The sequence below is a fragment of the Xiphophorus couchianus genome, chromosome 4 (genome assembly GCF_001444195.1).
Source record: "Xiphophorus couchianus chromosome 4, X_couchianus-1.0, whole genome shotgun sequence".
Lineage (NCBI taxonomy): Eukaryota > Metazoa > Chordata > Actinopteri > Cyprinodontiformes > Poeciliidae > Xiphophorus > Xiphophorus couchianus.
Window position 1 is genome coordinate 15,726,268 of NC_040231.1, and position 246,172 is coordinate 15,972,439.

A 246,172-nucleotide genomic window follows, 5' to 3' on the forward strand; every position below is an offset into this window, starting at 1 on the left:
AAATCAATGCCAGAAACTTGATGATGGCGATAAAAAATACCTTCAAAAGGACATTTACACAGAAACAGAGGATCAAAAGTGTATGTATTATATCAGACCCTGTGTGTACAAATGTTTGTTTCTAAAATTCAGCGTTTTTTATGTGATTTCTTTAATCCTGAAAAGACCGAATGTCTTAAAAGCAACAAAAAAGGCAAAAATGTATTTGATGCTGCATGAAAATGTATCACCATGTCTGTAGATTTGTTGTATTTTCCGAACTGCCTCCTGCTCTCAAACATAAGAGATTTTGCCCCACAGGGAAACCCGAGCTGCTGTTTTTATTCAGCTGAAAATATAAAGTCTCATCCTTCAGGCGGTTACAGATTGTTAGTTCTGATTAGACTCTTGCATTTCTTTTACAGTGTTTAGAAAAAACCTATACAAACGCCCCTCAATTCCTCAGAGCAGCTTTACTGGACAACACAACTGGAGAGCGCTCTCTCTCTCTCTCTCTCTCTCTGAAATGAAGTTTTCTTGTGTTGAAGGCGACTTTGGGAAAGTTGAAATAAGAGAGAAAATGCCCCCAGGAGGCCAACCAACACACTTCCCGCCTCTAAAAGTAATTCTCCATATAGTTTTCACACCAAAAAAGTAAAAAAAAAACCCCAGTAAGATCCATTGATTTTCTTTTTTTATTTGAGTTCTTCTTCAGTGTTCAACTCTTCACCAGAAGGAAACTAAATATATAAAACAAGTGTGCAGACTACTAATAAAAAGACAGAAAAGGCCTATAACAGAGAATTGCATCATATGATTTTGTTGTGTATAGCATTGAGCTCAGTCCGAATTTTCCTGAAAGTTGGTCTGTTTCTGGGGTCGTACTGCCAGCAGTTGCTCATGACCCTGGAGATCTCCACGGGGCAGCCGTGAGGAGCGGGCATCCGGTATCCTGCAACAAGAGTCACCATCAGCTCTCCGCAGGATTACCTGAACTCCAGCGTTTATCCTCCGCAGGCCGAGAGACGTCTTTACCTTTCTCCACCTCGTCACGCGTCTGCTGGTTATTCATGCTGGTGTAGGGCGTCATCCCCATGGAGAACGTCTCCCACAGTAAGATCCCAAAGCTCCACACGTCACTCTGAGTGGTATAGCGACCTGAGAGAGACAGCAGGGGGCAGCATTCGCAAAGGAAAAGGTGTTGTGTTCTTTTGACGGTTTGCAGTTTGCAAAGTGCAATAGGATGAAATGATTTTTGGCCTACCATAGTTCAGGGCCTCTGGAGCGGTCCATTTGACGGGGATCTGCCTCAGACCCCCCTCTGCAGAGTAGATCCCGTCATCTCGCTCGCGGGACATCCCAAAGTCGCTTATCTTCACCACGTTGCGTTCTGCAACAAGGCAATTTCTTGCTGCGAGGTCCCTAACAAAAGAAACAGATGCATTAGGGGAGAAAAATAGACAGAAAACTCATGTTCTGCAGAAGAAACAAGATGGAGAGAACAGACGATACTGAAAAGGAAAGAGAAAACGTGTCTCTGGTGTTTTGTGTGGGTTCGTTTTGACATTCTGTGATGCAGGCTGAGCAGCCATTCTTCCAGAAACCTGTTCTGATCTGTTCCCGCAGTGTGAACTGTACTTAGCCAGATATCACAATCGCCGCCTCCTCCTCCTCTCCACAACTCCCACAGCTTCATGATGCCTCAATTCCTCAGCCCACATCCACTGTTTAACTCTCCAGAATTTTCTTGTTTTCAGAAATTTCCAATTTAATTTATCTCTACTTTTAAGTTTTTGTTGAAACGAGCTACAAGGACATTTCAAGTCTGAATAAAAGAACCTGTTAAATCTGTGCGCAGTCAAACTAGAGATAATGGGACTTTTCTCAGTTAGCTCACATAAGAGAAGAAACATATTCTGCTAACAGAATAAAATAACTTCTTTCCTGAAATGAAGATGCAGAGCTGCTCCTATCATAACTTCACTGTGAAAAAAACATTTCTCTGCATGAAGTTTGATTATGTTTCAATTTGGGCACCGCGTCTGCACATAGGGGCAATTCTGCATATTTATATAAAGTAAAGCAAACAGTTCTGAAAGAACAGAGCTGTTTGCAATAAAAATAAAATAAAATGTACTGAAAGGCGGTGACAATTGTGATGCTGGAAAGAAAAATAAATGTGTGGAAAAACATATCCAACCATGGATGTTACAGAAGGTATAATGCATCCTCTCCTCCAGGAACCTACCTTAGATTGCATTGCAAATAATGTTTCCAATTTAGTAAACTTTCAAAATTTTTTAAAATGCTTTTTAAAATACAAAAAATAAAAGTTTGTGATTGTGAAGAAAACAAACTCTTCAGCTGCAGAGATAATCAAAATTATAAAAATATAAACTCTCAGAAAACAAAGATACTTTTTTTATTCACCAAATGAAATTAACAATATAACTGCAAAACAAGACTGCTTGTTTTGATACAATTATAAGTTACTACAGACTCCTGTAATGTCATGCATATTTAATTTTTATCTCCAAATGAGTAAAATGGATGAATCATCCCTGCCTTTTTCAATCCGCAGCATCACATTGATTTAGCAGCAATAGTTTAGACCCGATTGTGCCAGATGTTGTTCTTAAAGCTCTGAAGAAAACCTAATCAGGTCAGGACTTGGAGTTCCCTGAAAATCATAGAGAAAAATTATATTCTAATTTTCTTCTCCTTCTTTGATTACTTCAGCTTCTGCTCTATTTTTGGGTGAAAAGTTAAAAAAAATTGGTGCAAATTGTTCCCATCTGTTGAATCTGGTCGACACGTTTGCTCTGGCATCTGTTCGGCTCAATCTGCCTCCTGAATCAAGTGCATTGATAAACTAGTGAGAGCAAAATAATAGCAAAAAACGTAGGATATTATGAAAATTAGTGACATATTGAGTTGACTGCATTTAAACATTTGCAGGTTTGTTTCTTACTACTTTTGCTGACATATTGTGTTTAAAGTCGTCTCTTCCAGTTTGAATAATTCAAGTTTTACTTTTCAAGATCTTGACTGTTTGCATTAAGTCTCCTTGAACAATTCTGTCTTTTCAGCTTAATCTGATGCAGAACTGAATGCTTGTGTCATTAAATTACGCTCACGGCAGTAAGTCAAAGGGGACTTTTCTCACGTTTTATTTGAGGAAATTCCGTTATTCCTGTTTTTTAAACTGTCATGACAACATATGAGGAAGTGTTGTGAGGAAAGGTAGCAGTTTGATGACGCCTGTGTGCTAATTTAAGGGCTTAAATGTCAGTCCACATCAAAGGAGCTTGAGCTGCTCGTCTTCTCTGAAATATTTCCAAAACTCAACATTAACATAAGGGTAAAGGTTGAAAATGATCAAATAATTTACTTATATTTCTCTCATATTCTGCTTTTGGTGTTTCTGGCTTCCTGCTCTCTATGAGGGGCCTTTCAACCCGTGTTGCAACAGGATTTCTCTGCACTTCTCTGCACAGATCCGGGTTTCCCAATTTGAGCCCTTTATAAGACGCCAGATTTGCAAATACATCAATGCAACAAAGATCTTCACTTCTGTAGACATGGTGTGTAATCTGAAAAAATAAAAATTAAAGTGGTTGGACAGCATTATCTTTGTTACATTTGGAGGAAAGAAGGGTAAACTTGCAAGGTTGAAAACATCAACCCAACTGTTAAGTGTAGGGTTGGCAGCACCATGTTATGTTTTACTGCAGGAGGGTCTGGTGCATTTTACAAAAGATGGCTATATCAAGAAAGAACATTAAATTGAAAAATTGAAGCAACATCTCAAAATATCAGCCACAAAGTTAGCGTTTAAGAACACGTGGGTCTTCTAAATGAATAATGATTTTAAGCATAGATTAAATCTTGTTAGAAATTGCCTTAAGGAGACAAAGTCAATGTTTTGGAGTGGATGTCTTGATCTCAGTGCTATGGAAATCTAAAGAGTTCAACGTTTTTTCTTCTGATTCCCCAGAATATTTTCCTAAAAGTCCTGGGATTCATCAAGATGTTTTCAGGAAAATCTGAGACGAGCCATAATGATCTCTTGGATTTTGTTTTGAAACTTTGTCATGCAGACCATTTTTGCTTCTTTCTTTTGGTGAAGACATGAACTCTGACCTTGGTTTAGGCCTCACTTGCCTAAACCAAGGCAAGTGAAGCCTTCAGTTCTTTGGATGCTGTTTCGGGATCTTTTGGGATCTCATGGATGTGCTCTTAATTTCTGTTGGCCAGCCGATCCTGGAAAGTTCACCACTGTTCCTTTGTTTTTCCATTTGTGGATAATGACTCTCACTGTGGTTCAGTGGAGTCCAAAAGCTTTAGAAATTACTTAACTTTTTTAACTTTTTTACTTAACTGGTTCTCATTTACTTTCTTTACTTGCTCCCAATTTGTTGGTGATCTAGGCATGATGTGCAGCTTTAGAGAGTATTTTGATGTACTTCACTTTGTCAGCCAGTCTTCACTGAGAGCAGTGGTGCAGGTGTGGCTAGAGACAGTCATAAACCACCACCACTTTTCATACAAGACCATGTAGGTTTGGATCATTCTTTCCCTAATATTAAACACCTTCATTTAAAAACTGCATTTTGTGTTTACTTGTGTTGTTTTTGATGTTCTGAAACACTCAAAGTGCATTAAAAAAAAGGAATCACAAAGGGAACAAACATTTTTTTACAGCACTGCGTAGCTGGAGTACAGGAGGCCCTCGCTCTGGATCACCCCACTCTAACCTTCCCTGCCGCAGGCGGCGCCGACTCATTTCCTCTGCAGTGGCTGAGTTTCTCTGAGTGTGACAGCTTTGCTGTTCGAGCTCAACTATCCATTCCTAGCGTTCCGGTTTGTATCAGCTCAAAAACGGCCGCTCTTGCACATTATAGATTCACAAAAGGAATCAGCTAAACAAAAAGGGAAAAAAAACTGCACTGGAGGGATGATGGCTGGAGCAGAGTCCAAACAAAATCTCTGGTTCAAACACTTCTGTGTGTTTGTTGTCAGATGAAAGCTGCATGCCGCAGTGGAAAACCACCGCTGTGAAGCACTGAGTGAGGTCAAGGATGGTTTCAGGGTGCTGGGCTGCAGGAAAACTTTCTGATCTCTGTAAAATCAATGGAACATGCAATAAACATGGATAACGCGCCATCCTGAAGTTTCACACTAAGCCATCAACAGCTTTAACCCATACACTCAGACTGAGCAAGAACCAGTTGGCAGAGAAGAAACAGACGAATGATGACCTCAAGATGACTTCACCTCAGTGACTTTACAGGAGGTCCCCTCAAAGAAGGAAAGATTGCAGCAGTGAAAATGGCCGAAATCCATTCTAGTAAAAGGTCACAGAGGTCACATGAATGCCTCAAAGATGTGATGCCTTTAAAATGTAACTTTTTTATTATTCTGAATCAATAAATTCAGAAAGTTTTGTTTTTGCCTTCAGTGGCGGCATTTAGGGCTCCAAAACTCTTTTACATGGATACAGATTTTGCTGTTTGAATGCATATTAGTTGTTACAATTGTTTAAACATTCCTTAAACTTTGTGAGTCATGTGAAATATTAATTTTACCTTTCATTTATTGTGGGCGGAATGACATTTCCTTTTGGATAAATGAAGATCATTCATCATCCATGCTGCTTTTGTAAGAAAACTAAACTAAATCACAGCCTTGCTTTAAAAGTTTCACAAGTTTTTACTAGTTGGAAAGATGCGCAAAAGTAAAACTCACTGTACAAAGATACCAGAAGGATTTTTGGTGATTTATTTTGTCAGTAAAACACATCGCCACCAACCTGTGGATGCACTTCTTATTCTCCAGGTACTCCATTCCTGCTGCTACATTTTCAGTCATTTTGACCAACATCTTAGGCGTCAAACGGTGACCCTCGTTCCGCAGGAAGGAGAGGAAATCCCCACCTAGAAAAGTTTAAAACAGAGAGTGAATGATGCAGCTGAGTGGACGGAGCTAAAGATGCAGAGATGGTGTCCACCTGAAACGAGCTCCATGATGATGTAGATGGGCTGTTTCTGTGTGCAGACGCCGATCAGTTTTACGATGTTCGGATGGTTGTACTGCTTCAGGATCCTGCAGGACACGTGAGCAACTCAGAGAGTTTGCTACTGATTGATCTGTGTGTGTGTGCGGGGGCGTGCGGGGTGTGTGTGTGTGCTTGGGAGCCACACTGACCTGGCCTCCATCAGGAACTTGCTCTTATGTTCTGGAGCCAGATTCTCTTTGCAGGACTTCACAGCTACAGGAGTGTTATCAGAGCGTAAACGACCGCTGTACACCTCTCCAAAGTTGCCCTGCAGAGACATTTTTAAACATCTATGAAGCTCCTTCAAGATCTTTTCACTCTATCATAGACTTCTGTCACTAACTGCGTTTCCTTTAACCATATAATTCCACAACTTGACATGTCAAAAATAAATTGACTTAACTTTTCAAAGAAGCTTACTTTTTAGGTCTATAATGAGGTGGGATTAGTGTGTTTCGTAAAACTGCAATGGAAATATTTTTTTCTAGACGTTGCCACTGGTGCAAACCATGAAGAGGAAGACAACAGGAAGTAGTTGGAGGATGATGGTCCAGCATGATTTTAAGGACTAATTGATTGAACAAACTTATTCACATGTGATTTTAATTGCATTTCTTATTTACTGCAATTACGAAATTGTGTATTTTCAACATTAGTGGAATAGTGACAAAGTTTTGAGCACATTTGTAGTGCAAACACAGATATAATCTTCTTCATTTGTTGCAATTGCATCATGTTCTGTGCATCTTTTTGTTCTTGGTGAGTTTTTTTGGTTATTCTCTAGTTTGTGTAGAAAATCTAAACTTTTTAATTATCACATTTCAGAGTTTTGGAGTAAAGAAATAGTATTTTGTAAAATTGTGCAGCGTCTTAGCTGTCATTCAGCCTTAATACTGAAAGGGCCAAAAAGTTTCTAACCTTTTATGCCACGCATGAAGTCATTACAAAAGGTGGGAAGTTGTGTGGAATAAAATAAAAAAAACCTGGTGTTGATATAGATCTCAGCAAGATATATGTTGCATCACCTCTTCTAATAATAGCACTTAATTTTTGGTGATTTAATGAGACTAAATTCTGTTGCTTTAAAAGGAAAATTGATTTTAATTTTGTCTAATGGCTTTCTTCAGCTGAGAAACGGCATTAAAATTCAAAAGTTGCATCTCAGACTCTAAAGGCCTTTTGCAGTATCCTATTTTAAAAATTAAACATGAGTTAATTTAGAAAAAGACTGAACAAGTTTGGATTGCTTGAAATAAAAAGGGCTGCCAGAAGAATCTGTCAGCACTTTGCAAAGTTGCATGAATCCCACGGCTTCTGGAAAGATGCAATTAGAAAAGATTAGACTAATGTAGAAATATTTGGTCCTAATGCACTGCAGCATCTTTTGCAAAAAGCAAACACGGCACAAATTTTCTTCTCATAGAACATGAACGCTCTGCAATCCAGATCAAATCTTAACTAGACTGATATGTGGTGAGACCTTCAGTGAGCTTTGCACATATAAATGTCTGAGAACGTCAGCAATATGAAGCAATGTCAAAAAAAAGAGACTTAAATGACTAATTCAAACTGTTTCGACTAAATCTGATCTCACAAGTTGTTGGGGATTTTTTTCCATGACTTCAAATATATGAATGTACCGGTAATAAGATATTAATAGTTCAGATCCTAACACGATATCCTGCACTGATTTCCATCCCTGTCCTGATAAAAACTCTTCCTTTCTCTCTTCAGCCCTGAGGACGCAGCAGCCATGATTTCCCGAAGGAATCTAAAACTTAACAGCAGATTAAATGAAACCAAAGAAAGACTGTGTCGTTTAAGGATCTTAAATTACTTTTTCCCCTTCATGAGGATTTAAATTGGGCTTGCAAATGCAGATGCAGTAAGTGTTCTTGACCTGCTGCAGAGATTTTTTTTGTATAGCCTCATGTTTTACTCTCGATACTCACGGTTAAAATCTGTTTTTAATAGCCCTTCTTACAACCCCCCCACTGGTTTTGTCTTACATCAATGCATCCATCGATTTTTGCTATCTAACACAAACAGTGCAATGAAAATTTTACTTTTAGATTACAAAACAGCTTGAAGGTTTAATGTTTCACAGATGAGTTAACTTTTCTCCAGCCTTTCTGTGTTGTAACATTTTATACCCAGCAGTGTTGCTGACCTGTAGCCAGCAAACATAATCAAGTGGGACCGCTGTGGTGTTTCCGCCCGAAGCAGTTTAAATTTAAGCAAAAGCAGGCAACATCAATAGTCTTCCTGCTGTGCAGAAATTAACTCCCAAGTGAAGGTACAATTAAAATGAACTTTCTAGAGACAGAACGCTCGGAAATCTGAGTTGAAGTAGCAGGAACACCAAAACAGGCACCATTAAGAGGAAAACGTCAGAGGGAAACCACAGAGGTGCAGCTAAGCTTGAGAATATATGTTAATTTTTCCATCACTTTCACTTGAAAACAGTGTTGAAGTCAAGATTTTTTTTTAATGTTTCTGCCAATAGATGTGAGATGTACTCACCTTTCCAATGAGGGGGCCCAAGATAATGTCATCATGTTCAAGCACCCATTTATCCTGCAGGGGTTGGAAACCAAAGGAGAGGCTGCGTTACTCCGTGACAGCAGCAGGTTACAAAGTGGAACGGTGAATATTTGGGAAGAAATTTAATAGAAGAAGATTAGATAAAAAAGACTTTTGCACAAAATCATTCTTAGATAATGACATTTCATTCTGCTCAGTTCTGCCTATTTTCAGCTTCTTTCAGAATGAGCTGTTTTAGGGCCTCCTGTCACTTTAAATCCAAATAAGCTGCTGCTGGCCACGCCCTCTCACTCAACGCTTACACTCACACATGAACATTTTCTGCAGACAAATGCAGAATTAAACAAACATACATCTTTGAAAAGCAGAAGCAGAGCCTTCTACGCAACCAACAATTATGCAGCAAATGGTTTCTGGATGGTAAGTCGTCATTGTACAACGCACACAGCGGTAGGGCCTGCTGACCAAATTTGCTGGAGCTTCACTTGGGTTGCTAGGTAACGGTAGAGTGGCTGCCAATTTGGGAGGTGTTTGAAACAGCTAATTTTAAAGACACCAAAAAACAGCGATGAGAAAGCAACACAGTTCATGCAGCGGCTTGGACAGAAAACCAGAGCGGAGCGCCAAAAGCCAGACCACATAGATAACATCAGGTGATAATTATGAGCACAAAGTTTATTAGATGAGCAAAGTTATGAAAACCATGGTTTTACTTTCAGTATTGGTTTCTTCAGGGTGGCCTCTGTCTTCCTGGTGACGGGTGAACGAGATGCCTGCAGGTGATTTATAAGCTTTGGGATGCTTTGGAAACCTTCTCCATCCAGACGGTACAAATTCTACTGACACACATGGAAACGAGTTCAGAAGAAACCGTACCGACATAAAATGTTGTTTTTAATTGCTATACTAGCTGAACTGATGTGTTCTTGTATCCAGTTGGTGTTGAATTAGCAGGATAAATACACAAGCTGGGGAAAACTACATAACTGCTAAAATGCTTGCATAGTTTTTATTTACATAAAACATTTTTAAAAACAACATCTTATTCAAAACCTTTGAAGATATAAAAAAAACTGTATTCTTAAAAAAAGTTGAATGCAATATTAATTGAGGATGGAGTGATGCAAGAAAGTGAAATGCGAGCTGTGCTTTTAGAAAGGTTTACTTACATCCGTGTTCTGAATGAGGAAGTGCTTGCACGATCCTTCCCACTGCACAGAGATGACATACACCTGTTTTTCCTGACTCATCCTCACCAGAAAGTCTCCGTCGTTCTGGAGCAGCTGCTGCACCTCCAGCCTGGGAATGGCTCCGTGGTACCAGTCCTGCTGAGACAGGGGCCGGTCCACTTCCTGCACGGCGGAGGGGACTGGGCGAACCTGGAAGCAGGAGGAGGAGGACAGGGAGATGGGATCTTTAATGGTACTGGCAGGAGTCTCAGGAAAATAAAAAGAGACAGAGGATGCGCAGAGATCTGGGAGAGATTATTTGAAGACACTTCAGTCGAGACTCTATAAATGTTAAAAGTCTGAGCACTCCACCGTCCGTGCATGCCTGTCGGGCACCAGAGTGATGTAAAATAGAGAAGGAGGAGCAGCTCACTCAGAAATTACATTTTATACTTCAGGTGCAGCATTTTAAATTTCACAGCATTTCCCCCATTTGAACTCTCCACCCCGTCGGTGTGTTTCTCAGCATTTTAAACGTAAACTTGCTGATTGTGAGGTAGAGCTGAATTTGGGTCGAGCAGAACTTTGAAAGCAGTTGACCTTAAAATGTCCCGTGCAGCATGGTGTCAGAGCTCGTTAAACCCACGGGATGTCCTCCGAAACTCTGACACGGCGTCTGCAGAGTGATTTATTGTTTGTTGCACTGTGAGGTTTGGGAAGTCAAAAACAGGCCCTGCAGTCAACCTGCTCTAAGGTAGGACCAAAAGAGGAAGGGAAGTTACCTTCAGCAGGAACAAATGTCCTTCACTCATAATATAATATAATTATATAAAGCTGTAACCAGCATGGGTTTGCTGTGGTGGCGCAGGGGTTAAGCACAGCCCATGTATGGAGGCCTTAGTCCTCGGCGCGGTCGTCGCAGGTTTGATTCCCGGCCTAGTGACCTTCCTTCTTCTCTCATTGCCCTCTTTCCTGTCAATTCACTATCAAATAAAGGCCACTAGAGCCAATAATAATAAAAAAAAGCTGTAACCAGTACTATGAGGTTAAAGAGTGCACTAATCAACTCCACAAATAAATGTCTAACAGAATTTAATGAGAAACAATATAATAATAATATTGCTATATTTTTATTATTTTAACATAATATAAAATAATTATATAATATTATAAAATTATAGTACAATTTTATATAATATAATAAAATATTAGGAAAGATTTCCTGAGGGAGTCTTCCCAAAGGACCAATAAAGTACAAGTCTAAGTCTAAGTCTAAAAAGTCTTATCTATAATATAATATATTATAATATCCATCCATCCATTTTCTAACACCCTTGTCCCTGTTGGGGTTGGAGGTGCTGGTGCCGATCTCCAGCTACGTTCTGGGCGAGAGGCGGGGGTCACCCTGGACAGGTCGCCAGTCTGTCGCCAGGCAACACAGAGACAGACAGGACAAACAACCATGCACACACACACTCACACTATCTGACAGTCATGTTTTTGGCTGCCGGAGAACCCGGAGAGAACCCACGCATGCACAAGGAGAACATGCAAACTCCGTGTAGAAAGACCCCGGGCCGGGAATCGAACCCAGGACCTTCATTCTACCAACAGTGCTACCAACTGTGCCACTGTGCAGCCCTGAAACTATGATTCATTTAAAATTTACTAAAACCATCATGATCTCTGTTTCCTGCAGGTCAGACAAAAAGTTAATATCACACTTACTTAATTCTTATATAATTTATATATTCAGGCTGAACCAGTCTCACCTGACAGACGAGCTGCAGTTATAAATTTTATGACCTAAGTTTCTCATTCATATTTTCGTATATTAGTCTCACATTTATCCCTGGCTCATTTCATAATCAGTTATTGACTAATATTGGCCTTTTTAATTTAATGAGATCATCATGATAAGTTAATGATCAACTACATTCAGTTCATAATTTCTGTACAACAAAGATTGTTTTTCTGGCCCTTATTTGTAAGATGTTACCAAAATGTGGTAATTTTTATTACCTTTCAGAAGGAAGAGAAGTTTTATTCTGATGAATTTCATAAACATTCAGTTTGCTAGACTGATCTGAAGTGGAATTAGAATCGTTTTAATTTCCTTGGGGAAATATTTGGCCATGTCAACATAGTTATTGTTCGCTGCATAAGCAGCTTAATGAAATATGAATCCCATCCTACCTCAGATTTGTGTCTAAACAGGTTGCTCAGGTTGTTTATGATCCCGTCCACGAGGATTTTACCCGAAGTTTGAACATTTTCCTAAAAATAACAGAGCAAAACATCATGGTCAATATAAATGTAGGCTGTAAAATGGAAAGAGAAACATTTTTATGCAACAAACAAAAGGTAATCAAAAGAAAACATTTGCTTTAATTGTTGTTATTTATGTTTCATGTTGCTTTCAGTTTGACTCATAATGTAACCGAATGATTAACCGTTTCAGGACATATTTTTGTTCCAGTAATCCCGTTGTGCTGCAGTAATACCGTTAAGTTTGAACAGTGTCCTTGGTATTCTGAATAAAATTTAAAAATAAAAAAAAAGCAAAGATTTCTCTCATTTGCAACAGTGGATACAAATATTTCTGTTTTGTCCTCCTACCAACAACGACATTGAAAAGTTATGCAACTTTTTTTTTATAAATAAAAGAACCTTGTGAATTCAAAGCATAGTCAAAGGAAAATAGTATAAGGTTTAATTCAACTAGACCAATGATTGGGATTTGTTACCTGGTCAATCTATATAGAAATGGAAAGAGGTGAAAACATCCAGCATATCTGCCTCCCAGCAAAGGCTGCAATTTGTTTTTGCTTTGAATTTTTTTCCTGAAATTTTATTTCTAAAATTTTCTCCAGTTTTGTGTTGGTCCTCATTTCTATTCCGTGTTAGTTTTTTATTTAATTATTTTTACAAAAACCTCCAGCTTCAACTTGATGAGAAACTTTCTCTGTACCACATCAACACTCGCTCATTTTGAAACCAAATGTCGGTGGTTCTTCCCCACCGAAAACATCCAGTCACTTTCAGTGAGACGTTACACACATTCTGCAAGGCGCCTGTTTACCGGCCTGCTTCAAAGAACTGACAACAGCTGAGGAAAAGGCAAACCAGAAAAGGTCTGCAGCAGGGGGAACATACATTGCTTGTGCTGGATGAAAGCGAAACAGAGTCCATGTCCAGCCTGAGGGCTTGTGGAGGTTCTCTGAAGCCCAGCTGGTCCAGTTTCTCCTTTAGAAGAAGTCTCTGAACCTCCAGTTTGGCTTTTATACCCTGAGACAGAGCAACCTGCTGTCTGGACTCCTCCATTGCATGTCTCTTGCTGAACTGATAAACCCTGAGGAGAGAAAACATAAATAAAGTTACTTTTTTTTGTATTTAGCACATCCTGAAGTTCACTACCTGCACCTCAGTCAGCTGCGATGGTCCATGAAACTAATCAGAAACTTGCACAACAGCCACAAGTGTCAGGCCACAAAAACATCCTGAGCGTGCGAAGGTGTTGCCATCTGCTTTTGATCGCTAAGGTTGTTTGTGTTATGAAATACTTGAGGGGTTTCCGGAAAACAAGTTCCTGAATTTTAACGAAATTTCTCAATTTGACATGAAAGTTGGGAAAAATATGTTGAGCAGAGCAACATCACAGTGAACATTTTTGAAAAATCTATCCCTTAATTTGACTAAAAAACAAAATTATCCACTTCATGTGTTTATTTGTCTTTATTGTTGGCCGACAGTTCAACATAAAATATCTTCTATCTGCATTCGTCCCGGAGCTGCTGATGCAAGATTTGTTATTTTCACAACTGTTGCTCTGATTTCAGCAGCTGCAGCGAAGTGGTTTGTGTTGGTCTGTGTGGTGAGCGGCTTTGCAAAGTTACTGGTTAACAGTTTAGCCAAAGATTTTTTCTTGTCTGTTATGATAATCATGGGCCTACTGACATTTCAAAGATACGCCTGCCTACTTCCTGATCAGCTTGTGGCTCAACCTTATAGTTGAAGGCTCCAATTGGTGTGCTTTCAATAGGACCTATTGTGCAGAATTTACATTTTGGACATTTTTAATACTTCCTCTTTTACTTTTACTTTTAAGTGCAAACCAAGCACTTAAAAACACAAAGCCATTTTCTGGTAATAAGTTAATGTTTTATAATATCTGGAAAATTAGCTCTTTCAACAACCTCCAGATTGTTAAATCACAATCACTGTTACCTAGCAACCCCAGCAAAGCCACGGGACGTTTGGTCGGCTGGTTTTACCACTGTATGGACTGTACAATGGCTGCTGGATAAGACAAATGTTTTCTTGTTGACTTACTACACAGAAATCACTTGCTACATTATTGTTGTTTGTACAGGATGCCCCACTTCTGCTTTTCAAATATTTGTGGTTCTATAAATACACATCTGTTTGTAACCGTTTTCACATGAGTGTAAAAGTTGAGTTGGGGGGCTTGGTCAGCAGAGGCTTATGTGGATTTAAAGAGACAAGAGGCCATAAAACAGCTCATTCTGACTGGAGATCCAAATAGACAGAACTGATCAGACTAAAATCTCATCATCTCAGAGTGATTTTGTGCAAATAATGTCATGAACATGTTCTGTATAACACACAAACCTATCCAAACCTATTCAAGGAAAATAAGAGTTCTCTTTTTAAGATCGATATGACTGTTTTCCATTGGTTTCTAACAGACATGAATCAAGACAAATGTGCACGGAGAATCTAAATTTAAAATTAGGACTCCTTTAATCTGCAAGCTAACATCCAGGGAGGATGAAAATCGACAGACCACCAGAGAGGAAACTTTCTGAAAAGGGTTAACAGAACTGCTGAGAGCAGATCAGATATGATTTTAGGTTTCAAATATGAAAAATGCGGGTATGCCCTTATCATGAGCCGCAGTAACTTAATGGTTGACATCCCGCTCTTCCTCCTTCTGACTGATGATGATCCAATTACACACAGCCAGCAGCATGCATGTCGGTTTTCTATTACTTTACTTCAGCTGCTAGTAAATTATTTGCCATGTGCTGAAAATAATGAAGCATCTGTTAAACTAGCTCTTCCCTGAACTGTGTTTCCCAGTCTTGAGATGACAATGTTTGTGAATTGTTTCAAGAGAAACAAGCCGAACTGAATTACTGTGCAGTCTGAAGCAGAGGAACATTAAGCCTGACAGCTTCAAAAAGGTCACAGCAGGTCAGCTTGGAACAGCTTTTATTGCTGGTTTACAAAATGTTTCTGTGAAAATCTGACCCGAGGGCAGCACAACCTCCACTTACCTAAAAAACACGTCGAAAACACCATATGTGCTTCCTGCCTTTCTTTAATGATTGTCAGAGTTGTGCAGATAAACACTCTGTTTCCTTTTGTCCTTCAGGAGCTAATTAATGACTGGATCAAACCTGTGACACCTCTGGACAGGCTTGTCAACCGAGAAAAACGAGGGAACCGAGATTCATAACTCCATGCATATTACTGCCTTATTATTATTAATAAGGTGCTTGCTGCCTCTTGAGACCAGGCTGGCTATTAGCAGTCACTCAGGGCTGCACACAGAGGCAAAGCGGGAGCAAAGTTTCAGCAATTTGTTTCCTTCATTGTGTGAACGCAGCAGCCCTACGCTCTCTTCACCTCTGGCCTTTTTTGTCTCCATCCAGCTCGTTCTCCAGTTCCAGCTCCAGCTGCTCCACAGACGTCTGCTGAGAGCCCAGAGACCGAGCCAGGGCCAGCAGCTCCTCTTCGATCGCAGTCAGCCTAAGAGCAGAAGTACCATGAGGAAAGAGGGGAAGTAAAAGGAGTGTTTAAAGGAAATACAAACAGAAAATAAGAAGAGGAAGTCATTGAGATATTAACAGAGGAAACTGGGCCTTTGCTATCTCATTGTTCTCACTTGTGCTGGATCGTCTCCAAGGTGAGGTCATTCAGCTCGACCTCTTTGGGCCTCAGCTGCTCTGTGTCCTCCAGGAGGCTGCAGTCAAAATCTGCACAAACAGGAATCTCCCCGACAGACCTGAGATCAGAAACACGGACTCAACAGCTTCACCTCCATCAGAGTATCATGATCTTTACTCTGCAAAGGTTTTGCGTCTTCGTACCGGTTCTGCTGGATGAAGCTCTCGTATTCTCTGTGCGGGTCGATGGCGATGAGGGCGGATGACATCTCCCTGTGGACCTTCACCACTTCCTGCTGGAGGAGGGTGGAGATGTCAAAGTATTCCTGCAGGATCTCCTTCCTGGATGTGAAGAAGTTGGAGAGTTATTCACCTTTTCCAGCCTCCTATGAATAACATTTCTTTTAGACCAGTGGTGTCAAACTCATTTTCATTTTGAGTCTAATCCAGATCATTAATGTCCTCAAAGGGCGACTGTGCCAGGATGTACTGATAAAACCCATTAATAAACTGTAATCCAATTATCCATCCTTAGACAGGTTAAGATAGGCCTATGGGCTAAACATTTTCATCACATTTTTTGCTCAAAATCAATCTTACATAATGAGATTTCAGTCTGCTCAGTTCTGCTCCTTTCAGAATGAGCTGTTTTACTCCCTCTTGCCTCTGCTGGCCACGCCCCATCTCAACATTTACACTCTCACTTTATTCACACTGCAAGCAGCTGCACAATTATACTGCTGTACATCTTTGACAAGCAGAAGTGGAGCCTTCTGCACAGCCAACAAGAATGGAGTAAGTGGTTTCTGAATGGTAAGTCAACAACAAAACACTTGTCTTGATTTGATTTGATTGATAATGTAATAGTTAAGCACACAGCTCTTTTTTGAAGGTCCTATAAAAAGTTATGGAGGGCCACATTTGGCCCTCAGGCCTTGAGTTTGACCAATGTCAAAAAAATGTATACACAAATAATCTTAATCAAGAATTTATCTTCAAATAAAAATTTCAAGTGAGGTTTGCATTTGTATTCAGCTCCTTGGAGTCAATTACTTGTATAGCCACTTTTTGCTGCCGTCTCCAACTTTCCACATCAAGAGTTTTTTTTATTTGTTTGGTTTTTTTAGATCAACTTTCAAGTCTTGCACAGATTTTCATAAGTGTGGCTCTCCTGCTGAAAGTGAACCTCACAGAACAGCTGAGCTGATACAAGACTTAATTGCCCACATATGGCCAACATTTACTAATTGGGTGACTTCTGAAGGGAAGTGGTTGCACTGGTTTCTATGTAAGGACTTGACAGTAACAGAGGTCCAATACAAATGCAGGTGAAGAAACATAAAAACACCAGAGGAGAACGAAAACCTGCAAATGTAACTACTTTCAGAAATGTTCATTTGTGAGACAGGTTTGATTGCTTGCATGATAATATTTAAATCTGATTAATTTCTCCTATAAAAATCTGGTAATATGATGTATCGGAGAAGAAGAATTAAATAAACTGTATCACAAATACAACCAGAGCATCCTTCCATGTTTAACTGAACTAAGGGTGCCTCTCAGGTTCAAAGCATCCTCTGATGTAAATGACATCCATTCAGGAATCCATGCCTTATTGAAAAGGGTTAAACGCTTTTGAAAGGGGCCACAGTTTTTCCCATTTTCACCAAAGCCTCTCAGAAATGATCATACGGGTGTCTGCATTCTGAAACCTCTCATCTGTCAAAGCAAACTGGAAACTCCTGGTCAGATCTACAACTTTCTTCTTTTTACAGCTTCAGGTCTGATTTGACTTCATCCTTTTCATTAATAATGATGAAAGAATTAAGGGGTTCTTATAGCACTTCATTTTTCAGTTTAAAATAATTAATAACATCAGTAATTTGGGGAAAATTAGGCGCTTTTTAGTAGATATCTTTTTTATGCTTTGACTCTTAATCATGTTTGATATGTGCAATATAGCTTTTGGCACCAGTCATGCACAAAATACCCAACAGGTTTGGGCATAAATTAGTCAATCCTCCTTATTATGGCGACTTTTATCAGCTCCTCTGAGCTTCACCTGTTCTTTTATGTTGTGTGTAAGTTGTGTCTTTCTTGAGTTTTATTGTTTTACATAATTTTATGTCCAGTGTTTTATGTATTGAGGTTAGCATCAACCTGCTGAGGGACAAACAGATAGAAACCTTGGGTTATAGTGCAGCATGTTTATAAATATTGTGTTTTTGTCCATTAATATGCTCCATTCCTGCTTAAATACATAAATAAATCTGAAATATGAGCCTTGGATCCATAAGTGCAGAACACATGTGTCTAACTCAAGGCTCGTGGGCCAAATCTGGCCCGCTTTAGCTTTTTATGTGGCCCTCTAGACTCCAACTTACATCAGTAAGTTCCTCCACATTTTAGTAATTCCACAAAAGATTTTACTACAATTTTTTTGGCCAAAAACATTGTGTTTAAGAGACTGCTTTACTTGACGTAAAGTTGTAAAAGGTGATTGATGTAATTAATAAAAAGTCACATTTAACATCTTATATTAGCGCAAATATTGTAAAAAAAAAATCTTTACAAATATTTCTAAATGAACACCACAAAATCTGTGATTTTAACCACAAAAGAAACAGAAAAACAATCAAGAAATTCTGGATGGACTGAAAAGATCTTCAATCATTATCTCATTTTAAGGAACACTTGCTGAAACCAACAGATATTTATTGATACTTGAACAGTTTAATGGATTCTATCAGTAAATTCTGACACAACCGGCCCTTAAAATAAGATTTTTTGATTTGGCCCAAAATAAAAATGTGTTTGATGCCGCTGGCGTAGAACTGTCCAAACAAAAGCATCAGTATTTTTAGAATCAAATGTTTTTAAATTTAATCTGACTTTTGCATTTCTCTCTGTTTTGCATTAAATAGGGGTAAAACAGCTCCCTTCATATTTTTGCATACTATTTTTGCTTGCTACATACAATAGATAAAGTGGTATCAGCTATAAATAAAAGTGCAACAAATCGAAATAAAATGAGATTAAAATCCATGCATACAGACAAAGAATATTTTTTATGTTAATTAATAAATAAAGTAAGCAGAAAATTGGTGGCTTTTGTCTTTTGAGCGTTGCAGTGAATAACAAACCATTTTGTAAGTTTTAAGCATCAACTTTATCTGCACTCTACTCTTCACCAACAATGAAGCACATGTTCATCAATGTGTCAAGCTAATGTTAGCGGGTTAATGCTCTGTATCGTTATCTGGGTTCTTAGCTTTAAACAATGTTTACTTGCTGGCACTTCTTTTAGTCTCCACATTATTACTGTCCATGTTTTTCTCAACAGGAAATAATTTCTTACATCCATATTTGTATATTTTCAGTTGTATTATTATAAGAGATATATACTGTAAGTGTAGCAGCCTTTGTTCGATGAAGGGCAGGCTGGAGAAAACTGAGCTTCTTCCAGCGGTTTCGCTCACATTTTACTAAAACTTTAAACCACAGGAATAGCATGATGGAAAATTTTAGCAGTTTTGGAACCATAACTTATCAAAACCTTGTCAAAACCTCCATGCTGGTACCGAACCGAACCTCTACTCTTCATTTTATCCAAACGGATTACTGACTGCCGCAGCAGTGGCTGCTCCTCATCTCTGAGTAAAACGTCAACATTCTGTCTGGTTTATCAATATTTCTCACTTACTTTCAACAAAAAGAAATTATTATGAATTATTTATGCAGCTGAAGCTTTACTTTGTTCTTCTGCAGTCGGTTTGATATTAATAGCCTCTGTTTGAGAACAGCAAAAACAACAATTCAAAGTGAATAAAAGACTTCAATTCAAATCTTTAAATAAGTGATGAGGACAAACATGTAAGATTCAAAGAAACATCAACAAGAACGAGTTAGAGATTGATGTGTGTTAGTTAGATGGAAAAGTTGTTACAAAGAAAAAAGCAGAAAAAAGCTTCCCTTCAAGCTGCTGTTATTTGGGTTTGTCTATAAAAACATGAATTGCAAAAATGTGTAATGTTTAAAAAACAATGAATATTTTAATGTTAAGCCAATATTTTTACTTGAATCCATGTATCACAATTAAAACATCAATAACAAGATAATTATACCGCTAATACTTTATCATTAAACAACAGTGGAAATTGTGTTCCTTTTTATTTCAAATAAAAGCAATTAGATTCTGTTAAACATTCAGAAGTTAAATCTGCAGCTGTATAGGGAGCCACATGTATGTTTTCCTTCAGGAACTTTGAGATTTTAATTTTCGTCCTCGTCTGACCTCACGTGCAGAAACACACCTTCATGTCTGCAGGCTGATCAAAAAATAATGCCACGTTAATCCAATCCCAGCCTGGTTACATTAGCAACCCATTAAATGTGGAGTCCACTTAAAAATGACTACATTTAGATTTTAATCAACTGCAAATCAAGTTCCAGCTCATGTGTCTGACCTTTGACACGGATGCTGACCAGAGGTTTCCCTCTGTCCAAACCAGCTGTTTGAGGTGGAAAGATTCTCTGATGATTTACTCAGGAGCAAAAGATTATTAAACCAGTCAGACTGGATCAGAGTCAAATTCACTTTAAACCATATTTTAATCATTTTTGACTTGAATCGAGAAACATTGTCTCAACTTTTGCGCTGCTTTAATTTTGCATCATGTTTTCGCTCTTGACACTTTCAGTTTTGCCACAAGTGTTTTACTTGTCCTTATTTTTGCAAACAAACTGCAAAACAGCCTTTCTGTGAGAACTAATTTCTGCTTCTATAAACTGAGGTGGATCAGAGAGCTGAGAATTTTACAAAACGTCTCCGCGGTCGTTTAGCGGGACGCTTGGACATCGCGCAATAACACGCAGTCTTGTCAGTTAATTTTAGCTAAGCTAAGTAAAGTATACCACTGATATATTTTAAGTTGTCAGTACAAACTCTCAGGAAAGACCAGAAAATGTGGGAAGAAGAGCCAAAAAGAAAGAATAAAGTGATTCCTCATGAGGAAACTGGTTTGTTTTACACTTTGTAAAAAGAAAAATTGCTGTTCTTCTTCTTCTTCTTCTTGACTGTTGTTTCCTGATCTGCAGCGTTTATGACGCCGCTCCCTGACTGAGGTTAATATTTTTATTACTGTAGCTCATCGTAAAAGTCGTAATTATAGAGACGCTTAGCGGACGACAAACGTCTTGCAGGTTTTAAGTAGAGCGGACTGGAAAGCTTCAATAAGCTACATCAGGTAACATACTGACTACAACTTTACAGAACCCGACTTTATAAACTTAGAATATCCTTTAAATCGATGCAGGAATAAATATATTTAAGAATTTATTATTGGTAATTAAAGAATCTGAAAATATTGGGCAAATGTTCCTACAGTGCTGAGAATAAATAACAAAACTGAGGTCAGCTTTTTTTTCTCTGAGACTGAATACAAATCAAATCATCAGAGATTACTCTTTATTTTATTTTACTTTTTTATTTTTTATTTGATAGGGAATGCCTGCCTCCCAGTCTATAGGATAAAAATATAACCTTAACTAATTTGCAACATTTGTCCTGAGAAGGACCTTTAGCAGTTGTTTAAAATAAAAAGTGTAAGTTCAAAAGTAAATAAAATAAAACAGCTGAAACAGCTGAATCAAAACGATAAGAAATTTTCATTCAGTAGTTTTAAATACATTGTTTTATATCTACTTTTTATCAACTGTTGATCTTATATATATATATTTCCACTTCATTTAAATGAAAGTTTGTTGAGATTTTAAATATATGTCTCTAATTTTCTTTAAGCCTCTCTCTCACACACACACACACACACACACACACACACACACACACACACACACGCCCACGCAGACTGTGTTGAATGCAGCCTTACAGGATGAGCACCATCTCCTGCTGCAGGGTCTGCAGCGCGTTCAGCAGAGCCGGCTGCATCTGGCTGTAGTGATGCTGATGGTAAACCTGAGCCGCTTGCACTGACAGCACATACTCATTGTGGAGCTCATGCAGCTTAAGGGAAGCCTTTATATAGCGCTCCCTGTTCTTTTCTCGCTCCTTATCTGCATAAAGAAGAAAAAAGTACAAGGTGTGTCTGAAGCTGATCCTGTTTAGAGAAGTAAAAACCCTCAAAGTTCTCACCTTTACTCATGTCCTGGTACTTCCTCCTCGCCAGAGCTGCGTCTTTAACCGCCTGCCTGTAGCTGCTCTTCAGCCTCTCCAGCTCTGTGTGGGTCACCTATGCAACCAAAATAAAGCATTTTTGAATTCATAAATGACAACATAAATTATGACTCCGACAAGATGTTTATTCTTTTTCTTTGTTTTGTTTTGGGGTTTTTTTGGGGGTTTTTTTGTCTTCTAGCAAAAGTCTTCCTTCAAAGCACAAGATGCAAGTGAGCCGGAACAAGAAAACAAATTGCTTCACGGACACTGAAGAAGCCAAATCAATTCAGAAACTGACAGCAAACCAATGCAGAGGCTCTTGAACGTGTAATGTGTTCTCTCCCTTTGGTCAAACACAAAATCAGTCAGCAGCAGAGTTTCAGTTTTACTGCCTCTGTCTGCTTCTGCCCTGCCTACAACTCCACAACTCTTCTCATTACAACCACAAGGTTGAATGCATTTACTGGGATTTTCCGTGACTGACACACACTAGTGTCTGACTGCGAAGTGGAAGAAAAGCACATACAGTCTTCGAAAATCTTAAGGTGTTTGAGTATTTGTATTTACCTCCTTTTACTTTGATTCATTTAAATAAAATCCAGTGTAACAAAATCCTTTGGTAAAGAGAGCATGGCTCTGCGTGAAGAAACTTATTGCTGACAGAAAAATAATGTAATGGTAAGTATTACAATTTGCAAATGTGTGGGGAAAAAGTAGGCCAAGATTTAAAAGTGTGTGAAATAAAGGAAGCAAAACACACAGTCTCTAAAATAAAACATGACTTCATATTGTGACGATGATTTTCTTCATCAGCGACAAGAAGTAAGTCAAAGTTCATGAGTAGATAAATCAGATTAAACAGAGATTAAGGAAGAAAATTTGTTAGAGGTAAAACCTGGAATAGGATGAAGGTTAACCTCTCAAACATTTTGACTGCATTTTCCAGATTTTTTAAAATTTATATATAAAAAAGGAAAACCATGAATCCTTTTTACTTCCACATAGCAGTTATGAAGTGCTGTTTGTTCATCTGCTGATAAAATACCAATAAACAATTTGCAATTTGTCATGTTATTGTGCTTTATAAAGCATTTATTAACAGCTTTTGGAGGCGTCGGAAATGGCAGAGTGAATATAGCCGGGTGTCAAAATCAGTGTAAGCAGGACTCGCACCTTTGTATGTTTCATCCGTTTATTGCTTTTACAAATCAGTCATGATCAACAAACTTTAGCTTTTTTGACAAAACAAAATACAAAAAATAGCATTTAATATCAAAAAACTGATTTCTACAAAATAAGCGACTGCATAATTTAGTCCCTTCCCACCAGTATTTAGTAGCTGCACCTTGAGCTGCGATCACAACATGGAGTCTGTGAGTCGGTTCCAACGGGGATTACACATCTGGAGACTCTAATTTTACTCCACTCTTTCTTGCACAACTCTTCAAGCTCTGACAGATTACATAGGAATCAGATTCTTTTCAAGTGCTGTCAGGAATTCTCTATGGGATTGCGCTCTGGGCTTTGACTGGGCCACTCCAGAACATCCACCTTGCTGTCTTCAAACCAATAAATGCTTTCTAACTCTAGCAGATGGAAAGAAATTCCCTCAGTATTTCTCTATATTTGTAACACTGAATTTTACAAAATGCTGCCAGCACCGTGCTTCACTGTGGGGATGGTGTGTTCGAGGTGATTTGTTTTGTTTGACGGCCAATGAACTCCATTTTGGTCTCATCAGAACAAATAACTTTTTTCCATTTGACCATGGAGTCTACCTAACTGCAGTCAAATTCTGATGTAAGTTTTCTTTAAAAATGTGTTTCTCATTGCCACTCTCCTTTACTTAACTTAACTGAGGTTATGAAGATAGTCTTTCCATTTCTTGATGATGGATTTCACTTTCACTTTTTTTTGGTATCCATCCCCTGACTTATACTTTTCAAAAACCTTTTCTCTGACTAGCTTGGTGTGTTTTTTCTATTTTTATGCTATAATGGTAGCCAGGAATAATGATTTATGGAATGAATGGACCTTCCAGATACAGGTGTCTTCACACTACAATCACCTGAAACACACTCACTGCACTCAGGTTATTTCTGTTACACTTTTTGTGAGAATATTAGCACCAATTGACTGGACCTCTGTTGAATTAAGTCAGTCACTTTAAAGCAGGTGAATAATTATGACTATTGGTCATTATTTTTTAGAAATCAGCTTCCACTTTGACATTGGCAAAGGTTTTTGTAAATGTTTTGTCAAAATGTGTTGCTCATGACTGATTTGTAAAAACCAATAATCCAAGGGGAGTGAATACTTTTTACCAGCAGAGTTTCTTTGCACCTTGAGCGTAAATACCATGAAACACAGACACAGGAAGTGGACAGCAGACCTGCAACGATTCTCCTCTGAAGGAACATGAAAGCTGAGAAACAACATTTGAGGAAACGATCTGACCTTTGTCGTGTGGCTGGCTGGTGGAAACGTTTCAAAGCTCTTTGATAGCATCTCTGACTGCTCTGTTGGCTCAGTCAGGACAAAAAAAATAGCTATTGTAAAACCGCACAGTGATGCTCGCTTTGCACTGCAAAGTAATAGCACCATGTTAAGCAAACGACCCAACAAATGTTTGTGCTGCAGCCCAGCGCGGATTTACAAAACTTTGCACTTCATTTGCTTGATGTAATTGGATAATAAAACAAAGAGGACGGGCTGGTTTTAAACTGCACTGGGCTCTTCTGCTTAGGTTTATGAGAATTATATCTAATTATAAAACTGCTACTCATCTCATCTGCAGAGGCAAACAATCTCCAATGCTTTGACATGTTGGTTTAAGACATTTTTTATATGCAAACACACATTATTGCTAATTTTCTACATTGTGTAAGTCAATTTGTGTTTTGTTTACCCAGAAAGAGGAGAAGACTTTTGGAAATGGTCGAGACTGGAAGAAATAAGATGATGTGTGTAAAAGTCAACTTTAATTTTACAATGTACATTTAAATTGATTGTTTATATACAGATATCTATCTATCTATATATATATATATGTATATATAGATAGATAGATAAATAGATAGATATCTATCTATTTATCTATCTATCTAGATATATATATATGTATATATATTTATCTATCTATCTACATATATATATATATAGATAAATATCTATATATATAGATATCTATCTATCTATCTATCTATCTATATAGATATATATATATATATATATATATATAGATAGATAGATAGATAGATAGATAGATAGATAGATAGATAGATAGATAGATAGATAGATAGATAGATAGATAGATAGATATCTATCTATCTATATAGATATATATATATATATATATATATATATATATATCTATATAGATAGATAGATAGATAGATAGATAGATAGATAGATAGATAGATAGATAGATAGATAGATAGATAGATAGATAGATAGATAGATAGATAGATAGATAGATAGATATTTATCTCTATATAGATAGATAGATGGATATCTATATATATAGATATCTATCTATCTAGTTTTTGTGGACACCTTAATTAAATTTAATGAGAACTATCTGCTGACATTTTATTCTGTCTTGGTTCGCACTAGATTTCCTGTGCAGTTTATTGCTTCTCTATTTCAGGCCAGTGGTATTTAAAAAACTTGTGCAACAAGAACAAAACCTCAGTGATCTAAAACAAAACATGTTGAGTCTTTTTATTCTCATTTTTTATGTGAAAGTGGAAGAAAGGGAGTCTTTGCTGAGTGTATCTGCATTATTAAACTGAATATATTAGCGTTTCTCAGCGGGGGCGACGCCGCCCCCCGGGGGGCGTTCAGAGGACGGCAGGGGGCGCTGGCGGAAATTTTTACAAGAGGGGGGCGCTGCGATTCCTCTGGGGGGCGTTTGGTCGAAAGTAAACTTTCCTTCTTAAATGCACAATAATGCCAGTTTAGACTTTAAGCAACTTGTTAAACTTGTATTGTGTGACATTAATACAAGATTAAAACATGCTTGGCTGCAACTGTATCGATGGCACACAAAAAAAAAACGTTGTGCAAAACTCAGAACCGGGACATACAGTAGAAAGGAGCGACAAACTAGATGAGAATCATAAAAACAGAGAATCCGACGCTCAACAGTGAAAAATCAATATCAGTGGCGAATCAAGACATGATGCTTATAGGCGGCGCGGCAGGTGAATGACATGGTGATAAAACGATAAAATAAAACTAAAGAAAGAAACTAAAGAGAATATAACAATAAACCAGGAGAGGATAATACTAATCAGAGAAAACTAAATGGAAATGAATGAAGAACAAAATGCAAGAATAAACTAAGAAACTAAATTAAATACAGAGGAATAAGCAGGTATGGCAAGACCTTTCGAGCAATAATTAATACAGAGGACTACAGTATGGCAAGAACAAACAAAAAAGATATAATCCATGTTCCTGTCTCCTATGACAGGAACATTAAAAGGATCTGAAACTTTTGTTTTTACACTGAAAGCTCTGGTTTACGCAGTAAATGCCATGTGGGTAAAATTTTATGGATGATACTCTGCTGTCCCATTCTCCTGAAGGCAGCACAGAGCTGCACCACTAGAGACTTTCAGAAACACTGAAGAGAAGAAGAGCTATGACAAATGTAGCTGCAGTTCTATTCATGTTTTAATGTTGCAGAGCAAATAGATCAAAGTTTAAACTGGTATTGCTGTACATCTTTTATCTGGTCATTTTGTGCAAGATTTAGCAACTAACATCACAAAATGGCACAGAACAAGAATATTATTTCCCACTCTGATTGGCTGCTGTTAGGCCTACCGATTTTAAGTTGAATGCTGATTGCAATTTTCACAGACACCTGTAAAAATAATTTCTATTCACATTGCCTTTTGTTCTCTGGAAAATTACTCTTGATGATAAATACAAAAACAAGCATAAAAATCAAAACATCAACAATAGTGATAGTAATAAAATAATATTCAGTGCAAAGTTGCCTACAATTTCTTTGGTGGGAGACGGTGAGGGAGCTGGATGATGGATGCTGGTCCAAGAAAGGTTGAGAAACACTGGAATATATTATTAGGAGTCTTGAAGAATATTTTTCTGAGTCTTCTGAGTTACAGGAAGGAAGTCCAAATATGGACGACGATCATGATGATCTATAATGGCGTCTCTGGAAGCTCTGTTATGTCTATAAGTAGTATTCTCGATAAATAAAAAGAAAATAAAAGGTAACATGTTTGATGGATGCATGATGTTCATGAGAGGTCCTCACTTTCCTGAGAACTTTGAACTGAGCAATGCTGTTTTTTAGATTATAATTTAATGGTGCTCAACTTAGACATGAACAAATTAAATTACTTTTTGGGGGAAGCTAAGGGTAGCCATAAAATTTATTTTCCTTGACCTTCAGCTTGGTAACTGCTGACACATTTCAGCTAACCATGAAAACCAAAATTTTAGCACCTTAACTTTTGTTTTAGCACTTGAGTTTTGCTCTTTCTCTGAGAATTAGACACTCTAGTAGAGAAGAGGAGAAGACAAGTGCAGCTCGTGTTACTTCTAACATTTCTTTCAGAAGACCACACAGGTAAATTTCTAATATTTACTTTGGTGATGATTTTGTCACACATTAGACTTTAACAAAATCAGAATTTTATCTCGCTAACTAAATATTTAGTTTATAAAAAAAAATATTAACTTGTGACTTAAATATTTCACTTGGAACTCTGACTTTTATGATATCAATAACATTAATAAAATATGACTTTGACAAATGAACATGCACAAGGTAATAGAGAAATTACCTTGTCATTTTTCTATGACAAGGTAAATAAACCAAATTACTGCTGTTGTATTTTTACTCTTTAACTTTAAAAACGGTACGCCACAGTCCCAAGTCTACTTCTCACAAACGTTAGATCCCATCATCAACAAGCTCCCAAAGTCTCTGCAGCGTCCAGAGCGTCTCTAAAGATGCTCTGGATCGCTTTTCTTTTCCAGATCATACTTCTATCTGGTCTTATGTGTCTGTTTGTCTATAAAAGCAGAGCTGTGCTTTTAATCTCATTGGACAGCTTATTGTGCAATGACAATAAACCTAATCTAATCTAAAACAATCTAGTCTATGGCTGTTCCTCGCCACAGCAACACAAATTTGACGCTTTTAATGCAACTTTACAATAAAAGTGTCATTATTTTTGTCATGTTTATGTCAGTGTCAAGCCAGCCTTACGCACACCCCTTCAAATAAAGTGTTTACCGAACATTAAACATTTTGAAGACTTTTAAAAACAAACTCCAAGAGTTAGAAGAAAAACACTCCAGCAGGAAGTGAATGTGTGATGGAAACACCTCTGTGTGGTTTGTTTCGCACCTTGTTGAGCTCCTGCCGCAGAAGGCTCCAGTGCTCTGCGTAGGTTTTGCGGAGCTGCTGTTTGTCTCTGATGAGCAGAGTCAGTTTGCTGATGGGACCGTCCAGGAGCTCCTCGGAGCGCCTCCTCATCACCTGGCTGAGGGACTCGGTCTGCGAAACCAGCACTCCCCACGACTGACACACACAGTGGTGGGGAGAAAAATCATCAGCTTTTACGTCCAACTCAAGAAAAACATTAAACAGGTTTTAGATCTGAATACAACGGCATGCAGATTGCACAAAGTGCCATAAAATGCCCTGCTTCCACTTTCAACAACTGAAGCTTTACAACATCCAAATGCCATAGATACCAAACACTGAGTGACTACATCCCCTTTTCTGGTGGCTCACCAGCATTTTTACCTGAATAGCAAACCATATTTTAAATAATCCATCTTCATGAGCTCGTCAGATATTCTGAAAGCCATGCAGATGAAAAATTAAAAAGATTTTCCAAGATGAGTAGTGGTATTGCAAAATAAGTGCAATCTTATGTGGGACTAGGAATTCATTAACATTACATTAATGGGGCGACTAGAGGAGAAAGGTCTCTTAATAAAATAATTTTACAACTTTTGGTCTTTATTTATAGTTTTCTGATACGTTTTTTAAAATGAACATCGTCTACTTTGACATTTTTAGACTCAGAATATAAGTGAACTCTACCAGATGTTTCAGTCCATCATCGTAGAAGTAGAGAAGACCCCACCTTGTTGAGCTGACTGATGTAGTCCGCTCCCGGATTGGTCTGAGGCCGGTCCATCTTCTCGGCCATGGCAGTCATTTGGTGGAGTTGCACTGAAAAATCCCGTTCGCTCTTCGCCCGCTGACCCATCCACTTCTTCATGACCTCCATCAGGTGAAGCTCGGAGTCCAGAAGCCTCATGACGGCCGCGTGCGCCTGTGGACACCGGAGATCCTCACCGAAACCCATCTCTGGACTGATGCAACCTCCTTCTGCCTGGGATGCGTCGTCAGCAGCGTGTTCTCATGAGTGAAGCAGCAGCTGCTCTAATGACCAGCAGAGTCTCTCTCTCTGCGGCCATGCAGAGGTTTCACTTCCCTCTGAGCAAGAAAGAAGTGAACAGCGGTTCATGAGAGGCAGCACTTCCTCGTGTACGTTTGAATGTGGTTCTACTTTCAATTTGCAAACAACTTTAGTGCCATAACACCTCCCAAACTCCATCATATAACTGCATGTGTGCCATAAACACACATGCAAAATATATATATATATTTTTTTACTTCTCTGGGGAAAAAAACTAATGAAAAGTAGATGTTGAACACAGCTTGTGTTAGAGCTGGAGTCAAGCTCCTTATCTACATAATTCATCATGTCTGTTCATTTGCTGCTCTGTGCAGCACAAACATGAGATTCTCCGTTTGATCGGCTCGGTTGTGTTTCCTGGGCTCAGAGATCTGCAGGGTCTCTACAAGAACACATTCAAAGTCATCAGTAAAGCATTTAGCCTCATTAAGTTTCTCTTTATTTGGAATTAGTCGATTTACTGCGACTAAATGATGAGAATCTTAATCATTAAATCATTTGAATTGTTCTGCTTGACATGATGATTCTACTTCCTTCTCATTGCTGCTCTGCTTTGCCGTAAAAATGGGTTTTCCTTGATTGATGTAACGTGTGTGTTACATACAAACATCCTCTGATTGCATGGTTACATGAAGAAGAAAACTGAACAGTTTCTGTTTGACAACCTCTAAAAATACCGTCAACATGAAACAGGTGAACTCAACATTGGGCAACTTACAAGAATTTCTTTGTTCTAGGTGGCATCAAAACAGGATTGATTTTATTGTTACTGCCTTGAATCCAATCAGAAAAGGGAAATTAAACTGCCTGGCAGTGGAATATACATAAAAAATGAATATTTCCCTCTAGAAAACAATTTTAAACATCTTATGAGCAAACAAAGATGTAGTTTTATGGGAGGTTTGGTCATGTTTCATCATTTAGTGAAGCTAAAACAGGTGTAAAGCACTGACAACAGAGAACATGTTATTGTTTTAGTATAGATTGGTTTGCAAATGTTGTATAAATAGACCATCTAAATGTTTCCCCAGAATCTCAACCAGGCTGTGAACTGTATCATCACATCATTATAATCTATATAATGAACTAACATGTTACATTTCTACATATATTTCCTTTTTTGACAGAAGATTGTCCCTCAATATTGATTACAAGAAATTAGCAAACCAGCTGCTCTTAAAGCACACACCGATATGTGTAAGTCCTCCGTCACAAACTATTCTGATGCAAAAACTATAGAAAAAAGATCCCAAGCAGACAACAAGAACTGACCTACACAATGTACTAAATTAAAACTAAAATACAGCATGACAAGGAAGTTGTTCTGACTAAACTGCATTTAAAGCAGCTTCCCCCCAATTATCGAAGACACAGTAGTCTAATCCCTCAGGCATTAAATATTTTACATGTGAAAATATATTCAACGTAGGGAAAGAAAACTGACTTCTAAAGTTTTCAGAAGAGACACAGACAGACACAAATCACATCTATGTTGATATCTTGGACAATAAAAGTGCAGAAACCTTCAGCCTGTCCAGAGCTTTTCTGGTTGGCCTGTGTTGTTAGAATCAGTCGGATTCAGCAGTGTTTGAAACCTCAATCATCCACCGACTCATGGAGTATGTTAACCCCCTTTAATTACACCTCCTGCATTGTAAGGGGTTCCAAAGGTGCCAAAAATGCTTGTACATATTTATGTGTGCTCTGACTTTTATTTACTTTCCCTTTGGGAGCAATAAAGTATTTTTGAATTGAACTGAATATGCTGTTGACTATGTGAGTTGTGTCAGAAGTTGGAACTTGGAGCTGGTTTCACATCTAGTTAAGAAGTTGGAATTTAAACTTGGCGACATAAACAAACGTGATCTACAAACATCATTTTAAGCTTTACTTTACATAAGCAAGCACCACTTTCAATTTGTTCGCTTTAGAGTCCGCCGTCACAAACTATTCTGATGCAAAAAACTATAGCAAAAAGATCCCAAGCAGACAACAAGAACTGACCTGGGTAACATTTCCAGTTACCCAAGGAATGTGGCACATTTAAACACAGTCTGCAATAGGTAAAGCTTTAGGGATGTTGGGTGTTTTTGGCTTATTTAATAATAAAGTAATATTTTAAGACAGGCTGGAAGGAAAAAGAAGACTGTGGATGAAGAAGAGATGATGCCAAATTTTTTCATTGGTGACCCAGTTTATCCTCTACAGCCTCACTTAAAGGAGCCATTGAATTCAGGTGTGTTGCATCTAAAAGTTGACATTGATAGGTCATTCAACGACAGGTCTATCCAGGAATAAACATACAGCTTGCACTGGATTTCAAAAGAACATTGGTTGAATTATTTTTCTATGGTATACCACAAAAAATTCAGCAAACAATTGAGAGTCTATGTTGTATTAAACTAAAAATGTTTTCCCTTTTTTTTGACTGAGCACAGCATTAAAGCTGGCCTTTTGCGGTTATTTTAATTTATGAGATGGTTTTATTGCTGAGTGCAACCTCGCTGCTGTAAACTCCTTCACAAAATTACACCGACCATAAATTAGAACCACTCTCATTAGACAAGCTATGGAGGTGAAGAGGCAAGATTCGCTCTGCAAACACAGACCACAGAGGAAACAGCTGCAGAACTTGTTAATGCGCTGCATGCACAAAACCTGGACATGGGGTTAGATTATTAGGCTGTGTCCACTGGCCCTCGGGGGCCACGGTCCCGCATGGTTTAGTTATCATGATTCCAAGATTTAAATCTCTGAATTATTCCCCTGGCCTGTTTCCAGGTTCTGCGGAGGTCTGGGTACGAATCTGTTCATTAAATTCAGCTGTGTTGAACCAGAGAAACATCTGAAGCATGCATGCTCCTAACGACTGGCGGTGGACATCACTGCTCCGGGATCTGGACTTTATCATCTTGAAGTCCGAACTCGGACTCTGAGTCTGGGGGAAGAGTCTTCCTCATGCAGAGGAAGACTCTTCCCCTTTGAATGTCACTTCAGAGTCACTCAAGAGAAATGAGTGACTGAGCACAGGACTGGTACAGCTTTGCATGTCTTTGTGGTGCGTAACAAAAGACTATCTATTTGAGGCAACTGTGTAGCGAGCATGTCTACCGGTTATTTTTTTCTCCTAAATATTCGCATCTTTACGGCGAGACAGCCCTGCATCTTAGAGCACTCAGCTCTATGTGAATTTTTCTGTATTTTTTAGAGTGCTCTTGATTACAAAACACTGGTGGGAAAAGATGCACAAAAAACAGAGATAATTTCACATTGAACAGTTTGAGTGGGGACAATGGATGAATTTTCATTTTTAAAAGCCACTGTGGGTTGCAGTCACTGATTTTCTTGTTTTAAGCCATTGCAAAACAAGAGACAGTATAAAAGTCTTCTTTTTATTAAAGTATATTTTGCATTTAACCTGCTAACATCCAGTTGGTGCAGACATGTTGCACTTCAATGGAGAAACATGGTTGTGACGATGTGCTGAAGGCGGAGTGTCAAAAATGAGCAGGAGGTTCTTAAGGAGACAGAAGCCCAATTCAAGGTGTTAAATTGAAAAAACAAATTTCTCTTAAGTCATGTTTCATATATACAGCATTTCATAACAACAGAAGTTAACACAGATACTAGATAGTGCTACATAGTGCCACAATGTGGCTGGAAAATACATAACATTGCCCCTTTGACACCTGAGCAGGCATAAAGACTGATGGCCTTCATGCCACAATGCATTTTTAAGAGTTCATTTATGCACCTTTTCCTAGCAGTTTTTCTTTCCACTTAATTTTTAGTAAATGTGCTTCATTACAAGATGTAAACAGCCTGTGTGTCTGTGGTTTAGCCTCCTTGTGAAGAGTCTTCATCATCCTCTGCTGGGTAAATGTGAAGTCAGTAGAGTTCAAGTAAACCTTCAACACTTTTGAATTGGCTTTTTGTGATGCTTCATGAATTTCAGGTTTTGGTGTTGAAAGTATCTTTATATTCTGGTAAAAATGTCTATGTGGGGAAGAAGTTCCTTGAATTTCCCATCTGTCATTGAGCTGCTAAAAATGGAAACGTCCAAAAGCAGCAATAGAGTATTAAAATTCTGGGGTTTTTTTTCACTTATTTCCCTATTATCAACTTCATGACTTGACATTTACTCTGTAGCTTTCCTGAGCAGGAACAACTCGTCTACTGCTGGGAACAACTGGAATATTTTTAAAAATAAACTATGCAAATTTACTCATATTTGGAATAACAAGGTGTTTTTTTAAAATACAAGGCAGCAGCTTTCCGTTTTAGTTAAATTATTCTGCTGCAGAAACTTTGTAAATTTAACTCAAAATGTATTTTTGTACATTATTAATTCAGCGGATGCACATAGGAAGGTTGAGTCACAGCTTCAGCACCGTGTTTATTTCACTTCAGCTCACTCAACAGACTAAGATGTTCATGGAAAAAAAACTTCAGGCGCTCGAGCATTCTCAGACCTTAATACCAGATTTAAATACAAAACACAAACTTTAGGAAATACAATGGGGAAGGATTTAAATACCTGAAAACAAGAAACTTCAAAAGAAGGAAAAAAGGAACAAGAGAAAGGTAAATAAGGATGGTAAGAAAGTTGAGACAAAGAAAGAAATGGCACATGGAAGGAAATCTTTGACAGGAAGAAAGAAAAATTAAAAACAAGGAGGAAAGGAAAGACATGGGCCCAGTGGAAGAGAGACAAAGGAAAGGAGAGGAAAGGATCCAATGAAGGGGAGAAGGGAACAGAAGTACACAAACACGAGGAAAACCGAAAGACATGAGGAAGATAAGAAAAAATGGCAAGAATGGAAATAAATGAAAGACAAGGAAGGATTTAGGTAGAAATGAAAAGTGCAAAAATGAAAGAGACAAGGGACAAAACAAGAGGAAAAAAGATATATGAAAGAAGGAAGAAAATGGAAGGAGGTAAGGAAGAAAGGGAGGCAAGAAGCAATGAACAAAAGGAAGGAAGGACATGGAAAGCAAAAGAAATGAAAGTAGGGAAAAACAAGAAAAAAGGAGAGGAAGTACACAAACAGGAAAAATTAAGAATACTGAAGAGAAATGGTATGAGGAAAAAAGGAAAGAACAGAAAAGAAGCATAGAAGGAAGGTATAAAAGAGATGATAAGCGAACACAATGATGACAGCTTCAAAGTACACGAGGAAGGTGGGAACAGAAGGGCACAAAAAAGGAAAGGACATGAGTCAGTCAAAAGGGAGGAAGCAATGAAGGACACAGCTGTTAGGAAGGACAGAAGAAAAGAAACAAGCAAAATGAAAATGAAGAAAACAGGAAACCAAGTGAAAGTGAAAATAGTCTGAAAATATTTTTCTTTCTCCAGGCCTTGGAAATGCTGATTAAAATTGCATAGTTTTCCCAACAGCACAGGAACCCTGGAAAAAAAATGAGTAAAGACACGCTTAAATTTGCATAGATCTTTATTTTTAGTAGAATCTATAATTGACATCAATTAAATAAAAAGGAGAAAACAAAAGAAAAACATCTTTAAATTACAAGAAAATTACACTGCACCATTCATATAGTACAAAAATAGGCCTTATTTTAGAGTTATGTCCCATGTAGGATAGTCATTCTTGTACATTAATCATAGGTCACAAATCTGTAAGGTACTGTGTGCAGCCACAGGTCAGGATCCTCACCAGGAGGCGGGAGGAGGTCAAAGGAGTGGACTGAGACGGCTCCTCCATCGCAAAGTGTTTCGCTTCGACTTTAACAAGCTTGTGCGCGCAGATCCGGTTCAGCCCTTAAGGTCATGGCGATGAGATACATTCTACCTCCTCCCTCCGCAGCTGCTCAACAGGCAACACGTCGTCACAGATCACCGATGGGTTTCAACTAAACACGCCGAACGCAGCTACAGGAGGACGAAGGGACGAACCGACCTGGAGGCGACACGTTCTAATACGAAACAGACGGCATCTGAATGATTGTCTTTGGTTATGCCAAAGATATTGCTCCTATCAACTACGTCCGAGTTCGTGTGGATAACTTCAGACTACATCCTAAAAACGGGGACAGGAGCAACACCGAGCTCCGAGTGACAGCATTAAAACGACATGATGGGTTTCATCTTTATGATCAGAAAAGAAAAATAACTAGCATCAAACTGATTTTTGTCAGCATTTAACAGCTTCGAGCTTTACTGCCAGCGAGGTGGGGGCCACACAGTCATGAAAAAGCTGCTTTCTGGGACTATTAGCGAACCGGTTTCCTTTTTAGTGTGTACTTTATATCACATTCTGGCAGTGAAAGCTGCTGATGGGCTTCAGCAGCTCAGGAAGCACAAGCTAATTAATGCTGCCATCATTCAGGAGTTTCTGTAAAAGTTAAATCCTTGAATGAAAAGAGTGAGAATCGGTAAAGAGTTGTAGTGAATAAATCAACCTAAGATGAAAGAAAAACAAATCAATCTGTGAGCTTTAATGAGCTCCAAAAAGTTGCAAAGAAAGAGTTTGAAGCGGGTAAAGGCAAAGTGCCTTTTCCATTATAATTCTTCAACATTCATATTTTAATTGGAACCTGTTTTGTTGCCCATTTTCTGGTGTTTGCACAAAGCCGGTTGAGTCTGAGGCCGGAGCTCAGTGGAGACCAATCAAAGCATTAATGGCGGTAGGCACCGAAGTTCACCACAAAAAGCAACTATAACAACTTTGTTGCTTTTGAGAGCGTTTTCCACCAGATCCACTCTCATGGGTCTCTTTCCAGTCCAGAAACGACCACACTGCAAAAACACAAGATCGTACCAAGTATTTTTTGTCTAGTTAAAGAGGCTAATATGTCAGTACACTTTAAAAAAAACAGAACTATTTTACAGGTAACTAATCAGCAAGATATAAGAGATTAAGTGAACAACTCCTTAACATTGATGCCAAATTAAGAGTTCCACTGGCAGATTATTTCACTTATAACATAAAAAAAATATCTCGAAATAATTTGTCAGTGGAACTAGTACATTTTTTGACATAAAGTTAGTTTTCTCTTATTTCTAGTGTACTAAGATATTTGCACTAGAAACTAGATCAAAAATACTTGGTAAGATTTTGGATTTTTGCAGAGCTGTTGCATTTTGGCCATCTGAGGGGATTTTATGGTGTTTGACAGCCTCCATACTAATATACCTGCATCCCTCAGCTCAGTTTCTGAAACACCTGTGAAGACTTTACAACACCAGTGGTTAAATTAGAAGCTAAAATCGATCTGTTTGTGTGCCTTTGCACCCTCTTGCACTCAAGACAAGGAAATTGATTGTCAGTGACATAAACGTAAGAGGAAAAAAAAACAACAACCAAAGAGTTTGAGATCCAGAAGGAGACGCCCCATTAGAGATGGAGAGCAGAAACGCCCCTGTTGGTTTAAAGGTTGATTTAGCACTTGAATGCCAGCCATTTTCATCTGTGAACATTTCATCTCAGTAACCCTTTTTAAAGCCCATGTGTGACCACGCATGATGCCGATCCTCAAAGGCAATACATTTAAGAGAACAGAAGAGTTTCCAGGAAAGTAGAGCTGACGGTTTCTGATTTACTTTCGCCCTTTCCCTTCTGAAACATGAATTTAGCACGCGCACCCCGTCACCTAAATCACCACAGAGAAGATTTTCATGCCTAACCCACATTTAAATTCACCTCTGTAATTAACAGCTCCTCTAAGAGTCTGCGAAGCCTCGCTGTGGGATATGAGAGGTAGATAAAAGGATGAGCAGCTGCAGCTTTCTACGCACGCCATCATCTGAAAACCTCTCCCAGCAAGCTTCAGCATTTTTGTGCAGAAATTTAAACAAAAAGGAAGAAAACAAAAATCAACATGGCTATAATGGATTTAACAATTAGATGCTTATTTCATATGATTACAGCTCAGGAAGGAAAAAAACTGATATCACTTAAGGAGAAATGATATTAATAAAATCTCTTTGCTGTAGTATCATCTGGAGTATAAAGTACGCCGACTTGATGATTTGAATTTCTGATTGGATGAGGATTGGAGTGCAGGGACACTGATGAGCTGAGGAGCGCCGACGTGGGGCTTTAATCAATACTCGAGATTTGAAGAGCGGAGGAAAGAAACCATCACTTACTTCAGAGGCCAGGTGAGTCAGGTGATACTTTACGTCCTGACGCACGAACCCGCATCCAGTCATTACGGCAAGAGGCTGGTGTTTGTGGGGCTGAATCGCTCTGACAGCAGGGGAGAGCCTTGATGTATTGTTACGGCGTCGGCGGAGTCGAGGAATCAATCACAGGTAAGTCAACACCTGCCAGCTGCTTTGAGGCTCACACATGCGCGGCAGTGCCTCGGCTGATTGACCTCTCACCCCTGAGGATGGGTGCATCAGATGCAGCCATTAAACATCTACGGTTGAGTGTTTGAGATTCTTATCTTTTGCTTTTTTTGGGGGGCATTTTTTTTGTCCTAAAGTGCAGAAAATATGAGGCTGGAATCTAAAACGATGGAGTAGCTTTTAGTTATTTCTTGCTTTTTAAATGATTAAATTTAAATTCTTATTGCTAGTTATGCTTTTCATTTGAAAGCACTTGAGAAGCGTGACTCCCTGCTAAAACGTTGGATTTTGCTGCACCGGTTTCAAATCCTGATGTCAACAAATAATGTGGAGAGAATAAATGCTTTTAAGTGAATGCCTCTTTAATAACCGTCAGTTTGTCATCAGCTAAAATATTAAACGACAGGAAACGCTTTAAACGACTTCACTAGGGGCGCGACGCTCCATGCTGCTCATCAGATCTCGACACCCTTTATTATGAAGGCTCATTCATTCAGAAATGCACATGCACACAAAATCATCTCTTACTCTCACATTCAAAAATCTCATCTGGCTACTGCACTGAGACTAATGGAAGGTAAAGGGGGGGAAAAGCAGGGAGACGCAGTAAATGATAAGCATTTGTTTACTGTAACAAAAAGGAGCTGGAGGGAAATGAACTCTGCACCAACAGATGCTGCGAGTGATCAGAGGTTTGGAGGAGGGAGACACCTGAACAGAAATGCAGCCAACTGTGAACAGAGCGAAAAACTTAGGCCGTCCCCAGCTTTCAAAAACAGCAGCTTCCCATCAACGCTCCCACAACCAGTTCCTAAAAGCAGATGAGGATCTGATAAGATAGAAAGAATAAAATTAACTGGGTGTATGTGCGGACGAGACTGAGCACCGCGAACAGCCCTGAAGTGTCAGACAGATGGAGAGGAAGGGAGTTTAAAAGTAGAGCAGGAGGAGGAGGGAGTTATGAAGGCATTAAAGAGCACTTTGTGTTTTGATAAAGGCAGTTCTCTCGTTATGGACGGCGAACTCTTCATTTTCTGAGTCAGTGTTCAGTCCGTCGTCCCCCCAAACCGTCGGGATGCCGCGGTACGACACCACCCTGCTCCCCCTCAGGCTGAAGCCGCCGCCGGGCTCCAGCAAGGGCAGCTTGATGAGCGCGCCGGAGCGCAGCTGCAGCATCAGGAAGACGCCCGCGAAGGTCGCAATGATGGCCATGCAGCCTAGCACGGCGACGGTGAAGGGCAGCCGAGAGTCGTGCTTGAGCCAAGGCTTCAGCTCCTCCATGAAGGCCCCCGGCGACTCGCGCATGGAGTGGTTGAGATGCAGGCAGGTGCCAGAGACCTGGTTAAGGGAGCTGTGATCGGGGCAGGTCAGGCAGAACGGGGGGCTGAGGCTGCTGCAGGTGACGCAGGGCGACGGGCACGGCAGGCAAGCCGGGACGGAAGCTGGCTGGATGTAGTTCCCCACTGTGTAGTTGAGGGGCTGGGAGCCCACCGCGAAGCCCGCAGGACATTCTTTCACACAGCCCTGCTGAAAGAGGTAGTAGCCAGGGTTGCACTCTGCAGCAGCGAGAGAGAGACAGAAAGTGAAATCAGCAGCTGCACTCAATATTTACCCCCTTTAGGGAGTCAGAACAGCCAAAAATAAGGAATAAAAAACCTCCAGAGCTGGGGCAGTTTTAATTTATGAGTCTCAAGTGTTTTCACTCAATTTATAAACATTAAACTTCAGTTAAACAATTGGTCACATTGCAGAGTATTTTGAGTTTTCAATAAGTAAATACACAGTCAAGTTAGAATAGAGTAGAAACGGCCTTTATTGTCGCTCAAAGGGGAAATCGAGATGCAACAGCACCATCAGATATAAAGGTTCACACAAAAAAAAGTTCCTAAAGTGTTAAAAACAACATGTGCAAACATCAGCATGTATTTAAATATTTATTGATTTTGTTGGGAGCTTTGATGGCTGTAGAGTCTAATAGTTGCTGGGAGGAAGGATCTGTGCCAACGCTCCTTTGTGCATTTAGGATGCAGATATTTGTATCCAGAGGTTGATTTTAGCCAACGGTCCCCAGACACACATTTCAACATACACCACAGAGAACAAATATGACAAACTGGAAGCAGAAGTGGATAAAAAAAAAAGTTTACCAGAAGGAAACACAAAAAGCTATATAACCTGTTTATCTGAGTGATAGGTATTGGAACAAAACCGTTTTTAAATGTTGCACTTTGGGACCCAGAGACCTTTTGTATAAGGAACAAACTGAAACTGTGTAAAAAAAAAAGGTTGTCGAAACTGGACCAGCCAACCACTGGAGCTGCAGTTATTTCCCAGAACAAATATGGAGGAAAGGAGGAACTAGTCATTTTGTGCCTTTGTAGATGTAGTTATTCAGCTTTGTTGAATGAGATTTTATTGTTTGTCACAAGACGATTTGTGCTGAACATCCATTACTTTGTCCCGACAGGTGAATGTTTCATATCCGCTTTGAGAACCGACGGTCTAACTCTAAACTAATTTCTCAAGCACTATTTATATTCTGCTATAAGGTAATGGCTTATGTGACAACTACTAGTCATTTCAGGATATTTTGTTTTAATCTGCAGTCATGTTTAGCATTAACTATAATAAATGTAAACAGACAGTAGAACAAAGTTTCAAATAAAATACAATTTAAGCATTTGTACGTCAACCTAGCTCCACAATTAATACAAATATTTCACTGCCAATAAAAATAAATATATAATATAAAAAATAAATAATAAATAAATAAATAAACTAAGATACGTCTTAGTTTAAGTACAAAATGGTTTCTTTAGAGGTAGAAGGAAAGGGCAAAGTAGCAATAAGGTTGGATGTTGGTGAATTAACCTGATGTCAGTTAAAGTCCAAAACTAAATTAATAAATCAGTGCTGACGTTGCACTTCATATTAAATATTAAACAAATATAAAGTTAGAAATATTCTGTCCTTGTTTACTTTAGGTTACAAGCATCTTACTGAAGCAACGGTTTTTATTTATTTAAGCTACTGCTACTATAATGTGACTGTTGCTGAAAGTTTTATCAAAGTTAAATAAAAGTGTTAAGAAAATTATGGATGTTTCTAGAACACAGTTTTCCTGTCTTTTCCTGCACATACAATAGTTTTATTCACTGGTTATGTTACAAATACAATTTTAAGAGGTTTTATTTGCAAAAACAAATATCTGACATGGCCTTCTGTTTACTTCACGAATTCTAAATAAATGTAAATGTTTGCAGCTTTTCAATTACTTACTATTTTAACAGCTTTTATTCATTTTTAATAGAACTGATGTTTAAGATGTTCTTTAGAGAAAAGTCAGGATGTCCCTTTAAACTGGGTAAATTTCCTTTTTCTTATTTTGGTGAAAACCTTTGCTGAATTCTCATTTTGCTGACATTCCCACATCTGTACCTGTACCGGTCCAGGTACAGATCACTGCCTATAATGATCATCAGCAGCATGAGGGGATCAGAACTGAAAACATTAGGCTTGAACACGGCAGCATTTTAGCATCTAGAAAATAACATAATTGTGATTCAGCTGTCATGCAGCACTCTGTTTTTGAGATACACAATTATCATAACGCTCTGTCTGCGATGATTCAAATGCACGATAATTGCATGCATGACCCTCAGACAGCCTGTAGGGGTCACACTGTCTCCACCTCCGTCAACATGCGGCTGGATTCAGACTAGGCTCACTGGGAGCGTGAAACCTCGCCTGTAGCAATATTTGTATTGGGAAGAGCGGAGAAGAGCTTTAAATTAAAATGAGATTAGCTAAGAGACCTGAAGTGAAGATTATTTGATCTCATCAGAGGTTAGCTATTCATTTAAAACACTGACGATGAGGTCAAGGCCCCCAAGCAGGAGTGTGGTGAAGATCTGAGTGAAGCTGCTGTAGAAACGCCAAGCAGGCGGGTGCAGTTGAGCACAAGCTACCGCATGTTAGGGCTTTCACACCAACGCGCTTCCTTTTATCTGTTCTATCCACCCTCTGAATGCTGCGACTTCCTGCGAGGAGTTAACCAGGGGGAAAATAACGGGTCTTACCGATGCATTTCATACTCAGATCCAAAGTCTTGCATATGTCGCTGTTGGACTGGGGCTGTTCAGAGGAGCTGGAGGATGGTGAGCCGGTGCCGTACAGCACCAGGGTGAACTGGGTCAGGGTGCCTAAAATGAGATGAGGAGATAAAAACAGAAATTAGAAGTAGGCCTGTCAGAAGCTGTAAGGCTCCCACACTCCCAGGGGATTCTGGTAATTGTATTCTCTTGATATTTCTGACAGAACATGACTCTGCGACACATTTCAGAGCAGCCTCTCTCTGTGACTAAGTTCAGTTACTGAAAGGATCCACACAAAAAAAAAACAGAGAAAAAAAGACTAAATAGTAAGACTTTAGTAAATAACTCTGGACTAATGGACCTTTTCTGGCTGTTTATCGAGTTGTGGGTGAAGCAGCTTTGTTTATTAAGCACTGAGAGATGGATATGAAATCCAAAGGCAAACATAAAAACACCTTTTTGCTATAACTTATGCTGCCTCGTGTCCTCCTTGCACTGGTGACCTAGAAATTGTTCCCTGCCCACGATCCTGAGCCATCTTTCAATCCCCTAAAAGCACCTTGAGGAGATGAGGACAAAGGAGGCTTCAGGAGGAGCTTAGAGCTGAGAAATCAAAGGTGCATCCTTCCGTCGATGTTTTTTTTTCTGACATTCTCTCAGAGATGAGGCAGAAATGCGTTTTAGTATAATGAAAACACCCACAAGTTGTTTACTTCGGTGTTCTCAGGCAGAAGTACAGAAATCAACAGGTAAACTGGCTGCTGTAAGGCAACGCAGTATAAACTAGTGCAAAGAGAGAGAGCAAAGACACCTCGGCTTCAAGAGCCACTTGATCGCTAATCGCCTTGCAGTGAACCTTGACCCTCTTAGCTGAGGTGCAGACACAACAAATTACAATGAGTTGAAGAATCTTAAATAATGGTGGCCAGATCTATTTTTCTGTACTTTTAAAAATAATTTTTACACATTGAAAAAAATAAAAAAAACAACTCAGGTCACATCACAAAAAGGTGAGCAGAAAAAACAAATGTCATCTTTGCATTTATTTAGTTCATTTTGAACCCTTTCTATACTTGGGTTTCAGAGACAAATACTCTGTATGTAAAAATTTGTATTCCATTTCGTCCAATTCTTAAAGAATCCTTCCAGATGTAAATTCACTGAAGAGGCCATTCTATACTTTTCATAAATTTATTTAATGATTCCAATTGATTCCTCTTTTATTACAGGGTCTTTATTTTGCCATTTACTCATAATTGCAAAACGTTAGTTTTGTCAAATATTTGTCTGCTAAATTAGTTTACTCCATATACTCGTAGGAATGTGGAGTAAAACCCATATTCTATATTCTGACTAATAATTAAGTGAATCATGCTGGCCGACTCCTGCAAATAAGGCTGGAGAACTTGACAATCCCAAAAACACCTGAATGTGATCTGTTTCCACATTCCCTTCAACATTTGGCGTTTTGCTTTTGCTTGATTTCATGTGTAATAAAAAAATAAATAGTGATGTTGAGGTTGCTACAGGAATTTTACATATATCAAGCCATTCATCTTCAGTTATAATTGCTCCCATTTACTATTTTGATTTAATGTAAAATGCAGAAATTTTGTTAGGTTCCTGCAAAGATGATTATATTCTTTTCACTAATCTTGCGTTAATCTTACTTAATATTATGGTTGATTCTTATAAATCTAATTTTCCAAGTAGAAAGAAATCTGCTTTACCGTAGTCACTGGCACCGGCGACATTCTCAATCTCCAGTCTCCACACGCCGCTGGGGTTCTCGTCCCAGGAGTGGGTGGTCATGAACGCCCAGTCATTGAAACCCTCCGATGAATAGTCATGAGGCCTGCAGGAAACCAAGGAAGCAACTGTGTTAAAAGGTTTGTCCACTGGGACTGAATGCATCCATATTCTGGTATCACTGGTACCTCGGGTGGAGCAGGGTGGAGCGCGTGCCAGCGGGGCTGATGAGGTGGATGGCCAGGTTCCCCCTCCGGTTGTAAGTGAGGGTGAGCCGGGCCTGGACGTGCTCTAATGAGGTCACGTAGCTGTCTGAGCCCAGGCAGGCGTCCACGTTTTTGTCAATCAACAAATGGCTGCCAATGTTCCTGTAGGGCCACAACAAAGACGGTCAGGAACAAACATCATCTTTGCTTTGTTGGATGTTTTTTTATTAAAGGTTTTCTTTTGTCACAATTTAGAAAACAGTAAGATTTGGCTGCTGTGAGGGACTGTGAAGGGTGAAGAGGATTAATGCCTTAGAACCTATAGCACCGCTGTTCTCAGGCGGGTAAAGCATCAAACACTCCTTCTTTCCTTCACCTCAAATCCTCTTAGGAGATTAGACACATCCACAACCGTTCTGAGGACGACCGCAGCACCGGGCTTCGGATCCACAGATGTGAACATCTTTTAACAGCCGGAGCGATTCGTAAACCTCACATATTGTCTCAAAAACAAAGCCTGCCTCTAGTTTCAGTCCAAACATATACACATATTTTAATCTCCATTAAAGGATTACCTGCAGTAAAACACTTTGACCCGTAAAGCAGCTTTACTGTGGAAAAGACGTCTACAAGCTGAACTTAAAGCGCAGTGGGGGAGTGATAAAATGCAGCTCTGTAACCTGTAATTAGTTTCTTTTCAAACCAGATCTGCAACCTGCATATCATTTAAGATACTGGGTCTAAAAAGTCATCAAGGTCTGCTGCAACAAATGACAGCTCACACAAGGCCTGAGATTCTAATAAACATAAAACAGTTACTTTCCACTGTCACCACATGCTACTTCTACAAATTGTCTAAAATGTTGCTAAAAACTTTGACACTTGAACTCACAGAGTTCCTTTAAATCATGTTTTAAAAACCCACCTGTTTAAAGCTGCCTTCGATTCATAATAACTGGAACATAGATCAATATATATAATGTACATTTGCTTGATTTTGATCAAGCAAATATAGATGCATTTGACCAAATTTAATGTTTATTGCTAGCTTCATAATTGGTTACTGTATGATGTTTTCATGTTGTAAAGCACTATGTTGCTGAAATATTCGATACAAATAACTTGACTTACTTCAATCCTTAAAGCTTCTTTAGATAAAATTTATTACCCATTAGCATAAAAGTAAACTGGCTATCTGTATTGTAAAATAATTAGGATCATTGTACTGTATTTTCACTGCTATAAACTGAACAAATTATTTACTGATTTTGGACTGAACTGGATTGTGCATACAGTAATTGCATATGAATTTTTAAAGTGTCTAGAGATGCCATCTGCTGTAATTTAGTGCTGTATAAACTAGATACCGGCAGGGCTCATTAAGGTTGTTTTATATAGTTATTTTCCTACCATGTTTTTTTTAATAATCACCCTTCTTGAGCCATTTTTTCCAAAGGCAACACCTCTGTCTCCCTCTTCTGTCAGTGGGAGTAATTACACCCTTAATGGACGTGGTGGATATGAATAAGCCCCAACATAATGAGGCTTGACAGGCAGCACTTTAAAACACTGACTCTTATCCTAATGGCACCAAATGGGGGGAATTCAATATGAGGTATAAATCAAACATTGAAGATATGAAGTTGATTTTTCTTTTCCTCCCTTCTTCTTGTGTTTTTAAAAAAAAAAAAAATCAATCAAATGAAAAGCAGCAGATCAAGCCTCAACGGACAGAAATCAGTATCAGCCAGAAACTAATTCTTATTTCTTTTAAGTGTTTATACGATTTGTCTTGGCAAACAAAAGACAATTCTTTGAGCCAACCAAACGTGAGGCTTTGTGATGCTGCGGCTGGGTAACCTAGGAGAAACAGGAGAGTGTATCGAGACTATAAATCATCTGTTGAAAAGCTCCCAGAGAGCTTCCAGCTCATCCACCTGGTCTTTTCTCAAAATGCTCTCTCTCTTTTTACTCATGATTACTTGCCATCAGCATGTAAAATTCTCAGTAACAACAAAATGGATAAACCCATAAATTTATAACACATTCAGAGGTCACAAAGAGGGCATGAAATTCAGCTTATAACATATCCAACCTCATTCAGTTGGGGGAAAGCTCAGAGGAGTTTTTCTTCCAGTAGTATTTTCCCTTGGGTTAAAAATCTATTTTCCAAACATGAACACAGAAGCTGTCCGAATCACAGATTTTAGATAGCAGAGCAACAAACTGATGCTATTCTGCAAAACATTAAGAAGCCTTTTTGATGTGTTATCTATTATACAAGTACATCTCCATCTGTGGCTGAGATAAATCCCTGCAATTATGGGCGAACAGACATTTTAATCAGATACAACTCTGTTCGCACAGCACTGCCAGCATGTAGAGAATGCACCGTTGGTAACAGGATAATTCCTTCTTCTAATCATTTTTTGTAAATCACTGTTGATAAGCGAGTCAGCTAAAAACCTAGAATGTAAATTGAATAACCTGCAGCTCCCAGACTCTCGACCATCTGCTCAAACCCAGCAAGACGAGTGACAGCGAGAGCATAATGAACAGAGCATGTCACACAGAGTTTAGTCCGTGTCATCAGGAAGAGGGGTGGGAAAAAGATGGCTGAAGAATAATATTGAACATGTAATTGGGAGAAGCCTGAGCAGACAAATGTTGGCGGAGATTTTAATGAATGCCACCAGGTTGATGAAGATGAAGGCACAGCATTTGACTGAATTGATGCATGAAGGCTCAATCAGACACAGACATCTCATTCACATGCATTTATGATGATGAAGCATTACAGCTTCACAAACTTGACTGGTTCAACAAAATCCTGGAACTGTTTTCCATGCTGACTCTACTCCATTGTAATTTTGTTGATTATTCTCCAAAGAAGTCATATTAATTCAGTCTACAAGCAGCTATTCTTGCTTTCATCCTTTTCATTACAAATGTTGTAATCAATACAAAATACAGACATAATGCTACAGTAAGTGCTCCCAGGAGTACATTTTGCTAAATAACACATATGAAAATTGGCCATCTTGTGCAACTGCTAATAGCAGATTTGTGGTTTGAAATTAGTTTGCTCATTATTTTTTGTCAGATGGATAATTATTTAATGTTTATTAACTGAAATGTTAAATGAATTGAGCACAGTGAGATCTGTGGTCATGTACAGCATACAAACCTCGGCTCACTGAGAACGGAGATCACACACTTTCTCTGTGGCCCCACATTTGTCCATGTCTTCGCCTGTGATACAATTGCACTAGCATCAAGCAGACCGTATCCATATGAATGACTAACTGCAGAAACAAAGAGAGAACAGAGATGAGATTTTCAGAGATGTCCTGAAGGTCTGTACTGGTCCAGTTTTAGAAAGTTTTCAACCTGATACACGTTTTTAGTTCTCATTCCACAGTCCCATTTTAGCATATCTTTTTAGCATGAAGACTTTTGTGATTGCATTGATTGCACTTTTGGGCATTGTAGCTCAAAAGATCATCATCTCTAGGCTAAAGCATTGGTTGGACATCAAAGATCCTATCTTTTTGATGCATCACCAACAACCTTTTATATTTAGCCTTGGAGGTGCTTCAGCTGTGTCTCCCAAACCTCACTAGAGTAAATCAAATATTTAGGTGTGAGAATGGAGTCTTCTTAGACTCGATAGTCACGTTAAATGCCTGGTAAAACCCTGTATTTTCCAGTTTAATTGGTTGTCAACGATGAGTGTGTATTCTCTCTTGATGAAACACTGAAACACTAATCCTGCTTTTGTAAGACTGTGTGTTGATTGCTGTAATGCTTCTTTGTGGAATTAGTCCATTTTCCATATTTCATTTACAACTGGAACCAAATGCCTGCAGTTGATTTTTACTGGTACGAGCAAAAAAAAAAGAGAGAGCCTGTTTCTCCACTTTTGGCACCCCTTCCCTGGCTTTTTCACTGCATTTCCTTTTTTTGTCTTTAAGCCTCTTAACAGTTGTGCTCCCTTTTATCTGTGAACCGCTGCATTCTAATGTACCGTCTCATTCCCTCAGGTCAGAAGACCAGATGCTTTTATATGTTCCAAAGATGTGATGAAACCTCAGAGGACGTAGAGATTTTCCTGTTGGAGATCCAAAACTGTGGAATGCTTTGGTTTTGTATCAAGCAGGTACATTTTCTTATAGTTTCTAAATCTCTGACTTTTAATCCAGTGTGAATTACTGACAGCGTCTTCAAATTCATTTCCTCTCTATCCTACTTGTTCTAATCCTTGACAATGTTTTTCTTCATAGAATCCACTGTTCCTGTGTGATTTGTTTATTTCTTATGTTTGGTTTAACCGTGCAGCACTCCCGTCAACGTGTTTTATTTTTATTTGATTATAAACAAAAGACTGTGGCACTGTAAATCCAGCATTGTGCAAAGGTTTTAGGCAGGTGTGAATAACTGATGCAGACTAAGAATACTTTCAACATGGTATTTTCACCATGTCTTTGCCTGTGATATAATTGCAATAGCATCAAGCAGGCTAAGTAAGCAATGAAGTAAATTACCAAAAGAAAAATCTAAATCAGCAATATTTGGTGTAATCACCCATTAAGACACCATCAACTCGGGATGCGCTGTGGTGGCGCAGTGGTTAAGCACAACATGAGGAGGCCTTAGTCCTCGACGCGGCTGTCGCAGGTTTGATTCCTTTGCCGCATGTCTTCCCCCTTCTCTCATTACCTACTTTCCTGTCAATTAACTATCAAATAAAGGCCAATAAAACCATTTTTAAAAAGACAACATCAACTCTTCAAGGTATTCTTCAAGTTTTTTGAAGAAATGCACTGGGTCACCTCTAAGAACTAACCATAGATTTCCTGTAAGCTTTCTCAGCTCTTCCAGGCCTTCCTGATGGAATTGGACAATTCATGATTATCTGCGTCTGTCAGCCTTGAGGACACCAAATATTGTGACCAAATCAAATGCAACATCAAACTTGTAAGGAACAAGCACCATGCTTCACTGTTGCCTACAGACGCTCATTACTGTACTGCTCTCTCGCCATTTGGTGAACAAACTGCCTTCAGCTGCAGCCAGATATTTTAATTTTTGAATCATGAATGCAAAGCACCTGCTGCCATTTTTTTCTTAACCCCAATTGGGAGTCTACCAGCCTCATATTATGCGAAAGAATATAAATTTTTCTCTGTAACTCTCTTATAATACCCACATTTGGTCAGACTTCTCTGAAAAGTAGATGTAACTCAAACTAACCTGTGATTGATTTAAAACTGACCAAGCAAAAATAGATTATATTTCTGTACCTTTGCGTGCAACTCCATTGGTTCTCCAGTCATTGGTGAGCAGGTGAGCAGGCCGAGAAGTTCGCACAACCAGATGCTGCATGTCCCTCCAGGTGAGGTTTTTACTGGAACAAATGGAAATGGATGTTAGCACGTAAAAAAGGCACATACAGCCTAACCTGTATAATAACATATGCTCTAGCTTGTAAATCAAGCTGAAGCTCCCAAGATCAGGCTACAGTTTTAACTTGCAGGTGGACAGATAATTATAAACAATGAGCTCAGTGTCCAGGCAGTCTCTTAAATCTTCAGCCAGCATGTGGTTGGAGGCTCATTTCAGCCCTTTGGCAAAACAAAGAAAAACTGATGAGTCTCTATTGTTATTCTTTCCTGGAGAACACTAAGATTTAACCGGCAAAAAAGGGTTACACACAGTCGGAGCCTGATTTGTCTCCTTTTCATTAACTTCATACAAGCTTTAAATTCATTATTGCTTTTTATTGTGGATTTGGCTTAAATGACGGCATATTACAAAGTAACTCCAACTAAATCCTTTCTCATCAAATTCATTTCCATCTACAGTTTTTCCCCTCAATCATTTCACTCTGCTGCGAGACTAATTACTTACATCCAGCCTTGTGCTGAACATATTTTATGACCGTCCATTAGTGCTGGGTGACCAGATAAGAATGATTAGTGCTCCGAGCTATTTGTAAAAGCACAATTTAAATATGCGGCAGACGGCTTGAATAACTTTATATTTTAATTTTTAAAAATAAAATAACGGCATTAAAATGGATGCTGGCAACACGACCAGAGGTGACTTAATCCAACACGAAGGCTATAAAACGTATCAATTTATTACTCTTTTTGAAATATTCACACTTTTTTTAATGAAGCGTTTGCTGTCAGGAGTTTTCGAGCCACATGGCAGGAACTGATAACATGTGGCCATTAATTCAAGCTTTGAAAACTAATTTACTCAAACTAAAAACTCTCAAACTGTCCCTATGAAAATGAATGCACAACTTAACGAGGTTGTTGTGTACACATTTCGTTTTTCCTTTTTGTGCATTAGATTAATTTTAATCAAGTAAATTTGAAGAAAATATGCCAGAATTTAAATGAGGCAGTGCAGCTCATGGTCCAAACTCATAGAAAAGTGGTGATAAGCACTTACTTGGCTTCTAGGGCGAGAGCGATGATCCCAGCAGCCAGGGGGGCGGAGGCAGAGGTGCCAGTGTGAGAGTCGGTACATTTGGATTTGAGGTCTGTTGTAATCTAAGGAAGAGAAGCAAAAAGCTGAACATATTGCTTCGTTCTTACAGTGCTGTGAAAATATATTAGCTGCCTCACATTTGCTTCTTTTTTTTTTTTGCCATTTTGTGTCACTTAAAAGTTTCAAACTAAATTTAACTAACACAGAGAATCAGCATAAAATGTTTTCTTTAAAAACCGGTTGTGCCACCTGTGTTGGCAACAACAGGCATCAAGAGTTCATGATAACAGGTAAGATTTTTTACGTCACCATGGAGAAATTATAACCTAGTCTTGTTATAGTTGTTTTACTTCAGACTCTTTTTCATAAGTGATGGTCTGGTCATACAGTAATTGCTTCAAAGGTCATACCACACCAAAGCAATAAGATGTAGGTCTAGGCTTTGACTGAGCCATTTTAAAACCTGTCACATATTTGAGCTACTCACCTAACAGTGTGTTTCAGATTAATGTCTTGCTGCTTGTGCTTGATTTTAAGGTCACAAAGCGATGAGTGAACATTCTGATAATAAGTAATGGATCCATTAACTCTGGCAAGTCATCCAAATATTGAAACAGCAACATAGCCACAGATCATTACACTCTCAGCAATATGTTTGACTGTCATGTTAATGTATTTTTTCCTGAAAAGCTGTCTTTGTTTTACACTAGATGTAACGAGGAACACCGTTTCCATTACATTCCACTTTTGTGTGGTCAGTCCACAGAACACTGGGGAATCAAAAAAGTATTTCTCAGGTCCAAGATGCCTGTTTGTGTTCACTAAGCAGTGGTTTTCACTTTGGAAATCTTCCCTGGTCACCCTTTTTGCCCAGGTTGTTTCTTATTATTGAATCATGAACATTCACCTTAACTGAGGCAAATGAGGCCCGCGGTGCTTTATATGTTGTTCTGGTTCTTTTGTGACTTTCTGGTTGAATCCAAATTGCTCCTTGGAATAATTTTGGCCACTGTTTCACCCATAGACCCTTTCTGAACTAACCGGTATCAATGCATTGGTTTCTGATCTGATCTTATGTTTCTTCAGATAAGTGCGTGACATCTTGCGTTTTAAGATCTTTTAGCCCACTTCATGTCGCCAGAAAGGTTATATTTAAGTATTTTCTTTATTATAAAGGCCTACAAAAAAAAGTCTGGGTGTGGCTCGGGAAATGTAATCAATGCTGCTAATCACAGTTAAAGGTTTAGAAAAGTGGTAACTAATTGTTCAAAAAGGGCCAGGTTTCTTTGGAAAGCTTTGTTCCTCTAATAAAATCATCATTTGAAAACTGCTTTTTGTACTTTGGTTAACTTTGAATTTGACACAATATGTAGTTTGATTTTATAAATCTAAATGCTTTCAGGCATTAAGATAGTTAGTGCAAGTATACTTTATAATAATGCTATATTACAAACGCTAAATATTCATACAAGCTGACTTGCGCCTTAAAAATGCATTTGCAGGATTCCCTTCAAATAACCAGATAAGTTGGAATTGGCCTCAGTAAAATGAATAAAATCCTTTACTCCTCACCACATTCTCATATGTTATCCCATACTGCTTGTATTTGCTAGAGGGAATAATCATCAAACGCATAAAGAAGCAGACGGTTAAAAGTAAAAAGCCGCCAGCTAGAAAATCAAACCGCGGAAAGCATGTGCTCTCCTTCTCTTTAAGAGAGACTCCTTTTAGAATGAACTGCTTCAGCAGACATCCCCTAAGTGATCCACAGCGGAGGGTTGTGGATTCACTGGCCAGCTCCCAGATGTTAATATCTCCCACCGCAAGAATAAAAAGTAAGTTGCTGCAGAAGCAGAGAATTTTTTCAAAGAAAACTCTGTCTCCAATGATACAAAAAAAGTCTTTTCATATGTCAGAAGTCTTGCATATGAAAAGCCTGCTGTCCTGCAGGATGATGCAAAAGAAGAGGCCTGTCTGTTACTGAAGAAGACTGATAAAATAAAAGATATATTTCCACAGGCTTTATATAATGATTATTTTAAAAAATAAAACCTAGGATAGTTTTGATATTTCTAGAAGCTCCCCTTTGCTTCATTTGGTTGCTAGTTTGGTTTCCAAAGCAAAACAAAAAATCTTAAGATCAAAATATTCTCTCTGGTATAAACTCACAGATGTCAACATCTCTCCTCTTCTCCAGCTCTTTATTTTAAAGTTCATGAGTGACATCATAATTAAGTCGGTACATCACAGACACATTAAGGGACCAGCCACATGTCATGAAGTTGTCATCGGCAGCCTGTCAAGCTCTTCACGCTGCATGGCTGCATGCTATAAGGAGGCAGTCAGTTTGTGTGTGTGTGTGGGCCTGTGTGCGGGGGTGTGTGTGTGCGTAGGGGCGTGTCTGCATGTGTAAGAAAGAGATTTAATGCTTGTCACAAGAATGTTAAGCAGAAACAGATTTGATGGATAGAGCTCCAGCACTTTGCTATGAACTTTTTAATGACTCAAAACAGCACAAGGTCTGAAGAAAAGGTATGTAGCAATTGCAACAATTAACTGTTAGTTGAAACGGAAAAAAAGCTGCTGCAATAAATTTGACGATGGGTTAATGTACGTAAAAAAAAAACCTTGTTAATCAGTTAATTTACTTGCTAATAAGGTAAATATCCAAAGTGATTGATTTCAAAATGAGTGGGTATTTTCTACTGTTAAGAATTACATTAAACAGGAAATACATGTACATGTTCAGTTATAAATGTAGATTTATAGTATTTTATCTAGTTCCTCTCTTTCAGCAGCAATCATAAAATTAGCAACAACCAGACCAAATCTGATCATTTGTTTTTGAAAACTTATTGTTTTCAAAAACATTTATTCATCCATACTGATGACATGTCAATGAAAGTGTACATCAGTTTACATACTTCATCCATCCATTTTTGCCTGTCTTGAAATTTGAATCCGGTTTAGGCAAACCCTGCTTTTCCGAAGGGACAGTGAGGCATTTCCAAGACATTCAACAGATATAATCTGTCTACATTTGCTTCCTGTCAGTCAATTTGGACACTCCTAAGCTAAGAAATGTCAGGTCTACTGGATGCCGGAACCCATTTAGAATCACTCCTTTCAATTTAGAGGAAAAACAACTTTTCCCTAGTGATTGTGCTTCTCTGCAACGTCCTCTAAACATCCTCAGATGAGCAACACCCTTGTTTAATTTTGTTGCAGACAGAGAAACAATCTGAGGTTTAATCTCTGACTCTGGTAGCAAACAGGACTAGATTGCAAACTTAAAGCAGGGCCGCTTTAAGTTTGCCCTTAAACTTCATCTTCGATTACACTCACCGGTGTAATCGAAGATGCAGATGAAAAACAATCTGTTCGCCTTTTTAACATTTAAACATAGGTCAAACTTTTTTCCCCCAAATTACTGTGTGTAAAGTTAGTTCCCTGTCTGAAGTCCACAGCAGAATCTGTGTGTGTCTGTGTGTGTTGCACACATCAGCTGTGCTTAGCTCCCCTGACCAAGAGTACCAAAGCACTCACTGATAAAGAATTCTGGTTATTCAGATTTCTCAAACACCAAAGTGGTCGAAAATATGGAAACATGATCACTCAGCAATTCATTATGGGGGAAAACAAGCAGAGAAAATATTTAAATATACAAAGTGTGGACATCTGCTTTCAATATCTCCACGAACATGAAGACAAAGTAATCACCTTACAAAAACCTTTTTTTGTCTAGATTGAAAGAGTCCAAACAAGTTCACAGGCTATAGCAAAAAAACTGTTTGTGTTCCTTGCTAATATTTGAATATTATCTATTAATATCTCTGGGAGAAGGAAGTTGAAACTTCAGTTTCTGAACTATTGAAGGCTTAACACTAAGCGCCTTGTAGCTGGAATATTTTTTTTATTTATCCAGTTACTAAAGGCAAAAATGTAATTATTTTTTACAAATCCAAAGCCTCCATCTGGTCAAATATTTTAGGAATGACAGCAGGTCCGCTTTGAAACCAGTCAGCAGAGAAAGGATGGAGAAACTCAAGGTAAAGTCAAAGCTTTTGTGCAACAGAAACATGAAAAGGCAGACAAACGCAGAGGACACGCTACCCTTGGCCCCAACTCACAATCTGTTTCTCATTGATGTTCCCCGAGCTGTAGGTGGTGGCGAGGGTGGAGGAGCAGGCCTCGCTGTACCAGGGGACGTTGCCGTTCTGCGTGGTGCTGCTGATGGACAGAGTGTAAATGCTGTTGGTGTAGCCGTCGCAGTTACAGTTATCCTTCTCTCTTCCTCCATTCCCAGACGCCCACACGAATATGGAGCCCAAACCGCCACGACCCTGAGGAGCAGAAAACACTCTTATAAAAAAGCTGAACACTAGCAGGGGGATATGCAGACTTAAAGGTTTTATCACTATATTTTGCAGTAGTATTGTGATGACAATAAAAGGGACAATAAGAACTATTTATCACATCTTTTTTTAGTTAGCTAAAAAAAAGCAATCATAGCCTGTTGTTGCGCAACACCCCCCCCCTCCTTTCTGTCTCTACTCTCTCACTCTCGTACTTCCTCTTCTGAGAGGGGAGATGTGCTACCAGCTCTCCGTCTAACGGGTCCGTTGAGTTTCCTAAATCTGCTGGGATTTACCCTGTCCAGAACTGAAGTAAACTCTGTTTAAGCTGGTTTCGAGAAACGATTCGCCTGGTTATCTGACGGCCTACATCCAGGTGTCCCACCCTTCTTCCCCCTGTGAATTAGCCAGACTGAGCAGCCTACAGCCAACTAGTTTCACAGAGCACACCTGTTAACGGTCGCTCGTTCTCTATTTTGCAACTTGCATTTGTTATTGAACCAGGTAGGTTTTAGTGACTCGGGCGAGTCCCAAGGATGAGGTTTTAAATATGGGCTACCAGCAACCTAAAAACATTTTCCACCTCTTCCTCTCCAGAATCAAACATCACAGCTATTTTACAACCATCAAAGAACTTTAAGGTGACTCATTAACTGAATGTCCACAACATCTTTAGATTTTCTTTATGCTAAATATTTTATCAGCAAGGCATTTTTGCAAGGGTCAGTACAGCTTAATTCAGTAGCAGAAATAATCAAATAAGTAAAATCAATCATCTAGTCTATCTTTCCCTACTGCTGATACTGAGTACTAAAAAAGGAACCTTAGAGCGAGACGGACGGAGCCTGGCGCCTCGAACCCCAGACCTGGCTTGATGATGAAGAAGGTGTTGCAACAGGAGGAAGATGTTGATCGATGAAGGCCAGGATCTCCGCAGGTCTGATGAGCCTCCTCTCCGCATGGATGCTGAGGTCACACAGGACTTGGTGCTGGCAGGAAAAAAGGCACCAGTTCTTCTTCCTTGTCTTTGTCTTCATCTTTGTCTTTGGGGTCAGAACCCAGCCGATGAGAGAAGTGCGATTCGAAGCCACAGATTGTGGGCCAGACGGGTTGGTCTCCATGTGCAGGACAGTCTCCGGCTCCGTGGCCCCGGCTCTTCTTCAGCTGCAGAGTTCTTTGTCCATCTCGATCTTGGCTCGAAGCTGCCCGGAGGATCCAACGAACGGTTCCTCTTTTGCACTCACCTTATATAGGGTTCATCCACCCCCCTGGTGCGCCTGCTGTCTGCTTAGACAGATGATCTCATATCCATCACTGTCTTACAGACATTTCCTGATGTCTGTGCCAATGTCTCAGGGTTGCTCAACCTCCTGTGTCCCTTGCCTGCACAACCTTTCACCTACTCTCTACCTCCAACATATCAGTGATGTTTAATTGCAGTTACACCTTCTTACACCATTTCAAGTTCAATGTCAAAATCACATTTATATCACATTTATTTTCTTTAGCTTCTCTGATTTAGCATTCATTTATAATTTTATAACCATAACTTATATCACATTTATTTTCTTCAGCTTCTCTGATCTATCATTCATTTATGATTTTATAACCATAACTTATTAATTATTCTTATTATAATCTTAATGTGAGTTATTACAGATGTTTTTCTGAAAAGAAACCAAGAATAATACATGATTCTAATTATTTACTACTAAAGTTACAGTTACTTGTTTTTCTTGTAGTTCCCACAAATATAAGTGTATTATTACAAGTAAACCAATATTCATATAAGTATTTTACTTTGAATCTTATCCAATTACTAATAATGTTTAGATTTAATTTTTTAAAACTTTCATGCTTTAAAATAGTCTCAGCTATTTTTATAAATCTGCAGGCTGGAAACTTCCTCTTTTTCCAGGAAACCTGCTTTTCCTGTTTAATGACTCTCTCTGACTGACTATGATTTCTTATGATTAGATAGAAAAAAGTAGAATTAAAGCAAAGTTTGCATGAGACAAAAACAACACACACAACCAGATTTATTTTATTGACACTTAAGTCTACTGTTGGGCCTTGATATCACTTGAGTGATTCATTTTAAAGATAACTTTATTATTACTGTTAAACTAAAATCTCTAGCATGGGGAAGTGGGATGAGCTCGGATTTTCTTGACAAGCCCCACAAACTTAATGCTCTTGAAAAAGATTCCCACTTGTTATGTGCTTCTTTACAACACCTGCCACATAAACAAGTGTGATTCGTATCGCTACATTACCCATGGTCACTGTATTTTCACATTTATTGGCATTTATTGATACTTTCATTGGACAAACAGCAGAACAAATAGTAAAGTTGTCAGTCATAGCAATATGGACAGTTTTGGGGGGTTTTAAACATTATAAATAGGAATTTATCGCGACAACAATAAATCTAAATTCTTATAAGAAATTTATCACAATAAATGATAAATGATACGATAAATGCCTACCCTACTGAACACGAATCCTTTTGCTTAACTGCCTCACAGACCAACAACAGACAAAGAAGAAGAGATTCTCATTCAAACTTTAGTAAGAATCCCAATTATAGGATGGTGACTGTATCCTGGGCCATCCCTCAAAGAGGTCCCATTAAAACCCAGTGTACATCGCCGGGGTCAAGGTGGTCACTCAGTAAATTGCAAAGAGCTAAGTATCGCATGACAGCAATGCAATACATAACGACTCAAAATGACAACAGCTCATTGTAATAAATCATCTAACCTCTCAGCCTTTAAAGTGCAATAATTTTCATCTAAGAGCTGCTTTATTGTATTGAGTGGCACCATCTCTCCATGTGTTGATCAATTCCAGTGATGCACCACCCACTCCACTATCTGACAGCGCTGTCACAGTGCCAATTATTTTAGTAGTCAGTGTCAGCGCTTCCAATCAGCTTTATGGGACATGCTTTGAATCCTACAGCCTCACAGCAAGAGACAAAGCAGGCAGAGACAGTGTGAGGAGGAATCTGTATTCTTACAATTCTGTTGACTTGTTCATTTCTCATGTGGTCCCAATGTGCCAAACGCAAAGAGCTGTGATCAGCAACAAGACTGTCGACATCACAATATGCATCTTTTCATGTTTAATATTCAGACTGTTACTGTTAAGACGCTGACAGACTGGCTTTTAGCATTAATCTTCTGAAATCTCCAATGTTTGTGCATATATATATAGACATTAGAGATTAACTGGGACTGTTTAATCATTCAAAGCTGCAGGAAAGCCACCTTTATTATAATAAATAGCCTTACAAAAATACCTAAAACAGTTGTTCAGATGACAACACTGCTTTAAAACAAATGGGGAGAGGAGGGAGGAACCTGCCGGAGACAGTTTTTTCTCCCTGATTGTCCTCACTGGCGGCTTTTAGAGGACATTTCTTCCCATTCGGGATGGCCAGGGTCAAAAACTGCTTTGTCCCTCTTGCTGGTGTCCTCTCATGCCTGAACAGTTCAATTACTTACTGGTGAAAGGAGGCAATACAGAGGCAGTAAATAATTCTGCCCCACACAGACACAATCATACACCTACCTCTGTGACTCCTCGAAGAAAGGCTTCCTTGGCCAGTTTAGCGGGTCCATCGACTGTTTTGCCGTCGTCCTCTGGGCCCCAGCTGGCGCTGTAGATGTCGATATGTTGCGGGTTCAGACTGAGAGACTGGGCCTCCACCATGTCAGTCACTTCTCCATCCAGCATGCGCACTCCTGCAGCCAGGTTCACAGCAACAGATTTTCTTTAAGCACTTCTCATTGAAAGTAGAAATGATGGATTTAAATGAATACCTAATGCACACAAATCACCAGCTTTATATGATTTGTAGTCAAAGATCCCCGGTCTTCCAACAGGGTTAATCCAACTTTAGTTGAACACCACATGACCCCATTTCATTAACGTTATTTAGTTAATAAAAACTAAGCCAAGCTGCCGAAGCAGTGTGTAAAAAAGCTGATTACATATTTAATACTGTCACTGCAATTAGGAGGATAAGCAGCAGCCAGGAAATCCGATTAACTCACCGTCAGCCAGTGAGAACCTCTATAAATGGCAAAAGTTTTGGCAGTTTGCTGCTTTGGTGCATTAAGATGAGTCAACGAAAAGACAAGGAGTAAAAACTTCAGCAACCTTAGAGGAGCAGTTGCTGCTGCTTATAAATCAAGGAAGACTTTTACAGACATTTTAAAATGGTATAGAGTCTTTTAACAGATGCATCTCAATAAATTAGGTTATAATTTACTTTAGCTACTCTTTAAAAAGAGAACCTTGTGAATTACAAGCATTCACTGCACTTCTAGTGATATATATTTTATTTATGATATGTCTGATGATTAAGGCTTACAATTGTAACTCTTAAATATAATAACTATGTTTCTCAGAAAATTTTACTTTGCAGGTTCATATTATAGTTGGTCAGTTATTATTTGATATAGATTTTAGTGATTGAGATGCTAAATACCATCAAGAGCTGTGAGGACTCCAAAAAAAAAGAATAATGAAGATAATGTTGGCTAATCACAACAATATCACAGTCACATGTTGCTATCTGCTATGCTGCTATCATGAGTATCTACTCTCAAGTAAAACAACACTTAATAAAACAAATAGTGTTCATTGGAAAAGACATCCAAGCCAATCAGTGCCAACAAAGCACTGAACAAAACGGCATAATCTACATATCTCTCTCCCTCGCCTCACTTAGGGTTTTCAATCCTCAAGTTTGATAGAGTAGCCGCAAGAAAACATCTGCTAGAAAATGAGATGACAGGAAGGTTTAGCTTTGCAAAGCTGTGCATGAACAAACCACATAACTTCAGGCAAAAAAAAAAAAAAAAATCCTGTTGACAGACAAAACAGGAGAGATTAAAACTATAACACACAGCTCCGAGTTTAGTAAAAACAAATCACTGCAGAGAAGAACAAACACCATGTATCAATAAATGCGGAGGAGTGATGATTTTAAATTTCTTTCTGCAGTCACAAGACCCTGTAAAGGTTGTAGCTGGTGTCAACTATAAACTCCTCTGTATTGAAAAGTATGTCCAACAGCTAAAGCCTGGTTCAAACTGGGTCATGCAACTGGACAATAACTTCAAACGCTACAGCAAATTCACAACATAATGACTCAAAATGCGCGCAAAAATATGGTTCGCTCTTCAACAAGGATGTAGCTCAGATGAGAAAAACCTCAAATGTTTCCTCTTAGTGATTGATATGCATATTAACATGTGTTATATATTATGTAACCTACATGTGTTTCATGTAAAGAACATTCAGAATGGAAGGAAATGCCGCTAGTGTGCAGATGCTATCATTTCAATTTAGAGCCAGCAGCATAATTCAAACAGTAACTCTACTGATTTTTGTCTGTACTCGAGATGGTTGTAAAAGAAATACCAAAAGAATGAGATCTGTTGAATCGTGAGTGAAATCTCCTTGAGAGTTAAGAAGACATCTGAGACAAAGCATTCATCAAACAAAAGAAACGGTACTTGACTCTATAGACAGGATTAGAGCAGTAAATTGAACCAGATTTGCACTTCATTTTGCAGATGCAAACAAACCAAAGTTAATCAGTAAGGTACAAATAAAGTGAATTTATAAAGAACAGTAAAAAAAACCCAAAAAAACAATACATGAAAACCAAAATTCTCTGAATTTGAGGAGCTTTTCCAACCTATCATGTATACTGTATCTGTATGTAATAAAATAATCTAATAGATTGAAGCAGAACTCAGTGTTTCTGTTATGGGTTAAAACAAGCATAATCTCCTGGAGATGATTTGAGAACAATTAGATTACATAAGTTCATGAATTATTTTTCCAAAGTTGAAAGCCTTATGTAGTAAACAGCCAGATGTGCCTCATACAGTGCTCAGTTTAATGTTACGGTAACTTAAAAAAATTCTGCATTAATTAGAGTACAAGAACAACAAACTGATGTTTTTTATTAGACAAACCAAAAGCAGGCTCCCATATGTGAGTTATAATAGATTTTCCTTTACTCCATCTGCAACAACTTATTAAAAAAATGTCATGCACCTCATACATTGTCTTTAAAAAAAGGAAATGTATTTAGATTTGCAGTACAAGTTATTGAATTTCTGTCGCTTCCTTTTTCTCTGACAACATCAGCACAGTACAGAGGAAAGGTGCATTTCAACTCAGCAACCCAAAATGCTTTTCCTGTGGAACTCATCTTCCTTGAATTTATTTTATTCTACCCCATCTGTCAGCTGTGTGCGTTTACACTGTGAGGTACAAAACTGTGTGGTTTACATAAATTACGTCTACTGACGCTTAGCAGTTCCTCCTCCTGCAGAAGAGATGCTGCTGTTACTATCTGGGGATATAGATCTCCCACCGCAGAGTCCAAAATATGATTTAAAACAATGAAGTCAGACAAATAAAGGATTAATATAAGATAATTTCATAACATTTATTATTTAACAGCTATCTAAAGTCAGTCCAAACGCTGTTCAAAGTTAGAACAGATTTAATTCAACTTGGTCAATCCTGCTTCCCAAGTCTGTTTAGTGAAAAGAGAAAGAAGCCTCAGCTGTAAAAATAAAATGTAGTAAAGATTCCCATGCATACATGATTATTTCACTGTGATTACCCTCTGAAATTGATGTGAAATCACTTTAAGCTCAAAGGAAGCTGGTAATAATCCACATAACTAAACAATTAAAGTCTAAAATTTATGTCCAGAAGGAGCAATGACTATGCAGCAGCTGCACATCCGTTTCTTTTAAATATCTCACAATAATTAAAGGCTGTGATGTTTTAACTTTGCATTTTGGAACATAACAATAGAATATGAGAATATTACTGGATAGATTTCATTAAAATAGCCTTGATGAGAGCACTCACTCCACTGAATTCATTTAATTAATATTTCCACCAAGTTAAACAGATTTTATTGAGTTATTTGAATGGTAACACGCTGATTTTTAACATGACTGTGTGGATTTCAATGTTCCTTCACTGGAAACACATCAGGCATTATTTGTAAATTACATGATTTTTAAATAATCCCACACAAGTCACATATATATGTATATATTTTTTTGCTAAAATAAAGTGAAAGAGCAATTAGCCTGACATTATTAAAGTGGAAGCTGCTGATGATACTTTTGCACTGAAGGTTATTTAAAACCCATAGTCACAAAATCTACATAATCTACTATTTCTGCTGAACATCGATAAAAACTGAGAGAAGAGAGTTTGACAATACATGCACACAAATTGAATCAAGGCTATTGTACTGTGTCATTTCAGGAACCACATCTCAAGACTGTTACTCCTGGCAAAACCAATACACTTACAGCAGCGTGCCAATCCTCACAGCTGCAGCGATGCTTAAAAAGATTTAGAGACATGCTGTGTCTGAAAAATGAAGTGAAGTAAAAAAAAAAAAAATCAGGTGCTGCAGGATCACTATTTCATTTCAGTATTAGGCTGTTCAACATGCAGTCAAAAAACAACTGTGACGTAGCTTTGAGAAACCAAATCATTACCTCCAATCTTCGCATTGTAGGCAACGCCGATTCCACAGACCCCATTGTTGGCCACGGCCGCTACCTCTCCAGCACATCGGGTTCCATGCCTGGAAAGAAGGAAGAAAAAGAAACAGAAAATCCTTATTCTCGGAAATTTGGTCGACCTGCTGACAACCATTTACTGCACGTGCAGCCAAAAGAGGGTTATATGTCTCTTAAAGGTTACATGAGAAATGATATCTCCCATCATGTGGTGTGGCAAAGCTGTACAGTGAGACGATACAAACTTTTGGAGACAGGTACTTGGCATGGATACTGTTAAATAAATTCATCCGTGTGGGCAATCCATTGTGCATTATCTCCAGCTTTGTAGCATTAACCGTGGAATGCCTCAAGCTGGAATAACGAGGAAGCTGTGAATTAGGCTTGCCATTTCCATTAAACATGAGCCCCTGCGGTAAGGGCTAGCTCCAGGCACCACAGTGCGGGGATCCAAAATAAGAGCGCTAGAAGGGCAGATGATCCCACCGCAGTCAGGTGTGTGTACCCTTCCCAGCCAGATGGATACACAGGTTTTTAAGCCCTAAAATCTTTAGCTGAGTCTCCCTGGACTGCAGCCATTCCTAGACAGGAAAGCTGGATCCAAGGCCATTCATTCACTGCTCAAGAAACAATCTGAGTCAGCCAGGCTCGGCTGAGATGCTCTAGCTGACGAGCCAAACCAAAACGAAATAATCAAACACAGCAACAGCAGCCAACATCTTCCACTGATAAAATACTCTGCATATAATGTCAGGGTAAGGACATTTAGCTGTGCTTTAGCTTGTAGTCTGCCAGTGGGGCTATTACTGGTTATTAATCTGTAATGAATTCTGCTGCCATGGTGCATTTTGAACTGTACAAAGAAAAAAAAGCAAGAGGTCTGAGGAGGCGCAACCTGAATCTTCAGGGACATCTAATTAGAATCAAGATTTCTGGCTTCATAAAAAAAAGCTTGAGTATACTGACATAAGGTCAGAGGACTGTAATTCACTTTCCATTCCCCTGAGTTTTCTTAAGACACAGTGGTGAGCTCAGAGGGCGAAGGCTAATGTAAATGCCACAATCAACAGTAACACCAGGACTCCAATATGTCGCAGGATGTTATTTAGAGGGAGACGAGGCTTGACTGAAGCATGCAGAGAGAAACATGGTGGCTGGGTATGAATAAAAAAAAAAAAAAAGCTCACTGTAGACTCAAAAAGAAAAACACCTTCACACAAAAATGTCGTCTGAGTCATTTTCCACTGAGTTTTATCACAACATTCCTGGAAGTGCTGGTTGATACTCTTTGGGGTATTATGTTGCTCTGCATCTGTTATTTTTGTGATGCAGCTGATAAGCAGAAGCCAAGGTGTCTGTGATCAGATGCCAGGCATGCACAGACGCATTCCTCTCGTCAGCAAAACCCCTTTTCCAGCTGTTTTTAATAGATTAATTTCCTGGGTAGGCCGATGTACAGAATGCAGCAACACTAGCAGAGGTCAATCTTTACACTCTCATTATGCAAAAACGGCTTGCATTATCAGTACTCTCGAACTAATTATCTTGGGAGAGATATAACAATCCAAGATGATATCTTCTAACTTCTCCCACTCACTTGTTAAATGCCGAAGAAAACAACAGGGATACATCTGACAGTAAAACACTTTAATTAGAGACCTATTCCTTAAACAACCATACAGGGTGGTTATATCAGAAATATGCCAGGGAATGGCAATGTCACTAATCATCAGGCCACCACACAGTCTGAATTTTAGCTCCACTGAGAACCTTTAATGGGCTGGAGCAAATCCATCATCAATAGTCTACCAGTGAAACAAATGAATGCAGCGCTGGCGAGAAATCAATGACACTTTGCATACTGTAATTGTTAGGAAACAATGCAGACAAAAGAAAAGGTAACAAAGATCTGGTCAAGTAAAATATTAGAGGCTTTCACCTTTTTTTGCCGGGCAGTGAAAATACACGGATGACAAATCATGCAAAGAGTCAAAGTAAAGGGTTTCAGGAATGTGCTTAACCACAAAGCTCTGCCAGAACACCATCGGTACATGTTGGCATTGATCCTAAAGTCTGCAGATCTTCACTGCAAGGTTGAAATGCCTGTCTTATTGATGATGGAGATGGTGCAGAGAATTAGAATACCTGCGCAGTAAAAAAAAAAAAAAAAAGAGAGAAAATCTCTTGTTTAAGCTACATTGAGATCTCAAGACCAAAGGGCACCAAGTAGTTTTAATTAAAAATGACCTTTAAATGCCAAACGAAAGCCAATTATCTCACTGTATGAACACAGGCTGTGGATTTTCTTTTTCATTTTTATTTATTCCATTTGTTATGGAGCAAAGGCTAAAAACTATAAATCTTTACGGGACAATATCGGGAAAAACAGAAGCGGTCAACAGGATATGCGTTTATTAATGGTTCCCCTAGGGGACAACTAGTCCTCCAACAAAAAAGGCAAGATGTGAGGAAATTTTCTACTGCTCTGTAGTGGCTGAGCAGACTGCACAATGCACAAGATCATCACAGGATGCACACCAGTAAGCATAGATGTCAGGAGGAACAATGAGCTGATGAGTGGGAATCGTTAACAAGTCACCCTGATTAATTCTGTAATACCTGCCTCATGGATTCCCTTACACACTTCACAAACAAAGCAACATTAAACTGCTTACCCACCTTCTGCATATTTGATTATATATTGCTGTAGTTTTATGTAGCTGCGGCTAGTATTTCAGACAATTGTACAGGCATAAAACTTGTAGAGACACAAACATACGACAGATAAACTATTATTCCACCAAAATTAAGAAGACTTGTTCCTGTGCTTCATGCAGTCAAAAACAAATGATACAAGAATCAATCAGTGTGGATTCCCCCTAATTTTGACACATACTAGCAGTAAGTGCACCGTTGGACTAAAAGGTCAACACCTTTTCTTTTCACGCAACAAATGTTACACCCAACATCCTGATGACAAAAGAAACAGGAAGATAAATGTGGTTTGTATTTAGACACGTATGTCCTAACACATTCACACCAGAATCTTGAGCAGTTCAAGGAAAAAGAAAGTAAAACAAATGCTTATTGGGTTCCTACATATTCTTCAGCCTTGTTAGATACACATGGTGTAACGATAGTAACCATAATTGATGACAAAAATAAAAAGTTTTGTTTAAACATATGGAGAACCAGTCTGATGGAGGACTGTTGGTACAGAACATAACTGAGTGAGGTGAACAAGACAACCTAAAGAAGTCAAATTACCAGCATTAACCAAAATAAAAGCCTTACAGAACCCATGTAAGGGAGATAGTATTGCAAAACAGATGTCTTCCAACCTTATCCAACCTGCAGAAATAGCACATTAAAGAGTAAAAATGGGAGAACAATCTCTTTTATTTGGCTGTTTAAGAAGGGGATCTGCGGAAAAAAGGGAAATATTAATATCAGACGGACCCGATCTGATACAATCCAAGAACCGGATTCGATATGGGCATCATTCTTTGATCTAATGTTAGGTTTATAGACGACAGTGCCTATATATTTTTTTCCTATTCACTTATACAACACTAAACATTGATGTTAAAGTGTTTTGGATTGGAATAGGTAGCTGATTTAAATGCAGGTAACAGAATCTGATCTTTACCCAAGAATCATAAATCAGAGCATCTCTATGGTTATACCTGACGAGATCTAAATTTGGCTCCTGCTGTTTAAACTCAATGTGAAAACTTGGCTCAAACAAACAAAAGAAGAACAGAAATCATTTAAGAAGTACTTGATTACATAGGATTACAATTATTACATTCTTAATGCTTGTGCTACTGAAATGGACTGAGACATTCAGGATGTTTATACATAGATTTTAAGAGAGTATCACTTCAATTATTATCTTTAGAGTGCCAGCGCTCCCACATTTAAAGATTTACACAAAGCATATGATTATGAATCTCGCCTCGGAGCTCGATTACATTAAAATAAAACTTTTGAAGAATCTGAGGTTCCCGAGGTTGTAGATAGTGGCATTTGCAGTTCAATAGTTCCTTGGCTTCACTAAACCTCAAAGGTAAATCAGAACAAGTGTTCTGCTCTGCTCCTTCTTGAGTCAGTTAATGGGCCTGTCTGTTAACTAATGAGCTGGTCTGCAGCACAAAAGGGCCAGTGATTTTTAAAAAAATCCAAAGTAAAGAAACCAATCTTTCAAAATAAAATGAATTAAGCATGTCCCAGGGAAGTCAGGCATCACTTGATTGCAACTTTGTAAAATCTTCCTGAGTTTTCAAGTATTTCTTTTATATGCTTGTTATATATGTCAGAGATTATCAAAAAACATATAATTAAAACTACAACAGTTGACACTAAGTGTACTTATCAAAGTTTATGGTTAAACTTATACAGTTCTATAAGCAATTCCACCCACAAAAATAATTTTAAAATCATTCAAATAGGTTTTTAGAGAAAAGCCTGGAAAGAGAAACATCTAGATTACATGCTGCTTTAGATAAACATGAGGGTGACTGGTGCTCTCCACGGCTTGCATGCAGTGAAAGAAAGGCAGCCTTATGGGAGTGAACAGAGTTGAGCTTTCAGAAGAGAACAGACAGTTACAGTCTCTCATATTCAAGCCCTCACACAGGTTGTTTGCACGTAGATCTGCACAAATGGTACAGTATAGTATACAAACACATGTAGAAGCACACATACAAACGTTCTCCCTCTAAACTGGTCCAGCCAGATGGAAGCCACAAAGGGCTGGGTGGCTCCAGATAGGAGCTGGAGTTTGCTTGTGAGAGCTGGAGAGTGAAGGTTAATCCACATAGAGGAAAACCTCAATAAGAAACGTCTTTGCTGGGCTCTGGGCCACCATGAACCCCAGGAGGGGCTTAACCTTCTTCGACATAGATTTTTGACTTGAGGAACTGCACATGAGGCATTTTTATATGAAATCTTTCTCGAGGAATACCACCATTTAAGGTTTTAGTAATGATAGTGGGATAACTTTCTGGGACACCAGTCCCAGAGTGTCTTAAAAATCACTCAACTAGTCAGCACTAGAAAGCCATGGTTTATTGTTTGTATTGAATCATTACTTGTCAAACTTTTCTCCCAGTTGTATGTGGGTTTAAAGAAGTAACCTATTTTTAGTGGGATTAGATTCACAGACCTATGGTTGTCCTCCCTATCTCCCAGGATATGACACAAACATACCAACAATCTTCCATCTGTAGCTTACAATACACCTCGTTTTCCCAAAGTCTAATCTTCTCTGCCCATCATCAGCAATCACACAGCGCCTCCCCTTAAAAAGGTTTCCCGGGCCAGCGGCCAACAAACAGCAGATTACTGCAAATCAGACATTAAAGGGGAGAAGCAGGGGCAGGCAGCGAGGGTGAGGGGGAGACAAGTAGGGACCTTTCTGAGCCAAGAGATTTGCTGTTTCATTAATGCTGATGAACTTAATTCAATCCAATTCACTGCAGGGCACCATGGTGGCGATAAACAAACCCTAACGTCATCTGGAGACACAGCCGCAATAATGATGTTTTCTACACGCAATATCTTAATACCACAGCAAATTTACTCAGACTATAAGAGAGTCTTGGTGGTACTGTGATGCTTTAGGAAGCCAGAAAGCTGAAGTCCTGTTTCCACTGAGCGGTACAGAACAATGCGGTGAGCTATTTTGTCTGTTTTCATTGTAAAAGCAGCCTTTATAATCAACCATTACTGCACTATTCCTGGGCCAACTTCATCAGTAGGTCCATAGGACAATGCTACGGTAGCTATTGGCAGCACAAAACACAGTTCAGAAAAACATCTCTGCTTGTGATAAGCATGAGACATACTACTGCGTCAAATTTGCTGTTGCATTAGTATAACGCAAAGTAAGGCATTTGGGTTTAACCTCACCTGGTCCTATATTTAGGACCCAGTTGGCGGTAGAAATGCCCTCCTAAATAAACTGGGCCATAAAACAGCGTACCAAACAGCAACAACCCATGTCTCATATACCACTCAATGGAAACAAAGAAAGGGTTTTGAAAGTACCAAAGAATTAGGATTTTCTAGAGTCTGAGAGTGCATCTTAATTAATTAGATTGTCTTTAAAAGCTTTGAATATTTCAATAATGGAAATAAAGAACTGTATATTCAGATTAATTATAGAGTAGTCAATGTTAAAACTTTTAGTGGTGTTATTTTTATAATTATGGCTCATAGCTAATGAAAACCAAAAACAAAGTGTCCCACAAAACTCCAATATTTCATCAGGCAAATAGAACAGAAATGTTATGTTAGTTACACTATAAGTACGTTATGTCATTGAGAATCATGGAAAGGATTGCTGACTTGACAAATGCTCAACAGGTAATCATTGAGATCCTCTACAAAGAAGATGGCTGCTCATGCAGTGCTAAATCCAAGCATATCAAGGGGAAATTAAGTGGAAGAGAAGTGTGGTGGGAAATGTATAAGTCTAGAGTAAATATTTCAGAAATACGGGTGATTTAGGGAGTCCAGTCACTTGCTAGTGTTGTGTCTATAGTCCAAAGCCAATGCAGAGGAATTCCAGGACATTTTAGAGCAATCCATGACTCACTCTGGTGACATGCTTTATGCTTTACTCATTTTCCAGAAGGACTTGGCACCTGCTCATACTCCCAAAAGTACCTATTCCCGCTTCAATGACCAGGGTATCACTGAGTGTGACTGGCCAACAAATTGGCCTGATCTAAACCCCAAACAGAATCTATGGATTCTTCCATCCATCCATCCATCTTCTTCCGCTTATCCGAGGTCGGGTCGCGGGGGTAGCAGCTTCAGAAGGGAGGCCCAGACTTCCCTCTCCCCAGCCACTTCTTCCAGCTCCTCCGGGGGAATCCCGAGGCGTTCCCAGGCCAGCCGAGAGACATAGTCCCTCCAGCGTGTCCTGGGTCTTCCCCGGGGCCTCCTCCCGGTGGGACGTGCCCGGAACACCTCACCAGGGAGGCGTCCAGGAGGCATCCTGACCAGATGCCCAAGCCACCTCAACTGGCTCCTCTCGATGTGAAGGAGCAGCGGCTCTACTCTGAGTCCCTCCCGGATGACTGAGCTTCTCACCCTATCTCTAAGGGAGAGCCCAGCCACCCTACGGAGAAAACCCATTTCGGCCGCTTGTATCCGCGATCTCGTTCTTTCGGTCATGACCCAAAGCTCATGACCATAGATGAGGGTGGGAACGTAGATCGACCGGTAAATCGAGAGCTTCGCTTTTTGGCTCAGCTCTCTCTTCACCACGACGGACCGGTACAGCGCCCGCTTGACAGCAGACGCTGCGCCAATCCGCCTGTCGATCTCCCGCTCCCTTCTTCCCCCATTCGTGAACAAGATCCCGAGATACTTAAACTCCTCCACTTGGGGCAGGACACCCCCCCTGACCCGGAGAAGGCACTCTACCCTTTTCCGGCTCAAGACCATGGCCTCGGATTTGGAGGCACTGATCCCCATCCCGGCCGCTTCACACTCGGCTGCGAACCGATCCAGCGAGAGCTGCAGATCACGATCTGATGAAGCCAAAAGAACCACATCGTCTGCGAAAAGCAGAGATGAGATCCTGAGGCCACCAAATCGGATCCCCTCAACACCTTGGCTGCGCCTAGAAATTCTGTCCATGAAAGTGATGAACAGAATCGGTGACAAAGGGCAGCCCTGGCGGAGTCCAACTCTCACCGGAAACGAGCCCGACTTACTGCCGGCAATGCGGACCAGACTCTGACACCGGTCATACAGGGACCTGACAGCCCGTATCAAAGGGCCCGGTACCCCATACTCCCGGAGAACCCCCCACAGGGCTCCCCGAAGGACACGGTCGAACGCCTTCTCCAAGTCCACAAAACACATGTAGACTGGTTGGGCGAACTCCCATGCACCCTCCAGGACCCTGCTGAGGGTGTAGAGCTGGTCCAGTGTTCCACGACCAGGACGAAAACCACACTGCTCTTCCTGAATCCGAGGTTCGACTATCCGACGGACCCTCCTCTCCAGGACCCCTGAATAGACCTTGCCAGGGAGGCTTAAGAGTGTGACCCCTCTATAATTGGAGCACACCCTCCGGTCCCCCTTTTTGAACAGGGGGACCACCACCCCAGTCTGCCAATCCAGGGGAACTGCCCCCGATGTCCATGCGATATTGCAGAGTCGCGTCAACCAACACAACCCTACAACATCCAGAGCCTTAAGGAACTCCGGGCGGATCTCATCCACCCCCGGGGCCTTGCCACCGAGGAGCTTTTTAACCACCTCGGCGACCTCGCCCCCAGAGATTGGAGAGCCCAACCCAGAGTCCCCAGGCTCCGCTTCCTCAGTGGAAGGCATGTTGGTGGGATTGAGGAGGTCTTCGAAGTACTCTGCCCACCGGCCCACAACGTCCCGAGTAGAGGTCAGCAGCACACCATCCCCACTATAAAGCAAGAATCTATGGATTCTTGTCAAGTGAAAAATGAGAGACAAGAACAGGAGCTGAAGGAAGCTTTACAACTTTTCAGTAGGCTGACATTTCTCTTTTAAAAATTACTTCTTCATTTTTTCAGCTTTTGTGTAATTGTCTAAGCTCAGAGAGAACGTGTGATAATCACTAAAATGATCAGAAATAAACATTTCTAATTCCTCAATTTGTAAGTAAGATTTCCTTTCCTAAACTTAATGAGTAAAAATCACCTATTTACTTTAATAAACTTGTATTTATTCACCAGCGAATAAAAGGCTTTTTATTTAGTTATGCGTGACAGTTACAGTATTTATACACTAGACGTGTGATGAAAGCAGAAATTGAGCAACAGGACTTCCTCTCAGCATGTGTCCAACAGAGGCACATTTACAGAAGCAGCAGCATAGTAGGCCAGGGAAAGAAGACACAAAGCAAGAGAACAGATGAAACTGTGATCAGTATAAACAGCTACCTGTTGTCATTAAGCTGCGTGTACCGAGGCGTAGGATCGGGGTCGGCATCATTCACATCATAACTAGCTTCCGGGTCCTTTAAAAGACAGAAGAGCAGCTTGCGTCATCAACTGTTGGTTAATTTCTTTTTAACTTATATGCCAAAAATCCGTTAAATTTTGTGTGTGCATTGTTTTCATGTACTCACATAGTTCTGCGACAGGTCAGGATGGTTCTTCTCTATCCCATCATCCAGGATGGACACCACCACCCCTTTACCTGTGTAGCCCAACTGCCACGCAGCTTTGGCATTCAAGTCCTGGTGGTTGCGGTTGTACTGAGAGCAAAGATGGCAGATATACGAGAATAAAACTCATTATGGAATAGAGGAGAAAACACGAGACAACTTACTTATTTTAAAAATTACTATGTTTTTGGGTGAAATGAAAACAACTTTTATTACCGTTTGAAATTTTTCCATTTAAAGTGAAGCAGTGATGGTATGAGGAGCATCAAGGGTGTATATTTAAGGATATCAGTATCACATTTGCTCTGACTACACTTCCTATAGCTAGCAAGCAAAGAAAAGTAACAGTGAGGTGAGTAAGGGCACACCGAATGCAATTTGCATGCTTTTGACGTTTAACTTGACCTTTCATCAAAAGTCACATTGGGCTTTCAAACGGTTCAAAGCTCCTCCTCTCAGAGTTAACCATTAAAAAGTAATGTGTCTGACGTGTCATCCAGAGCACTTCTCCCCTGGATTTCAGTACAGTACCATGTGAGCCTGGGTCGATCAGACAGAATTAAATTACTGCACAACCTTGTAAGATCCTTGACATCCCAAGCATCAAGAAGAAAAATCAATTATAACTGAAAGTTCTAATTTTGCAGACTTACTCTGATTTGCAATACAGAGTAAGTCTGCAAAAAAAGGCCTTTTTGTGGCTGACATTTTTAATTCTGAATGGTGTCCATCAAGCAAATCCTTCTAATTTTCAGCAAACTGACAAAACCTTTGTTTTAAGCTGTATCAGTAGTTTATCAGCGGGACATTTTTTTATCTCATTCAAACAAATTAAAACAGAATTAAACATGCTCAATCTAATGTCAGATCCACAGCATTAGCATATGTCCATCAATAAAACACTTCTAAAAGGACCCTCCTCTACTAAAAGTCCTCTAGCCTGTTAGCTTTGATTGACAGCCATATTGGTAGGTTTTGTAGATGTGTTGTAATCTTAACTTAAGATAGGGTTTGACAAGATGTTCCATCCTTGAGACATGGGAAAATTACTTATAACCTTACCCTGCTTTAAAGTATGTCAGGAGAAATACATGTACACATCTTTTTTTTTCAGATTTTTACTTATAAAAGATTTTCAAAGTTTAGAATCACTAGACAATTATTCTCTATCTATCACAAAACATCCCAATAAAATACACCAGTTTGTGATTTCCTGCAAGACTCAGTAAAACAAACCTTACTTTGAACTGTGTGCAGTTTTCCTACAGCTTTTAGGCTGAGGGATTTATAGCTCATTAATAAAAGAAAAAAACTTCAAAATGAATGAAAATTATATATTATTAGATGTATTACAAGTAACTAAGGTGCAATTAGATTTCAGATAAAGAGGTTTTTTTCCATTTTGCCACACAGGATATGACATAAGTTAGGGGTAAAGTACTATGATCTTACCAGGATGAGTAACAAATACCAATTCTACAGGCATTTGTGGTCTTTTACTTCTTTTCTTGTCAAAACTACTAACTACAGGCTCTGTTCCTGCAGTTTGTGATTCAAGTCTGTTTTGCATCACCATGAATCTTCTTCTGCCTGCAGCAACCTCACAGTAATTGAAGAGCGGCGCTGAACTGAAAGTCTCAGGAGTTGTTACCACTGCTTTTAACGGCCTAATGTATCAGTGGCATTCCTCAAGTCAAATGTGAAAATCAATCCAATAAAAACAAGACCACTTCAAGGTAAACTGCACCCGTCTCGCTCTGCCTTCTCTGTTTGTTGCTGTGCTTTTTATGAACTACTGCAAAGCCAGACTTTCTGTTTGGACACCACTGCAGCTCAGGCAGCTTCTGCTAAGTTAGGTTTTTGTCACGCACTGTTAATACTCACCAAGTACCACTGGTCTCTGAACTTGGGATCAACAAATTCTGTGGCGGTATCCCTCTTTTTCCTCTGTTTGGACACCTGTTGCTCTGACCAAGTAACCTAAAGAGAGAGGGCAAAAACAAAAAAATTAGAGACAAAAAAATATAGATGTTTCGTAACCGTCAGTGAAAGAAAATAAAATGCACAAGCAACATCACTCACGACATTTAAAAGAGGGGGAAAAAAAGAGAAGGTATAATTATGCGCTGCCCATGAGTGTCAGCATGTCAAATGAAATAACTTAGATCCAACTCTCACCGGGACGGCAGCTGAAAGAGTGAGATTAGAGGCACCGGTTCATGCTGGACTCCTCTCTAATGAGGCTCACTGATGAATTCCAGAGCAGGCCAAGCCTAATTAAAATTTCTGGTTTGTGTAAAATGAAATGCAATGTATCAGAGGTTATTGTGAATATGTGTACACCTGAACATGAATGCACATTAGGGTGGGACGCGTAACAGTACATAAGTGTGCAGCGGGCCATCATAATGGGGGAACACTTGTAGGAAATGTTGGCAGAGTCAGAGGGCTTACAGAGAAAATGTTTCTGAATATTACTCCCTGCGCTGGATTGTGTTTTCAGCACAGGCAGACACTTAGGTTGGCATGTCGAATAGAAAAAAAAAAAAACATTTCAAAGAAGAAAGACAGAACTGTCTGCAGCAAGGACAGAGTACCTGATGTGAAGGACAACTAAATTACACCCGATCTCCCTTTTTACTCAAGTCTCTGGTGATGCAGACAGAGGGAGAGGGACAAAGAGGGAAAAAGTAATGAAGGTTATATTAACTGCTGAAGCAATGTCATAATGGAAGAAGAATGCTCTTCAAAACGTTAAAGAGGTCTGGGTTTGGGTTCAATCAGTTTAAGAGGATGTGAAGTTTTTATGCTATTCTAACAGTGAAGATCAGGTCAGCTTTGAGCTGCGTCACTATGGCAGTTCACACACTCTGAATCAGCTCTAGTTGGTGATCAAATACAAAAAATAAAATAAAATCCTTAATAAAAAGGATTTTTTATTATCCATTACCAGAATCAAAATTGTAGACTCTAATGACTTTAAGGCTTTAAATGCATCAAGCAGCAGCAGGTACTTTGATTAACTTTGAGTTCCATAACAAATTTAAGAAAATTTAAGGCCATAAGCTTTGATAATGAGTTATGATATTCTTTACATTTTCTATAGGATTACAAAGCGTACAGAACATTTTCCTACTTCATGTTCTATAGTCCTCAAAGGCAAAATTGGAACAAAACCATAAAATACAGTATAAAATAAATACATTTCTAAGTTGGTTCTATGCACCTCTAGTTGCAAGTGTGGGAAAGTGAGAGGAAGCAGCTACTGTGTTGGACCCTCAGACCTCATAAATCAAACATGTAAATCCAGAAGATACTTTGAAGTACATGTTTAAAGCCTATGCCAGAGCACTCAGGACATGCTGCTAAAAACTTTGTAGTTCTTTTGGTTTGAGGCTTTAAACTTATTAACAAAAAAATTTATTTACTAAACAAAGAAAAGCTTTAATCCCTGCAGTTCCGAATTTTGCAGACAATGTTCTGCAAAAATAAATGATTCAAAAAGGAACTTAGACAGACTATCTAAACAAGGATTTATTCAATACTGCTTCCATTTTTTTTTTACTTCATAAAGCAAGCCAAGGCAAACACTGCTTTTAGTACAATCAGATCAGGGCCTATAAAATCTGACATCACAGAATCAGTTAAGTGGAAGAGTTGCTAAAACCTAATTCTAATTCATGAATCACTGAAGGTCTGAGACACTCTCCAGGTTCACAATAGTTGCATCAAATTTTGAACACTTTAAGTGGTCAGACAGAGACAGAGATGAAAAGGCAGCTAATGGAGCGCTTTGCTTCTTTCTTCAGCTTAATTACGGCTTTCCATTTCAATAAGACGACAAATTATTTAAAACAATCTCTATAGACAGAAGAAAGCTGTCATTTTCTGCATTGACTAAACTTCATTTGATTTCAACTTAGATAAAAACTATTTCTTTTCTTTTGCGTCATCAGGATGAGGGTGTGATTTCCCCCTTTTTGTTTCCTAGCACCTTTTCTATCAAATCTGACACTCTGGTTTCACACATACGCAGGGAAAGGCTGTTGTGTGTAGGACATTTTCAAGCTGACCTATATGCAACGATTCATATGTGTGGTGTGTAAAGTGTGTGGTGTGTAAAGTATGGAGCAACAAACACCTCATTGCCCTTGTTATCTGGATATTTTGCAACCTTTCATATTTATTCCATCGCTGCATCAGAATTTTGAGCGCATGGGATGTTGCAACCTTGAATCCTTGTATGCTGTGAAACACAATGCAGAAAACCACAACGCGCAAATCATGCTGTAACCCCGTGTACACCTCCCTCGACTGTGGAATGTCTGCTCCTAACACCTAACCAGGAAATGGTAAAGATGTTTTACCAAGACAAACAGGAAACATTGGTTTAACAAGCAGCACGTCTACAGCTGGGAGAAAATTTACAGTAAATGCTCAGCAATTTACCGTACTCTTATCAAAACGCCTAAAATCCCCCCATTTTGAGTCTTTGGCCAATTATTTCTTAGTTTGCATAATGCAACTGAAGAATTATGGTACTTGTTACCAGCTTTGGCAGGATCAGCAAGAAAGCACACTAGCAAGAAGACTTGCGTATCTTCATCTTATACACTAGACGACTCCTCTCTTACAGCCAACCTTAAGTAAAGATGTTTGACATTTTAAAGGAAGCGCATCCATGATGATACAAAGTCATTTAAAGATGTGACAGACACAAAACCTTTAAAACGGTTTGCAAAATACCTATTCATGTAGTGTTCAGCCAATCTAATGGAAAGCTGACGTTCAAAGAGTTTGCCTTATCTCATGTTTAGGAGAGAGAGTATTTTTCCTCCAACAAATAAAATCCCCACACACTCATTTTGTCCACCCTCTGCTTTGTCCTTCCAAATTCAACAAGCAGAGCATGGCTCCCCTGTGACAAACTGGAACCAAAGCAGCAGTATTATGAAGGAATATCCTAGCAGTTTATGTTACTATGAAGCTTGTTTAGGTGTAGCAAACACTGCTATTACTGCAGAAGTAATAAAAGCAGTAACAAAAAATATCCCATAAACAAGTGTTGGATAATTAGTTAAAATCGGTGCTTCTGCTGTGCCTTATGCCTTTTTATTGTCTCTCTTGAAAAAAAGGACATTCACTGAAACAAAGTACTGTACGGAACAACAAATAAAACCAGAATAAAAGAAAACAGAACAACGCATGGGCGTAATAGATAAAGCTCTAACTCACTTGCATTTTTGGTTTATGAAGTCTGGCAGATGCCTAGGTGCTTTCATGAGCAATTAATCACACTTCAAATAGAATTCAGTGGAACATTTAGGCTTCATTTCAACTAGTTTAAAAGCTGCAGAGAGTCTCTCCAGGGTTTAAAAAATCCTCGTATTTTATTTTAACCCTTTTTTGGGGGGGTTGGAAGCTGCGTGGTTCAGTAATATGGGAGCACAATTAGCAATAATCTCACAGTTGATAGGCTTTGATCACACTGTTAATTACAGAAAAGTTCAAATATTGATGTTTATGTGAGGGAGGGAGCCGAGGGAAAGTGTGTGAGTAAAGCAGAATCGGCAACGTTCTCCTGATTAAACCAGATTGAAAATAAATTAAAACCCAACTCTTATTTTAACAGACAGGAGGAGCTGAATGTGTAACGGTCCATTTTGTCTGAGGAGCTGTGGGACAAAAGGAATTCAACAACAGGAAATGGAGCTGCGACGTTAAAGGAAATCCCAGAGAGGGAGGTGGACTGCTTCTACCGTGTAAAACAAGCTCAGCAGACGCTCGTCTATTCCCGCTCAGCACCTGTGTAGCGCAAATTAAACCTGTCAGTCAGAGGGCTGCATTTCTACAGACTGATGCCGAGATTTATGAGCGGAATTATGGCTGATTGCAGTACTCAACTTAAATATAAAGTCTTTTTAGTTAAAGATATGAGTTACTATAGCAATGTTCCCCAGCTACACTGCTGGTGATCATTATTAGCAATGGAAATCACACTCATGTTCAAACTCAATGCTCTGGTTGTGCTACATAGTGCTAAAGAAATTCCTTAAATTTATTCCCAATTTTGCACAATTACCTCTAGGTATCAGAGGCCATCACTTTCCATAAATATTCATACACCAACTGAGAGAATGTGCAATGCAGCTACGGCTGTGCCGCGCACTTTAAAAGATGAATGCGCTCGGTTTTTGATTTTTCATAAGTTTTAGTGACCTGCAGAAATTGGAAACTGAAGAGTAGAAAATTTATTCAGGATGAAGAAAAATTGCCTGAAATCGGTCCACACTGTTGTCTTGCATCATTCACAAAATGCTCCGAGAGCACAACAAAAATAGAAAGAATAAATAAAAAAAACAGCAAGAACTACCTAAGACAAGCTGCACAGCATCATCAAGGGCATTCCAGTTCTTCCATTAAGGTAAATTCATGTGTTTTAATCATTCTTTGTGGCAGAAATAATTAGTGAATCAATGCATCAAAGGAAACTCTCTGAAGGTAGAGCAGGTTGCTCACTAATTGGGGGCTTTAATACTCCTCCTTTCGGTGAACCCCTCAGGCAAGACCCTGAGCCCAAAATCATCTTGATGGTTAGGCAAGCATTTCGCTTAACATCCTGCCGCCACCAGTGCATCGACCTTGACGTGGGGAAACTATTTTGACCCATTGTGTCTTTTTTTGCCCTAACATTTAGACATCTGTTTCTACGTGAGTTTCCACACTTTATTTATGACAATGCTTCTTAAGTATAGCAAAAAATGTAATATTGATCTGGACCTTTTGTTGGCAGTTATGATGGAGGATCTGTCAACGCGGGGTCTACTTTCAATGCATCTACTTTCCCAAAGCATATAGCTGTAAATCACATATGGTGAAGCGAAGCAAAGATTTCTAAGGTGGCACTGACACCTTATTACATCTGCAATGCAGTAAGAAAATCCAGGTCTGCTCATGCTTTTCATTGGGTTAATTATTTTTAATTAGTACCATGATTGAACACTACTTTCTTTTACAACTCTAAATAGTGCAGCGTTGAGTTTTCTACTTCGATTTACCAAACATGATGATGTAAAAAATGTATTTTAATTATTCCCATCTCTACGTGATTACTGTACAATCAATATGTTAATGAGTTATGTGCATATTATTACTTTAGATTAGATGCTGGAGCTAAAAGACATTCATTTATTTTGAGAGGAAGCCTGAAATTTGTTGTACAAATAGACAGAATTATGAAGTAAATGTTCCATATTTCCTTTTAGGATCGACTGTTTTAAAAAAGTATTTCTCAGTTTAACATCAAACTGTGGAATCCTGTCTCTTCAACCTACAGGCAATAGAGCTAACTCGGTTGAATAAGTAGAATAAAACAATGCTCTATATCTAGACTCCATCTGACCTGCAGTACAGGAATGAGACAACCTTAATTGCTATGACAAGTACTAACTGGAAGGCTCACTGCAGGCATCACAGTCCTAAAGGTGGGAAACAGCAACTAAAAATGCCTTTTAGCTGGAAAATAATAACTTCTCACTTTTCATAAAGATGCAGCTGTCCCCACACCTCAAAAACTGTCCCCAAAAGCAAGCCTTAGCCATATCCAAAGCCAAACACCCCGTTACCCCAAGAAATAAACCTCTTACCTTAGGATCTCTTTCCAGACGGACTTGTGCCCCTCTGTGATCAGACAGCGATCTCTTTACCACTCTGTGATGCCGGAAGTGATAGTAATCACCAAATACCTGGAAAGACAAAGAGATATGATCACCCATCACATCCTGCGGTTCAGATCTGTCTGCCTATAATCTGATAACACCTCTGTATATCCTCATAGCATATCCTCTGCCGCTAAATGACAAATATTTCTATAAACTTTACAGAGTGGTAATAAACAGAGTAGCAGGCTGGAACAAACACGCTTCTACTCTAAGATGAAACCAATACAACATAAATATTTGCAGTCATCTGGCCTAGCACCGGATTTTTTTTTCTTGAACATACATAACCTTTAACAGCATCAAAAATGTTCCTTGCAGTTTGTTTTTACTCAGATTATTGCAAGCCCCATGCACATTTTTCTCCACAGACAAGTCTTCTCTGCATTTTAAGCTCCCTGGTTAGGTTTGTTCTGTCTTTAAACACAGGGATCATCATAACTCTGCTGTCTAGGTAAAATATATTTATACATTTTATCTGGAAAGCTCAGCTCATTCCCCCACAATCCCTTCCTCCCCACATGGTGCCACTCCAGTGTGCACTGCAACATTCCCTTGGTCTAAAAGAAGAACAGCTCAACCCTCATCAGCCTCCCTGCTCCCATTTAATCACAGTAAACAGGCTGATTCCAGCAGGGGACACAAAAAAGGCCCTGCACACAAACCCGGCAGACAATAGGGAAGCAATAACCAAGAGGAAGCCCATGGTTAACTGTGATATTCAGCTCTGAAAAGGACCACCAAAAGCCACAAGCCTGTGTGTGTGTAAGGGTGCTTTGTTACGTCACTGATCCATATCAGGAGGTGGTCATAATGACAAATGAGACGGATAAACAGTTATTCAATACAAAGCAAACTCACCAGCAGCTGCAGCAGTACAAGGATATGCATGGTGCTCATAAGGAGACAAAGGCACACACCAATGTTACTTGCATTTAAAGCACTGAGTGCATTTGAACAGCTTGCATGCAGATTGCAACACAGTTCAGGCAACAACCTTTTGGTTCTGCAATCCCAGCTGCATGCTGTAAAAACACACTGTCCTGGAATCTCATGGGATTACATGAAAGACAAATTAAGCTGGAACAGGGTTGGTACTAGTTAGGTGTTAATCGCGAAACTGTGGCCGTGTCAAGAAGTAACAACCTGCACAGAAATAAGAATACCTTGTACTACCCCCACACTGTTTTTATTTTGGTTATTTCATGACACACTTTGGATTTTTCCAAAGTTGTAGTGCTTAACCAGAGCTGGTGCTAGTGCCAGATCTTCACAATCATGACCTACTGATCAGAGATCAGTACCAGCAGTGTTGTAAAAAAAATATTAATAATAAAAAATTAAAATAAAAGAAATTCAACCACAATATTTACAGCGGTATTTTTTTTTAACCCTACCAAGCAATTTTTAAAAATTGGTAAGGCTGAAGAACTGCCATACAAACAAGGAAAAAAGCTAACTCCTCCTTTATTCTGCGTATTGACTGGAAGATAAACGTCCAGTCAATATATATCAAATACCATTATATCTCTGTATTTGAGATATAACTTTTTTTAATAATGATAAAGATCTGCATTTGTACTGTTTTTGTCTTACGAGGAAGATAAAACACGGTGGAATTCTAAACATGATCATTTAAAACTCCACCAAAGGGGGTTCCCTCCTCTGATCTAGCTAAAATCTGGTTGTAAGTAGCTCATAAATGGTAGAGCTTGCAGTGGTGGAAACATAAATGACTGTTTAGCACAAGAAGTGGTTTGTTGGAGGAAACCCCCAGTTGGGGGTGTCAAGAGTGTCTTCAGAACTTTGTATCTTGAATCATTAAAATCTTACACACTCAATTAAATGTATAGATTTAATTGTTAATTTACTGATACATCTCTAACTGTCTGTCCTCTTATTGGCAAAAAATGGTTATTTTCTTTATTGTGATGAACTGGTAACTGTGAACAACTTTTCACAATCGTGTTAAGTCAGGAACAAGATTTTTTGCTGTCTCAGTGGGAACTATGGGAGGACCAAAACTGCAACAGTGGAAAAAGCATTGTGCACAAGCGATAAATTACAAGATATTGAAAAGATAACAGTATACGGGTCGGAGATCTAAGATATAAACACCTGTATGTACATCTGCACATGTATATGCATAGAGTCGGCTTAATTTCAGGTAAACTGCTCAACTGTTGCAAGTGTATGGACAGACACGCATTCACACCTCATTCAACAATGTGAACCAGAATCTAGTCCTTCTAAATGCAAACCCTGCAGCTTGAACATTGTCTGGCAATCAGCAACAACACTTTAGGGGCTCATGTTTTCAGCAATTCTAACTCAAGACCACATGGTTTCTTAGGGGGTTTAACTGCTTTCCACTGAATTGGAAAAAAAAAAAGCCAATTTACAACTAACACATTTAGATGGAAAACCGATGTGGAAACAGATCAAGCTCTGTGACCATTACTGATGTGATAAGCTTGGAGCTGTTACAGCACAACAGGCCACTCAACATGTGGTCAGTTACCAGAGCGAAGCAATAATCCATCAACATTAAAATGCAAAGCAACGCACAGCAGAAAATTACTGCCTGCTGGTTTGTTTGCATGTATGGTTCCTCCCCTACTGCCAAATTTACCTTGTGGGAAAGCAATTATCAAAAAGGTCTGATGTCTTATCCCCACTGACTGTTGTTGACACAATTATGTCTTACAAAGAGACAAACAATGTCAGAAGACAAGCTGTTAAAGGAGCTTGGGGCTGTATTAAATTAACAGAAAACCGCAGCCCATATGGAATCGTGAACATCAAAGACAGCCAAAGGATTTCACTGAAGAGTGACGTCATTGCAGTTCATTTCCAGACACTTTTGACAAGGCATTCTCCTTTTGATTTTGATACCATCTGATTTACAGCCCTCACACAGAGTGGAGCATTAACATATTTTCTTTACACATCAGTGAGCTGAGATAAAGTGGGAGCACAAGTGTTTCGGCCTTCTAAAATAGTTCAGCAACTTGTTTGTGTAATGAGGCTGAAGTCCAATTAGCAACTGTTCACTGTGGTAAACGGGTAGGAGAGGGGCACCAGTTCCCCACAGTGGCAGCCGGACATAAAAAAGCTCTTTCTTTGAAAACACAGCACCCTGACCTGAACCCATACATCTGAAAATACTTTTACTCATTATTTATACCTTCCTTAACCATTTTTACTGCTTAAATCATATATAGAGCTCTCAATCTGTCGCCCTTTACTCAATTACCCTTAGTTTTACTTGGCATTAAGGGTATGCATATGTTTAAGGTTCAAAGCTAAATCAACACTTTAAGCCTCTCACTTGCCTTTTTAGCCTTGACTGAAGCAAACACAGCAATAGAGCTGCACTCAAAGAAATGAATTATTGACTTAACATATTTTTTTATGTCGACAGGTTCCACATAATTGTATTATGTTAGTTGAAAGATAAACAGATATAGCAATCTAACATTATGACTTTATGTTTAACTAAGATAAAATGAATGAATTAACCCAACTACTTCAAATCACTTCAGATTGACAAAATAGAAGTTAGTTGAACTAACTTAACTATTTTGTGTTAGTCTGACAAAGCAAGCACTCTTTCAGTGAACTTATGTTTTATTTGTTCACTAAACATAAAAAAATTATGTTACTTTAACCAAAATTAGCTTTCCATCAACCAATATGTTTTTTAAGTTAACTAGTTATTTTCTAGTTAAGTTAACTAAATTCAAGTTTGTCGACAGGTTCCACACAAATGAATAAACATGTTTATACAAGTCACTGTAGTGTTGGTCAGAAGGACGGAACCGATAAAATAGGAAGGAACAAACTATTTGCCAATTCAACCCCTCTTATTTACAGACGTGACATCTATTCTCAACAAGTTACTCGACCGTTCCTCCTCTGTGTTTGGAGAGCAAACAGATTAGCATTCTTGGCACCATCCGCTTTCACTTCAGTTGCTCACAGGACATTAAATTTGTTCATTTTAATAGTGTTGACAAAAACAAATGGAAAGAACAGGGCAGTGACATATGGAGGTTTATAGCCAGAAGGAGAAGTATGAAAAGATACTCAGTTTAATATCCACAGCGGCTTTAAAGGAAAACATGGACTATGCTCTGTTTTAGTCACTGACTGTGGGTAACAACACAGATCATTAAATATCTGCATTCTCTCCAGAGACGTTGACCTGGGATATGAGTGAGTTTGTAAAAAATGCCCAGCAGCACCTTTTGTCTCCCTTCTAGCAAACACAGATGTGTCAAAACCGCACAGGAAATCTCTTGAAATACTTTAAGTGCTGTTCATTTGGTGTGTTTGGATGTGGCAACTCTTCAGTATGACTTTAGAGCTGCACTGCTGAGGGAAGAAAGGAATTTCCAGCTGTCACTGAAGATCACTCACCGAACGTTTGGCTCCCCCGGTCCTCAACTGAAGGATGTCTATTCTGGGTATCATCCAAAAACCAAAGATGCCCAAAAGTCCTCAGTGTCATTAAGACTTGTTAAAAAATAATTTACTTTCCCTAGTGAGCAAAGATAAGGAAATTAATTCATTTCTTGTTAAAAGTTTTTATATAAAGGGCAAATATTATATGGAAAAGCCATAAAAACTATAAAGACCCTCTTAATAGGAATATGTTGAATGGAAGATATATTGGCATAACAAAAAAGGAAGGCATTTGGAGACAAAGATCATCTCTGCAGGAAACATGAGTGAGCTCCATAGAAGTAATCAGACATACACAGAATTTTTCTGAGCCAACAAAACATTCTATAAGTTTAAAGGAAAGTTTTGTGTCAGGATTGTTGGACTAACTGAGTCTTCAATTTAAGTGAAGACATATCTTAAACAGGAGGAAAGACAGCCCAACAAATCTAGGACAGATACCTGAAGTATCCAACAGCCAGATTAATAAGGTGACCGTGGAGTCGTTTGTGAGGGTCACGTTTAAAATATTTTCCTTTACAGTGGTTCTTGCTTTTTGTTCTGTCATTTCAGTACAAAATGTCAGTTTGGCTAAACTGCTAAATCAAAGTTGTGCCTCACTTCATCAGTGTCTGAGCCAAATTAAAAGAGTGACAGCAGCAGTAGTCCGATTGTATTGTAAGTTCTTTTCCCTTTCACATTTTAGATTGAAGCGAGTTTTTAGGCACAAACAAGCCCCTTGGGAGGAAAGAGTCTGTACATAGACTGAAAATAAAAGAAGTTGTCAAAGGTTTAGTACTGTGGTGTATTAGAACAGTGGTTCGTGGAGGTACTGCAGGGGGTACGTGAAGCTTTTCAAAATATCTTTAAAAAAATCAATAGGCTCCTCCACAATAAGTCTTTGGAAAAATTCTTTTGTAAAAAGTTCGATAAAATATAAATGTGTGTTCGTGCACTGAATGTTATATTCAGTATTTACAGGGTATTTACAGCACTGTACCTCTGTTTTATTCCAAAAATGTTTTGCCCGTGTCAGGGGGTACTTGACTAAAAATATATTTTTAAGGGGGTACATCACTGATAAAAGTTTGAGAACCACTGTGTTAGAACCCTGATAGAGTAGGGAACTTCACCAATTTTTGGTTTCATTCCCAGATGCCTTGTTCCAACTTATTTAAACACAGTAAAAGTGCTAAAATAAACTGACTTAAACATCAGTTTTAAGAAGACTAAAACTAGTCAATAGAACCTTAACCTATATGATGCATGGTTAGTTTTTCCATTTTATTTTCTGTATATATTCCACTGTTGATTTGCGTTTCATAATTATTTAACATTGTATTTTCAAGTACAGTGGCTCACTTTAAACTCAATTTTAGTGTAATAAAAACATGTTAGAAAAAAAAAAAAGGCCTTTAGCAAAGATTTTAAATTTGCTGTAATACATTACTAAAAATATTTCCTTGCTTTTTCTAATTCAGCCTCTTGGAAAGAAGTAATATTAAAAACATAAGTTGTACCACTGTGTAATAAATACAGATCTTTAGCAGGATGCCATTTTCTAGTTTTCTTACCACATCTCAGAACTGGTAAATAATGACCACTGTAGCCTTATCTTTATGGTTAAGATATGGATAAATAAAAAAAAATCAGTCATGGTACCACAGTTATAGGGATACTAATTGGACTGGTCAATGAAAGCTTTCATCACACGTCTAAGTCTTTAATGTTTACGCTGCTGGAAAGGCAGTAGTTAAAAAGGCAGAACAAATATGTTAGGTTTCATGTACAAGATCAGAGCCCAGAAAACACTAAGTTTGAACAGACTTTGATAATCTTTCATAGAAAAGCCAATGTATCCAAGAAATACACACACAGTCAGTTAGGTTCAAATTTGCTGTTAAATACTGTAAAGCCAAGAAAGGGAGCCATTGTTGCCTTTAGGGATTCCACCCCATTGCTAGTTTCAGTCATGGGTCTATCACATGTCTTCTCACAGTAGAATAGTTGTCAGAAGAATAGCATGCATTAACAAGGTAGAAGGAAAGAAGAAGATGAACTCTGTGGCCTATGACCGAGTGTAATAATTCCCACACCAGTCCTAAGAGACTGAATGTGTCAGATGAAAACCTTCTGCAGACACAGTCAGTTGTAATCTCACAAAGTCAGTTCATCCCGAGTAGACAACCAGCAGATCCTGTAGTATTTAGGGCTTATTTTAAAGAACGAACTGAACCAAGTCTGTACTACAACTCCCTCAGTGTTCTGATTGCAGATGCTCTACAAAAGGCAAAGAAAGTGCATTAAAATGGATATTGGCAAGATGAAAGTAAGGCATTTTAGTATTTGACATTATTTATTAATTTTGTCTTACAACTTTTTTTCAGTTCTGATATTTGGGTTGTCAGTTTTAGTTTTGCTGTGTTGCTTAATTACAATTAGTCATTGTTGTGTTGTGTTGGAGAGGACGTTTTAATGCCACTTTTTTATTACATATACAAATGTGAAAGTGTCAAAGGTGAGATTTCAAAAAAATGCAGTCATTTTGGTAGTTATGGGGAAAAAGTAGCAATAACAGCTCTAGCAACCTTTCTGAATAGTTAAATGGTTTTGGTTTAAGAAATAATGACACAGTACTGTGGATGAACTAGTCTTCAGAGGGGGAAAATGAAAAAGCATGAGCCTTTTTGCGACTTTTATGCAAAATAAGTGACAGAAAAGATAATAATGTGGAAATTGGGAAGAAACACCAAGACATTAGCCAGGATGTTAAAGCTTAGGAACAAGTGGGTCCTCTACATGAACAATAAATTCAAAGTATAAAAAATATCAAATTAGATACAAAGTTCCTAACGAATGGAAAAGAGTCTGATATATTGTCATACAGTGAGAATAAAATGGTTATGTGGATATGATTTCAATTATAAATACATTCAAGCATTTGAATACACTAGGCTTTGCGATGACATTTCACTTTAAAATACCTACATCATCAACTGTCAACCAAAGTATTAGGACTTTGTAATTTCACCACAAATATTATAATGGTCCAAAATCATAGTAATCTAAGCTAAAATTGAATTCAGTGCCACAGGCGGAACTGTTTTCACTCGGGTATAATGCTTTCTGAAGTTTCAGTAATTTCTGCCAATGCACATTAACCTTGTCATGAGCACTTTTACTCACCGATCCCAGTAAAAACAGCTTTCAACTCTATACTGCTTATACTGTCAAATACATCAGGCAGAAACAGGACTCAACTCAAAGTCCAGGCAGCGAGACAGAAATAGTGTCTAATACAATATTAATACAAGCTTTTTCACAAGCTTGTATTAAAACTATTAACTGTTCATTTTCACTCTGGTTATTTAATCACTTAGTTGACAACCCACTTAGAAATGATTTACATCAATATAATGATGGACAACATGAACAAGTTGTCTTTATATCCACAAACACTTCGAAGAACAAAAAGACGTTGTTATGGTAACTCGTCTGTTATGCTAACAGACGAGGATCCCGCTCTTGCTGGCATCTTTTTTTAATCTTCTTTTGCATAGCCACAGCGTTACAGGTGTGAGGTTTTAATTTTTGTTCTGGCTGTAAATGTGTGCATATGTATGATAACAGCTTATTTCTGCCTTGAAGGGCATGTTCTTATCTTTGTCATTTTGAAGAATGGCAGAGAAAAAAAATGTAGGCCTCTGTGTCACATCAAGTTTATCCCCCAGAAGAGAAGATTAAAATTAATCAAACCGGGAATATAAATTTCCCCTTTATTTATAATTTTTCATGCTTAAAAAATAAACAAGCCTCCAGTCACTAGGTGGGAGCAGTGCTCAAACTAAACAGGCTTCTTGTTCAACCCAGCAGAGGAAGCCTTCACAGGCACACTGGTGTACAGAACTGAGGCGGAGAAGTTTGTCATAGTGAAAAAATAAATAAATAAGGGCAGCAGAGGCAAATAAAGTGATGGTAGCTCGCAGTGAAAGACCAGGAAATATCACAAAGCATAAATAGCCCTTAGGTTTACTGTGAATGTGAAATGTTATTCACCTTTTCAGCTATTCCGGTAAGCTAAAACATAGGCAATGTTGCAAATTCTATAAGTTAATGACTTTACTGTTTTTTTAAAAAAATGATAACTTGATGAAGATAACAAGTAACCAATGTTGACGATATAAAAAAAAGTTTTGAATGTTAGTGTGTTCAGTCTAAAAATGCACATCCCAGTGAATCATTTGCACTTTTTCTCTTTTGAGAAACACACAGAGTGAGCAGGTCTTAATTAAACGTTACAAATTGAGTTAGCATACTGAACTTGGGCATTTTTAAGACTTAAAAGAATAAAATAAATAAAAATGTACGTTGTTGCAGCTTCTTTTATTGATCTCTTTTGATAATCAGATGATTGTATGCAGAATGCTGGAGCCAGAAAGTCATACAATGGTTTGTAGAGACATATAACTAAATATCATCAGTTTCTCAACAGTATATCAATTTAGGGAGGTTTGGAAAAAACAATTATGTTCCTTAATGGAGTCATGGCAGAAAATAACTAAGAGCCATTGTCTTAGACGAATCTCACACAGATCAGAACAGATGTTTCAGTTTTCCTCTGATCATACAGTCATTTCAGATGGGCTACTGGCATCCCTCAAATACTGTATCAAACATTTAGCCAGATTTAGTTTAATATAGTTAGATCAATGTACCAATGAAGTATCAGTGTCCTGGGAACAGGTACAAAACAAAGGAGACAATAAGAAAAAGCCTATTCATTTATTTCTCTCTATAAATCTGTAATACTCTGCAGTTTGCAGGTTTTCTGCTGCATCATACAGTATGAGCACTGCAACGCACTTCATGCATCAATGGCTTTGAAGCTTAGCTTCCTGTGCTCTGCTCTCCAAAAGACTTTGCAGTTTAAAGCATTAAAAAAAAGAACTGGGTTCATTTTTATCCTACTTAAATTGTCATTGTTTGTTCAGCAGTAATCACAAATTTCTAAAATGCTGAATCTAAAACCTCTTCACATTTTGAGTAAATGTGTCAGACACCCGGAAGCAGGAAGCGTTTTGTGCTCAGTAGGCTGGAAATAAAAGATTGTTCCTTTGGAGTCCTACTAACAGCTGAATAATCTGTGTAAATATGTTCCGCTCTCTCATTCAGATGCCCTGATGAGCTCATCCTCATTAGTGGACGGCATCGCCCGGTACACAGAAAGACTGAATGTGTGGAGAAAAGGGTTGGGGGGGAAATGGGGGTGATGTGGAGAAGTCTGGCAAGCAGAAGCAACTCAGCGGAGATGGAGCAAATTGGAAAGGGACAGGGAGGAAGCAGGTTTTTATCAAGAGGGAGACAGTTTTATCACTGTTGGAGGGGATTCTATGATTGCTTTTGACACCATGAGGTTATACTAAATCTAATCAGAGCTTTGAATCTCTGTTAAATACACAGCAAAACTGACCAGCATGCAATTCAAAATGAGAAAAAGGTGCCATTTGATAAACAGATACTGAAGAGCTATTCTGCTCCAACTGTGGTTGCCATTTTCATTTCCTATATTTTATCCCATTCCCAGTGTTCTTTTGGCCCCTTATAGAATACATACTGTTTTACACAATAATAACTCGCTGTACCACCCTTAGCGCTAACAACTGCTCAAGCTGCTCAAGTGATTACTGGCAATGAGTGTTTTAAGCTCGCACTTCGAAGAATTGTTTTAATTCGGCCACATTGGGAGGTTATCGAGTATGAATAGTCTGTTTAAGATTATTCCCTCACAGCATCTGAATTGGATTAAAGACTTCGACCACAACAATCCTCAACCTTGTTAGCAGTTGTTGGGGTCTTGCTAAGTGACGGACAATCAAACCACCATGTTTGATTGTTTGTTGCTTTTCTGAAATACCAGGTTAGCTACACACGTAAGTTATGGAGCGTCCAAAATTCCTACTTCTGTTTATTTTGTCACCTAAATATTTTACCAAAGGTCTTGGGGACAGTTACAATGTTTTTTGGTATTTTCTTGCCATTTTCTTTTTGGTCAGTAGAACCGTCAAACTCCTCTGTCGGTATCAAATCAAGCAACTGGATAAAAGGTGAAAATAAAGAGGTGGGTCTCAAAAAAGTTATGAATGTGGGATTAGATACAGTCACTTTCCTTTACATGTTTGCCATGAACCATAATAAAGAGAACTGACAGAGAGCCTAAGTAATTACATATTTATAACACAATTCATATAAAAGCTTTTTTTCCTAATCCAATGCTTCAGAGCTGAATAAAACCTGAGTCCAAGATAGAAACAACAGGAGACCTACAAAGAATTCACTGGCATTACAGCTGAAGTATTTTTGCTTCACAGCTTCAAAGACCCCCTGCCACAAGTGCTGGCACAAATACTGTTATTTAAAAAGGCATGAAAGCACGCCGTGTAAAATCTTGAGTTGGACAGAATGTTCACTGATGAATAAGCATGAGCAGTGATATTAATACAGTGGTGAGTCATAAAATACAAGCAGTGCTACAAGTTGATTTATTGCATTTGATTTTTTTTATCAGATTATATGATTTCTGTTTTTCCTTAAAAAAAATTATAGATTTAACAGGTTTCTGCATCAAAACTGGCGCATGAACTATTTCGTCTGTAAAGTTAAAAAGTAGAGAAACACCTGGCAAAGTCATCATTCCATATTCAATGTCATTAATAATCTGGAGACATTATCTCTGTGCTTTTCCCCATTGCTTACTTCTACACAAAGCACACACACACATACACTCAGAGATAATGAAGAAGGTGCAAAAGGTGGCTGCCAGCGGGACAAGAGCTAATAAGATTTAACTCTGCTGTCTAATTCCACCTCCCCTTTTCAATCTCAGAGCAAAGACGGAGCACGCAGTTCCTGGACAGAAATACCAAACTGGTTCTTCTCACCTCAGCGAGGGACCGCTGGGGCCATTTTAGAAAGCTGCACTCTCTTAATTTCCCACGAACTTACCGCCTAAGACATTTCCATCATTGTCCTCTTCATCCGCAGAGGACCAGCTACTTTAGTGGCTGTGCTCAGTTCACCACCGCAGGTAGCCCAGCTCTCTGCCCTCCAATTAAACCCAGTGTGATGAGGGTCTCCCAAAGGTGCAAAGAGCCGGCGATCTGAGGGAGCCTTGCCTTCACCATGTCAGGAGCATTTTCTCAAACAAATCCTGTCAGACATACTCCATTTTGCATTAATTTAAGAGAGGAACTGAACATGTCAGCATCATGCCAGAAGAGCACACTGCGAGTTTCTGTGAAAAGTCACATCAGCAGCTCTACTTTATCGGACCATGTGACATTCATCACATTTAAACACAGCATTTATGAATAGCATTCAGCCATTTATGATGGTGAGGTTTAGTTCTGCGTTGTATTCAAATGCAACCAGACATCGCTGATTAGGATTTCCTATTGCATGCAGTGGAGACCTAAATGATTAAGGAAACCAAATGTTGGGCACATCTTTCTGTAACAGCTGGCAGTCTCAAAATGTCATTAATTTGGCGTAGAGACATGTTCTTGTGTAAGGGAGCGCTACAGGCTTGGTCGGCATCAATAATATTATCACTAAGATGCTAATTTAGACAAAATCCTCCTGCAGCTCCCTCCAATCTGATACAATAATGGGCACCTCGAAATATGCTTCAAACCACACACACACGCCCGCACACACATTCCCACTTTCACAAAAATCCATCCAAAATCAAATTTCCAGCTAAAAGCACTGAAACAGGCAAAAAAAACTGCCACATCAAAAACTGTAAAATGCATCACACACAGTGCCAGCAAGAGTGGTGTGTAGATGTACAGCAACAGCGGTTCTCCAAATATGTTTTGCAAGCTGGGCTCTGTCTTCGAGATTTTCCATAAATCACCTGCAGAACAACTAAACGCTACCTGGAAACAGCCACAGACCATGTCTGAGAGCACTCTCGATATTTATCTGCTGAAGAAAACCAGAGGACATCCAGTAAGTAAAAAAGGATCATTTCCTTGATACAATTCAAAGATATTACAGGCCAATCTTGTTACACACAGGGTATGTTTGGCACACAGTGGCCGACTGGATAAGATAAGGCACTTTTTAAACTGGTATATATTTAATCACTGCACTTGAGATAATATCTCAGACTGGGTGTGGCTTTAAAATTGTATTATTTATCCCTTACTGTAACAGATGAGATATCGGCATATGGTTTACAATCAGCTACAACACCCACTCATCTAAACATAACATTGTGCAGATCATCATTTAAAGATTTAAAGACTCTCAGTTACTCCAGAGCAAAGATCACTAGACATATGATGTCTAAAAGAAAAACAAGGTTTCAAAATTTTTACAGAGCAAATTCCATCTAGTTGTTTGGGATGCCAGAGCAAGTTTAATAGTAAATGAAGGGATTTCCAGCTGAGTGGAGTTGCCCCTCTCCTGTGGTTGAAAGAATAAAATCACACTTTTCCCTCACAAATTACAAAGACATAGAATGTGTTAACCGGAAACATTTCTGGTGGGGAAAAACAATGACAGTCATTGTGTGAGAACTAAAGAAAAATGACCTACCACTCTTATTAAGGAAGGAAGAAGGAAACAAAACAAGGAAGTATGTGAGAAAGGAAGGACAAAACATTCAGACAAACGAATACTTAATGAAGTCTGGAAACTGAAATCCGACTCCATACATTAACACTTCTCCAGACTCTGGAGGAAACCCTAATACTTACTGCTGCACGGTTTTAATAAAAGGAACTAGATCCTATCTAACATTTTTTTCAGTTTTAGATTTGTGTGTAAATATCATAATATAATATTTTGACTCAGAGTTATCGTGTGAAAATTTCATCCCAGTCCAGGCCTGGATCTGAATATATCTAGGCCATGACAGAGTAACGACTAGTGGTGAAAATTTATAGACTTACATGAAAGTGCTGCACTAATAAAATCTGATAGGTACATCAAATATAAAAGTTTAAAGCCAATTAAATGCAAAATGTGCATTTAATAGTGGCTAATTAGGATACATATTGATCAGCATAATGGTAGTCATAAGGAAGCAGTGTCTGTGGTAATAGATCAGGTAATAGTCAGAAAACTTGGATCATTAAGGGTTTATCTCTTTTTTTTAAAAACAGTAAGTTTTGGGAAGACACATAAAAATCCTAAGCACACTATGCTGAGGTAACGTAATAAGTTAAATTAAGTGGGTGACTGCCAATGAATAAAATTACCCATAATATGTATTCCCTCAGCATACGAACAAATGGGGTCTTCCAGACAAATAATTCAGCAACAGACAGAAAAAAATACTAAATGCAACCACTTGGCTGATTTATTCATAGTAGACAGAGGAGTGCAGAAAACAACTTGCGTCTCAGCGACATTATGAGAGTGGAAAGCAGTCAAGAGTCTTGTCATGGAACATTAAAATCATATGACATGGCTGCCTTTATTTCAGCTCCTTGTCAAATAAAGCTGAGCTTGGCCTGGCATGGGAATGATATCAATCACACACTTGTTCCTGAGAAAGGGGAGCATTATAGTTATTAAGCATCACACAGCTCCGCATAATCTGTGCAATGCTGGAATAGAAAACAGCACAGAAAAGCCCAACAGCAATACAGAGTTTAAGTAACACAACACAAGCCTGTGTAGAGAGTTGTGCATACAAGATGAATTACCTGAAGCAATTACCAGCATCCCAGTTTTACTCAGGTGACTAACTTCAACATCAGACCACATGGCTTCACAGACTGCATGCTAAGTGTGCACCACTCAAATGAGCCACTTTAGTCATATTTTTACCTCATCAGCAACAGACTTTAGAGTGACTGGCTTTCTCATCACATGCAGTAAAATGTTTATGGCTTGGGAGAGGCTCAAAACATCAACCAAAGCAACTTTATTAACCTTTTGTTAAGGTTCAAATTTAGCAGAGCTCTACACTGGACAGCTTAAGAGAAACTGAATGGGTCCCTAATCGTCACTCCTCCCAAATTCGGAGCCATTTTTCAGCCTTGTGTTTTTCTCTATATACGAGTTTACAGCGGGAGAGAGAGAAAACCCACACAGCCACTCATAATACAACGTCTACATACTGTTATTGACATTACAGCAGCAACCATTCAAACTGCAGATCCTTTACTTTTCCCAGAGGAGTGTTTGACACGGCATCAATACACCACAAACACACACACGCAGCTGAAAGGCAAATCAAAATCAAAAGCTCGCCTCTTCTGCTGCTCGTGCAGTTGGGTCACTTTAGCATAACGAGGCTCTAAACCCTTCACTGAACACATCTGAAACTGAAGCTGCGCAATGTAAATGTGTGTTGTGCGTTAAGGAGAGACTGGAGCGTTACGAGGTGCACACACATGGCCGCTGTCAACGCCACAGGCTGTCACAGGTGACATATATCTCTGTAAACATGTAATTATCTATCTAGGCTGCGAAGGCTGCAGTGGAATCAAACAAGCTGGTAAGAACCGAGTCAGCTGGGTTTTATTTCCACCCCCAACCCCCAAGCTTAGGCGGAGAATGTCAAGAGCTGAAGACATCACAGAGTAACTAAGATGAGCTCAATTATCTCATCGTAAACGCAGACATAAAAGGCAGACTGCTTCCACAGCAGCTGCTTATTTCATCTGCGGACAAGCCAGAAGAGAACTTCTCCATGAAAAACCATTCTTGGTCGGAAGGTTGGTGAAAAAGAAGACTAATATTTTACTAAGAGTCCCCTCATGCCTCTGTGTGTGTGGGTGGGATGGTAACTGCTCACCCACACAGCTGTGTTCACATATGCTGTGCAGTAAGTCCAGACTCTGCAGGTGTGTGGAAGCAGCGCTGGGCTGACAGCTCCATCACTCTCCTGCTGCGGCACCTGTTCAGCCCGAACCACTGGCAAACCCTCATTTGAATGAGTTCATTAAACTTAGTGGTGTCTCATATATTCTGGCCAGGCTACATCCGACCTTAATCAACTATGAGTGGAATTTTACAAACACATAAAAAATAATGTTGCTATTTAGTGATACTCGTATACATGCCGTTATTTTTAAAAGGCACTGGCACGATTTTTTGTTTATTAAGAAATATTTATCTGAGTTACTGTTGACTAAAGTGAAATTGGGACTCAGATGCTTTTACACAGAGGGACTGCTTTCTGTTATCCATTTTAGAATTAGATTTTTTTATTTTTCATTTCATTTATTGCTTGTAAGCCAGCATCAACAGCAGGCAAATTTTGTGAAATGTGTATTTGCCGTACATACGGTCTGTCTAAATTTCACATCAGCTTTTATTTCCTGTTTAGACACTAATAATGTGTGTGTGTATATGACATAAACATGAGTAAAAATTTAATTGGTCTCACAGTATTATCACAAAATAAATCCATCTATATAACTTGTTTCTACTTTTTAATAATGTAACAGTGTTTTTTTCTACATATATTCATTTGTTTTGTTAAATTGTCATTGATTTTATTTTTTCCTTCTTTCTTACTCACATATTTGGTTTTACTGTGTCTCTTATTATGTTTGCATTGAATTGTGTGTATTTGCTGCACTGCAATAGAGAAAACCTTTGAGTTTCTTACGTTGTTTATTGAACTCAAAGAAATCAGAAATCATCTAAACACAATTTAAACTTCAGAGATCCTGGGACTAAACTAAATACCCAATATATTTACCTTTGTTAATTCTAGTAGCATGAAGTTTTCCTAATCATAATTTCTACTTCCATGTCACATAGCCCAAATGGATCTCCACTGAATAACACTCAAACAAAATTTTTGGGACATGGTTTAAAATACCCATCCCATAAGCTGACACATATGACAAGTTTTTCAATTTAAGCCTCTTGGTTGAAAGTTTAATAGTTGAAAATTTGAATGAAATTACAAATTCAAACACTAGCTGGCAGCAGAGTTTATGTAGGCCTCTAAATTTGGCTTCCCTGCATTGTTGCGACAACAGTCTGGATAAACCACACAAACCCAAGTCAAGCAACCATAACATACAATTTCTAGAAAAAATATAGTGTGTTATTATGGGTAAAGTGGAATAAATATGTCAAATATATCGTAAGGAATAAACTTCTAACTTAGATTAGGACTAAAACTGATTTAAAAAAAACAACTTAAAATTGGAAACAGAAGATTTTGCTTTTTTCAGAACATATACTTTATAGACGCTTTTGGAACAAATCAGTCTTTGCCCAATCCTTTCTGTGTGGCCCCCAAAGGTTTGAGCATACCACTTAATTAAATTTGGATCAAATCAAGCATATTAAATTGGATCAATAAAAATGCCTAAAACTGAAGAAAGTAATCTGTGTGGAAATGACTAAGATTTCCTTCTATTTATGTAACCCTTAATGCTTTTTATCTTAATGTGCCATTTGAAACATTTACAAGCAGATAAATCCAGCCCAACTAATGTCAAATATTGGTTTTAGGGGGGCTCATTAAAATGCCTTTATCGTTCTCATGGGTGTAACAAGAGTGCTGTGCTTTGGAGAGAGTGTTCCTGACTTTTGGTGGCATGTCAGGTCAAACGACCAAGACAGGGACATTCCGTTCTGAGTTGAGCCCAGACTGAGGTTTACAGAGGACCAACTCAGCCCAGATGCAAATCACCCAAGCTGGATTCAGCTAGATTCTGGTGGTCAAACCAAGCTGCAGTGTGGAGGCTGGAACAATAGCAGGATAGCTGACCACAACAACTTCCTGGACTCGTTAACACTGCTAGCATCGCCTCCTATTGACCGTCTTTAATCAATGGGATAAAGCAGGTGAGCTTTGAAGCTACTCTTGCTTTATTTTATCGGAATAATCAGAGTGTATATTTTTAGGTATCTACTTATTACTCCCTCCAGTCAAATTTTGACTCAACTCTTAACAGCCATTACAAGCAACCAGCATAAGGTTTCCAGTCATTTCTCTTTCAGTGAGTAATTGGACCAATGGGAAAAAACAAGTTGTACCAGTGTCTGAGGTTACCGTAAAGTACAACAACAAGGATGAATGAAAATAGTCTGAAAATAAACGAACAAGTCTGATTAGTGCCAAGTAGAGATAATAAAAAGGTCTGGAAAGCAGTGGGAGGCAGACAGTCTTCTGTGGACTAAACACCGAACCCACTTGCTGGGAAAATTACCCCAGAGCTCAGCTCTGCATCGGACTCAGTTATTTCAAATATACCATAATTGCAGTTCTCCTAGTTTACTTTGTGCATTTGAAAAGCTTGGGGAAGGAGACAGCAGCATTGGAGTCAGAGAAACCTGCAAAGTGGAGAAAATCCACCCAGACGGCAGGGAGCAAGAAGCAAATTACCCTGGACCACTGCCCTGGGAGAGAGACTGAGCTGCTGGGGCTCAGCTACTGCCGCCCTCACTACGGTATCCTGTCCAAAACATGGGAAGTATTCCCTAAACTGAAGAGGCTTTCAGAGAAACAAATCTCAACAGATGGACCCTTCTTCCTGAACAAATTCTGTGTTTACAAAGCATCTGGTTTTCTACATACTTCTGTAAATACAGCAGCAATCCGAACATTTTTTCTATCTTTGGATCCTTAGTCATTTTGGAGCACATTCTAACACCAGCTAAGACAGATAACGCTGGTTTAAATTAAAATGGTTCTTTACTGCAAATATAAGGAAGTACAGCAAAACCAGGTGCTTCAGTTAGTAACAAAAATATAAACAGCTAAAACATGAAAGGAGGAAATGAATCTGTGCCTGCAATCTAACTTCTAGGAGGTTATTTGATTCTTTTTATTTTATTCTACAGAGCTTTGCATCTTAAGGGCTTAAAAAAACAAGATGATTTCAGGCTGAAGTCCTGACCAATTCATGAACTCTGATTAAAAACAAAATCAGTCAGTGTGTTTGACTTTCAGGTTTGATTTGGAAAGAAAAAGTACAACTTCCCAAATCAGAGCAGGAGAAAAAAACGCTTTCCTCGTATGGATGTTCCCTCAAGTGCTTTAAAACCTGCTGTGCAGAAACGATTAAACAGGAAAACTTAAACAGCGTTAAACCCGACGGTGCCTACACCATAAATTATTACCAAACATCTATGGTAGATGTAGGAAATGTGTTTGAGAAAAGCATTCTCTAACAGTTTGGCAAGTGTTATAAATTTAATTAGCTCTGTGTTTAGAAAGGTCAGGCTTGAAAACTGCAGATTTCCTTGAAAGTTCAGGGTAAATTATCAGCGGAACCAGCTTCAAAAACTTTGAGATAAGTCTGAAAGACATTAGAAAGAAAAGCTGATGGGTTGCTAGATATTCCATGAGGAAATTAAATTATCAAGTCCATCCATCCATCCATCCATCTTCTTCCGCTTATCCGAGGTCGGGTCGCGGGGGTAGCAGCTTCAGAAGGGAGGCCCAGACTTCCCTCTCCCCAGCCACTTCTTCCAGCTCCTCCGGGGGAATCCCGAGGCGTTCCCAGGCCAGCCGAGAGACATAGTCCCTCCAGCGTGTCCTGGGTCTTCCCCGGGGCCTCCTCCCGGTGGGACGTGCCCGGAACACCTCACCAGGGAGGCGTCCAGGAGGCATCCTGACCAGATGCCCAAGCCACCTCAACTGGCTCCTCTCGATGTGAAGGAGCAGCGGCTCTACTCTGAGTCCCTCCCGGATGACTGAGCTTCTCACCCTATCTCTAAGGGAGAGCCCAGCCACCCTACGGAGAAAACCCATTTCGGCCGCTTGTATCCGCGATCTCGTTCTTTCGGTCATGACCCAAAGCTCATGACCATAGATGAGGGTGGGAACGTAGATCGACCGGTAAATCGAGAGCTTCGCTTTTTGGCTCAGCTCTCTCTTCACCACGACGGACCGGTACAGCGCCCGCTTGACAGCAGACGCTGCGCCAATCCGCCTGTCTATCTCCCGCTCCCTTCTTCCCCCATTCGTGAACAAGATCCCGAGATACTTAAACTCCTCCACTTGGGGCAGGACACCCCCCCTGACCCGGAGAAGGCACTCTACCCTTTTCCGGCTCAAGACCATGGCCTCGGATTTGGAGGCACTGATCCCCATCCCGGCCGCTTCACACTCGGCTGCGAACCGATCCAGCGAGAGCTGCAGATCACGATCTGATGAAGCCAAAAGGACCACATCGTCTGCGAAAAGCAGAGATGAGATCCTAAGGCCACCAAATCGGATCCCCTCAACACCTTGGCTGCGCCTAGAAATTCTGTCCATGAAAGTGATGAACAGAATCGGTGACAAAGGGCAGCCCTGGCGGAGTCCAACTCTCACCGGAAACGAGCCCGACTTACTGCCGGCAATGCGGACCAGACTCTGACACCGGTCATACAGGGACCTGACAGCCCGTATCAAAGGGCCCGGTACCCCATACTCCCGGAGAACCCCCCACAGGGCTCCCCGAGGGACACGGTCGAACGCCTTCTCCAAGTCCACAAAACACATGTAGACTGGTTGGGCGAACTCCCATGCACCCTCCAGGACCCTGCTGAGGGTGTAGAGCTGGTCCAGTGTTCCACGACCAGGACGAAAACCACACTGCTCTTCCTGAATCCGAGGTTCGACTATCCGACGGACCCTCCTCTCCAGGACCCCTGAATAGACCTTGCCAGGGAGGCTTAAGAGTGTGACCCCTCTATAATTGGAGCACACCCTCCGGTCCCCCTTTTTGAACAGGGGGACCACCACCCCAGTCTGCCAATCCAGGGGAACTGCCCCCGATGTCCATGCGATATTGCAGAGTCGCGTCAACCAACACAACCCTACAACATCCAGAGCCTTAAGGAACTCCGGGCGGATCTCATCCACCCCCGGGGCCTTGCCACCGAGGAGCTTTTTAACCACCTCGGCGACCTCGCCCCCAGAGATTGGAGAGCCCAACCCAGAGTCCCCAGGCTCCGCTTCCTCAGTGGAAGGCATGTTGGTGGGATTGAGGAGGTCTTCGAAGTACTCTGCCCACCGGCCCACAACGTCCCGAGTAGAGGTCAGCAGCACACCATCCCCACTATAAACAGTGTTGGTGCTGCACCGCTTCCCCCCCCTGAGACGCCGGATGGTGGACCAGAATCGCCTCGAAGCCGTGCGGAAGTCTTTCTCCATGGCCTCTCCAAACTCCTCCCACACCCGAGTTTTTGCCTCAGCAACTGCCCGAGCCGCATGCCGCTTCGCCCACCGGTACCCATCAGCTGCTTCCGGAGTCCCACAGGCCAAAAAGGCTCGATAGGACTCCTTCTTCAGCCTGACGGCATCCCTCACCGAAGGTGTCCACCAACGGGTTCGAGGGTTGCCGCCGCGACAGGCACCGACAACCTTGCGGCCACAGCTCCGATCGGCCGCCTCGACAATGGAGGCACGGAACACGGTCCACTCAGACTCCATGTCCCCCACCTCCCCCGGGACGTGTTCGAAGTTTTGCCGGAGATGGGAGTTAAAGCTCCGTCTCACAGGGGATTCCGCCAGACGTTCCCAGCAGACCCTCACAACACGTTTGGGCCTGCCAGGTCTGACCGGCTTTCGCCCCCACCACCGGAGCCAACTCACCACCAGGTAGTGGTCAGTGGACAGCTCCGCACCTCTCTTCACCCGAGTGTCCAAGACATACGGCCGCAGATCCGATGAAACGATGACAAAGTCGATCATCGAACTGCGGCCTAGGGTGTCCTGGTGCCAAGTGCACATATGGACACCCTTATGCTTGAACATGGTGTTCGTTATGGACAATCCATGGCGAGCACAGAAGTCCAGCAACAGAACACCGCTCGAGTTCAGGTCGGGTGGGCCGTTCCTCCCAACCACGCCCCTCCAGGTCTCACTGTCGTTGCCCACGTGAGCGTTGAAGTCCCCCAGCAGAACAAGGGAGTCCCCAGGAGGAGCACTCTCCAGTACCCCCTCTAAGGACTCCAAAAAGGGTGGGTAATCTGAACTGTCGTTCGGCCCGTAAGCACAAACGACAGTCAGAACCCGTCCCCCCACCCGTAGGCGGAGGGATGCTACCCTCTCGTTCACCGGGGTAAACCCCAACGTACAGGCGCCGAGATGGGGAGCAACAAGTATGCCCACTCCTGCCCGACGTCTCTCTCCCTGGGCAACTCCAGAGTGGAAGTATGTACAGCCCCTCTCAAGGAGACTGGTTCCAGAACCAGAGCCATGCGTCGAGGTGAGACCGACTATTTCTAGCCGGAACCTCTCGACCTCACGCACTAGCTCCGGCTCCTTCCCCACCAGAGAGGTGACATTCCACGTCCCAAGAGCCAGTTTCTGCAACCGAGGATCGGACCGCCAGGGTCCCCTCCCTTGGCCGCCACCCATCACACAGTGCACCCGACCCCTTTGGCCCCTCCCATGGGTGGTGGGCCCATGGGAGGGGGGGCCCATGTTTCCTCTTCGGGCTGAGCCCGGCCGGGATCCATGGGTAAAAGCCCGGCCACCAGACGCTCGCCATCGTGCCCCCCCTCCAGGCCTGGCTCCAGAGTGGGGCCCCGGTGACCCGCGTCCGGGCGAGGGAACACCAAGTCCAAGGTTTTCCTTCATCATTGGGGTCTTCGGGCTGCACTTTGTCTGGTCCCTCACCTAGGACCTGTCTGCCTTGGGTGACCCTACCAGGGGCATGAAGCCCCAGACAGCATAGCTCCTAGGATCATTGGGGCACTCAAACCCCTCCACCACAATAAGGTGGCAGCCCATGGAGGAGTCAACTTGTGTTAAAAAAAGAGCAAAAAATATCTTCTTTAAGGAGTTTCACAGTTTAATAATAATAGTCTGTTATCAAAATCAATAGTTACTGTCAGAAGCAAACCCTACTACCACAGTTGTTATTAATATTGGTCCTGTTGCTGGGTTTGATATGAAAGCTGAAGGATAACCTTGGTTGCTCAGAAACCTTGGGGTACTCATGTAATCTTTAATGACTATAATCCTTGTATTAGTAGTCTGTAAATCAGATTTTTTTATGTTTATTTTTTGTTAATCTGCTACATTGATAAGTAGATTTGATGCTCGAATATTCACACATTGGACTTCATTTTTCTTAGTTGAGGTGTTATTTTTATATTGGGTTTCTTTTTTCTTGAAATACACAATAATCCTGAACAGACATCATTTCTTCTTTAAAGAAATTGTAATTCACCCTCAGATTATTTTGTTACATTATAAAAGGGGTTTATCTATGTACTTTATAATAGGTTTAACGTAGCTCATCATTGCTATGTAATATAAAAAGAAAATAATGTGCCTTTAGATATTTTTTTCTTTAAAAAGGCTAAATAAAGATACAACTCCTACCAGGAGCCAAGACCCATACATTTAAATTAAAGTATTATTCCTGAAACACACAGCGGTTGACTCCCACAGTTAAAAAACAAACAAATAAAGCATCCAATTTAGTCAGCACGGCTTCAGTCACAGCATAACCATCATAGACAATAAAGCAGATAGCGGGCACCCAGGGATTCAATTTCACAGACAGGAGATGAGGTGAGGGGCTGGGGAAATCCCGTAACTCACTGATGCAAAGCTTACATCAGCAATAAAATATTCATGAACACTTTAACACCCTCAAGAACAACCGGTGGTCGACACAGATCTGATAAATTTCACTTCCTCTGCAAAGTGGATGGCAGATGCAGAAAGAAGCAGCTCGCTTTAGATCTCGGGTCACTTGTCTTTCGGCTGCGAGTCAACGGTAGGGAGGCTTTTGTGAGAACCGAGGAGAGCCGAAGATCCTGTTGCTTCAATAAAACAGATGAAATGACAAGCTGGAAAGATAAACACGGCATTTTCTGGAGTTACCAGGAAAAATACATTTTACCTCCAGGACTTTTACGCAAGTCTTCTGCCAAGTTGGCAAGGTGCCAGTATATTACTGGAAACGCTCAAACAACAAACATGCAACCTACTCAGAACGTAGCGCTGTGGAGAGGGAACAGCCTCGTGACTGAGGGGTGTGGAAAGCAAATTGAAAGAGCAGCTCAAACAGATCAGTTTTTCTTGTTATTTTTGACAAGGTGCAGAGGAAATAAACTTGTGTTAAATAACTGGCATCTAGTCACGGAGCGAAAACTCAAAAAGTGAACAGACAGACGAGACGGGTAACATTGCAACTACAAATGACTTAACAAGGTGGGGAAAAAAAGAGTCTTTTTTTTTTATCAATGGTACACAGTAGCGAAATCAAATGTTAACTGGTTTCATCCTCGTTTCACTTATGCAGACAGAAACCAGCAGCTCTGTGAAACTGACAATGAAAACGATATCTGATCTGAAACCTAAAGCCTGCGTCTCTGTTTCACCGCAGCGCATCCAAACAGCTCAAACTCCTCCTACCCCGGCGAGACTCCTCATGTAAAAGGAAAAACTAAACGAAGCTCCACCCAGCTGGCCCATTCCTCCCACTGTCCTGCCTCCATTAGGCTCGTTAAAGGCTGCTTTACATTCACCTCCTTGTTTTCATTGTTAAAAGGGGCTTATCTGCGATCTGACTCTTTGTGCCTTCCAACTTGTTACCGCTGACGGCTGCCCCGCCTTCCGGGTCAGCTTGCATGTGTGCCACATCAACAAGCATGAGGCGGCGAGGCCGGGTCGCGGGGCCCGCGCTGATGAAGGACTCAGCGGCCTGACACAGCAGAGAGCCCCGTCCTCATCAAGGGCTCCATGACACCAGACGCCAGCAGAAACCAACGACTTTTATGAATCTGTGGCAGTTCTCTCCAACTCAGCTGATGAAACAAGACAGATTAATGCTTTCTTATGAAATGAAATTATTATTCATGAGGTTTTGTGTAATCATTGCACAATAATACTGGTGGGGTTTTTTTAGTCACAAACATGCTCACACCTGGACCTACAGCAGGCTTATCTGGTAACAGCTGGGTAAGTACTTGGTTTAACGACACCATGAAGTAATTTCCTTCCCTGAAGGGGTGTGTTCAACCCCCAACCCAGATTCAGAGTAAATAGGAATCATATGAATCTGCCTACTTTGAACACTTTAGTACTCCGGGGGTTTGAACTAATGAGTATTTTCATAAGCAGTCAGCGTTCTTGTTTTTCTTTTTGATTAAATCTGCTAATCGTCTCATCAACGAGCTGTCAAAAGTGATAAAAAAAAAGAGAAAAAAAAAAGTTCCATTACTGTCCTAACATTCTTCAAATGCTTCATCTCCCACGGGAGAGCGCATGTGCGCACATGTGTGCATGCTCATACTTAAAAAGGTAAAGAGGTTCCTGTCCAAGTGTTTTCATGTCTCTCCTGCACATCTGGTTCTCGTTACAGCCTCTGTGACCTGCGTGTGGTTGGGCTCCGTCCCAGCCCCCATCGCTCCGCTGTGGGAGAGCAGAATAACGACTGAGCGGTGCTGGGTCCTAACTGCTGCGGTTCCCAGGACCCCTGGCAATATGGGTGGTTCACCGCTTTGCTTCAGGCAAGAGATTGCCTCCCACTGACCAGGCTGCTATTTGTCTTTTCATCTTTGTCTTTTGATTAAGTTTTTTTTTTTTTTTGAAGCCATCTCCAGAAGTGCTTCTAGAAATGGATTTCTGTTATTTCAGTCCTTTAGAAAATAACATCATTCTCCGCCATCATCTGTGGGATCATTTTGACCAGATAGTATTTTTTTTAATAACAGTTCTTAAAAAAAACAAAACATTATGAAGGACTGGGAAACATTGTGCAGCTCTACAGATGGCAGCAGAGTTCAGTCAGACATCATTAGATGGAACTGCATCTATTGATCTGATCCATTTAAAAATGTCTATCCTGATACGTGATAAACTGAAACATCTTCAGCTGTAATTTCTAAAGCAATGCTGCTACATAATTAGTTCCATTATTATAACAAAAGCAACATTGGAGGCTGAAAAGAAAGAGGCAATTTGTAACCTTAAGCATCAACATCTGGAATGTTACTGACTCATCCTCATCTGGGATTAGCTCATGAAAATGTATGAGCAGACCAGTAGCTCTTTGTTGTTCACTGTGGAAACTGCAGCAAACACATTTCCTTTTATATTTAGCAGAGATAAAACAGAGCAGTGCTTTTCAGACAGATACAGGTTTTCAGCTTCTCTTTGCAATCCGAGCTGCTGATTCCAACTTCTGTTTCCTAACGACGACATGAGAGGGAAAAAATGTGCAGCAGGTTTCTCGAGGTTGTAGTTTTACGCCCCATATGAAAGTGGACGCTGCTTCAAGTCAATTCAAGTCCAATTTGTGTTGCACATTTCAGCAACAAGGCTGTTCAAAGCGCCTTACATCATAAAAACTCTCATCAATTATATAACAAGGCATGAATGTTACACGTTGTCAGATTTTATCATCAAAATCATGAAGCAAATACATCAAATATGTTGATCAGTTTTCCACAAAGGCAGCTCTAAACAGGGAGGATTTTAGCCTTGATCTAAAGAAACTCAGCGTTTCAGATGTTTTTCAGTTTTCCGGGAGTTTATTCCAGATTAGAGGAGCATAGAAGCTGAATGCTGCTTCTGTTTGGTTAGAACCTAGTGATCTGGAAGGTTGAAGACTAACTAAATATATTTTTTCAGTATTTTATCTATATATGGCATCGATCTATCTATGGAAAAAGAGTGCAATATCTCATCAGCTGAAAAGTAATTAGAGATTTTTTTTTTTTCTGACATTGTTTCTACTGCATCATGCACACAGACAGTGAGTCAGTATTTTTATTTTATTTTTTTGGATAATCACTTTTGGCTGGCAACTTTGTCCTTTTGCCACCGAGGTCTTTAGTTGAATGAACAGCATGAGTCAACTGTGAAGTTCATTAGTGTCCAAAGAGGAGCAGCTGTGGTAAGACGAAGTGAAAACTGGGGTTAGTTGATGAACAACAGAGCGGCGCCCAGGATAAAAGGAGGCTCTCTTATTTACACCAGCAAGTACCAAACGCAGAGGCACCGTTCTGTCACTGACGAACCAGCCCAGCTTTGGTAACAATACTCTCCTCCCTGGATAAAAAAGCCTGTCTGCACCCAACGAGGGGCCAAATCCAACAACTCTGACAGCACACACCGATTTAGACGCATTCATTACCGAACTTCAAAGCAGCATCATCTCTATGGGTCTCTATGGGTGCTACAATGTCTGCGCTACGCTGCACACCCTTCAGCTGAAGTAGGACAGAGTCACAGCACAGAGTGCTGCGTTAAAGATTAATGAAGATACGGCAAAAAGCAAACCAGCTTACAAAACATGCTTAAACGTAATCAAATATTTAGAAGTGGCAATCTGTGTCTGTGTTGCGGTGTTTGACTCGAGGACCCCGGAGAGGCCTTCAGGGCATCGTAACGTATCCGTAATGAATAGCATGATTGATGCTTTAACAGCAGCTGGATCTGGTCAGCAACAGGAAAACAAAAAGAGGAAAGAAAAAAAACAAACGCTCACTGTCCACACTGCTCTGTTATTCAAGGAGGAGTTTAATGTGGGTAGTGAGACATTTATCACCTCCAGGATGATATAGCGATGTTTGTGTTTAGGGCCAATTTTATATTATGAGGCTACATTTATTAAATGGACTGTGCCTTGCCAGTACATAACTTTTTTTTTTTTTTTCTGACTGTACATGCTCGCAGGTTTTAATTAGAGTCGCACCCTATTGACAAATATTAGCTAAAACATTTCACGCAACACTCATTTATGAAAAGGATTTTTCCACATTAATTCACGTTTTCTCAAGCTGAATGCTCTTAGTGACGCACCTGCTTCTTTTTTTTCCCCCCCCTAAAGTAAACTCGCTGACTCGTTTGAACGCCGCTGATGAAGGGAACAATTATTCTCACTGTTTTCGTGAGAAGTTCAGAGTTAATTTCACACCGTGCTGCAGAGCAGGCTGAAACGTTCAAGCATTGTTAGGGAGAGACAATGAGGAGGAAAAACAGGGAGGTGTGGACTCGACTCTGACAGGGTTTAATGAAGGCGCTGAGTCTTGTTTTTTTCAGACGGGGCTGTGTTTGGCAATAATGATCACAAAAAGAGGAACCACACACGTAGGACGGTACGGGTCATGCCGAGAAGCTCCAATCAGCACTCAGCGGGCTCCCTTCTTCTCCAATCATCGTCACGTCCTGCTAAAAGATTTCCCAGCAAATATCTCTGACCTCCTCCCCGCCCCACAGTTAATTATTTCATGTCTCTGGAGTCCAATTATGTACTCTGAACGCTCAGCTTCCTAATTTCCAATGTTTTCTACTTCAGAGTACTTGCAGGTTGCCATGAAGTTCCAGCAGATTGATGGGTCAAAAATAATTCAGGCCTTATCCGGCTGTGCAGCCTCTACAGTTTAGCAGAGCATCTAAATTAAGGTATTTGGAAGTCAGCACAATTAAACGAGCCCACAAGTTTAATGGTAGAACCTTAAACAGTTATCAGTTTCCACAGGTAACATTAACCGCAAATAATTAAAGCACAACAAACTGCTCTGCTCCTTCCAGCAGCAGAACTGTTCAACAAGCTGCTTCATTTATCTTAAAATATTCAAAAAACTTAATGCAGATTCGATGAGACGCTGAAACGGCACAACATTTTTCATCGTACTGAAGCTGACTTTGCGAGGCGCGATCCAGCAGATGAATTCAGTTCATTACATCAGGCTAATACTTCACGAGTCTCCACTGGGTTGCAACGCAGCGGAGAAGCCCCCCACTACTTCTAAATCATTTATCCAGCAGCATTCAGGTCATTCGGCGGAAGAAAAAAAAAAAAAAAAAAGAAAGACAACAAAGAAATGATCTGAAAGTAGAATGAGAATGAATTTTTATTTGCAGTGTTTCAGACTAGAGAGAAGCAGAGAGAAAAGAGGGGAAGACGTGCAGCAAAGGCCCCGAGGTCGGGAATTGAACCCCGGACGGCTTCGTCAAGGAACATTAGCCGAAGTGAACAGGGCACCCGCTCTGCCCCTCACATGAAATATTCAATTCCTCTCTATGTGGTGCAACTCCCCTTGCATTATCATTCAAACACTGGACTACGTCACAGAAGAGACTCATATCATCATTAAAAAATTAAAAATTAAAAAAACAGGAAGCGTTTCTGGTTAATGGTAGCAGGACTGAATTTTTTAGCACTTTTCTAGTCTAGCTTCGCAGTGCAGTCATTTTCACTCACTCATTCACTGAGACACAGATCAGTAGATAACTTAGGTTTAACTCTTTCCCCAGGGCCAACTCAACATGTGACAGGAAGACGCTGAAGCCAAACCCACAAGTTTCTAAATGCAAGACAACCACACCGAGTTACAGACACAACACATACATTTAACATGAATGCAACATAAGAACCTTAAGGGCTTTTTCTCAGTTAACGTGTTGTTACCGGTGAACCTTTATCCTAAACTTTGACGGGTTACAACTAATTATTATTTTCGTAATCAATTATTCTGACAATTAATTGGATTTTAAAAGATTGCCAAATTCTACTGATTTTTCATTTTACCACTTGAGCCATTTTTATACAATATTAGACATTCATAAAAAGATTATAATAGTTCAATTCCTTTCTTAAACAACATATAATTTTTTATTTTTCTTTAACCCCTTCAGGGGGTCTTTTTGTGGGCTCTAGTGTCCCTTATATGATAGTGGGCTGACAGGAAACGGGGAAGGGGAGGGGGGAAGACATGCGGCAAATGTCGTCGGGTCCGGGAGTCGAACCCGCGACGGCCGCGTCGAGGACTCAAGGCCTCCAAATATGGGTCGCGCTAACCCCTACGCCAACACAGCACGCCCCACATTTAATTTTTTTAATTTACTGTTAAAATGCAGTGATATAGCATTTCTTTAGTGTATGTTTCATAATTTGTAGCAAAGGATGCATCTGGTTTATTAATACTTCTATCATCAAAGCTCAGTCCTTCCTGTTCAACTTGATACCAATACACTGTAGGGCTGATTTGTTTTTATTTGTATTTACTGAGTAATAACTGAATAACAAAAAGTGACAAATAGATTTATTTTGTTGTATTTTTACAGAATTTAAACCAGGAGAAGCTAAAACTATACCACTTTAGTTCTGGACAGAATATATTTACAGACACAGAATTCTTTTTTCCATATTAAATACAAAATGGATTTGACCAAAATAATGCTCCGTGTGTTGTTCTGTCAGCAAATGGCCTGTCTGAGTCTATAAACTCTAGTTAACAATTAACCGATTACTAAGTCAGTTAACAATTATCTCAATAATTCATATTCATTACTATTAATTGTTTCAGCTCTAGTGATAACAATGATGAAAAAAGAGATTGTAGGTAAATAAAACATGTTCGTCCATCTTTTGATATCTTTCCGTCTCTGTGACAAACATGTTCACACAGGATCAGGATGCCAATCTCGTGTTGGCTGCTGCCGATGATCTGCATTAGCAATTCCTAGAACAGCTGATTGCATAACAGTAAGCTTCCAAAAACAATAACCAGACATGTCTTAATTCATATTAAAACATCTTACAACACTATAAAGCTAAGTGGAGCTCGGTTGATTGCTTAATAGAAACTTCTGTGGACAAAGTAACCTAAATCCCACATTGCTACATGGCAGCAAACCAATTTGAGAAATCTGTTTTGGTTCCTTTGAGCAACGTCAGAGTCAATATTCAGGTGAGAGAATACTTTTCTCAGCTGCAAGAAGGTTGGGAAAAACTTGTCAGGCGAATCAATTACTAAACAGACATCGACTGTAACACCTCTCAGTCTTTTATAATATCTATAACCAAATATAACACACTGCGAAGGAGTTTCATGTCTACAGTCTGTGCGATTTCCACTAAATTTAAGCTTCATTTTGTCTGATGTAATGAAGTCTTTACATTGTCTGGGTCAATATCAACCATCACGGTCACACTGAACACATCTGCTGAATACTTGTGGATCTCAAAGCCGCAAGCCTCGCATTGAAAGAAAAAAATGGTTCAAGTTGCATTAAAATTTCATCTGACTTAGAGCAACATCATCACGAAATCCTGTTAGGGTGTCAATAAGATGCAGAGCGAAAATCTCTGTGAAATCAACCTGTTCACATTGCACAGAGGGCTTATGGCTTTTTACTCTCGCCTGCATGCAAATGCAGCCACAATGAAGCATGAATTGTGGCTGTATTAAATTCTTTGGTGAAATATGTTGCAATATCCTTGCAAAGACCCAGGGGGGAAGGGATGTACTTTAAACAAGCTGTTAAGATTACAGGGAAATATCAGAAGTGGAAAGATTGGAAGTTGTGGCGTATCTTTTCCAGCCTACAGAACGGTGGTTTAGATAAAAGAGAAGTTCTCAAAGAGGCTGCCCTTAAGTGCAGTGCCGTGTCATGACTTACTGATAGCACGGACCTCATCTACTTCATCAGAACTTAGACGGTGTTCGCCCCTTCTGCACGGTTCTTTAATCTTGTGTTACAGAATATTAATGACCATCAAAAAAAAACAAAAAATGCTTCCACCACTTCATAAGGAAGGAGGAAGTGAGTGCTTTTAGTTAGATACTGGCCCAGATGGTGCCATGGAGTACAGTGAGGGTACAGTTTCCCAAACACAAACCTCCCTTACAGGCAAAGCCCCGGGGTAGGATGCTGCGCTCTAAATAGATCAGCTATGAATACAGGTTATTATCCGCTGCCACCATCAGAAGTCCATGTTCACATGAAGGACTTCTGAGAAATGCTGCTAAGGAATGCATTTTTTAAATATTTTCTTTTTTACATGAAGCAAATATAAAAATAGATGTTTTTAAAATCAAACGAAATAAAAATTCTTTCTCATAAATAATCAAATCCAACTTCCCAGAAAAACTTGAATCTTGGTTTTGCATTCTGAAAGCCCAGCTGCCTTCTTAAAATGAGCACCTGATTCATGCCGCAACAACAGGAGGAAGCAGGAAACAAAAAAAATATGAGCTTCTGGGAAAACGAGGCTTCTGTCAGTCATTGGGCGGCACTCGCACATACCGATCATTATAACCAGGATGGCGCGGCTTTCTGAGACTCTACGGCTGAGAACTAAAAGAAAGGCATTGATGAAAGTGAAGTTAATAACTCACTCTGAGGTGCAGCTACAAAGAGTGAAGGTTTAAGAATTCATCTTCAGGAAAAGAACTTTGATGTGCCACACAGAAGATGAGAAAGATGGTGAAATCCTAAGGTCACAAAAAAAGACAATGTTTCAGTCCCACAAACAGCAATAGCAGCAGCTTCACCAGCAGCCAAGCTGATCAAATGGAAAAGGAGTTCTTTTGTTGCAGTGCTGCCTGCAGTTTATTCATTTTTAAATCATTCCTTTGATCTCGTAACATTTGATCCTATCCATGCTGAAGATCGCGCTCCTAATGATCCTCGGCATTCATTCGCTTGTGTCAGTCCTCATTACTGACCTCCGTCTTACCAGTAATGGCTTCCTTCAAATCCCATTTCACTATTTATTTAAATACCTCCCTAATGGGAGCGCAATCGGACCGGGAACAGCGCCACAATTTCAGGTTCTGCTTTAACTGCAGCGCAAGTTTGATGATGTGAGCAAAAAGAGGGTCTTTAAAATGCAAAATAACCATCAGCAGATGCAGGACTGTTGCTAACGCCGGTTTACTGCAGTGTGAGTCAGCCATTTCTTAATTGTATGACTTTAACTTGGTTTTAATGATTTGCCTTGTTTTGAATAGCACTCTAACCTAGAAGAGCCTTCGCAGCGAAAAGTCTAATCACTTGGTGATCGTAGCTGTTTACTTTTAAAAACATCGGGTACTTTCAAGTACATTTAATCATTTTTTGACAACATCAACCATTTTAAATGTGTACTAGAAAAAAGTTTGGAAAAAAAAAAAGAAGTGAATGACTTACAAAGTTTAGAGGATGACAAATGACAGAGCAATGAGGCAGCACCTTAATCCTGACAGTTAGTGCACTTCTGGGTCAGAAATTTCTATAGCAAACTCCCATCAGTCAACAGGGCTTCGGTGTTTCCACACCATCAAACAACCCACTCGCACCAGCCAGCTCAGCTTTATTGATTAGCAGGGACAGAAAAACAAAAATGGAGTTCGAATGTATTTTGACCTCAATGACTGTGCCAATGATAAGGACAGATCCATTACACCAGGGAATGAAGGGAAACAAGTAGTAGATCCTGATCAAGCAAACATTCCCATCATTCCCTGCTTTCTGCCCCCACATTTACACTTTCTGATATAGTCCAGCAGCAATTTAAAACCTCATTGTACTATTTATTAATTTGGATCCTAATGAAAACTTAAACGGACACAGATCTGGCGTAAGATTTTGTTTTATTTTATGTACTGCAGAAAAATGTCCCTTTTGCAAACCTTACAGAATTTTAATTAAGGAAAAGTTTTGGAAGTCATTTTTGACTGCATATTTTTACAATAAAAACATTTTCTATTTGTTAATGTATATATAAAAGACCCCCAAGTTAAAAATGCTTAAGTCAGCCCATTACATGACAATAATTGCGACAACAAATAGCCAAACATCTTATGAAATATACACAAAAAAAAGTCCCTTCTTTACTTTCCATTTGTAATGTTTTTCTTCCATCAATCAGCCTTGAACCTTTCTTGCACTGGCAGGTGGGAAATTCAAAAATCAGTTGTTTTTTTTTTAAATCAGTAAACGGACCAGACTAAACTCTACCAGACTGAGCTGATGGGTGTGGATGCTGAGATTATCTGTGCGCTGAAATTAAGTCAGAGAAGCACAGAGACGTAAAAAGAAGCAGTCGTTTCCATACTGAGTTGAAACATGTTCATTCAGGCTGTGAGAGAGAGTTTCAGGAGATGACAGGAAGGCTAATCAGAGTACAGCACAATTGCTTTTAGCATCGATCTGGTGTGGAAGGTACTGGATTTGAAAATATTTTATGCTTTTCAGGAATCTCAGAGTCCAGGTAAGGCTTTACATTGGTTGATAAAAACAGAAAGTTTGAGTAATGCTAGCTGTGCTAACCGGGCTAATTGCTAGCATAGAATGCTAAAAATAGCTTAAAATGTGTTACAGCAAAGCCTAAGGAAAACCAAAACTGGCTTTGAAAAGAAATTGTTCGTAACTGCATCCAAGAGCATCTAAGAAAATACAGCTTGTATTTTCACGAGAAATTTTGTTGTGTAGGGTCTGTTCTTAGCAAAGGGTATATTTGCAGAAATGTGTCTTTTGTGTGGACATGAATGACGGCAGACAGCAATAAATAATCCATGTCTTTAGGGTAGAAGAGCTACAGATGCCATATTGTAAACAGAGTGAGTGAAGGTGGAATGAAAACAACACCTGTCCAGCTGGTCTTTGATCCCATCATGCAGGCCTCCTGTCCAATGCCAACACAAACCAGAGGAGAGAATCTCAGAGCAACATCACAGCTCAGATATGCTACAGTCCGTCGCACACCCCCCCACCCACACAGACACAGACACACACAGCGACTTTAATCAGCTGTGGGGCAAAAAAACCTCCACAGATTTGTTTGTTCCCATTTCTAAACTAATGGCTTCATTTTAATCAATGAACAAAAATGCTATGCCATCAGCAGTGCAGCGCATCAAAGCATCTTTATTGAAGTCATTGCTTGTGATTATCAAGCTCGCCTTTCAAAGCTAATGAACAGAGTATTTATATATACCAGGCCAAGGCCGAACGGTACCTGTGCAACTGAAAAGGTAAAACTCCTGAAATAATGTTCATCTAGCAACCACCCTCATAATTAATTAATTGGGGCCTGCCCATAGCAATGCATAAGGAGAGCAGTACTGACTTGCTTAGCAAGTCAGTACTGCCTCCATGCATTGCATGGCAGGCAACTATTATTCTACACCCAATAGAACGTCTCTTTATATCTTTATTTTTCTTCCATCACCGTTAATGCGGCTCGTACCGCTGCGTGCACCCCCACAAAAGTGGTATCAAAACGTGCGGCTCGGTGCCGAGAAGGGAGCTATTATTTTTATAAGGAATCGGACTTACGATGGCGACGTAAAAAGCGTCAAACGAGCCAAATTTCCAACTGCCGAAACGCAGAGCCTAACTGACACCAACTGCCGCTTTTTTAGAGTGAGAAATGAAGAGAATTTTTGACCCCAAATTAATTTTGAGATCGCCCTCACGCCCACAAATATCGCCCGATTGGTATCAAACTCGGTCATGACATCGATACGCATGCCTGCTCCGGTAAAATGTTTTCGAAATTTCTCTAGGGCTTACGGTTTTCTGTCAAGGTGCTTCAGAGCGAAATCATGCGCCAGGATAACTGACGCTCTCCCAGATTCACTTCCATGTATTTCTGAAAAATTTCTGAGCTCTGCATACACCATTTTTGTCTCATCACTGCAATTACTGTGAGTGAGCTACAAATATGAATCGCGGTACTATGGAAGACGACAAATAGCCCTCTCATATGCTTCAAACGGTTTTCCAATACGTCTCTCGGTTCCTGAACGGCAAGGAGTTGTTCGGACTGCTTTTTCCATATAAACCAATGGGGTGTCTCACAAAGATAGAAATTTTTTTCCACCTCTCTGTGTCACACACACATGACAGTTAGCAGAGGATTGATAACCATAGCAATGGAACACAGGAGGGGATTGGCTGCTGGTTAGGACTACAAATACGCATCACTGTAGTTCTAATCAATACTCAGTTAAAACAGAGGGCTGAGCTGCCATTTAGAACTATTGGCTGTTTTGGCCAGTAAATAACGGATTTAACCCAAACACTGTTAGACATTTTAATTAGTGTGGTCATTTAATATGAAGCTTATGGTTTTTTTTCAAAATAAAAGCCTCAATATCCCCCTCAGGTTAATGCACCGCCGTAGGCGGTGCAATAATATTAGCATGCATTATATTTTTCTCTCAGGTTAGGGAACTGCCTTGCACAGCAAGGCAGTTCATTAGCATTAGCCTTTTACCTTAAATAAGCTATTAGCTATTTTCTTACTTATTAGCCATGTTTAATATACTGAGTGGAGTAAGTCAATTACAGACAACATTCTAATGATATCCCACATGCTATTGACAGCATTTAGAGAAAGATATGTTCAGCCTGCTTTGATCAGAAAAACTAACTGCTTCAAACAGTTACAATTCTGTCTCACTCACACGACAGCTGAGCTGCTCTTTAGAACTACAATAACTGAAGGTTAGAACTACAACATGGCGGACACTCAGTACCTACAAAAGAGGTCTGAGCTGAATGTCAGAACTACAACATGGTGGAACTGTCAGTTACTACAGAGGAGGACTGAGCTGGCCTTTAGAACTACTTGTGTTTTGGGCATTATATAACTGATTTTACCCAACCATTGTTACACATGTAATTAGTGTGGCAATTTAAAATGAAGCTTACTGAAAATTTCAAAATAAAAGCCTTGAATATTTTTACATCATGTAGTTGCTCTTTTTGGCTTTATTTGACTTTTTCATCCAAAGCACTGTTACACATGATATTAGTTTAGCTCTTTGAAATAAAGCCTACTAAAAATTTCAAAATAAAAGCCTTGAATATTTTTACATCAGATAATTGCTCTTTTTGGCTTTATGTGACTTTTTTATCCAAAGCACTGTTACACATGGGATTAGTGTGGCAATTGAAAATTAAGCTTAACAAAAATTTCAAAATAAAAGCCTTGAGAATTTTTACATCAGATAATTGCTCTTTTGAGCATTATATAACTGATTTAACCCAGCAATTGTTACACATGGGATTAGTTTGGCACTTTGAAATGAAGCTTGACAAAAATTTCAAAATAAAAGCCTTGAGAAGTTTTACATTACGTAATTGCTCGTGAGCATTATATAACTGATTTAACCCAATGACTATTAGACATGGGATTAGTTTGGACCTTTGAAATTAAGCTTAACAAAAATTTCAAAATAAAAGCCTCAACATGCCCCTGAGGTTAGTGCACCGCCTGCGGCGGTGCAATAATATTAGCATGCATTATCTTTTTCTCTGAGGTTAGGTAACTGCCTTGCTGTGCAAGGCAGTTCATTAGCATTAGCATTTTAGCTTTAATAAGCTATTAGCTATTTATTTTACTTTTTAGCCATGTTTAGTATACTGAATAGAGTAAGTCCATTATAGAAAACATCCTAGTGATGTCCCACATGCTACTGACAGCAATCACGCTAACATTAGCATTTTTGCTAATTTTAGCTGATACACTTACTTTATCATACTGAATGGTGCAAGTACATGTTAGTAAACATTCTTGTGATTCTCCTCATATGATTGCAGCTTTCTTTAGCATTGATGCTAATTTCTAGCATCAGAACGCTGGGTCCAAACCGACGGGCACACTTTGGCAGGCTCCGGTTAAATTTCTTCAGGAATTTTCTAGTTAATCCTCTTATAATTGTTTGGCCCATACAGCATAAAGGGAGGAAATGCTCATCAGTTTCATAATGCCCAAGGTGGCATCTTTAACTGCTCTTTGTTGCACAGTTGACAGTTAACACACAGCTTCGCTGTTGAATCCCGGCGAACATAAACTCCATCTTTACTTTGTGGCATCAGCAGAACCAGATTAATCCTCATGCTTTATTTCAGCTTTGTTGCTCATTAAATTTTCATTCTGCAATTCATTTTAAACAGGGAATGCCATTCACATGTAGTTCTTCTGGTAAGGAGTAAGTGTTCTTCTGTTGAACTCTTTCATACTTTGACTTTACTTTTTTCATGAGGTAAGAATGAGTCGCATGCGTATAAGGTTAAAAGTAATAGAGGTCATCCGCAGCACAAGATGGCTTCAATGATTCAACAACACGTACCTGGTTGTTGTTTTTTTTGCTTGTTTGTTTTATTAAACAGGGTGATTGGTCCTAACTGGGTTTAATTGGCCAACATTTAAAAAGGTGCATGCAAGGTAAGAGATCAACGTCATGGAGCAAGAATACTGGGAGAGATCACATCTGTTTTCACTTCAGTGACTGTTCAGGTCTTTACTCAGCATCCTTCTAAATATCCTCGTTAATGCAGCTTTATTAAGGAGAAACAGCCTCCAACACTCAGTCAAGAGCTGCTTTTCAGTCCAGCTCAGCTCAGACATAAAAGTCCAACTTCTAGCTTTCAGAATATCAGAAATGATCTGAAGCAAGCTGCTGAGTCCGACCAAAGCTCACACAGGGACTCTTCTCCAGGGAGCCGTTTTCTGAGCACCCAGGTGTAGTTGCTCTGTTTGTGCTCCCCCGCTTTCCGCAGCAAATACATACTTAAAGGATTTAAGTGCGTAGGATTGCTCATTAGTGTTCATGCTATGATGCGGAACACAATTAACATCTTTCCCATGTGACCAGTCAGGCCATATGGTGCAGTACAGGACACTGGTGCCTATTAGAGCAGAGACATGGTGGACTTTAAACATCTGGATGAGGAGCTGCTTGTTCTCCTCTGGTTTTCAATTGCAAAAAGCTCAAACTAGTAGACTGAGCTCTAAACATATAAATACTGCTTTGTGCAAACAGTAGAACACAAATCAAATGCATTCTTAAATATTTAAGAGTCCAAGTGGAAATGAGGATACTTGCGTGATTAAACTGTAGCCTTTTAACTAGAATCTACATCAACAATGACATCTACTTTTACAAGTAAAGTATCTGCTGGACATTTAAGCACCGTCATGGATTTGATGCTCAGCAGTTAAGAAAAAAGAAATCTGAATAAAAACAAACATGTCCAGCAACATCTGCCTAAAGGCTTCACTAATTTACTTCAGTGTTTGTTTTTAAGGGAGAAGATGATGGGAAATGATAACCCAGGTGATCGGCTTCCAATGGAGCCAAGCAAGTCATAAAGAAGGAAAATGTCACCAACGCATGTAGGAAAAGATTATAGTTTTTTTTGGCTCAGCTGATTAAATTAGACATAGTCACTTTGAGAACTTTCTCCAAAGTATACAAAAAAATGCTTATTTTTTACTTAAAGGCATTTAGCTATTTTTATGTTTTACATAAAGGCAAATTATTGACTTAACTACACCTCTTTAGCACACTTACAGAAATCTTCTGCATCACAGTTAGATGTTTCAGCTCAAAGACCAAATAAAGATATTATAAATCATTTCAACAAACAATTCACTAATAATGGGGGAAACAAATCTACCTGCCGTGTAAGAAATTGTAACTGCCCTTTTTGTAAAATCATGAAGCAACTGAGGTTAATCACTGTACCACAAGTATTTAGTTCAATTTAACTACCAAGAAACTCGTATATCATTTAATTAGAGAGTGTCTAGCAACATGAAGTGGGGCAAAAGATCTCAAAAAGCAACACACCATGCCCCTAATTTAAAAGAAAAAAAAACTCATATCCTTCCTCCTGGCTCTGATTGGTTGTTTCTAATCGGGAATGTATTTCTGCAGATGGCTGTAGGAACACACGAAGGAGGAGAGGAGCTTGATTTTTTCCACATACCATACTATCACAACATGAGGACAGTTTCAACGCTCATAGAAGAAGACACATTTGTTTTTAAAAGATACAAACAGAAGCTTTAGTGGCTCCAAAAAAAACTAAGCTTTTAGAGCTGCCTAGTAAAAGTTTCCACTTAAATTTGATTGAGGTGTTGTGACCTTAAATACCACTACTTAAAACAACAATTCTGAAGAAGTGCAGACTGGGAATCATTCACTCATTGCCACTTTTTGTAAGCCAGATGATTAAAATTTGCTTCATGATCTGAAACATGCATGTGTGACAAAAAGTTGTGTTTTATTGACAGTGATTTTTTTTTTTACTCTAAATCTGAAAGCAATTCCAAGTCAGCTTTCAAATTTACATGTACTGTAGATACACTGTACTCTTAGACGTCGTCTAACCTGCTCACCTGCAAGCATTTTTCACATTCAAAAGCTCAAAAGCTTCACAGAAACAACCCAGGAACACACCTGTTCTTGTGAACTGAATGCATTAGAAGAAAAACCCTGTCAACTTAACTCCTTGAAAAGGAAAGAAAGATCAGTGACACACCTGTAAAAGATATCCTTCGCACAACAATGAAGCACCTGCACAAAAACGTCAATACGAGGTGGTTTCATTGCAAACACAAAAGGCGAGCTTTTTTACTCTTTGAACATGTCAAAGTTTCTGTGTGTGGAAGGAAACCTGAGTAAAAATAGAAAGGCATAATGTTACTTTGCTGTCCTCCCACGGAAAAAAAATGAACATAAATAATGAAAAATCATCTATAAATATTTCAAAGAGGGGTTGAAAGAGCATGCGAGGGCTTTTTGGAGAACCCTAATAGCAAATGAAGGCAGATATTAGCTACAGATACTGTGTGCAACAGCTTCAGGTTTCAGCCATCTCCTATTTGCATAGTCAAAACCTGGCCTTGGTAACCTCGACTAACAACGGCCCAGTGGAACATATCCCGGCATCATCTTAAGAACTACACCAAAGACAGCCTAAACAACTTACATGTCCATGGTTTATGAAGCCATGTTTCTTGGCAATTTGGTCAGCTTCCTCCAGACCGCCGGGTATGTGGACCGCCCATGTGTTGGTGTAGACCTTGTTACCCAGAGCCGATCCAAACCCGGACACCAGCAGCACAAACACAGCCCCGATTAGCAGCTGCAGCAGCCTGAGGCCTATGGAGGGAGATGGAGGCCCAGAAGCCATGGGTTCTCCTAAAGCAAGACAGTCACGGACCGAAGCAGCTCTCCAACAGGCTGGGGCTGCTTACAGCACATGCAGGTGCACAGGAAGTCGAAGGCAGCGAGAGTCGCAGCTCACCTGGAGAGAAACAAAAGAAGACGGGAAACCACGAAGCATTAAAACCAATGTACAAGTTCCAAAACAGCAAGCTGGACTGAATCCAGTATGAACAAAGAAGATTTATCACCCCGTGTTAACAAAAATGTAGGAGGAAGAAAACAGAAGAACAAGAAAAAAGATTTAAAAAATCACCTCTTCCTTGATTTAAATATAGAAAACTAAAGAAAGAGCTGAAAACACGACAGCTGCTGATTTTAAGAAACCGGCTGCTAAGTTCATCTTAGATGTGTGTTTCTATGAGCAAATAATATAAAGTTAGATATAAAAAAGAACCATTTAAAACATACAGCATCAAATGTATGTAGATGCATTTAAGATAGACTGCATCTTAAATATTATTTGAACATTTTGTCTCTGAAGTAAAAAAAAAAACAAAAAAACATTAAGACAGATTTAAGATATACTAGATTAAATGTATTAAAATATATTAAAAAGTATACTGTGTCTTTAATTTTTCTAATTGCATTTCACTGCATTTACTTAGTATATCTTTACTTACATACATGTGCAACTACCTAAGATATAACTGCGTTTTACTTGTATGGTATATCTGAAATTGTTTTTGTTCTTGAGCAGAGATAACATATTTATTTAGGACACAAGGTTTTCTAAATGTTTAAAAATACCAAAACTCCTTGCTTTCCTACCTTGTATCTTATGGTATTTAATTTATTTTTGCACAAAAAGGAAACATTAAGCTAGATTAAAGTAGAAGACAAACTGTCTCAACTGTTCACATCACAAATCTTTATGCCGATACATTTTTTATTGTTTGTGCTTCATATTATCATTTTAATGCAGCTGCCATCAGACTCCAATGCAACCAGCTTACAGTTCTGGAGTGACCTGGACTGCACTGGTCACTCCAGTGTTGTGTGTGTTGCATGCGACAACGCATGCAACACACACAACATGCTGCACGCAGCAAGTTGTGTTTACAGATACAAATACAGATGCTATGTATGGAGAGCCACAAGGGACAAAATCTAATAAATGCATCATTAAATTATGAATTAAATATAACGCAAAATAAAATAAATGTTTAATAAAATGCTTACATTTTTAATAAACATTTAATTTATTAATTACCATTAAGTCATTCAAACACAAGGTTATGCTTACACAAATCTGTTGGCCACGTAGTCTGGATGATAATCTCCTGCTTCCATGCTGTCTGCTAATTGTAAAATCTCTCCGAAGAGCTCACAGGAAAACTTATTACAAAGGCTGCCACAAAAATCAGGCAGCACTAGTGGAGTCCAACAGATCCATGTAAGCCCCGCCCATAGCTCCGCCCCTCAACTTGACAGATAAAATTGCGTCATGGTGAAGCTGCAGAACAAAAAACTAGGAATAATTAAATACATTTAATTAATCATCTGCACCAGCTATTGCAAGTCTACATTTTAATGATAATACTTCAGTTGTATGTTTATCTATTTAAATATATATTTTATGCTACATTTAACTAATGTCTTAATGAAGAATTGATTTACTTATTTTTGTCCCTCTTGGCCCTCCATAGATAGACAGTGTGTGTTATAGACAAAATGGGACTTCCTCCATCAAGGCTTTCTGCTTTAATATTGCTAGTAAACACTGCTGGGGCATAACTTTTATTTTGAAGCTCAGAAACCAGGATTTCAAGGAAGTTAGCTTTTAAGAAGCGCTGTTCTGCTGAGATAAAGCTGAAAACTAAAACTCCAAAGAATGGACGAAGCGTGCAATTACAAAATAGAGCAGCAGTCACATGCTTCTTTTGTCTATTGCTTATATTTGATCCCAGCCTTTCATGTGGTCCAAAATCCTGAGTCTGTCGCATGCATTGGTATGAAAGTCGAATAAAATGTGACATAACCAGTTAGAAAACATTAGACAAATATAGAATTTAGGATCACAAAGTGGCCTGGGTGTGATTGTATGAGAGAAAAAAAACTTTTTAAATGCAAAATACATGCAAATGTACTTAAGACACACCAGATGTTAAACGAATCACATAACTTACAGTATTTACTTATTTGTTTTTGATCAATCAATCAAAAAAAAAAAAAAATCTAAAGTTCCCAAACAGCAGGTTTGAGGAGCCCAGCTAAGAACAGCCATTTAAGAATTCGGCATGACGCAGTGAGCGGGACGTCTGGAGAGGACCTGATACTGTGGTCAGGCACACGGCTGCAAATTTAGGCCTCCAAACTCCCACGGGACGTTACTGTCAACGAAGGTTGCAAAAGAAAAATGCTTAGGTAGACCGAGTTGGCAGCAGAGGTGGAGGAGTGTGGTTGGAAAGCAGGACCACACCCTTGATGCTGAGGGATAACAACAGAGTCCGTTTCAGTAGGAAGTGAAGTAGCCTCTCGAGGGTGAACGCCTCAGGCAGCAGTGGCAGCTACTGAAAAGGCTGCAGCCAAGGACGGCACATAAAAAGCAGTGGAGAGACATTTTTTCACAAAGTAGAAATTTTTAGTGCTTCCACTTTTCTTTTTTTGTAGCATGCTGCAAGATAGCCTCCCACTATAAACAAAGATGGAAAACCCAATTCCCCATTTTAGGTTTCTGCTACCAGGTTTGTACCCAGACACAAATCTTAGCTTGTTGTTTAATTGCTTTCTGACACACGTCTGCAGTAATGCTGTGGGGTCAGCTTTATTGTCTGTTGAGACTATTATCCCTCATGCTAACTGCTGTGCCACCGAATGAACTAGACCTCACTGAGCACAATGCTCCTATTGTGCGGTTCCCTCTCCGTGCAGTTATACGAGATCTCCAGTGGTGTCTATGGCGGAGCCACTGCTCTCACCTATTTCTTTTTCTTTTTACTCAGGTGTTATAAGCAATATAGTCACTTCTCCCATGTAAGCCATTGTGTTAGCCTCGGGAAGGGCAAACAAGCTCTTGAAGATTTCCCATGATGATATGTTGCAATGAAAGAATAATGTGCTTAGATGCAGCGGCGGCTCATTTTTCTCTCGTCTTATAAAAACCTGTTATTTCAAATTAAAAACACAGGAGCATTTCAGTGTAGGGGTAATTAGGGGCAATTAGAATAAAAATGTGATCGCTTCACATCTCTAAAACCAAATGCAATACATTTTCAAGGGCAGATTGAAGCAGGATGGGTTTTTTTTTTCCTTTAAGGTCTGACTCGCTGATTGAGGATTGGACTGATTCTGATTTTCTCCCTTAAGGAATACATAGGAATTGCAACATCATCCCCATTTATGAAGCTCACACCCCCAACAGGCAGATTATTTTAATCAAACTAAATAAAAGTGTCTGGAAGAACACGCATTTAGTTGATGTGCTTCTGTTACGAATGGTGGGAGTTCTTAGTTTTGTTGCATTCAAACAAACAGGAATATTTACATTTTTCAGTATCTGATTTGCCTCTCATTTACCAGCGTCTATCAGTTGAAAAATCAGCTTATTCAGATTTCTGACTGGTTAATCGGTGCATCACTAATATCAAGCAAATAATTGACGATTGTTTATTCAGAAAATATTTGACTCAGTGACGGTTGGATCAGCATCATAAAAACACATTTGCCTAGTTGAAAGACGAAAAAAAGTTAATACCACCATTAAATCTTAGAATATTGCTTAACGGTAGCACGTGGCTTATCTTGTGCTTGCTACACAGGGCCAACAAACAAGTGTTAACACACACTGTGGAAACAGCTGATCTGACCGACTCCTTGGCTGGCACAGATAACACATCAGCTAAAACATCTGCTCTTTTACTCTTCCATGGATCAGAGCAGACCTTCCCATCCAGTGACATATTGTTCGCCTGTATTGGTGCGCAATAAAGAAAAATCCCGATGACGTGGGTTGGTTTCAAAGCACTAAAATGAAATTTCAAACCATTTTATAACCAAAATAAAAAGATGAAAACATCCTGAGATGTCCATTAGCAAAGAGAGAAGTTAGTGTCTTAACCTGCAATGTAAATTTCCTTCAGTAGATTATGAGGCAACTATCCACAGCAAATACCAGTCAAACAGGTCAACCTGTTTCTGTCCCAGAAAGACGGGTTGCTAATCCAAGTCAGGCTTTACAAATGCCAACATTTTATTCTATAAATAGCTTCCAAGAGAGACAAATCTACCTATGTCATGTTGAGGCAACAGAAAAAAAAACACCTCAAATTGACACTATATCAAAGATTTATAAATCAAATCTTTACAAACATCAGGTTCCAAAGAGGCTACAGTACAGAGAGAAACCTATCAAAAAGTCTGTGTGTATAACTCACTCAGTTTTGTCCTCTGTCCTTTGGTGCAACAAGCAAACAGAGTGTGAATGTTCTCCAGGCTTTTGTTTGATTTTCAGACACACGCTGACATTTAACTGCAGAAGCCTGTGACCTCATCAGAGCAGCTAACCACTCAGTTTCCTTAACGTCAGCCTAAATAACCGCACACCCCACGGCCAACAGACCGCCAAACTCCTGCAAGAGACGCTAGAGGAGTCAACATTCGCCACATTTAGCGTCTTTAGGCTCCCTGAAGTAAATTACAGCGCAGGTCAGAGTCTGACAATGCGTTGAAACGATATTATAATTAGCCAAGAATCATTAAACCCCAGCAGATAACTGTGACCTCATTACCGATCTCATCAGGACAGTTTTGGTAAGGAAGCAGTTTTTACACCTCATTGGTTTATTGTTTATGTTCTGATGATATTAAAAAAATAAAATAACATAAAAACTCCAGCGGGTTTAGCCAACATGACCTTTAACAAGTTATTCTAAGTCCGCAATTACTGTCGGCCCGCTCACTGAGACACACACGAACTACGTTCTCCGCAGTCAAAAACTCTCCAGAGTGTTTTAGAGATAATAGGCTGCGAGTGTAGCCAAGGGCTGAATTATGAATATAATACATGAATGAATATAACAAGGACAGCGCATATTAGCCTATGCAAAATTTCTGGTTTGTTTATTGGACCAACATACAAATGAGCAATTTATTTATTCACAGCAAGTCACTTTATAATTAGCATTGCAGGTGTTACGTAACCAGAGGAGCCCCTATTATCTGAAAAATCCTTAATTAGTTCCAATTAAATGTGAAAATTCAGCTTCCAGTTTCAATTAAAGTAAAAAAAAAAAAATCTTCCGTCTCACAGAATGCACACAAACATTTTAAGGAAAACACACAGCACGATCTCACTGATTTGATTAAAAACAGAAAGGATCAACTGATATTACTGCTGCTAAAATGAGTCTGTGCTTAAAAAATACTAGTCATTATTTAAGCCGCATAGTTTATTGAATAACTATCATAAGCACCAAATTAAGGTGTGCAAAACCGAAAATGTAAAAGACCAGGTTAATGATTTAAAGTCCAATAAATGCTAATAATGGGTCCGTTTACTCAGATGGAACTTCCTGCTGCTACAGCAGAGCAGACTGAGGAGTTCCTTTCTCTTCCTCTGCAATGATGGCAAAGGGTATGACAAGTGAAGAAACGGTTGGTGGCAACTCATATCAATACAACAATTTTTTTATAGTTGTGTCTCAATTGCATGCTTTCCTAATATGGCACAGCTCTAGTTATATTTTTTATAACATACATTTTAGGGAAATACATGGAATAAAGTAAATGTAATTTTAAAACAAAGTTTCCTAAATAAGAAGGATGGATGGCTCTTAATTTCCATTTCATGACTGTAATTGTTTCTTTTTTACCACAAATAATTTTAAACAACCAAATTTGTATTTTATATGAGTAAAGGGTAAGTGTACAACTGACCAGCAGTGCACAGCAGCAGGTAACCCTAACCCATCCTCATGGCTAAGAAAACTCTTAGCCATGAGGATGCATTTTCTCCTGCATCCCATAAAAAATAATCTTGACCTTTGGAAGTCTTAATGTGTAACTTTATAAACTTCCTGCCTAACAATAAAGCTGATTCTGAAACCGAAGATCACCGTCGCTAAGCAATCGTTCTCAGACTGCGTCAGAAAAGCCCGAGCGGAATAGGACATAAAAAGCTTGTAGACGCTGGAAGGCAGCAGGTCTGGAACCAAATGACTTCCAGTAAGGCGTTATCAGAAGTGACAGGAGCACAGCCCAGAAGAAGATGCTTGTTTGTATCTTTGTTGGAGAAAGTCCCCGGAGGGCAAAGACGTCATCTGCAACAGTCACATCATTTCTAAGAAGAGTAACAGCAGCTCTACTCCTTTTTGTCAAACATGCCTGATTAAAGACGACGATAAGACGAGTTTTCGATGGGATTCCTTTTAAACGGAGAGGCTGCAGGGGCTTGGGGAATGCTGACTGAGTGCAACAAGAACTGAAGACATGAGGAGAAGAACTAGACGGTAAAACAGCGCCAACATTTCAGACTGAACTTTATTTTTAAACATCAGAAGGCACAAATGCAACAGTCTTTATTGAAGATACCAATAAAGACTGCTTGCTGTCTAAAAAAAGTTTTAAATATTTGTATTATTTCAAACCGATATATTTTATATACCGGGAAAAAAAAAAAAAACTATTTAAATGTTGGAAACAAAAACCCAAGTCTCCCACATGTTTTCCTTGCTTGTAACAACAGGGACAAGTTTGGATGCACAACAACAGTCTAGGTGTTTAAACGAAAGAACAATAGTAACGCGGTTTTAAAACCACAGTTGTTGAGCTATGTGAGCAGCAGACTGCAGGCTGACTGCCGGAGCAGACAGCCCAGCTACTTAGCAAGCTTTGTAAATTATATAAAGAGGAAAACAGAAAAAACTAAATCTGAGCAATACACACTTTAAAAAAAGCTTTCCTACATTTATTTTCGCTTAAATCAATGCATTAAAATAATTTTTAAAAATGATAGAGATAACACTATTATAACTTAAATACAGTAATGTTACAGCATAAGAAGAACTTGGCGCACCAAAATCGAATTGCTTATTTTTCCTGTTAGAGTTTTTCTTTACTTGTTAGTATTTTCAATATGCAACAGTTAATCACCAGGTAAAATAGAGCAACGTGTCTGATGGACATCAACAAATTGCTGCAACTCTGAGTCTCACTTTGGCTGCTGAAATGTGAAGGTCATCTGGAGAAAATGGGAGGAGGATGTGTGGTTCCGATGCAGAGTTCTACATTTTGTGGCTGCCTGTGAACAGCAAGAGCTCTGGTGGAAACGCTGCTCATGTGACATCGCTCTCCTTTTTATAACAAGAGTTAATAAAACTCTCAAAGACACAGGGTTCAGCTCTTAGCGGAAACAATCCCTCGTTCATATTTATATGTAAATACTGCGACCTGTTTTTGTCCTGTACTGAGAGGCTTCATGGTTTCTGGGATAAATACTTCATTATGTGAATTTTTGTGTTTGTTTTTACCTACTGCATGTCAGTGGGTTTCACAGTTTTCTGTGATTATCCATAATGACCACCAGCTGAAAATGTTTGAAATTATAGTACAAGACATAAACACAACAGGAGATCACTTCTCATAATGTACCAATACAGCAACAACCCTAACACCTCGTATCAAGAGAAAGAAATCACCAGAAACTAATGCCTTAACCTCCTCCCCTGTGGATTTAAAACAACCAGATTTATCTTCGTTACTTTATAAAGTTCCCTGAAAGAAGAATCACGCTGTCCCCCGAAAAATACACACGGAGTACCAACAAAAGTCTGCTGAGAGCTGAGCCAAACAGCAGCACAAAATGGGAAGAGCCAAACTTCTCTCTCTCTCTCGATCTGGCCCCGAAACGCTCAAAATATCAATATTTACCAGATTAAATTGCAGGGTTTGGATTTCTCGCCCCCTGCCGCGAGTTCTCCGTGGGGTTGACTCACCTCAGTCCTCCAGTTCGCCACAACAACACGGAGTCACAGTTTGGCTCGGAGCTGCGGCTGGAGCTGATCCGATGATGATGAGGATGGAGATGATGACTCCTCCGCTTGACAAATATGTCTGAAACTGTAGCGCTCAGTGATCAACGCAAACTTGACGCCACGCTGCTCCTTCTCACATGTGCCTCCCCCCTTTTTTTTTTTACCCCTCTTTCCTCCCTCCTCTTATCTACTTCTGACGATCGTTTCACAATTGTTTTTTTAGGGACACAAACCGATTTAGCAGCGCGGATCGGAAGCAGCAGTTTTCCTACCGTCCACACGAACAACCACAGAAACCGGACGCGGCGTAGTCGACGTAGCCTCCGTTTATGTGTGTGATTCCCCCCCCCTCTCCTTTTGGGAGAACACCACAAACTGACAACAGCGTAGTCAATAATCCGTTGCCTGCTCCTAAGTGTCAGGGTTCCGGCGTAACTGGGGGCAGCTGGCTCGGTGAAAGTCGGCAGCCCGACCAGAACAAATCAAACACAACAAGCTAAAGCAAACGGTAAACTTACCAACGGCTCAACTTACCAGCTTCCTTTTACATCCTGCTCGATCCTGCGGCTTATTGTCTCACACTGCGGCGTTAAATCCGACGACGACACGGCGAAACGACGGAAGAAGGCGAAAAGGACAACTGCTGATGATAAATAGTCATGATACCCCTCCGGTGTACCACTGAGTGGTCGGTACAAGCCCCAGGAAATACGTCAGGATCATGGACAAAGTGGAGACGTTTGAGCAACACCTCCTCATGGAGCAGCAGCGCTGCTGCATCTCCACCTGCTGATCACAGGGGGAACTGCACCACGGGTGTGTCGCTCGAAACGGAGCAGACGCTCGCCGCCGGTTCCGAAAAGATGGGAACCGGCTCCCATTTCGTTCGCGTTATTTGTTATTTCAAGGCTTGCCCAAGGTTGAATGAAATCCTAAAAAATAGATTGATTTGGCGGCCCGCCTGTAAACAAGGCAATCATTAGGCAGCCACCAATGCGTCACTACATGTAAAATGTATTTTAGAGTTTACAAGGGAGCACACATAAATTAGTCTCCCTTTTGCCAATAATTAGCATATTTATTCATGCCAGCGTAATAATTCAGTTTTTCCCCTAAATAAAACAATAAAATGTCACTATTTTATGTAATAATGTTATTTCATGTAAACTTTGTATTTTGCTCCATTTACATTCATTCTTTAAGAAAGTCCTGCCTGTTATTGCTACTGATCTGATCCAAATAGTAAACTCATCGCTCTCATCAGGCGTTTTCCTCCAGGCTTTGAAAACAGCAGTAATCAAACCACTTATAAAAAAGAACAATCTGGACAAATCACTAATGCAGTATTACAGGCTGATCTCCAACCTCCCATTCATCAGCAAAGTTATTGAAAAAGCTGTGTGCAAACAATTAACTAGCTTCCTAACTATAACCAACCTCTTTGACTCCTTCCAGTCTGGTTTTCGTGCTCACCACAGCACAGAGACCGCCCTCGTAACAGTGTTTAATGACATCCATATAAATACGGACTGTGGCAGAACCACAGTGCTGGTTCTGTTGGACCTCAGTGCAGCTTTTGACACTGTTGACCATGATATATTACTGAATCGACTGGAGAGTTGGGTCGGACTCTCCGGTCCAGTGCTAAACTGGTTTGAATCCTACATAAAGAACAGGGATTTCTTTGTTTCAATTGAAAACTTTTCATCAAAGAGGTCAAAGGTCACATGTGGGGTACCCCAAGGTTCAATCCTAGGGGCCCTCTTATTCAATATTTATATGCTCCCACTAGCTCAGGTTATAACAAGAAATAATATTAGCTACCATAACTATGCAGATGACACACAGCTCTACATTACGATGTCACCAGGTGACTCAGAGCCCATCCAATCACTGAACAGATGCTTAGAACAGATAAATGTGTGGATGTGCCAAAACTTTCTCCAGCTGAACAGAAACAAAACTGAAGTTATTATTTTTGGACCTAAAGAGGAACGATCTAGAGTTATAGATCTAGAGTCAATGCACAGCTTCAGTTATTACAACTGAAAACCAGCGATCAGGCCCGAAACCTGGGAGTAGTAATGGACTCTGACCTGAACCTCCAGAGCCACATAAAGACAGTTACAAAGTCGGCCTTCTATCACCTGAAGAACATTTCCAGGATTAAAGGACTAATGTCTCAGCCAGATCTAGAGAAACTCATCCACGCGTTCATCTTTAGTCGTATTGATTATTGCAACAGCGTCTTCACAGGTCTGTCCAACAAATCAATCAAACAGCTGCAGCTGATCCAGAATGCTGCTGCTCGCGTTCTCACTAAAACCAGGAAGATAGAGCACATAACACCAGTTTTAAAGTCCCTCCACTGGCTCCCTATAGCTCAAAAAATAGACTTTAAAATACTGCTGTTAGTTTATAAATCACTGAACGGCTTAGCACCACAATACATTAAAGATCTGCTTTTATTGTATCAACCTTCCAGACCTCTCAGGTCTTCTGGTTCTGGTCTGCTCTGCATCCCCAGAACCAGAACCAAACGAGGAGAAACAGTAAATGAAATGTAATCAATTACAAATTTATTGATGTAACTTGACTTAATGATTGATTCTATATTGCATTGTGATTCTGTGTTTGTAATGATGTAAAGCACTTTGAAATGTCTTGCTGCTGAAATGTGCTATACAAATAAAATTTGATTGATTGATTGATTATGTCTGCGACAGACTGGCGACCTGTCCAGGGTGTACCCCGCCTCTCGCCCGGAACGTAGCTGGAGATAGGCACCAGCAACCCTCCCGACCCCATTAGGGACAAGGGTGAACAGAAAATGGATGGATGGATGGATGATTGATTATGTTTCAGTTTTTTCCAAAGAAATACGACAGAATTTGAGTCAAGTTGCCTATGTTTGCACATTGTGTGTTTCAGTCAACAATAAATAGCTTACAGTGGTCACCCAATTTAATCAATCCTCCTCTTTCACCACTTTGCATCCTCATTTTGTACCCAAATGTTGGTATTTTGCCCATTTGACAGGTTATGCCCTTAGAGGTTTAATATTTTTTGCTGTGTTTGATTAGTCTCAGCAGCTGGAGCTCAAATCGGAACACCGTCGCACCCGAGTTATTCTAGTAGCAGTTTAAATAAAGAATGGGATTTGCCATTTGTTGTGGCTTTGGAAAAAATACAAATTCAGGAACTTTTGATTATTAGAAATAGTGTAGAACTGGAGTGTACCATCCTTTGTCTTTAAACAGCCCTCACACGTGCCGCCCTCAATTGGAGTGGTGCCCTAGTCAGTGAGCCATATCACTCATGTTCAAAGCCACCATTGGTTGGCGCTTGGAAATTCCCACTTTATGGTACAAATGGAACGCAGTGCAAGTGCGGAGCCATTTGCAGGCTTAGTTAGTGAATGGAATCAAATGATCCGGTTCCAGGAGAAGAGCTGAAATTCTACATGAGAGGTTTCATCTGACATGCAGGCTGTGTGAGTCAGGCTGATGCCAGCCAGCCAGACGGCCAATTTATCGTGGGGAAAAAACATGCACTAAAGAACCAGTAAGCAGACTGTATGCCAACAAGCATCATCCTGACTGAGAAAATTGTTCCCAGCATGAAAGGATTATGAATCGGCTCACCGGGCTCATCCCCAAGATCAGGAGACCCCTGCAGCTCGCAGCCTCTCTTTGAAGTGATTAACAGTTCTTGCTTAATAAATCAATCAAACCCCTGCAAACAAGCACTAATTTATGACATGTTTATTTTAAGCTGCGAATAAATTAAACAAATAAAAAAATAGTAATAAAAGTGCATCAAAACATTAAAAAGGCAGCAACTCTTATAGAAAGTCCAACAAAACGTACATCAACAAAATCTTAACCCAGAGTTTGTTTTACTTCAAAATGAAGGTTTTTTTTGCACAGTTAGCTGCCTGTTCTAAAATTGATAAATGCCAGAACAAAGCTAGATTTTCTATGTCGCAGAGGTTTTTGATAGTATGATTAAACTTGACTTTAATTTGAAATATGCACCATCTGGGTCGTCCCTGCAGCCAACTCTGAACTGGTTCCCATCCGTGAGGCCACCTGTGTTGCATCTTTTTAATTCATTTCATCCATTTCATTCGCCACCATCGCTCCGCTTGTCTCTGTTGGATCGATTAAATAATGATACACAATGCCAAGAAGAGAAAGGGGGTGATTGAAGTGTATTAACATCATAACTGGATTTATTTCAGCTCAAGCAGAATAAAAGTCTCGGTGTAGGATTTTGAGTGAAGGAATTTAATCTCCTATTGCTAAATTAAATTTTTGGCCTTGTACTTGATGATTTGTGCTAAACTAGCTTGAACATGTTTTAAATGTTAATTCATCTTCTTTACCTCTCCTTTATTCTATGACCGACCATCTGTAGTCATGAATTGAGTCTTCAATGGTCCTTGCACAAGAAAGTGAGTGTTTCCGTGGTCTCTTTAGACCAATGACAAAAAAGTTAACCTTTTTCTTCAGTGAGTTTTTCCCATGTTCACTAAGGAGGACAGCATGTGCTTAGACTTTGTAATATGTGTATGACAAGTGTGTATTGTGTTAAAACCACATAAAGTGTCCTCAAATTGTGTCATTTTCAAATTTTGTTCAGTTCAATGAAAAATGTAGCTGTGTTCCCAACTCCCTGGTCTGTCCATTTTGCAGCCCTCCTTACTTTCCCACTCTTTAACTTTATGATATAAAAATATGTTGCGTATATATAGCCTCTGGTGCTAAAGAAAAAGTTTCTAAAAAAGGAGACATCACTAAATTCAATGATATATACACATAATTAGGTTCATAATTAGAACAATTTGTCATTAGAAGATCACCATAAACAGACTCCCACACTAAAACAGGTTCTTTTGAGCCTCCAGCTATCAAATATTTTCCTGGAGCTCTGCCAGCAAATTAGGTTACAGCAGCATCTTCACCCCCTTTAGCTACATCATCATCCTCACTTTAACAACTACAGCGCCTTAAACAGGTTCCTCTCCAGTCCTGGATCCTGCATGTATCCCTGCTCCAACTGATCTGTGTGAAATAGTCGACTTATTTCCAAAGTTGTCCCCCGATTCTGCAGGAGCCTGCTGCTAATCACCTACTATTTGAGTTAAAAGCTTCAGCATGGCCCAAGTATCATCCAAATCTCACTTCTACCTTCCCTGTAGGTGTCGCTATACTGTGCTTAAGCTACATAAAATAAAAAGATACTAACTATACAACTAATCTAAACTAAGTTAGTAGATTATTGACAATTTCTACTCATCATGAAATCAATACTTTAAATTTTTCATAATTATTAGCCCTCAGTTGTTACTTGATGTTACTAATAAGTTTTGCACTGTTAGGATCTGACAGTATGTTTGAGATGCAAGGTATTTCTCGCTGTTTCCCAGCTGCTGTTTTAAATAAGTTTCTCTGCACTTCCAGCGGTCTGCCAGTAGGTGGAACTGAATGGACTGACCGACTAAAGTTCATTGAAGTGGTCAGTTACCTATTAACCGTCATAAACTGCTTTAGAAAATTGACTTTTGAATGTAGCTGCAACTACATTAAATGAGTAAAAATAAGATCTGAATTTGGATAACATACAATTAGATGTATTAAAACTCATTAAGTAAGATGGTTTAATTAACACAAAGCTTTACAGAAGATCTAACCTCATTAACGCCTCCAGCAGGCTGTTTGTCTGTTGACTAGAGTTGTTTCTTTATTTTACCCAGAATTTAATCTTTTATCTTAACATAAATGTATGAATCTTGCATCGTTTTGGTTAAAGAAACACACCTAGAAACCTAATTAGTGTTGCAGAGGACACATTTTGAAGTTCAAATAAATCCTGACATTACATTTGCTGAATTTGCACAGAGGACGAGGGGTGGCATTTCACACGACAGGCTCCAGGAGCTGCTGTTAGCGAATCACTGAGCCAACAAGAGTTATTACTGAATGTGTGCGAGAGTTTAACGGTCTATTATAGGTTGCTGATTCCATTTCTGTTCTCACTGTTCCAGTTTGGTTCCCTGCATGCAATAAAATCTCCTCTCAGGTCTATTTCCCTGGTTATGCTGTACAAATGTTAGAAAGCCTGTTCCTCTGTCAAATAAACATTAATCACTGTCACCGCCTGTTGTTATTGTTCGAACAAAAGGTCAATAAACATTGCACAAGAACGTGAACAGTGATTTACATCCTATTAAGCTAACAAATCTCATAAAAGCGAATCATATGAAGGTACAAAGCACATCTGGTGTCTTTGTAAATTCAGACACCATTACAATGAAGAGTGGGGTAATTGAAAATATTTATTTGCATTACAAATATAATACCAGGAGAAGTCAATGTGAGAATCATTTTTTTTCCCCATTATTTTAAATTAGCTGCTGTAACAAAAGGCACAGAGCCAGTGAGCACAGAGCGAAGCTGTCCATGTTCAGGAGTGATGGAGAAGAGTTTCGTCCTGCAGAAAACATGGAGCAGAATTCATCACAACTGAGCTCACACGGTTTGACACAAACAGACTCTTTACAAGAGAAAGGCTGGCTGCAGTTTTCTCAGAAAACAAAACAAGAACATACCTCTGAGCTCCATCAGGACGTCTCCCTCGTAGCGAGCCAGCCCAACAGCGTGCCTCTGTTCGGCGTCCAGCTCTGCCCACTGCTCCTCTGTGACGGCCCACGCCTGCTCTGCACTCAGCCACGATAACTGCACTGCACTGAACACCACCTGTAGCACAGAACAAGAAACACGGTCAAACTGTTGCTGTAATACAACAATAATGAATATTATTGTTGTATTATTGAAAAGCTTTAGCTTTTCATTATTCTTTTTAAAAGAAAATTGTGTCCATCTGTCAGTTTTTATTGATTAACACATAATAATCCTGCTTCAATTTTTGCAAAAAGATCAGAGCAGAGTTAAAAGCAAATCGGGAAACTGGGTCTGATTTATTTCACACTTAAAGCAAAAGAAAAGTGCCTTAAATCTTCACTAAAAACACTGTTATCTTTCACAGTCTGTCTGTCCAGTGTAAGTAGGCTGCTAAAGTAAAACATGTTCTGTGGCTGAAAGCTGGTTACTAAACTGCTTCAATTCATTAAACATTTCTGAGTTGTCCTGATTAACAAGAGAAGATTGCAAATCACATCGTTGCAAATCAACTAAATTAAAGTCAGGATTATAATTTGACATTTTTTCCTTTTACTGAAAATATTTTTGTTATTAAATTCAATTTAAAACAAATAATGGTTTCTCTTTCTTACTTGAGCCTTGATTGTTGCAACAGAATGCTTTTGACTTATTTTACAGTTCTGCACATCAAGTTCATTGAAAGACATTTTTGGACTTTTCCAGTCAAAACAAGTCCTATAATCAAGTCATGACAAGTCAAAGTTGTTGGGAGAAATTCACCAAGCGTTTTGCTCACTGTGAATGTGTGCAAATGAGAGCAGAGACGTCCTGGGAGAGTTTCTCTCTGTTCTGAAGCAGCTTCCTCACATTTGAATGAGGTATGATGAATTCATCTAGAGGAAAACCCCCCTATATTGATGTATATTTATGTGAAATGCAATCAGAGCAGACCTACTTTAGATTCTGAAACAGCAGAGCATTTTGAGTCATATGGATAGAGTGAAAATCTACAGAGAGCTGATGCTATTGCAATATGGGAAAAACCAACCTGCTACACCAGTGGATTTAAAAAAAAAAACAGGATAGGAATGTTTCTAGAAAGTACTAAGTATCCTCCTCATGTCAATCCATACTTTTTATCTTTGAATGAATATGTTCAGATTATCAGTCTTTTTACTGTTTTTTTAATATCTACAGCAGAGCATTAAAATCTTTCCTGTTATTGAATATTTCTCTCTCTACGTCTTTCATTAATTCTGCAACCGCTGTATAAGCGGCTAAAGGCAGGAAAACTGCAATAAAATGCAAAAAACAAGTCAAATTTATTCCTGTCAGCAGGACCTGAGTGGCACGAATGTGTCTACACTTATATTGTGCAAAACTACATCATAAATCCAGTGCAAAAACAAAGCAGATATTCAATACGTAATCCCTGAAAGTATTAGAATATTCCAAAAGGTTTGCAGTAATCTTAATGTTGTAATAACTGATCATGTTTTGTATTGGGAAGCATGTTTCATTTATAAGTATGAAGACCTTACAATTATTTTGTAAATGTAAGAAATGTTTCATTTCAGTTTTGGAAACCATGAAAATCCTTAATGTGATTGCTGCTTAAAGAATTAGAAAATAATGATTTTAATAAAATGACTGCAAAAGTTTTTGTAAAGCTTTATTTGTAAAGGTAGTGACTGTCAGAGAAATGTAAAAATTCAAAATGCTAGCTGATCCACTATTTAGTAAATACAAGATTAAATTACTAAAATGTAAATCAGTAATTATAACATGCTATTATTGTTTGTTAAACTTATTAATACTTGTTTCATATTTTCTTCATGACATGTCTATGATGAAATAAATTAAACTGTCATTATAGCTTATTAATCCAAGGCTACACAATTATTAACGACATACTAAAAAATTAAAATTATTATATACATCTAATTAAATCAAATTATAATCAAAATGTAAGTATTTCATTACATATTGTATAATTCATTCAAATATTAATTATAGGAGTTGTTCAAATTAATCTGAGGTATGTATTTCCCTCTTTATTACAATTTAAAAATATGTATTTAAATAAATTGTGGTCATTTGCAGCTTATGTGCATAAAGCTTGTCATCTGTGCTGTAACTTGCCTGTTAGCCTGCATTGATACTGCAGGTTCATCTGCATAAACACCTTTTTATTAACAAGTATAACTCACTGCCATCTTTTTCGGAGACATCAGCGCTACAGCTTCAGGGGTGATTCCCTCCATTTGTTCTTGCAGCAGAGCTGACAGCACTATATCAGGCAGGCCCGCTGGAAACACGCACAAACACTGAAGTCAGGTAATTAATGTTTCTAATTTCAAATCACAGAAAAAGTGTTCAAAACAACTTTTCCTTCCTCCTTCTCAAACCTTAACCCTCCGGGAATGTTTTAATTGGACCTGTCTGTCTAACAGCTGCCATTTTCAACCATAACCCTTCTCACTCTTTGAATCTAAGACGAATTTTAGAAGTCTGTGCACAGAAAGTTAGCACCCCGAGGAATAAAGTGCTCCACTGTACCTGCAAGTGTCCCGATTTCAGTGAAAATCTCCGGCCTCCAAGCACTGACAGGACCAAAGGCCTCCGCTCTGGCCAGGCAGTTTGTCAGCGCCTCCATCTGCTGCTCTGTGCAGGGCAGGGTCGTTTCCCGCAGGAACAGGACGGCCACGCTGCAGGTTCACAGGAGTTGTGTTGTTAAGATGCCACCAGTCGTACAGTTGACGTGTTCATTCGTTTTATCTTCTAGAATCAGCTCACTCTGTCATGCTGCACAGAAAACTGCTATATTTCCTTCTACTAATAACATGATGAACAACTATGAAACAATTTTGTATCACTGGAGTCAAACAATAGAACGGACTGAATATGGATTTAAAACAGTGCCCGAGAATCAAAAAGTTTAAAAATAAATATTAAACTATATTACTCACAATGGGAAGTAGGGGATCGACACAAACATGTATGACAACGAGTTTCTTTCTTAATTCTTTTGTGTTACTGTTACAAATATGAGTAAATTATTATTGTGACATTACTATCATCATTAGCTTTTTATTTTTATTTTATTTGTTGGTTATACAACTGAATTTGAAAGTGTCATATATTATGGTTTAAAGCTGCAGTTAGTAATTATTCTGAGGCTGCAAGTCTGGTTGTAACTTAGAAAAGTCATTGTTGCACGCAATAACAATAATAATAATAATAATAATAATAATAATGATAATAATAATAATAATGATCATAATAATAATAATAATAATAAGATAATAATGATAATTTGATAACAATAATAATAATAATAATAATAATAATAATGATAATGATAATAATAATAATTTGATAATAGTGATAATAAAAATAATGATAATAATAATAATAATAATAATAATAATAATAATAATAATAATAAAAAGTCCTTGTCCTGTTATGAAAGTCAGTTTGTAATCATTTATCTTTTCTGTAATATAATTTTTTTGTAGGTTCATTAGCACAGTAAATTGAACAGGCATATGAATAATGCAACATGTTTTTAATTACACATTTCTGATAATTACTGTGTTGGTAAGTGATATATTTAATTAAACTAAGATAAGGGTTAGTATTAGATAAGTGTTCACTTCTTCCCACTCCTTTTCAAAACGAAAAAGAGTGGTAAGCTTATTTATTTGTTTCTTGGTTATGTATGCAAATGTTTTCTCTTGGCCTACTGGTTATTTGTTTTCTTTATTTTTAAAAACCTGATTGAAATAAATAAATGTATTTATCAAATGTCTGATTATTTATGTTTTTATGAGATTTTCAATCATTTAGAAAATATTAGATCTACGTTGCATATTTGACCCACCTGAGGTTGTAGGGGCTCAGGCGTTTAATCTCTGTGGGGTTCAGACCGCAGATCAAATGGCCAAGCGTTGCCATATCAACAACTGATAAATGCTCCACTTTCAGACCGCTTTTCCTCAGCACACTTAAAACCACCGCTCTCATCTGAGAAAGGTGAACACCAGCGTTCAATGACTATTACTATGCAAATTCAAGCTTTTATCAAATTGTAGATCTAGAAAGAGGAAGTTACTTTTCGAGGGGTCCAGTTCGTCAGTGAGCCCAGATGTACCAGCACGCCCAGATCAGTGAGACTGGTGTCCTGAAGCTCTCTGTCTCCCATCTCTGTCAACAATGATCCCAAAGCTAGCACCTGATCCGCTCTCAGCTCCCTGATCGGACTCAAGGACTGCATCAAACGAAGCAGAGTTCATCCACAGAATATGTCAGGACATTTCGGATTCATATCCTTTACAGCAACAAACTTTAACATGGAGTACCGTGGTTTTAATTTCAACTTTAAAATAAAAATCTAAACAGTGTGTTGTGCATTTATAGACCCATTTTAAAAAATTTGAATATTACTGAAGAGCCAATTTATTTCAAGAACTTTGACACATTTATAGAACAATTACATACAGATGGATGTTTGAAAGCATTTATTCCTCTTCATTCTGATTATTTTACACTTAAAGGTAATTAAAGCATGGCATTTAGAATATTGCATCAGACCAATAAAAAAAAAACTATTTTTAAAAACAGAAATGTGAGATTGATGAAAAGCATGGAACTCAGCTTGGGTTGCTAGGTGACGGGCTGGGCTTTGCTTGGGTTGCTAGGTAACGGGCTGGGCTTTGCCTGGGTTGCTAGGTGAGAGGCAGTGCCTGCTGATTTGTGACGTTACATTCGGAAGGGTTTCGAAACAGGTCATTTTAGAGACGCCAAAAAACATGAACTTATTGCCAAAAAATGGCAGGGAGTTTATTTTTAGCGCTTGGCCTGTTTTTAGAGGCAGTAGACCCAAATGGAAGTACAAAAATGAACAAATGTTAGTTTGCACATTTTTGCCTCCAGAGATCTCGTAAATGGTGAGAATTTATTAATTTACCACAAAATATTGTGTATGTCGCAGGAAGAACTGTGTGAAAATGCCTTGCTTTTGTTGTGAGGGTTGTGTTGTCTTGTGGAGTTTCTCTGACCTGCCTGAGCTTCACCCAGAGCGACCGTCGCTGCTCAGAGCTCAGCGACGGATCCTGACCAAAGACTTCCACACACTCCTTCAGCTCGTCTAGGGACATGCGGCGAAGCTGGGTGGGGGTCCAAGCAGACGGGAACGTTCCTCTGATGTCCGCACAGCTTGGGACTGGAACTAAGTAAAACACACAGGCGAAACCAGTGCTATAATTAAAATGTAGTTCACATGTAAAATGTTTCAGATTCAGTTGATTGGAAGCATGTGTTTAACCTTTCGCCCTCCGGTTTCGTGCTTTGACAATTCCTCGAATTAGACTCCAGGTCTGCTTTCTGTGGTACTGTTGGTCCACACACTGACTAATACAGATCCCACCGACCTGACTTTTCTCCCAGCGCTTTTGACCCACCAGAACCTGCTCCACTGTAGTCTTGTTTAATACCGTCTGTTCAATAAAAGCAAGATGATAAATTTACAGAAAAAGATTTGTTTGAATTATTCTCGTAGATTAACAGAAGTAACTAGTCTGAATTAGTTTACAAATTAGTTTATTTGAGACTCTTACCAGGGGGATGGAGTTGATCTGCTTTGTTGAGAGAGCAAACACCAACCTTCCCAGATGCTCAACATCCCCAACCTGCCATTTGGATGGATTTCTGGCAAATAACCACATGTAATGTTACCATTACTCCTGCTTTATTAAACCAATGTCTATATGTAAGCAATGCATGAAACACAAACTGTAAACTGTGGACAGCACTTTCAGTCAAAGATAGCCAAACTTAGACTCTACATCCATCATACCAATCAGCTAATCCATGCGGAGGTGAAAATGTCTTACCCAAGCAAATCTCTCTGAGTGAGAAGGTCACTAAAGTCTCTGAGCGCCTCTTTGGGAAGGCAGAAACTCCTCATCTCTTCCAGCCGCAGAGCCAGCGCTCCTCTGTCCACCAGAGCCAGACTGTCCCTGTCCAAAAACGGCAACAGAGGCCCCAGGACATCCAGAAGGGCGCCATCAATCGCGCCCTGAGCCAGAGAAGAACCCTGTGGCACAACACAAACACAGAGATGCTCTAGATTAGCTTGACTTCACAACGTCATCATTCCACTTCAGTAAAAACTGCTGAGCGAAAAGAAGACTACTTCCAAATCATTTTCCATCTGCTTCTGAGCTAACAAATATTACTTTTAATATTTTATGACTCCCCATCACTCAGCCTGGTTTAGATTTCCTAAGAAAATTGTTCCTGAGTTGGTGTTTCCTCTGAATTGTCATGGCAGCTTTTTATCACTTCAATTACCTTAACACAAACCTGTGATTTCCTATTCCACTAATTAGTGTTTAAAATTACACCGCCATCTGCTTTCCAATCACACTTTCTCACCTCAAACATATTGCAGTGTGCAACCATGTTCACATCTTGCAGTAAATAAGGCATTTGTGAAGTTACAGTAGTACCTTACCAGCTCAGATAAGGCCTTCTCAGCTAAACTTGTCTGCTTATAATGAGGCAGTCTCAGGAAATCAAGAAAGTGTAGCTGAATGTGGCTCAGGATTCCTCTGACAGATGCATTTGACAGGTTCTCTAGCATTGTTACCCTGGAAAATAAACAAACAGTTTCAAATGTAGTTACTGGAGAAATGCGCTTTGTTTACCTAAAACACACTTCGCTTACTTACGGTAATGTTGCTGCAAACCCAGAACTCAAAGAACCGAGGTCAAGTTCAGGTTGTTTCCGTAGCTCATCTACAAGGCATTTTCGCTGGAAATATAATAAAAATAGCGTAAACATTATTTCTGAACGGTTTGTTCGGAAATAGCTACATTTTATGGTTGCATGGATGAGGTTTGCCTCTTACCAGAGCTGGTCTTGGACCTCCAGGTAGATCAGTCAAAAACTGAAGCAGCTCAGTAAAATCTGTGTGGTTGGTCAAACGCCTCACAAAGTCACAACTCATTCCAGCAGCAACATGACCCAGGTCTCTGTTGGCAGCAGAGAGGACATTGTTGATTATTACTGGAAATCTAAGTGGTGTGGTTATGCTGCAGGATCAAAAGTAGGAATACAGAAGGTCAGACTTACTTCACCGTCTTGATGGTGATAGTTTTGAATTCATAGATCTGTCTGAACAGAAATTGAGCCTGTGCATAAAAATGAGAGATTATTGTACGTTTTAAAGGGGCAGTATTATGTATTGTCAGAAAATGACTGAAACAAGTTCTAAAGGTTACTGACCCCTACCCTAAAGTATTGGTTTAAAACAGTTAAAAACTTTTTTTAATGCTTTTTAGAAGCAAAGATTACATTTTTCAGACTTGTACGAAGTTTGATTCATGTCCTATTATTACTTTTTTTCAGACAACTCTTAAGCCAAGAACAATATTTTTCTTCCATGGAAACAAAACACTGAGTGGTTTTATAAGCATATCAGCAGGAGAGCAGCTGCTCCAGGCAAAACTTTGCTGCTAAAAATGGCCAAAAATATTTTTTGTTTGCAATAAGATTAATTCCTGCTTAACAGCAAACATACAAATTAAGGTTGCATTGTAATTTATATCAATACAGCAGTACTGGCTTTAGTATAAACTCTAATATCTAACCATGTTTAAGATTCAGATCATAATATGGACAGTGTGTCGTAGATTTCAGCGTAAGTGAAAAGGGTGATCTTTATTAAATTAATTCAGGTCTTGTTAGGCTGAGAACAGGTGGTGAAAGCGCGCTCATACATTCTTGGCTGTGATAAAAATCCCTCTAAGGCAGCCATTATTAATTTATGCCACACTCCAGCACACTATTGTACTACATCCAAAGTAATTAGTCTGATGGCAGCTGATGTGAACGGAGGATTAATATCCTGAAAGGCTCATCTGAAGCATATCTAATGGGTTGCAGATAAAAGGGAGCAAGACACCAAGCTGAGAAGATTCTCCTTTTTACCCACTGTTGACGTTTCACAGAAACGCGAGGCTGCACACAGGAGCAGATTATAGAAGAATATGTACCTGCTGTGGAGACCACTGTACATCTCTGTATGCGCTAATGCCTCTCCAAATGGTGTCGCCACTCATAGCTGGTATCAGTTTTCTGAGAGGGACAAAGGGAAGCAGACAGTTTGCCTGCTGAGAGAAGTTCCTCGAGTCTTTGTGGAGAGTCTGTCAATAAACAACCAATAAAAATAGATATTAGACACTACTGCTGTTCCTGAAAGTACAAATTAATCTGATTCATTCACCATTTAAGACTGAGTATTGAGACTGAAACTTTAAAATGTGGCATGCAGCATGTGACATGAAGTCCTCAGCAAACTAAGAAAGGAGAAGACGGTGAGAAGTGATGCTCTAAGGCGACAAAGCAGCATCACCTCCTGCATTGCATTGAATAACATGGCTCTGTGTCCAGGCTTGAGCTCAATTTGCAGCCTTCTCCAGCACGGACAGTGGGCATCCTCACTGAAATCAGTCCACCGGAGGTCTTGGAGCGCAGCGGGGAAGAGACCGGAGAGTAACGGCTTCAGGCTGCACAGGTTTTCCACAGAAAGCTGGCAGGAGGAGAGGGACACTGTGTTGAGAGTGCAGATGGCTGACAGTCAGTGCAAATGTTCTGGACGTTATTACTTACATTGCTGTCTTTTTTGATCTTGGATAAAATTTGAAATGACTGAGAAGAGGATGGAAAAATGTGTTATACAACAAAAGAGTTGACTTTCAAAGAAAATTCACGCATTTTAAACGGTAATGGTATTACAACTTATACACATCATGTCACATAAACCTATGAACTTCAGTGTAGTACTGTTTGCATAATTGTCATCATTTCTTTATTAATGAAAACCTCTCACTGCAATTATAGATGCAAGTCTTTTGGGTACAACTCTGTCAGATTTGCACATAAATGACATATTAACAGAAAAAATGAAAATTATTCAAAAGATTTATTTTAAATTTAACTTTTCAATCAAAATCAGTTTTCGATTTTTGTGGAAAAGCAACATGCATCTCTGTTCCACACAGGATCTTTGGGAAAAGAAATGAAAGGCTTTTGAAAACCTTTATTGTAAGATATTCTGCTCATTATTACACACCCACTGGGCTGAAACAGACAAGAAAGCCACAAAAGCAAAGCAGAATAATGCAAAACTAAAAGTGTGAAGAAGCACTCGCTCCCTGCTGACCTGCGCTGGTGAAAATGTGTGAAAACCCGGCTGTGACAGGATTTCCAGCAGTCGTTGTGAGGTGAGTGACAGCAGGAAGGAGGCTCCTAACTGGGGCAGCAAACCGCTGAGTGCAGACAGCTCTGAAGATGTCACGCTGCTGATGTTCAGCCTGCTTGATACTGCTGGGATCAACCAGGATGACAGCTGTAGTGTCCATGAAACATAGTTAAGCAGAGTCAGTCAAGCAACTTATAACAGCACATAAAAACAAACTCTAGTTTATGCTGCAAGTGATCCAAGTGGTGTGCAACTCACCCTGCCGCTGGAACTGATGAGACCCTCGGAAATGCACTGAGACAGCTGCTGCCAGAGAGCAGAGGACACAGCTGGGTCCTGGAGATATAAACCCAGTTCTGCAGGATCCAAGTAGCACGCGAGAACTCCTAATCTGGAAAAGTACTTTATTCTTTACCTTGCTTTTCTTCAAATCAAAGGTAAGTTCAAACAAGTCTTGTAAATATGAGTTTCCAAAGGATCAGCTGCATGCTGCTTGTAATTACAACACAGTTACAAGTCCTATAGTGACCCAAACATAAATAAACATAAAGAATCTCAGTCCCACCTCAGCAGGTCATCACCAGTTAGGTTCTTTCTCTTACTAAAAATTGTCCGTAGCATATGGCGGCCCCGCACGCCATCCAGACTGCTGTTGCCTATCAACTCCATCAGAGGAGACAGCTGAGGAGAGAATCAGTGAAATGTCGAAACTAATTAAAAGAAAATTTACTAAAAATAACAAAGTACACAAAGGCACAGAATATAAATTCAGTAACTGCATAACCCATCAGGCTTAATTATTATTCCATATGTTTTGTTTTTCTTGAAACAACATAGAAGACTTTCCAGCTCAATATTTAGTGTTTCTCCTTATTCAGCACTGCAGTGACCTGAGGTGCTTTTATTTTATCTCTGACCTGTTGAGAGGTCAGCTGCTGAAAATGATGGACAGGTAGGTAAGGCAGAAGTGGGAGGATGGAGCTGAGGAAGTACGGAGGCCATGTGGGCACGTCGCCCACCATGTTCGACTGCAGCAGTCGTTTCACAAAAGCCTTCTTCTGCAACGACTTCATCTCTGAACTGTGGTCACGAATGGCTGTCAGCCTGAGGAGCAACAACAGAAAGATCGTTGGAGGAGAATCATTTTTAAATTAAATGTTAAATACTCTACCGGTGACTCACACGCTGTCGTTCACAATCAAGGAGGCTGGGAAGTTCATTATGTCAGAAACAGACATGAAGGGGATGAACTGAGAAAGGTCAACAAAGAGCTCTGGGGTCACTCTGGGGAACTTGTGGATGAAAGCCGCTGTCATTGTCTCCATGGCCTGCAACTCTTGTTGAGAGGCCTGAAATGGAAAATTAAACAAGATGAGAGAAGACACATGTAGATTTATTTAAATAGCTCTGAAATAACCACAAAAAAGTACAAAACATTATGAAATAGGTAATGAACTCTGTCTTTGCTTTGCTCATGAGAACCAACAGAAACTGCTTTAGCATAACATTAAGGGTGCTCTCACACGTAACACTAAGATAGACCCGGATCGATTGGGGCCAAAATTGTAACATTTATAACATTTTCAGCTTCTGAAGTTTGTTTAGACACTGCACTGTGTCAAATGATCCAAACTCATTGAAAAAACAGTTCTTCACCTTGTCTGAGGTGGAGTGACACCAAAAACAAAAACAAAGACACTGAGCGAACTTCCTTCTTCACAAAATATAAACAAAAATGGAGTGGCATCAGATTTTAGTAGCTGTGGGATTTCTTTTTTGTCTGGTAAAAGATCACTCATTTCTCCTACTAATGTTTGTTTTGGTTGAATTTACCCAGAATGCCCTGTCCTATATTCCGTTTCCTGCTTTTGGAGAGATCTCTGGTCTATTTGCATTCGATATGCATTAAAACCACGCCAGAGTACTTTTTATCTGACCAAGGGTCCTAGGGGTGAACTAGAGTTCACTTTCTTGATCCGCATTGATTGGGCATTCACACCTCCCCAACCGAACCGGACATTCTAGGCAAACAAACTGTAGTTTGATTAACGTGGACTAAGCAGGCATGGTGGAAATTCACCCTAAGAACTATGAACAAGCTTGTGGAGTTAACCTGGCTGGTTTCAACTTGAAGCTGGTCCCAACTTTGATGCATGTGGGAGATAAATCTCTTCACAGCCTCTTTCTCTGCAGACATCACCAGAGAACGAATGCTGTCTTTTGGCATCTGGAGATACTCCTAGTGAAATAAAACGTCAAAAAGTCAAGAGAGCCAATCAGTTCTGCAAAATGCAACTATAGCTGCGAAGACGCAGTACCTGCAACAGAACCCTGAGAGCGGACGAGTTTCCATTTTGCTGGATGAGGTCCCAGAGGACGGGCTGAAGTCACAGCAGAAGCAGGTTACTGACTTGTTGTTAGTGTTGGAGACAGAAAGAGAATTGAAAAAGTGCATCTTACACTGAAGCAGCTCAGCAGGTCCTCCTTCACGGTGGTGTTCTGCTCTCTGCGCAGGAAGACCCCCACGGTGTGAAGGACGCTCGTGGAGGCCTCCGGTTGCAAGCTGGCCCAGGAAGTGTTGTCAAGGAGACTGGACAGGAGGATGGCCTGGCCCAGACCCTGTCTCGCCTCTCGTTCTCCTTCGTCCAGCCCCGAGGACAGACCCACCACAAAGTCCAAGACACGTAGCACGTAGCCCAGCACCACCAGAAACCCCTCTTGCTCGCCAACGTCCATCTCACACACACTCAGCTTGTGTATGAGGTCGATCAGCATTGGGGCCGGCTCCACGCACAGCTGGGAGGTGTCAAACTCATATCGTGCTGGAAGCATGTCAAAAATCCTTTGCAGAAGGCACTTACTGCTTTCCTGCTGAGCCCGCAGATCTGAACAGACATCTGCAAACTGTGGTATCAGTCCTACCAGTGACTTGTACAGCGTAGCATTTAAACACATGTGCTCTCTCAGTCCCTGAGTCTGTCCACACAACTCCAGCAGTGTGAAGTTGGTGAACTTTTCCACAGTCCATTCTCTGTACTGACAGGGCTCTCTGAATGTGTCGTCAAAGGTGAGGTTGTCAATCTTGGAGCAGTATGCTGCAGCCCAGCTGCCTTCTGGCAAGGATTGCTGGGAACCAGGGGAGTCTCTGCCACAAAGAGCTGAGATCAGTACCGAGTTATTAGGAAGAAAGCAGTTTCTGAAAGCTTCGGCATTGAGCGACCTGCTGCCCAGCTGAGCCAGACAGTTCTCACTGAGTTCTGGATTCACTGCTGCATCTCTTGACAGCTGCACACAAAGGTTATCGATGCTTGTGTGGTTAAAGAAATGATAGTCCTGTAGTGCTGCAGCCTGCACACACAAGCATGGAGATTAGTGAACAATTCCAGTGCATACAATCACATTAGACCTCACCTTTTACACACATCTATTCACTTTCACCATAGTGTTTGAAAATTCATGACTTTAACACTGGTCAATTAAGACTTTTAAGTCATAGAGATGATGTCATTATTGGCTGACAGTGCTGGTATTTTTTGATCTCTGTGCAGCATTTGAAACTGTTGACCATGATATTCTAGTTAAGCAACTGGAGAGCTGGGTCAGACTCCCTGGAACCGTACTTCACTGGTCAGAGTCTACCTAATGAACAGGGACTTCATTGTATCAATACATAACTTTTCAAAAATCATTTGTGGGGTACCTCAAAGTTCCATCTTGGGACCCTTTTATTTAATATCTACCTGGTCCTGCAAGCTCAAATTATAACAAGTAATTAGATTAGTTACCATACCATATGCAGATGACACAGCTCTACTTTATGATGTCACCAAGTGACTATAAACATATTCAGGTGCTGAGTAGATGCATAGATTAAGTCAACGTATCGATGTGTCATTACTTTCTCCAGCTGAAACAAAACTGAAGTAATTATTTTTGGACCCAAAGAGAAACAATCAGCATCCAGTTTCACATTCAGAGACATATTAAGACAATCTATTTCCTCAAAATTCAAAGAGATTATAGATTATTGATAAAACTTTTACATTTGATCAGCTCATTGAATTTTCTCGTTAAGAAGCAGTATTTTTCAGGTTATTTCTATATCCAGTGTTGTTTTAGTCTTATTAAGAGGGAACCGTTCTTAATGGAGTAAATAGAAGTGTAATACTGTATTACATGTTATTCATTTTATTGTAAATCCAACTTCGCATTATAATATATACATTATTATGTGATTTGACAACATAAACAAGTAGTAAATCATCATTCCTTGCATAAAGTACGTATAAAAGAAGCTCTTTCACTAGAAGAATTAATCTTTTATACTGATTATTCTATAGATATTAAACTAATCAATTAGTAGATAATGATAAATTCTGTACACGTTCATATATTTTAATGTGATTATCAATTTTACACATTTTTCAGGTGGAATTTAATTTTAAACCTGCACAGTTTCCCTGAGGAAGGTTTGTGCCAACTTTCAAACTCTCAAACAAAAGTTTTCACTCATTAAAAATTTACTCTTTACCTGCTGTGCTTTCTGCAGCCAGAAAGAAGAGTTGGCACACACCGTGTTGTTGAATTCATGGGCAAAGAACTCAGTGCAGACATGGACCCAGAAGAAGTCCTCCTCAGCAGCAGACAGGTACCAGGCTGCATCCGAGCAAGTGGCATGCAGATCGAGCCCTAAATGAGTCGCAGCAGGATTACCCGACCCGTTCTCGCCTTCAAACAGTTTGCAGTAGAGGAAGACGGTGAAGTTTGAGACACCCGTCAAGCCTGGGATGGAGTCATTACACGCTGCCTCCAGAATTTCTGTGGAGGTGAAGAACTCCATCTGTTTCTGCTTCCTGTTACTCTCTGTGAACTGTCTGGGACCTGCAGCTGAGGGTTTATGACTTTGAGTCTGTTTGAAGGGTTTCTGTGAAGATAGAGTCTTTTTTGAAGATGACTGAGCTGGCAGTGGAGGTGACTGTAATTTCCCTTCCTGGGTGGAGGGGCAGGAGAGAAACGGGAGTGAGCTTGGGAGACCCTGAGAGCTGGCGCCCAAAGCCTGAGCGTTCCACGTCACATTATGTCTGATCCCCCTGCAAAGCCATGTAAACAATTATTCGAGTGTGAACGTCTTCGCAAAGAAAACATTAAAGAAAAAAAAAAACTGCCCCTCAACAATGACATATACTTACCACAGGATCAGCTGCCTTAAGTTGCCTTAAGAAAGAAAAATCAGAGGCAAATGTTTGAAAATCGAAGCGAAATCAAAATGAATGAATGGTAGAAAAAGCAGCTGAAGCCCCCTGCAGTGAACAACTATGAGTGATGCAACAGCTCAGCTCAGCTAACAATGCCCAAGATATAATGTTACTGACATCAATGGATGGATAAAGAGCTTAACTGAGCCAACAACAGAAGCTTTCACTGGACTGAATGATTATAAAGATTTTAAAGCAGTGTCAGTCACTGTCACATGAAACATGAGCCAGACTGATTAAGCTCTTAAAAAGGACTTATATGCTTAATTCAGCACAGAGCACAATTTATTGGCAACCCTTGGTTAAGATTTGTAGAGAAAACCAAAACATAATGTCACAAAAAATAAATAAATGAAAAAATAAATCTTGATCTCACCCAACCAAACTACACAGGTCCAGTTAAAGTCTCTGAAGAGTTTCAAAACCCAAATATTGAAGGCATTTTTTGAGCATTAGCCCCAAACAACATGCAGATAGCATCAAATGAAAGAAATTGTAATATGAACTGAAAGGTTTATCATATGAATTGCAATAATCACAAAAGTAAGGATTCTGCTGGGGAGTTTCTGAAATATGGATGTGACTTTTCACAGTTCCTAAAATAAAACTTACCTATTATCAAGCACACACCTTCACTACACAAGGTATATGGAGTGGTGGTGTAGTACTGCTAAACAGCACACAGTTATTGCATTTACTCATATTTTCAACTTATGAGTGTCTGTTGATATTTATTCATGCTCCTATTAATCGATCATTGGACTAACTAAAACCTTATTAATCCCAAATACACAGTTTTCTTTAGGTATACCTAAAAAACCTTTTAATCATTTATTAAAAGATTTTATTTTTTATCTTGATAGATCACAATTCTCATCACAATAATTTTACCTAATGATAAACTACACAGTTGTCGCTAATTGAATGGGTGTCCCCAAGAAGTCTTCAGCTACATTTATTTTAGTTTGTGATCAATAATTGTAGCACCAATTATTAGCAAAAATAAAAAGATTATTTCATTATGTGGGTGATTGTTTTGTGGTTATTCTCAGGAGCATCCAAATGTTTGGTAATAATCCACAACAGAAGCATTTGCTCTTTGAACTGCAATTGCTTTTTTTTTGTTTTTAAATCATCAAACATATTTAGAATTAGATACTGTGACTGACTCTTTGAATGTTTTGTGTCATCCCTAACATGTCTGGCAGCTGGGTAGATAATCATCTCATCTCTCATACTCACCCACAGAGCAGCGGCCGTGAAAGTTGGGCTGCGGCACTTCCACCAGGCTGCTCACATCGTCGAGTATCGCCATGGTAACTCGTGACACTTTCTCCCTCAGGCTGCCGTAGACAGAACTGCCCACCCTGTGCAGAAGGCCTCGTCTCAGTCCATCCAAACTCTGCACGAGAGCGAGGTTTTTCTGGGCCTGCTGCCCGCCTCGATCCCCGCCACCTGAACGAGACAAAGCCTGCAGCAGGAAGCTCTGCACCGAGTCCAACTCGTCCTCTATGCTCATCGTGTTTTCCGCAGATGCATTTGCTGAAAACCTGTCCTGCCTCAACATGGCCTCAGGGGGCAAACTGAAGGGTTTAAAGCGTCCAAATGCACTGGGGCCCTTGCCGTGTCCTGCAGGTTCACCTGCTGGGTGCAAACTGACCACTGGCTTCCAGTTGCGTGTTTCCAGGAACTGCAGCAGCTGCTGAAGCCAGCTAACACTAAAGGTGCAATCGCTACGACCCTTCAGTGCACAGATGAAGCCCTGAAGGCCTGCGCTGGCCTGGCCGTAAGTCCCGCTGATTACAGCCTGCAGTGTCGCCTCCAGCACAGCACTCACAGTCCTCCAGTTCTGAGATAAGAAAGCCAAGATTGGCCTCTGGGGCTGACGCTCGGACAGAGTGATGAGACTCTGCAGGAGCCCCAGCAGCCAGTCCCAGTGCGGACTTCCTCTCAGGGACAAAAACCAGTCCTGCACTTTAACGCTGGGTCTGGGCGGTACATGGCCGTTCCACTGGTTCAGGGCTGCGTTGCCTTCAGACTGGAGAAAGAAATGCAGCACCTTCTCCCAGAGCTGGTCCTCATCTTGCTCTGCGGGTACGTCCTCCAGCTCAGCACCCATCTCTTGCAGATACAGAGAAATGTTGTACAGGAATCCAGAGAGACGGCGTCTGTCTATTGGCTTGTTTAATGAAGGAAGGTTCTTACTGGGGAAAAAAGTTTTTAACCCCCCCATAATGCTTCTAACCCAAGAGGGCAAAGACTGGTCCTTGTTGGTTTCAGGTGGGGGTCTCAAACCTGCTTCTTTACTCCATTTTGAGACGATCTCCTTCAGGAGAGCATCTCTGTGGTCCACTTTTTCACCTCCTAAAACAGCAAAAAAAAAAAAAAAAAAAACGAGACAGGTTGAGCTAGCCTTGAAAAACACACAGACCCAAATAATTACCAGCATGGTAATCACAATGGTATCTTACTCACCTGTCCTCTGTCCAACCAAAACAGCACAAACTATGATGGTTGTGAATTTAAAAGCGGCCATTCCTGACCCTTTCTTCACCATCGTCATCTCATGCCAGCATGTGCAGCACGAAACTGGTGTCACATTTTTCTTTTAAGAGTTTTCTTCCCTGTAGATTTAACAAAAACTCTGTTTAACTTTCATTGAGTTTTATCTTTTATATATGAAGCAGTAGGAATAAACATTATAGCAGTCAGAAATTATTAAAGCGTAATGACTGGCTTGCATTGCACCTTACGACTTGCACTGCAGGCTTCCAGGTCTCCATAGTGTGATTAAACCAGACAAACTACAGTCTATTAGAGTCGAAAGCTTTGAATATCTAAAGTTTATTCATACGTTCATCATAAAAGCTAAATTAATTTCAAACATATGCCATTATTTTCTATTAATATGTAAAAAAAAGAAAGCAAGGAAATAAAGAAAGATTTTTAACTTACCAGTGGTTATAATCCATTTTTTTCTTTAAGTGTCTTCCAGCGTCTTTTTAAACTTATTGTATCCATTACACGGTGCGCTGCCCTCCTTCTGAGTGGGTCTCTATTTCACTACCGCTGTGACTTTCTCTACCTTTCACTCTCTTTCTGGCACCCCTCCCACCACTGACCACGACTACCCTGCTATTTTAGATGTATGAGATGCATGACTGCTTAGTTCCTAAGGTTTACGTTTATTTTAAGCTTCCAATGTGGGATTTATTCCACTGTTTTGTGTCGATTCTAACAAACATTTTACAGGCAAAAGCTTTGCACACATAACCACTGTTTTTTTAGCTCTCGGCGTTCTGATGTACTATGATGTTACAGGAAGGTCACAGCTCTCAGCTATGTGTGTAAACAAGGTGAAAATCTGGATCATATTAATCACACCCAGGATATCTATCCTGTTCTCGAACCGTCCAGTGTCTCCTGCTGACTGATCCCCCATTGAGCTGGGACTCATCTGGTGACACTGGGCTTGTTGGGGGTGTAGTCTTACCGAAGGGGCCGGGTCAGCAGGACTGTGCAGCCTGTCACTGTTTTAGTCTCTTCTATGCCTCAGTCGGACAAACGTACAATTGGGCCTTGTGCAGGGGCACAAGAGCAGTCAAAGCACTGTCTGCGGGCTCTGAAACCCAAGAGGGCCGGGTGAAAGGACCAGCCCCTCCCTCCGCCTGCTTCAGCTCTGTGATACTGCGGCCTGCGCAGGGACAATAACTTCCTCCTATATTATTGATGCCACAGGGAACAGCAATCACTCAGTGCAGCAGGGCTCGATTCACCAAGGGAATAGTCAATGAGAAACTGGATCCGCCCCATACCTTCTTCCTCTCTCTGTTGCAAACTCGGTCATGGCAGGAGGGAAATCAGCTGGCGAAAATGCTGCTGTTGTTGAGATTTTTTTTTAATTCATGGTTGGAGGCAAACCTTTGGTCTAGATTATAAGTAGAAGGGGAACAAAACCATGAAAGCCGAGCATTTTATATCAGAAAGCAGGAAATTCTCTCGCTGTCATGCATTTTTTAAATTTTCCGCAGTGCCGTGAGAGAGAATTTTACAGGTTTTAATTACACAAAGATAATCTAAATAAACACCCAAAGCAGTTTTTTTTATTTTGATGTCATTTATTAAAGGAAAATAAATCTTTAAAAATAGCTCTTACCATTAATGAAGAAGTAATTATTCCCCTAATTTAATAACTGTTTGTATCACCCTTGGCAACAGCAACTGCTATTAAGCCATTTGTTAATGGATCTTTTTCTCTGCATGCTGTCAGTCTTGGTCAGGTCTCTTTAGTAAAATAGATATTTTGATCTCAATGAGACAAATCAGGTTAAATAAAAGTTATTATTATTATTATTATTATTAATCTTTTCATCACCATGGAGGAATTTTCACCACTCTTCTTTACAGAATCCAGCCACGCTGGATTCTGGTGGTCAGTGGTCATTCCACTGCATTTCTATCAGATTTAAGCAAGGGCTTTGACTAGGCCACTCCAAAACCTTCATTTTATTTCTTTAAGGATTCAGAAAATTTATTTAGTGTGTTTTGGTTACTTGTACTGCTGCATGACTCAGTTGTGCTTGAGCTTAAGGTCAGAACTGGCTACTCCCTTGTCCATCAGGTATGATAAGTCTTCTGGGCCCCAAACCAGAAAAGTATCCAGAACATCACAATATTTTTATGTCTCAATATCATATCCTGTTTCTAAATTTCATTTGCTAGTTTTAAGTCAAATAAAACACTGTGCACCTTTTCCAAAATGTTCCACTTTTATCTAGCAAATTCACAGAATGCTTTTTGTAAAAGTCTTGTTGATCATAAAGGTGTCTCTTTGGTAAATGTGAGCCGGCGCCGGTTTCCGCCCTGCAGCTCTCCCGCGGATGCCATTTACGTCCAGTCTCTTTCTTATTGTTGAATTATGAACACTGACCTTAGCTGAGATTAATTAGGTCTGCAGAACTCTAGATGTTGCTCTGGGTTCTTTCTGACCTCCAGGATGAGTCTGATACTTGAATTTGTTTGATGATCTGAAACATTTAAGTGCGACAAAAAACAAAAAGAGAAGAAATCTGTAAGACGGCAAACACAAAAATTCTATAGTTAGTTGCTGATTCTTGTATTATTTGTTAGAATTAATTAGTATATCACAGATTGTTTTTCATATTTTAGATGGACATGAAGATCTCTTCCAATTTGCTTCCAGTTTAATGAGGTTTAGACACTTGATCCCATTATATTGATTTGACTGGTGAATAAATGCAGCACAGCAGCAGGTCAGAGATTTGTCAGACAACAAATGCTGAAGAGAGTTTCTCTCTGATCTATTTGATCAAACTCACATACATAAAATTTATGGGGTGTGGGCTCAAAAAAACTAACTTCTGCAGAAACAGCTTTATTGTATCAGCTCTAAAATTATTACAAAGTCACTGGTACACAGCAGAACAAAACAAATTCATCTCCACAAACTACTTAGCAAAATTAAGTATTACAAAGGCTAAATAAAATAAATTTTATACTGTTACGTAACACATACAAACATTTATGCATTACTTCTTTTCTAGCATTTATCTTAGAGCAGCCTTTTAGATGCACCATGACAAGTCATTCAATAAATTAGAGCATAATAACATTTAAACAGGTCCTTTTCAGTAAGTCCATAATTTTTTATAACATATATGCACATATAGGTTTATATATATTTAATTGGTCTGACGTAGTAATATAATCTTGGATGCCATTTCATCAGTTGTGAGCAGAAAATCACCACAATTAACAGAAATAAAAGCTTAAAATCATATTAGTCTGAGTGTAAATAATTTATAATATGTGTCAGTGAGTTGAGCTACAGAACCAAAACTTTAGGTAAAGACAAAAATGTAGCGGGAGCCAATAGCAAAAAGCCCATTTCATTTCACTAAAATCACCTAAAAAGCTTTGATTTTATAAATGATATTTGATTATAAAACCAGCTTACTTTACCTAGGAGTTTATATTGTGCATAACTAAACATTTAGAAGAGTAAAATCTAACTATTAAATAAGGTTTTGTCTATTATGTGACTTCAGCCCTTTTACATCCTTAGATACCGTACACAGATTAAATGCCATCAAAAACAGTTTATGCTTCATAAGGGAAATCCCTTACCTTAAGCCAAATCTTGATAAACATGCACCTTTTTCATTATAGAGCAAATTATTGTAAACACCTAGCAAGATTTGTTTTTATTTATTCCACCAAAAAAACTACAACAGGGTAGCTTTGGTCACAGAGCTGTTTTAGGGTTTCAATATCAGGTTGAATGTTTGGCTTTGAATTCCTTCTGATAATGTGATTTCCTGCCCTAAATCAATATTTAGTTTTGTCAAAGAGTAATTAAACCAAGAATAAAAGAATGAACAAATTTAAGATCTGACCAGATATAATCTAGCAACTTGTGTGGGAAATCAAGGGCTCCTCAAGATCTTTTTTACACCGCGATGACGCCTTCCGCCCTCTCTAGCGCGGCAGTATGAGCCTGAAAGACACACATTTATCTCCCATGAATGTGAGTCAAAAACTCACATAATCTGTTTGCAAGACACTGATGCAAATCAAACCAAAAGTTTCATACAACAGTGTGATCAAATGCAAGGCTCTCATTTCCTCAAGTAAAAATACGACTGACCGTTGATATCAGATATCTTTTATGCTTTAGGTTCTTGATAGCAGAATTTCTGATCTCCAGTTCTTTCTGCAAGCAAATGTTTTTTGTTATGCTTTTGAAAACATTCTCAGAGAACTTATTAAGAGTAGCCACCAAAGGTGTGAGCTCACGACATTACCTCGACTTTGTGAGTGATTTCAGTGACAGCGGTTTGGTCCACGTTAGGGGCTGAGATCAAGGCGTGGAGCTGAGCCTGGATCTGCTCCACATGGTCATTCAGAGCCGTCAGCTCATCCTCCAGAGGCATGAGAGACAGATCTGCTTGTTTCTGCGCAATATCAATTTTCTTAGGAACAGACGATTGTAGTTCCTCCACCTCAATCTGAAGCTGCACAAAGGTTAAAAACAACTTCAGTCATATGAATGCTTCTTACACGCCAGCCATCAAAATCTTAAAAAGGATTTTACCGTCCTGAATTGCTCTTCCAAGTCTTCAAACTCTGTCTTCTTGTCTTTCAGGACCTTTTTTTGAGGATTTATTAATTGTTTCTGTGAAACACATTGTAACAAATTATATTTAAAAAAAGAACATTAAAAAACCCCACTTATAATAGCAACCAGTTACAAAAAGAATCATCAACACAACCTCTGACTGTGAGAAGGATTTTGATCTCCTTTCAAGACGGCTATATTCATTCTCGGTTTTTGCAACACGCTTTGCAAATTCTTTATTTTCTTTCAAAAGAGCAAAAAATTCATCTTTCATCAACATCAGCTCCAAGGCCTTTTTATCTCTGCATTCCTACAATGACAAAAAAAAAAAAACTTATGGGAGTTAAATACAAAAATTACCACACCAAGGCACACATCAAGATTAAAGCTGCAGCAACTGAGAAATCTAAAAATAATCACCATTAGTAAAAAGCATGTGTGTGTAAAGTTGCATTTTTTTGTATTCAATTGTTATTGAATAACAAAATTACATTAAATCAAAACAAAAAATATATTTTAATCAGTCAATTGAAATTGCATCAAAAATCAGTCTAATAGCTATTTTATTTACGGGCTTACCTTAAGAGCTGTGATCTCTTTTACTGTATCTCTGCTCAGCATACTAATAAGCTCTTTTGCGTCACTTATGCATCTCTCAATATCTTCATTAAGATTGCCAAAGTGGCTCTTCCAGAGCAGCTCTCGCTCACATGTCACACTTTTCATTATGTTGTCGTGTTCCTTTTCCAGCTGTTGAATCTCTGTCTTGTTTCTGACCGCAGTTTCTGATTGAACAGGAACCAAAGATGTAGCTCATTATATTGCTGACACTATGAAATGAAGAACTGTGTAGCAAATTAGTTGCTCACCTCTCAGAAGTCTCTCCCACTTCTCCCTAGCTGCAGTCATTTCTTCTTCATGTTTCTGTTTGAAGGAAAAGAAGAACACTTGAGTGCGCGTCAGAAATGTCGAGGTGTTTTAATGTCATTCGGTACAGGACGAACCAGCAGAAGCTCTTTAAAAACGTCCTCACAGCTGGACTCCTGCATCTCAACCAGGATGCCCATCATTTCCTTATACAGATCTGCCTCCAGTTGACTCTGCTCATCCTCCAGCACATCGGTTGAGGTTACAATATCTGCTTCCAGCTCAGTGACTGTGTTATGGTGTTCACACAGGAGGTGCTTCATCTTCTGTTTAAAGACCTGGCAGGAAAGATATCAAATGAAGCTGCATAAAATGGAAAATCTATCCAGTTTTTCATTCAAAATGCACTGCAATTATATGGGCTAAATGGTTTTATCTTCTATCCGATGTCTGAAAGTGGTGACGCCTTTTAGGTGGCTGTGATTCATAACGAAGATTAAGCATTCTTATGTACAGTACAGACCAAATGTTTGGGCACACCTTTTAATTTAATGAGTTTCCTTTATTTTCATGACTATTGACATTGTAGATTCACACTGAAGGCATCAAAACTATGAATAACACATGTGGAAATATGCACTAAACAAAAAGGTGTAAAACAACTGAAAATACCCCTTATATTCTAGTTTCTTCAAAGTAGCAACCTTTTGCTGTGATTACTGCTTTGCACACACTCTGCATTTTCTTGATGAGCTTCAAGAGGTAGTCACCTGAAATGGTTTTCACTTCATAGGTGTGCCCTGTCAGGTTAATAAGTGGGATTTCTTGCCTTATAAATAGTCATGAAAATAAAGAAAACCCATTGAATTAGAAAGGTGTGTCCAAACTTCTGGTCTGTACTGTACTTCAAGCTACAGACTGAAAAAACTCATTTTCAACCAGCTGATTGTTTTCAATCATAAATGATCATCATAGGGAACAATGTCTCCTACAGTATGTGAATACAATATAATAGTAACTACTACTGACTTCCAAACAGTTCTTTGCAAACATAAGATTGCACACAGTACTGTGGATTACACACAGGTGACTTTTTACCTTTGTCAAAATATATGTTTGTCTGAACATAGACGAAAGCTAAATTCAGCCCTATTTGTGATAGCGCAGCCGCAGTATTTGAGCATTACCTTAATCCCCACTAGGTGATGTGCCTGATCATCTTCTATGGCCTTCTCCAGGTTTTTAAGTTCAGCCTTAACCTCCGAATGTTTTCTGTCAGTAACTTCCCGAAAGGACTGAATCTTGTCTCTCTCCAGCTGGAAGTAATTCCTCTCCTCCCTCTCTCTGTCCAGCACCTCGCGAAGTCGCACAACATGGTCTTCTATCTGAAAGACAAAATTTCGCTGTAAACAATCCAAACACGCTGCCCACACTTTGTAAACAAAGACATAAAGTATGTGGGAAAAGTATGTAAACCCAAAACAAGGATATAAAGAGGACTGTCTTAACTGGAATGAAAAAAAAGACAGATGTTAAGGTTAGTGGGGTTCAAACCTGTACTTTAAAACATTTAAATTATAACCTAACCTGTTCCCTCGATATCTCCTCCTTGGTGAGGCCATTTATTAGCGTGGGGGGCTTCGCTTCCGCCTTTTTCTTCTTTTCATCCTTTTTGGGTGGCTGTTAGACAAAAAGAAGTGTAAGCTCCAACTTTCATAGCTCCTTGGCTACTTTAAATGGAAACGCCATAATCATTTTTTGCTTATTAGCCTAACACCTAGCATTTCCGGAGAAAGCCGGAGCTGTTACCAACGACATTCGGTAATTAAATTAAAACATTTTTAATTTACGGAAAGTAATTCGTAAATTAAAAATCATATTTAAAAACACTTTACCATAATTCGTTTAGAGTCGATAACGATGACGGAACGGTGATTTCTGGGTTATGTGTTTAAGATAAACAACGGCCAGCAGGTACAACTCCAGTGGTCTACACTAAGGTTTCCATAGCAACAACGCCGTGAATGCGGAAGTAACTAGTATTTAAGTACATTTATGGCTTACGTGCTTTTTAAAGCAAAAAAAGTAAGGAAACTTTTCCTTTTCTGTTTCGTCAATGCAGTGATTAAAGGCACGCTCATATAGAAACAAGGCGGTTATAAAACTCTTGCTTTACATTTGTTTTGCACAGTTACAAAAAATGTGCTTTGTGTGTCTCCCCCAAATTCATGTTTTCTTTTTGTTTCTACTTCTCCACTTCGTGGGTCCCAAATTTGTATCATGATTTTTCTGTCTGACTCTCTTAAACCTGCAATTTGTGAAAATGTATAGAGTGCCAAATGTACCAAAATGTTATTTTAAAAAAATTATTAGACATTTAACATGTTTGAAATCGAATTGGTAATAAACACATATAATAGATAAATACATGTATCCCTAGTTATTTGTGTTAATTTACTGAGCTAAATTAAACGATTACCTAAAACTGGTGGCTCATTTTATGTAAAATCATATAGAATTATTTCAACAAGTTTGGGTTTCATAGTTTCTGTGTTTTTGGAGAAAATTGGAGAAAAAAAAAAAAAGAATAACACTTGTTAGGTTAACCAGGATATTAAATTTACTGCACAAGTAGACAATGTTAGCATCTCATAGCAAATGAGTTATGGCATTTTTTGACTCCATAATTTTTAAGTCTATGAACATACCGTTCCCAGCAGAGTTACAGTTTTGATGGTAATAGACAGAATAAAGCTTGTACTGTTTAAGTAGTTCCAAAGTTTATGTTACTTGTCACTTAAACCAGCACAAACACAGATAATGTAAAGGTTGAGACCATCACACGTCTGATACTTCTGCAGTATAATTCACACTGCAGAAAACGGTTTCAGTGCAAGGTTTTAAAACTGAATTAAGACAGTTTTTGTATTATAATTCAAACTTTATTTGTTGACAAAAAAAATACTTAAACCAAACATACATCATAAAACATTGCTCATGAAGAAATGTAGGCATTGATGCCCAAAAACAGCACAACGGGATATCAACCAGGTAACTCTCATCCTGATTACAGTGACCTTTACGCCTTAGATGGGGATGTAGACAGCTGGACGATTGGAGGGAACACTGAGACCGAAGCAAACATAATTAATGCAAATAACAATATGCAAGAAATACAAACATAAACAAAAACTACAAGACACTTACCTTTTGAGCGAATGAACTGGGTGAACAGATCTGCATCCATTACTTCTAACAAAAAGAAATGGCATGTTAAATTTATATGAAGTCAACTAGGCAAACTTTAATCAATATATCTTCAAGAACAGCAAGTCCAACCTTTGGATGAATCTACGTGATTCTGTAGTTCTTTTGAAATGTTTTGACCTAGGAATAAAACATTTACACATTATACTAAAGAGGTGCACAGTTCCATAGTTGGAGGAAAATTATATTAATATATTTTAACATACAAAATCTGCAGCGGGGGACATTTTCATGAATTCAGTCACCTTCATGCTGATAGCCCTAAATAAATCCTAGGACAAATAATTGTCTTCATAAGTCAGGGAAGTAGGAAATAAAGTTCACATGTGTGTAATGAAATCTCAGTATAAATCAAGGTGGCCTGTGAAGCTGTCACAGGTTTGTTGGAAAAAAACACATCAGATTATTTCACTAGAAATATCTAGTGATATATTGTATATTCATAATTAAAAACAGAATATACTATGAAGCAACTCCAAGAATACCCGAGACATTCCCATTCACCTCGGCTAAGAGGCTTGTAGATAAGAGCATTAATTGGAGAATTAGTCCAGAAGCTTATGACAACTCTGGGAGAGCTGCAACGATAAACAGCTCAGATGGGAGAATCTGTTGAACAGACAACTTCACAGAAAGCCCCATTTTACAAAAATTAATTGAATGTCATGTTTCCGGTCTGCTGCAAGCCATGTACAACACAACAGGGTGGTTTGGTCAGATGAAAGCACAACTGAACTTTCTGCCTTAAATGTAAAACGCTGTAAATCATCTCTATTGTGAAATCTGGTGGTGGTGTCATCATGATATGGGATTGCTGTACTTCTGCATCATCAGTGATCCTGGTCAGAGGCAAAGGGAGATTGATGGAGATATATACATTTTTATTTATTTTCTTTCCCTTAAAGAAAACCTGTTAAAGACTCCAAAAAAACTTGATGCTGAGACCGAAGCTTACCTTCCAGAAGGATGAGGAAATTCATATGACTAATTGGCCTAGTCAAAGTTCCAATCTAAATCCATTTGGCAATCTTAAAAAGTCAGTCCTAACATGCAAGAAAACTTGCACTGTAATCGCATTTAAAGGTGGTTGCATTAAGTATGGATTTAAGTGGGAGATGAAGTGAAAAAACTTATTTTATGCTTTTATTTGTAGAATTTATTTCCACTTCAAAACTATGAGCTACTTTATGTTCATCCGTTACAAGAAACACCGATGAAATGCAGCAACGTTTAAGTTTGGATTGACTAAATGAAAAGTTTCAAGGTGAATGAATACATTAGATACTCACATGCAGACTCTTCTGTTTTGTTTGGGCTAGAGTTTATAAAAGAGGATTCTTGAAGTTGCTCCATGTCCTGCTCAGCTCCCCATTCAGATTTAGTGCTTTTTGCGATAAAAGCTGATGCCTCCCAGAGTCCATCATTGTTTTCCTTATTTTCTGACGCAGATATTGCCGACTTGGCAGACTGCAAAATTTCTTCAGACGGTGGGACTGGAAGTACAACGAGAGCAGAGCTGACAGTTCTCTTGTTAAGAAGGACAACATCTATAGGCCCTCTGATGCTTTTCAGATAGATCTGATACTTTGCCGGGCAGTTTGGGACCTGCAGGAAGATACAGCCATTATCTCATCTGAATGAAACCGCATCAAGGACAGAGGAAGCAATAAGGATTCCTAATGAAGCAGAACTTACAGCTTTGGGAATGGGAACATCTAGCTGGGTGCCTGGCGGTGCTTGCACTGCCAAAATAATGTGACCTGGAGGGAAATTAGATAATTATGATAACTTTTATGCAATTTAAAGCGAAAAAGAAAGTTTCTTTTAGCCCCTTGAACTGCTATATTCTTCCAACTAACTGGTGAATCAGCTAAACATCAACTCATTCTGTTTAGATAACAATAAAACTTCAATTGTTCAGAACTCATAATTACATTATCAAACTTTTGAGTACTTTTATGTCAAAATCAGCTGAGCTTTTTAATTATTTAATCCCTGCCTTTGAATTTTTGAAGCCTTGCAGGTTGAATCTAAGCCAAACCAAATCCTCCGGATTCACAGCAACTTTCTCTTCCTCTGATTTAAACTTGAAGGACACTTCAGTCAGAGAGGCTGACTTTTTAACCCTCATGCAACTTTAATGATTTTGAACCTTACTTGACTCATGCTGCTATAACAATGTTCTTCAGTCTAAAAAAATATTCCCCTTGATTTTCTTGTTGGCCTCCTCAGTGCCGTCCTGTGAGAGCAGGATTTGGTCGGATGCTATATGTCCATCTTCATTATTATGTGATGTTGCATTAGTTGGTGGGAGCTTTAGATGACACCCTGAGTTGATATGCCCTTGAACTGTCACACATCAAACACATAGTATGGACAGGATGTGCTTGGCTTTCTTCCAAGCTGTAAAAGTTTAATGGCCTTGGTCGATTGTTGCAGAGACTCTGGATAAAAAGTGATATTCGACTAGGCTCAATAGAGTGAAATCTTTAAAATATTTCACCAGAGCAATATAGGCCAGGTAACTATAGCAGCATAGGATAAAGCAGAATTCCCCCAACTGTATTTTTTTCCCCATATAATCCTTGATTATAATGTGCAAAGTGTTTTAAAACAAAGTCTGATGTTCTCTCATACACAACTTCAAGTTACTATCATGTACTCTAAAAAACTAATTACCCTTTAACCCCTTTAAAACAAATCAGCCATAAAAAACCCAGCCTCACCACTGAAGCAGTTGCAGATATCGTCATTGGTCACATAGGTCAGAGTTGATTTGAGTTAAGAAATATTGATAAGCGATATAGTTCAGCATCAATGCGACACACATGATTAGTTTGAATCTGATCACTGCAGTGCCAAAAGAAATTAAGAAACATATTGTAAGCCGACATGTTTATGTATAAACTGCTACAGAAAGGATATTTTTTCCATTCTTCTGTTTGGCTCCTGATGACGTCTTGAACCAACATCCTCTGCTGGTCCAGTATAGATTCCTTCCACTTCAAGTCCTCCAGCTCAGAGTTCAGGTTCATGAATCTGTTGTCAAGAGGTGTCCCTCTTGGAAATCAAAAAGAACGTGTCAAGCTGTTATACAGACTCTGTTTTGCTCTGCAATCCTAATATGCAAACCAACAAGAGGTAAAAACTTACACCCATTTCACATGGCGCTTGGATATTTTGACAATGAGACCGATGCCCTCCAGCACGTTTGTGATATCGTAGATTCTTCTGATATGTTTCACAGCCAGAACCTTGAATGCCTGAAAGAGTACAACATAAAAATTAACAGACTGAATATCAAAAATATTTTTTCTAATTACATTAGCAAAAAAACTATTTAAATGTTTTCTGAACATCAGTTCTTTTAAATTTTTTGATTTGATGTAGACTTCTAGAATACTTTATGTAAATAAAATTTTTAAAAAATCCAATGTACATTTATGACAGATACTTTAAATATGGAACCTGGACAAAGAAAAAAGAAAAAAAATCAGATAAGAAAAGCTTGTCAGATTTCTCTACTATTTCAACATTGTTTTTTTATAGTATAAATTAAAAACAAACAAAATTATGTTAACGACAGCCCAGATGTCATCACTGGGATAAATATTAAGAGATGCAAACATGCATTCATTTTCAATAAGAATGAAATTAGGTGTTCCAATGTGTTGAAAATGTGTTTAACATACTTTTCAATAAGCCAATATTTCTGTATTAAAATGTTGTTTTACTGGTCTGATGTAAAATCATTTTAAATTAGCTGTAAGTGGAAAATTATCATAATACAAGCAAAATAAAGCCTTAAAAATAATGATATATGCAATGTTCCACTTAGTGAATTGTGTTACTGAATAAATAGATTTTTAAATATTTTTCAAATGTGTTACATATAGCCATCATTACACTTTACCTATTTAAAGTGTTTTACCTCGTGTTTTTACTGACAATCATGGCTTGCAGCTAATAGAAGCACAAACTTAGGTTTTTGGAAAATCTTGAATATTACATGAGACCAATAAAAGAAATGTCATACTGAAATATCATGCTATTACCTACACAATTACGACTTTACAGCTGTGCAACAGTCATTGTCTCCTTCCACAAGGAAGACAAGCTGCAAAAAAGTCATTTCTAAATAAGCTGGCTGTTCACAAAGTGTTGTATGTAAGTATAAAACTGGAAAGTTGGAAGGAGAGTGGTAGAAAAAGCTGTACTAGCAACAGGAACAACTGTAGAATGGAGACAATTGTGAAGAAAAGTCAATTCAAGAGCTTGTGGGGATTCCCAAATTGTGGACTGCAGTTGGAATCCTATTTATTTATTGAATACTAGAAATTGCCAACCTCCTTCCTTGTTTCTAAGGATGTAAAAGCCGTACACATAATGTGCAAACAATCTAGACTTTAATGTTGAATGAGATATTATAAAAGTAATTAGCTAATTTAGATTAAAAAAAAGAAATGAAGTACGTTAAAACGGACTTTCAACACAGACTATTTAAACTTGGGGCGTGTTGCGTTCACTGTTCAACGTACGTGGTTCAGGTCCAGCTCCCCGTGCTCGGCCTCCTGTAGCAGCCTAACAAACCTCTGAGTCAGAAGGGTCAGGCTCTTGGAAATCCTCTTGGAACTGAGGTGTTGTCTCGAAGCAAAGGTTTCTTTTTCTGGACTTTCTTCAGAATCCATTCTACCGCACAGAACAATCAAACAAACCCGATTTGAATTAGCGGCGCGGTGCCAACAACCGGAATGTTGTCCTTCAAAGTAAAACTCCAGTCGGGTTTCCTGTGTGTGTTTTCTTCGAAATTGTATTGTGATGTTACTGATAAACTTATATGAATTTTTTTTTATAAAGACAACTAAATTACGCGCTTACCTTTTCTGGTTTAATGGAAACTAGAACCAACGTAGTTCCAAGCAAAATTTTATTTTTGCAAGATTTCTTAGCGGAAGAACTTTCGTGTACGGACAAAACGTTAGTGACTCTTAATGATAGCGACTTTTACATAAGATAAAAAAGTTTGAAATGTTGGTGAATGTTGTCGTAGTTTAATTTCTGATGTCAAGGCCGTCTTTGATTACTGTTTCATTTGAACGTGTCTTGTTTTGTGATACGAAGCTTCCTGCTGCCTTCAAAATAAAAGCTCAACCACTTTTTAAATAGTCATTTCTCATGAATGTATTTACATTGGATTTACATAAAAATTGGACAAATAAAATAGCTTCTATTTTCAAAAATATTTATTTTTCTTTCAATAGTGAGGAAACCTGTGACTAAAGTCTAAATTATTTTTGCGCAAGGGAGCGTGACTCCAATATTAACACTCTCTTCCCAGATTGCAGTAAAATGATTTTAGCTTGAATAAAAATAGTTCAAAACATATCAGATATGTTTTATATTTTTTATAAATGAAGGGTTGTGAAGCATCTTAATGTTAAAATTAGAGTAAAAATGTGGTGAGTCTTTGAAATTGATTATCTTTTCTTGCTAAATTTCGCAGCACAACTTTATCTGAGGCTATTGTGTCCACTTATCAACCCTTGTGGCTCAGACTTGTCTCTGCCCTTTGTTTTAGGTTTTGCATTGATAAGCCCCACGATTGTGTTTGTCAGTGGAAAAGTCACTCAGCAAATTATTTTTAACCTTCTTTTTCCAAGGTCTGAGATGAGTAAAGTTATCTCTTGAGAAGTGCTCAAAATAAAAACACAGTGTATATTATGTTCTTTTTTATTGCTTTTATTCCAAGACATCTCTGTGTTACAACTTGAGCATGAAAAGGAAAAAGAAAGTATTCATAAAGAAAGAAAAAAAACTCACCATCCTCCATCAATTGTATATACTTGCGTTTCCAGATATCTTTTTGTTGTGGATTTGAAACCTCATCAAACTTTGATTCAAAATGTGAAGAATCAGCAACAAGAACTCTTAATATTTTTGAATGAACAGCACCTAATTTATTTATTTTTTTTAAAGAAATGAATAAAAAAATCTGCTTGTGTTTTCCTGACCCAAATTGTTGGTAAAAACTACATCCACATCTTTGAAGAAATTACCTTATCCCTAACTTACTTTTATTCTCATTTAATTTTCTAATTAATGTCTCTTTTTTTATGTGCATGTTTATTATATTCCAAGAAAATATTCTCTATTGCTTTAATTTGACCACAATGGACACAGCAACCTGTAGCATGTTTAATATGGTTCCTTCCTTTACCTAATTTAAGTGTTGAGCTGTTTCCGTGTTCCGGCACGCAGTGGTCACGTGACTCCGCAGCAGTCATATGACGCTAAGTTTGGATCTTGGTGTTGTTCCGTGCAGGAAGCTCTGATCTTCGTCTCAGTGTCTGGGGTTTCGGTGTGACACACAGGTGAGGTTGAGCGATGCACGTCGGCGGTTTCCTGCTGTGTTTGCTGTCCGTCCTTCAGCTCGGCGCCCGGGCTCAGTACGCCCCCGATGAGGTCACTCATCTGCCGGGCATGACGTTCAAAACCAACTACAGTCAGTGGTCTGGATACCTGCAGGCAGGAACTGGGAATAATGTGAAGTTTCTCCATTATTGGTAAGAGACTTTGTGACTGACTGATGGTGATGGTGTGAAATGTTTGATAAAATACTTTAAATGTCATTTGCTAAGATGTTGAAACTACCAAAGATATGTATATTAAACTACAGAGAGTATTATGTAATTATTCTTTCATATTTAAAACAATCTCTTAGCTGCGGCGAGATTTTCAGTCACCGTGTTTTGTACTGTTGGAAAAACATGTGACAACCTAACTTTCTGGTTTTGTGGAAGAGTCTCTTTTTCTTCTTCGGCTACTTTGAAGATTAGCTAAAATAAAGAAGAAAAGATAAGAGGAAAATCTGTTTTAGTAAAAGCTGATGTAAGCCTTCTTTAGGGATTTTCACAATAAAAAAATATATAATCACTACAATAAAGTATCTCAGCATCAGGAAGTGAGCGACCAGAACCGCAGCTGATGGTGAGAGATCAATCAATCAATCAATCAATCAAATTTTATTTGTATAGCACATTTCAGCAGCAAGGCATTTCAAAGTGCTTTACATCATATCAAACACAGAAACACGATGCAACATAGAATCAACAAGAGGTGCCAACAAAGTACTCCTGCATTTTGCAGTAAAGGCACAGGACAGGAAATCAGTTGTTGGAGGTATTTGATTGAACTGCTGAAACCTGCAGTGACATGTTGTGTAAATGTTTCAGAGGAATATTTAATGATCCCTCCTTCAGTGTCGATGTGAAAACTGAGGTGATCCTTCACAGATCAAATTCACTTCATCCCTAACCTTCCCCAATGCGCTCAGTCGCCAATAACCACCAATATCGTTCTGCTAGTCGACTATTTTAAAATACTTTGAGGTAAAGTTTAACAGGAAGGAAGAGAAGATGTTGAAAATTAATAGGTGAGCTTGCTGCTGGCATTTTTTTCAAGATGAATTTCTTTTACACTTTTCTCTGTAAATAAAAGCACTGGAAGTTAAACACTGATGAAAAAAATGCTATTTGTCCAAAGTGCAACAAGAAAGAAAAATGACTTTAATTTTTATATCAAAAAAAACTTTGCAGTACCCAAAGTGGAACAAACTAAAATTCGCTCGCAGCTGAAGCAACACATTTATATTTAACTATAAGCTCAGTTTGAACTTCCTCTCCCAGAACTAGAACGTTTTGAGAGTAATAAAAACCACAAGAACTAAGAAGTTACCCATAAATAACTGTGACAGCTTTCCTCTTGCTTTAAATGGGTACTAAACTCTCAGATATTTGAATAAATAAAGACAATCATATTTCTATTGACTGAATTTACCAGCTGCAAATCTTTAGTTGCAATCTTTCTTATTTTGTATACAACAGTTATACATGTCTTGGGGTGGGTATTTTATTTTATATTTGTTGGGTGTTTGGATCAGAAAACCACAACCTTTGCAAGCTCCTACTAAATAAAAATTGTCAAGAACTAGAAAAATATTCCTACTATATAAAATGTGCTTTTGTAATGCGAAGATTTCACTTCTGCATTTGGGTTTGGAACAGAGAGAGGAAAACGATCATCTTTACTGAGTGGAGCATTTTATTTTTGTGGTAAAAGAAAACCAGTATGTAATGCTTGGCTTAATGACAGAGATTTCTTTAACTCATAATTTAACTGCTAATTTTTAGCAGCTTTTCCGTCCAAAGTTGAGAGGAATCACTTTGAAGGATCTGTTTTCTGCTGGTTCTGATCCTGCTCCTTGTCACAAGTTTGTTGCAAATCAAATGTATAAATCCTGGCTTCCATGTTGCTGAAAAACATGGAAGCCACATGGAAGCCATGTGGCTTCCATGTCACTCCACGTTGTGTATGACGGTTAATTATTTATCTCTGATGTTCTGCAGGTTTGTAACTTCTCAGAGAGATCCGGCCACAGACCCGCTGGTTCTCTGGCTGAATGGCGGGCCCGGCTGCAGCTCTCTGGACGGATTCTTGTCGGAGAACGGGCCGTTTCATGTGAGCTCTCTTCTCGTGGACTTAACTGCATCTGTGCACTGTTGACTCAGACAAACTTTAAATTGTTAGGCCTTTATTTGCAGGTAAATGATGATGGAGCCACTCTTTATGAGAACAAATTCAGCTGGAACAGGATCGCCAACGTGCTGTACCTGGAGTCTCCTGCAGGAGTGGGATACTCTTATTCTGACAGTAAAAAATACGACACGGATGATGATCAGGTATGTTTGTTTCTCTTGCTTGGACCAAAAAGAAAGCTTGCAGATAATTTGAGACTGTAAATGTTCTTTTTCTCAGGTTGCTGACGATAATTACAAAGCCCTTCAGAGTTTCTTTGCCAAGTTCCCGAACTTTACTCAGAACGAGTTCTTCATCTTTGGGGAGAGTTACGGAGGCGTTTACGCTCCGACGCTGAGTCTGCGTGTGGCAACAGGAAAGGCTAAGATCAACTTCAAGGTGAGGTGCTGCAGGAAAAAACGTAAAAGTAGAAAAGTTCAAGAAGTGGAAGTAGATGAATTACTCGCAGTGAAATGTTTTCAAGGATTTATTTTTTTATAATTATTGCTTGCAGCAAGAAATTTCAACATTGCAAATGACCAGTAAAAGATATTTAATACAGAAATGTCAGCGTATTGAGAAGCATGTTCATGTATTGAAAAATATTTTAAATCAGTTGCTTGTCCTCATTGAGGAGTCAGTTGAGGCTTTGAGATCCTCTTCACAGATTAAACAAAATATAGAAAAATGCTAAAAGACATTTGTCCCTTAAATGATTGAAGAAAGACAAAGAAATATTGTCTGTTTTTGTTTTTCTTTGTATGTTTGTTAAATTGACTTTGTAGAAAGCCATTCATATTCGACCAATAGTTGTGGTTATCAATCACCTTCGCTTATATTTTATGGGTCAAAAGCTGAAAAATTCTGAAAACAATAGTAATTACAAGAATGTTTCATTTTAGTTCTTTTAACCTTTTTTTATTGATTGCTTTCATACTAAGCTCTTAACTTTCTAAAAAATAATTTCAGATTTGTATTAATTCCAAACCATTATCATAAAAACGGACAGAGATGAAAAGTTAATCTGTTTTAATTGAATCATTATAATGTTTGTCTTTTCAGGGCTTTGCGGTGGGAAACGGTCTCAGTAGCTTTGCGCTCAATGACCAATCTTTGATCTACTTCGGTTATTACCATGGCCTGTTTGGAGAAGAGTAAGCAACTCTTTCTACTTTTAGTTTTTAAGAAATTGTACAAAAGTATATGAACCACAGACGTTCAGGAACATATTTATGTTTCGTAATTGTAAATAAAAGTATCACTTCTGTAACGTCAATAGAAAAATAAGCTTTACTCTTCAGTTTGCTGTTCTTGTCTTTTTAAATTGCCTCCAGTCTAATTGGTTAAAATCCTTATTTGTTTACCAAAATGTTTTTAGACTAAGAACAAATAACAATTTTAACAGTGGTTTCAGATCAGTATATCAGGAGAAAATCTCTCTTTCTGTCTGAACTTTGGTCTCGTTTGGTTACTGGGTAACATCGTTGAGTCAAAGCTTGTTTCTTTTTATTTTGCCTGAAATGTGTCTCTGCTGTTAAAATGACCTTGTGCAAATGTTCTCCCAGCTTTAAAATGTCTTGTTTTTGTCTACTATTTCATTCCTGTTGTTTTTTGTTTTTTTTTTTACAACTACCAATAGATTATTGCATTCGAATTGAAAAAATTCCTTTAAATTTTTTTGGGGGGGAAATGCATAATTAATTACAGAAATAAAAACAAATCTTTCCTGCTCAATGAACTTATTATCCTCCCAACTTAGACTTGGAAACACATTAAAAAAAAACTTAAACTGTGTTTAATTTAACGTTTTTGTAGGTTCTAGGGGACTTTCAGTCCCACTCCATCAAATAACCAACTTTAAATGTATAAGTTTGTGAATTTACAGTGAATTTTCTGTTCCTTTTTTTTAGATGGTTTCTGTCATGTGACAGCAATTCTTTTGCAGATCGCTTATGAGGTTTGTTTGTGCTTCATGTGCAGTTTGTGGCGTGATCTGAACATAAACTGCTGTGACGAGAAAAGCTGTAACTTTTACAACAACACTAATGAGAAATGCATGACTCTGGTATGTGTCGACCGTCCTGCGGGAACTTTCTGGCTTTCCAAAATGAAGATCAACATTTCCTTTTTATTGTTCAGGTGAACGTGGCGTTTGTTATCGTGTATGAAAGTGGACTCAACGAGTATGCCCTCTACCTGGACTGCGAGGGCCTCAGAGCGTACCACAAAGGATACGAGCGAGCCATGGGTCATCTCTTCAGGAGCTACAGGAAAAACCTGTCCAGCTTCAAGGTGCTCTGCATTTCGATCACTCGTCTGTGAATCCATCAGATTCTTTTTAATGTCATGCAACATTACTGGTGATGATGTCGAACGCAGCTTCCAGATGTCAAGAAGTCCTCTGTGTCTCTGAGGGGCGTCCCTCCCTGCATCAACAGCACGGCTCAGACAAACTGGCTGAACAGAGGCGACGTGAGGAAAGCGCTGCACATCCCAGACATTCTGCCACCCTGGGACATCTGCAGGTAGATCCACGCAAACAGGAACATAATTTACCTCACGTTGTATTTTAAAACCGCAAATAGGGCTTACCCTTTCAACTAAGAGATTTTTTTAAATAAGTGACGGCGGTAATGGAACTAGAGCTGAAATGATTCATCTTGATGAATCAATTATTGAAATGATTGTCAACTAACTTCGTAATTGCTAAATGGAGTATACAGACCGTTTGGTGAAAGAACACATTAAGAGCAGTAAAGACAAAGGGAAAAAAATTTTACATGTGTGAAAATATGTTCTATCCAGAACTCAGTTTTAGCTTCACCTGGTTCAAAACCTTTTTTTAAAAAATCTCATTTTGAGCTCCTTTTGCATACAATTATTTCAGTTAATAATAAGAAAATGTGACTCGATGTCACTGAGCTTTTCATGTTGATGGAAGAAATAGTTTTTTAACTGCGGATGCATTCGCTAAAGGAATGCTGTGTTGTTGCCATTCAGACAATAAATGTATTTATTTTCTTATTTAAAATCTCGTTTTACATTTTAATGCATTTCTGATATTGCATAAAAGAGGTAAAGGAAAAAATCTGCAAAATGTGCCATTCTTTTAAATCCAAGTAATCGATAGAATAATTGATTACTAAATAATTAGTTGCAGCGCTAAGTGGAACTACTGTGAATTATTGTTTTCAGATAGTTTATGTTGATTATGTGTCCTTGTTGCAGTGACGTTGTTGAACAACAATACTCGATGTTATACCACACAATGAAGGAGGTTTACCTGAAGCTGCTCTCTCTGGACTTGCGAGCGCTCGTCTACAACGGAGACACTGACATGGCCTGCAACTTCCTGGGAGACCAGTGGTTTGTGGAGGACCTCGGATTTAAGGTGCATTCTGAAAATATTTTATTTAAATCAATAAATACACAACTTCTTAAATGTACCAAAATATGCACACATTTTCTTGATTTATAAAGATTAAATGTAGCTGGAGTTACTTGAGTAAATAGTTTTTCTTTTTTCTGTACAGCTTTGGCACACCCTAGTGGTGGAGTTGAGGTAGTTCAACTGTCAGGGAGACTTGATTTGCTCGTCAGGCTAAATGTGTTCTGATACATCCACTGTAGGATTGGTGACACGTACTTCAGAGTGAGAATATGTTATTAATGCCTGAGGTTGAAGTCACCAGCGTTTCATCACTTCTGCTCACTAGTTTTGTTTTGTTTTTTCCTGTGGATTTGAATAGAAATAGCTTTTTTTGTTCCACAGAAAAGAAATTCAGATATGGTCAATCTTATTTATAAAGCACGTTTAAAAACAACTATTGACTATGGCACAGTGGTGTACAGTATTCATAAAACCACCTGTAAAAGAATAAAAAAGACATAGGCGTAAAAGTAAAACAAAATAAATTAAACAGGACAAGTAGAATACAATGTCAGACCTTATGTAAATGCCAGAGACTAAAAATGAGCTTTAAATGTTTCAGACTCTGGGAAGATCTAATGTTGTTCCATAAATTTGGAGCAGTGGCAGCAAATGCCGGGTCTCTCCTCTGCTTTTCGTCTGTCAGAGCAGTTTATTATTTGATCAAAGTTTTCTGGAAATGGAATAGTAGTGAAGAGTATCCTGGAGGTAAGTCGGCGCTAAGCCATTTATAACTTTTAAAAACCAATAAAAGAATTTTAAAATCAGTCTGATGAGAAGCTCAGGTTTCCCAGGTTCTAGCCGAGCTGCAGCCTTTTGAATCATTTGGAGATGTTGTAAAGAATATCAGTCCATATAATTGGAGTGATCCAAGTGTGTCGTAATGAAAGCATGGATAAGTTTGTGTTCTTTCTAAATGATTTAAACCAAACAAGCCAGTTCTTCATAACGCAGCTTTAAGATTTGCCTCATCGCTGTGTTAAAATCTCTCCAGGCAACCAGCAGGTACCAGCCCTGGATCCATGATGACCAGATTGCCGGTTTCTATCAGCAGTTTGGAAACATCACTTTTCTGACAGTGAAGGTAAGCGCTGATGTTTGCGTGAAAACATGTCCTGATTCGGTGAGTGTCACAGATGTTGCATTTCATGTGTTTCAGGGCGCCGGCCACATGGTTCCCCAGTGGGCGCCGGGTCAAGCTTTCCACATGTTTCAGTCCTTCATAGAAAACGGACGGTACTGAGTCTGTGGAGGCAACCTGCGTTTTGCAGCCTGCACTCCATGTTTCATTTCAGGGAAAATCCATTTGCTGTGCCTAAAGACTGCTGAGGCGAACTGACCTCATGTTTGATATCTGTGGGGGGTTTTTTGTGGTGGGTTCTTGCATTTATGCCTGTGTGGTTTTATTTCTTTGCTTGAAGAATGAGAATAAATTTGCAGTTTGTTTGATCATATTTGTTATGGCAGGACTGTGACAGTCCAGAGCAAAGGGAAGATGTAATCCTCAACATGTAACTGAAAATAAATTATATTAAAATTGAGCCGATTTCTGGATCTTAATGGGGAATCATTCAAATTTACCAACAACTTGAAGTTGTAAGAATAAAGTCTACAAAAAAGTGGAAATGGGAACTCTTTGAATCAGTCCAAACTGGTGTCTAAATTAAATTTCAGCAAAATTAAAAGTCCTCAGGAGCCATAAATCCAGCTCTGCTTAAAACACAAAATTATTTTATTATGAATTCTCTGGTTTTTATCTCCTCAGCAGCAAACTAAATATGAAATATTTGAATAAAATAGAAAAAGAGCAATTTGTTTTTGGTCTAAAGAAGGTTCTCATGGCTTAAATCCAGGGAGGGTGTAGCAAAGTTTAATTAATGGATGCTTTTGAGTAAATAGTCATTGAATGTTTGGGACCCTACCTACAATATTTAAATTAAAGCTAAAAACACAACTAATAAGTTATGAACTGCAGTTAGGAGTCACACTTTGGTTGCTCTTGCTTTAAGGGAGTCAATTGCACTAATTTAAGGTTCTAATTATTTGACTTTTAAAGCATAGTATGTGAGCTCTGGATTGATAATGTCACTTCAGGAAAAAATTTTGTTGTATTAATATTGCAAATTAAGTTTTGCTATAAAACAATGGGGCACAAAGTGGGTCCTGGAGGGCTGGCATCCTTCCTGTTTTAGTTCTCTGCCTGGTGGTAGTAACAATGTTCTCAGCGTGTCAGTGTCCTTCTTAGGCCTCTAATGATCCATCATTGGATCCAGGTGTTAAACCAGGGTGTGATGATTTACCCCGTCCCTTTTTGTTTTTGTTGTGAAATTGTTAGTTAGTTGTAGTGGTGTAAATATTTTTCTAGGAATATAGTCTAGTGCAAATGTGTTTTTCTATATGGAAATGTTGTCTCCACCCCTTAATTAGAGCCAATGCTTTAAAAGCCAGGTGGTGTTAGATCAGAGGGAGACTCTCCCTCCTGTTTGAATGCATGTTATGCTGTGAACTGGAATGAAATGTTTGAAGAAGTGAGTGAAGAAAAATATTCGGAGCTCTACAATTTCTGGTTTCTGTCTGATTTCTCATTGCAAACCAACACAGGGAGAGAACTAAAGCATGCAGGATGCCGGACCTCCAGGACCCACTTTGGGCACCGCTGCTATAAATCCTCATTGTCCTCCTTTACGATGTTTATATGAACCTTTTGCATCCGTCTCACAGATCAAGTCAAATCAAAAAGGGAAACTTATTTATAGACTCATTAAGTACAGTGATAGAAATGTCCTGTTCATGTAATTATGGTTTTCAGCTAATAAAGCCCAAAAATTCAGAAAATTACTTATGAGGCCAACAGTTAAATAGAAATACTTGCAAAATTATGGAAAAGACTGCTGACTTGACTGTTTGACAGACGGCATCCACAGAAAGGGAGCAACCAAAAGGTCAATGGAATATAATGGAAAGCTGAGTGGAAGGAAAACATAGTGGAAAAAGACACACAGAGTAATCAGCGTTTGTTGTAGGTTGAGACAAAGTCCATTTGAAGTGACAGGTACTTTTGGACTCGGTGCTTCCAGAGCCACCATGCAGATCTATACGAGAGACACAATGAAACAAACTGACCACGTATAGGGTGTAAATCTTAGTTTTACATAATATTCTGAAAAGCTAATGTCATAACAAAAAAATTCAGGCCATATGTGTTTAAGGAATCTGTATAGTCACATTTCACTTAACTAGTTTATTGAAATACAGCTGCATTGTTGAGAATGTGATGTTTTGATATTAAAAAGGACTATTTGGAATGGTATTTGGCTATATTCAAATTTTCACTCTATTACTATACATTGTGTGAAACTGAGGCTTTTAATAATACAGTATAAATCAAGTTAAATTACTCTTTAAATGGGGAATGCCAAAGAACCAAGACCAGTCCATTTCTACACAATTTTGATTAAAATGTATAACACCAAACATCTTGAGGTTTTTTTTTCATGTATTTTTTTATTAATCACTTTTTCACATGCTTTTAAAATTCATTGCTTTGAAAGGTTTTCAAGTAATTCTAAATAAAAACAAGGCTGACAGATCAATATTTGATTAGTGTTGATTTTTCCTGTAATAAATCAGATGAAGCAGAACCAAAAAGTGCATTAGGGAATATATAGATTAAAGAAAAAAAAATCCCAAATGCTTAGGCACAAAACTCAATATATATGAACAAAAGATGGAAACATGAGTTTAAATAAATACTCAACATTTTTGGCTTAGATTGCAGCAAACCAAACATACCATTTACAAAAAAGAAGAAAAAAAAGATATCTTTAAAGTGCTTTCCCTCATCTACAAACTACATCATTTTAGGAAAAGAAAAATAAAATAAAACTTCAGCGCTGACACACTAGAGTCTTCCTAACATTTACTACATCTTCCTTTAAATGTAAAAGAGCTGCAGTTATAAAGCACAGATGTCTGGACCATTTGGTGCCCAACGTTTGAAGTTTCCTTCCCTTGTTTTTCCCCAGTAAACGTGATTTCCTGATACATTTTAAGTTAATTTCTTAAAACTGGCTCCTTCAAGGGGTTTCCAACCCCAGTCCTCAGGGGCCAAGGTCACCCTGTGCGCAACACAAATGATTCAGATGACCTCTTCCGCAGGTCAATTAGTTGTTCAGTAACCAGTGAACCAGTCATTCTTTTGGTTGAACATGACACCGACCCGTGTAGACCGATTCTGGACACCCGGGTAATCGTGACAGAAGCTGCATTTAATCCAAGTAAGCTTAAGAGTTTTTACTCAAGCTGTTCAAAGTAAACAACAAAAGAAAATCTAAATAAATACATGATTTACTCAGTTTAAAATGTACATTAGTCTCGCCCCCACAGTTCAACTTTGGCTGAGCGCCGAAGCAAAATGCTTCACCTTTTATCCATCTGCAGCACCTGGATTTGATGACGGTGTAGGACGGAAACATCGTCACATTTTCAGTGATTAATGGCGACATGCAGGGTAAAACTCACAAATTGGTACAATTTAATTAATAAAAAAAAATCAATGTGATTATAAAACCCCTCCACCCAAAGTCCTTCTGCTCTTGTAAACCAGACAGGCGTCATGCAGAGTTGAGCGGTGGGGTGGAAAAAAAATTAATTAAAAGAAAAATCAGTCTGATTCCTTCCGGAAGCAGATAATGGTAGAAAAACAAAATGCAGTTTTTAAACTTCACTGAGAAGAAAAAAAAAAAAAAACACAACTAAAATCTGTCCATAGTGGTTCCCCAACCAATTCTCTCCAGAGTAGCAGCACGGTTCTTGTTACGGAGGAAACAGCAGACAGGATCCTTCTTAGTTCACAACGTCCTGGTAGATGGAGTTGGACGTGGTGAGGCCGAAGATGAAGGCTCCGAGTGTTACCATGGCAACGCCAAGGAACACCAATAAATGCCAGCTGGGAAATATCAAAACACAAAGGCAGAGCTCATAAAATAACTAAAATCACATACTTAAAAGCTGCTTTATCTGCATAAATATTGGTGTTAATTATCTGTAAACTACATAAAAATAAAAAACTGTAAACAAACACACATCCTTAACAGGTACTAAAAGGTTTAAATCAAAAGGTGTAGAAGTCAAAGATATTTATGTTGTACAATAGGGCATGGGCAATTTGGACCACAAATTTCACTATATGGCAACATAAAATAATAATAAAATTAAACTTCAGTCTTCTGAATTATAAATGTATCACTATAAATTGTTTTAAGCGCTAAAACGCCTTCGATACATTAAATTGTAGGTGAAAAATACTGCAGAGCAACACACCAAAGCATACGTTACAGCTCAATCGTTATTACTTATTTGTAATGTAGTTATACAAAATGTGTTTAATTTTAATCACTGAAATAGTTAAAGAACATGCATGTGTCCATTTTTCTAAAACTAAGTATATATATACATTTTACTATTATATAAAAACAAATGTTTGCAGAAAATAAGCAGCCTCACCTTTTAGTTCGAATGTCTGTCTCTGAAAGTTTGGCCTGCATCAAACACAAACCTGTGAAGTTAAAGAGACATAATGAGACGTTTAAAGCTCCACCTCGACCTGAACGAGAGCGCAGGACGCGCAGCGTTACCTGGGAACACGAAGATGAAGCAGGCCGCCAGTCCTCCGATCAGCGAGATGACGCGGCCGATGTCTGGGATGAAGAGCGCGAGGACGAGGGTGACGACGAACCACACCAGCGTCTGCAGGATCCTCCTCCTCCGCTCACGGCGAACACACACCTCCACCTGCTCGCCTTGGAAACGCAGCCACAGGCCCTCTACCACCGCCCTGCAGGGGCGAGGCATCGCAGGACAGAATGGGGTTAGGGTTTGTGATCGGGCTGAGAGACAAGTTAATTAATCTAATAAAATAAAGTTTTTTTTCAATGGGTTTCTATAATTCAGATTGATGTCAGCACAGCTAAAACATTTCATTTTCCATTTATACATCTCAACTTTGAATTCAGGTCTAGTCTATAATGGAATATTAGGGCCAGGCTAAGATTGTTATTTTTATTTACAAGAGTAAAAGCCACAATATTACAAGAATAAAGTCGTACAACAAAATCTAAATGATTTGACTGTAAACTTGAACTTTACCAGAATAAAGTCATAATATTAAAATACAGAAATAATTTTAAGAGAACTTCTACTTAAAAGAAATAAAATGAGGAATGTTTAGCATCTTGTAAAGTTATGATTTAGTAACTTAACTCATCAGTATCAAATTATTTTCAGCAGCAGGACTTTGAAACGATTGAGAAAATGACTGAATCTATTTTGAAGAAAGAGCCACACAGACTGAGCTGCTCACATCACATCTCAATATCTCAAAAATCTCATTAAAAGACTTTTGTCTTTGTAATTTTAATACTTTTTTGGCTAAATTGCATCTTCATCCTGCTAATATTATGGCTATGTTCTCATAATTAACCAAAAATTCTCATAGCCTGGCTTGAATAACACCCTGTTATTCAATTTACAGAAGAAATTATTCAAATGAAACTGCTTTATAGAAATATGTCTGTCTTTTGTATAATGTATATATTAAAATCAGATCTGCTATGAAATAAATCTGAGATTTTTAACCAAAGGTTGGGCAGAAAGTTTCATCTTGACTGAACATTCAGCGTTTATCCTGTAGGCGACTGTCCTATAATTATTAAACCACATCCAAATCTACTGTTAATGACTGAAGAGGATATGTGTTTATGTTAAAGATAATTATTTGACATGGATCTAAAAGAACTTTTTCATGCTTATGAAGTTAACGCACACTAGTTAAACTTCTTCCTCCTGACGTCTTTGGGTGTAAAATTGTATGAGACATTATTCACACATTCCCATTTTTGTTGTTTTTCTTATTATGCAGAATCTGAAATTTAAACTCTGGGATGCAAAGAAAGGAAATTTCATTGATACGCCTGACTATTTTATGTAATCTTAACAGGCAACCATCCCAAAATGCCAGGAAAAAAAACAAAAAAAAACCTCAGCTCCCAGTGATTTCTGTGAATCGAATGAAAACTCTTAGCTTTCCAAATAGAACCTTGAAAGTTTTTCAGTCAAGCAAAAGCAAAAATCTGTTTGTAAAGTGGAAAAACATCCTGTGAGTGGCGCCCAGTTTCTTTGTGTCAGCATAAAAAGCATAAATCAGATGACATTCCACTTCATGATTGCAGAAGTAAAAATAAAAAACGAGAAGTGATCCCTTAGTAAAGATTTAAACATTTTAAGAACTCAGAAATGTCATTTTCAAATTAATGCAGGGGAGATCAATTTGAGAAGTATTTTGCAGGAGGAAATAAAAATAAATCAGACTTTATGGAGGGAATGTTTCATTGAGGTAATCAAATAAAAAGAATCAGGATCTGTAATTAGATGCAATAATCAGATGCTTTTTCAAAAATAAGGGCGTTTCAAAAATGATAAATCCTGGCCGAGTCCAAATTCATGGGTTGCCTCCGTCGAAGCTTGATTACGTCACGGCAATGCAACGAAGGCTCCTACAAACTGACACTTTTAATTGTATTTTAATATTAAATATCCACATTGGCTTTAAAATATCTGTGCTTAACCCCCAAAGTTGCCTTTCCATTGGATCTTACCTGCCACAGAAGTGTAAAATGGGGTAGGAAGTCACCACACAGAGGACAATGAAAGCTCTGGCGATGGCCACTGCGATGTCATCAGGAGGGTAAGACATCAACACGTCCTGATTCACACTGGAGCCAAAGGTCAGGAAGCCGCAGACGCCTGATCACAAACGAGTTACAAACCAAGAGTCAATAATAATTCAACAGGAAACACATGAAGGGAAGCTGTACATTACTGTCAGAGAGATATAATTCAAAGGAAACCCACCTGTCCCTGTGTAGACAAAAAGGCAGATTATCATGCTGCAAGTGACTACAAACCCCCACGGTTTGATCGCCTTCGTCTTCATGCTGTTAAACACCGGCACACAGCTGACATGGCACTGCCGAGAGAAAGTAAACACATTTAACTCAAGTAACAAACATATTTTTAAAAAAGACGACACGAAATGAGGAGATACCTGGAAACCAAAGCATATGGTGGGCATTGCATTGAAAACAGCAGTCCAGGAAGCAGAACTGTGAACGACAACAACGATGGCTTAACAACGAGCAAAGAAAAGTGATGTGGATGCAGGCGAGTTGGGAAAAACGTTTATATTTTCAGGACTCACGTGACTGGAGCGTGGTCTGGGTTCATGTCTTTGTCTGGAAAGATGTACTTCACAATAACCACAACGGTAACGTACCAGGTTCCCATCACACTCAGAGCACTACAACAACAACAATCAAGTTGATCATCACACAAGACAAATCCAGAGCTAAATCGGGAGCAGATCCACTGTACCTGGCGTATTTCTGGAAGCTGATCTCTTTGGGGATGGACAGAGGCAGAATTACCAGGACTGCAGTGACGACGATGGTAAACTTCCTGTCTGTGTACCAGTGACCCTCAGGTGACCCGTCCGTTTCCTGAGCAGCAGCAGCGACCACTGCAACAAAAACAAATGTTTTTAAAATGTTTAGATTTTACCCTTAATTTAGTTCAGGGTAAAATATTCTTTTCAACAATTATTCAAACATGAGAAATGCTGAATCAAATCCCCGACTTCTGCAGAGTGTAGGAACATTCGAAATGTACAGGATGAAATGGAGAGAGTTCAACAAAAAAAAAAAAAACTGTCTGGAAAAACTGTTTTCTGTTTTCAGCCAGAAAACATTTCCGTCACCTCGACCAGAGGCAGACAGATCAGGATTTCTGCTTTGTCAGCATCTCAGAGACACAAGGCGTCACATGAGGAATTTACTGAGAGAAAAAGCTGAGCAGTCATAATGAATGCTCTTTGCACCCATTTAACATTCTGCATTTTCCATGTTACTGCTTAACCTGAGCATGTCAAAAATCTGTCCTGATAGATAAAAACATCTGAACTCAGAGAACCTAAAGTTCAAAGCCTCCAGTTATGAAGCCTTATTGATCAGAGACGATACTTACAACGATCCAACTGGTCGCCGATGACGATGAAGAAAGCGATGCATGTCCCAAACGTGTAGATGGCGATGGCCAGTTCACAGAGGATTCCTGTGACTTTCCCACAAGTGGCTCGAACAACTTCCTGATAGGTGCCCTCATTGCTGACCTGCAGAAACCAGGCAGCTGAATTACAAACATGTATTGAATAGATAAATTTATATAAAACACTTAATGAGTTGATAATGAAAACTTTTTATAGCGAGTTCTTCCTGCTGAATTGTTTGTGTGCTACAGATCCTGCAGGGCTCAACTTAGTTTTGTTATATCTGAGCTGTACAGGAACAGAAAGTCTTGCATTGTTACAATTCTGCTTGTCGTGATCAGGAACAGAAAGAAGACACAGAAATTTTATTGCCAAACAACGTTGCTTCTTGAAAAGATTTGAAGTCTCTGCTTTTGCCTGGCGAACTTTAATCTGTTTTATTAGGATTGGCTGTGATACACCGACACGGGGTAGAGTATAGCTGTCGATTGGAGGGAAAATGAAGTTTTCCATTTATCTTTAAACACAAAATTGTTTAAAGTGGAGCATGCCTTGTTTACACAGACACCACTAAATAAAATCTAGTGTAACTAAGTGGGTCACGTGAACTCACTCACATCATGTTCGTGTGATTTAAAATCCTGTCCTGTGAAGGACGGATGGATTAGACCGGCGTATTGGACCACAAAGAACAAGGAACACACTGATCAGGGATAAAACGGTTCAGCAATGATCAATCCAGAATCAGAAAATGTAAAGATTATGGCCAAACTAAAAATGCACCAACCAAACAAGAGAAGCAGCTCATGTGGGAGAAACCAAGACTTGTACTTTTCTATCCTATTCAAAGAGGTTAGGTCTACAAAAATGAAACTTCACCATCATGAACTGCTCTGTGATTGTAAGGTGAAAAAGTAGAACAGGTATAAATATGTTTGCCAAATCTAGTAAATGTTGTTGCAGAACATGTTGCTGGTTCAGCAGAACAGATAGAAACAAAAAACATACTAGGCCTGTCGCAAAAAGCAATAAATCAATTAATCGCATGATAAATTTTAAAAAATCTCTATTTGCATGATTTTTTTTCCTCTTTCTAAAAAATAGAATAGAAGTACTTTATTCATCCCAGCAGGAAAATTACTTTAAATTAAACTGGATGACAGGAGTCTCAAGTCTGCTGCTTTGGTCTCAACTGGCCCCTTTACAATTTTACAGAGATTTCAAATTTAATTTATTTGCTATTTCTGTTATATTTATTTAGGATATTTAAAATGTCTTCCAAGTCCAACATTACATATTAATTCAAATTTAAAGTTTATTGGTCTTTGAACATGTGTTCTTGCTTTATTATGCCATTACCAATTGAAAACATCATCACTAAAACTTCTGCGTCAATTTATCATGCAGTAAAATTTAACATCATGACAGGCCCAAACGTACCTGAGAGCAATAGCCAAGGATCACCAGCCCACTGATGATGAAGATGAGCATGAACTGTTGCAAAAGCAAACCACAAAGGAAGTGTTCAAACGTTTCATAAACTTGTGAATATTGCAGTTCTGGTATCCGTTTACCATCTGCAGCATCACTCCTGCCGTCACTCCTCCAGCCATGCTGAAGGCAGCAGGAAAGTTGAGCAGTCCCGCACCCAGCGCGGCGTTCACCACGATGAAGACGGCACCCACAGCCGACACGCCCCGGCTCCCCTCTTCTGCCTCGGGGTGCCGGGCAGAATCCACGCTGGGGCTCTGCAGGAGCCTCGCTCGTTCTCCGGAGTCGCTGCTGATGTCGCCCCAGTCTTGAACGTCAGTGTTGATCGCCATGAGGAGAGGAGCCGAGAGACGACCGGCGTCAGCTGGAGGACAGCGACGTTCCGCTGAAGTTTCTCAGCTAACTGGAGGGATCCTGGAACGGTGAGGCCATTTACTTCACTCTGCAATCAAATATTGATTATTGGGATTGCTACATATGTGGGATTTCCTGTAAAACTCCACTCACTGATATGAGCAAGAGCAGTTCCTAGCAAAAGCATTACTACCCCTTGAAATTGTTCAAATTGCAAATTTCATTGTGCCATTTTGTGATTTTAAATGACAGTGCAACATCAAAATATTTTGCATAATCATGAAGTGAAAAAAAAATAGAAATTTTTTTTCACAAATAATCTCAAAACTACATCTTCAGGTCCCTTTTATGTAGTTATAAAAACAGACATGTGTGCCAAAGAACATTAGAAAAAACAAGGTCCAACATGCACAGCAGACGGGTCAGGGAGAAAGATGTGGACAGGTTTAAAAGCAAAAGTTAGGATATAAAACAATACTTAGTATTTATTTAATTCAGTTCATTTTGCAGCACAAATTCACAAGACATGGCGTCTCACACACACATTCCAATTAGTCCTACTTATCAAATAGCACAGCATGCTCAATTAAATATTTAAAGTAGATTAAGAAGTTTCTACCTAGCAGGGGTGCCCAAAGTCGGTCCTCGAGGGCCGGGATCCTGCATGTTTTAGTTCTCTCTCTGGTGGTAGTAACATCCTTTTCAGCAAGTCAATGTTCTTCTTAGGCCTCTAATGAGCCATCATTGGATCCAGGTGCATTAAACCAGGGAGAGAAGTAAAACAAGCAGGATGCCGAACCTTGAAGACTAACTTTGGGCACCCCTGACCTAAGGAAACCCAGAAGATTGCATCGAGTCACAGCTTTGCAGCATCCACTCGTCCTGAACCAGGAGTTAATTAATATGCCACATCACTATAAGCACGATGGCAGCAGATTCATAATCATGTGTAGAAACTTAAAGCTTAAATCCAATCCACAAATCTTTAAAAATAATTCTCTGTGAACGCTCTTCCAATCTGACTGAACTATTCTGCAAAGGAAAATAATCAAAAACTTCTGTCTGAAGCAGGGCAGGAAACAAATTCATGTTCTGATTTTTATTTGCAAATAACAGAAAAAGATTCATTCTTCTGTTTTGTTGCCTATTTGTAAGGGTTTGCAGGGGTCTCAAACTCCAGTCCTCGAGGGCCGGCATTCTGCAACCTTTAGATGTGCCTCTGCTGCACCACCTGAATAGAATAATTAGGTCATTAAGGCTCTGGAGAACTGATCTATACAATGAGGAGGGAATTAAGCCATTTCATTCCAGTTTTTCGTACCTGTGGCATATCTAAAAACTGCAGGACAGTGGCCCCTGAGGACTGGAGTTTGAGACCCCTGGTTTATAGCATAAAACCTCATTAAAACGCACTAACGTTTTGGATGGACAAAATTTTTTTTGAAGGGGTCTGAATAGATTTCTAAAGCAATAGTGTCAAATAAATTTTAATCTCTAAAAGCTCCACTACTTCCCTCAATTCTAACCAATAACACATTATATAGGAAGCTGCTAAACTTTGATCACGAGTGTTTCCTGATAGACAGAAACCGGGATTTGGTTTACACTTCCCCACAAGTACAATTCAGCATATACTAGCGAAATTACAAAGAAACAGATTTAAATGGATACATTTTCCTTCCTTCGGATAAGATCCGAACAAACAGGGTTGGGGACAGGAAAGAACAGACAAATGTCATTAAACTTAAATGTGAAGGCAGAACGCAATAATGGATTGAATCTTTGCCTTTATTTTCATTTTCCATGCACATTGCGTCTCTGTGTAGCGACACTTTAAAATGTTAGCTTTAAAGACATTCGTTTTAATCATTCCTATTTCAGGAACGATGTGAATCAATGAACGGCAACTAATGACGGAAAAATAACACACGACCTAAATTTGGTTTCCTTCTGCTTCCCAACAGAAACACGCCGCGGGCATTTTTATGGTTTCGCTCAATTAAATCAGTGCTTTTCTTTTACCAACAGCCTCGGCGTTTTTCAGGGCACCAGCCATGCCCTTTGTTGTTATGCTAAGCTAGCAAACGATATCTGAACGTTAAATACGAATAACAATCAGCAACAAAACACATTAAAACACACCAACCTGATTTAAAGGTACTGTGTCCCGTCAGCTGCCAAGGAAGGAACAGCAAAACGCCGACACCGTCTCCATCGGTGCCATCTTAGAGAATGATGGCGCTTTTAGCTGTAGCGGAACTGACGTGTAACTGCCACGTGACGTCTTCTTTGTTGGAATTCTGGTTGTTGTAGTTTTTCATGATTTGATGAGATTACCGTACCAAGAATGCGGAAATGATCGTATTATGCGAGTTTAAAATATCTTAATATAGTTATGATTAATATTTATGTCTTTGTAGAAGCATAGAAGGTGAAAGAAAAGTATTGGTAACATCCGGGTTTTGAAATCAAAGAAAATGTGAAAAATAAACTTAAGAAAAGGTCAAATTTAGGTAACGAACTGATAAAAATATTAATGATATAGAAGTTTTAGAATGATAGGTTGAAACTTTATTAATTTCAATAAAGTTGAAATTAATGTTGAAATTGATCGACGCTGGTAACAGTTCTTACTCTTCTAGAATTGCATAAGAAAATAATCTTATGTATAAATGTACTCAATTTAATGTTTAACATTCCAACATTAACACAAAACAGCAAGATAGAAAACACTGCAATTTTAAAAACCCATCTGAACTTTTAATAAAAATAATTTATATGCATCATATCTTTGTAAGAATTTGAATGCTCATTGGTCTAGGAATGTGCAAAGAAGCAGATAACATATTTATAGTTGGTGTGAATGGTTAAAAAAAAAATTGGCAGAAAAAGCCAAAAATGTTCCTTGAATACTGAAAAAAATTCAAATAAAGCCAAACATTTTTCTACAAGGATTTATTGTTTGTTCAGTAAGGTAGATGACCCATGTTTAGTTTCAGACAGGAAGCAGAGAATGGAGCCAAAGTTCCAGGAATATCAGCAAATGACACCACAATTGACTGAAGCCCTGCTTCAGGCAATTATAAGTGCCTGAAGCAGGGCTTTTATAAATGCCCTGCTTTATAAATGCATATTTTGATAGTCTCAAAACATTGATAGTCTCAATGTTTTGGCCATAAAGAGATTTAAACACTCAAGTATAGCATCAGGACAAATGAGACTTCTTCTGTACATGTTTCCTTTAGATTACATGGGGATACGTTTTGTGGTTTGATGACATGAAAATACCCATACGGCATAGAACCACCTCCAGTGAACTATACGCTAAATACGTCCATTTTACTCTTGACTTTTGTGCTCTTTCTTTTAACCGTGATGTCAGCTGAGAGATTGCTGCTCTGTGAAGGAAAACTGAAGATCTCACACAAACCTACAGGAAAAGTACAGAATGCAAATGAGATAACCGAGTCATTTTAAATACGGAGACTAAATAACAGAGGTTGATGAAATTAACAAAAGTGAACTGATGACCAGATAAATGCCTATTCTCACAGTAAAACCCAGCTACAAATTCAAATAGTGCCACACAGTTGATAAAGTGCTAAAACACCACCAACATAAATTAAAAAAAAACATATTTTCTAAAGATTTTCACAAAGCAACAAAGATCTCAACTTGCACCTAAAGCTAACATGCATTATCCCAAGTTACAGCGTAATGCATGAGGGTCAAGAGCAAATATTTAGAGGGACAGAAGTGCAGAGTCAGCAGCTGATTCCTCAGAATAAATAAAGACTATCAGCTCAGTCACAAACGTTTTGAACACGGCAAAAGGGCATCAGTTCAGTGAAAACTTGCAGAAAAACAACCGTTCCATGTTGAAATGATTATGACATCCAGAAGAGAAAAAGTAAAACCAAACATCGACCCGTCCTCTGAAGGTGGAACAGAGGGACACACAAAAAGCTCCTCAACATTCTGATTCTGTTCTTCCAGTGCGATATGCTCTACTTGGTGACCGCATGGATTCCCTCTGCCAGGTAGCCCACATTTGCGGTCGTCACACCCGCCATGGAAATCCTGCCGTCTTTGGTCATGTACACCGAGAACTCCTTCGTCAGGCGCTCAACCTGCAGGAAAACAAAAAAATATATAAAAACAAACATTCAGCATAGCTTAAACAAGTGCTGGTAAAAAAAAGAAAAAAAAAGAAAAAGAAAACAGACTTATTTTTTTACCCTTCCGCTGATCTTTGATTTAATAATCAGACAGGCTGCACCAAATTGGTGCTTTAGTGCCTTTTTTCTTCAGCAGGGCCTCAAACTGAACCCTTTAAAGGTCACCTATTATGTTTCCTCATACTAGTTGGTATAGGTATGTGGTCTATACTAAACATGTTCATCACATTTTTGCACAAAATCATTGTTAGATGATGAGATTTTAGTCTGATCAGTTCTGCATCATTCAGGATGAGATTTTTCAGAACCTCATGTCACTTTAAATCCAAACAAGCTGCTGCTAGTCATGACCTCAACTCAGTATTTACACTCACATGTGAAAATGGCTGCAAACAGATATGCAATTATACAGCCATACATCTTTAAATAGCAGAAGTGGAGCCTCCTGCACAACCAACAAGAATGTTGGTTTCTGAATAGTAAATCAACAACAAATCACTTGTCATTTCCAGCAGCCATTGTACAGTGGTTAAACCACCTGACCAAACGTCCTGGAGCCCCGATTGAGTTGCTAGGTAATAGGGCTGGGCTTGGCTGGGGTTGCTAGGTAACAACAAAGTTCCCATCAATTGTGTTTTAACAATCAGGAAGTTTTTGAAATAGCTAATTTTTCTGACAAAAACATTAACATATTGCCAAAAAACTGGTTTGTGTGGGGGTTACTTTAAGTGCATGAGCTTTTATAGAAGCAGCACAAACTCAACAGAAACTCAAGTATTAAAACATGAAAAATGCGAGTTTGAATAATAAGTCCACTCTAAAACCATTAATTAAGCTGCTCTTATAACCAATTAGCTCATCTATAATTTGAATATAGTATCATAAATGCAGACTGCTATTATCAGGTAATAGATTTATATTTATCTATGGGCTTACATAGAGTTTGTCAGTTTGAAAGGGTTAAATTTATCAGAGCAGATTATCTAGTAATGGAAGGATGATGCATCTCTCTAATGCTGTGTCTCAACTTTTCAGTATTTTCTTGGCTAAATATTCTAATATTGTTTTATCACATCTATTTTATCCTCAAACTTCTCAATTTTTAAGCTCAATATGCAGGACTAGCTGATTTCCAGGAAAATATAAATCCGAGTCATCTAGAAGGAAGAAAATCTTTTGAAGAACCCTTTTGAAAATAAAACTACTGATAAAAACTATTTTGAAAGATCTGATCTGGCAGATCTGGCTCCATTAAACCCAAAATATTAATTAGTTGCAGTTTTATATTTTTACCCAGTGGATTTCCATAGAGGGCGCATTATTCCTGCTTGTACCTGTTCGGGTTTGAGGCCGGTGAAGCAGAACATGCCGATCTGATCGGTGACATGCTGCCAGTTGTGGGAGGAGCCCTGCTGTTTCAGACCCGCCACCAGCTGCTCCCTCATCTTAATGATGCGGTTGGCCATGCTATGGACTTCCTCCAGCCTGACAGCACAAAACAGAACAAGAAAAACCTGTTAAAACAACAAGGTGCCATGGCACGTCTACCACTTCAGTTTTATTCTTATTACAAATCTAATCGTTACAGTACAGCCACAAGATTCAAGATATTTTGATGGGATTTTGTGAAATAGAAACACATAGTAGCAGAAAATTTAGTGAAAGGAAAATGTTTTTAAAAATGTATTCTGAAAAATGTAGAATTCTAATTAGGGCTGAGGCGACAAATTAGATTAATTGTAATGACTCAACTATTGAAATAGGTGGCAGAATGTGGCAATTTTCTTATGAATTGATAAATCGTCACAGTAAATAGATTAATCAATACTATACTAATCATCTGTTGCAGTCCTAATGAGCTGAATAAAAACACTTTTTTTATTTGTGAAACATGTTCCTCAATCCTTCCTACTCAGCTATGCACTTACAGACCTGGTCTATTACACAAAATATATGGAAGTCTATGTCTTAAACCTGACAAAATGTGGAAAAGTTCAGGTTGTTGGAAAACAATCCAGCTTCTGGGAGATGTCTGCTTTCGGTTCAGGTTCAGCTTCTGTGTTAATATTTTTACCAGAGCGAGCGCAGATCTGGTGTGTTGAGGATGGTTGCAGCAATTCTGGCGCCGTTTATCGGTGGGTTGGAGTAAATTGGCCTGATCAGGATCTTGAGTTGGGACTCGACTCTCTTGGCCTCTTCTGCGTCTTTGCACACAACAGTGAAGCCTCCCACACGTTCACCTGTGGTAACCGAGAGAACAGAGTCAGGCAGAGCCGAGGCTCCATGAACTATCAAGGGAAAACACTCTGCCTGGAGCTACTTTAAACTCAGATGCCCACAAAGTTTTGCCACTAGGTGGTGACAAAAAAAACAAGCTTTTGCTGCAGGTGTTGCAGTCTGCTATGATCTTTATGCACACCGTAGAGTCCCATGTTCTTGGCGAAGGACTGAGACAGCACGATGTTGTGGCCCGTCTCGATGAAGTGCCGAACAGCCCAGGCATCACGATCAATGTCGCCGCTGGCGAAGCCCTGGTAGGCCATGTCGAAGAACACCAGCAGGTTCCTTTTCTGTGAGGTTCAACATGCAGATAAGAAGCTGTTAATATTTGAAATGATGACACGACAACTTCCTAATGTAAAGCTTATATCAGTCATGGAAGTCTTTGTTAGAGAGCAAGATCATAACAGCAGCAGGTTTATCAAGATGCTCCTAGAACCGGAGCCAGGTGGTCATTTCTCACCTTCACGATGTCGCTGATCTCCTTCCACTGCTCAGGCCTGGGATCCACGCCGGTCGGATTGTGGGCGCAGGCGTGCAGCACAATGATGCTCTTCTCTGGGATTTTCTGCAACACGAAATGAGTACCTGGAGTATTAAAGACCATTTTTATTTAATGATGATTTCAGAGTTTAGACTGTGTTTTTTTCCTTCACACTTTGATAAACCTTGATTCTACAAAGCTTGAGTGCTAACAAGCTAAGGTTGAATTAGAGTGAAACTCAACCCCTCCTCAGATAAATACTCTTAATGATCTAAATGATCATTTTTAGCTCCACCCTAACTCACAGAGATGTCGTCCAGGGCTCCTTTGAAGTCGAAGCCGCAGGTGGATGGGTCGTAGTATCTGTACGCTTTGAGCTGCATGCCGGCGTCTCTGAAGATGGGTGTGTGGTTTCCCCAGGAGGGTTTGGGCAGGTACACATCATGTGGACCTGTATGGAACCGAGCCTGAGACACAGAAACAACAGATTATACAGCCAGAATGACCTTTAACCTGATTCTCTTTATACTGACAGTAAAACCAGCACTCACCAGGTAATTTCCCCCGATGCGCAAGGATCCAGTTCCTGAGATGGTCTGGACAGTGATGCTCTGAAGGAAGGTAAATTTTACCCCAACTGTTTGATTGTGACACACCAAGGTCTAGATTGCTTTATCAGACACCATAACTTACTCTGCCGCTCTTCAGCACCTCATTGTCGGCACCGAGCGCCAGCTGGGCACAGGCCTTGGTAAATTCACCAAGACCACCGATGGGCAGGTACTCCTTATCCAGCTGTTTGGATGCCATCAAAGCCTCTGCCTGGAGAATAAGCAAAGAGAAGTAAAGAAACACACATTTTTTAAACCAAGAGCATTGTGAAAATGAAAAAATAAATAAATAAAAAGCAGATTGACTGTTTTACCTTACGAACACAGCTGAGCACAAAAGGTTTCCCCTGGTCATCTCTGTAGGCTCCCACGCCGAGGTTCATCTTCTTTGAGTTGGTGTCCCTCTTGAAGGCCTCCGTCACCCCCAGGATGGGATCAGGGGGACCCATCTGCACTCCAGCCCACCATGAGCTGCACAAAACAAACAATAAAAATGGATGCTAACAGGACATCAGCTTTCACCCAAACAAAACCCAAAGTAACAACAAAAAGGTTGTTTGGAAGCTCTTACATTCATGACTATAAACACCAAACCACCTTTATACAACAGTGTCAGTCATGATCCTGCTCACTGAAGTGATTCTATCCGCCTACTTAAGTTTTCCCTTCATGTGACCCCACTGAGCTGGTGACACATGAACGACACATGCTGTGTTTCAGGAAATTAACACAATCCAATTAGCCGTTTCAAAGTCCAAAAACAAGAAAAGAAAGTAATCTGGATGCAAAATACAACTTAGGACTGAAATTATTTCCACATTTACTCACTAGAACAAATGAGTGGAAACTGAAAATTGTAGTAATGGTGAATATACAGATATTTACTGAGGTAATTTCAAGGACATGGACTTCAACCCTGCAAGGGGGTTAGGATCAGACCTTAGGGATTTTAAAATGCAGATGACAAAGGTGGGCAGACCTGTCCAAAGAAATGCAAGCATGTTTCTTTTTCTTGCTCTTTTCGCCTCTACTCAGCTTTGTTTTCTTGGAAGTCAGCCATAATGTTTCTAAACAAGGTTTGCATGTTTTCCTATGGAAACACAATGAAAAGTATCTGAAATGTTGTCCAAGTTATTTTATTGACTTCAATTAAATAAATAAAAGAAACCAAGTCTGATTTACTGCCGCCCATCTGACCGTTTAAGACTCGTCATGCACAGGACGGCAGAGAAAGCTGCAACTTTGAGCGTTGAAATCCAGTTAGGACAGCATTGAAAATGATGCAAATACTTTAAAACACATTAGGCTACATTAATATCATCATGAGTTGTATACAGATTTGATATAACTCAACGATTTATCTAAAAGAACATTTGAAAATCCAAAAACATATCTCCTGTGTGAGTAAATGGAAATAAAAGTTGCTACACGTGACCTCAGTTGCACTCCTTCCCTTATTCGTTGTCTCAGGTTTCTTCTACTTTGTGAAACATCTGAACTTTGTAGCTAAATTTAGGAGAGAACTTCATGCAAAGGGCAAAAGTCTCAAATTAATGTTCAAACACTAGATGAATTTATTATAATACACTTAATTTCTTGGCGGGCATGTTGCACAAAACCTCAGCTTAGTGAAGGGTATCCAGATTATGTGCAATACTTGCAAGGTTAATACAACTAGAGCCATTCAAAATATCCCATAGTTACACTTACTATATGAATAAAATCTATATGAGAAAATAAAGGCTTGGTCAATTATACAAAACATTATGGTTGGTGCTTAAAGAGGCTGTCTGGTTTTAACCAGCAGACCAGACTGCACAACTTACCTTCAGTAATCAATAGATCAAATGCCTTTTGGCTAGATGAACCATTTTTTTCCCTTACCAAATGACTTCACAGCTCATTTAACACAAGCATCCTGTTTAAGAAGAAACGTATGTGCTTGAATACAATACAGCATACAATTTATAGTTTAAACTTGGAAGGAGAATACTGTGTGTATAGTACGTTATTAATCTAATAAATCTTAATTTAAAGTGGTGAATTTTATTTTATTTTGATCGCAGTTGTCTGAGCCGACTGGAGCTAATCGCTTACCCTCCACGAACTACTAACTCAAAGGACGAACTGGCGTTGCTTTCGCTTCCCGTGTTTAGCCAATCACCGATCAGAGGTGGAACCCAGTAACCTATCAGCGCGCAGAGGCGAAGAGTTAGCCAATGAGCTCACGCGGGTTCACTGATTTGAGGTGTCCGGGGTTTCCTATGACGTTGCGTGGACTTTAACGCAAAAACTCTGCTAACGGTTTACTTTATTAGAAAAAAAAATGTCACTATTGAAGGCAACGTAACTTAAGCGGTAATTATTATGAAAAGCACGCTAACTATTCCAATTATTTCCCTCCACATGGATGCATTCGTCTCCACGGGGTTTGTGTGCCACGGACCAACCAACGTGACTTCCACCAAACCAACTGTAACAATCACTAAATTATGAGTTAAGTAAACTCTCAGAGGATTCCTTGAAATATAAAGGAAAAATCTGGTAAATAAGAGAGAGAAGCGAACCACCACACCGATGCTAGCGAAAGCCGACACACCGCGGCCTGCTGAAACCATTTGACCCCTGCCTGCTGCTGGTTAAACGGATAACATGGCCTCTTTATACACCGTCCTCTAAAAATGGTTCGTAACATTTAAAAGTGACTGCGCATTTAAAGAGCAAAAAAATACTAATAATCTGCATCAGGTGTTAGGTTAAACACTAAGACGTAGACTGGTATAGGAGCTAAAAGCTCACTGTCCTCGGGTTACATGTGGGTTAGTTCGGGAGTGTGGTTCACCTGTTGCGGCTGGACAGAGCTCCCAGGGCCGGGGAGATGTTGCCCAGGCAGTGGATCACCTTGTTGGACTTGAGCAGAGCCATAGTTGCTGTGGTGCAGAGAGGAGCCTAGCAGGATGTGGACAGACGTGAAGGACAGGGGTGACCAAGCTGATACGCGGATACGCCTACTGTACGTGCTGACGACAGAGCTGAACGTCACAAGCGAAGAGGACCACGTTGATGGGAATTCCGTTTCGTTTTAGGGATACGTGTCGTTTGGCTTGCTTGAGCTTCACTCTGTGTTGAGATTAAAGTTCAATTAGTAAATTAATGAACGCGCCATCGTAATTTAAAATATTGCATAAATGTAAATTCAATTTTAAAATGTAAACGTATCTTGTAAGCCACACACAGATGTACTTAAACATTTAGTTCTGTTATTTCTACAGAATTCGGCTTGTAGCTACTGAAAACGCAATGGTTAGTTTCCAAAAAAATAGGTAATTAATAAAGACCAACAAAAAAGGATTTTCAATTCAGACATGTCACTCTACCTATTAAAACATGTCTTTGCGCTATATAGTACTTGTACAATACTTTGCACAACACTTTGTGCAAGTATTGTGCAAAGTATTGTACTCCTTTTGCATAAATACATGCACTATAGCACTTGGAGGTGAGCAGGACGTTGTACTGCTGAGGTGTCTAACTTATGTCTGCTAAAGATTTAACGCAAAACCAGACACACAAAACAAAAATATTCTCTACAAACTACCGTTACAACTACTGATAATAAGGAACGTATTGTGAATCAGAAACTGAGCTTTCAGAAAATTATTTAATCGAGCTCATCAAAAGTCAAACTTTTATCCAAAGTTTACCCGGCTTTTACTCAAAAATATCTATCAAAATCAACAGATTAAGAAGAAAACAATACATTTGTACAGCATCACATATACTGGTTAAAACTGACTTATATTTAAATAAATAAATAAATAAAGCAAAAAAAAAAAGTATTATTTAAATGACATTTAGGTTTATAAGTTGCAATTGTTCCCCTCATTTATTGTACTGATGTTCCACTAGAGGGCAATCTTAGACAATGAAGTATCGACATTAAAGTCGTTGCTCTGACAATGCCCATGTTCAGGTTGTCCTTATTTCAGAAGTGTTTTGGTGCTTGATGATTAAAATTGACCTGCGTGGATTCAAATATTTAAATAATAAAGCACTAAGAGATGGAAGGTATCTGGACCGGAACCACTGCAATGATTTCAGTTGTGACTGAAGCTAAAAATAATAATTAAAAAAAACCTTCATAAATGTACTTATTACGCTTATCTCAGTCAAAAGACAATTCATTTCAACTAGATGGAGAGTTTTCATACTTTAAAATGAGTGTTACTAAATTAAAATCACCAGACATTGCAGTGAATAATTATTTCCCCCTTGATTTCTTCTATTTTTGCTTTTTTACCTTACTGTTACAGATTATAAAACTAATTTTAATATCAGACATAAGTATAGTCTGAGAATAGATGTAAAATTAAGTTTCCAATCATGATTTTATCCAATAACAGAGAAAATCTATGTCTGGTAATCGATTTTGTCTTACGATCTGAAACATGTAAATTTAACAACCAAAAAAAAAAAAAAAGTAAAAACAGATATCTAAAACTTTTTTTCTGTTTCTTATCTTTATTTAGCAATAAACACACTGACAAAATATATGCTCTAAATGCTGTATGAAACGAAGATGCAGAATTGTTTTTGTTTAATTTTTAATGTCTGATGTAGCTGCAAGAGAAGAAAGCTCACACTGAGCATCGTAGAGTCTAGGTGGTTTATCACACTGTGGAGGCTGGAAGTCCATGAAACACTTTTCTCAAACTCAGTGGACGACAACGGCGTCTGCTGGCAAACCAACAGAGTGGCAGAAAGAGGCTCATCCCTGGCTTACATGTGGCTCTGCATCTGTCCACAGAAGATATGGATTAATCCAGCAGAAAGAAGAGAAAGGAACCAGGAGGCATTGCTGTGTCAAAACTGGTTCATTCTCACCTTAGAACTGCATATATTGTGATTTTATTTTATTTTATTTTTGCTAAAAAAAACTTCCAAAAAAAGATGACAGTTTCTTACTGGACCAGTACTACCTCTCAACAACTGTCATCTGAAGCTATATAATAAAAAACAGGTTCAATTCACTCAAAGGAAATAAAAGTAATCAATTTAACCCAAGCATAATGCAATGTAGCCAGGTTTAGTTGATTATTAAATGTCAGTAAGTGATCTGATGTCCAACTCAGCTGACCAGCAGATTTCACAAAATCTTAACTTTGCATCAAACCATTTTTCAGTGACATTTTTAATGATTCTTGTCATCTTTTTTCCACCATTTCAATCAGGGCAGAGGTCCAAATAGTTTTACAAAACCAAAAACAAGTGAGAATATTTTTGCTTTGAATTAACTTTATTTTTTAGTAACCTTTATTTTCTGCTGCAGAACAAGGTCATAGCGTTTGATTTAAGGGGGAGAGAAGCAATTTCCACTGCATTGTGCAGAAAGTAAAGTCATCTGCTTCCCTCTCTCCGCTGCTCTGAGTGGGACTGATGTGTGTGAAGGAATCAGAGCAGATATAACTCTCTTTTCCCTTGTTGTCAGCAGTTAACAGCTTGCTCTACTGCTACTCTTTCACTGTGTGTCCTTCTGTACTTCAGTGAGGCCATTTACCGTCTACATATTTTTGGATATATAGCTTGTGTGCGCGTGGATGCAGTAATGGCGTGAGAAAAGTACGTTTAATTAAATATGTGCTGATGATTAATTGATAGACGCTACATGGTTTCCATCACATATGAGGGATAAAATCAGAAGAAAAACAGCAGATTTAAAATAAAATCTGGCCTACATTAGATTCAGTTTATATTAAGGACGTCTTGGCATTCGAAGACGGATGAGTCTTTTTCTGATTTGTTTTCCGAGATATAAAGTGGAAAACTGGTTGTATTTCTTCATGCTGTGTTACGGCAGGCCATTTTGTGTGAAAGGCAGTGTGAACCGATCACCCAGCTCCTTCTTTGCCCACTTTCTCTCAAAATGGTCCGGAAAGAGTCGCCGAGTTCCTCTGAGACTCTATAAAAAATGGATCAGCACAAGCTCCCTCTTCAACACACTTTCTCTCTGCAGGAGATTAGAAAGAGAGGGAGCACTTAGAGGGAAACACTCTCTTCCTGGTGATCTGTAGTGGAGATGTAATCTTTACACTCGACACAGAGGTGAGTGTTTTACAGCACCAGACAAACCTTTCACTGCAGCAGCTTCTGGATTTATGTTACATTTATTTATTCTCTCATTTGTATATTTCTGTAGAACAGTACCAGCCTCATGAAATAAAACAAGAACATTATAACAAAATAACCTGAAAAACAAAACAATGAGATGCCGCAGAACAGAGTTCCTTCTCTATAACTACAGGGAACATATGTGATTAAGTTAAAAATACAAATGCATAATACACAAGATTCTTCACTTGCCATTTAAATCTCAATAAACAGCTTTACTTTGATGAAGAAAAGAAAGTCAGCGGGTATTTTCTGTGCTTTCAGGCGTTCTGTTTCTGGTCACACATGCACCAGGCTACATTGAGAGGTAGGAAGGAGGAAGCAGTGCAGGAAGACAGGAGGGTCCCAGGCAGGCAGGAGGCAGGCAGGCAGGCAGGTCACAGCGTGGAGTCCCGGCACAGGACAATCTCCATCTCAGTGCGGTACAGTTTCCCTCCGTCAGCCAGAGCCATGATGCTCTTTTTGTAGTCCACCAGCCCGGTTGAGTCCAAGTCCTGCCAGAAACACAGAGACACAACCAGAGAGAATCACACTGTCTGAGGCTGAAGCTCCATCTCCCTGCTATATCTGGCCTTCAGAAGAGGGATGGACGTGTCAATCAATAGGTGAAGTATTCATTACCATTTTGTTCTTGTCACAGAGGTCCTTCAGCAGAGCATCCAGCTCCTGCTCATCAATGTAGCCATTACCGTCCTGATCAGAGAGAGAAGAGGACATCATCAAAAAAAGACGTTCCTTTCAGCTTCACATATATAAAATCATCCCAAACCCGCTGCTGTCATGTGGATTTTAGCCTAACGAGGAACACGGAACATGTACAAATATGGACCTTATGTATGGAGAGTGAAAAGTGCCAAATTACCAGAGTTTACAGAGTTTGTAGTAAACAAATTACAGCAATTTACAGAGTTATTTTCACACTCCCAAAGAAAGTATTGACCCAGAGTCATATCAAACTTTAAAGAAGTAGTCTTGACTTCCTGTCTGATTTCTGATGGCTGAGTTTACCGCCTGTCCTGACGCCTGCAGCCACATGTTCACTTTTCTGATAATTATCACCAGAATTGGAAGAAATTATCCTTTTATTTGCCATTTGTGCACTAAATACAAATTCTATTTTTATAATGAAAAATTTCAGTTGCAGGAATATCCTATTCCTTACCCAACGCATCTCATTGAGACCTGATCTGTACATGGAAAATTACTTTAATGTAGCAAATAACGTCCAGCCACTGAAGTTTGGGGCATTAACACTAATGTCAGTTTGGTATCATAACTTATTTTATCACGCTGTGATAAACAGTTGTAGCAGTTGCAGTCATCCGCTGTGTTTACAAACAAATAATCCCTCAATATATAGCTCTCATACAACGTCGCTCTAACTGCCAGCTGTCTTGATAGGCGGTTGCTATGGAGTTGCTATGACAACAAAAGCCAAACCACAAGCTTAGGACTCGCTATCGCCTCTTTTATAACTTATGAATAATTTAATTGAGGCATGTTTAAGTGATCATATATTAAATATATTACTTCTGTATTTATTTCTAGTTTTAAAAAATTAATGTTGCATTTAAATATTTACTTCATAAGTTATTTATGTATTGTGACTCGGCACTCTTCACCCTCAATACTCTTGGTGACATGACAAGTCTGATATTTTTAGCAGGGAATGTCAGAGATAACATTTGTTTTAAATTTGATTTATTGAGTAGTTAATGTTAAAATGTTACCACCATCTATTAAAGGAATAATTATATACTCAGTTATTACTAATTCAAATATTCTTTCTAGATTTTATGTTTTATTTTTCTAGGCAATTACTAATTCATTTAAGTAGTAGTAAATATGAATTTACCCAATTGTCTATTTCATTATATTTAAGGATTTTAAGTCGTGTGGATTATCATTAAGCCTGTCACAATAAGCAATTAATCAATTAAAATTAGCTCAATAATTTTCATTTTGATGAACATTTTTTGAAAGGGAATTTTGTTTAGAGAGTTCATAATCTATTTTATCATAATTTTGATTGTGTGTGGTTTTTATTTCCTCTTAACTTGTTGTTTTTGGTTGTTGTGTTTTATTTTGGATATTTAAAATCTCTTCCAGTTGCAGCATGAAGTGTTCTGTACAAAATTAAAGATCATTGAAGTAGCATTGATATGCATTATTATATTAACTGAAAATGGATTCAAGACAACAATACTATCAATAATCGCAATAATTTCTGCCAGAGACAATTTATTGTGACATGCCTAATTATTATATATATAAACTTTAGTGATTTACTTGTTTTTTAATTGGAATTTAAACTCATAGATAATTGCTAAAACTGAACATCTATTCAATCTATATGAAAGAATGCCTTAGTCTTTGAAATAGGTGAAATATGCCACTTTATAACACAAAATGTGCATAAATCAACTTTAGAAATGTGAAAATAAGACTGATAGCGATGTACTGTCATCAAATATACATTAGACAGACTGAAATTAAGTTCTCTGGAGAATAAATCCATATGGCCTGATCGTTTGTGTTTCCACAACCCCCATCATGCAGCAACAAGCAGAGAGTGGACAGATGTCCATCGTAAACATGTCTGGTCAGCGATCAGCCTCCACGATCAACAAAAAGTACTGATTTTATTATCGTCCGTATTTATGTTCAGAAACACGTTTTTCACCTTGTCATAGAAAGTGAAGAGAGAGTCAAACTCCTTAACGGTGAGTCTGATGCCCTGTAATGTCACACAAAGACAGAGAAGACAGAATAATTAGAAACCAATGCATATTTCTCGAGAGCGGTAAAAGCCCCAGATCTACCACAGATATTAATCCGTGCAGATTATGATAACTGGGACTAGAGTTGAGTTAATCCTCATCAGACTGACTAATCCTCTGTCAAGAGAAATTGTTGATCTGCTCTCACAGTCCAGTACATTTAATGGGAACAAACAAGATGGTTGAAGAATCCAAATTCAAAGACACAAATGTGTTGGAGGTGCTCAGCTTAAGCTATTTCTCCCAGTAATGCTTGATTAAAGGCTATATGGCCAGAGAAATTACACAAGAAAAAAGTGAAAGTAAGTAGAAGCTCTGCTGCTCACATAAAAACCTAAACTGTGCATTTATCAGTTTTACAGAATGATCAGAGTTTTAAAAAATAAGGAAGCAGGATTGACAAAATCAGGAATCCCAATTAACTCTGGAGGTAAACTTCATATTTATTATTAGAATATGAGCCATTTCTTTATTTTCAGTGATACGTTTACACTAATGTCATTGCAAGCAGATGATGTTCACCAGAAAATATTTATTTGTGTTACTTTTACCAGGAGCTGACAGCTACAAGCTGGTTTCTGCTTCCCAAAATAAAATTAGATTCAAAATATCCAGGTCTTCCACCATTTTTACAATTTTCTATTCCTTTCCAGGATTAGCAGACTAATGTCTCAGCAATATCTGGAGAAACTCATCCATGCGTTTATTTGTAGTCGCACTGATTACTGCACCAATGTCTTCACATGTCTGCCTAAAAAACAAAAATCAATCCTCCAGCTGAAGCTGATCCAGAACGCTGCTGCTCGCATTCTGACTAAAACCAGGAAGTTAGAGCACATCACACCAGTTTTAAAGTGCCTACACTGGCTCCCTGTAGTACTTTGAAATGCCTTGTTGCTGACATGTGACATACAAATAAAATTTGATTGATTGATTTTCTTTGGTCTCAGAGAGAAAACCTCCACAAATAGGCAACCAGGACGATCCTGATCGACGTCAACATTTTACTTTCAACATAGAGCAGCTTCCTGACAGACAGAGCTCCACCTGCACTAAATAACACCAGGTGTCAAACAAGTTGCATGCTTGTGGTCCTTGGGATGATAATCTCCATTACTGTAATCTAAAAGATTAGTCTACATCAGTGAAGTGCATTCAGGGAAGCCAGTTCCTCACCAATCACTGGTTTACACCCATAAAAACTCACTGCCTCCATTTCGATAATTATTTGGCTCTGCATGCAGTGTTTAGGGCCAGCTACTCTAAGCAGTTTAAATCAGACTAGCATGCAGCAAGGAGGGCTGAAGTTTAAACTCTTATTTCAGAAACACGGCAGATAAAATCACAAAGTCAAAGCCAGCGGATTACTGAGTTCTACATTCGCAACATGAAAGCTTGACGGTGGTTTTCCACTTTGTGTCTCCACCTGGTTTAATCTCCAGTGGCCACTGTGAAGCAGGATTTGTGCCATGCATGAAATGCTGAGGTTGGACAAAATGTGCATGCAGCGTGGCCAAACAAACTGGCTGCGGCTTACTTAACCGGAACAACTGAAGACTGACATGGTGGCAGTAAAAGACTGAGATTTAAAAAGCATACGGCTTTTTTCTGTGTTGTGTTTCCTTGACTTTTGCAATTTATTCTCTACTTACCTTTGGGATGACTGCATGTATTTTAAACAATTTTCCTCAACTCATTTTCTGACTCATTAATCAGGTTTTACTGCTGCCAGTGTGGAGGCAGTTGCCAAAAAGCACTACACTTTAATCTATTTGTGTCTATAGTGTGATGTGCCTTTGGCAAGACTCAAAAAGTAAAGCAATGCCAATCTAAAAATGTGGGATCTTAAGAAGATGAGTAAAAATAACAAGAAAAAAAAATAAAGCTGAAGCCAAAATGGACAGAAATAATCCAAAACGTGAATAAAGGCCTTCTGCATCCGGCTAATAATTAAACATCTATGATTAAGGATTGTGGAGTTGTGCGCTAGACTGTTTTTATGACTTTTAGTTTAAAGGTAAACAAAAGAGACAAAAAGAAAAGCCAGCTAAAAGACATTGACTTTAAAAAAAAACTATCTTAAAGAAAATGAAATCTTCTTTTCAATGATACAGGAAAAAAAAAACATTATAATTGCGAATCCTTGAAGGAATGAACATTGTACTTTTCAATTTCTTTCCATCACAAACTTTAATATTTTTAATTGGGATTTTATGAGACCAACCAATGATGACAAAACTGAAATGTGAAAGAAAAAAAAAAATTTTTTCAAAATGTTTATAAGTAAAAATCTGAAAAGTGTGGCCTGCATTTGTTTTGTCCTTGGGTCAATACTGTCCCTATATTTAGGATTCTGGGCTGGACTTCGACTAGGCCAGTACTCTGCAACCTTCACAAACCACAGAACCGTTTTTTGCTCTCAATCCAGCTAAATAAAACTTCAGCGATGCAAATGTTACATAAGCTTTTACAAGTACCCACTGTAGAATATTTGTTTCATATAAAATAATTTATATTTTCAGGTTAAAAAATAAATAAAAGTCAAACTTGTAAAAAAAAAAAAAAAAGAGGAATGATGCATTTTCTATTATGTTGATATTTGTGGAAAATGATCTAAACCATAAAAACACAGAGTTTTCATCCTGCTGAAAAGAATGGATCTAAAAAAAAAGACTGTTGTGAAAATTGGATGCAATTATTAATAAAATACTGCTAAACCTGTTATTATATTTATTTATTAACATTAGTTGGTTCTGTAAATTTTTTAGCCAGTCACTAAGAGCCTTCAGATTACAAAGTCGTAGTCTTTACCATTTTAATGCATGAATGTATTTTGATTTAAAATACATTTAAATCAAATGTATTTAAAGCAGGAGGGCTGCTTGATTACAGTTTCTGTCCTGCTGGAAGATTAACAATATAATGAGATCAAATTACACGTTTATCTCCGTTTACCAGTTAGCTGACCTCTGAAGGACTGAATTTAATTTAGGGGTATCAGAGTAAAAGATGACTAAATCCATATACACAACACACTTTTCAGAATTTTATTTGTAAAAACATTTGAAACCATTTGCTTACTCATAAAATCCCAATAAATTATATCGATGTTTGTGGCTGTAATATAACTAGACGTGAAAAAGTTCAAAGGTTTTAAATAAACACTCTTGCGATGGACTGTATTTTAAAGAGAAAGTACTTGAAAGTTGATGTTTTTTGTTTTTTGACGGCGTAATCTCACCTGAAATTTGAGCAGGAAGTTCTCCTGGACCGGCAGAAGCCTGTGGTGAAAAACATAAACCCGCCAGTGTTGATCTGAAGAGCAACTTTCAGAAAGAAGAGCAAATAAAATCGAGAAGTGACGCTCACCTCGCCATCTCAGAGAGGCCCAGCTTACCGTCACCATTCAGGTCAAACATCCTTAGCTACAGAAAAATAAAATTAAAAGGGAATTCATCAGAGGAAGTTTAGGGGAAATGTTGCAAACATTTATCATTTGTCCACTGAAGCGGTCGGGTGTGCTCAGCTCACAGATGGCCGACTGACCCTGGTGGCAAAGAAAGCAACGTCTCCGCAGTGCAGGTGCGCCATGTGCAGCAAATGTGATTAATATTTAAGTCTCCACATAATGCTTCATTATGCATATGACCAGCAGTTAGCTGTAACTTATGAATATGGCATCATCAATGGGCAAAAGGTCAAGATCTTAAAAAATGTATTTTCAGACTTCAACTTGTGTGGCTGAATCTGAAGCTTTGAGGTTTATCAGAACACGGCAGCATGATTGATATGTGTTTATGATTTTTATATGTATATATATATATTGTATTTTGAGAGGCCGGTAATGCTGGTTATTTAAACATTTTATCTCTCACGATTGTCTGTGTGTACTCGTTGAGCTTCTTGTCATCATAGTCTCTGTTGGCCTTCTTCAGCAGGTCCGACAGGAAACCCTGAGATGAGAAAGAAACCAACGATGACAGGACTTTAAATGTTTTCATCCGACTGCAATCATGGTGGAAATCAGAGGAAATGAAATGTAGAAAGTACTCTTTATTTTCAAAAGTAGAGGAGTGTGAAATATCTATTAGCATTTACACCAACAGCATGACAATCGAATACACATGCAACAAGATGAGAACCCATCACTGCCATGAATTTTCTGGATAAATCTGTCCATATCTACAGAACTTTGAGTTTAGTTAATCAGTTTTTCTTGTATATTTGTTCATTAGTAGCTTTTTGCATTTTGATTATCTTCTGTGGTTGATCAGATTTATTATGCTTCGATGATCCTGATTCTTTTATCGTGTATTTATTCTGTGTTTAAAAGTAATTTTTCCTCAGTTTTGCTCCTCACACAGCTGCAGTGCATCCATTTAATTACTGTCACCTGTTTCAGGCTCTACTAATCATTCTCACTGCATTTACTGCCCAAATCTGAGTCACTTAAATCCAATTTTCTCTGTACTCATTTATACATAATTTTAGATCCATGTGCATGCTTGTTATTTATTTATCTATTTATTTATTTATTTATATTCAGTCATACTGAATAACTTCAATCACTTTTAGGTGTATATACAGCTCTGGAAAAAAATTAAGAGACCACTTAAAATGATCAGTTTCTCTGATTTTACCTTTTTATATTTATATGTTTGAGCAAAATGAACTTTGTTCTTTTATTCTACGTCTCCGATATGCCAAGCACAAATGTAGTATTTATTTGCAGAATATGAGAAATGGGTAAAAAAACAAAAAAATATGCAATGCTTTCAGACCTCAAATAATGCAAAGAAAACAAATTTATATTCCTTTAGAAACAATGATACTAATGTTTTAACTCAGGAAGAGTTAAAAATCAATATTTGGTGGAAAAACCAGGAGGTTTTCAGTGCAGTGGGCTCTAGTTTTTACCAGAGTTGTATATATTTTATAAACTTTTATCTCTTATGGTTATATTTGTATTATTAATATTCAACACCTTAGATGCAGCAGCTTGTCAGGGAATAAACAATTTTCCCTTGGGGATCAATATGCTGAGTTTTATTCTAAACTCAGCATAATTAATCATTCTATGTTGCGTTCCCTCCATAGTTTGCTTTGCAATTCAATATTATTTTACTTTTGTAAACCACATGAAAACATTTCTACTTGTCTGCCTTTAAATCAATAAGACTTAACCACAATGGCCTCTATGTACATTCACTGCACAAGACTCCACTGCTGAACAAAGCATGTTTTTAAGATTCGCGACAGAAGATTTGGACAAGCCTGCCAAAGCCAGCACTAATATTCTGAACTCTTTGCTGTCATTGCAAAATATACTTTAAAATATCCTGAGGACATTTAGTGTTTTTTTTATCTAACAAATGCACAAAGTGCTCCAAATGCTGTATTAGAAGCTTGTTGTGTTACCTTGAGCTCATTGGACTCGATGTATCCGCTACGATCAGTGTCATATCTCCGCCAAGCCTGCAGGAGAAGATTTCATGTTTTTAGAGAACATCTCAGTAACAACTAAAAAAACATAAACATCTATTCAAACTGGAGTACAGCCAAACACACGTATTGCCTGACTTTGTGTTAATATAGAATTTGTCAAAAGATGGATACCTAAAACGCTTGCAGCACTCTCTGACTCCCTCCCCTCCACGAAAAGCTGCAGAACATCCATAATGTATGGCTTTTCTGAGAATAGCTTTAATACACGGAACAGCCTGAACATCCCACCATAAAATCCTCCTAAAAGGAAATAAGTGAAGTGTGTATATGTGTGTGTTTTTTTTGTGGCGTGCATGTTCAGTCACAGCGCAGCTTATGTTTGATGGCTCTCCGTTTTCCCTCAGATTACTTTAGCATCAAACAACAGCTGAGGAAAAAAAGCAAAGTCGGCAAAAAATGCTGCATTTTCATCAGCGTCAACGCTGAAATACTTATTTTGAATTAAGCAAAAATAATACTTTTAGATGTTTTCTTCAAGCCGAGGGTTTTAAACATTAAACATTTGTGAATGTTTGACCCAGAAAACAAGCGTCCAGATGAATGTTGCGGCAGTCCTTCCTGAAATGCCACAACATTAAAACAGACGCCCCAACTTGGCACGGAAACTGAAGGAAACATGAGGCAGCTGAACGTGCGTCCCACAGGACAGACTGTCAAGGCGAAGCTCGCTGGAGGCGCTTGTGAGGAAATTTCACAGTTCAGTAAGGTTTATCAGATATTCAGTGAACAAACTCAGAAAACAGAAGACCTCAACTGAGAACAAACATGGCTAATTCTTACAGTCACTGAACATGAAAAGGTTGACTGAGCACATCTACTGTAAGGAGTTACGTAGGAACAGTTTTCAACATTCAAGGCGAGGGACACGGATGTGAAAATGTACCAACTTACATCCATGAATTCAGCACTGGATCTCACAAACTCTCTGAAACAGATCAGGAAGTTTTCCTCCGTCGGCAGAATCTGGACCAGCTGCACAAGAACAAATTGATGCGTTTACGTAAAAAGCTACTGTTTGCTGGGCGGATAAAAAGACTTGCTAAGAAAAAAAAACAGGAGTAAATAATCTGGTCTCACCTCAGACATCTCAATTCTACCATCAGAGTTCTTGTCAAAATTTGCCATGAACTCCTTCAACTTCTCCTTGAACAAAGCGTGTGAGGGATCCTGCAATGACATGAAAACGTTTTTCAGTTTGCTCATATTTTGGCTTTGCATGAATAAAGCCAAACTTCAGCACTAATAACAATAAATGTATGCATCTTAAATAAAAATTTCCTTGCATTGTACAAAAAAAATCTTTCCCTTTTTTTGCTGTTTGACATTAATCAGATGAAACTTCTTCTGTTGTAGATCAGTTAGGCTTATCAAAATTATTTATATTTGCTAAATACCAGAATAATGAGGGGGGGATTTTTTTTTTTTAGACATTTTTATTCATTTCATTAGGGAGAACACTGAAAACACTAAGATTATTATCTCTTTAAACCATTTGATGAGGCCATTGCTATATTTTATTTCCATCCATTTTCTGTACATCCTCGTCCCTAGTGGAGTCGGAGTTATATTTTCTTTGTGATATTATAAATCAAAAATACAAGTGTTAGAAATGGGTGCATAACAAAGGCAAAAATATAAAAGAAAAGAGGGAAAAATAGAAAAAGAGTCCAGTGTAGTACTTGGGTATTTGTAGTGTTTGTATAGAGGAAAAAATAAGATAATGTTAAAATAACATTACTACTATTAAAAAACAAATAAATAAATAATAAAACAATAACAACATTAGTGATAGTAAACTGAAGCTGTCTGTCTTCAGTTTACACTAAGATTACTATCTCTTCAAACAAGTTGATGTTGCTACTGTTGAGCAGCTAATTAACATGTTTTGTTGTGAAATGTGGCCATCAGCCCAGGAACCAAAGCCCTGTGAAAATGCTGACTGAAGCTGGTAAAACAGCCTCTGTACAAACACAAGCTATAAAGCCAATCAGACAGGAAGAGGCCATTTCTCCAAAACAAACATATAAAATCAAATTAATGTTTACAGTTCACATAGGGGCAAAAACCTTAATTTTCAGAGCTATGTCCTGTGTGATGAAACTAAAATTGAAGTATTTGGCATTAACAAGCATTGTTACATTTAGAGAAGAAGAGAGACGTTCAGAAATTTGAGTGTGAAATCGTAACTGTGAAGTAGGTAGCTGTATTATGTTGCTAGAGAGACTGGTGCGCTTTATAAAAATTAAATAATTGAAGCAACTTACTTAAAGCTGGGGGACAAGTATGTCTATACAATGACTCTAAGCATAACACAAAGACATTCAGGAGCAACAACATCCATGTTTTGAGTGGCCCTTATCTCAGCCCCATAAAGAATTTGTCTGCAGAGATGAAAAGTTTATACAAGCGAAAACACAATTTCAGTCAGGAAAAATGGGTCAAAATTACAACAAAATATTGAGAGAAGCTTCAAGAAGAACTATTGAAACTATCTGACCCAAACTACACAATTTAAAATGCAATAAACAAGAAACTTCTGACATGAAGCAGAGTTTAAAAAGTACATTTTCATTCTGGTTAGCAAATAAAAATAATTGATGCAATAGGTGTGACATTGACACTACATTAGTTTCACCTGCAGAGTGTTAGCAGGATTATGACAGATGAGAAAAACACCCACCACACCGGCTCCTCGCCTCGCAGTCTCCAGCTCTGTGAAGAAGCCCTCCAGCTCCTTCCCCTCTATGTAGCCGTTTCCTTCAGAGCACCAGAGGAGCGAAATTAGTTTGGCACAACTGACGTCACGATGCTTTTAAGTCACTTTAAGCTTTGTTGACCGTTCAGAAGTTTGATTAAAGTTTAATAACCACTGAGGGTCTTTAAGTTTTGAAGCAGTTGCCAAACCTTGAGAACTGGTCCAGCTTCAAGCCCTCTGTGATTAAACAGAAATAATCAGTTTATAAACTAATTTGGAGTACACTCCTAGTTAAAGCTGTGTTTAAGTCATTATTTCTGACATTTGATTAGTTTGGACGCCCAAGTAATGCCTAAAGTGAATCCCAGAGCTCCACAATTGCAGAAAAAAAAAGATTACCATACATCTAAACAATCTTCAATTATTTAAAATTGAGTTTTGTTAACTGATCGAATGGATAAAATATTCTAATTTACATATCCATATCCAGTTGTAAAGTGGATTTATCCGTAAGTGAGCTCCAGCTGGGACAAACAAACTCCACCAGAGTGAAGTGGCATTGGAGTGTAAGCAGAATAATGAGCATCTTCTTGCCTAAAAGGGCAATCAGACTGATGCTTACTGGAGCGTCCTGTCCCTCACTCTGCATTGCACCACTTACAATGGCCACATTTTAGAAAATCATTTAGTTTGTCTTGAGGTCACAGGTTATACAGGACGTTCTGTGGTCATTTTTAATCATTAGAGCGAGTCCCACCTGTCACCAGTCTAAACACGGGAAAGGGGTTTTAGTGCAATTCAATATTTAACAGGAGACGTAGATAAACTGTTGTCCCAGTTCAAAGGAAATCATAAACATACTGAACTAAATGCAGGGACGTGTCCCATGACTTATTCATCTTTTAATCTCTTATCCACTCGTTTCTTTTTTTATCGTTTCTACCCCCTTCCTCCCAGCTCTGTTTGCGCGGTACATCTGATTGGTGCCACCGGCTGTGCGCATGTGAACTGGTGTTTCAGACAAACCAGAGCGGAAACAAAAAAAAAAAAAAAACAGCACAGAAAACATAACAAAGATGAACCAGCATTTATATATACTGCTGGTTTTTAATTCAGTATCATGTTTTTCATGTCATTATTCATTCATCCAACTAGAAATTTATCAACAACAACAAAGAGGACACTGAGAAATATTTTCTAAATCAAGAACTTACTTAAAAAACAGAATTACTGCATAACAGTATTTTTACTTTTTTAGTTATTTCTGTGTTAACCTGCTAATATCTGTTGTGTAAATGGCAAATGGCCATTTACACAGCCATTCGCCTGTGTAAATGGCTGCAAATAATTGTGCAATCATACAGCTTTACATCTTTGAAAAGCAGAAGTGGTGCCTCCTATGCGACCAACAAGAATGCAGCTAGCAGTTTCTGGATGTCAGGTCAACAACAACACTTTTGTCTTTTCCAGCAGCCATTGTACAATATATAGAGTAGAAAAAAACAGCTGATTAAATGTGATGGAACTCTGCTTGGGTTGCTAGGTGACAGGCGGGGCTTTGCTGGGGTTGCTAGGTAACGGTGCAGTCCCCATTGATGGGAATTAATCAAGAGGTTTTTGAAACAGGTCATATTCCAAAAAATCATTAACTTATTGATGCAAATAGAAGCATAAAAATGTGCAAAAAGGGAATTTTGCAGACTATTAGATTCTGTTTATCCCAAAATAAATGAACACATTTGATTTGTGTTTGGTTGTACTTCTATACGTTTGAAAAAGAACTAATTATCTGTGATAAATCTGATAAAGCGTGTTTATCCAGAATCCCAGAGAAATGGCTGTGTTCTCAGTTCATTGGTGGTTAGTGCCAGAGTTTAGCTGGGATCTAACTCTCAGCTGTCACATGGAGCGCACCACTGCACACTGAGCAGATGAAGTCCCTTTCCTCTCCATAACATTTTCAAACCCGGCTCAACTTCTGATTGCTCAACGGCACCGCGGGACCATGTCAGCTGTCCAGCACATAATAACAGAAAATGACATGAAGGCTCATGTGGCAGACTGAGTGTTTCATTGCCGCATGAAATAATGCTGCAGGATTTGTTTCAGCCGCTAAGACGCAACTCATTTGTGAGATTAAAATATGTTTCAGATTTTGAGAGATTCGCTTTAAAGGTCAGGTATCGCTTTGAACTTCTTTTCTTTTATTCATTCACTGACATACCCTTTAAATTCCCACAGTGTAAACATCGGTGAATTTATGCCGAATGCTCTGGTGTTTATCTATCAGAGCATTCATTAACTATGAACAAAATGTCTCCAAATAAGCGGGTTGAATTCCTGTTCAGGTTTTAACATCATGGAAGAACACAGCTGTAAGTTTTCTCAGGACAGTTCCATTAAGATCTGATTATCCAAGGAGGTCAGATACACCATGGTTAACCAGTGGAGGAAGCCATAAATCCATAAATTCATCCGTCATCCATCAATCCATTCATCTGTCCATCCATCCATCCATCCATCCATCAGACCAACCAACCATAAATTTATCCATCCATGAAATAAAATTACATCAGACTTATATAGAGGGGTTAGTAGGACACTCAAAGATGTAGTCATTTCAATTCACACACTGATGATAGCAACCTAGTGGATAGTAGCCACAGACATCCATCCATCCATCCAACCAAACATCCATCTATCCATCCATCAGTCCATCCTTCCATCCATCGATCCATCTATCCAACAATCCATTATACCAAACATCCATCCATCACCCATCCAACCAACCATCCATCTATCCATCCATCAGTCCATCCTTACATCCATCCATACATCCATCATCCCGAATGTCTGTCCATCCATCCATTCATAAGACCACCCAAAACTAACTCCATCCTTCATCCATTCCTCTATCCATCCATCTATCCATCCATCATTTTGCCCATCCATCCATCCATCCATAAACCCATCCAACCAAAAATCTATCAATTCATGGCATCCATCCATCCATCCATCCATCCATCCATCCATCTGTTAAGCCTGGCTTTTGTTATAATGTCTAGCCAATTAAAAATAAATATTTCTGCTTTTAAACTGTAAGTAATGGACTGGGAACTTACTGATATTAGCATAAAAAATGTTCAGTAATCCTGACTGTTGTCAGTCCTTTTCTTAAAATTTGCACAATGGTCGAGACAAACCAGTAGGAATACTGGGATAAACCAGAACATAAGCAGTTCTTTATGGTGCCAATGTGGAATATGTACTTCAATGCCATCAGGCCATGTCATTTGATGAGAAAATCTTTTGAGCTTATATGGACCAGTTTGAAAAGGGCTTAACGGTAAAGGTCACGGGATCTTCTCAATGGCATCCAGAATAATCCTTACTGAAGTTGCTACATGGAAATCGGTTAAGCTGGAATGACTCACAGAGGCAGAGAGAAACAATGGTGGAGCTCTGCAGTCACTCAGGTGAATAAATACGCTGCATGTAGTCAGGAAAGAACAAACGCATCACTTTGTATGAGAATTTCTCATTTTGCATTTAGATTTTTGGTTGAATTTCTGAATCAAGTCCACTGATTTGATGGTTTGGCTGCTGTGGTCGTTATTGTCATAATCAGGGAGGCTTTCAGAACCATGTCAGTGGGACACACAGTCGTAGTTTCCAACACAAAACTAAGACAGAACAACAGGGTTTTGATTCAGGTATGTTGTAAATTACATCTGTAAAAAGAGAAAACCTTAATCCTCACTTGGACTTCATAAAATAAACCTGATAGGTCGTAAATTGACGTTTTCAACATAAATTAGCTGATTTGATATGTTAGAATATGCTTTTTCAGACCTAGAGAAATCTAGTGCACATTTAAAAAAAATAAATAAATACCTCTACCGATTTATGACTAACTAGTTAATATGTCACTTTGGTATTACTAGAGCCAGGAGTGAAGGCAGAAAATCAAAGCCAGACACCAAGACAAAACATAAAGCATGTAAATAAATAAAGCTACATTATCAATAAATATATAAATCTATCCCTGTCTCCTCCTCTAAGAACGCACGCACAAAAAAATTATGCATATATTTATTTTTCTCTGTTCATAAAGGCTTGAATAAATTGAATAAATTGTTCTTGTGTTTGTGAATTTAATACAGCAAAACCAAAACTGCATCTTTGTACTGTTGACTCATAAATAGTGATCTTCCACTGTAAATTAAAAGCAAGTGGCTTTCCTTGTTCGCATAATAAGTACTATTATTATTAAAAGTACAATCCAGTTAACATACACCAGTTCATATCCAGTAAGCTCCTAGGTTCAAAAAGATTCAGTCATAGATTTTTAAAAAAAAGCTGTTTCACTCTTATGTCCTCCAACGTCTCTGCCTCTATTTTTCGCTTTCTCTCCTCCTCCTGCATCCCTTTCTCTCCCTCCTTTCTTTCCATCTTTCAGCATTTGTCCAACCCTTCTGCGAGCCCCTCCATCATCTTTATTCCACTTTCCATTTTTCTTGCACCTTCGGGGTTTTTTTTTACTTGCACTTTATTATCTTTTAAACTTTGAAATAAATGCAGTAACAAAGTTACCAAACGAGAACCTCATAAAAAATGAATACGTTGCATGATTTGCAATAGATTCACATTTATGCTACATAGCATCAACTTCAAACTCATTCTGTTTTTTAATCTACTAGTAATGTTGCCGTTAAAGACTGTAATTTAACAATTCACTATGTAAAACAATACGAATCAAATATGTCCTAATTGCTCTAACTGATTAGCAGCTGCCTTCACTGACCGTCTGTGTCAAAATGTTTCCAGATGTCGATGAACTGCGCCGCGGTGAGCTCGGCCAGGTGCAGGTGGGGCAGCTGCTCCGCCTGAGTTGCCATCTCTGCGGGTTCTCCCTCCTTTGGGTTGGTCTGTGGTACTTGGAAGTAAACTTTTCCCGGTGCAGAGCTCCTCAGATCTGTGAGCGGCTCCTCCTCAGCCCGAGCTTTTTAAACCACCCGCCGGCGTAGCGCTTCTCCTGCCCGCCACACGGGGGCGCAGCAGCCAAGACTGCGAGGGAGAGGACAGCAGGCAGCTGGCAAAATGCGCTCATATTGCGTTGTTTTGATACGTCAACCTATCATGGCGCTCCTTTTAAAAACAAAATTAGATTAAGGATTTTAATCTGCAGTGGATACGGAAGAGGATTAGGGCCACTGAAAAAAAAAAATTATGGCCCAGAAAAAAAAAAAAAAATCGCTGAATTTTCATGTAAAAAAAAAAAAAAAAAAATTCAGTGTCCCGAAAAAAAAAAAAAAAAAATTCAGTCCCGAAAAAAAAAAAAAAAAAATTTCAGTGTCCAAAAAAAAAAATAAAAAAATTTTCAGTGTCCCGAAAAAAAAAAAAAAAAAAAATTCTGTGTCCCAGAAAAAAGAAAAAAAAAAAAAAAATTCAGAAACCACAATTCTGACTTTTTGCTAATAAAATGTTACTTTACCCAATACTTTCCTGGTATGGTTTTCAATATGTTGATTAAGCTCATTTTCCATTTGAGCAGGTCTAAAAGCTATAGTCTAAATGCATTAAAAGACAGTTATCCCTGATAATTACTAAAAATATATAAACTGTTGCATTTGAAGGAAGTCAAAAAAGCGCTCTAAAAATGTTCTCATGTTTTTTGGAATTTAGAAAATACAATTTTGCTAATTCTAACTAACTTAGAACAAGAAACGTTGGGGTGGTGCGGTGGAAAAGCACAACCCATGTATGGAGGCCTCAGTCCTGAATGTGGACATCACAGGTTCAAGCCCCGGACTGATGACCTGTGCTGTGTAGCTTCATTACTGGCTTTCCTGTCTGATCATTCTCAAAGGAAGAGCAAATAAAACCTTAAAAAGTAGGAAAAGTTTTGTCTTATAACGTCAGACTGTGAGAAAAAAATTGCACATGACTTTTTTTATTATTATTTATTTTTTTATTATATATATTTTTTTACATTAATCAACTGCTCATAAATATCTGGTATCAACTCTACTATGCAAACTCTTGGTAAACAAAACAATGAAGTTCATTTGTATTTCACAAAGAACTGGTTTTCATGTGTTCAATTTATGACGTAATTCTTGCTGTACTGCCATTTTGTTCACATCTCAACCATACATTGTCAATATCTTTAGTTTAACAGAACAGCATTGTGTTTGAAAAAAAATTATATTTTTCATTAATCATAATGCATACCCATTTAAAAGGATTGATATTTGGTACATAACTGATTATCATAGAACAATAATTAACTTTGCATCAGCGTTGTTTCTTCAAATGACAGTGTGAAAGCAAAACAAACTATGGATTGGGAAATGAAAACATGTCAACAAAACTGTATGTTTTACTTTTATCAGCACAGTAACAGCTTGAAGACTAATGTCAGGTCAAATCAGAACTCTACAATAAAATTATGACAGCAATAAACTTTCATGTTCTAGCAGAATGATGTCGAAAATGTTATGTTTGCTTGCACACAATATGTCTTTAATTAAATGCAGTGCAGGAAGTCCTGTTTAGAGGGCACCTATCAGACATTGCAAAAACTATCAAATGGCATGATCGAGATAAACAGCAACACTTTTTAAATTATCTTTATGCGCACTGAAAGTTACGGAGCCCCCTGAATTTTTTTTTTTTTTTTTTTTTGGGACACTGAAATTTTTTTTTTTTTTTTTTTTCGGGACACTGAAATTTTTTTTTTTTTTTTTCGGGACACTGAAATTTTTTTTTTTTTTTTTCGGGACACTGAAATTTTTTTTTGTTTGTTTTACATGAGAATTCAGAGATTTATTTTTTTTCTGGGCCATAATTTTTTTTTTTTCAGTGGCCCTAATCCTCTTCCGTAAGTGGATCTAAAAGGATCAACCCTGATATTCAATCTCTCTGCAAGGGGATGAATCTGAAACTTTAAATTAATTAAATTTTACGACTCAGTGGAATATTATAATTTGAAAGTTATGTTTGAAATACTTAACTACCATGGCGTATAAGGCTATTGTAAAGAGAAAAAAATGAGTATATTTGCGAGAAAAAAAACTTTCCATACATTTTTGACTCAGCAACTTACAAGTCTTTGCTAAAGATTAAGCTCAAAATTTCTGACTTTGTTTATTAACTAATTTTCCACTTTTTGAAATCAGAAACTTCCACATTATTTCTAGAAAATTTCTGAGTTTAATCTCCAAATTTCTGGGGGGGGGGGGTTTAGCATTCTTTTTTACTTTTGGAGCTCGGGAATGTCCTGTTTTTTTCTAGAAAATTTCTGAAATTAGTCTAAAAATGTCTGGGATAAATTTTCTTGTAAATATTTGACTTCTGGAGCTCAGAAATTTCTCCGCTATTTCTAGAAAATTTCTTAGATTAATCTCAAAATTTTCTTTTTTTCCTAGCTATTTTTTTACTTCTGGAGCTCGAAAATTTCCTTGTTTCTTCTAGAAAAATTCTGAATTCGAAAAGTAAAAAATTTACAAGAAAAATTAACATTTTGAGATTAATCTCACAAGTTTTCTTGAAAAAACTTGGAAATGTTATAAAATTTCCAAAAGTCAAAACGTTTTGACTACTACAACTCTGAAATGTTCAATTTCTTTCAAGAACATTTCTAAGATTAATCTCAAAATTTCTGAGTTTTTTAGCAAAAATATACTCTTCATTTTCTATCTTTGGCCCTAATATGCCATTGTTCATAATAGTACATTACCAGCACATTTGCAAAAAAGATTTATTAAAAAAAATAGCATTTATAATTACAGAGGATCAGCAATTTAAAAAAAAATACAAATTAATAAAATAAAAGTCAGAATTAAATAAATGCTGCGACAGACTGGCGACCTGTCCAGGGTGTACCCCGCCTCTCGCCCGGAACGTAGCTGGAGATGGGCACCAGCAACCCTCCCGACCCCATTAGGGACAAGGGTGAACAGACAATGGATGGATGGATGGATTAAATAAATGGAACATTGTTTTTTTTCTATTTAAGGAAGAAATCTGTGGAAAAATCAGTCTGAAGAAACTATAGAGAGTAGGTAAATTTTTACATTTATGAAAATAATACAATATAATATTCCATTAAGGTATAATGAAGTATATTGGCTCAGATGTGTCCATATGGATGGTTGACTGATGTTTTAGCAAATTGACTGTTGACTATTACATGGACTACTATTTTTTCTCACCTTCTGTTTTCATTCAAAACTTTTGTCTATATCAAGATGTGACATGTTCATTTTAAACTCTAAATGAATAAAATAGATGAATTACACATCTCTTATTTTAGGGAGCATATGTAAGAGGAAACGTTTTGAATAGAAAGTTTATTGATGTGCATGGCATGATCCTGTAGGAGCTGCAAATTGTCATAAATCACTCCTGCCGAGTTGGAGTACATATGAGATGAATAATCCTCCCTCCATTCTTTCATTGTGTTTTTATCTTCTTCCTCTCTCCCCTCTCAGTCTTATCTCAGCCTCAAACTACAGCTGGGAAAAAGCCAAGAGCTTCTGAATGGCCTCAAAATCAGCAAATCTTTTCTGGTCGTTTTTCTGGATAACTTTTTCCTTGTCTGATCTTTCCAGTTTCCAGAGCTGCCTCCCTCTCTGTTGTTCGAAGCGCACCAGGCGAAGATGGATGCTGTGAAGGAGGGAGGAGGCAAAAAGGAGGAGATGATACATGTCTGCAGAGCTTTGCATTGCAAAAACTAGAAGAGTTCAAGACAGCAATTGGCCATGTAAAACCCAAACAGTGCAGCAATGTAGTCTAATTGACTTCCTATCTATACATTTCTTATGTTTTGGGGGAGTTTTGTCACACGTAATAGCTTCAGATAAAGGTGCAGCATGTAGCTTTAATAAAAGAATGTTTTTTACATATTTGTTATGACAGTTTGTTGTGAGACAGAAGATCTGTAAAAAGGTGAACCTCTTCCCTGCGCTGCTACTGATACCTGCACTACTCCCAACCAAAAACAACCAATCAGAGCCAGGAGGAGTGTCTTAGTGCTGTCAATCAGTCTCATGTAGTTACTGCTAAATGAATTAATGGTGGAGAAACAACTCACCATTCCAGAAAAGCTGTTTATCCGCCGTAATTAGAGGCCAGACTAAGTAGCCTGAGCGTTCACAACAAGTTAGCTTCAGCATACCAGAGAGCAAAGTGGGAGGGTGGGATGTACAGCGCCACACAGAGTGGTGATTGACAGCGCTGAGACCCTCCTCCTGGCTCTGATTGGCTGTTTCTAGTTAGTTCTGGAAGCACTGGATGAAGGCAAAAGAGCTAGACCTTTTCACTGACAATCTGTCTCATACCATACTATCATGACATAGTGACAGTTTCAACAAATATGTAAATAAAAATATATTTTATAAATGTTACATACTGCCAATTTAAACACATTTTGAAATTAGACAGAAATAAAATGTGATTAAATATCAAAAGTAGGTTAGGACAGATTTGGATAAGCATGCTGTTTTGAAATGAATGAGAAAAGTTATTACCTAGTTATAAAAAGTAATGTGTGAATAAGTATTCTCCTGTTAGCCATCCTTACTGCTGTGCTTCAGATAACTTACCTGCTTTGTAAATTATTTTATAAAGTAGGTAACACTAATGGAAGGATAATATCTTTATGGTTTGACAAAGTGAAGCTTTTGCTTCAACTTTCACTCCGGTTCTCAGGATGGATGGATGATTGCTGAGCTGCTGGTGACGAGAAGAGAAAGTCAAAGCTCTTATTGAACAACTGAACAACCTGTGTGTGAACATGAATATTTAACCTCTTAAGAAGTAATAAAAAATCATTCCAGTTCAAATATAAAGCCAGTCACAAACACAACCACATTTCCATATTATGAATTTCAATTAGGTCTGTTGTGTTAGCTTTGCATGTCAGACACGCTTTTCATGTAGATTATAGATAATAGTGCAATCCAGCTAATGGTGTGTTAACAGCACCATGAAATTTAGATTTGGTAAAGTGGCATAACGCTCATATTCAACCAGCAGAGTGGAAGTCAGGTGATGAAATGTTGCAGACGCCCAGCAGTTTAAGAAGCTTTTAGTTTGACTGAGATTTAATTCTCCTAATGTAGCAATAATGCAGCATCTTTGGTTTCTGTGTAGAATAATTCAGGGATCAGGTGTGCAAATCCTATTGGGTTTGTACATAAAAATAACAGATTAGTGCTCAAAGTAACTAAATAACATCCTATGCATACTTAGCAATACGTATATAAAATGGTTTATGTTAGTAATGCATTTTAATAATTATAAGCATTACTTACATTATATATCTGTGTACATCCAGTTCAGAGCTTTTATGCAGGATCATTTCAAACCCATTCACTCTTTCAAAATGAACTGATGAACAGCAATTTTCATCATTCCAGGCTTTAAATCATGTGCATAATAATCTGGAGCAACTGGACTGGCAAAATCTGTGCTGAAATGCTCTGAATTTAGTTTCTGCAGATTAATTTGATTAATCTGACCAACTGATTTATTACATTTGAGCCAGATTACATTCCTGCTAATAGTCAGTAACTAAAATGGCAGCTGATCATTAGGGTTCAAGTCATCAACTTGGAAGCAGTGCAGGTTCTTATGAGCATTTTTACATTTTATTTATGTTCAAATAACAACACACAGAACTAGGGGTATTACTCCCTCACATACATAAGTCCTAACTAAACTCAGTCTACTGTAAGAGAAATACAGGAAGTTTCATGTATCTTTGTGAGGTTCATGTGACAAGACAGTGGTGTGTGAGAAAATGTGGGGGAAGTAACATATTTTATTCAACATGTATGTTCTCTAAATAACATGGACACATTGAACACAGCTGTACAGCGGCTTTTTCTTGATGAAATCTGGCCTCTGGCGTTCCAAAAACCCTCAGCTGCTGAATAAATATGAGCAACCGCAGCTAGCGAGACGCAAAGACACAAAGGAACATTATTAGTGGTTAGTTTAGTACCTGATGAGCCCCTCACTGAGGTTTGTGTTTACTGTCTAACCTCCAGCAGGATAAACAATCTGTGGCTAATTCGTCTCTCTGATCAAACAAAACTATGCAAAGCTTTCTGGCTCTTTAATTATACGCAACAGGGATTAAAGAGAACAGAGTTGTGAACAGTGGAGAAGAATAATTGACAAAACAAACTGCATAAAGTTGTCATTGATGAATCTTGGTTCAGTAAATGACAGGAAACTGGGAGATGAGATCCAAACAATTCAGTCTCAGAGAGTAAAAGAAATAGTTTCAGATGATGAAAGCTTTATTTCGAACCATTTGTTTGAAAGGAAACCAGTCTTGTTTGCAGTTTGCTGCAACCCAAACAAAGCAAACTTGAGGAAGAAGGAGCTTTGTTCTCTGAAACTAAAGTATTGATCTTAGCATACTAGTATTGATCATGTTCCTTTAAGCAAACCTCCAACAAGCTTTTTTTATCATGCAGCCAATCTGGATTATCAGTAGAAATATGCTACGGGAACAATTCTTCACACCAAATTCCCCTTCACTTGATGCAAAGCCGCTGCCTCTAAAACAGCATAATTATGCGCTCCAGAGAACAATAAAAACTTACTGTTGCTAAGAATGAATGTCATAGTGGGATTATCTGGGTGGAAGTGTGCTTGTGCATTAAACCAGGACCTCTGCCACATTTTTGCTCTTGTGTTAATGTGGCTGAGCAGCAGTGAGAGTGGGAGTGTACACTTTTTGTAAATTAGAGTGACACTGCGCCTCATTGCAATAATCATCTGTTTTCATCAGCTCCAGCCTGAGTGACTGCATCTTAATCACCAGAGATAAAAACTGCAGCAGCAGCCAAACAATGAAGACTCTGTGCTGAAAACAGATAAGGCAGAATCCAGCTTGTGGACTGTTTGGCAGATTGTGCCGGGATTTTCTTCGGCACGACGCGACAGGAGATAAACACCTTGCTATGACAATAAACTGCATCATCATTCCCTGCAAGTCGTGTGTGCAGACAACAAATACACGGCTCACCACCATCAAACAGTGGGACACGGGAGCTAAAATTACATAAAGCGCCTTGAACATACACACAACCCTTCCCATCATAAAATTGGGATTTTCTCCTTTTTTGTTGAGCATTCAGGAGAAGAAAAGCATCTGCCTGGAGGCAAACGGGACAACATGATCTCCCCCAGTCCATGGGGAGCAATTAAGACCGCAGACTTGCTGAACTCACCTCTGCAAAAACAATCCCACCATGAGGAATAGAGACACCTGAGAAAGAAAAATAAATCCTCATGAGGAAGAATTGGATGCTGGAGCAGGGGGAGGCTGTATGCTCATACAGCAAAGCAAGAACTTACAGGAATCCAACATGGAAGAAGAAGAATCCATCATCTGAAGGTGATGGCGCTGAGAGATTACTAAGAACGATTCTGTGCAACAATCTGCTCAATATGAAATCAAATTACAGAATATTACCAAATTAAAACCTTCAGCAACAATTGTTTTAAGATTATACATAGACAAAAACTACCAGAAGCCTTCAAAAGTATTAATACAAGTTGAATCTTTCCACGATTTCTCATGTTTGTCCGCCACAAATAGCCATGTGTTTCATTTTTACAGGTCAAAACTACATGGTAAAACATTTAGCCGTATTTAGCCGTATCTTCTACTCTTTATGTCAAATAAATGTGGCAAGTTTTAGATTTACAGTAATGAGTTGTGTTAACTTTTTATTAATTTAGTCAAACCTCCAACAATTGAATAAACTAGAGTTTTTAGGTTAGCACTTAAAAAACTGAAAGAAGAAAAAACAGGAGTGGAAACTATTTCCCAGAATGCTTAGCGGCTTGATTTTGTAGTGCGTTACATTGATCTGACTCTTGTGTGTTATTAAGTTTGCAAAGCTTGAAGATAATATCCTGTTCACATTAAATGTTTTAGAGCAGAATTCATAGTGATGTTTAATAAAATTCATTATCAGATCAGAAATTTTGTTCATGCAATTTCAAACAAGAACTTAAATTATTCTAAAGTAAAATAGGCATTTTTTTTCTTGCATATTGTGAAATAATTATATGGTTTAAATTGCAGCATTAAATTAAAACTCATAATTCAAGATTAATGAACTTAAAAAACAATGTTTAGTCAACTTGTCTCTTGTTAAATCAATTTAATGAACTTTAATTTCTGAGTTAAAATCAAAATAATTTTCTTGTTGACCTAAATTGCATTCTTAAGGCAGCAGGTGGAATTTTATTTTCAAGTTAAACCACCTCAAAATGTTTTACAGTGTACAACCTCAGTTTCAAAGAAGTTGGAACGTTGTGTAAAATATAAATTAAAACTGAATGTGATAATTTACAAATCCTTTTGAACTTATATTCAATCAAATACACTACAAAGATGAGATATCTAATGTTTAAACTGATAAACTTTATTGCGTGCTAATAAGTTCTTAGCTTGACATCTCTAAGCCTGCATGGCACATAACAGTGTCTTATTTGGTCGACAATCACAACATACAGTATTTCCTCAACAAATAATAATTTTCAAACATAAATCCAGGAATGACATTAACAGTTTTTACCAACTGATAACATGAGGTTTCCCATTCTGTTGTCCTGCATTGTAGAAAAAGTTAACTGTGGCTCAGGGTAGATATTTTATTCCTTTTCTTCAGCATAAGCGCAAGCTAAGGCAGTGTTAAGGGTTTATGTCACAGCCCATTCTGCACCCACCACCCTTCATCATCAATGATTCAGGGAGAAGAAATATGAATCTGTGCAGACAAACGTGGATCACACGCATGGAGGGAGAAAGTTCAACCCGAGGGGCCACATCGATGCAATGAATCACAGAGAGTCGACAGGCCTCCGTATGAAAACTCATGGAGGCGCGACGCTGGCATAGTCTTTAGATGGATGTACTGTAACCCATGACCTTTACTTGACATTTTTTGCCCAGGTTATTTATCGAGTATTAGTAGTAGTGCTATTGATCATGTATTAGAAACCAAACACAGATTCAGTCAAATATTTGTTGAAGAGTTTGCACATTTACACAAGGAGAATTTGGATATTCTTCCTTTTCTGGCATTTTCTCCCTAACAAAATGTGTTATTGTTCATTTTTTAATAACATTTACTACTGCCCCCCCCCGAACAACAGCTCCGTACTCGATACAAACGACGCGCGCACCCCCAAACTTATTGCATCTCTGGCAGTGCTGTTTACATTATATACATGTATAATATAGGATATATTTATTGGCCAACTGATTTATCGACCAGTTGATTTCTGGGGGCCAATTTCCTTAATTTTGGGGGATCGTGATCGGCCAATACTTACACGTGAATCCCATCTTATCCACTAATCTTATCTTCGTAAGCAAAGGTTTAAAAATCAGCCTCTGTCCTCGTCTGATCTGCAGTGAGACGTTTGACTGACAGACCAGCCCACCAGGTCAGGTCTGAACGTTTGCAGTTAACAATATTCACCCCACTGTTGCCAACTCAGCGACTTTCTGGCTATATTTAGAGACATTTCAGACAAAAAAAATCATATCAGCCAAAATCAAAATTGGCAGGTCAAGCTTTTTAAAGATCTGTAACCAGGGATCAGCCAGAAAACTGCAATTGGTGCAGCCGACATTCTTTGATTAAATAAATTTCTCTTCAGCGTTACTCCAATAGCTAAAAATGTAATTTACACCAGGTGAGTCTTTCTCACCTGCGAATGTGGACCGGTACCGGTACTGGACAGATTCTGAGCTTTCAAATGATTTTAACAGAAGTTTCCCATAACTTAGAAGTTGGTGTAAAAATAATGTTTGTTTTAGCCACAAAATGATTAAGCTCAGCAGCAAACAAAATATCCCCAACTACAGCATAGAGCAGCTCATCGATGTAGCAACACGGTGTTTTGAAGCCAAAAATATCTCAGAAATATACAGAGCCGACCATGAGAATCGACTCATTTAAAGTTTAAACTCAGTTTCACACAAACACAAAGTTTGGCTGTTGAACTGGACCGTTAAAGCTAATTTTCTATTAGCAGCTTTACAAATCTTTTACATTACCAAGACACATTAAAACAAACCTTTGTCTTGGCTTTTTTCTTCCTCTTTCTTTTCTCCCTCCCTGAAGGATAAGTCATTTTTTGAGACATTGCTTTGCTTTCTTAACTTCTGACTGGAGCTTTGGATGTTGGGATGCTCTCTGCACATTGCAGCTCAAGTTACTGGCAAAGCGTGCGGTACCACCAGGGCCCCCCAAGAGCAATTTCTTTTTATTTATCCATAAAATAATGATTTCTACATACATTATCAAATAGATATTATTGTAAAAACAAATCACTTCATAGTGAAATTGTGTGTTTTTGATATTAGAACAACATAGAAATGATTACAAATAATAATAATAATAATCTTCACTGAGGGGGCCTCTTAGTGGCCTTGGGGCCCTAAGCGGCTGCTTAGTTTGCTTTGCCTTGGGCCGGCCCTGCTTTAGAGTCTGTTTTCTTTTTGTTTTGCTTGTTGGCCTGCAGAAAAAGAATCTCTTAGTGGTGACAATAAATGCAGAAGCTGTGAATGTTAATGCAAATAGTTTGTGTGTCTGTTTACATTGTAAACTATGACATCCACAACTCCAGATGTGATCTGGCAGGTAAATCTTTTTCCAATTCGGAGGTTGATCTTTTTCCTGTCAGTTTTCAGAAGATGCATGTTTCGACTGAGAAAGGTTTGGAGAGACTTTGCTGTCAGACAGCAGCTGTAGGAGGAGAGAGAGCGACTCGTTAGCATCACTGTGACAGAGAGCAGATGTTCGTGATTGCTGTTTATTCAAAGTCTGCTCCCTTATCTAGTCATAAATAAAAATATAGTTGTCATCCTTAGCATTCATCCCTGAATAAAGATGTTTCTGTTCCACATTTCTTTAGTATCCACGTTTCACCTTCAAATTTAATATTATTTTAAATAAATTAATTCATAGTATATAATTTTATTAGACCATAGATCCTTTAGGTATTTTTAATCAGTCTGAAGAATCTAACAGCAAAAGGGCCGACTCCTTAATCTCTGTTTGTTAGTTTAAAAGTTACACAGCATCTGGCAAAGCATCTGCTTCAACATGACAGTGTCATCAGAAGACCAGCTACCATGAAACCCATCCAGTGAAGTGACAATACTATCTTTGAATCCTCTGTAAAACAGACAGGTGTGGCGTGATATAGACAGGCTGGATGCAGCTTTTCAGTTCTCAGACAGCATTTACACAAAATGTAGTCTGACATTAAACTCGTGGCACTACAACTAAGAGCCACCATTACATTTTATTTTATATGAAGCAAAATGTATGAAATTCGGCATGAAATCTATCTAGCTAGCTAGCTGGCTTGCTATGTGATTGATGCAATGCCGATGAGGATAAATAATTTTCAACACACCATTTTTTTTATCAAAAAGTGCAAAGAACACCATTTATGGAAGCCTATTTCTGCCACTCTAAAAAAAAATATTATCTCATTATAATGAGATACTATCTCATTATTTTGAGATACTATCTCATTATAATGAGATAATTATTTAATTTTTTTTAACAGAGTGGCGGAAACGGGCTTCCATAACCATTTTATTCATAACTTTTATAATGTTTTATCATCTTAATTGTTTTATTTTTTCAAATGCTACAGGGGGAAGCATAACTTTGAACCGGTCAAATCTCTGAGCTACTCCTTTAAGAAAACTTCGACCACTTGTTTTCACGCATGCGCACTGTGTGCTTTAAGTCACGTGGGTGGTGTGTTCCGTTTCCTTACTGAGCATCAGCTGGGTGAGTGTCTGTTCGCTGCTTTCAGGTAGTTTACGCTGAAATTGACACACCGCAGACAGGTACAGACCTTTCCCTGAGGGAATAAAGTTTTAGGGAAATACAAATGTTTTTGGGTTTTGAAAAGTCCGTCTGTGACCCGCTTGGACGTCACACAATGTAATCATGACATGCTTTCATTATCCTCGCAGCTCATACGGTTTTCCTCAGCCGCTTTGGTGCACTTTTCAGAACATAATTGAAATTCTCAAAACTACTTGTTCAATTTTTGTGCACAAAATTAAAGCGGGTTTCTCATTTCTGTGAACAAACTGCAAATGCCTTTGTACGTCCATGTAAGTGGTTATGTGCAATAATTATACTGACAACATGACGAATAAATTTGACTGTCGTATTCAAACACAATGAAACAAGTACTTCTCATTCTGAGGCACTGTCGTGTTTATCGACAAATATTTCATTTTCAGAGATGAATTGAGGATTTTGAGAAAGAAACTGTATTTAGCAGGTAATTCATGCTGTTAAGCTGTTTGTTCAGAGAAATGCACTTAGTGTTTTGCAAATGTCGAAAATGATTCCATAAAAAAAGAAGCGTCTGTAATTTTTAGCATATAAGTAGTTTTGCTAATCGCAATTGACTTAACAGGACAGCATTATGTAAAATCTACTTTTTTTAGCTTTACATCACGCTATAATGTTGTTCCTTCACCAAAAACATACCTGGAGTGTTGCCTTGATTCTTTCATGTATGTTTGAGAAATCCTTTAATCTCCATGGCAACCATTCAGCTCTGCAAAATGTCTGGAAGGACCGAAGGCGTATCTCCTCCTGCAGCTGCAGTTTCCAAGTTTCTGCCCCACAGAGCAGCCCTCTCCCACTCAGCTCCTTCAAACTAGCTAGCAGCAATTAGCAAACACCTGGTGGGTTTTCGGAGACGTGTTGTCAGTGGTTCATAGAATAAAAGAACAATGTTCATTTTACTCAAACATATAGCTATAGAAAGTAAAATCAGAGAAACTGTTCACTTTGCAGGGGTCTCTTAATTTTTTCCAGAGGTGTGTAGGCTATATATGTTTGAAATTTAAGATGTGGATTTTAATCCTAATAATTCCCACATTGTATTTGCTCTACAGGTGGGGAGGATGAGCTCAAGCTGTGGCACAAGAAGAAAGGTCCGACAGCAGCAGCTCTCCTGCAGCTTGGTGCCGTCTGATCCTGAAACACAGGCAGAGACCCAGGATCTCTTTAACAAAGTTAAAACCTTTATGAAGCCAGTGGATGAGGAATGGCGCATCCCCGACCCTAATGTTGCTCTCAAATACCCAGCAGAGAACCACCGACACCTGCAGGAGCTGAAGGCGTCTCTGAATGCCGTGAAGAACCAGCTCAGTGACAAGAACATACAAGTGTGGCACCAACACACCAACTCCACCAACCGAGCTGGGAAGGTGATCGCTGCTGTTCGCTCGGCTGCCAACGCGGAGATCTGCACTCAGGCCTGGTGCAAGTTCTACGAGATCCTGGGGACCTTTGACCTTCTGCCAGAGGAGGCGCTTCAAAACGGGGAGCTGAACTCCGTCCATCTCTGTGAAGCTCCAGGAGCGTTCATCACCGCTCTCAATCACTACATGAAAACGAACGAGTCCACCCGCTACTGCGACTGGGGCTGGGTCGCCAACACCCTCAACCCGTACCACGAGGCCAACGGAGGGAGCACGACCATCGTGGACGACCGGCTGATCGCCAACACGCTGCCGTGGTGGTTCTTTGGCTCCGACAACACGGGGAACATCATGCTCCAGAAGCACCTGCTGGATCTGCAAGTGTTTGTGTCCAACATGCAGCGGGTCGACGTGGTGACGGCCGACGGAAGCTTTGACTGTCAGGAGAACCCGGACGAGCAGGAGGCGCTGGTGGCGTCGCTGCATTACTGCGAGGCCGCTGCAGCGCTGCTCCTCCTGAGCCCCGGTGGCTCCTTCGTCCTGAAGATGTTCACGCTGTATGAACACTCCTCCATCTGCTTGCTCTACCTGCTGAACTGCTGCTTCCGCTCCGTCAGCGTCTTCAAACCCGCCACCAGCAAAGCGGGGAACTCCGAGGTTTACGTCGTGTGTTTGAACTACGAGACCAAGGAGGAGGTGAGGCCTCTGCTCTCCAAACTGATCCGAAATTATGGCCCAAATCTGGCTGACAGAGAGGCGTTGTTCCCCAGCTCGGTTATCCCAGAGACGTTTCTGAAGCAGCATGAGGAGTTGTGCTCCTACTTCCACACCCTGCAGGTGGGGACCATCGGTGAAAACCTGTGGCTGTTTGAAGGGATGAGCACAGAGAGGAGGCAGCGGCTTGACCACATCAGAGACTGTGTTGTGCATGAATACCTGCAGCGCTTCCAGGTAAGACGCATGTTAATTAAATTGGACCTTTTATGTTTTTGTACTTCCATTTGGTACTTCCATTTGGCTCTGCTTCTAAAAACCGCTTCTAAAAATCGCTTAAACGTATTGCCAAAAAAATGTGTGGGTGTTTTTATTAATTAATTAATTCATTTATTTATTTATTGCCGTCTAGAAAATGAGCTGTTTCAAAAACCTTCCTGTTTTTAAGTCACATTCCATTGGCACTTTTCTGTCACCTTTCAACCCTAGCCAAGTCCAACCCTTCAGCCCAGCTCTGTTGCCTAGCAACCCTAGCTGAGCTTAGCACATTTGGTCAGCTGGTTTTACTGCTGTATGCGCTGTAAAATGGCTGCTGGAAAAGACAAGTGTTTTGTTCTTGTCCTACCACTTAGAAACCATTTGCTGCATTATTGTTGGTTTTACAGGAGGCTCTACTTCTGCTTTTCAAAGATGTTCAGTTGTGTCATTGAGTATCTGTTTGCAGTGTGTATAAAGTGTGAGTGTAAACATTGGTTTGGCATGGCCAGCAGCAGAATATTTGGATTTAGCAGTCATTTAAAACAGGGATTTACTATTTAGAACACAGACAAAAGTAATAATGTATCTGACTTTTAACCAGCCTCTAGAGGTTTATATTCTACTAGTCTCTCTTGTCTGTGGCATCACTTCTGGATATTAATTGTAGTATTACTGTGTGCAGGTGAGCTTTCTTCCCAGGAGCCGGTGGATTTCCAGGAACACGGTGAGTCCCGCCTGCTGCAGCGTGTCGGCAGGTCGACCTCTGGGCCAGAAGAAGCAAACCGGCTCCTTCAACGAGCGCAGGGAGCTGCAGAACCTGAGCTGGAGGGAGCGAATTGGGCGGAGCTGCCAGGCTGCGCTGATACAGAGTCACTGCACTGAGGACAGAGGGCTGGGCTGCGTGTTAGAAGGACCCCGCTCCAGCTGCTATGTAGATTCATGGTATGTTGTAACTGGAGCTGCGCTGCCTGCAGTCAGGAACTCTCCATTCTGTGACTCAGCGCTGTTGAACCACCTGAACGAAGCCCTGCAGGATGCAGCGGTGGACTGGACTCTAGTGACCCCCTGCCGCTCCTGCCGTGCGGCTTGCACTGCCTCCATTTTGTCTGAAGCTGGAGGTCTTGAGGGGAGCAAAGAGAAACGGCGGTGTCTGGTGTTCGACAGCCGCGCAGCGTGGGCTGCTGCTGCTGAGAGCCAAGCAGACGATTTAGTTCTGACGTTCAGTGAAGAGCCTTCGTTTCCTCAGAGAGGCTGCGTCCTGCTGCACGACGGCGAGCCTCTGTACCAGCAGCAGCTGCTGGGATGTGTCCTGCTCGCCCTGCAGACCCTGAGCGCCGGGGACGCCCTGCTGCTGCGGGTGTTTTCAGCCCTGACTCGAGTCACCGCTGCCACTGTGTTCTGCCTGCACGCCTGTTTCCGCTCCATCTCCTTCAGGTGTCCACCCCCGTCCGGCGGAGTTGGGGCCTTGCTGATGTGCGTCGGCTTCTGCCCCGAAGCGGCCGCTCCGATGCTCCCGGTTCTGAGTGACGTGCAGAGCAGCATCCAGCAGCTGATTGGAGGAGGAGAAGGAGACATGGGGGAGAACCGAACACACGCAGGTGACAGACAGGTACTGCAGTTTGTTCCCATGGAGGAGCTGCTGAAAGGAGGACTAACAGAGTTCCTCTGGACCATGAACTCTGAAATCACCCAGCAGAAGCTGCACCTCCTGCTGCAGGAGGCAGCTTACTGAGGCTAAGGCTGCAGCGGATTATCACTCCAGAACAATACGACATGTCCGTTTTTATTTTTCTAACACCAGCAAACAGAAGAACAAAACTAAAGGTGCAGTCCACTAAGTAAAAGTAAATTTTACTTCTTGAATTTAATTTTACAAATCAAAATTATGTACAGAATACTGCAAATACACAAAGTACACAAAGTACCAAGTAATTTTGGTTTAGTTTCTAGTACAAATGTCTCAGTACAATTGAAATTAGACAAAACCTACTTAAGCAATTTTTAAGTCAATAGTTTGTTAAAATTGAAGAAAAAATACTAGTTTCACTGGCAGATTATTTCATATTTTCCCATATCATAAGTGAAATAATCTGCCAGTGGAACTAGTACTTTTTCATAAATATTAAGAAATTATTGACTTAAAAGTTACTTGTAAGTTAGTTTTGTCTTATTTATTTCTTATTCTTATATTCCAGATATTTTCACTAGAAACTAGACTAAAAATACTTGGCAAGACTTTCTATTTTTGCAGTGAATTCAATAAATGTTCAGGATTTATTTATTTATTTTCATTTTGATGGTTATGAATTCGAAATAAATAATAAACAATATTCAGTTTTTCAGAAAATTTGAATATTACATAAGATCAATTAAGAACAATTATTTTTAGTACATGAAGGCCCTCTTAATGTTTGCTTTGCGCTGCGATGGCTTGATTTACTGCATCAGTGCGGCGTGGCATGGAGACGTTTAGCCAAGGCTCTGCTGAATAAGCCGAGTTTTAATGGCGCCTTCAGCTTGTCTGCATTGTTTCCTCCTGAAAAATTCTCTGTTTTATATTTTATTTTATTTGGGTTTCGGACAGGCAGGGTGGCTGTTGAGCACAGTGATTCCACATTTATTAAAGGATCAACACCAGCAGAGGACATGGTTCCCACATTACTGGCTTTGCAAACTTTACACTGAACCTCAAGCAAATTCTGTGATTTCTAATCCTTGATTTATAATTTGAATGCATATTTATTCTAAAAGAGGACTTTGGACCATTGAGTAATAGTTCAGTTGTTTTGCCCTTTAGTTATAATCTCTGGCTCAGCACTGGTTTAACGTAACCAGTGCACTAGTTTTAGATTAAGCCCTAAAAATACTGATGATTTACAAATCTCACATGATTTCTAGATTTCCTTTCCCATCATCTCAAGGATAAAGTTATGCCTTTTACAAGCACACTTTTTCCTTCCACTCAACTTTCTGATGCTATGTTCATGCAGCCATTTCCTTGAAGAATTACATTTTGTGACTCATCTGGTTTGTTGGTCTTAAGTAATATTCTAATATGATGTAAAATTGTGTTTTAATTCAAATTGACAGAAATAATTAGTGGATAGTTTTCAGTCTGTGTCTACTTCTTTTAGTTTTACTTATCAGTTATATTCTAATTCATATTGAATGAGGAAAGGGCTTCGTTCAGTTAAACGGTTGTAGTTTTACTATAGTTCACAGAAACGGATAAAAGAAGAGATTGGGAAACATTTGAGTCTTCCAAGACAACAATGTTGCTTCTGTAACTTATCTAGGCCCACGCCATTAATCTAACTTGTATTTTAGTTTAAAATTTCATTCAAACATTTAAAAAATGATAGAATCAACAAAATCCAATTTTTAGGAAAGCAGTTTTTGTTTAACAAGTTTAGTTTTAAAGTGCTAAAAATCCATTCTTCCACCAAAGTTTGAGATATACCTCCAAACAATCATGATGTCAATATTGACCTGAATAATTGTGATTATTATTATTACTTTAACATTCAACTAGCCTTACATAGTGCTGAAACTGAACTCGGTATTTTCTTGCAGCAGCCAAATTTTTAAACTATCAATCTTGTTTGGACGAAAGTTGAAGCTCTCCCACTTTGAATAAACAGTGAACACATTGTTAATCTCTAATAATTTTCTTTTCAAAGCAGGAAAGATGCAGCTGATGTTATGTTGCACCTATTGAGCTAATTTGTGAAACTGTTCAGTACAAAGATTCATCTTTATTTGATTAAGATTAATAAGACCTGAAACAATTTGATCCAACATGATAAATGATCATCTGTGATTGATTTGAGGTTAACTGATCAGGTCGGTGCTCCTGATGTTTCAGCGTCCAATGTGTCAAATTAATTTAACCTTGTAAATTTCTTTTACTCCTTGTTATACCTGAAGCTGCAGGCGAGAACTAATACCTGCAAGGCTTGAAAATGCAGATTATTTTCAGAAGATGATCAGCAGAACTGATCTGTGATAAAGTGGAGCTGAATAATAATCAGTTATAAAATCCTCTGCACCAAACAAAGAGGCTCTGAGTTTCCCCTGAAGTGCCTGTTGTTTTTGTTATGATTTATCTTCTTACCACGATGCTGAAGATCTTTTAGTTGTCATGGATGTTGACACTAAATTCCTGTTAATGCTTTTTATTTCAGTTTTTCATGCTTAGGGGAAGACATAGTGCACTAATTTGTTTTATTTATCATGAAAGACTTTGTTCTTATAGCGCTGAGTTTAGTTTATTCTATTTTGTAAGAGTCTGTATAACTTATTTTCTTAAGAAAAAATAAAAATGTGCACTGAAATAAACTGCTGTTGAGGCTGATTAAATATTTTTTGTTTGTGATACAAACTAAAACAGACTGTAATGAATATTTAATTCTTTTGCCTCGGAATATTCAAAACATTGAATATTAATCACCCTTAAAGAAGGAAAAACTCATATTTTCACTACTGATCCAAAAAAATATATTATTCCATTCATTCATGCTGCTTCATCATATAGGACAAATATTAAATCTGCATTGCAGATTATCTGCGTTAACATGAGAATGGTGTCAATACAGGTTTTCTGCTCTGCAGATCTGTTGTATTTTTATTAAAACTGCACAATTTTAGAAAACATAACATTGTGATCTTATTTTACGACACTAATTGTGAGTAATTCACATTTTTCTTTCTACTCTTCTTTCCACATCATTGCTTTCTGATTAAGCTCTATTTGTGGACGTAAAGGACCATGAATATTCATCTAAACCGTCAATATGTTTTTTAATTTTATGTCCAAATTACCATGTGTGCTGCATTGCAATTGAGATATGGTACACATTGATGTCACATTGACCTTAGTAAGGATTTGATCTATTGTGCAGTTCTGATTTGTCGGTTAAAAGCAGCATTAAAAATAACATTTAATGAAACAAACATTTAAAATTAGGATTTTAAATGCACTTATTGAAAATTCTCCTGGTATTTTTTGGTCTGAGATCTGGAGTCCACACAGACTAGTGTTAAAAAACAATTATGTTAAATAAGTGGGCAGTAGTTAACAACACAGTTTTCAATGTTTCCATTTGTCAAAGGAAAAAGTACAGTAGTTATCCAAACCAGTATGGCCCAGTGTAAATTAAACTCATCCCTCCTCGGTTTTGATTAATCACATTTTTTGGTTGAAATTATCATGCCACACCAATGACTGAATACTGGTTGTTCTGTAATATCAGGAAATCACTTCACAAGAACCCGTTTGACAACATGAAGTAGGCTAAAAGATCTCAAAAACAACATACCCTGCCCCGTCTAAAAAAGAAAAATAATTATGAAGTTATTTCTAAAGCTTTGGGAGTTTCATGTCTACCAAAATTACTCCAAGATTCATTCAGGCTTGTGATACGACCATGAGGATCTGAGCAGAAGTGCTTCAGACGGGGAGGGCTTCATGGCCACAAGACTAATAGAGTAAAACATATTTTCCACTTTGAATTTTCACTGTGTTGCAAATTTAACATTTCTGTTAACAAATTTAGGAACAAGCTGTAAACAACTTTTACTTTTTTAAACTTAATAACAGATATATTTTGTGAACATTTTGTTTTTTTCATAAAAGCATTTTTTGTTTTTCCTTCTCTCTTCATCTGAGACACCATAGAGTTACGCTAACCCCTGACAGCTTTTGCTTTTGCAGTGGATGAGGTTAATTTACTTGGTCTGCAGACACATTTGAATATGTGAGTTAAAAGACAAACACAACCCCTGATCTGAGTGTTTCTACTGAGCTCTGCAGCAGATACAGACAACTGTTAAATCTGTGGATTAAGTGATCAGATGGTGACCTCGTGAACTTCGCATGAACTCAGATTTTATTGTGTTTTTTTTTTTTAGGTCAAATGAAGTCTAAACAACAGAATTACTCACATTCAAACACTTCTTAAAGATACGAATAAAAATACAGATGAAATGGTTGATATTGCACATGAGAGCTGATATTCAGGCTTGCTCTAAATTAATTTCCAAATTGTTTAAGCAGCATTCAGATGGAAAGATCACTCTGTCAGGATCAGCTTGTTCTCTTTCAACTCAGAGCAAAAGCAGAAAGAAAACATTTTCCTGGAAGAACCCAACAACAGAAACCAAGTCAAACTTTTTTTTTTCTAAACACTATAAAATATCAGCTCACAATCTAACTCAGAGTTTATAGTGTTCAGCTGAGCTGCAGTAGCATACTGTTTAAATCACTATGGATGGAAGAGAACAGAGTTATAAAGGTCATGTGTGACTTTAAAAAATGAAATGTGTCCTGCAAATAAGAAGTCAGCCACATATATTCATTTTGAGAAAGGGCATCCTGGACCTAATTTCCCTCCAGTACCCAGTTTACTTTGCCTCCTTTGACTCAGCCTGTGACCCTATCCTTTAAAATGACTGTAAATCTAAAAACAAATAACGTAACCTTCTCTAAAACTAGTTATTTCCAACTTTTGTTCAACCTAGCCCCAGCTAGCAGCATAATATAGACAAAGTAAAGATGTGAATCCCACTGTGCTGCAAAGATTGATATTATTAAAACCTGAACCTACTATAAACGCTGATGAGTACGAAGATGCACAGTTGCCAAGTTCCCAAGCATTTATGAACCGTTTATTGTTGTCGCAGCAGCGCAGCTAGCTCCTACAGGAAGTCAGACAAGTGGTAGATTAAAGTCTTGGCCACTCTAATGAATATAATTTGCAAACAATAAGAGATTTCAAGCTGCCTTTGCTTTTCTTATCTTCAGACTGGTGAGAAAACCTTACTTGTGCACATCACTATCACTTTCAGAGCTAAACACAACACAAAGCAGCTGCTTTCAAGATTTTTTTCATATCAGATTTACTTTGACTTTCATGTAAGATAAAAACTTGAATCACTGGAACAAATTTCTTGTTTTGGAGGATCTTTAGGCTAACACTCCTAGCACTTCCCAGTCAAAGTTCAGACTTTAATCTGTCATAGGACTTGAAAAACTGACACTCATCACGAACAGCCTCTGCACAATCTGAGCCTGTTGAGCTATTGTCCAAAAAACGGGCCAAATTTGCAGCCTGACAGACTTTTGTGTTCTAGTATTGCTGTAAAAAAATGGTGGAACAAACTCCAGACAGCAAATTCAAAGATTTTCAGCTGGAGCTGATTACTGGTGAAGCACATGATCACATTGCTGACTTTGGCCTCCTGTACCTGAGAACTGAATCGATTCCGTCTCAGAGGTCAAAGATCTAAAGTCACCAGTTCAATAGAGGATGGGAAGCTGTAAGGACGGCCTTATCTACATCAACTGGATGTACAGAAAACAAAGTCATACATAAGCATCTGAAGCTGCAGAGATTCTCTCTATTCCTAATTCAACTAATTGATACATTTGCTTTTTGAATGCCATACATTTTCACTGGTGTCCCACTATGACTCTTATCAGAACCAGTTTAATGTTAAAAAGGCCGCAGCCACAAAATGCTAATTACTAATCACAACTGCAGCAAGACTACTTAAAAGTCTGGGCAACCAGCAATCTTTCTCTGAGGGCTTGAAATTATTTTTCAGTAGCTGAAAAAATCTGATCTGATTAAGCAGAGAATAATTTAGGATTCCAGCTTGTTGGAGGTTTCAGTCTGTCAGTTTTATCCAGCAATGCAAAACCAGTATGGCCTTTGTGAAATTATGACATTTTCTTCAAGAACAATATCTAAACTCTGTGACATTACAGTGGCTCAGCCTTTAGCAGCAATATTTAGACGCATTCAGACTGAGCGGTTTTCAGTTTAAATACACTCATTACAGTGATAGTCGGTATTCTATAATGCTTCAATAATTTTGAATTTAGATTGATGAGTTGAAGAGAGTGAGCAAAACAGCACTAAAAATAGGATTGTGTACAGTTAAGCTAAATAGGCTAATTGTGTGACCTGAAAACTTACCTGTGCCTTAAGTCAATGGAGCAAACTGCATAGTTTTCGCATGATAAATAGTTTTGTTATTAAAGTTTTGGCCTACTAAAACATTGAGTTATTAATTGTAATAATTTAGATGAAATTGTAATTTGAGTGTACCACCCTATTACAGTTTGTGCCCCAGTCTGGGGGTAATTCGTGGGAATTAAAGAGTCACTTAGATCTGTGCCTAAAAAGTGATACCTAACCATTAAAAGCCACAGTTTGATTAAAGTCATGCAGGTTGAGCCAATTGAAGCAGGGCGCCTGGATCTGGAACACAGCAGTAAAAAACTCATTTATTCTCTATTTTGCTTTAAGCTGTGGAATAATGACAGTCTCTCATCTGTTGATACTGAATAATGCTTAGAAAAATTAAAATCTTAAGTTAAACCTTATATTTCTGGACAGAAAAATCTCAAATTTTTGCAAATGTGTTCCGACAGCAGAAGTGTTAATCTTTTGAAAGCTGCAAGCTAGTTAGAACCCTGTTTACTTTATAAAGCCATAGAGCAGCTGCAGGATTTATGAGGGGCTCTGTGTGATTTTCAAGCATTTTTTCCCAGCTGCATTTAATGGATTTAAACATTTGGCCAGGTCAAACTATAATCCTGAGGACTAAACACAAGCAGAGTGTCACAGGTTTTGCCACTACAAATAGTTCCACCCAAGATGAAAACATCCATTACATAACAGAAGAATCCATTAAAGCTGCTCTGTATTTTCATGCTTAAAAAAACATTTTCTATGAGTTCAGGCAGACATGCGTCATCTGCTTGATTCTTGAATTCCAGCCTGATATGTTCTGATAATCGCCCCCCCTCTGAGTCCAGAGCCTGACAGAACCGGTTTGTAGATTCACTGTAAATCACTTCACATGTGCACAGCTGCAAGCTGCGACCCAAAACTCATTTAAGCTTGAAGAGGATAAATGGTAAACGTTTCACTTCTACAGCAGATTTATACCGCTGCTGTGATTTAGGGTAGGGAGGGAAAAAAAAGAGAACAGAGAAGTACTCAGGACCCTGAAAGAAATAAGGTTTAAAGCATACTTCTCATTTCACTCAAGCAAATCGTCACAGAGATGAGCAGAAAAGGGACAAAATATTGCCTAAATCGACAATAAACAATTTCATACATGATGTGAAGTGGGGGGGAAAAAATACAGTTCAGTCATTTATAAATGGTGCAATAGCGCCCCCTGGCAAGGTTCAGTAAGAATACATGAATACTCAAAAAGACAGATCATCTGTATACTTCTGCTGCAAACATGCTTAACCATAATCAAATATATATACAGACTTATTACACAAACATGTTCTGCTTAAAATAAAATCCATTTAAACTGAAAATTGCACAGCACACAAACATATTCTATTAACATATGTTCTGCTCAAGAAGACAAAATGTACATTTATGTGTACAAGTAAAAGACAGACATGGAAATCCAATGTCCAGTTCGACAGAAGAGGTGAGGTTCTGCTGTAGAGGACCTGCTTTCTTAAGCTTTGAACTTGTGGAAAATCTCCATCACAGCAATGGTGGTGCTCTGTCCAAAGATGAAAGCTCCAACCACGATTGTTACAACGCCCCAGATGGTTAAAATGTCCCTGCGATGGCAAACAAAACTCAACAAGTCAGAAGAAAGACGAGGAGAGCAGCTGTCTTTAACTAAAGGAGCAGTATTATGCATTTTACAGGCAAGTTTTATAGCATAATCAAGTAACTAAGCTACCTTAAGTTATAAATATAATAGCTGGTTCTATTTACTCACAACACCTTCAGTAACTTAGTGGGGAAAAACTTATATAAGTAGTTTTATTACACCATAGGTTTTTCTTACTTCAATATTATTTTGAAATAATGCCGATTTTACTTGAGAACAATTTCTGGCCACTGTAACTCAAGTTACCGAGGAACTTGAATGAAGAACAAACATGTTTTTAAAAAATACATCACACACAGAAACACTTACAGTTTATGATGAAGTGAGACATCTTGTTTATAAATAGTCTTTATTGTTCTGATGTTATTTTCTATCCAGTGTCTGATGGGCCATTTTGAGGTCAAATAAACCTCAGCAGGTTTGTCCTGCATTGTTCCAGCATACGATCATTAGCTGCTGTAAGTATTATTTTCAAAAGTGTTGTGTTTGTAAGAAAAAATTATTTTAAAAAAAGTTTATAAAAGTTTGATTCGGAAATAATTTTTTGTAATTGTTTTTATTTAGCAATGATAATTAAGTTCTACTAATTTTTAATTTTATTCTTTTTTATTTGAATTTGCAAACCATTTTTGAATTTTGCTGAATCAATTTTTTCTTTTAAAAATTAAATCAGTTATTCACTACTTGAGTAGCCTTTTCTTAATAATAATAATAATAATAATAATAATAATAATAAATATTGTTTTACTCTTACTTCAGTAGTTTTTTATGACTACTTTTACTTGTGTTAAAGTAAACATATAAATCTAAATTTTCTTCTGACAAACCTGCTCGCCTTTATGTTTCTCTTTGAGTGAAAATGTTTCCTCCTCGCTCAGCTCCCATTAAACTTGTGCAGATGTTTTCTGGCTGTAAAGGCATTTACTTTCTCAGTATCAAAGGCTTAATGCTCAGTTCATATACAAAAACTCTCATAAAATATATCTACAGAATTTCACTATTAGACCATCGACAAACTAAAAACAAAAAATATCCAAAAGGGCAGTAGGGTATTTATTATAACCACCAGTGTAGGAAATTGTATATGTAAAATTGTGGATGTTTGCATGCAGATAGCAGTTTTGTACCCAACACATTGTATTCATGTCCCTGTCCATGGTTTAAATACAGTATTTACACTTACCGGAGTCTTGGAGAGACATCTTCAGTTTGCATTGTGAACACTAAGCAAAGACCTGCAGCATACACAGAACACCACAGGACTTTTATCGCATAATCAATCCGACAGTGAAGCAGAATTAAGGTGTAACCAGATAATCAGTTTGGTTCTGCTGGACGTTTCCTGTCTGCTAAAAAGAGAGCTTTGCTTTCCTCTGTCGCCCTGTGCTTTTTTTTAATAGAAAAAAAAATATTTTTTACGAATAAAAGATGAAAATTCTTCAAATATACAGATCTTCATGATAAAAATGTTCAGAATCTGATTGTATTGAACTGAATTAATATTTTTCATGGACTGAATTTAATTGTATTTTGGTCTGAAGGAGCACCACTGGTTAGTGGATTGTACATCTATGAATCTGAATTAGATTTGTTTAGTTTTTTAATGACATAAATTTCATTGATAGTAGACTCAATGGTCAGACGGCTACATTAAATACCAATCAGTTCCAACGAGAGTTTAGAGTTTAAACGGGTTCTAATTGATAAAATAAAGTTTCTGCTTGCCAGGGAAGATGAAGATGAAGAAGGCACTGATTCCTCCAATGACGCTGATGACGTCGGCCATGTCTGGGACAAACATGGCGATCAGAAGCGTGAAGGAGATCCAGGCCATAGTCAGAACGACTCTGCAGCGACTCTCAAACGAATGAGTGACGACCCCCCGGCGATTTCTTTGAAGTCGTAGCACCAGGTTCAGGATCACAGATCTGTTCCACGCAGAGACAACATGAGGATCCTCAAAACCACACAAACTCCACTGAGACTTGATTTACCTCCCCAGCAGAAGAATAATGGGATATATCGTGATGATCGATACTCCAAAAAGCAGCCTGGAGATGATCATCACCACATCATTTCCAGGATATGACATCAGAATATCTGAGGCTACACCTTGCCCAAAGGTCAAGAAGCCATACACACCTGGTGAAAGAGAAGGTGGACATAGTCAGCAGGTGAGAACGTTCTGGAGAAAGGCCGATGTTTGAGACCTGAACCCACCAGTCAGAGTGTAAGTGAGCAAGCAGAAAAACATGGAGAGCACAGAGATGGCCGCCCAGTGGAGGAGCTTCTGGTTCTCCATACTGCTGTAGATTGCTATACAGGCTTCATGGCACTGCACTCAAAACACAGAAGGATTCCTCTTGATTTATTAAATGTGACCTAGTAGGCTTTCCTGAACAGGTTGGGATAAATCTATTGGCTATACAAAATATGTTCATCACATTTTTATGCATAAAATTATTCTTAGATAATGAGATTTTTGTTTGGTCAGTTCTGGCTATTTTGAGCTCCTTTCAAAATGAGCTGCTTTAGGGCCTCCTGTCACTTTGAATCAAAATAAGCTGCTGCTGGCCACGCCCCCTAACTCAACACTTCCACATGAAAATGGCTCCAAATAGATGCGCAATTATACGACTGTACATCTTTGACTCTGAATAACACCCAAAAGCAGAAATAGAGCCAACAAAAATGCAGCAAGTGGTTTCTAGATGGTAAGTGAACAACTAAACACTCGTCTTTTCCAGCAGCCCTTGAACAGAGCATACAGGGGTAAAACCAGCAGACCAAACCCACTAGAATTCCACTTGGGTTGCTAGGTAACGAGGTTGGGCTTCCCTGGGGTTGCTAGGTAACGGTGTAGTGCCCGTGGAATGTAACGGCAATCGGGAGATTTTTTTAAACAGCTAATTTTTCAGACACCAGAAACATTAACTTATTTCCAGAAAACTTCTGGGTGGTTTGTTTAAGCGCCTGGGCTGTTTTTAGAAGCAGTTGAGGCCTAATTGGAAGAATAAAATGTGTATGTTTAAATCCAGTTTTCTGACACTGGGCAACACATTCAGTAACAAATGCATGATGTTGTTGCTTTGCAGCCTAATGTCAGAAAATCCATCTCCCTCAGACTGGCCCAAATAGTATAGAAATCCTTGATGATTACATTTCATTTGATATATTTTAGGCATTCCTTAGAAGTGGAAATTATGTTACTGTTTTTTGTGTTTTTGAACATAAAAGAGGATTTTGAAAATAACCCAACAAAATCAGGAATCATTTCTCGGAAAATCATGTCTTAAAGTAAAAGAAAGTATTGCAAGACAACAGGAAGCTAAAAGACATTGTGCTTGTCATTGACAACTTGAATGTGGTTGAAGATGATCGTACCTGGAAGCCAAAGCAAATGGTTGGTACCACACTAAACATGGAGGTCCAGGTACTGACTCTGAAAGATACACATATTTACTAAAGTAAATTAGATAAAACGCTAGACTTGTACACACACCATCCAAGAAAAATGAGAGGTACTGACCCTCTGCTTTGCTCTGGGTAAATAATCCTGTGGCTGTCCATTAGATAATGCTTGACAACGACGGCAACACAGAGATACGTAGCAGCAAGCGTCCCTAATACACTGACACAAGAAAAAGCATTCAGAAAATTAAAAAATACAGTACAGACCAAATGTTTGGACACACTTTCTCATTGAATTCAATGAGAAAGTGTGTCCAAAGTTTTGGTCTGAACTGTATATATATATGATGTTATCAGAGGTGAGATAAACACAGAGTACCTTGTGTATTTCTGTATGCCGATTTCTTTTGGGATGGACAGAGGCAGGATGATGAGAAGACACATGATGAAGAGGGCAAAGCGTTGGTCAGTGTACCAGTGATAAGGCATGTCTGCCTCACTTGATCCGGTCACAGTCTCGTACAAAGAAATACACACTGAAGAGAGAGAGAGAGAGAAAAACTGAGTTTTTGTTTACATTCTGTTGCAAAGAGTTTTTGATAAAGATAAACCCTCAAATATTATGTTTTTCTGCAAACGTGTGTGAACATTTTTGTGCTCGCCTTTATTTTGCACAGATGATTTTTTAAATCTGTACATAAATGGCTAAATTTTGACTGACAACTTATAATTAACGTGGCTACATTGGCTTTAAAGACTCCAACTACTGTAAATGTTCAAAAAAAATTATTTTTGCAATCAGACTGTAACCAAAGTAACTTACATTGCAGATTAGTTTGCAAATATCTTTATTTTAAAGAACCAATGTTTGCTACATGAGCCAAGGACCTGCAGGCTGGCTTTGGAGCAAATATCCAAGTCAACAGAGGATTATGACACAAGGCATGACAAGTTTTTGGATGCATTAATAGTGGAGCTAGATATAAGGGAAAAATGAAAAAAGCTGAACATTTGCTGCTTGAAACAACTCAGATAAGAAAAGCAAAAATATCAAATATCTGAAAGCTGAAAAAGAACATCTTCCAGAGCATGTTTTCTTAACAGATTATTGTCTAGGTCACCAAGTTCATCAATGACACTCAAAGTCTTACCTGAGTTTACACGAGAAAGAGATAAAGAACATACAATTTTCCAAACATAAACTAGTTGCTGAGCTCGTTGTACCATTACTTACGTTTTTCCAGTTGGTCTTGCACCACCACCAGGAAGGCGACGCTTATCATGAAGAGGTTAAAGCAAAAACAGACTTCACAGAGCTGTCCCACAGCTCGTCCACACACCTCCCTCACTACATCCTGATAGGTCTTCTGTCTGCTGATGGACGACGCATAACCCAGGATGACCAGGCCGCTGATGAGGAATACCAGAGACACCTGCAGAGGAAAACAATGAAGAGTTCAACACAAATCCATACTTGGTGTCACTCCCGCTTGAAGATTTTAAACCTATGGCCACGGACACACCTGTGAATGGTGTACCACAGCCTGTTTTCTCAAAATTACTTAATTTTTCACAGTAACTAAAACAGAAACACCAACCTTAGCATCAACACCATCACTTACAAATGAGAAAACAAAGATCATGATAGGATAACAGAATAGCAAAGTTGTCTTAAGGAACCACAATCCAACTCATTTCACAGGATTTAACACAATGCTATGTGAAGAAGGAGCTACGACCTCAAGAGAATCATTAAATTAAATCCCTCTAAAGACTGTAGAAATGAGTGACTAACAAATCTTTCTAAAAGTTACAACCCTATTGGCAGGGGAGATATAAACAAGAACCCAACCCAGAATTATTATTGCTAAAAAACATTAACTTGTGATTTACTCACAATGAGACAAAAATGTTTTTATAACTATGACAATTTACAAAAAAATAGGAGATTTTTTATTAGATAAAGCCAAAATGACCCAAATAATTGTCCCTATAAACATATAATACTTAAAAGACTTTTATGGGTCACACCAATGAGAGTTTTTATGCCTCACATGCTAACAAATGAGAAATAAAATTATAGACCTGAACAGGTATTAAGATTCTGTAAATTAGAAGCAAAATCCTGGAACAAAAACATAAAACTCAGACTGCTGCTTTGATTGTTCTTAGAAAGCATATTTTACCACAGTCAGATGCAGTTCAGTGAAAGTCCACACCAAAACCTGAAGCCTCATTAGGGCTCACCTGTGAAAAAGGGGGCCTCTTTCACACCAAGAAGAGAGAGAGAGAGAGAGGGTTGCAGGTCAGCATTAGCCCGGCCAGTGCCTTCATCGTGATTCTCATCTCCCTTCACTGCTCTGCCTGGGATTTCTCCAATTGTAGTGGATTTCTCCAGCCAAATCAAGCTAGAAGTTGTAAATGACAATGTCGATTTCTTGCTCTATTTTAGAACTGTAGTTTTAGCAATGGAAGCGGGGGAAGTGAATGAAATCATTCAGTCCGTGTTGGTTGCACTTCCAAATACTTAATTAACATTAACAGCCTCGTTCTACAGCTCAGTACTTCTGTCTTTGCAGTGGGGGATGGTTTTTTTAATTGAAAGATTTGTACAAAACACAAGGCAGTAATGGAAATAAGTATTCAAATACAACTCAGAAATCAGAGTTGTAGGTGTAGGACAGACAATAAACTAGAAGGGTAAGGAGAAAATAAAGCAAAAAGGAAAAATAGAAATAAAATAGCTCTGAAACAGTATGATTTATGGCAACAAAACTGATAAATTGTGTTTTGCAGTAATGTTGAGGATTTCTTAGCATTAAGATTCACCATTAGGCTACTTTATGGGGATTTAATGTAACATAACTCACTGAACACAAAACTGAGGAGACAGAAATGTGGATTTGTGTCAGCACAGTGTTCACAAAAGGGGAGGGTTGTTTTACAGTCTTTCTGACAGGATTTTGCTCCAAATGATGATTGTTCGCAATTTCCGGTTAGCTTCGTAGCGAACTGGCACGTTACATCACGGACAAATATTAGTGCCTGGGTTGCATTTAAGACTTAAGAGTCCTCGCCGCCAGCAAGCAATAAAATAACGAGATTTCCACCATTATCTCAAGTTGTTTCGCCATACAAAGACTGGAGGCCCAGAATAATTGGTTTTGAACTCACCAGCTCCACAGTGATGGCAGTGTTCACACCCCCAGCCTTCCCAAAGGCCCAGGGGAAGTTGAGCAGTCCGGCTCCCAGCGCGGACTTCAGCATGATGAACACCGCTCCGAACGAGCCGAGCCTCGGGGGATCGGCTAAAGATGCCGACCGGGCCAGCAGGCTGATGCTCTCCCGGGCCAGTTCCTCCATGACACCGACCCAGTTTAAACACTCAGCACCAGGACTAAAGGACACGTTCCCAGACAGGAAACCACTATGAGCAACTGGTGTGTGGGGAATATATAGACACACACACAGCCTCACTTGCTTGGTCCTAATTTTGAATGTTAAGCATTTCACACTGGGGTGAAAAATGTGGCACAAAAGTGAGCGTTTGCTTGTGTTCAGTCAACCACTGTCCCTTTATGTTCAGTATTGACAACATGAAGCATCTGAGATGTGCTACAAAACAAAACACAACGGCAAATGAGGGCATGGACTGTGTAATGAAAGTCTTCCCATGTAAATAATTTACTCTAAATATTACTTTGAGTTAAAATGACAATGAGAAACAGACAAATATTGTTGTTGTTGCTGTTTGTGGTGCTTTGGCAGCTTCTTCTAATAGGCTTCTCTCATGAGAGCAAAACCAATTGAATGCATAGTTGTCCAAGCTAACAATTTGAACTAGTAATGTAAAATGTTGATCTTTTTGCAACTGCAGAATTGCAATGTTTATTGTGTAACATGGATGCCCAACTCTAGGCTTGGAGATAAAATGTCTGGCAGCTTTTAAATGCATTTCTCCTCCAACACATCTCAGTAAGAGTTAATTTCTTGACTGAAGGGGGTAAAAATTAACTTTGCATTTTATGGTGTAATACTGTAAATATAATTCAGGTTAAAAAAAAATTATTTTAATGTTTTCACATATTAATTATTATTTTTTTGGATTATTTGTATTTTTAGTCATTTTGTAGATAGTTTAGTGCTGGAATTTGCCACCTTTACAACCTAAAGAGCCATTTTGCTCTTTAGCTGCTAATGTCACATAGCTTTTTGAAAAAAGACAACTTTCTAGACATATATCTAGGACATTACTAACGAACCAAAGTTGTATTTCTATTTTTAGGTTTTTTAATAAACATAAAGGAGACTGGATTAATAATAATAATAGTCACAGATTCCAAAGAAAACAGATCTTATGTCAGGCTCAGGCACTGATGGACACAGGGACTGAACAGAAAATTACAAACCAGGTATTTATTGGGAGGTCGACAAACTCTTAGTCAGACAGGCTTGGGTCAGAACCAGGGAATCAAATCAGGATCAGGCGGCCCCTGATCTTCGGGCCGGGCAAACAGGGGATCCGAGCCCGCGGGTCCAGAGTCCAGGTCGAAACGGGTATCCGGTCAGACAGGCCAGGGGGTCGAAGCCAGGAGGTCCTTATCCAACGGAGAGGGTCAGGGATCAGGGACAGGAGAGGGATCTAGGCAAAGACAGACAGGTTACATTCTGGGCAGTCAGCTCAAGTCTCTGTAGCAGGTCTGAAGGTGTTACCGCTGAGGGTTTCACAACAATCTGACGCCGTGCAGGGTTCCGTCCTTATATGGCAGCAGCTGGAGATCAGGAGGATGATGATCAGGTGCGAGTGGTCACTGCACAACAGCAGCTGTGACATCTTAAAACATATCACTGGTACTTTTAGTGTCATTCTTTGTGGAAATCCAATGCAAATATTGCTGAAAATTTTAAAGTGGTCAAAAACCATGATTTGTTTTTATATCTTTATTTTAAAAGATTAACTGGTTCTTTTTAATTTTTATCCAAAGTTACCTAGAGCCATTATTGAAGGTCCAAAGAGCCACTACAAACCCCTGCCTTAGTGCTTCCATGTTGTTGTGGATAAGCGTGTTAAACAGGAGCAGCAGCAGGCTAGCAAAGATCAATCTGGGTTGCTGCTGAGACCTCATGGGTTTTTATGCATGTATATTTGATAGGTTTTTATGTTAATTACAAATATAAATACTTAGGACTGTGAGAATCTGTGTCTGCTGTTTCAATGTCTGTGCCTTTCAGTGATGTTACAGCAGGAAATGTGTCAAATTAGAAGCAGCCTGGAACCAGAGTGACACTGAGTTAGTTAGTCACTCTAGTAACTAAGTAAGAGTCGTTGACCTTTGGGTCATGGGACCCACGCTTGAGGAATCAACTGCATACTGAGAGAGACACTTCAATGTTTAGAACAGATGGTTGATTGACAGTGTGTTTTGCTGCTGGGTTTTTTGTTTGCCGCTCCTTCTATGCAAATGATTTGTGACTTAAACCACGCCTCAATGTAATAAATATGCAATTGCAAAGGAGCACGTTAGAACCGGTCCGGAGATAAGGAGTTGTCCCTGGGCAGAGTTTTCCGTTCAATTGTAAGAAATTTAACCGTCTCCCTGTGTTCTTATTTTTGTCCAGCGAGAATGTCAGGTTATAGATCTGACAATATTTGTTAAATGTTACTATGGTGGCTGGTTGGTCTGCTCCTTCTCTCTGCCTCAAGCTGCTAACAGGAAGATTAACCATGTTAACGTGCTTTAGTCATTGTAAAGATTTTAGTGGAGAGCTAACTTTCAAAGAAACTTCCATCTTTATAACAAAGTACAAATCTTAAATTGCTTGTAATGTACTGCATTAATAGTTTAAAAATTAACTGTTATTGTTGGTTTTATTCTAATTCAAATATGTGTAAAGTTGATGGTTCATACAGCTTACAGATTTATGCTCTGATGCACCCAAATCCTTCCATATGGATAGAACAATCCACGGCACGTGGATTTCATAATCCCTGACAAGCTTGATGCTGCATGGCGCCTGCTGTGGACGGAAAACATTAAAATAAAAACCCTGCGTGTTCTGCATCTTACAACACTCAGAGGTCGAAATAATGATTCTTCATTTTCCATTTCATTGGCCTTAGTCGTAATAAGTAAGCCTTAAACTGATTCAAACGAGCAGCAGGTGGCGTTTAGAGAGATTAGATGTGTTTATGGACTTACAGTTGAAACCAGACATTTACATACACTGAATAAAAAAATCCACACATTCTTTTCTCACTGTCGAAGGTAAATCAGACCAAACTTCTTGACAAAATTATTTCTATTTGCTAAATGCTACAAAACTTAGCGAGAACATTTTGGTGTTTTGTTGTTGGAATTTTTTTTAATTCAGAGGTTTTTACATTGGTACTTTGTTATCAGGGATAATAGTCTTTTAAGCTGCATGACTTGGGTCAAAAGTTAAAATTTCAGACTCATTTTGCTTGCATGTGAATGAATTTAACTGGTTTAGGAATTCAAACATGATTAAATTCAACTTACATGTGCAAAGAAAACAAGAGATACTGGAATTAAACAAACCTGGCAAAAGGCAAGGTACATATACGGTGTGTGACGACATCATCAATATACCAATTTGGTAAATGACATC

General features: G+C 38.8%; 11 protein-coding genes and 1 long non-coding RNA gene across 23 annotated transcripts; 2 read left to right on the plus strand and 10 right to left on the minus strand.

Annotated features, from left to right (window-relative positions):
• Positions 1–656: 656 nt before the first annotated feature.
• On the minus strand, positions 657–29,350 carry fes (FES proto-oncogene, tyrosine kinase). Of its 2 annotated transcripts, none has more exons than XM_028016068.1 (18): positions 28,977–29,350; positions 28,229–28,402; positions 21,814–21,910; positions 21,551–21,734; positions 15,867–16,004; positions 15,662–15,781; positions 15,403–15,525; positions 12,907–13,102; positions 11,947–12,027; positions 9,838–9,960; positions 9,295–9,417; positions 8,561–8,614; positions 6,187–6,305; positions 5,990–6,084; positions 5,792–5,915; positions 1,244–1,401; positions 1,015–1,137; positions 657–931 (listed from the first exon to the last, which is right to left on the minus strand). In XM_028016068.1, exons 1-18 carry the CDS (start codon positions 29,199–29,201, stop codon positions 789–791), a joined length of 2,400 nt encoding a protein of 799 aa, XP_027871869.1. In that variant the 5' UTR covers positions 29,202–29,350; the 3' UTR covers positions 657–788. The 2 variants fall into 2 exon arrangements, with proteins under 2 accessions (XP_027871869.1, XP_027871868.1); XM_028016067.1 differs by having other exon boundaries at positions 9,751–9,960; positions 28,977–29,349.
• Positions 29,351–34,750: 5,400 nt separating this feature from the next.
• On the minus strand, positions 34,751–127,820 carry furina (furin (paired basic amino acid cleaving enzyme) a). 5 transcript variants are annotated; one of them, XM_028013954.1, is made up of 16 exons: positions 127,634–127,820; positions 118,891–119,208; positions 78,930–79,028; positions 73,168–73,263; positions 71,245–71,373; positions 71,057–71,133; positions 62,094–62,182; positions 58,111–58,283; positions 54,310–54,522; positions 50,141–50,241; positions 48,982–49,085; positions 46,866–46,983; positions 43,661–43,840; positions 43,454–43,578; positions 41,709–41,831; positions 34,751–39,185 (listed from the first exon to the last, which is right to left on the minus strand). In XM_028013954.1, exons 2-16 carry the CDS (start codon positions 119,092–119,094, stop codon positions 38,599–38,601), a joined length of 2,418 nt encoding a protein of 805 aa, XP_027869755.1. In that variant the 5' UTR covers positions 119,095–119,208; positions 127,634–127,820; the 3' UTR covers positions 34,751–38,598. The 5 variants fall into 5 exon arrangements, with proteins under 5 accessions (XP_027869755.1, XP_027869756.1, XP_027869759.1 ...); XM_028013955.1 differs by lacking the exon at positions 127,634–127,820 and adding an exon at positions 127,061–127,268; XM_028013958.1 differs by lacking the exon at positions 127,634–127,820 and adding an exon at positions 126,996–127,014.
• Positions 127,821–133,430: 5,610 nt separating this feature from the next.
• Positions 133,431–150,927, minus strand: LOC114143741 (stereocilin). The gene is made up of 29 exons (XM_028016041.1): positions 150,764–150,927; positions 149,531–150,652; positions 148,223–148,247; positions 147,565–148,123; positions 145,494–146,381; positions 145,352–145,414; positions 145,147–145,272; positions 144,216–144,382; positions 143,951–144,137; positions 143,599–143,714; positions 143,292–143,424; positions 142,995–143,180; positions 142,442–142,480; positions 142,185–142,361; positions 141,826–141,975; positions 140,903–140,961; positions 140,679–140,802; positions 140,499–140,581; positions 140,282–140,417; positions 139,659–139,861; positions 139,383–139,473; positions 139,091–139,262; positions 138,825–138,994; positions 137,879–138,034; positions 137,648–137,790; positions 136,324–136,472; positions 135,975–136,072; positions 133,713–133,860; positions 133,431–133,594 (listed from the first exon to the last, which is right to left on the minus strand). Exons 1-29 carry the CDS (start codon positions 150,849–150,851, stop codon positions 133,506–133,508), a joined length of 5,847 nt encoding a protein of 1,948 aa, XP_027871842.1. The 5' UTR covers positions 150,852–150,927; the 3' UTR covers positions 133,431–133,505.
• LOC114143743 (transcription factor E2F4-like) lies at positions 145,985–164,323 on the minus strand. 2 transcript variants are annotated; one of them, XM_028016044.1, is made up of 10 exons: positions 164,099–164,323; positions 162,714–162,823; positions 162,486–162,620; positions 162,287–162,330; positions 161,256–161,320; positions 160,850–161,165; positions 159,633–159,680; positions 159,501–159,545; positions 159,350–159,419; positions 145,985–145,995 (listed from the first exon to the last, which is right to left on the minus strand). In XM_028016044.1, exons 1-9 carry the CDS (start codon positions 164,246–164,248, stop codon positions 159,373–159,375), a joined length of 960 nt encoding a protein of 319 aa, XP_027871845.1. In that variant the 5' UTR covers positions 164,249–164,323; the 3' UTR covers positions 145,985–145,995; positions 159,350–159,372. The 2 variants fall into 2 exon arrangements, with proteins under 2 accessions (XP_027871845.1, XP_027871844.1); XM_028016043.1 differs by lacking the exon at positions 145,985–145,995 and having other exon boundaries at positions 158,989–159,419.
• LOC114143742 (dynein regulatory complex subunit 4-like) lies at positions 153,037–158,671 on the minus strand. Of its 3 annotated transcripts, none has more exons than XR_003595305.1 (12): positions 158,189–158,671; positions 157,881–157,973; positions 157,481–157,678; positions 156,431–156,631; positions 156,296–156,350; positions 156,006–156,211; positions 155,581–155,736; positions 155,403–155,483; positions 155,113–155,322; positions 154,956–155,021; positions 154,705–154,805; positions 153,037–153,315 (listed from the first exon to the last, which is right to left on the minus strand). XR_003595305.1 is itself a non-coding variant. In XM_028016042.1 (11 exons), the coding sequence occupies exons 1-11, from the start codon at positions 158,189–158,191 to the stop codon at positions 154,758–154,760; spliced, it is 1,317 nt and encodes a 438-aa protein (XP_027871843.1). In that variant the 5' UTR covers positions 158,192–158,671; the 3' UTR covers positions 153,668–154,757. The 3 variants fall into 3 exon arrangements, 1 of the variants encoding a protein (XP_027871843.1); XR_003595304.1 differs by having other exon boundaries at positions 153,037–153,357; positions 158,189–158,670; XM_028016042.1 differs by lacking the exon at positions 153,037–153,315 and having other exon boundaries at positions 153,668–154,805.
• A 1,505-nt stretch (positions 164,324–165,828) lies between the features above and the next one.
• LOC114142723 (lysosomal protective protein) lies at positions 165,829–173,105 on the plus strand. The gene is made up of 11 exons (XM_028014137.1): positions 165,829–166,123; positions 167,966–168,077; positions 168,161–168,298; positions 168,375–168,533; positions 169,197–169,288; positions 170,115–170,199; positions 170,274–170,426; positions 170,514–170,659; positions 171,363–171,525; positions 172,559–172,648; positions 172,724–173,105. The coding sequence occupies exons 1-11, from the start codon at positions 165,945–165,947 to the stop codon at positions 172,805–172,807; spliced, it is 1,401 nt and encodes a 466-aa protein (XP_027869938.1). The 5' UTR covers positions 165,829–165,944; the 3' UTR covers positions 172,808–173,105.
• Positions 173,106–175,058: 1,953 nt separating this feature from the next.
• On the minus strand, positions 175,059–184,768 carry slc38a7 (solute carrier family 38 member 7). The gene is made up of 12 exons (XM_028014138.1): positions 184,656–184,768; positions 182,239–182,597; positions 182,105–182,158; positions 180,643–180,787; positions 179,995–180,139; positions 179,822–179,920; positions 179,669–179,726; positions 179,476–179,590; positions 179,220–179,367; positions 177,201–177,400; positions 177,070–177,121; positions 175,059–176,512 (listed from the first exon to the last, which is right to left on the minus strand). The coding sequence occupies exons 2-12, from the start codon at positions 182,485–182,487 to the stop codon at positions 176,410–176,412; spliced, it is 1,368 nt and encodes a 455-aa protein (XP_027869939.1). The 5' UTR covers positions 182,488–182,597; positions 184,656–184,768; the 3' UTR covers positions 175,059–176,409.
• A 679-nt stretch (positions 184,769–185,447) lies between these two features.
• Positions 185,448–193,074, minus strand: got2b (glutamic-oxaloacetic transaminase 2b, mitochondrial). Its single transcript, XM_028014139.1, has 10 exons — positions 192,905–193,074; positions 190,377–190,533; positions 190,145–190,273; positions 190,003–190,062; positions 189,757–189,918; positions 189,431–189,535; positions 189,107–189,257; positions 188,762–188,927; positions 188,022–188,172; positions 185,448–186,639 (listed from the first exon to the last, which is right to left on the minus strand). The coding sequence occupies exons 1-10, from the start codon at positions 192,985–192,987 to the stop codon at positions 186,517–186,519; spliced, it is 1,287 nt and encodes a 428-aa protein (XP_027869940.1). The 5' UTR covers positions 192,988–193,074; the 3' UTR covers positions 185,448–186,516.
• A 3,133-nt stretch (positions 193,075–196,207) lies between these two features.
• On the minus strand, positions 196,208–212,243 carry LOC114142442 (calretinin-like). Its single transcript, XM_028013728.1, has 11 exons — positions 212,015–212,243; positions 207,196–207,272; positions 205,593–205,682; positions 205,407–205,487; positions 204,429–204,485; positions 202,886–202,963; positions 202,380–202,435; positions 202,252–202,291; positions 198,914–198,967; positions 196,852–196,923; positions 196,208–196,724 (listed from the first exon to the last, which is right to left on the minus strand). The coding sequence occupies exons 1-11, from the start codon at positions 212,106–212,108 to the stop codon at positions 196,608–196,610; spliced, it is 816 nt and encodes a 271-aa protein (XP_027869529.1). The 5' UTR covers positions 212,109–212,243; the 3' UTR covers positions 196,208–196,607.
• Positions 212,244–222,307: 10,064 nt separating this feature from the next.
• LOC114143796 (uncharacterized) lies at positions 222,308–224,135 on the minus strand. Its single transcript, XR_003595320.1, has 3 exons — positions 224,050–224,135; positions 222,854–223,001; positions 222,308–222,771 (listed from the first exon to the last, which is right to left on the minus strand). It is a non-coding gene; the product is annotated as an uncharacterized LOC114143796 (long non-coding RNA).
• cmtr2 (cap methyltransferase 2) lies at positions 224,034–228,487 on the plus strand. 4 transcript variants are annotated; one of them, XM_028016117.1, is made up of 3 exons: positions 224,034–224,063; positions 225,194–226,453; positions 227,157–228,487. In XM_028016117.1, the coding sequence occupies exons 2-3, from the start codon at positions 225,203–225,205 to the stop codon at positions 228,204–228,206; spliced, it is 2,301 nt and encodes a 766-aa protein (XP_027871918.1). In that variant the 5' UTR covers positions 224,034–224,063; positions 225,194–225,202; the 3' UTR covers positions 228,207–228,487. The 4 variants fall into 4 exon arrangements, with proteins under 4 accessions (XP_027871918.1, XP_027871919.1, XP_027871917.1 ...); XM_028016118.1 differs by having other exon boundaries at positions 224,036–224,088; XM_028016116.1 differs by having other exon boundaries at positions 224,045–224,122.
• Positions 228,488–235,488: 7,001 nt separating this feature from the next.
• On the minus strand, positions 235,489–242,905 carry slc38a8b (solute carrier family 38 member 8b). The gene is made up of 10 exons (XM_028014111.1): positions 242,717–242,905; positions 240,777–240,975; positions 239,922–240,078; positions 239,661–239,762; positions 239,516–239,573; positions 238,352–238,466; positions 238,126–238,273; positions 237,857–238,059; positions 237,315–237,366; positions 235,489–236,075 (listed from the first exon to the last, which is right to left on the minus strand). The coding sequence occupies exons 1-10, from the start codon at positions 242,903–242,905 to the stop codon at positions 235,967–235,969; spliced, it is 1,332 nt and encodes a 443-aa protein (XP_027869912.1). The 3' UTR covers positions 235,489–235,966.
• Between the last annotated feature and the right edge of the window lie 3,267 nt (positions 242,906–246,172).

What these genes read in the sequence shown, in the direction of transcription:
- cmtr2 (XM_028016117.1), top strand. Translation starts at nt 225,203, where the DNA reads ATGAGCTCAAGCTGTGGCACAAGAAGAAAGGTCCGACAGCAGCAGCTC. An exon ending in AATACCTGCAGCGCTTCCAG is followed by an intron (nt 226,454 to 227,156) that starts GTAAGACGCATG and finishes TACTGTGTGCAG; the next exon opens with GTGAGCTTTCTTCCCAGGAG.
- LOC114143743 (XM_028016044.1), bottom strand. Translation starts at nt 164,248, where the DNA reads ATGGATTCTGAAGAAAGTCCAGAAAAAGAAACCTTTGCTTCGAGACAA. An exon ending in CAAAACAGAAGAGTCTGCAT is followed by an intron (nt 159,681 to 160,849) that starts GTGAGTATCTAA and finishes TTTTATTCCTAG; the next exon opens with GTCAAAACATTTCAAAAGAA. An exon ending in TCACGTAGATTCATCCAAAG is followed by an intron (nt 159,546 to 159,632) that starts GTTGGACTTGCT and finishes TCTTTTTGTTAG; the next exon opens with AAGTAATGGATGCAGATCTG.
- LOC114143741 (XM_028016041.1), bottom strand. Translation starts at nt 150,851, where the DNA reads ATGACGATGGTGAAGAAAGGGTCAGGAATGGCCGCTTTTAAATTCACA. An exon ending in TTAAGGCAGCTGATCCTGTG is followed by an intron (nt 148,124 to 148,222) that starts GTAAGTATATGT and finishes ATGGCTTTGCAG; the next exon opens with GGGGATCAGACATAATGTGA. An exon ending in TTCAAGTTGAAACCAGCCAG is followed by an intron (nt 144,383 to 145,146) that starts GTTAACTCCACA and finishes TTTCCATTTCAG; the next exon opens with GCCTCTCAACAAGAGTTGCA.
- LOC114142442 (XM_028013728.1), bottom strand. Translation starts at nt 212,108, where the DNA reads ATGGCAACTCAGGCGGAGCAGCTGCCCCACCTGCACCTGGCCGAGCTC. An exon ending in GAAACATTTTGACACAGACG is followed by an intron (nt 207,273 to 212,014) that starts GTCAGTGAAGGC and finishes GGTGCTCTGAAG; the next exon opens with GAAACGGCTACATAGAGGGG. An exon ending in ACGAGTACACACAGACAATC is followed by an intron (nt 202,436 to 202,885) that starts GTGAGAGATAAA and finishes ATTTTTCTGTAG; the next exon opens with CTAAGGATGTTTGACCTGAA.
- LOC114142723 (XM_028014137.1), top strand. Translation starts at nt 165,945, where the DNA reads ATGCACGTCGGCGGTTTCCTGCTGTGTTTGCTGTCCGTCCTTCAGCTC. An exon ending in ATGAGAAATGCATGACTCTG is followed by an intron (nt 170,200 to 170,273) that starts GTATGTGTCGAC and finishes TTTATTGTTCAG; the next exon opens with GTGAACGTGGCGTTTGTTAT. An exon ending in TGGAGGACCTCGGATTTAAG is followed by an intron (nt 171,526 to 172,558) that starts GTGCATTCTGAA and finishes AAATCTCTCCAG; the next exon opens with GCAACCAGCAGGTACCAGCC.
- slc38a7 (XM_028014138.1), bottom strand. Translation starts at nt 182,487, where the DNA reads ATGGCGATCAACACTGACGTTCAAGACTGGGGCGACATCAGCAGCGAC. An exon ending in TTTTGTCTACACAGGGACAG is followed by an intron (nt 179,368 to 179,475) that starts GTGGGTTTCCTT and finishes GTTTGTGATCAG; the next exon opens with GCGTCTGCGGCTTCCTGACC. An exon ending in ACAGACATTCGAACTAAAAG is followed by an intron (nt 176,513 to 177,069) that starts GTGAGGCTGCTT and finishes GATATTTCCCAG; the next exon opens with CTGGCATTTATTGGTGTTCC.
- furina (XM_028013954.1), bottom strand. Translation starts at nt 119,094, where the DNA reads ATGGCTTCTGGGCCTCCATCTCCCTCCATAGGCCTCAGGCTGCTGCAG. An exon ending in ACGCAGCTTAATGACAACAG is followed by an intron (nt 62,183 to 71,056) that starts GTAGCTGTTTAT and finishes CCTTCTTTCCAG; the next exon opens with GCATGGAACCCGATGTGCTG. An exon ending in ACATCAATGAGAAACAGATT is followed by an intron (nt 50,242 to 54,309) that starts GTGAGTTGGGGC and finishes TCTCTTCCTTAG; the next exon opens with ATTACAACAGACCTCAAATC.
- got2b (XM_028014139.1), bottom strand. Translation starts at nt 192,987, where the DNA reads ATGGCTCTGCTCAAGTCCAACAAGGTGATCCACTGCCTGGGCAACATC. An exon ending in AGGTGCTGAAGAGCGGCAGA is followed by an intron (nt 190,063 to 190,144) that starts GTAAGTTATGGT and finishes ACCTTCCTTCAG; the next exon opens with AGCATCACTGTCCAGACCAT. An exon ending in AGATCAGCGACATCGTGAAG is followed by an intron (nt 189,258 to 189,430) that starts GTGAGAAATGAC and finishes TGAACCTCACAG; the next exon opens with AAAAGGAACCTGCTGGTGTT.
- fes (XM_028016067.1), bottom strand. Translation starts at nt 29,201, where the DNA reads ATGGGTTTCGGTGAGGATCTCCGGTGTCCACAGGCGCACGCGGCCGTC. An exon ending in TGTTTAGACACAAATCTGAG is followed by an intron (nt 9,961 to 11,946) that starts GTAGGATGGGAT and finishes TCCTGCTTCCAG; the next exon opens with GTTCGCCCAGTCCCCTCCGC. An exon ending in AATAAGAAGTGCATCCACAG is followed by an intron (nt 1,402 to 5,791) that starts GTTGGTGGCGAT and finishes TTCTTTTGTTAG; the next exon opens with GGACCTCGCAGCAAGAAATT.
- slc38a8b (XM_028014111.1), bottom strand. Translation starts at nt 242,905, where the DNA reads ATGGAGGAACTGGCCCGGGAGAGCATCAGCCTGCTGGCCCGGTCGGCA. An exon ending in CTGCCATCACTGTGGAGCTG is followed by an intron (nt 240,976 to 242,716) that starts GTGAGTTCAAAA and finishes TTTCCTCTGCAG; the next exon opens with GTGTCTCTGGTATTCCTCAT. An exon ending in GGCATACAGAAATACACAAG is followed by an intron (nt 239,763 to 239,921) that starts GTACTCTGTGTT and finishes TTCTTGTGTCAG; the next exon opens with TGTATTAGGGACGCTTGCTG.
- LOC114143742 (XM_028016042.1), bottom strand. An exon ending in AGGAGATATCGAGGGAACAG is followed by an intron (nt 157,679 to 157,880) that starts GTTAGGTTATAA and finishes TTTGTCTTTCAG; the next exon opens with ATAGAAGACCATGTTGTGCG. An exon ending in TGGAAGAGCAATTCAGGACG is followed by an intron (nt 155,323 to 155,402) that starts GTAAAATCCTTT and finishes ACCTTTGTGCAG; the next exon opens with CTTCAGATTGAGGTGGAGGA.